This window comes from Amphiprion ocellaris, chromosome 24 (genome assembly GCF_022539595.1).
Source record: "Amphiprion ocellaris isolate individual 3 ecotype Okinawa chromosome 24, ASM2253959v1, whole genome shotgun sequence".
Lineage (NCBI taxonomy): Eukaryota > Metazoa > Chordata > Actinopteri > Pomacentridae > Amphiprion > Amphiprion ocellaris.
Genome location: NC_072789.1, coordinates 8626415 through 8914772, shown reverse-complemented (window position 1 = coordinate 8914772; position 288358 = coordinate 8626415). Strand labels below are relative to the sequence as shown.

The window sequence follows — 288358 nt, the reverse complement described above, 5'->3', positions numbered from 1 at the left end:
AAATTTTACCTGTTTTGTTCAACAATAATAGAATAACTAAGTAATATCGAGTAAAATCTCAGAAAAATAAGTCTTAATTTGCATCTTGACTATTACAAAAAGGGGCCAGAACTTTCAATCATGTCTCCGTCAAATGAACATGTAATTTTTACAAATACTATATATATTGTTTTATTTTAACGTTGTACTATATTTAAATCAGCTAAAAATATCTCTGTTTTACAGATATGTGCCGTCATTTTCAGCTTTTAAACCTATTTTTGGTACCCTTTTCAGTACAGGTACATTTAAATAATTATCCATATTCTAGAATAGTAACTTCAATGGTTAATTTAGTCAGGCAAGTTTGTATTTTATAGAATATTGTCGGGTTTAACCTGCAGTATTTAAACTAGGGTCTTAACCCTACTTGATCACTAAGTTGCTGATCTTATGTCTCTTCTGGAAAACGCTTTGGTTCAGCGGCTGCAGCTTTAAATGTGCTTTTTATAAATAACTGTGACTTGCCTGAACATATGTATCAGGAGAATAGCAGCGGGATTGTTTGATTAAACACGCAGTAAGTTTGTGTATCAGCTGTGTGCGATCCTGAGCGGCTCTCACGCTTTTTGTAAGAGTGTAGTTTTGCTTCCTGCCACATTAAACACGGCCCTATTCTGCGTCCCGCGGGACCAAATAATGACTAATGCGAAAAAAAAGAAGAAAAAAAAGGGGGGCTGCAGAAATGCTGAGAACAAGCACCTGAGAGAGAACAGCTGTCTTGTAAAAGGTCAGTCTCCCACTGTTGCTCGGTCTTTCTCTCCATTTCCGGCCTCTCAGCTCGGAGACCCCCACCGCCACCGCCGCCTCCCCTCTGTTTCCCACCCGCTTGACTCCAAAGTCACGTATCCTGGCTTTTTTTCTCACACACATTGCTCTCACTCCCTTTGCGCTGCACCTAGAGGATTCTTGGCAGAGCCTGACCACCTTGTAATCCCATGTAGGGAGAAAAAAAAAATAAAAAAATGGAGTGGGTGGATAAATGTACTGCACTCCGGTTTATAAAACTTCCCTGCGAGTGGATATATATGGGTCTCTTGAGGTGTTTGTTTTCCCCGAGTGTAGTGTAGCTATCATCGTTATGCACATGTGGACCCCCCCCTCCTCTCTCTTTCCAACATGCACACACTTACACACAAACACTTGTAAACATTGACAAACAGTCTCGAAAAGGCAAAAAACAAACACAAATCGAATTGGTTACATTTGGGCTGCTTTGGAGAGAAATTTCTCATAACCCGCTTGACGAAAAGAGGCCGCTGCAATTTTGCAGACAAACAAACAATGTTTGGAGTGATCACTTTCAATAAATGCCCTACTCACATATTTGAGCTCTAATATTTATCATGAAATCGGCGTGGCCGCCAGACCGACTAAACAAATACAGAGCTCCCACGTCTCTTATATCAACATACATGCAAGAACCAACAGCAAACACACACAGACAGACAGACAGACAGACAGACAGACACTGACTGAAAGTAGCCTCCAACCCAAACTGTCAATACGGCAGGATGTCTGCTCTGCAGAATCACGCTAGAAGCTGCAAGATGCAGCTATTTTTTTCACGTTGCCATAATAAATAAACTTAGGGTATATGCTGTCATGGTTTTTGGGTTTTGGATTCTGGTTTTGTTTCCCTTTTCCCCCCATACTTCCCTCTGTTTAGCCTCACTCCTTATCGTTAATGAGACGGCAACTAGCGGTGTCGCCGTCATGTCTGAATGAAGGTTAGAATGGCAATTTTTCCAAATATTTTACTTTCAAAACGGTACAAGTATGAACTGCACGCAGTTACATTAACAGCAACACACTTTGAGTTGTGAGAAGCAGTTTAGGGAAGACTTTATACACATTTCAAGACCCAAAAACACCTTTTTTGACATCTAAAAATAGATAGATAGATAGATAGACAGACAGACAGACAGACAGACAGATAGATTATTTATTAATCCCAAGGGAAATTCAAGATTTCAGAATATTTTGTTTACTTCATTGCTTCCATCTGTTTAGGAGCCTTCATGTCTACATCAAAGTTGCAATAACAATCTTGCAAATACTTTCAACACTGTACAAGTATGAACTGCACACAGTTACATTAACAGCAACACACTCTGAGTTGTGAGAAGCAAATTAGAGAAGACTTTTTCCACATTTCAGCACCATTATTGGCCCAAAAACATCTAACTTCACATCTAAATCAAAATGTTCAGAATATTACAACAGACACTGATGGCTTAGATTATTCCTGCTCATAAAAATTACAGTTGAAGTTCAGTTTGTCGCCTCTAGCATGTTAGGGAATATTTCCTCTGAGCTTTTGAAGTACCTGCAGCCTCAATCTCCAATGCAAGAGTTGCAAGCATTTATGCATGTAGAATAACAAGGCTGGTAACTTTATTCAGTACTTATAATCATAAAAAGAGACAGGCTGGATCAGGATCTAACAACAGGTCACACTATGGACTTTTGTTTACCTCAGACAGGTGAGGTGTGACACACATTGAGTGTTTTAGCTCCAGGTAAATGTGCTGCATGTGCTTCCCTCTGGGTCTTTCCCAGCTTCTCTAATTGCTGCTGATTTGTTTCACCTGAGTCTCGTCTTCCAATCAGCTCCATCTTGTGTATTTAGATGCTTGTTTCTCCATCTTGTAGTGGTCGAATTTTCTTCTCACCAGCCTGAGTTCTTCCCTTTCTGGTTTGTGCATTTAGCATTTTGACTCCTTTAGCTTTACTGACTTTAATCTGTCCTCTCTGTTCTTTCAATTCACCTTCTTGTGCTGCTGCTTTTGTCTTCATTCGGGCCCTGTCTTCATAACGACATGCAGCACCATCACTGTGCGTGTTGAAGCTAAAACCGGCCCTTCCAATGTTACCGAGGACGTTTTGGGGCGTTGACCGGCTCCCGTGGGCGGATTACTTGGGCGTAGCTGCCAGTGAGGTTGTTATCAAGGTGATGCTTCGCGGTAAGACAACGTAGGAGGGAAAAAAAAAACAGCTGTGAAATGAGTGTGTTGAACATCCCAGATATGTGACTTTACTGCAGCCTCACACTAAACAAATGACTGGGATTTTAGATCGGTTTGAGAGTTCAGCAGGGCTTTTTTATGGACATGCATGAAAATATGGATGTTTATCTTAGTAGTGCAATGTGTTAAAGTTAATAGGAGATGAAATTACCTTGTGTTGTAAATATGCAGAAGTATTATATTTCCATTTCTGCTGCAGGGTCAGGTTAAAGTGGACCTCCAATCTGCAGTGGATCTTCAAGAGAACACTACAAGGACATCAGCTGCCCCTTGCAGTCCAGGATGGTGAATTTGGATTCCGTTTGAGGCCCAGTGAATCACACCGAAGTCCAGCCTGCAGGTAGGAAAACACAGCATGGGACAAGCAAAGACTAGCTGGTTAGCAGCAACTGATTTTCAAAAAAAACCTAAAACTTAAATATCTAATATTACGATGCTAATACAGTAATTCTGCAAATACTGCTGAGCAGAAATCTAATGTTCATATACAACCCTGGGTATTTGAATCATAAATGAACAAAATATATTGAGTTTCCTGTGCATGTTTAAGCAACAAGGTCAGTAAATGTGGCGCATTCTAACTGTCTAAATATGCTAACTGGCTAAGCAACTGCAATCTTTCTCAAGAATCTAAAACTCCACCTTAAAAACGAACTGAAGGGCCCAAACTAAAACATTTATGTACTGATTTTCATTAGTTTGTCTCTCATTATCCCTCTGAACTCCAAGCATTTTGTTGGATTTTGGCAAATTTTTAATATAAAGCAATTGTGCTAAAATAAAAATAAACCAAAATATACAAGTAGTAGTTCTAGAAATAACACTATTGCACGTCAGTGGTATTGGACAGGGTTTTTTTCACAGAATTATCACAAATTCAAGTTCTGATGTGGTTAATTTTCCCAACAGAACCACACATCACATGTGGATAGTTCAATGACCATCGGAAAGCTGATAAGTCTTTCTGTTTTTGCAGTTTCTGGCTCTAATAAATGGTGTAACTATCACAATTTCTAAAATAAAAACATGCCTTTCAAACCTGCTGACAGATTTAGGGGTTCGGAGGGATAATATACAAGATTTTATTTTATCTAGTAAACATACAAGAAATCTGTTGTGTGCCAGCAAGAAATTACATAAATAATCAATTATTTAAGCTGCAAACTTTGATAATTCAACCCAAAGTAAAAGCTTATTATTAGTGTTTCTGGAGCCGTTTCTCTACCGATTCGCAGCATTCAGTAGCTCCCAAGAATCAGGCTGAATTTGTCTACACACTGGAATCATTTGTCTGCTTAATTCTGATTGCAAAGGCACCACATAACCTAGTAGACACTCCCAAGGAACTGAACACAGTAGCTGTGACTGTGTGTTTTTCTGTTCATGCTGCTTCAGTCGATGTGAGTCATGACTGCACAAGTCACGTGACCTGCGAGTTATATCACTACAGTGACGTTCAAACTTCTTCTGAGGCTTTTTCACAGCCTCCCGTGTTAATGTGTGGGTATCGTATGCGTGCTTTAATATCAAAAGCAGCCTTGTAAGGGCCCCTCGGTGGCTGAGAGCAGGTCTCAGTGCTCCGACTTGATGAGAGACTCTGGAAGTCTCTTCTTCTTCTTATCATCTATGTGCAGAAGCAGCAGTTTGGGGGGGGGGGTTGTGATGGTGGGATGTGGTGGCGGTTGGCGACGGACACCACGAGGGATGACCACTGTTACATTACAGCTGAATTGTACTTTCAGGCATTTCACAGGCTTCTGTCTTGAATGAAGAGGGAAGTAAGTGGATAAGAGGGATGAAAATGAAATAAATCAGCATTTAAAATAAGGAGGTAATGATGGCGGCGGATGGAGGGGGAGCGGGGCGACGGGTCTCGGCGGGTATTTCAACCAACTGCTCATCAAGAGGGAGGCGGCGGCGGAGAGCGTGACAGCTCTGACAAGAGTTAGCGGAGGTCCTTCAGTGTTTTCTCCTTCATGTGACAGGGGGAGGGCGGCTTGGCGACGCTTGACAGCCGGGGTTGCAGGACGGGTTTCCGGTGGGTCGCGTTTATACCAACCTGCCTGTCATGACTCATGAAGTTTGCCGGTAAGAAGACAGAAGACAAAATAAAGCGGTTGTGCAAGGTGAAGCAGGTGAAAGGTGAGCTGGAGCTACATGAGACCCAGCTTGTACTTCATCTGATGAACGGCGTGAAGCTGAATGCCGACCATGTAGTTCACAGCTGCCACGTGGAAGATGCAAGTTCAGGGAGATGCTTTAATATCTAGCTCTGCAATCATTTCATGTGATAATACTGGCATTTTTCTAGTTGCCTTTATGTATTATATCTTATTTTCTTAAGCTGTTATCTTCGTCGGTATGTCTGCCCATACATGCCATATCTTGTTTTTCTCATAGGAGTCTTTGTTTTCTAGATCTTCTACCATTTGATACAATAATCCTTGCAGATTTTTTTTTATTTTAGCCTATAAATATAGGTTAAAACAGTCATTTGTGTTATAAAATAGGTGTGTTTTTACATGTACCTCACCATAAAATGCTGGAAGTACAGATATATTTTCATAATTGTGTCGAGGCGATTGTCTACAATATAGAAAGTCAAAGGTTTGCCCTCCATCTCCAAACAAGAAGTACAACAAAGTCTAGATTTTTTTTTCATTATTTGACTACAACTTTTGAATCACTGCAACTGAGAGCAAGTCTATGGTTGCATGTTTAGTTTTTATACAAAGGGTTTTACAAAGTGTTTGGCGTACAGATAAACGACTAATATCAGAAAGCGTGAGTTCTGCTGTTTATTTAGTTGTACGTTAGGAAACAATGTGGACTCGGTCAACTGAGACACAAGTGGAAATGGGCAAAGGAACTAGTAAAGATATTATTTTGCAGAAGTTTGATTCATTTTCATATCAGTAGCACTCCAGCATCTATAAATATCTACCAATTAAAGCTCCAGTTCTGCTCTTTCTTGTAATCTGACATTAATTGCATGCAATATATATTATCGTGTCTGTGCAATGATGAATTGAGGAATATTTTAAATAAGAATAATGTGCGCGGAAATGGACAGCGACCTGAATTTGGGCTTAAACTAAGATTAAATTTGATGTAAATTCCAAATTATTTTTCTCCTTTGTTACACAAAGAAGCTACTAGCATCATTAGAAAGACCAAGTTGTGCAGTTCCAGTTGATATAAACTCCACTTTACTGCAACAAATACTTTGAGAGCAATTCAACCGAGAACAGGGGATGTGATTTTAGACGGAAAGGGCGTCCATCTGGCCCGTTTTGCAAATCATCCAGAACTTCATGTGTTTTCTTCTATTTACATACTGTACTGTAATGACATTTTTTTTTTCAATTTTTGTTCTTGTTACATTATCCATTGAAATTGCATTAATACTAGTGAATAATACAGTTTACAGTTATAAAAAGCATGACTTACCTTGGAAATTTACTGTCTTTTCAGCATTTAATTGTAGTTTTCAATACTGCACAATGCAAACGACACAAAGTAATCAAAAAGTAGAGGTTGGATGCTCACCCTTAGATTTTCATACCATATGAAAGGACACCAGTATGGGTAAAAACAGAAAAGCGAAACATTACAAAGCCTATACAGCAGGATGCACTTAAAAAATGGCCACCCAACATGTGAGGCATACATAATTAGCCAGTTTCTCCTGCGTGCTCAAAAGTCTTTGTTTTAAATTTTTCATTTTGCCTCAATGCTCGCCTCTTTCAATACTTCCCATTTGCCATTGTCCTCTTTGCAGCCTTTCAACCTCAGCCTCACAAACACATCCTCTAAACCAATTGTCAGTAATAAGAGTTCAGCAGATTCAACCATGAATATGCATATTAATCTCTCACTGCGAGAACAGTCCACCACAAAAAACAAAAAGTTTTCATCCAATTATACTTCTAAATCAGCAATAATTACAACCCTATACATCATCTGCATATTTCAATTAATATTCAAATCTTGTATAGGGTTTTGCATGCAAATGTATAATATATTCAGGATTAGGTACATTACAGTTAAATCTATCTCTATCCAGCCTCTACCTTGCTGCTCCTTAATAAGCTGTGTTCCTTGGTAATGTTTCTGAACTTATTATAATGCAATATGCTCAGGCGTAAGAATCGCACATCCTTAATATTATTTCTCGCAATTAACATGGAGCTGAGAATACAGAGGGCCTCCTTCGTTAATTTGCACTCACATGTAATGCAAAACAGAGGGGGAATAAACAGGTCTCTGCCTGACTTCTGCGCACAAGCACGAGTCAGTCAAGTGTTGCAAATCTAATTTAAATATATGAATGGTTTGTCCATTTCCCTCATCTTGACTCGGCCGCATCACCTCCTCTCCAATGCTGCTGCTTTGTATTGCCGCCCAGGCAGTAGGGAAAGAAAAAAGGCGCTCTAAGACGTTTGTCAATACTTTGTGCATTCGCTATCTGTCCAATTTATATGTTCTATAGTCTCAAAGCTCAGGGGACTTCAATTAGACAAGTACCTGTATCCGCCGCTCTGCTCTACAGCTCCCAGGAGCCCTTGTGCTTTCATATTGAATCATGGAGAGACAGTTAATATTCCGGCGGAAGGAAGGATCTATAAAGTCGCCACCATAAACCAGAGAGGGGCCTTTGTAACATCCAAATAATAGCAGTAAATAAAGAGCTTACACCTGTACGTGGAGGGCCAGGTCTTCCGTCCTGATAGGATGCACCCTCCGGCCTGCAGACAGCAGTAAACGCTCGGGGTGAAGAACAGTGAGCAGCGTTAATGGATAGGTTTATTTTAAAGCGTGCCACCTGCCATCAATCACCCGGAAGTATCGGCTAGCGGAGGAGCAAGTTAGCTTAAAGTCCCCTCTTTGTTCCTTTCGTCTCCTCACTTCGCCGGGAGCCCGATAAAGATGGCGGGGAGGCGGGGAGGGCAGGATGAGCCGGTACACAGGATCCCTGAGAGAATAAAGCATCAAACCCACTCAGCAGCACCACTAACAATAATAAAAATGCCTCGGCTTAAAGGTGACATTCCCAATTTACGATTATTTGTGTCTATAAAGTGTATTCCTCGGCTCCTGACTCATTCGCGCCCCTCCCTTACAAGAACAATGCATTAAGGAGGGAGGGGGGGAAGTGGCCGAGGGTAAATGGAAATTCTATCCATTTTATTAAACCGACAGGCCCCACTATACCTGAGACTTTCAATTTTGCCGGCGTGACCTCCAAGGAGACATTTCTGTCTCCTCTCTGTCTACCTTCGCCTCATTCAATTCCCCGTTTGCTCCGGCCGAAACCCTCCGAGCACCCGGGGGCCCGCCGAGCCGTTATGGATGAGCTCCGAGGCAATTCTGAAATAGAGAGAGGAGACCGGCGGAGATCTCCGCTCCCCCCCTCTCCAAAAGATTTACTTCAGGGCGCAAGATGGATGAAATCAGCCTTTGTATCTCTTTTAGTGATTGTTTTTCCTACCGTTCTTTCTGGCTTTTTTTTGTGTAAAAAGCAGGACGTTCGATAGGATGGGAAATGTGATGGATTAGAGGGCCGGGATCGGAGCAGCGGAGGTGGAGATGTGCTGTTAACCTGAGTAATGTCGTGATCAGGGCCAGCTGATACGACCAAACACCTCAACTGTACCCACACCGGCTCAGTTTGTGTCATCGGTGCAGAGAAACACTGACAAATGGAAGAAAGTCTCACTTACCTCATGAGTAGAGATGGACAAATATCTGATGTGGTGCTACAGCAGGCTGTTATTGGCTTTTCATTTTTCATTTCTGCTATATTTTCCCTTAAATAACTGCTGAGGGACCAAACTTGCCAGAGTCTTGCTTCAAGGAAAATTCTTAGTCTGCGTTTAAGACCACTTCTTAACCGATTAATGATAAACTGATCAGTTTTTAGTAAAAGTAGCAGTACCACAACATAAAAAAATTCAGAAAGGTTACTTACATTGGATCCACAATGAAATATAAGTCTTAAAATGCATGAAATAGCCCTTTGAGGGTTGATAAATCCTGTATTACACCATTAATTCTATATGTAAGCGCCAATGTACAAAAAAATGTTTAAAAAAATCTGCAGTTCATTCAATTTTTTTCTTTTTAATTTACAGATTTATCCATAAAATGACAAAAAATAGTCTGAATTTACACGTCTAATGAGAAATAACCTTAAAAACCTGTACATAACCATAAAATGCCCATCTTTTTAAAGAAAAGACTATAAAAAAATACATTCACACAAAATCAAAACAAATGTGTCTTTTTTATGTAATACTGTTAAACTTAACACTGTTAATAGTTGCAGTATCTCTGTGATGATGTTTGCGCTCAACAAACAATACTCTAATACGACACAAGTATCTCTGTGTAAGTAGCAGAAGATACACAAGAACAAGAGGTGATCAAAAAGTTACCAATAAAAAGCCATAAGCTTGTCTGGTTTAAAGTTGGCTGTCACAGTAGTCACCTTGTGCAGCGAAACTCTGCTCTCAGTGCTCCTGCAATAGTTGTAATGCTACCTGGATGTCCTATTGTATAGATTTGTTTGGCACCTTCACCTAAACTGTCAAAACGGGAACCCTTGAACTTGAATTTCACTTTGGGGAAGAATATGAAGTCGCAGTTTGCCAAGTAGAGCAAGTGGGGAGTGATGATTGTGTTGCTGTGGCTAGAAAACATGTATGTAGTCGTCGCATTGTGGCTTGGTGCACAGAACATGCCGTCGTGTTAGAGTTCTTCAACTGCAGAAATTGCTGTTTCTTCTCTTGATGTTAGCTACAGACCCACCTCTGCTCACCAGTGATGATCCTCCGCGGGAAGTTTGGATCATCTCGACTGCAACATGACTCAGAATGTGATGTTAGCGGTCCACGGTGAAATCGCAACACACTATTTCCTGACTAATTTAGCCCCACAAACAGTTGATCACATCTCTTAAGAGGACACAAAGATGTAGTCTATAAGTTCAAGTGTTGGCAATGACTTGCAAAAACAAACATTTCATCAATGACCTCATGGATGGGAAACAGAGTCGAAAATAGTTTTTTGAAAGGACCCATTATGGCAGAAAAAGGCCGGTTGTGGCTGCATTCTGTGACATGCTTAATTGATCAAAAGCTATTAAGGTTCACCACGCTATCCATCATCAGATCTGCCATGGATGTCGTCATGAGCTCAATGGGGTTCAAATCCAATGTTCTGCCAATAATGCAACCTGGCAGCATTACAAGAAAACACCGAACGGAGCTTTTATCGGATCCGCTGCAGGAGCTCGGCCGCTGAAGGGGGGGAATCTCCTGGACGGGAAACAGACATTAGTTTAGCTTCGGCCTCCGTCGCAGGGAGGTGATGGCACATAAAGTATTCCCGTGAAGGATGGCGGGAGAGAGGAAGCAGCCTGAGAGGCAGCCAAGTTTCTATTGAGTTATGGACATTTTCAGCAGAGAGCCTTCAAGAGCGGCACTCCTCAAAGTGACTGAGCTCACACTTAGCACGAACAATATAAATGGAATTGTCGACGTTAGTGTTTCCTCATTCATTTTTTTTCTTTCACCCCCCCTTCCTCCTGTTAAATGTCTTTTTTATGCCTCTGAGGCGAATGAGGAACACACATGTAGAGTTTCAGATACTGTGCAAGAAGCAGGAGGTATAAATGAAGCGCTCTGAGCTTATTTAACCGTCGATCATGATTGGAGTGACGGGATCATCAGTGCATCACCGTGACAAGCGTGACATGATGTAGCAGATGAATTTTTGAGGACATCGGAGGCCTGAAAATAATAGTTGCGAGCGCCCCAAACTTTACTCCTTTTCAGACGGAGGGAGAAACGGGACGCTTGATTTGGACGGGCTAACACGACGGCGCTGCTACCGTGGCTAATTGTACGTCTTAAACCCTCTTCGGGATGAGCGGCGCGTCGGGAATAAGAGCGGCTCCGGGTTTTGACAGTGATGGTTCACGGGATGACAAACAAACGCCACAGAGGATCAATGTGAAGAGGTCCGTCTTCAAAACACAAGAGAGATGGAAAATGACAAAACTGATCTTCCGTGACAAGTGTCCACGTCTTATCAGACAATTCAGCAGGGTGCTGCCGCCGCTGCGTTTAGGGGATATTGTTTGGGAGAGTTTTAGCCGGAAAACGGAGGCAACTGTTTGAAAAGATGACTAACTTTTGACAAGAAATGCTACTTTTTCTGATAAATCACAAATAATAGCTTAAAAATGAATGCGTCGTGGATCAGAAACGGCTGCTGCTTCTGTAAATGAGCATGAAAGATGATAACTTAAAGCCCGAGCAGTTTGTTTGCATATATGAAGAGCTGTAAGAATCAGACACTCCATTTATACATCTATAAATACACATTTAAGCCCTTTTCAGCATAAAAGCTAAGAAATTACACAAAGAAAACTGAAAGACAGTCAGAAAAGTAATGAATTATATTTCAGTCAAGATTGCTGAGAAAAAAAGCCTCAAGTTAATTAGTAAAAGAGCTAAATTTTTTGTCATAAAGGTTATTTAAGTTCATTTATGAATACATAGAGTTTTGTGCAATTGTTTTACTCAGCTTTTAGCATAAAAAAAGCAAAATATGCATTGTTTCATTCATGCATTTTTGCATTTTGCCCCGCATGATTAGATATCAGACTGATTTGATTGATTAGCCCAAAGTCTGTATACTCAAAGGACATTTCATAAACAATACTGCTGAGTCCAAACAATTCTGCCTTAAATTCTAGTAACGGGTAGAATATATACTTCTTTAGGTAATAATATACTTTATGATTATTATTACGGTCATGGCAGGTGGTAATATTCCTGCTATTTCTGCTCAGATTGGACCTTGGTGGAAATGAGCAGTCCACATACACTCAAGGCAATGAGGGCTTATAGCCTTATTTGCCTGAAATCTAGGCATTTTAGTGTCACTTCTGACCATTTGATAGTCAAAAAATGGCTGTTATGGCTAAATAGATCAAACCCTAATAAAGAAAACTGGTTTTTTTTTTGTTTTTTTTTTTGGCATCTAAAACCTCTTTGACGGGTGCCAGAAATTCAACGTCAGAAAAATCTAGTTTTCCCCTCTTCTGTTAGTGAGATTAGTATTGTAGTAGGAGAAGCAAATAGTGTGAACAAATGCTTATTGACATTTGCCGTCGATATCGTAGACAAGAATGAAAATAAATTTAAAATGCAATTAGTAAAATATCTACTGTATTTAGACCTACCATTTTTTTCCAGTATTGGTAACACCTGTGTGGAAAGATGTTGCACATGTTGATTACATTTTTTTTTTTTTTTTTAATTTTTGCATAATAAATAATCAGCTTTCAGATTTGTATTTTATGATTTATGGCATTCTACCTGTGTCATACTGCACAGAAGACATTTTTTCAGGTTCTTTTTCTTCTAGTCATGATTGTTAAGTTTCCATAGAGGTGCAGGACTTCACTTGGCAGTGAAAAATGAGCCCACAGTGAGGAAAAACACCCAGAAACTTCTTGGAATTCAGAGGCTTAATCAGTGTTGTGACTCTTTTTATATGTAAAAATCTTCATTAAAGTAAATTCTCTATGCATTAGAGTGGAATATAGTGCCAGGTGAGTGTTTAAAGGCATTAGAAAGCTAATTCTTTCATGAATTACATGTATTAGTGTGTAAAACTTGCACGAGTGTGCTTCAGAAGAGTGAATTATTTGAGATTTTCAAACATTTCCACTTTCAAAAGCATCTGAGAAGAAAAATGCTGAGACATTCTGCAGGGATGAAGCAGAAATAATGGCCTCGGAGTCATAGTCACCATATTGTTGTAGAAATAAAATCCAGCGGTTCAGATCAGTTTCCTTCAGCGTTTGTTCTCCCAGTGGCCCGACAATCTGCATGAACCTGTCCTCTGCGTTTAGAAGTCCCACAAATGGACTGTTTTTTTTGTTTGTTTGTTTGTTTTTTCCACTTACAATTACTTTAAACAAAGACTAATTACTGGACAAATGAGCAACTGTACCACCAAGTCCAATTACTGGAAAAAAAAATAGCTGCTTTGTGCCATTCACTGATTACATCAATAAGATTCTCCCCGGTATGGGGCCATCATTACATCAGTTCAAACAGTAATTTTACTCATTTATATGGATTTCATAATGTAATATTCCCGGCAAAGTAAACATTTAGATGTGTGGGGAGGGAAAAAAAACAAACAAACAAACGTATGCATATGAAAGTAAAGAAAATATGAAGTTTCTCACAGAACCAAATTGGCAATCACCAGCCTCCTACCCCATGGTCATAATGAAATTGCGCCAGCAGTGGTTGAAATAAATGACATAATTCTATGTACACACAATTAAAGGAGAAAGCTACAATCGCGCATTCAGCTCAGAGTTAGTTTATGATAGCACAAAGCAAAACCAAACCTATAAATAATGAATACGTCCATAATTATTCCGTCTGAGATTTGCATAATTATTGTTTTTTTTTCCTCCTTCGTCTTCTTGGAAGCATCTGTTAACATTGCAATCCTTCCTTTGTTTCAAACAGCGGCGACCGTACCTTCCTGCTAAAGTACACACATGAATAGTAATAAATTGTCATTATAAGGAAATGCTGTTCATTTATAATTAATAGCTTGGTCACATTTACACAGCGATATTGCTGCAAATGCACCGCTATTACTCTAAATGAGCGTTCCTGTTGCATTAGGAATGCTCGGCGGGCAGAACGAGAAATCTTATTATTTCTGTCTTCCATGAAAAATTAAAGATGATATGAGCAAAGGTGTGCAGACGGGAACAGCTTTTACCTTTCGATTTAAGATCAGGCCAAATTAACTGAATGTGTTTGAAATATTTCAGAGGATTAAATACTGATGCTGTAATGCAGCAACTTAAGTTTCCTTTAAGTCTAAGTAAAATCTTATTCTATCACATGGCTAAAAATCAGATCATAAATGGCTATTTAAATGTCTTCTGTACAATATGACACACTTAAAATGCCATCCTATACAACAAAGAAAAGAATACACAGAAGTGGAATTTCTTTGATATATTTTGCAAAAAATGTAAAATCAACATGTGCAACATTTTTCAGGTGTTACCAACACAGAAAATAGTGTAAATGCTTCTCTAATTACACATTTAATAAATTAATTTCCATTTATGTCCCCGATCCAGTATGTGTAGACACTGCCTGCAGTTCAGTCGATTTTTATTTATTTTTTGTCACATGACCGTTGGTCATACCTGAGTCACTAGTAGCTTCTCAGTTGTATCAAAGAGTGCAGAATTTTTTTGTTGTTTTACTTTATCTGGATACTACAAACTATTATTTTTTGGCAATTTTTTGAATTCAGTGTGTTGATTAACATCATTTTGGTGAAATATCAACATTTTAAGCTTGTATTTTTTCTAATTTTTTCCTAATGGAACCACACTTTACACATGATTAGTTCTGAAAATTAGGCATTTTTTTCTGTTTTTACAGTTTGTGGCTTTGATAAATTGAGACATTTTTGTTATTAATTTTAAAGAGACATCCATTGGAAACTCGGGTTTGGGTTTCAGAGAGTTAAAAACAAATTTTGTACAGAAATTTGTCATAGTCCTTAACATAGAATTTAGTCTCATCAGTGTGATCTCTATTTGTCAAGCAAATATTTTTGTTGTTGCTGTGGCAACTTTCTCTTTAACTAGCATTCATTCGTATTTAACTCTCTGACAGTTTTAATTTAAAACATGGAAAAAAAAGAAAGCACAGTACTGCTCAGCCATTGTATCATTTCTGATGGATAAGTCCCAATAAGTCCGCAGTGGTCGATTTGTCGTAGGATCGCAATCACGTAATCGTCAACAGGCAGCTGACGTAGTGTTCACTTGTTGTCATAGTTACAGTGACGCTGTGCCGCTATCCCTCAATGATGCAGAAATCTTTAACAAATCTGTAGATCAAGACTATGAGTTGCATCACTGCCAAAATCTAATCACATGGTCCTTGTGTCATTTCTGACCCTCCCTGAAAATTTCATCCAAATCCGTTAGTCCGTTTTTGAGTTATGTTGTGAACAGTCAAACAGACGGACAAACGTACGCTGATTGTCTCATAACTCCGCCACATGTCTTGGCGGAGTAGTAAGTCATAGCTTTCTCTGCACCCAAGATGATGCTTTCAAAACGCTTATTTTGTCCAATTAACAGTCCAGAATTTAAAGATTCACCTTCTGATGATGGAAATGCAGGAAAAGCGGCTGAAAGAGAGGATTTTAATTTGATAAATGGCTCAGAACTCCTCTTCGGTACCTGCTGCTTGACCGAGCGGTGTTTTCTGGCTCGATGCCTGTTCGCTGCTCTCCACCGAACCCTGAGCTGTATAACCAAAGAAAACATTAACCAGGTGACTTATCATGGAAGTCTGTGGCTGACCTTTTAATGCGCCTGTCATTGATTGCATAGCGTGGTACACTCTGTCCATCCCAAGGTGATAGATTATTCAATTAACTATTGACCTTTCCCGCAGACTCATTTGTCGATGGAAATGCTTTTATGACAGCAGTGCATTTAGAAACCAAAGGATGCTGAGTTTTGATTTTAGGATTTACTGAGCACATTATGATTTCCCTCCTGCTCTCTCCTCCCCTTCGTTCTACTGTTGACTTTTTGATTTACATTGTAATATTATGAAGTTTGGCTCTACTATGGCGAGCTGCACCAGGATCAGCTTCTGGTTCTGCTTTACTCGGATGTACTTCACTTTCGCTTGTTCATGCAGCCTCGAGCTGTTTGCTGAAACTGAGATGTGCTTTTTGTTTTTCTGCAGCTGTAGAAGAGCATGAATCAGAGCTGATTTGTCGCTGGTTATGCGTCGGATTTCAGAAAGAAAATCCCACAAGGTGCAGGATCTTTATGAATTTGCAAGAATCAACGGGCATTAAGTTTTGCAGCATCAGATCCGTTTTCTGGAAACTTTCTTTTCAGCAAATCCAACAGAATTTGCAGCATTTCAGTCATTAAGGTACAAATCTTGTTTCCAAACTTCACTCGACTCTCGGTGGTCATTTCAGAGCAACATGACAAGTCCACATTTTCTGGCAGCTTGAAAGAAGAAGGAAATAAAAAACAAAAACGCCAAAACGCAGAGCAGCAGCGATCGGAGCGTGAGGTTGCCATGGAGTCGCTGTGCTCGGACATCTGCTGTGGTTATGTTAGGCGACAGTGTTGTCCAAAAACTTGTCCAGTTAGTCGTCACCTTTTGATCCGTTTCTGCCAAAAAAAAACAAAACAACAACTTTCATTTCTCATGTAGTTTTCATCAGGAGTTTGGGAGGTTTGACTTGTTTTCAGTTAAAAAAAAATACAACATAAATCAGAGGGAAAGAAAGATGCACAAAACACAAAAATGTGACTTGTATGATATAAATATAGGATGTATTTCTGTCAAGATTGGTTTAGAAGACTATTTTATTGTGTAATTAGTTTGTATGTATGTTCTCTACGTCTGACAAAGCAGGAACTAGTTGAGACTAGGCGGAGTGATACGTAAAGTGAACTGGTGTTAAATCTTGTTTTAGATGTTCAATTGTAATAGATTCAGTAATAAACTTTTCTGTTGTTCCTTTACTGGATCAATCCAATGTCCAGTAGCTGTTTTAAGGCCTCAAAAAGAAACAGAACTTTTTGGAAACACATGTCAACAAATTTAATTGAACTAGACTGTCATATTTTCCTATTAACCCTCTGAACCTTGAAAGCTGGCAAGAATATTGTCTTAAAAATGTTGCCAAAACAACACCATTTATCAGAGACAGAAACTGTAAAAACAAAAAGATTTGTCAGCTCTCCAAAGTTTTTTGAACTAATCACATGTGACTTTTGATCCCTGGTTAAAATGATCCTAATTTAAGCTTGAAATTATGATATTGAATCTAAATCACTTCATTCTGCATGTCTCGCTTCAGGTTTCTTTCACAAAAGCAGCTTTAGGTTTGGGGAAAAATAATCAACTGTTTGTAGAATAAACTGGGATTTGTTTTAGCTGAGCCTGGACAAAATTCAGATGTACTTTAGATGCATGTTTCAAAGGCATGTTATTCTCCAAAATCACACCATTTATCTTGTACAAAAACTTCCCAACAGTGCTTGAACAAACCATATTAACCAAATCTCAGTTAAAAATGGGGATATTTAATCAGCATCTCTTCGCTATGCATGTCTCCTTTAAAAAAATCTCCAAAAATAAGTTGTTTGTGCGAACAGGATTCTGTAAAAAACAAAATTACACTTCTTTGCACAACTGCAAAGCCAAGAATGACTGAGCTGCTAACTACAGTCATGTGATAAAAATTCAGGAATTTTTTGGTTGAACTGCAGGCCGTGTCTTCCCTTTTTTTGCTTGGAGTTCAGAGGACGAAGGTAAATAAAACCACTTAGGTAGTGTTTGAGTGATATTTTTTTATAGGACTAGAGCTGCACCATTTCCTCCAAAAACACTCAAGAAATAAAGAGTAACTTTTGCCATGCACAAAATTTTAGATCGAAATTCTCAACTGTGCAAAATGAGCCAACAGTGACTAAAAAAGACCCTGAAACTGCGTTGAGGTAACTGGATTATGAATCCAGTGCTTTAAAGTTAAGTCAACTAAACTGTAACTTCATTTTTGTTTCCCTGATTAGCTGTTTGGTTGAAGGTGTGCTAATCGGTAAAATCAGCCGCCGTCGCGTTTAATCGAACTGAGAAGCCGCAGACGCTCCGTCGACTCCACCCATCTGCCTCCGCACGCAGGTCGAAACAAACGCTCCGGGCTCCTCCTCGTAGCCTCAGGTTAAACACTCGGCCGTGACTTGATGCCGCGTGACACGTCTCGCCGGCGCCAGTTTAAGGAGCCTCCTCCTCCTCTGCCTGTCCTCATTGTTGTTAAAGAGGATGTGACAAAGAGCGATATCGGTAGGATGAATATTTAATCCCTCCCTCCCCTCCCCCCTGACTTATTCATGTTCCTCGGGCATATCTGCCTCGCTCTCTACCTGTCACATCCCCTCTGCACCGAGAAGCATGGACTCATCACGCCGGGGTAATAACTTTACTTTCTGCCTCAGAAGTAGCAGCTAGAAGAGAGGGGGGAAAAAAGAAAAAGAAAAGACATCTTGATCAAGCAATCCTGCAGAAATTATCCCGACTAGCAGAGAGGTGATGGATATCTGTTATCCAGTGCGCCTCTTAAATATCATCCTCCCCTTTAACAGTTTTGACAGGAGCTGCTTCCCCCCCGTCAGAGCCAATTGGTTGAGGGATCGAGGGATTGAACATCGACGGGAGGACAGGAATACCGCAATTACCGACAAAGGAGGGGAAGGAGGGGGGGTATCTGTTAGTGATGTTTGATGTGATTTACCCGACAGCACCGGGAGTGCATTTATACGGGAGGCCCGGTGACATTGACGGAGTTGTGTAATCAATTGGACTCGTCCGAGCCGGAGCGTTTGAGAAAGCTGCTGTCAGGATCTGAGTGACGGTTCATCATAACCGCCTCATTCGACTGTCTAACCCCCCACTTCATCCCTGTGATGAGAAAAGACTACAGAAGAAGAAGGAGACCTGGAGAGGAGGAAGCAGATAAATCACCTCGGCTCAACTGGAATCACTTCCTGGATCTGGTTCCAAATCTGCCCAGAACTCCCATAATCCAAGAACCAGTAAAACTTGTCATTTTTCTACTTTTACTGGATGTTTTTTCCTCTTAAACAGATTCCATTCTGGTAATAAACAGAAAAATCTCCTGCTGATGATGATGATTTCACACTTGGAAGACCTTATGGTTGAGAATTTCTATCTAAAACTTTGTGCAGAGCAAAAGTTATTCTTTACTTCTGGAGTGTTTTTGGAGAAAAAGGTACAGTTCTAGTCATATATAAAACAATCACTCCATCACTACCTACACAACATCCCCTGCTAAGTTTTAAAATTTACCTTAATCCTCTGAGCTCCAAGCAGTTTCTGAGGGGTTCTTTTATTTGCTCCATTCACGTTTGCCTTCCGCTTTGTTTTTAGTCCTCTTTCCATTTAATTCCATTTACAAATATGTGATCTTCAGGCAGTTTCTGGGTGGTTTTTCCTCCAATTTACCTCATTTTTACTCACTGTGGGCTCATTTTTCACTGCAATATAAAGTCCTGCACCTCCATGGAAACACAACACAGTGGAATTGCATAAAGTATGAAGAAAAGAATGCACAAAACTTGAATTTATTTTATTTTTTTAATTGGAAAAAACCCTGAAATCAACATGTACAACATTTTTCCAAGTGTCCACAACTGTTACCAATACTGGAAGAAAAAAAAAACAACAGGAACTCTGCATACTTTAGATATTTTACCATGTGATGTTAGCAAGGAGAAAAATGGTGCTTGTTTTCCTCTTTGAGTTTAACCAGTATTCAGAAGTAGTTACTCTGAAATAAGTGCCATTTTCGACCATGAAAGAGGTTTGACAGAGACGGTTTCTGCAGCTAGAACATGCAAAAAGGTTTTGGACGCCCTAAAATGACCCTCACATTCCTTAAGAGGGAAACGGCCAAATCGCAAGCATGAAAAACAATTTCAGCTACAAAACTGGTCCTGTATATTGCAGTCAAATGTTAACATTGAGCTGCTAAGAATGATACAGCAGGAAAAACAAATGTAAAATGTAAATTCTAAGTGTCAAACACTAATTCTTATGCACTGGTTTGTGTTTTTTCTGCGTCAATTTACGTTAAAAATGTCTATTTATTTAAATAAAAAACACAAAGTTCAGACACCATGGTGACGACATCCAATATAATCTCATATATATATAGATCTAATTATGTTTTCACAATATGTTTCCTGCTTGTTTGAGCTCATGTGTTTTATTGCAAGAGTAAAAAACAGACCCGCCCTTGTTTTTTGCGTCTTTAAGTAATGTTCAAGTGGTTTTCTGCTTGTTTCGTGTTCTCATGGAGTTCAGGATCCTTCGTCATCGTGTTTATCGTGTACGTTTCCACAAGAATGAGAAAAAAACCCACCTAGAATACGACGGTGCAACATCTGTGTGCTGGTCAATAATTCACAAATGTGAGACAGTGTTTCAGGACGAGTTTGGAAAACAAGGATAGGTTGCACTTATCCCGACCTGGAGTCATGAGAAGGGTTATGGAGCCTCGTCAATAATGCACGAGAGCCACATTTTGAATCCCCACCACTGTTCATGCATTTTTCAAGCAAAAATACTTTGCAGGGAGACGGGGCAGGTTGTCTAAAAATAACCCCGTGTGTTTCTCTTTGCTGTTGATCCTCGTAAAACTGACACCGACGTGGGTGAGCCGAGACTGAGGTGCAGCGATTATGACTCCAGCTTTTCCTCCAACATACATGATCAAGCTAAAGACACGTGAACATTTGCATTGCGTTTAAATATTCCTGTAGATTGAGTGCTTCACCTCCGACCTACGACCTTCTTTACTGGTTGATTCTTGGAAAGACGCCAGCGCAAGAATTAGCGCTTTTATGAGTCGTGCAGGGAGCATCTCGTGTCGGTTTAATGCCTAAAAATGGAAATAAAATATATGATTTGCCAACTTCTCCTCAGAACTTGTGCATTTAAATATTAATTTGTGCTTACATTTGCAGCGGTTTCAGGCCCACACATGCAGTCTGCAGTTCAGAGTTTAGAGGGGAGCAGCAGAGCATGAAGTAAAGTGTAGCTCAGTTTTGCTAAATGGCACATTGGCAGAACTTTTACGAATTTAGTTATTTATTCTTTTGCTTTGTAAATGTGATCATTAAGAATCATCTGCTTTGTCTTATGTGAAATATGTGAACTTCAAGCAGTTTCTGGGCGGTTTTTCCTCCAATTTGCCGCTTTTTTTCTCACTAAGAACTAATAAATGTATTTTGTACAGTATAACATAGTATGTATGACAGAAAATGTTATTAAAAAAAAAACAAAAATTTAATTTCTTTGATTATTTACTGTTCAAAAATTTAAAAATCTTATTGATGTTTTACTGCTTAAATTTTTAACCACTCAGTCGGTCTTTGTTTTTCCGTCTTGCCAAGGAAAACAAATTTGTTCTGTTGTTTTTTACAGATCGTAGTTATTACAAATGGTGATTTTTTGACAAATTTTTAAATGCAACATGTAGAAACAAGTGCTTTTTGATGAAATATCCAGATTTTCAGCTTAGATTTGGTCTCTTTTCCCAACACTAAAAGTCCTTGCACACTATTAGATCAAAAACTGTCAGAAAGGTGAATATCCATCTATCTCCATTGAGAATAAATGGTGCAGTTATATAAAAATAACATCCCTTTCAGACTTGCAAGTGGGTTTTGGGTTCAGAGGTTTAGCAGGAGTTGGAAGCAAAAGCAATTGTTTGCCAACTGCTTAAATACCTCATAAAAGTAGAAGAAACAAACACAACTTCATACATTTATGAGATAAAATGGAGAGAAATCTTCAGGGATTGTTTCATATCTGCGAATTTGTAATTATTCTTTCACATCAGCTGGTATCGGACTAATTTTTTGCTGTCTGGACGTCAGAACAATGAAACAAACAGCCTTATGAGCTTGGAAAAGGCGTTTCCATCACCAATGAAGCACATTAACACTTTCAAAATGGTCAAAAACCACCAGGAAGTTAACAAAAATTGAAAAAGTTTTCAAGTTTTGTCATTTCTATTAACTGTTTCCAATGCACTAGTTTAAAATGCATGTAAAAATGCTTCGTAATATTTGATTCAGGCAACTCAAAGTTCTTGATTTGTAGTAGTAATATAGTTTGTAAATCATAGAGGAAACAAAGGCTGACTTAATACAGCAAAAACGTGCCAAAATAGCTGGAAGAAGAAGAACAAACAGTAAAACTTTGTCCACATGACAGAACAATGGAGCAAAGTCCTCACAAAGTGGTTTCAACCACGTAAATTGTAAGCATTCCTAAATGTAAGCTGGTATCTGCCATGTTTAATGTTGTCCAGAGATGAAGACGGAGGTTATTCTGGCCATTGAATTGAATCTCGCTGTTTTCATGAACTTCTTTTTAATGCGATTCTTAAAAAAATGTATTGTAGCTTTTGTATTTCTAAGACCTCATAGCCTTGTGTCTCTCATATTAACATACTGTAGCAGCAGAGCTCGGATATTTCAGCAAACCATATATCACACGAAGCCCAATGCCAGTGCACAAGCTCTGAGGTTTAATCAGCTGTCCAATGTCAACGTTGTGTTTGGCTCCAGAGACGGTAATATAACTTAATATGTTGATAATTCTGGCACTTTGGGAGTGTTGCAGGAGTAAAAATTACATGAAATCTAATACAAAAGTAAGGTTTAGAGCTTGTGGGACTGTATTACCTGTGAAGAAAGGGAAAAATAGACGGCAATAACATTCCTGCCCTGGTTTAAAGTCAAAACACTGGGCTGCATGTGAAATATTTCCAAAACTAACCTCAGCTACATCAGCTGTAATGAGAGCTCCGCTTTGAAAAATAAATCTACAAGTTGTGCGATAAAACATTACAAACTTGCGACTGTGTTAAGTGACTCACCAGGGACGCACACTCTAAAAAATAATGTTTGGGTTAAGACAACTTTTATTGAAATTATGTTCAACCAGCAAACTACATTGAATTAGAAGAATTAGCATATGGTCTTAATCATCTTTCCAGGTGTGTTGATTTAGTTTAAACTGACAAAAATTTGAGTTTAAGTTAGACACTCTGAAGTAGCGCGTTTATATGTCAACGTAAACCATCTCAAATCAATGTAAATACACTGTAAATATGTTTGACCATAAAATTACACCTTTTTTTGCTGTATTTAAATTAGCAACAAGTATTTGCATTTATATACATTATAAAACATGTACAATCAGAAGAAAACAATTGTTGATTTTAAAAATAAATGTAGAAACCCCAAAACTGTTTAATGTCCATATCAAAAATCTGTTTTTGTTTTGTTTTTTTAACAAATACTTTTTTGTATTTAAACCACCATAAATCTTTTTTTTTTTTTTTGGTAAATAAGAAATTTGGTGTTATTATAAAAAAATAATTTTCAATTAAAAAATAAAACACGCTTACAATTATTTTGAGGACAAATTACATAAATAATGGATTGAAAATGAGCAATAATGTTTTAACTGTAATTTAGCAGATATTTCATGTTAATTTTGAGTAAAAATACATTAATTAACATATCAACCTTTTTATTATTATTATTATTATTTTTTTTTTTTTAAATAATATCCACATTGGAAATCTGTATTTTTTCCAAATATTTGTTGAATTACCATTACGTTTTTTACTTTATTTAAATTAGCTGGGAATATCATTATTTTCAGATATTTGCTGGTATTTTCACTATTTGTACCATTTTTGAACATGACAGTATTTAATTGTTTTTTTTATCGTATTCTTTTGGCACCCTTGCTGCCAGATTTCTAACATTTTAATTTTATTTTGACAGTGTAGTTTATCTAAAACCATGAATTTAGATACTTTTTATTTATGTTTATCTTGCAGCCATGCATGGACATGGTGGGAGTGGGTCCTTTGAGTTACTGTTTCGGGTGCAGAGGTGATCCCTCTGAGTCGTCACCATTTAAAAAGACAGACGTGACAGAAAACGCAACACAAAGCTGTGATGGACTTTCCCAGCGTTTAACACGCCACCGGTCCACTTATTCAGATTTATGAAACAATATCTCACGACTGTTTGACTGCTGTGTCAACGCTGCGAACTCTTCGGGGCTGTTGTGTTGCCGTTCCTGGTTTTAATCATTTTTGGCCGCTTTCCACTTCCGGCCTGCAAAAGTGAAACAGCTTAGGAATGTCATTCTTTGAAAAGAAAACAGAGAGGATCCACAGAGGAAGTCCTCCCACAGTCCTCTGGTCTCCATGCACGGCTACACAACACACACACACACACACACACGCACCTCTACACACACATTCTCACACCCACACACTAAACTCTCCCACACACAACACACACACACACAACGCACAGGCCTTCTCACTTACAGACACACACTGATTCACGCTCTCTTACACAGAGGGCTGCAGCAGGGCTTGCTGGGAAACATCAGACACCCGGGGAGGAAGGAGGACAGGCTTTTCCCACATTTAGACTCCACGGATACTTCAGATGTCAGGCTAAAAATAGAGCCCATGTTAACCAAACCAACACTGAATCAACTGCAGCAACAAGCCTCGGCTGCTCTGCTGGGCTTTTTTTTTTTTTTTTTTTTTCATGGTGAAGGATGCAAAAAATAGTGAAAGTCTCAAAAATATCACGTAAAACTCAAGAAAGGCAGTAAAACATGGAAGCAAATTCGGCGTAGACTGTGATGTTCTAATTTACAGCAGCTTGTATTGATCCTTTGAATTGTTTGGTTGCTAACGTCACGTTTTTGCTCACTGTGGGCTCATTTTTCACTGCAGTATAAAGTCCTGCACCTCTATGGAAGCAGAACAACCATGGTGACAAATAAAAATAACTCAGAAATGTCTTCTGTGCAGTATGACACAGTTAGAATGTTATTAATCCTAAAACAAAAAGAAAAGCTAAATATTTTTGATTATTTTATAACAATTTCGAAAACCTTGAAACATGTACACAATTTATGTAAATGTCCACAAGTGTTACCATCACAAGAAAAAAAAAACAGGGTGACTCTACATACTATAGAGATTTTGCTATTTTCATTTTTAATTTGTTTCCTATCTCTTTTGTGTAAACACTGCCTGCAGTTCAGCCAAACATTCCCTGAATTTTTGTCACATAGAGGTTGGTCACAGGTTAGTCATCAAAAGCTTCATGGTTGCACAAGTAAGCGCCAAATTTTTAGTTTTTCACAGGATCCACTTAGAATGAACAATTATTTTTTGTTGAATTTTTAATAGTTTAAAATGATTTTGGTGAAATATCAGGATATTAAGCTTGGTTTTCTAGGGAACGACACGTCACAAATTTGGATTTCGAGGACAGTTGGAAAAATCGGACATTACTTAGCATCTTTGTAATTTCTGGCTCTGATATATGGTGTTATTTTGGCTTTTTTTTTTTTTTAAAAGACAGAAGCATGCCTGTGACTGTGCATACTATGGATGTTTTGCTGTTTATAATTTTAATTTGTTTCAGTACTCATTTCCTGTATGTTCTGTGTAAACACAACCTGCAGTTCAGCCACACAGTCCCTGAATTTTTGCTACATGACACTTAGGTGCAGCTGAGTCACTGATGGCTTCACAGTTAGACCAAGAAGTGTGGAATTTTTAGTTTTTTAAAGGATCTGGTTTAAGGAATCTATTTATTTTTGGTGAATTTTTGAATGTTAAATAAGATGATACTGTTGATATATCACAAGTTTAGGTTTATTTTAGACTGAATTTTTAAAGTCGCAGAATTTTTGTCATGTGACTTTTAGGTGCAGCCAAGTCACTAGTGGCTTCATGATTGCACTGAAGATTGCAGAATTTTTTTCTTTTTGCATAATCTGATTATTGCAAATAGTTTATTTTTAGCTGATTTTTAAATGAGATGTGTAGAATAAAGCGGTCTTGATGAGATATGAGAATTTTAAGCTGAGATTTCCAATGGAACTGCATATCACAGATAAATAGTTCAAAAACTGTTTGTTTTTCCACTGTCTACCTCTGGTAAACAGTGTGATTTTGACATTTTTTTAAACAAAGATAACATGCCTCTTAAACCTACCGGGTGAGTTTAGGGTTCACTGCATTAAAATGTGATATCTAAGCTCCAATTATAATGAACAATTAAAAGCATGAGGGAAGACAAACTGCATTAAGTGCACACAGATGTATAAAATAAGTAAAACTGGTTGACTAAAACAGCAAGAAGAACAAGATATAATAAAAATGGAAGCATGTAAGAGATAAAGTGGATAATAGAATAGTAAAGATGTAGCAGAAAATAAAATAAAAAATGTTTTTTTACATAAAGTCTTTCTCTTGCATATGTAATTTGCATGTATCAGTATTGGAATACACCATTTGTCTCCTTTTTCATGCAGAAAAGCTCTTATATAGGTCTAATATTTCCCGCAAATGCAATTTTTTGTGTTTATACGACAACCCCGATGCTAAAAATATTTAATTTGGTGACAAATCGTCTCTAATAAGGCAAAAAAGTGCTGAATTATTTTCTCACAGAGTCGAAAAATCAACACTGCGAGGTAGAGATAAACTTTTTGCAATTCCAAATTAGCTGTCGTTAGTTTTGGACATAAAGCAGCTTCAGGTTTTTTAATTTGTGTATCTGTTCTTGTTGCTTTTTTAAAAAATTTTTGCATTGAACAGTTCACCCTCAGAGGACCTTAAACTTTGCCTCTTCGGAGCTGTTTTGTTGCTTAATGTTGGTGTTTTTCTCCCTGACAGGGTGCAGACAGTGACTCATTTCACAGCTTTTTATTTTTCAAAAAAACATGTTGTTTTCTGAGCATTAGGACTCTTTTCCATCAACACCCTGCTTCATATTCATGCCGTGTTTCCATATTTGCTGCGGTGACCTGTTCCCTTCGCCCTCTGAGCCACCGCTCGTTCAAAAAAAGCGCCGTCGGGCCGCAGTGACGGCGAAGTTTGTGAAAGACGGGAGCTTTGTCATTTTCCTCAGGAGGCATTTCATTTCAAGCCGCTGACCTTCCAGTCGCAACTCTCGGCCGACCACTGCTGCCATTATGCAAAAATAATCTCATTTCACATTTGCTCACTTCTCCAGCTAGCACCAATTGTCTGACCCCGTCACCGTCTCCAAATAAAAACCCGTCTGGCCTTTTTACATGTTCTCCCCGTTGCCTGACTCGGCCCCGTTCTTGGCACCCAGTCGTGTTTAATTTAGTTCAAGTCCTCGCCGTCCCATAAGGGTGAAATCCTGCAAACATGGCAACCACATATTTCACAGTAGAGCTGAACACAAGCAGCGGCGGCAGCAGCAAGTGGACGCGATGATTAAAGGATCCCCGTTGGAGCGATGCAGCAACAAGCAGAACCAGGAGGAGGAGGGAGGTTGTAGAGATTCATCAGCGTCATCATTTAGAGACGTCGGTGCAGGACTGATGTGGATCTTCTAGTCCACTAACGTTCAAAGAGTGTTCTTCACACGGACAAACAAACAACATCTGAATCACGTTTCGCTCTTTGTTGTCGAGTTCAGCTGCTCAGTGGGTTTGTGTTTGGAGTTTGTGAAGCCGGGAGGGTTTTATTGACACCTGCACAGAGTTTTAATCATTAATTATTCATAATTTTTAGTAAATTAGCGACACTGAAAAAAGAGAATTGTTGCTCCAACTTATTATATTAGTTTATCCAAAATGGAGGTAACAAGTAAAGCTAACGTCACTGGATTCACTTCAATCATTAGATTCCTCTCAAATGACCACTTTGTGCTGCTGCGACTTCATTTTAAGCAACTTGAAATTTCCAAATTTTCCAAATTAAGAATTTGCTTGACCCAAATTTAAAACAAAATTTTGCGATTGGATGATTTTTACTTATCTTTGTTGTGTTTTAGTGCGTCAGTGTGACTTTCATCTGTTTATTTATTGCAGTTTGTTTTGACTGAAGAACTGCAAAACAGATTTTTGTTGTATTTTTGTACAATTACAAGTATCTATCCATCTCTCTATCCATCTATCTATCCATTCAACCGTCCGTCAGACCAACCAACCAACTATCCATCCATCCATCCATGCAACAAATTAAACACAAATTTCTGCATTAGTTGATTTGAAACAAAATTTAAGTTGCAGTAACTACATTTTTCTTCACCTTGAGTTCAGGATTTGTATCTACTAAACATGCCTGGACAATTCCCAATGGATCAGATTGTGTATTTGAATCCCAAATATGACACACAGGACATTTAAAGTCAGTATCAAGTCTTTTACAAATAAATTTCACTATTTTTAGTTGTTTTATTACCTGCAGGGGACTTTTGTATGGAGCTTTCCTCTAAAACTTATTTTGTTTTTTGTAAAATCCTGAACTCAACGTGAAGAATAATTAAATTAGCTCAACTTCAATTTTGTTTCAACATCAACTAATGCAGAAATTTGTGTTGGAATTACACATAATATTAAGTTGATGCCACAGCTGATCAAAATACAGCCTGCGGCTTAAAAGTTTTATCTGAATTACTCATTTTCTTTTTCTTACAGCCATGCATTTGTTGCATTTATGGTTGGAAAATGAGAGTTTTTACATACATAACAGTTTATATTGTTTCAAATTTATGACACAAGCATTCCAGATTACAGATTACGCTGCGTTCTATTCAAAGAACACTTCACAAGTATCTCATGTTATACTCGCTCATCATCTAGAGTGTAATTTGTTCCTTCATCGTGTCCCAGTAGGCAGCAAAATTAGAGATTTGCAGGTTAAAACAGGGCTAAATTTGTCAAGACAACTAAAAAACATTGTTTTTACAGTCGTTTAATGACAAGGTTCCAGTGTGCAGTGGATCCTAATTACGTCTTTACATGCAGACACTAAGATGCTGTTGAAATGACAATTATGGAAGTCAAGAACACATCTTTTGATCTGTAAATCATCATTTTGCTGCTTGCTGTGTAAAGGAATGTTGCGGCTGGAAGGCCGTGCATGACATTTTCTCTCAATTTCAACATTTTGCATTTTCTACAAGCCAAAAAACAAACATCTGCATTTTTCCCTTCATTGCTCCTGTTAGGAACCACCTTCCTCCTCATCGTCCTCGTCCTGATCCGAGGTGATGCTGCGCTCGTGTATTTGCTTATTTAGTGTGCAACCCCCCCTTTTAAATCAGATTTATGTAGTTGTGGACGTCACCTCGCTGCACCGAGCAAAGAGACACCAGAGCGCATTAAGACTCGCCCAGGGGGAAGATGCGCTGCCCTCACGGGTCACTGAGGATTACTGCAGGAATGATCATTTTATTCTATTTTGGGGTCCAAATATATTAACATGCCGGTTACAATAATGGCTTCATACTTCTTGTTTTGCCTTCAGTCATAGACACGAGAAATATTCCTCAAGGATTAAAAGAAAAGTTTGAAACTCCATCAGGAAGTAACACGTTCATCAGATCGACGCGACTGGCAGCGTGTTATTCCTCCTTTAATTTGAGATAAACATAATCACCACCTTTATCTTCTCGTGTGTCAGGGGCCTGAATTGATGGTGTGACAGTACAATCTGAAATTGAAAATGAAGATGCTGCTACTCTTAAAAAACAGACGATAAATTTAGCTCCCCATATGGCGGCGGCATCTGGCATTATCCGAGTGTCGAGTACGACTCAGCCGGAGAGGCCTGTTGCACGATGACGTGATTGTTGCTCCGCGTTTGAAATGCCAAAGATTATCTGCGGCTCCGGCGTCGAGATATGTACCTCATTGATGTAACGTTTTACAGATGGTGTAGTAGCTGCTGTGTGTTTTCGGAGAGGGAGGCAGAGCAAAGCGCCGTAATCTCCTGATGTGTGATGACAGGTAGTCTCAGAGCAAAGCCTTTCCACGCCGTACCTGCAGCGCCAGCTCGGTTTGATGGGAGATCAGTGGGCTGTCGACTCCGCTAACAGCCGGGTGTGCAACAAATCCATCCAAAAGGCACCGGAGACGAACACAAACCCCACACGCAGACACATGAAAGCCTGCAGTGGAAACACAATGTCTGAAAAAAAACCAACCGGCGCAGGTACACGAGCGTGGAAATGCAATCACAGAGCTCCAGTTCAGGTATTTTCTGAATCTGAATACAGATTTAAATCCACTTATTGAATCTAAATCCGCTTTTCAGATCTGTTTAGCTTGACAGTTGATGTCTGGTTTTGCGTCGCACAGTTAAGTGAAAAAGCCTGAAAATCAAAGCAGCAGGAGCAGAGAAGTTGTGTTTTTTTTTTTTTTGTTCCGTGTCAAAACCTGACATCTGCTTTACCACCGAGTCAGCACAGTTCAGTTCAAGATGTGGTTGTTTTAAGGTCAACTGCAACAACTCCACAAACTTCCCTTCTTGCAAAATGAAACTGCATTCTCATTTACATTTGCAAACAAGTAAAATTTCATCCTGAAATAAGCGTATTTTTGCAATTGTGAAGTTCCAGGAAAAGCTTTTAGTTTAAAAGAGCCACAGGCAGCAATGGAAGCTGCCAATTATTTACTGTTTTGTAAGATTTAGGCACAAAAGCTACATACTTTCTATGAAGTACATCAGATAAATAACAGTAATTGTACTTGCAGCTCAGTGTACATTTTGTGAGGTGAATTAAAACTAACAGAAACTATCTGTTAACTAATCCACAGTACCATTAAAAAATGGATATTTTTGTGTTTTAATGATAAATCTTATGTGGACAAAAGTGCTTTGTAATGGTTTACCCACAATGAAGAAGCAGTTAATGGTAATAACTGGAATAAAATATGATATTTGGTATCATTTAAATGTGTATCTATAGTGGAAAATATATATTTATTGGTAAATCTATATTAGAAAAAAATACATTTGCTTTAATTTAAGGTTTGTTTATAGTGGTAAATAGGAAATTTCCTGTTCTTGAATGGTAAATCTGTAAAACTACAGTGTAAAAATAAAAATAAAATTAAAACTCTATAACAACAGAAAATATGTTGGTTATGCTATGTTTAAAAAAAGAATAAAAGAAATATTTTTAAAAAATAAAAAATTGTTAATGAACACTGTGTCCACATTAAAAAATAAAATTTAAAAAAAAATAATAATAATTAAAATAAATAATTGTACATTTTCATTATTTTAATGGTAAATCTCTAATACATAATGGACAAGGTAACAATAAAGTAACATTTTTTTTCTTTTTGCTGATTTAAATTTAAAAAATAATTTTACATTCAAATGTAAAAGAAATGGATTATTATTTGTCAAAATACATACATTTGATGTGGACAATATTTACAGTTTAGTTTGTAGATTAATGTTTTTTGGTGATTTTACTGTTAATTATCTGTAATTTCACAAAACTGGAAAAAAAATCTGTAAATTAACAGTTTGAAAAAATACACATAAACATTTTTTTACAGTATATGTTTGTATGTTTAAAAAAGCCAACTTCGTTTCTTTTTTGGAATTTATTTTAAGGCCTACTGCATATGTTTATAATGAAAAATATGACAAATCAAGATTGTTTTAGATTCCATTGGTTTAACAATACATTTGATCAATTAATATATATTTTTTTTAGATAAGAGGCAAATTACTTGATTTTTTTTTTAACAACTTGGAAGCAGCTCCAGCATGAAATCTGCAAAATCCTGTTCAGTGAGTGCAGGCCAGTAGAGGTGAACAGAGTTTCTCCAGGAGTTGGGATCATCTGTGTGTCTTTCTCCACACATTAACCTGCCTGTGTCTGCACTCTAAAACACCGGTATCAGTCCTTCAGCGCTCTGAATGATTTCGCTCTCAGCCGAGCCACATCACAAGCGAGCAAAGAGTGCACCCCTCCATCAAAGAGCTCTTTAATGTCCTCTGATGATTCAAAGCAAATATTTCCCCGGCACACTCCTGCTCAATGTGCTCCTCTGAAGAGCTTCCTTCGAGTGAGCCGAGATGCTACTTCTGCGCTCCGCTCGGTGTGGTTGGAGGAGGGTTTGGAAATGGAAAGGGAACCGGTTTTTCAGGAGTGTAGTTTCATCAGAAATGTTTCCTCATCAGGTGACGAATACAGAAAGAATCCATGCTTTGTCATACAAATCTGTGAGAAAAGCAAATATTTGAAGCTTGTCTGATCTCAAAAATTTACTTCTGTCCTTCTACATCTAAACACTGCCTGCAGTTCAACCCAGTTAAGTGGAAAAACGTTGAAATTTTAGAGAATGTAACCGCTTCTCGGTTGCAGCAAGGAGTGGAGAATTTCCTGCTTTTTGACAGCGCAAACAGACAATTTTTTACAGATTTTTAATTGAGACATGTAGAATAAAGTGATTTTAATGAATGTTTACACTTAATTTTGCTTAATTGCTGAAAGAATTGTGACCAGCTTTGACTGTAAATTGGTAAAATTAGCCATTTTCTTCCAAACTGCTCAGGAATTCTTTTTGCATTGCCACCTATGAGGCACATAACATTAGACAAGAAAATGATTTGCTAAATGCTCTACAATCTGAGCAATTAGATGAATGTATTTATAAAACACATTTAAAACAAAAGAAGTTAAACCAAAGCGCTGTACAACTAAAAATACCAACATATAAGACAGAAACACAATAACTCAATGACGAACCTGAGTAAACTGCAGTAAAATAAAGAACAAATAAAAGGTACAGGTGAAGGTAGCTCTGGCCTAGAAAGGTAATGGAGGATGGAGGGAGCAGCATGGATCCAATCAGAGGTTCACTGCTGAATGTTAATTAGATCACAGAACATCATTTATATGATCAGATTCAGTCAAGTTTGTTGTTGCATTCCAAGAAATACAATAAATGTTGCAGTGTTTTGAATAATTCTGATGGTAAAAATAGCTATTATGCCTTACATTTTACATTTTAGCCTTGAAAAACAATACACCGCAGATTTTAATTGATTTGTTGATTGACAAACATGTTGCATCAATGAAATTTGGTCAATCAAACTGTAGCAAATTCTGCTTTCTGTTGCCAGTTTGACTGTTTCAGTTTTTGCCATGACTTCCAGACATTAATCAGCCTGCAAATGACCACAGCAGTGTGTAGAGGGACACGTGCAGAATTATCTTTTCCTTTCCATAATATATGTCGTCAGAAGTCAGTTAAGAAAAGATAACATTCCCAAAACAGCCTTTCTCAATCCTAGGGTGGGGAAATTTGCTGCAAAAAATGTATATATGGCAGCAGAAACATGATAAATTAAGAAGAAATATACATAAGCAGGGTTATTAATGTGCATATGTAGAAATTCAGATGTTGCACAGATTGTTGAAATGTGGAAAATACCAGTATTACACAAGTTCTTCTATATGTACACTACTGGTCCAAAGTTTGGGGTCACTCAGGCAACTGAAAACTCCATGAAAACTCACTTTTTTTCATGTGCTAACATAACAGCACGAGGGTTTTCTAATCATCAAGTAGCCTTTCAACAGCATTAGCTAACACAATGTAGCATTAGAACACAGGAGTGATGGTTCCTGGAAATGTTCCTCTGTACCTCTATGGAGATATTCCATTAAAAATCAGCTGTTTCCAGCTAGAATAGTCATTTATCACATTAACAATGTCTAGACTGGATTTATGATTCATTTATTGTTATCTTCACTGGAAAAACTGCTTTTCTTTCACAAATAAGGATATTTCTAAGTGACCCCAAACTTTTGAACGGTGGTGTTGATAAACACTGATACTGCACAGAGTCTTGCACATGTAGAAAAACTGATATTATTCTGGGTTTTGTTGTGTTTGTGATGCACAATCTTTCTTTTAATCCCCTTTAACTCCCATGTGCTGCCACTGTGAGGTCTTTAACCCTCCTGTTGTTCTCATTTACAGGCACCAAAAAATATAAAAAATTCAAAAATTCTGAAAAAAAATTCCCCAAATTTCTGAAAATTTGCAAAACTTTCAGGAAGAAAATTCCAATAATTCCTTAAAAGTTTACCTTAAAAGTTTTATTTTTTTATGTATATATATATATATATATATATATATATATATATATATATATATATATATATATATATATATATATATATATATATATTTATTTATTTTATTTATTTATTTTTTTTAAATCCACCAAATTTGGCAAGAAAATTCTTGTAAATATTTTCAAAAAGTGAGTAAAAATCTTCCAAAAAAAATCCTAAAAATATCTAAAGTGATTCCATATAAAACTTCTGATATTTTCTTTAAGAACATTCACATAAAAATCAACCAAAATCCAGCGAATTTTGCTGGATTTTGGTTGATTTTTTTGTGAATGTTCTTAAGAAACATCTTTAACATTTCTTTTTTCCACCAAAAAATGTTCAACGATTTCCAAAAATGTTGAAAATATGGACATCAGAAATTTCACTGTGAAAATATATTTTTTTCCCACATTTTTTAACTTTAAAACGGGTCAATTTGACCCGCAGGACGACACGAGGGTTAAGGCTGTATTTAAATCTAGTATTAAACTTATTCTTTCCACTGAATTACATATTTTGCCAAGCGTTGCATCTGAAAAGTAAAAATGCAGAATTCAGCATCACTTGTGTGATTCCTCCAACTGTAGCTGCACACAGCATCACCAGATGTAACTATACATTATAAATGAAACGTCTCATCATCTTCAGATCACTTATTTTATTCCATTTTTTTAAAAAAAATCTGTTTATTTCTGAGGTTGGAGCCTTCATCAGCAGCAAAGCTGAAGCGTCACATCATTTCCGTCTGCTGAGTCTGTTGTGACACTCGGCTGCGACGCCGCCGTCTCCATCAACGTAGCAATCTGCTAATAATTTCATTTTCTGCTTGAATATGTCCAAATTAAATTAACCCCGGCGCCGAGGTGTGGCATCCACCTTACACCTCTGCGTTTTCAAGGGCACTTTTTTCTTCCCTCTTTTTTTTCCCAGATTGTAAAAAAAAAAAAAAATAAATCTGTTGACAGCTTTGACAGAGTCGCTAAGAAACCGGAGTTCATTATCGGAGTCCTTAAAGGTTATTCACTCCCTCTTCTCAGAGCGCTTAATGCTGCACGCCACACCGTGAAGAAGCAGAAGGAGGCGGTGTGAAATAATTCTGGACATGTTTGGGGAAATCTTGTCACCTAATGACACCGGCGGCGGAGCTGACGGATAACATCGGATGGATCCTGTCAGATGTGTCACTCACGCCTTTATGTGCCCCCTGATTGGATTTTCCTTTTAACCCCACTTACGATATCACCGTGTTGCCATTCGAGCTGGAAAGTACACAAATCTAGCATTGACAAAGGTGAAATCTGCCTCTAAAAGATTTCAGGGAGCACCTCCTGTCTTCAAAGAGGCTCCAACTTTCACATGAGAAAAGTGCGAGGGCGCTAAACTTTCTCGTAATGAATGAACGCCTCACATCCACTTTAGAGGGAACATCCTTTTCTCATTATATCGCAATAAATTCAGCTGGATGTGGCCTATATTTAGTGCGCTCCTGATCTCGGCCCAGAGATATGCGCCTCCTAACTCATGATTCCTCCCTCGTCTCCGTTTTGGCACCGCACCACATTTGCCCTAAGACAAATCTTTTCCTAAGTGAAAATGAAAATTCTTCTTTCTCCAAATCACGGTATCAGACAGCGGGGGTTGTTGGCTTACGCTTTGGATAAGCTTAGGTGATGAAGAATGGACGTTCTGACTCACGGTTTTTCACTGGGATTTGATACAGTGTCGGCGTCAGGGATGATTCCTGAACGATGGCAGCTGCAAATAGCCGAGGCCAACGTGCAGAAAGTCGGTGTTGAAACCGGCAAAACAAAACTGAAAATAGATCCTGAGAGAGCACTAAAGTAAAGGACGAGACGGAGACAGATCAGGGAAGAGAAAGGGAAAGGCTTTAAAGTGTTTCTTAGCTGTGTTTTTACATCGCCGGGCTTCGGCTGATTTAGCTCAGCCTCCCTGAGTTTTCTCAGGAAGCTGGTGACATCCTCGTCTTCCTCCGTGAAGGTCAGCACGACCTAAATTCATCCCTATTTGCTGATGCGCCGTCATTTTGACGTCCAGGGTCGATGTGCACGGATTCCTTCAGATGCTTGGTCTTCTGTGTGGTCGCCACTATTTTGTTGAATAAAATCCAGTCTAATTTAAGCCTTTATTTTTAAGTTTTAGTGTTTAGTAAGAGATTTTTGTGAAAAATCTTTAAAAAAAAAAAAACAAAAAAAAAATTATATTCGCTGAAAATTTGTTAAAATTGTCTACAAGGTGGTTTATCCCTTTGAATCTGAAAACCTCCTTCCCTGTTTACTTTTTTTTTTTAAATAACCAAAATTGCACAGTTTATTAGAGCTACAGAGTGTAGAATCACTGGATTTTCCACTTTCCGACAGTCCTTGAGCAAATTATTTGAAATTAAAATTAAAATCCTGTCTCACAACGCAAAATAATTATATGAAATAAAGAGTTTGCAATAACCACATTCTGTCAAAAATGAAAAATTCTATGCTCCTAAATGCAACTGTGAAACTATCTCTGACTTGGCTGCGATCAACAGTCTTGTGACAAAAATTCACTGACTTCTTAGCTGAACTGCAGGCAGTGTTTACACACATATAGGTGGCAAGTATGGAGACAAATCAGAAATGTCAAAATTGCTTTACTGCACATGTTTTGATAAAAAATCTAAAAACTAATCAGATTGTGCAAATAAATAATTCTGTGATTCTCGGTGCAACCGTGAAGCCATATGTGACTCGGCTGCAACCAACAGTCATTTGACAAAAATTAAGTGAGTTTTCAGCACAAGAGCAGAAAATAAAATAACATAAATGCAGCATGGGTGAAAAACAGGATACACAGTTTGTTGGGAGATGCATTCAGCATGGTGAAACATCTTCATAGAGTAGATTCACAGAGTAGTTTGTAGAAACCACCCATTTTTTTCTATTATTGGTAACAGCTGTGGGCACTTGGAAAATGTTTTTTTTGTTTTTTTTTTTTGCCAAGTACATAATCAAAGAAATACAACTTTATTCTTTTCTTTTCTCATGATTTATGACTTTCTAACTGTACAAAAGACATTTCTGAGCTCTACTCAGGGTTGTTCTGTTTCCATAGAGATGCAGGACTTTATGTTGGAGTGAAAAATTAACCCACAGTGAGAAAAAATGTGACAGGAGCAAATAAACAGACCAAATTAACAATATGCTTGGATGTGTTTCAGCATTTTGTGATTTCTTTGTGGTTTTTCTATTGAGAAAACTCGTGTTTAACACAGATTTGTAAATTTTAGTTTGAGTTTTCAGATGAGTACGCGTTTGTTCTTCTGAGTTTTCTGACACCTGGAAGTTGGATGCAGGATTGAGTCGATATAAAGTCATGCTAATGAGGAAACATGTCATCAGTGTGTCTCCTTGATGTGTTTTTAATCGTTTTTGGGCAGCAGTGGAGCTCTGTGGCCGAGTAATAATCCATACCAGGCTTTGTGTGTGTTTGGTCTTGATGAAATTTGTTGACAAACTTCTCCTTTAAATAAAAAAAAAGAATCCAAATTCACAAAGTAAATCAAAACCAGTTTAACTCAATTTAAATCTACAAGGGCTCTGCGGTTTCGCTGCCAGTGACAGTTTCTGGATTTATGTTTCATTTTCATGCAGAAAATCCCCCAGAATACACAGAAAAAGCCTTTCCAAAAACTAACAGTTTCCACAGTGGACAAGCCTCTAAAACAGCATCTTCGCCATTATCAGACTAATGAACTTGTTTTACGGCGAGGAACTCTTTAAATCTGGGATCTGCTGCTGATTTTACACACCGATGGCGATGACGCAACCGTTTAATCGCCTCCGTCGTATCGGCGGCGAATATTTGATTTTGATTAAAAAACCAATATTGGCAGAGAGGGGGGAAAAAGAGGAGCGATGTCCCTGCTGAGACACAAACAATGTTCCCATGTGCAGCTCGGCACAAAACAATATTCGGTTCCCACAGCATTTTATTCATCCTGTTATACATCAGAAAGTTGTCATCAACATTTCCTAGATATAAATCAGTGCCAGGATCAGAGAGGAGAGGAGGAGGGGAGGCTTAGAGGCAGAGCGCTCTTAAATCTAACAAAATCTAACACTTGAATCGTGGTCGTTCTGGCAGCCTGGGGGCACGGCGGCGGGCTCCAGGCGTCAAGGCGCCACCTCAAATTCTCTGCTGTGGTCGGGTACAGTCTCTCCCCCCACATGGCACTCATTTCTGGCCGCCGAGCTCCAGCGTGAGAGCCTCCTGCCTTTCCAGCGGTGAAGGAGATGCCTGAACAATTACGCTGGTAATTAGGGGAGGGTGGATCTCCGCTCTGCCACGGCCAGAAAAAAAACGAGGGCCAGCGATCAAATGACGTACATATTCGGGGAGGGCTGCGAGGACAGAGATCCTGCCACGGCTGAGGATGAATAATTTACAGCTGGGGCAGAATTTGTGTTAACTGCAGCACACTTCTGTCGAATTGCTCGGGCGAAAAAGCAGACCAAACAACTTGAAAGGAGGGGAGAAGAAAAAGAAAAGCGCGGCGCCAAAAGATCATCAAAAGCCGAGATAGAAGTGACACGACTCACACCCACTCCCATTGTAGGGGTTCAAAAAGATTTTTGTCTTCGCTGCTTTGCCTTTTTCTTGTTCTTTTTTTTTGTCTTTTCTTTTATTTGTTTCTTATTTGGGGAGGCAAAAGAAAAAAAAATCTTGTCATTAAAGCAATTTTTCTGCGGCTTTGGCTGAAGCGTCGGTGTCAGACAGACAAAAAGCTTTGGTGATAAGCTAGCTTAAATGACAGATTGCGTCTTTATTGTGCACATTTCATTATTAGCTCATATTTTCCCCGCAGTCGCATGAAGGAGTCGGATCGTAAACCGTAACCCAGACTGGCTGACGGCCTTTTATGCTGGAGAACAAAATCTTCTTTTTGACCTTCACACACACAAACCTCACATCTTCCTGCTCTACTTGTTAGCATTTTTCAAAACTCTTTAAACTTTCAGTCGATGTGGTTTTTCTTCCGTGATTTAATGCCCACGCTAACGTCCTCAAGTCCAATGTTAGGAAATTCTCTGATGTTTGCTCAAAGATTACACTTTAAGGGAAGTTTCTTTGTTCCAATTGGCTCCGTAATCTGCCTGTAATTCACACAGCTTTGTGTTTATTTCTCCTCCTGCTACTTACTTTTACTTGTAATGGAGCTGATCTCGCTCTTGTCAGCTAAACGCGTGAAATGTAAATGCAGAAAATGAAACAATTTCGCTCCCTTTTCACCCCTCGTCTCTTTGATCCCCTTTCGACAACTTCGGAGACGAGCAACTTTGATCTTGACCCATTTCCTCCTAACAGCTTCTTTGTGAGCGCCGGCGAGACGTGTCACCGCCAAGACATTCGCAGTCATTTCCAGAAATCCGCCGGACAATGCGATGTGCGCTGCGTGACCAGGAGCGGCCCAATTATTTTGGCTCGTGGCTTCACCTAGAATAAACAAGACACTGATGCCTGACTCGCATTAGAGCTCAAACCTCAAATTTATCCGTCGTGGCTTCGACGCCAGACAGACGAGGTGATTTCTTTGATAACATGATGCACTTTCTTTGCCGTTTTAAGCATTTCTGACCTACAAAGAAGAAGAAAAAAAAACTGCTAAATGATCCGTCGCAAAGCACCTGTGACCTGCAGAAATCTGCTGTTTTTCAGATTCCTCTTTGAGCAGATGAAGAGGGAATTGTGGCCTATTTCTTTGGAGAATAACCTCTTTATTTGCAATTAATCCTCACTCCTCTGAGCTCTGCCTTCAATTTAGTCGAAGAAGACACGGAAGGTTAGAGTTACTTAACCTCCGGGCCTTTGAAAAAAAGAAGAAAGAGGAAAAAAAAGAGAAGCTGCAGACACATGAACTCAACCTAGATTTCTTTAAACTGACACCGCCGTTATGCAGAGAGCAATTTTCCAAGTTTGATGTAATAAAAGTGGCACAATTAAGTCATTTGTGGGATTCCGTAAAGTGATGTCTTCTCTAGCGGTTCTTGTCGGATGTTTAAAGGGAACAAACAAGCTATATTTGCAGTTGTGCATCATGCAGATTGATCACACTCGAGGCAGTTTGCTGTAGGTGTGCGCTCGGAGTGTGACGGCACCTTGTTAATGCCAGGAAATGTGAGAATTTCATACAAGTTACTGCTTTTAACGTCAACTCCCGTCAATCAGGCGGTCTATTCGGATCGCGGTTTCCACACAGGTTGGTGCCATTTAAAGGGCTTGACAGGTGACTGAGAGGCAGCTTTGACTAATTACACAGAAATATGATGGTTTTATGAATGGGGAAGTGACAGAATAAGATGATTACATCAATGAAAGATGGAAAAAAAGCAATAAAAATTGCCAGAATGCAAAGTTTAGCGGCTGAATCGCATTAGAACTGCAGTCTTTGTGTGCATATAAATGTCTTTTGTGCCTCTGAAACAATGAAATGTCGTTCTGCACATAATTTTAGCTGCAGAATGAATCTGAAAATCTCCCGTTATCTGCAGCTGATTTATTTCGTGTTTATTCTATGCAAGAGACTCTTGACTTTGATTATCAGAACACAGTAAATCTCACACTGACTCATTGGAAAAAGTAAGAAATAAAAAATTTAAAAACACACAGAGAAAGTGAAATTGAGAGCAGAAATATCAACAAAAATCCAAATTCATCATCCCCTGCTGAAATATACTTTCACCTTCTGAACTCCACTCAGTATTGTGTGTTAATTTTTACTCACTGCCGGCTCATTTTTCACTACACTATAAATTCCTGCACCTCTAAGGAAACAGAAGAACCACAAAGAAGTAGAGAGATGTCTTCTGTGCAGCGTTACAAAGTTTAAATGCCATAAAGCATTTGAAAAAAGAGAAAAAAAACAACAGTGGAACCTGAATAAAACATTTTTTCATAACATAATTTAAACTCTTTTGTGTCTGCTGTAAATACTTAACTACTATGATAAAATTCCAACAAATATATCAACGTTTAAGGTCTGTTGTGTAAACTTTGTAAAGAGAACAGCAGGTGATCTTATAAATATTTAAGTTGTATTTTACTGCTTCCATATTCCATTCTCTCCGCTCTGTGGAAACACTTCCTGCAGTTCAGCTGAGAAAAATGTCTGAATTTTTGACATGTAACTGCTGGTCGCAGCTGAGCCATTAATACCTTTCTGATTGCATCGAGGAGTGTGGAATTTTTTGATTTTAACAGAATTAGATTGTGATAAAAGTAAGAATGAGAGGTAACAGTTTGTCTTTGAATGATTTTAGCTGAATAGTTTCACAGTTGCACCAAAGAGAATTTTTTAGCTTTTTGAATAACCTTCTTAATGCATGCATTTTATCTTTGGCAAATTGTTTAATAAGTTGAAGTGATTTTAATCAACTTTTAAGCTTAGATTTTACTGCGGCTTCACGTCACGTCACAGATTAGTAGTTCAAGGACTGTGGGAAAGTGGAAACTCCAACAGTTCCGTCAGTTTTTGCAGTTTCTCACTCTGATAAATGCTGTAATTTGACCAATTTTGTGAAGACAAAATGCCTTTAAAAGATGTTGGCAGGTTTACTTATCTTCTCTCTGCTTTGTCTAAACACTGCCTGCAGTTCAGCTTAAAAATCTCAGCATTTTTTTCACGACTGTCACATCTGGTCACGAATGCTTCTCTGGTTGCGTCTAGGAGTGAAGAATTTGTAGCTTTTTTACAGAAACTGTGTGAATCTTTTGTGAATTTTGGTGATTTTGATGAAATGTTCTGATTTTAAGCTTAGATTTTAGTGAACAGCAAGTCACAGAAATTTTGTAAAGAAAACATCCCCTTTTAACCAGCAGCTTTATTTGTCTCTTCTCTGCTTTGCCTGCAGTTCATCTGAAAACTTACAGAATTTTGTCACGTGATTGTTTGTCACATATGGTCACAATTTTCTTTTCTGGTTACGTCAAGGAGGACAGAATTTTTTGTTTTTTACAGAATTTGATTAGAACAGTTCATTTTGGTGATTTTGATAAAGTATTACAATTTTTATGCTATGGTTGAATGGTGCGTCACAGATGAGTAGTTCAAGGACAGTTAAAAATCCAACGTTTGTCTCTATTTTCACAGGCTCTTGCAATGATAAATAGAGTATTTTTGGTGATCTTTTCAAAGACAGCATTCCTTCCAAACATGCCAGGGAACAGAGGTCTGTTTAGTTTCAGACACACTCAAACTCCAAAATTAGTTTTTGAAGTTCCATCAACCCGCCCCGTCACATACAAACACTCCAGAGCGCAGTAATAACGCTGGATGGAAGCATTACCAGCATCATGTTGAGAAATAATGATGGATTTATGTAGGAAAACTGGTTCTAAGTGGAGGGTGTTGCTTTCAGTCTTGTGTGATGCGATCATCCCCAAAAACTGGATTGGAAGAAACGCCTCCCTCTGGAGATATTCAAATTCCTGAGAGGCTGCAGCCAACTGATGGCTGGCGATGACAGTTTAAACAATCCGGGCAGTTCTCCAAATTGATTAACATCAGTCTAGTGTGTGTGTGTGTTTGTTTGTGTGTGCATGATGGGATGGAGTAATATAAACCGCTACTAAAGTAATAAACCGCCAATTGTACTTCCGTGCAGCGATAATTACAATAACCTATAAATTAAATTTAATTTACCCGCTTCCAAAAAAATAAAAATAAAAAATTGGACGCGGTCTTGCTGAAACCTGCCGGACTGAGAGACGGCGGTAAGAAGTTCCACAGCTCCAGGCTAAAAACAAACACTTTATTTTTCTCTGTTTTTTTTTCAAGAAATAAACACACTGTTTTCATATAATCTGTGAGGGACCAGCGCACCGCTTTTGGCATATAATCACAAAAATGTAATCATGCGCACTTTCCAAGCCTGAAAAGATAAATGAGGCAGTTTCTCCTCTCAGATTTCTTGAAGGAACCTCACATATGCATCTCACTTTGCCACATTTTCTCCCCCCCCCCCTTTTTTTTTTTTTATTCAGAACGCTTCAGAAATTCCACTAAAATATTCAGGAGCATCCTCCAGCCGCCATATTTTCAGTTTTATTGTGCGCGATATAAAGAGGAGCAATTATTTGATTTCAGAGTTATGAAAACATGTATGTTATGAGAAAACAAGCAAGTTAAGCTTTAATTGGTGCTATTTTTCATGGGGCTGGCAAGGTACTTACCTCTTTGGCACCTTTTTTTTTTCTCCCCCTCATAAAATTACACATTCATATTCCTGAATGGAGATGGAAATTTAATTTTACTTTATTTCGCCATAATTGGGATGCATGGTGTGTACCTGCAAACTGGAATGCGCTCCATAAACATCCCCGACTCATTTATTCGATTCTAATACAACTATATTGCTCTCAGTAATAGCGCCTCATAATGTGGAAAAATCCTTTCAATTAATACAGTAAATTCTCAAGTTAATGCAGTTTATTCTGGGTGTCTTTTTTTTTGTACACTTCGGAAGACGTAGTGCATGTTAAAGGCTGTGGGATTTGCTTCATGTGCTGCCAATAAACAGAATAGAAACACTGCTAAATATCACTTTCCACATAATTGTTTTTTTGGTGAAATCTTCTGCTTCTGGGTCCATCGTTGTGTCTTCATCATAAGTCGACCGTGCGACCGAATGCAGCCAAAAATGAGCTCCGAGTGGAAACCAGAATCCAAGAGGAGAATTAATGCTGGAGTTAAATTAAGGATAAGCCTCATTTGTCTGTGGTGTCATAACAAACTCTTTCTCAACACTGTATTGAACCGGTTTGATGTGGGATCCATGAATCAAACTTTATTGACGCTTTGAAGGCTCTAATAACACACCAGCGTTGATCAGATGTCCAATTTATTGACCCTGGAATTCAGATGAATACATTCTTCAGGAACCACAGCGAAGACATTTCGCCGAGCCAAAGACAAACTGTTTGTGAGCCTCAGTGATATTTAACTCAGCCTCAAATGAATCATGGGCATTAATTTTATAATAGCTGTTGTCGTTGCAGTCCTAAATATTTACCCAGACTACAATTAGAAGAAGATTTAATGACAAATTAAATGTGGTGACACAAATATTTAGGAGATGTTTCCACACGGGTTAAAAAATAAAATATATAATGACTTAAATCTAGTTATTACAGGGATAATTTAGATTTCCTTGTCATCACAAATCTTCACGAGAAATTATGTAAAAAAAGAAGAAAAAAGTGGAAATCTGGCAGAAAAGGTGCCAGAAAAAAATCATTAAACATTGTGCAATAGTGTGTTGTTTAAAAATTGCAAAAACTGTGAAAAATATCTGTAAAATAATGATATTTTTAGCTGATTTAGCATTCCCATTATTGGTCTGAGATTGTAAAAAAAACAGTTTGTAAAAATAAAAAACAAAAAAATCATTTAGATGTTTTTCAGTGATTTTACTAAATGTTATCTTTAATTGCTGGTTTAAGTAAATTTTTTTAAAAATAGTGCAATTTTACCACCAAATGATTATTCACTGATTTTCATTTTCTAGTTATTTACAATTTTAACCTGTTTTTCTTTTGAGATGATGCAACAATGTAATTGTAAAAAATGTAAATTATATCTCTTTTTTTTACTAGTTATCAGTAATTTATTTTTTGAAAAATCTGGGAAATACAAGTAAATTGTTTTTAAAAATGCAGGTAACATTTTTTCTTGTGATTTTACTGGATATTTAACAAAACTGGGTAAATCCATAAAATGCAACTCAAAAAAATTACCATTTTTCTGATTTACTATAATTCATTCATTTATTTTTGTGATTTTACTGGATATTTAACAAAATAGGTGAAACCATGTAATATCAAATAAAAATATTTACTGTTTTTCAATCCTCCATATACATACTTTTGCTTCCAAATAACAGCAGATATATGTAAAATAATATTTTCTGATTAAACTATAAAATGTGTATTTTTACACCACCTCTTTCTGACTAATTTTTGACATTATTATACATTTTTAGGGTTAGCATGTAAATTAGTGCTTTTTCTGTGATTTCACAGGAGGGAAAATCTGTAAAGTAGCATTAAATAGTTCAACATAATTAGAGTTAAACCTGTTAAAATACACTATGTTTATTTTTTAAACCATGTCAACTACATATCTTTGTAAAACCTATAAATACAAGTGATTTTTAACTAGTTTCCAGAATGTTTGTGTGAATATGTGTGTTTTTAAGGTATTTCTGCATGAGATCCTGCAACATTCTTCATTCTTTTCCACAAAACCTTCAGAACAAACAACTGCTAAGATGCTTTTACAGTATTACTGCCTTATTTCCACTGAGAGTTCCCCCGAGAGGAGCGTTTCATTCTTGTGTTCTCGAGGGATTTGTTGGGTTAAATGGCGATGGACGCGCTGCTTGTTGGCAAAAAAACCCCCCCAAAAAACCATGTGCAGTCAATCATGCAAAAAACATTCGAAACACATGTGGCATCAGATCCGAGCGGTTGTTTGCAACAGGTTTGTGGCATATTTTTTTTTGCTCGATAAATCAAAAAAGAAGATCTCAGGTGATTTTGTGTTTGTTGTCGAGGAGAAAAAACAACTTTGCTGGAGGTGTGCGACGACTGAGCAGCAAAGTAAACCATTTAGGGTAAAATATCTGCATGCTCTTTCCTTTGATTAGCGACTCTTTGAAATGGTGTAATGCTGTGATTATGTGAAAGGCTGTGCGAGCATGTGGTCGGAGCTGAATATTTTCTCTGAGACACTGGGGGAAATGAAGAAAACGGGAGAGATAAAGTCAGGGAAGGAGAAGGAGGAGGACTATTACAAGAAGAGAGCAAGCCCTCTTTGTACAGACATTGCGACGCCAGATGGCTTCTTCTAATAAATATTCAACCTTAACTCAGTTCCCATGTAACTTCTCTTTCTCCCTGCCTCTCGTTTTTTGTACCGCTGCCAGCACACCCACACGTTTCTGGGCCAGCAAAATGATTACAGTAAAGCAAACAAAAAGGGAAAAGAGGAGGGAGGCTGGGGGTGTTTGACAGAGGAAACGGGCCGACAGGGTCCTGTATACAGAGAGATAGGCTGGTAGTGTGTGCTGAAAGCTGGACGCCTTTTTTCCTCCTTCTTCTGGGGGGGAGAGAAGAAAGAGGGAGAGAGAGAGAGAGAGAGAGAGAAGGTGGGAGAAGAGGTGAACAAGGGGAAAAGTCCTCTGTGGTCGGGGCTGGTGTGATTGTTGGAGCAGAGAAGAGAGTTCTGTTCTCAGGGCTGATTGTTTACCGAGCGGGGAGAAGCTTTTCCAGCGTTCCTCTGAAGTGGCCTCGCTCTTCGGAGGAAAATCCAGCGCCGCGATAAGAGCGAGGCAAAGAGAGAAAGCGTTCGATCTCCCGCGTCACTGTCTCGTTTGATTTTGGAGTTTGTATTTTAGGCCTTCAGAGGCTATTTTGAGTGCGACGTCAACACTCTGGGAAAGGCAGAAACACGTGGACTCTTCAGTAGCAAAGAAAATTCAACAAAACAACAGCTTTTTTTTGATATATCAGGCTTTAGGAGGGCAGTTATAAGCAAATATGTAATATTTTGTAGATACATTTGCTAAAATCCCACCATACTGTGCTTGTTTATGTGCAGTAAATGCTCTACTTGAGTGTGTTTTTACACTCTTACATGTTACTCTGCAGTTCTTCACCTTAGTGTGGTTTGATAGAGTCCAAGTTCATTATATAACTGATCAATAGGATCACAAAATACGTGTTTTATTTGTGGTTTTTCTGTCTGATTAGTGCAAATTATTCCTGGTGGAAAAACTACAACTATTTTCTACTATGTATGTTTTTAATTTGTTTTCATACTTGTCCAATCTATAAACACTGCCTGCACTTCAGCCAAAAACTCCCAGAATTTTTGCTAGGTGACTGTTGGTAAGAACTGAATCACTCATGGCTTCACGGTTGCGTTGAGGAGCGCAGAATTTTTTGATTTTGAGAGAATCTGGTTAATGCATTTAAAATATAATATAAAATACAAATCTGATACCATTTTACATTGATAATTCACACTTCAAGAACATGAACTCAATTAAAATAAATCATGCTTGGCAGCACAATACCTCTTCAATGCATTGACAAAAAAAAAAAGTTTCTACATTGTGTAGGTTTAGCTAGCTAGCGCACGGGCACAGTGACAAAGATTTCTGTGACACTTAATGACCTCCGACTAGCGCTTATGTGTTTGGGATCAATTAGGGAAACATTTTTTATATCCTAGTAGTGTTTGTACAAGAAAAATAGCCACTGTGCCCAATTTGTGAATGAATTGATTATTGATTAATAATTCTGCCAGTTATCGATTTAGAAAACAAAATTTGCATCTCAAGCATCAAGCCACAAATTGTGCTCCTCCTTTACAACACCTGTGTGACAGTGGACATAAACAAAAGATCAAGTTTAGATTTGTGGCGATACCGATTAGTTAAAAAAATTCCTTAATCCTGAGATTAAATTGCTGTCTGACATATGAGCCACCTTGCAAATAGTTGGGTTTTTGCACTTTTTACTATATATATATATATATATATATATATATATATATATATATATATATATATATATATATATATATATATATATATTAGACATGTAAATATCCAGATTTTTACCTCAGATTTGGTTCCTTTTTCTGACAAAATCTGGAAATTACACGTGGTGAGTTCAAGGACAGTTAGAAAGTTGCAAATCATTACACCTTCTACATTTTTACAGTTTCTTATTCAGATAAATTGTGTAATTTCGCAATTTTTTAATTAAAATAACTCACCTTTCTGCTGTTTTTGGCCTTTACTGAGTGAAACATATTAAGCTAAAATTGTATTACCATCATATTAGCCTCCATTATTCTTCCACTGCTGCCAAAGCAAACCACCCATCATGCTTTGCAGCTGCGCCAACTCTATCCCACAATCCATCAGTGTGGATGCAGCTCAGGTCTTCCTCCCTCTGCCGCCGTTTTCCCCTTGCAAACAGAGAGGCGAGAAACTTATGGTGGCGACAGCAAATGATCTGAAATTAGAAACTGAACCCTCATCACCATCCGTTCACCTACGATCCGCCGCCGCCTCCTCGCTCCGTCCATCACCTGCGAGCGAGACGGAGAGCCCCGACAACTGTCTTAATTTTATTTTTTCGTCGACACAAGATGAAGCGTCCTTATTAAAAAAAAAAAAAACACCGCCTCCCCCACCCACCCACCCACTGCCGCCCTCTGTCACCCCCATTTTTTATATTCATTGTGCAATATTGCGAGATTAGACTGCGGAGAATTTGACAAATACGAGCGGCTTTTGCGGGAAAATATTTTGGCACGTTTTTTTCTTTTTTTGCTTGATGTGAAAATGATTGCATTAAGAAGAGATGCTTATTTTATCACCAGACTGGATTTTTTTTCTTCTTCTTTTTGGGTGAAACGGCATTAGCTCCCCTCGCCATATAATGACCTTGTAATCACTTGAAATGGCTCTTGAGGTGTGTGTCGCCGGAGCTTCCTGCCCTTAATTCTCCTCAACAAGAATCATTGCTTAATCGGAGCCTCCAAACAGCTCTCTCTCCGACATTGTCAACTCGTATTGGGCCTGTAATCACTAGACCAAGGCCGCCGTGGTGTTATCATGGGAAAAAAGCAAAACCGGGCTTATCTCGCGGCGCTGGGACGTGACAGGGGAGGAAGAGGGGCGAGCGTCCTGGTGGAGTCGCATGTACCTGAAACCGAACCAAAAAAAGGTTGACGTGGAGCGAGTCTGGATAAACTTCCACTCGAACAAAGAGGAAGTGCGGGGTGAAAAAAACATTTGCGGCCAGATAATGCCCGCGCTGAGCCCCATTAGGATTGAGGTATTATCCCCTGGTTGACTTTGGCGATGAGAAAATGTGGACCCCCCCTGCTCCTCCCGCCTCTCCCCTTGCTTTGCCGTTTCCCACTCATAACAGACCTGTTGGCCGCGGAGGTTTATCAAGCTCACAAATCTAAACAGGACAGGGGCCCTGACCGGGAGAGGGCCTTGTACACAGGAAGGGCCCTAATTCTCTCTGGATTAGAGAGCAAGTTTGCAATTTAGACAGCTGCTTGCTCCTAGTATCCCTGTTTGCTGTGCCCATGTCTGTAACGTGGAATAATAACGCTTTATTCGGACAAATCTGACGCACACAATACTGATTCATTCCTGCAGAATTATAGAAACCCACCTGCAGCAAAACACTATGCGCAAAAAAACAGCTTAATTATTTTGTTTTTGCTCTTTTTGATGGATTTAACACATTTTAAATACACAGCCTTACAAAAAAAGACACATCAGTCACCATAATAAACCCTTTAGCTACACATATCCATGAAAACGTTCTCCTCTAAGTGACACAAAACTGATTAATTTCTGCAAAACTATAGAAACACACCTGCAGCAGAACACTATGCACAAAAAATAACTTTATTCCTTTGTTTTAGTGCTTTTTTGATGGATTTAACACATTTTAAATACTCAGCCTTCTACAAATCTGTCACTATGACAAACTTTGTCGCGAGACGCCTGGTGATTACAGCAAAGAGAGATGGAAGGTCATGAGTCTGATGGCTGGAAGTGTCCTCGAGGTGAAGCATCACTTCACCAAGTCTCCGATCCACTGCAGCATCATTGTCTGCTGCTCGGAGAAGAGACTTTCCTGCATCTGCGTGTCTTTTTGCCAAACATTTGAACCTCCTTGTGAATGGAAAACACATGCTTTCGCTCTGTGCAATGTGCAATTTGTCAAGAAAATGAAAATTATATTACGTCTGAGGGGTATTTTGTGCAGTAAAACTGGGAATTTGTACATACGATGTACAAACTTCAGGTTGTGTCACTGTATTAATGTCCCCCCTGTTGTTTCTGACTGAATGGTTTCTCACTTTGGATGCTCGATCAGCTGTTTAGGAGAGTAACTCCACCTTAATGTAGGTAGGCAGGCTCTGACGGCTGAATTAATTCCTAATCTGTGGGTTCGGCTGCAGACCTTGTTGGGTGGGGCGAGTGGGAGGTGGTGGTGGAGGAGGGGAGGCTACTTCCTTCGACTTCTGAGAGATTTCCTGAAGGCATGCAAAACACACTTAAGACTTCTGTTGCTGATCCAAATCAGCCCCTTTTCCTCTCAGACATTGTGCCTCTCAGCTACGTACAGGCGACTCCTTTCAATTGATTAATTCTGCTGCAAATTAGTCGTAACGTGTGACTATCTCAAGAAGCGGATTGCATGAGAGGGAAAAAAAGTTAAACGGCTGCCAACCGCAGTTGTGTGGACACAAGTTTAGACACAAAGTTGAGGCTAAAGAAAGACTGGAAGAAAAGCTCTTATGCTGGCTCAAATGTATTACAATTTTCTTTTTCATGTTTATCAGCAGCCTTTATTCTTGATTTAAAAAGGCAGTAATCCAGTTCTACAAAATCATAAAATTGGACAAAGGACTGTTTGCAGTGAAGAAAAATTGCTCAGCACATTTGTAAGATGTACTCTAAAAATATATATTTGGGAGTGTGCATCAATCTTTCTGAGTTACTACAACTTCTAATGAAATTATGTTCAACCGACAAACTATATTGAGTTTAAGGAATTAGCTTTTCCTCTATAATCTAATTATTGCCTTAATAACTGGTAGCATACAAAGAAATCATAGTCATGAGACTGAAGTGGTTTTCCACCATATGTAAAAGCAATTTTTTGGTGTGTGAGCATCATTTTGGACATTTAAATTGACAAACACTTAAAAAAATAACTTGATCCAATTAGATTTTTATCTGTAGTTTTTGAATTTTTTTGTGTTTTATAGAGAACCAATTAGCAACATGAGTCCACTATTGGTCATATCACAATTAAAAATATTCCCAAATTCATTACTTTAGTGGAATTAACTTTATCTGAAATCCTCTAGGCATGTTAAGAAGGAGGAGGAGACTGAAAATCTTGAACTCAAGGTAAAGAGAATTTTGGTTATTAAGGCAATTCAGTCAACTAATGCAGAAATTTGAGTTTAAATTACACATAATTTTGACCTAATGCAATTCTAAATTGTATTTGCAGCTTAAATAGTTTATTTAAATCAGCAAATTAGAATTATTTTACTTTGCAACCATGCATTTAATGAAGTAGTTGGGATATATTGCTTAAATTGCATCAAAACAGGTGTTCTGCCTTCGAAGTTTCAGTTCTTTGGTTAATGAAATCATTCGTGTTTTCTACATTAATTACTGCTGTAATGAGCTATTATTTTCAGCAATTCTCAATCTGATATCATTTTACGAACATTAAAGCAATTTAAAAAATGTTTGACAGCTAAATAGCTCTGCAATGAATTGAGAAAAAGAAAATGTCTTTCTGCATTGTGTAAGTGTAGCTAACAACCGGACAGGCACCATGACAAAGACCTCTGTGACACTTAATGACCGCCGATCAGTACTGGAATCAACCAGAGTAGCATTTTTATTTCCCAGTAGCGTTTGCTGCCCTAATCATCAAAACAGCACGTGAAAAATATCCACGGAGCCCAATTTGTGTTATGAATGAATCCATTATTATTTTATAATTCTGCCGGTTATCAATTTAGAAAACCAAATTTGTTTCTCAAGCATCCTACCACAAATTGTGCTCACCTGTGCGACAGCGGACGTAAACAAAAGATCGAGCTTGCCGATATTGATTAGTTATAAAAATTCTCTGATCCTGAGATTGAATTGCTGCCTGACATATGAGCCACCTTCTCCATTTCACTCCGAACCCATAAATCCTTGAATTCAAATTGACCTTGTCAAAACACTAATTGGCTGCTATCAAGAAGCCTCGTGCTGCTGCTCCTCAGAATAGACTCGAGGGCGTCAGGAGGCAGATGGTTTATGGGAAATGTGATCACAGTTTGCAGAAAAATGGAAAAATAAACGTGTCCAGTCGTCTCCACTGAGCTGTAATCTCTTTAGAATTAACTGCACGCATTTATTGTTGATGCTGCACAACAGTAGTATGTAGTATGTTGCCGTTTTAGCTAATTCCGTCTTCCATGCAGTGTTGTAATAATTGTAATCCGTGAATCTGTGTCCCCAGCAAAGCAGAATAACCTTAGAGTGAACCATCATGCATTGCAGAGGTCACGCTTAATGCTACGTGGTTAGCGGTAGCTTGTTAGCGGCCTGATCCAGTTAGAGTTGCAACAAAGCTGCACACATTTCCCAAAGAAGAGGAATTACAACCATAATCGTTCTTGTCATTTGCACAGCAATTTTACTCCTGAATGCTTCGTTTTAGGGAGGAATTAATAACAAAAAAGAAAATGGTATGAGCTTCAGGTGCCGTGGAGTTCACCCTTTTCCCACTCATCCCTGCCTGCAGCCCTGCGACGCTCTCTCACACTCCCTCTCTCACTTGGTTTCTTATTATCAGTTAATAATTCTTTCTCATTCAAGCAAATTAGAGAAACTTGACTGTGTTAGAGCGAGTCCAGCATGGAGCTGCAGGCAGAGAGAAGGCTAAATGGCAGAAATTCCCCCCAGAGCAAAGAGCGCATGAAGCACAACATTGTGTCCACCACAAAAGCCGCTCTGTAGTTTTGATCCCCTCTAATTTAATTAGCCCAAGAGGTAGTGCATTAATTTGCCAGGAATTCTTCTGATGCAGAAAGCCGCCCCCGGTGCATGGAGGGAGAGAGGGGAAGAAGAAACCTCCTCGCTGCTTTTGTGCACTTGGAGAGGAGGAAATTTTCTTCCATTTTATGTGCCACGGTGCGAGAGCTTTGATAGGATTGATCTCTATCAGCGTTTGTGTGTAATTCCAGGGACTTTTTTCTGTCATTACAGGGCCAAAGCTCATAATAATTTAATGTTATTCCCTTTCTAAGTCAATTGAGTCTTTCTCCATCCTTCAGCAACAAATAATAAGGCTTCACAGAGAATTAAAGATCAACTGTGTTCAACACTTTAAAGGTGTTTATGTCGAATCGGTCCATCATCTCCTCAAAAAATACTGAATTTGTACCTTTTAGAATGTTTTAATCTTTATTCTTGTTGAAGCAGGACAACATTTGATCCCTAGAGTTTTTTTAAAAAATGAGATTTTAGAGGCCTTATATCCCTATAAAGCAAGATTCTGTTCCTTCGCTTTCAGATCAATGTCAACATTCAGTATTGTGTAGTTTATGGAACAAGGCAGAAAATGAGCACATTAGAGGTCAGGGTGGTTGATCAGGGTGACTTTTGCATTCCGTCAAAGACCTGCAAGTAATATTTCGACTGAGTTAGATAAAAATCTTGGAATATCGTCCATATCTGACCTTTTTTATGGATGTTCACATCACATTACACTTAGATTGTAAAACTGATGCAGACAACGATTAACATCAGTCTACTTATTTTTACATTGTGCGTGCACCTTTGAAGTCTAAGAAACATGCTGAATGCATTTATTTCCTCATGAAACATAAGCAGAGCCAATCTGAATCACGCTGGCCACATGTTCGCACACATGCATGTTCATGTTCATGCAAACACAACAGCTCCTTTACCTTTAAAGCTGCAGTAAGCAGAGATGAGATGCACCTCAACCACGCAAATAGTCGAGCTGTACATTAACTCGTATCTTCATCCAAGATTTAAATCAAGCTTTACAAAGAAAAACCTTCATTTAAACCATTGCACTCCCACATTGGACTTTGTTGCTATTATCACTCACCTGATCTGGGTATAAAAGCCCTCTGATTGGCTAAAACCTAATTTTCTAAAGCACGCAAATGGAGGCAAGATGGTATACAATTCTTGCTTCTTCAAAGTCCACTTGAACAGAGGTTAGTGGAACATTTTTGCTTAAAAAATGCCCCCCAAAAATCTGACAACTCCAGCTTTAATGTGGGATTCTGTGACACTTTCTTTGATAATTGTTTCTCTGCAAATAAACTCTTCTTCATTACTGTTATATAAGAAACATATTTTCTTAGTGATGCAGTAATGAACATTTCCACAAAGTCTACAGAGGGAGATTGGAGAGGTAGGTATGTTTGAAAGGCACTTTATCTTTTCAGAAAATGTTATGAAAATCATGCTATTTATCAGCCAGAAACCATAAAAAGAGAAAGAATCCTCAGTTGTTGCATTTCTAAAAAAAAAAAAAATCTACATTTCTGACAATGCCGTATGGGGGAATGAACAGCCTTGGAGGAGTGCTGTGCTCTCTGATTGCTTTTCTTGTTATTGTTATTTTATTTATTATAGCACCCAGTAGTAGGGAAAGCAGCATGTCCAACACAGAAGTTTCACCCAGGAGACTTGGGTTGGTGTTATTTTTAGACTTTAGCATGAAGTTATTTGTTTTGGCACCAAATCTGCTTGGTTTAGGAAAATATCTTTGGTATTTTTCATTTTCTTGGCTACCAGAGTGACGTAGTAAAGCACAAAAATAAATGGGAAAGAAGTGTGTGTCACACAAACGTCAACCAGAAGAAAACATATTTCCCTCTAAACATGACTGAGAATGTAGTTTAGTTGTATTTGAGCATAATTTTTTTTGGTCTCAGGATGAAAAATAAAAGGCCATTACTTCTGCATGATGGTCAGAAAAAAATCACAAAAAGAAGCTGAACACTTGAATCTCAGATCTTAATCCCTCTAGTTGTCACAGGAGAGGAAATGTTTCAATTATCACCATCACAGTTTTTTAATTTTCAATTGAAAGGAGAAACTTGTGCTTTTTGGAATTAATTATCATGCGACGTTCTTGATAAGTAAAGATCGGGCCTTTTTGATAATATTAATTTTTTTGAGTTATCGCGCGCAGCTCCTTTGATAATCTTTCATCTCAAGACCCTCTCTTGTGTGATTATACTAAACTGAAGAGGCCTACACCATCGTCATTAAAGAATCTCTTCTCATTTGGTAATTAGAGTGCTTCCAGTGGTCCACTAAAAGATATCAGCGAGCAGTTGCACACTCATATACATTAATATATGTTTGTCCCTGAGGAAATCCTGCAAAGGTAGCCTCTTCTGCTACTTATTTGCTTTTTTTGCTACTTTTTGATGCAGTTTTAATAGATTTTTATGTCCTGAACTTAAAATCTTCAAAGAATCAGGTGGTTTTGCGAATGAAAGTCTTCAACTGTTTTCACTCAGACTTGGAACAGAGGACTATATTGTAAAGATGCAGTCACACTTAAACTGATCTCTGCAGAGATTCACACCGTTTGGGAGGTCAGAGGTCGACTTTGTTCAACTTTGACCTATGAACTTGCAAAGTCAGCCATTAGAGACAAAAAGCAGTGTCATAATGCAGTTTTGTAGAATACTACCCCAACTCGTTCTGCAGCAAATTATAGATTTTTTTTATGTGCACATATACAATAGCGAAATAATGTTATTCTGCAGACAGCCTTAATATACATATGTTTACATTTTAAACAATAGTGTATATATATATATATATATATATATATATAAAAAATAAAAATATATAATTTTATATTATTATTAAAAAATCTATATTTTGATCATACAATTGCACATTTTTACTAGGTTAAAATCAGCTAAAAAAATATATATATATATTTAATTATTTTACAGGGACTGCTGTGACAATAACAAGCAACTTAGCATTTAGAAATGGAAGATGTTTGCAAGAAAAAGAAGTGATGGGTTTATTTTTCTGCATTATTCAGGCCAAAACCTGCTGTATTTTAACCCTACACCTTAAGGAATCAGCTGTTAGTGTGTTGCACTTTACAGAAAACTCTGAATTGCCTCGAATCTTCAGGATCCACCTGGAGCTTCCCACTATCACAGGAGAAGGTATGCGACTACTTTGCTGGGAAAGCGCAACACGTAGACCTTCTAGTGATCCACTTTGAGAGCTCATCTATAATTCAGAGTCAATCACAACCTCTTGGCTCTGAGCTCAGGTTAACCAGCGAACGGTGCATTTGTTTTGCCTGCAGCGACGTTGTTTCCTTCTTTCTCCCAGGCAGAAATCACTCCTCTCATGTGTTTTTTCGTGTCCTAAGGTACATTTCCACCACGCTGAGGTAAAAGCATGGGTGAGATGTTTTATACTCACAGTTCAGGGGCTCGGCGGGATGAATAATTCAACCGAGCATGTTTGAACAGGTACGGAAATAATCCCCCAGCAAAGTGAGAGTGTCTCGCTGGTTTGAGAACAACTCTGAAGTGCAGAGGTCTCTAAACATATCGTTGGGGCCGGATGAAATATTAAAGGTTATTGGTTAGCGTGAGAGCTGCTGCTCCAGTGTCTCCTGTGCTGAGACAAGCAGGTAAACTTGAGAGGAGACAGGTTAGGATATCTGACACCGGTAAATAATGCATGGAGGTGTGAGCTAGCCGAGGGGCAGGTGAGCTGCTTTTACACATCCACAGTCTGCTTCACTTTTGAACAGCACGAATCAACTTCTGCTTTTATTTGATCAATGATGATTTCCTGTGTGTGCAGAACTCCTGTAGATATAGACATAGACACAGTAAATTACATCTGTACTCACATACACACTCGGCTCACAGCCAGAGACGTCAGAATAGTTCACCGGAGAAGCTTCATGGGTTGAAATCACTTTATTCTACATGTCTTGTTTTTTAAAGATGCAAAAAAATGAAGTGTTTATATTAAGCAGATTCTTTCAAAATCCAAAATTATACACCAGATCTCGATTTATTCATTTTTTCCATCTGCTGCACTTTCTATAGTGCTAACCAGTGAATAAAGCCTCCTTATAGAATTATTTGAACACATAACTGCATCAAACAGCATGACTATTTTCATAAATGTGAGTTCAGATGTTATGTCTCAGCTCTGTGACGAACATGGAGACAGAGACGAGGACGAAACTTGTTCACCCACTTTAACCTCTTTGTTTTTGGCCCCGAGCGCCGTTGCAGACCCCAGGAAAGGACGGAAAAGAGGGGTGAAGGGGTGAGGAGAGGCTGTGGTGGGGGGGAGGAGGCGGTCTCACGGTGGCCGCGGGCTGGAGGGGTGAGGGGAGGGGGTGAGTCGGGGGTGAGGGGATAATTAAGCGAGCACGGTGACAGCTGCAGCAGGTCCCGAGCAAAAAGGCCCGAGCTCCACTGAGCTGAATTAATGGCATCAGTGGAGCCCGGCAGCGCCGCCGCCACCGCCGCTAACATCTGATCATTAATTATTAGCCCTTTGACAGAGCCCAGCCTCCTCACCCCTTACCTGCCTGCTGGCAAGGCCTCACCTGGACCGCACACACATCACAATATAACACATTCTATGTTAGTAAGATGCTTATGCAGCAACCTGCAGAAGAAAGAAAAGATGGCATTTGGCACAGTCTGAAGTCAGAAAATGAATGGCAGATTGGCATCATAGATTTGCAGCTGACAAACCAATTTTTGAGTCATTTTGGACAATTTATAAGTCATTCCAGACAAGTATCAACTCACCTAGACACATTTCTAGTCAGTCTTGACCAGTTCTGGGTCATTCTGGACAGCTTTCAAGTAATTTTGAACCATCTTTAAGTCATATTGGACAAATTTGAAGTCACTTTTGACTAATTTTGAGTCATTTTGGTCAAATGTGGTGTCATCTTGGACAATTTTTTAATAACTTAGGACAGGTCTCAACTCAAAATAGCAAAAACTGCAAATACTTGTGGCACATTAAATTCTACTGTAGTTAGAGGTGTGAAATACAAAAATTACCAGGTTTGATAACGAACAACAAAATCTGAGGCGCTGCAGCAACACTGCTGTCTAAAATGACACAAACTGACCCATTAGATTTTTCTTGCCCGCATATAAAAACGTGGAATTTCAGCGCCGGTTTGTCACGACCTGATTTCCATGTTGTCAGCTGCCTGCTGGGATTTCACCTCTCACATGCTGCATAATTGACACAGATGAATAATATAACCTCACATTTTCCCAAAGGGGATGTCATCAGTCAACAATATGTACCTAAGAAGGTGACACTGATGCTGACTGTTCTGAAGGGGCATCAACGCCTTTCTGTTTCCTGACTAGAAAACTGGACCTTAGCTTGAGAATAAAAAATTAGCTGGTTTGAAAAGCATGTTATCTTTTTATAAAAATATTTTTTTAAAAAAACACACAAATTACACCATTGATCAGAGCCAGAATCTGTAAAAACAAAAAGAATAATTTTATTCAACTCTCCGATGGTCCTTGAACTAATTGTGTGTAATGTCACTATCATGTCTTCATGTATTGCATGATATTTTATCTGAATCACTTTATTCTACATGTGTTATTTGAAAATTTGCCAAAAATAAGCCATTTGCAAGAAACAGATTTTCTAAAAACTAAAAAATTTACTATCTTCCGCAAAGCTAAATAGCTATCTGTGGTTCAGGTGAAACCAACAGTCACATGACAAAAATTCAGGGACGTTTTTGGTTGAACTGCAGGCAGTGTTTACTCTGAGCAAAGAGGGGACAAGTATGGAAACTATTTAAAGGTGTAAGTAGTATTTTTCCAGTGTTCGCAATGTCTTTGATCACCTGGATAAATGCACATGTTGATGAAAAGGCACTGCACGGACATCGGAGGATTAAATATTATTTATTTTTTTCAGATACTTAGTTACGGAAGGTTTTTTTAAATAGGCTATGTCCAAAAATATGTACAGTATAAGGTAGCAGCAGCTCATTTAGGAATTTTCTAAATGTCTGTTGAAAGTTTATGCACTCAGAATAAAGTTTTTGGAGCTTTAACTTGCCTCTTCTGAATAAAATCTTGTTGACAATGTTCATTTCTTTCCATCTTCCTCAGATTTTGGTCGATGAGGCTCACAGTCAGGGTTCCAGTTCATCCTGAAGGTGTTGGATGGATCAGAGCTCTGTGCAGGTCAGTCAAAATCTAGTGCACCAAACTGAGAAAAGCAATTCTTTATTCCCAGCAGCATAGTCATGTTTAAACAAGAGTTGTTTAAAGATTGTTGCTTCAAAGTTAGAGAATTCAACTATCTGAAATAACAAAAAAAGGGTATAAAGTTTGAAAATCTTGATGTCAAAGACAAAAACAAGGTAGAACATAACCAAAATAACAGGTTAAAGGGTAAAAGTAGTGAAATAATTCTTCAAATAAAGGATTTACTCATTCTTTAAGGAGATTTTTAAGCAAAAAGGAAGAAAAATATGGATGAGACTGCATTAAAATGGTAAAATAACACTGAAAATCATCAGATTCGTCATGCACACGCAGTCTAAGTTATATATTTGCATCCTTTCTGAATACAGTCCACGTATGAGGAGAGTATTACCCCCTTTAAAGCAGGAAATAAGGGGCCAGAAAAAAAGGAAAAATGGTTTTGACTGCCTGCTTTAGACTCGGCAGAGAAGCTCGTTTCTTCCACTACGTGAGAGGTCTGTTTCATCATTCCCAGAGGTCCCTCCATGCATCCTTCCTCCGTACATACCTAGTTCTGATGTGAACGTAGGCACGGTGCTCGGCGGATGAGGTAACACCAGGCAATCTCAACATGGTGCCGCTTACATCAACCCACCGGTTCAGATGAGCTGCCAGCCCATCGCCGCTAATCAGAATTTCCGCTGGCGTAATTGACCTCCCCGATTGAATAAAAATTAAATAAAATTGAAATAGAAAAACCAGCCTGGCTCGCTCACAAAGCTCACAATTAACGCTAATCGGGGACAGGCCGTCGAATGATTTCGGTGAGGACGTCTCAAGTCTGGAGGAACGTGCCAAGGAAGGCTGTTAGCAGGAGCTCAGAGGGGCCCTTTTAAAGATTGGAGCTCTGGCATGTGGTGACGGAGGTCTGATTACACTCTGACTCACAGCAAATCTGCAACCTCTGCAGAGAAGATGCAGGTGAATCACAAGAACTCCAAAAACCAGAGATATAGTTACACAGCTCACCTTCTGGAGTCCATGAAACATCTGAATTCTGGGCATTTTTTGCTCCTGTCACAATGCTGGAACATATTTTCTAAAATCTGACTGGGCTGAACCAAATGACATAATCTGAGTTAGAATAACGAGAATTATTCAAAATATGACCAAAATGACTTGAAGATTGACCAAAAGGACTCTAAATTTGACCAAATTAACTTGAATGTTGTTCAATCTTATTTGAAAATTGTCCAGATTAACTCAGATTTGTCTACAATGACTCCAAATATGACCAAAATGACTAAAAATTCAACCACAACTCAAAATGTGTCAATAATTACTTAAAATTTGACGAAAATAACTTAAATGTTGTTCAAAATTTGACCAAAATAATTTACATTTTGTTCAAAATTATTTGAAAATTGTCAAAATGACTCAAAGTTTGACCACAATGACTCAAAATTTGACCAAAATGACTACAAAGTTGTCAAATATGACTAGGAATTTGACCAAAACAAGTAGAAATTTGTCTATAGTGACTCAAAATTTAACCAAAATGAAATGTTCCAAAAATCACAATAATGAATAATTATTTGCTCATGTGTCTCCATGTTAAAATTTACATCATATGAGGCCTATTTTGCCTTTCTGAGTGCATACATACTGTATACAAAGTCCTGCATCTCTATGGAAACAGAACAACCATGACTCACTAAGAAACCACATCCTGCTATGTTTAAAAAAAACAAAACAACAACATCTGAATACTGTGCTAAGTCAGTTTGTTAAAACATAAAATGTAACTTTAATGGGAAAGAATGCCCTTTTTTTCTGTTCAGGAGATTTTAAGACTACATTTGTCTGTGGACATCCAAATTTGCTACTCATTTGTTTTAAATCCCAATTTTATCTGATATGCAGTTATTATAGGAGAGTCCTACTTACTCCATCCATGATGATCAGTATCTTCTTCATGTGACATGAACATTTTCAGGCCTTTCTGGTTCCATTATGGCACCAGATAAAGCACCTTCCACTGTGATTCCACTCCGATTGCAGCGAGGCAACAACAGACAGTAGTTATTGGACAAAACTCCAGTTCTATGAGCATACACGGTGAATTTTATGTTGTTGATGGCAGTATTGGAGAGGAAAACTCAATGAAAACATCACATCTGCTGTTTTGTCCCATGCTGCATTTATTTTATTGATCAACTATGTTTTATTTTGCTCCCAAGTTTTGTGGCTTTTCCATTTCAACGAGGATCACAGAACTTGTTTTTTTTTTTTACAGGATCTGGTCCGAAGGATTCTGTTTGATGAACTTCTAGCTTAAACATGTAGAGTAAATTTGTTTCATGAAACATCACGATCGATTTTAAGTGTAGATTTGGTTAATTTTCCCAACAGTCACACATCGGAAAGTGGAAATTCTGACAATTCATTCTGTTTTTACAGTTTCTAGGTGTGATACAAGGTGACAATGTGGAACCCCAACCCCATATTTGAAAAATATAACATCCATGTTGAACCTTCTGGTGTGTTTTGAGGATAAATGGCAAACGTCAGTGATTTTACACCTTAAATGTAGCTTAGTTGACATGGGAAGCACTCAGCTGTTCTTCTATCTGGACTGCCAAATGGCTCCAGTCTTAAATTAGCTGTTCTGATATCTAGATGTAATCTATTCCCTGCAAGTATTCAGACTAAACTGCACATCATGTAGTTCGTGTCGGTGTAGAATGTGGGCAAAATGGCTCATAGTTAATCTATGTGACTCCGGGATTTCTGCCAATATCCAATCATCGATGTTTTCCAGCTCGGTTTGGTCGATTGCCAATATCGATATGAGCACGTACATTTTCCTTCTAACTGCAGAGAACATCATGCCTCTCCTGTAGTGGAATTAATAGATTATTATAGCTACACTTATCACACTGGCAGGTGCAGATGTAAAATATCTTAAAATAGAATAAGAAAACTACCTCAACTTACACTTAAAACATTACATATTTACTTTAATATAACATTTTCACACAAAATTGCAAACTTTTAGCCATATAGCCAATGCCAATATTTCACTATAAAGCCTTTATCGATCAGTATTGATGATTATGCCGATATCGTTGTGCCTTACTGTATGAAGTAATGCAGTGTAAACAGCATGTCTTCCACCAGAACCTATTTTTGGCTCCTTTTAGGGTTCAGTCTAGGTTAGAATATTGTTTCTTTCTGGATGTTCTGAGCTCACAACTGCAGTATTTTTCCCATTTTAAAGAGGTGCTTGGTGTTTTTGTGTCATTTATCACTGGAAATTCTCTCCCTATGACTCAATAAGATCAGTCAGGTTATTTCAACAACCACTGCTCCTGCACATCGAATAATAGCTGAGGTGGTTTGGATATCTGTCTAGGTTGGCTCCAGTATGAAGGGTTTCCTTCCTGTCCGATCTGAAGGAACCCAAAGCAAAACCAGGAAACTCTGAGGAGATTTGGTGTCTCCGCTGGCTTAGGAATGCCTCTGTGTTCCAGTGGAAGAACTGGAGAAGAAGCTTTACCCCCAACAATAACAAAACTCATCCTTCTTTTTGAGTTCAGACAACTTGGAAGGAAATTGTGTTTGACAAACTTATGTATTTGTGATAGGCAAAACGTAATCAGGAATACAGTTTAGTTGTATTTAAATGTCATTTTGTGGAGACAGGATTGTTTTAATTGACAGTCTTAGCCATCTGAAATTGTCCAGGAATGTTAAATTAGAGGAAAAGACTCAAAGTCTTGAAGTTAAGATGAAGAAAAATGAAGCTACCAAACTAATTTCATTAAGTTAAATCAACTTGAATTTTGGTTTTAAACCATCTAACACAGCCATTTCTGTTAAAATTCCCCAAAATATTAAGTTGGCGCAATGTTATTATTCCAATCCAAATCAATAATGACAATTTTACTTACCTTGCAACTGTACACTTAATTGTATTGTAGAAATAAATCACTTGAAACATTTTTTATCTTGCAGTTCAACAATGGTAATAACTGGATTTTCTTTTTAATCTTCATAAAGACTCACAGTAGCAGACTTCAACAACTAGGAAATTTCAAAGATTAAGCTTGTTTAAGTCTGTAAAGTAGCCTGAAGGATGCAGATTATTTCCTAATCACTCTCATGCAGCATAAACAAGATGCATTTATGTAATCGTCCACACAGAGCCGCCATGCTGGGCTCTTTACACGTTGTGACCCGCGTTCAGGACCGCGGCCCCCATGTTGAGAACCTTAACGTGTTCATTTACCTTGAGCTATATCTACCTCGATCACAAAGAGACTCTCTTAAGACTTCCACTCTCTCTATTGAGCGTCTTCACCAGCGCCGTGCACAATGAGAGCAGGGGAGCATTCAGTGTAACGAATGGGAAGATGTGTGCGCAGTGTAATGGCCCGCGGGCCCTAATTGCACCGATTGATTCGAGTTGCCAAGTCCGACCATAGAATTTTTATCTGAGGAAACCATCTTGAAGGAGAGGCCAATGATGACATTTATTTTTCACAGTTAACATCTTTACCCTCCCTCCACACTCACCGAGTTTACATTAGAGATGGAGATCACAAGATGTGCTGACTCCATGTATGAGCCTGTGCATGTGTACCTCACATAGACCTCCTTTCAAAGCACTTTAGATGCTATTCAACTGATATGGCCATTAATGCATGGAAGGGAACCATTTTGGCGTGACTCTTGATGTGTCTGCATTTCACTGCCAGGTTTTTTTTTCCTCTTTCTTTCTATAGAGAGCTTCCATAGAAAGCTTTTCTTTCTCCCTCTGTTCTGCAGCATTAGTAATTATCACGAGGATGCCTCCTAGCCTCAGTGCTGCGGAAAAAACAAAAAAAGCGTCTTCACTCATCAGAGAACAGAGACGTCAATTTAGGCCCGGCTCCCCCTGTTAGCACAGGGTTTTGAATTAAAAACATCCTTCACAGGTCGTCTCTTTGTACGAGCAGCAGCAGGTTCGGGAAAACTTCAATTATTTTCCATTAACGGGGATACAATTGATCTAAACATGTGGTGAATGGAGCAATGGCGCTACCTTAAAAGGACGGGCTTTAAGGGATTGAAGTTGCAGAGGCTGAGCACCCCTATGGATCGGCCCTCTGGATCTATACAATCTAGGGGCCCTCCTGCCTCAGCCTGATTGAATACCATGCCGAGGGCCTGTGGAGAGACTCTAGTAACCGTATGCCATTGTCCAGATGCTCACCTACAGTCGCTGAGTGGGGGTAAGGAGAGTGCAGGAGGGGGGGCGGTGGCACGACCAGGGCTAAGAGGAGCTTCTGACTTACTGCCAGCTCAGATCTCCTGAAGGGGAGGTTTGGCAAAGTGGATGACACTGTAGAACATCACACAAAAGCACCGAGGAGGCTGGAAAACTTGAGTATGCAAAAATCCAGACTTCGGTGAACCAAACACATCACCAACAAGGCCAGAATGGTGCTCCATACCTGAAAATACCAAGATATTTTAAAGGACAATCCCCAGTTTCCACCTAGATCTCTAACCGATTAGTTGTTCCTGTCATACTTTTACTCACTTTGGGCTGATTTTTCACCACAATATAAAGTCCAGCACTTCTATGGAAACAGAACAACCATGTCTGGAAGTAAACAAAACTTAAAAATGTCTTCTGTGCAGTTATAATGTCAGAACTTCTGGAATTTCTTTGATTATCCACATTGCAAAACATGGAAAAATGCAGGTGTTACTAAGAAGAATGGTGGTTTCACATACTATAGATACACTACTCAACTCTACAAAGATGTTTCACCATGCTGAATGGATCATCCAACAACTTGCTTCTCTGTATATCATTTTTAAACCATGCTGCATTTACTTTATTGATCAAACCTGCTATATTTTGCACTTTTTATGTATGTTGCTGTTTACATTTGATTACAAACTCTATAAAACCATTTTTTTCACTCTACACATTAATTCTAGAAAGATGTTTCACCATGCTGAATGGATCGTCCAACAACTTGCTCCTCCATTTACTGTTTTTGAGCCATGCTGCCTTTATTTTATTGATCAGCTATGTTTAATTTTTACTCAAAATGTCTTCCTTGTTGTGTAGTAAAGTGAAAAAAGGGGAAAAAGTTCAATTTCTTTGATTATTTATTACACAACAAAACTGAAGGTCACATGTAAGTTTAAGGTTCATTGGAAAGTTGAAGCTCTGTTGCAATAAGTTGCAGACTGCTTTTGCGTGTGCAGTCTTTTTGTTTTCTGTAGAATGAAAGATGTTCAACTAGTGCTTTTTTATATAATTAATGGCATTTTAACTGTGTCATACTGCACAGAAGACATTTCTGAGTTCTCTCTCCTTCTCGTCTATTTCCATAGAGGTGCAAGACTTGATATTACGGTGAAAAATGAGCCCACAGTGAATGAAAATACCAGAAAACTTCTTGGGGTTCAGAGGATTAAAGTTGGAGAAGACAACAAGTACATTTTTCTGCTTTCTTGATGTCTTTGTTGAGTCTCCTCATCTCTAGCATTGTAAAATGTAACATACCTGCTTGTAAAACTACTTTTTATCACTGTTTTGGTGCATTCTTAGTTGGCATATCCTACACTAGAGTGGAAACAGAAATGGTGAAAGGGCTAATTACAAAGCCAAAGTTGCTCCATGTTCTACCTGTCCCAAGTCCCTGCAGTGGAAATCACACTATTATGCATCCAAATACCTAAAAGTAATTTCTCTAGAAGATAGTGATCACCACAGCTGTCAGTCTTGACCACAACTCAGAAAATGTAATTGATTTAAAGCAAACAAATTTGTTGCTGGTGCATTTTTATTCATTAGATTAGATAAGATGATCCAATTTTATTCATCCTAAAAGGAAATTATTTTGCTTGATTTTGCTCAGAAAGGAAATTTCCATAACATGAGACATGCAGTGCTGAGTAGAGAAGCAGTAACATATGAATTTGAGACATTACTGAGACTAAGAGCAAGTAAACTGAAATAATATTCAAAGATATTGAGCTGTTTTAAACCCCAGCAGGTTGTGGCTCCTCTGGGCAGCTCTCATAGTGAAATTTGTGCATATGTATGAATGTGCAATGTGAGTAAATGGAGGTTAAAGACAGAGATCTGTGCACACACATCCTCCTGAAACACAAAATAAGTGTCTGCGCTTAGCGTGAAGTAGCACAAATCAAGTCAAACATCAACCCTCCAGATGTCTGCGGCAGAAAAACGAGGAATAATTTCAGAGTGAAAAGCTGCTACGTGTAAACATATTCATGAAACACCTGATCTTAGGCTCTTTTCATGTCACCTATGTGTGCGATGCTACGTGTGCCGATGTGCATTTTGAAGAATATGAAAAGGAAAAGGAATCAGACATCAAACAGGAGAGGGGGGGATGAAAGGAGCAGCGTCGAAAGTTGACTGTGACAATCCCTAATCGCTGGGAAGAGGTGTTGTTGTGCTAACAGGTTTATACCGACACCTTGTCAGAGGTACAGAGCGGCAGAACGCTCAGCCGTGTAATTCCGCCCGGCTGCCAAATTCCTGGTCATCCTACCTTTAAAATGTAAACATCGGCGTGTCTCCAATCGTGTTAAGTTGCGGTGTTTCTTTTGAAAAAAAAAAAAAAGGGCCACAACTGGAGCCAGCAAAGGCTTCGCACACAAAGGCTCGTTTTTCAGTGTCTCTTCTCACCCCGGAGCCGTTTGCCAATCTCGCTCTGAATACACCCTTCACTGGCTCGAGCACCTTGAGGTGTGCTCATCTCTAATCATTATTTGATGACAGGAATCTGCAGGCAAAAAACCAGGAGAAACACAGTTCCTTAGCAACAGGCGCCGGTAGTCCAAACAATTTCATTAAAGCGTGGCACCTCTTAGCAGGTGGGTGAGTGTTAGAGGAGATAAACATTCATGAGCAGATTGGCTGTGGTATTTGCCAACATCACAATTGATGATATCAATTTGTTTGCGTAGCAGCTCAAATATTGTAAGTGGATTAAGCAAAGGTGTCGGGGATGGTGAAGGAGTGTATCAGGATGTCTTTTTTCATTTAATTGATGGTGAGAAAAAAAAACCAGCAGAAAATGCCATCTCTGTTTTGTGCTGAAGAGAATCAGAATTACTTTAATCCACGAGCATAGCAAATATATGTGGTGTGCACAATGTCAAATATCATTTATTTTTTAATCTCTGCACACAAATTAACTCCACATATCATTAAAGTTTGGAACAGCATGTCAAAGTTGGCATGGTGTTGTGTTTCTCCTGCAAAACGCAAAATGTCGAGCAATAAATCCACAGTTTATTCAGATTAGTTTATAATCTTTACAGGTTTTATGGCTAATTTTGCATTGAATTACCCCAAATGTCCACTAAAGTCATGCATTTTTTTGCACAGTGGCTCTATCCGCTGTGTTTCATGTGTTGAATTTCTGACATCTTTTAGTTTTGTAAGCGTATTATATACATGTTTGTAAATTTACATGTGTATTTATTGAATAATGTAATTATATTTCTCTCACTTCCCCGACTTTGCTGGAAAAATGACATAAACAAGCTCTAAAAGGGGTTTTACTGAACTCATAAATGCGGAATTATACATGCATTTTGGTCAATTTTCGGTTAATAGAGCATTTTCTTTACACGCACAAGCCAATTTTTAGCAGAAATAGAAGTGTTTCATCTGCGTAATTGATGATTTCAATGCTGCAAATATCAACCATAAGACCTTTAAATTTTTTCTTATAACCTGACATTAATTAAATCTAAATTATATTAAAAAAAACAAAACCAAAAAAAAAGCACGAGTAAATGCTCCTGTCACTAGCTGAGCCCCTCAGTAATTATTACAGAAGTGAAGAGCTTCTTCTTTGTCGTCAAAATGTCTAATCTGCTCAGGTGTTCCAGCTGATCAGCCTGAACCAAAGAGGATACACTTTAACAGACTCACCTGAGATTCTTCTGTAAGATCCGCACCAATAATTAACTTTCCCTAGCATGAAGGAGACATCTAACTTTTGTCCCATTATCAGGTGAGTTCCACCTGGCCTCACACTGGAAAAAGGGAACTCAGGTTTGACTTTGTCCTGGTTGCTAACAGGTGACATGCAATCATTAACTTGACATGTTCGAAGAGCAGTCAGGTGTCCAACTTGTTGTCTACAGACATGAGGACGACGAAAAATACACCATATGTGGCGGTCAGTTCAGTGAGGTCAAGTAACAAAGGGCTGAAGAGTTTATAAGTGAATCTGTCCCTTTAAAACATGGTCCAAAACTACTATTTCTGGCCTAAAATATTCACTAGATTATTGGTAATATCCATGGTTGAGGCTACACTACAGAGTTGTTGAATGCATTTTAGAGATTATCAGGTTAGAAAACATAAAACAGCTCCAGGTTTATTTCTTTGCAACAACTGGAAGGTTTTACCTAATCGGGTCTCTAAAAATATTCAAATTAAACAGCCAACAACAAGAAAAAGGGTTCCAAGTAGGCATTGCCTTGAACCGCATGTAGACCTCGCATTAGAACCCAAAGAAGCTTAATTTTGGGGGGTTTATTTGAACATTATGGTGGATTTACGCGTCCAAATTGCTATGCCTGTTTGCCTGAAAACTGTAAAATCAGTTAATTCTATTTGAATCCCTGCTATTTGTGGCCTTGCACATGCACACTTGCTGCTGGGGTTGTGTTGTTCCACCTATCTCTTCAAAGTGATGTTCTGTTAGATTCAATTCAGGCATCTCTTGTGTGATGTTGTTCTTTGGATGGTTCTCATGCTAGAATATTCCTCTTTTCCAACATTCTGCAGACTGGGAGTCATCTTGTTTGCTAGTATTTTGGTTTATCCACAGATATCCATCTATATATGTCATCTCCCCAACACCTCTTACAATCATGCAGCCCCATATCATCACACTACCACATCTGTTCTTCACTGTCGGGACTATGCATTCACTCTAGCTAGCCCTGGTCAGGTTCACACCAAACATGTTGGTCTCCATCTGAGCCCAAAAGTATCTCGGTCTCAACTGACCAAAGATGAGTTGTTAGTTGTTCACTGATCTTAATTGCTCCTTTTCCATCTTTGTGAAATCTCACATCAGATTTTTTTAGTACCTCTGGCAGTTATTTTCCACGTGGAGCCATGATGTATGTATGGATGGATAGACGCACCCCATATCTTCAAAAGTGAGAAAGTTCAGCTTTTCATAGCTCATTTTAGAGCCATGTTCATGCAGTTAGACTAGCTGAGTTTTAGATGTCACAGGTTTTTCAACTTGTATATCAGTGATCGCAGTTGTATTCACTTTTTCTGCACTGAGTTTCTGCTTTGGGGCCTGAATTTTTAATGTACTCTTTCTAAATTGTTGTTTTGTGTTCTGTTGTCTACTGTATGTGGTTTTACACTGTAGTGCTTGCTCTTTGGCGTATCTAACAAGCACATTTTGTATGGTTTTTGTGTAGTTTCCAAACATCTCATCACTCAGAAAACACCATGTACTTTGTTTCATACATTTCAAGCCTTCTTAGACCCACTTTCTTCTCTCCCTTACACCAAAGCGACAGCCTTTCAGGATAAACTTGCCATTTGTGGTGTAAACACCACTATATTTAAGCACTGGTTTTCATTATCGCTTTGATCATGAACAGTCCAGTCGAAGGTGCTAGACAAGAACGGCTCTTTTGAATCCGAAGCGCAGGCGATCTAATTTAGGGTGCCATACTGTACACAGCCTGGAGATACTACTCTGACCATGAATAAGATGAAAGAGGCTTCACTGTATTTCATGCGGCTTCTACAAACAAATGTGCTTCACATCATTGTCACAAGATCAATTGTGAACCAGAAAAAGTGAACGTTTGAATTCTTGTCGCCGTCGAATTTCAGTCCAGTGTGTTTGCATGCAGCTGTATTGTTGGTTAAGGTGCAGGACAAAGGTTTGTTGTTTAGTAATGAGCAGCTGTGGTGAATGATTTCTCAGACACATTGGACACCAAGGTGACATGTTTGAAGGGTAAGGTGTACATGACGTTATATTATAAGCACTGGTTGGTCTTGTTTGTTGATGTATTTGTTTGCCGTTTTTATTTATTGTGGTTTAATTGTTGAATTAATCCTGATTAGATCCAATTTCAGTCACTTTTGATGCTATACGGGACTAAAAGGTGCAGCTTTTTGGAGAAAAATTCCAACACAAGCCACAGTTTTTGAGCTTGTGTAATTTCGACAGATTCCTCTCCGTTTATTGTCCTTGGTAAATAATGAAGTGATTCTGATGTGGGGGGGTATAAATTTTGAGAAGCTGTCTATACAAGCAGAGTAGGTGTGCTTAATCTAAATTTTTATGCCGCGCAGCAGAGTGACCTGCGGCTCCGCGCGTGTTAACGTATGAATTTATGATCGCCGTCTCCATTTAAGACTGACATAAATGAACTAGTATTGCCTCCCGCTCATGACCCCCCCCCCCTCCCTCCCCGGCGTTTCCCTCTGTCATCTCTCTGACACCTCCGAATGATGACATGGAAATACATGTGTCGGCAAGCCTGACAATGAGGCGCCATAAAGCAATAAAGCGAGAAAGAAGAGGAAAAGACGGGGACCTCGGAGTGTTTGTCACTGTCATGTCTATTGATTGATGACAAAGAAAACGATTGAGAGGTCCTCGACGGAGGGGCAGGAGGAGACAGACAGAGGGAATTTCATTTGTTGAGTCAAATATTCAGAAACGAGACGTGAGCGGGCATTTCAGCCTCCCATTTCTCTTATTGTATTACATTAATCAAAGGGCTTCCGGGACGTTCGTCTGAACCGCGTGTCACCGTGATGTTCTGCAAGTGAACGGGGAGAAAAAACAACCAGAGCATCCTTCAGAGATGTCTCTCCTCCTGACAGTGGTATCAATTGTCTTGTCTTAAATGATCACGGCCACTGCATTACTTGGAAATTAACAGCTAGAATTTATGTGAGTGCCTCTCTCCTCACTTCCGGAGTTGCGGAAACAAATAATTGAATTGGTACGAGTACATAAAGCATTCCAGCGGCTAATGTAACAGGCCTAACTCGGTTAACGAAGGCGAGGGCACAGACAAGAGTGGGGTTATAAAAGAAGGCCATGCAGATCTAAACCTTTTCTTTTTTTTCCCCCCGTCTTTTTACCAGCCGTGTGCCTCTCGTGGGTTTTATCTCTCATCACCTTCCCCCGTGTCGCTCTTCATTCCTCCCTCCCTCTTTAATTGGAAGCCTCCGCCTCGGTTGTGTATCACCTAAGATGCCGGCGAAACCTAAGCTGTCACAAAGTGTGCTTATTAAAATGGACGGGGGGGAGATAAAAGCCTAAACTCCAGCGTTTTTACGAGGCGGCGGTCGACTGTCTGAGTGCATCAGTCGTGGCTGAACGAGACACTTCGACCCTGAAGCTGTGTTTTTACCAAAAACGAGGGGGAAAAAAAACGGGGTGAATTGTCCCTTTATAATCAGACCCAAAATCACTTAATGCACCATGTAGCATAAATGCACCGGAATTTGTCTTTGAGGCATTCAGGGAAAAACAAACTGACATCATATACAGAAGCACATGATGCTCGGACACAAACTGCCAATAGCCAATTTTGTTCTGATGTCCGGAGCAGATATTACAAACATTTCTCTGTTTTCTTGCCAAAAAAACAAAGCGTGCAGAATTTCCCAGCGCACATTATTTGTTTGGGTGGAATTCTGAGAGTGATATGATTTTGTACACATATGAGGGAATAAATCCACATGTCTTGGACACGTCGTCCATCACTAAAGTGGCGATGATGGAAAGGCATTTTAGAGCCATATTCCCTGAATGTACATCATATCTGAAGGCTAAATGTCGTTTTATCTTCCATCTGTCCAGTTATTTTTACTTTTCTTTAATGCACAGAAAAGCTTTAGTGCTTCTTAACTCAAAAGACACCAATTATAATTCATCATGCTCCTTGCACTGAAGCAAAAACACATATTTTAACCCTTTATTCACGTCTATAATAATATACATTCACAGTTTTAAGATGCACGTTATTTTTGTTAGGTTTTTACATGCATTTTTATGTATTGCATGAGAAAAAGTTAATAAAAAGTCCCGATTTAGCTCATTTGTAAAGTTTTTTTTACCTTTTTGAAAGAGCTCATGAGCTTCATTTCAGATGGAACATTCTCCTCTCCTAGATGGACGGAGTTTTGTTTGTTTCTTCTACTTCTTCTGGCTTTTGTAAGCCTCCTGATGACACCACTCAAAAGCAGTTAGTGGACCTACACTGATTTCATATTTTGTTTGCAATATTTCAAAAAAATTGCTTTAAATCTGTTTGACAAGTGTGTGGAAACACAGCTTGTGTTTGTGAAAAGAAATTCATCATGCTTGTCCAAACTGTCAGTCCTTTTCTAATAATGCTTGTAGAAATAGTTGTTTCTGAGTGTTTTTGGTCAATTTGTGAAATCAGAAAAGATCAATAAACACTAAGGTGCATGAAGGAGCTTTGGGTGACATATGAAATGATGATGTGGTTTGTTTGTTGTGGCTCGAGCAGCAGAATGAGCTGGAGTTGCCTTTTTTCCCCACACACTCAGTCCAAGTGGCTGCTAGAAATTTAAAAAGTGAGGTGAAATCCTTGAGTCATGTTCTAAAATGATTGTTCTTCCCATGATTTTGAATATTTAGTATGCAGAATTTGTTGGTAACTCTGGACTTCAGTCAGTTTCTGGTTGGTTTGTGCTCATGTCACGTTTTTACTCACTCTGGGTTCATTTTTTACTGCAAAATAAAGTCCTGCGCCTCAGTGGAAACAGAACAATCATGGCTAGAAGAAGAGAATACTTAAACATGTGCTTTGTGCAGATAGACTACCATAACTCCTAGAAAAAAAACAAAAAAAATGAAGTTGAATTCTGCAAAAAACTGAAAGATCAACTTGTACACTGCCTGCAGTTCAGCCGAAAACTACCCAATTTTTAAAGTTTTACAATTTTTTAAAATATCTAGTTTCTACAAACATTTTTCTTAGCATAATTTTGAAAAAAAAATCACAATTTTATACGAAGATTTGGTTCCATTTTCCGACTAAATGACACCTCATAGATGATGAGTTCAAAGACTGCTGCAAAGTTCAAAATCTGACAGTTCTTTCAGTTTTTTCAGCCTCCAACTCTGACAAATGACTTGTGTGTTTTGGGGATTCAGAAAATTCAATAGATTTGTTTTTTAAGCAAATGTCACAGCACAACCAACACCACATTCAAGTTCATTTCAGTGTCCTGTGGCTCTGTGTTTTGTCTGCTTCTGTTGTTACATTCATTCATACTTGCTTGAACTCATTAAAATGCCAAAGTTTAGTGTGCAGCCGCGATGAACCATCACTTGAAGCTGCATTTTGAGTTACTTTACACCCAACCTCTAAACATCAAACGGGGGAAGTTACATCAGATATTTTGCTAAATATAAGCGCAGGGAAATTCTTTGAATGTGCACGGTGTTGACTGCGCATCTTGTGTCTAATCAGGAATCAATGCTTCATTCCAGCGTTTTGCTATGCAACAGTGTGGTGACCCATTTGGAAAACCTCGAGTTACATCAAATTGGAGTTCCCCGAATGCCATTCCCCTTCCACTTCCCCAACTGCTGTAAATGTTCTACTCCTGAACAGCTTCTGTTTGTTGTTGATATAAAAATATATATATATTTTTTTTTTTTTCCTTTCTGCTGTGTATTTTGCTGAAGCTTTAGACTCTCATTAAATCAACTGAGAAACTGCAAGCCTCTATAAACATCAAATCTATAAATTGCACGGATGGTCTTACACTAGGTCTCAGACAGCGCTACCCTTTGATGAAAACTTCTGGGACAAAAACAGAAAAATAACTAGAGATTCTGAGGCAAGAAGAGAAAGTCTTGTTTTGACACTAAGATTAATTTACAAGTTTTTCCCTCACTGGCAAAAAAGAAGGGGTGTGTGAGGGGGGTGAGTGGAGAAAGAGCAGAGAGAGATGAGAGGAGCTTTTGATATTTATTAGGCCTGGACCTCACCAAAGACCTCTCCCAGGACTTGCCGATGTGACAATTAAGCCAGGTTGTGCTTTGACACTGTTTCCATAGGCAAGTGGCCAAAGTATATCTCCAGTCAAAATATCCATGCCAGCTAACAAGCTTGTTCCCTCTCCATAGAGCTGAGAAGAAAGGGAGACTGCAGCCTTGAGACATGAACAAAAGCAAAAAAAAAAAAAAAAGGACGAGGGGAGGTTGGGTGTTAGAGGGGAGCAAGACATATAATAAAATAATAAAAAAGAATCCCCTCCCCGAAAGAGTTTGCTGAAGAAAACGGTGTCAGCAACTCGATGTGATCAAGGTGTTGTGCTGCCCGTCCAACAACGCCGTCAAGGCCCTGACACGATGCCGGATAGGCCCCTGGGTACGCTCGCTTTTGTTCCGCCTTAATGACCCTGCCTTGATTCCAGCCCATAACGCTCGCAGCTCTCGCTACACCTTGCCTATTTAGCCCACAGTCATGTCAGCTCGCTTCTCCCCATTGCTCAATCTTCGCCCTCATTTCACTTCTTTTTTTTTTGTGTGCGTTGGTGTGTGTGTGTGTGTGTTTGCTTGGAAATGCTCTTGTCTTAGAGGAGCTCGGCGCTACACAATGGCCATCTAAACTCATTAAGAAAATTCCGTAAAGAGCCATTAACAAACGGGTTCTCTTTGGCCAGAGATATCAGGTCTAATTAGGTGACCGTTCTTGACAGGGTTGCAAAAACAAAAGGCGCGCTCGCATTTGAAAAGGTTCAGGTCCCGCGAAGGGCCTCACGTTTTTCTTTTTTTGCCCCTCTCCTCCTCCCTCTTCTTCATCTCCCCCCACTGTAGCCGACTAATGACTGTGGGTTTAACAACAAAAAAGAAGGGGAAAAAAAATACCTTTCTTCCCTGGGAAAGGTTTGCCATCCGCCAAACAAAAGCCTTTCCACTTCGGGACCTTTTTCCCCCTCGCCAGGTGATTCGCTGTCCTCATTTACGAGACAATGAAGCCACAGACAGACTTATTGTAAACACTTTGCATGGCTGCTAAATGGACTGCCATGCCAAGCCAGCAATCCAGGCTTCAGCACCCACCGCCTCCCTCCCCTCCCCGGTCATTCGTTCCCAGTTTCAAGTACAGTGTGGACCGCAGCCGTTTTTGTTGTACAGGAATTTGTTGTGGTGACGCTGGAGCAGATATGCGGTTAGAAAAGTGCGCCCTAGTGCAGCAGATGATACGAGTGCAACCAGTCCAATTTACATTCATAAACATCAACAAAGTGAGAATGCAGAAAGCTAATATTGAGTGCTTTTTTCCCCAAACAAGGTTCAAAATTAAACACTGTTTTTGTGCATGTGCGCCATACACGGTCATCTGATTTGTGATCTGACCGTCGCCAAGAGCTCAAGGTGACTCGTCCAGATTGCATATTTCGTCCAAGACCCAAAAATGCCTAATTTGAATGAAGCAAAACTGAAGTTTAACGCTAGACAAAGTAGGATTGTGACCTGTAGAGTAGTCTAGTCAACATCAGTGTTACTTATGATGGAGATTTTCCTGATATTATACCTTAAAACCTTACTGAATTATGTAAGGTGCTAATTTATCTGATTAAATGTCAAGATTTAGACCCTACAGTATCATGAACTATGGAGATTCAATTGGCTGGTTACACTATTAAGGCTAAGACCTCACAGCAATATTAACACTAAAGTTAATACCCTGTAAAAATATATATTTGAAAACCCTACAAAACCAATAATTTGATTGGCTCAACACTTGCTCAAACGTCTTGCTCAAGCCTCTGAAGCTCCATATGCTTGCGTGTAATCCACACTAATACATGTTTTAGCACCATTTTCAGAAGTAATCCCCATCCATACAAGCACCCCTTTAAATGTACATCACTGTAAACAAAAACAGAGGGTTGTTTGCTCAGTTGTAATGTGTTTTCTGGTGGAACAACTGCAATTACAAGAAGTAAGACCAAATTTATTTTGCTTGGATCAGCGTCTCTGGCTGAAAAATGAAGCCAATGCCAAAGCTGCAGTTCCTCGAATGTCCACTTGAGGCTGGTTCCAAAAGCAAGTCAAACCTCATAGACCTCCGTGTTTAAATGTCCAACTTAACAGCTGAAATAAACATGTCTATAGTCTGGTACAAAAAGCAGGTTTAGTTTCTAAAGCAAGTTTTTCTGTTCCTGAGAGCTGTTTAGGTAGTGAATTTCTATATGACTCACCCATTTAAATTGTACTTAAGTTTAAAGTTAGACATATTTGGTTGCACAGCTCCACTCATGCTCCCCCTTTTTGCTTATTTTTGGATTCACAGGTGGTCAGGCTGCTTAGGAAGTGTGGGTTTCGTCCATCTTTATGTGGAAGACTTGGACGAACAGATGAACAGGTGGAACTGTTTGTGAAGGTAAGCAACATGGGTCTAAACTATGAGGGTACCTAGCGACAGACATCCATTTTTGTGGTCCTAAAAGACCAGAATCTGTGTGTTTATGAGGTATAAACATCGCAAAGGTTTTGTGTTTTCAGACAAAACCGTATTAGCACAGATGTAGCCTAAAGGCAGTTTTATACCTCCAAAGTATGAAAAGGTCCACTAGGGTCTTTGTGGTGTAAATATCATCAAAATAGTTCATGCAGACCTCTTTGTGGATGTCTTAGTGCAACCCAAAATTTGCATCTACATGTTCTGCAGTAGTTTTTGTGCACATAACTACTTTTGACACCGAAAGTAGTTCAATAACTACTATGCATCCACTGTTTCCACATATGACTGTATGTGCACTTGCAAAGGAGTACAGTTAAGGCTTGACAAGGCTAAACAGAAGATAATATGGACTGTAAATGATGTTTTTTAGCCTCGGTCAGCAGCTAAAACATCACTGGAACTGTGATTGAATGGGGGGAATATAGACCTTTCAGTTTTTAAGTAATATAAAGAGTACAAAGAAGCGTACCTGAGCCCCTGTTGGCTGGTTGTCCCTGTCTTGTCATGACTTGAAATGAACCCGGACAGCAAGTTTGCTTCCTTCTGCCGTCCACGTCCGAATCTATTTACAGTCGGGACCTTTGCAGCTCGAGCAAATCAATTCACGTTTGAATGAAAAGATCTTTCACCATAATGTGTTGCGTTCCGGAGACGGACGGCGCTGACCTTTGTTCTGCTTTATATTGTATGTGGCTGCGTGAAATATATCGCCTCTGCTTTCAGTGAGGAGCTCGGCATAAATAAGACACAAAAACTTTGACGTGCTCTTTTATTTACCCCGACATTAATGGCTTTTTTTTGTTGTTGTTCTGTGCTATGATATACTGTATGCACCATGGGGGGAAAAAGGCTCTTTGACTGTGTTTTTGCTGCAAACAGTGTAAAAAGAGTTCCACTAACAGTGAGTTTATAAAGTATAACACTTTGGGAAATTGCATTTTCCCTGTCTGTCTTCTCACACTTGCTTTCCCTTTATTCATTTTCTATTTTCTACCCAGCAGTCGTTCTTTTAGCTGCACATTGCTCAGGATAACACTTATTTTTGCCGTTTACAATGTAATCTAACTCTTGTTTCACACCAAACTGGTTTAGATTAGGATCTTTTAAGGATCCAGACAAAAGAATTTTCCCATGTTTACAGCTGAGTCTAAACTGACATTTAGATGCACACAAGTAACATGATTAAGGAAATGGCCCATGAAAAACTGTGATTATTCCACTGGCATTCTGCTCTTATCTTAAGTAAAGCTACAATCACACCTACGGTTTGTTTTCTTTGGTCCAAACCGGAGTGGAAAATTTAATTTGAGTTTAGTTTCACACTGTCCAATAACAAGGCGGCCACGAGTGATAAATAAAAGCCGTGTAGGTTAGAGATTTTGGCAGCAGAGGTGGAACTCAAAATTAAATCCACACACAGACATGGCTGACGTTGTTCTCCTTGGCTTCTCCATGCATCCGTCTACCCATAATCCCTTGTGTTGTTTCCTGTAGTTGGTTTGGATTGCATTTTAACTTCTAACGAACCACATCATGGTTCTCTTTCTTGAGGACTGGGACCTGGTCAGCCATCACGGTGCCGTAGTTCTGTTTAAGTTGGGTTTGAAAAGCACTACTCTCACCTAACAGACATGAAAACACTGCAGGGTTCAGACAGTAGGAACCCTGCATTTAAACTCATCGTAAAGTTCAAGGGGTATAATTCTGAAATGTTGCTGGCTTTGAAACAGTTTTCAGCACAAATTGTGAATTTCTTGCACATGTAAGCAGGATTCCTCTTGATGAGACAAGAACTCCCCTGAAATAACCCCTTTTTCCAGAAATTATATTCTGATACAACTAACTGCATTCTTCGTTATGTTTCTGGCAACTCAGAAGATGGAGGAGAAACTCCAACTATATCCCTAAACGGTCATATTTGAACCCAAACTGTGGTATTTTTTAGACCAAACCACGCACTTTTGCCACTTAATAGCAAGTGAAAACCCAGAGTAAACAATAAAATAAAAAAAGATTTAGCAACACGGTAGACCATTCTCCAGCACAGAGCGTAATGTAGAATGGTCTGACTATACCCCATTGTCATTCTTATGGTAGGTGCATCCAAGCTGCTTCCTGCCATTGGATAGTTAAAGGGATTACAAGCTGACATCATGACACATAATTAATTGGTTCCTTCCGACAGGAAACCAACACAGCCATACAAACAAGAGCTTCACCTGACGAATGGGCGCTTCTTCGAAAAATATGTTTGTAAAAACATTTGAAGCTATGCAGTTGCTCTTTTAGCCTTAGATGAACAACGGTTAGTTGTATTTTGGTGGCTTGATGCCCTGATTTGCACATTATGAAAAGTATGGAGTGGTGAACATGATGCTGCATTTCAAAGCTCCCAGAATGCCTTGCACTGCTGCTTACACTGACAATGTGGAGATGACAGACAGACAGACAGACAGATATGTGGTTTGTCTCAGTACATAAAGGAAAATGCAGTTTAGTTGCACAGGAAGGTAATTTTTGCAAGAAGGAGCTGTCTGAAAACATGATTAATGAAAATTTTTTGATCTATTTCTGCCATGTATTTTTGTTTTTATCCATGCATTTCCTATTTTTCTCAGTGCTATCTATCATGGATCATGCGTGCAATCAGATTAATATAAATGTGTGAGAGCAATTCAACACTAATTCACTTTAATAAAGATGCCGGTACGCATGCAGCTCTCGCCAGCATCATAAACTTTACCGACTTCAACTCACAGATCAGACGTAAACTGGCTTCGCCAAAGCCAGAAACAGGGACTTTTCTCGTACAAATCACCATTATTTGCTTGTCTGTTTTCTGTATTGTAGTCAGCATGCAAATGTGTCAAAAAGAAAGGCAGCTCAGTCAGAAATTTTCAATTTTCACACTTTAAGATTGAACTTGCAAGAAGTAGATTTGAGAGAAATCACCTCGATCAGATGCAGAGAAGTCCTGACTATTCGTTGTTTGTGTGGGTTAAACTCCAATAATCCTGGATCCTACATTTCCCATGATGCACTCATGTCTTCCAAACTTCATGCTTCGATGCAATTCTTCTGTTAAATATCTATGATCTCAAAGATGAGACCATGTGAGCACTGTGTGTTCCTTCCTGACTAGTTAACTGACCCTGATGTGTAAAATCGGCGGAGTTTCCCTCATATTTCTTTTTTTTTCATTTGTGCACCTTCAATGGATTTTCTCCAGTGGTAAATCGCCGCTTTATTCCTGAGGCACATTTAACTGTCAGCCGCTTCCCTTTTGTTGTGCAAAGTCTAACTGCAGTCATCCATAAAACATACATCCAGCACACTATCCATAACAATAGCTGAGGTGTGGAGGAGCTGAGTGAGTTCTGTAAATATGGAGGAAAACCTGCTGTCACATATGATGTCAGTGTGATGACATGTTGTTTGGAATATGAATACGAGTGTCACATCTGTCCAGACAGGAACAATGACCTGGAAACCCCCCAACCAGCCCAGGAGACGCTCAGCACACATCAACTCTTCTTTCTACACTTCCGTTTTCCCTTTTCATCTTCTCTGAGATGCAGTTTTAAAATGATGAAGCCACATTCAAGAAGTTTGTAATTCAATACCTCAGCATGTGCAACATTAGATTTGCGTCCTTAAAAATCTAATTTAAAGTTCATACAATATTTAATATTTCACTATCTTTACATATGTTTGAGTCTTTTTCCAAACTTCACATTTTGAAGTAAGATTTTTGATCCTTATGCAAAACTTTTATTTTCAAAATGTGTGCCAACTTTAGATTTAGACTTTGACTTCAAGTTAAAATGCAGGAAAAAAGGTTTTAACTGTATTTGTTTAACAGTTATTTTCTTTTTCTGCCATTTTGTTAAAATAGGGATTATATCCAGACCTATTATATCCAAACTATTACATTTGACTTGAAATGACACAATTTTTTCTTGATATAAATCAGCTAAAAATATCTTTTTAAAAAAAATTTAATCTATATATTAGCTATTATCTTTGCCTTTTTAATTTTTTATAATTATGATGTTGAATGTAACATAAATCTATCTATCTATCTATCCATCCATCCATCCATCCATCCATCCATCCATATCTATATCTATCTATCTATCTATCTATCTATCTATCTATCTATCTATCTATCTATCTATCTATCTATCTATCTATCTATCTATCTATCTATCTATCTATCTATCTATCTATCTATCTATCTATCTATCTATCTATAAATATACATACATACATACATACATACATACATACATACATATATATATATATATATATAAGCAAAAAAAAGAAGCAATAATGTGTTTGACCATAAATTATGGTTTGGTTTTGTTTTGTTTTTTTTTAGCTCTGTCTAAATCAGCATTTTATTTATTTTATTTGACTGAAATTTCATGTATTTTTGGATTTGGAAAATAGTAATGTCAAGTAAAATCAAAGAAAATAATATGAATTTACATGTTAGCTCTAAAAAAATAATGAATACAAAAGGCAGGGCAAAACTATTCACATCAAAAATTATTCTTACAATGTGAAACCATGAAATACCTTTTTTTTCTATACCTAAATCAGCTAAAGATATTATTATTTTTTAGGGTTACACTATTCCAACGTCTTTTCATGTGACACCATTGCTACAAGGTTTTTCCAGGATTTTTCCTGTTTTGTTTTTTTTCTTTTAAATTATAGATAATATCTAGTAAAATAACACGGAAAACTCGATTCTACTTCTTAGATCAATACAAAGCTCTAAATATGTAGCTTTGACACACAGATATGAGGGACTTTAATGCATTTGTTAAATTCCTTCATGTTTATCAGGTGTAGTGAAACTTTATTAATAAACAGAAATACATAAAGCCCTGGTTGATGATGATTCACACCAGATTTACTGTCGATGACTAACAGCTCGAACGGCAGCGTTGAGTCGTGCGGCTGCTCGACAGGTGCCAGGTGAAGCTCTCCAGCTGTCTCCTGGGTATTTCCTCCCTCCGAGCCTCTATTGGTCAGGAATCCGTGGCGTGTCTCCGATGTCCCGGCGCTGCATTCCTGCTACCAACGGGAGCCGCGTGCTTCTCTTCCTACCTTCGCTGGAAAAGGTTAATCACCAACAGGTGCCGGTTTATGTGCTGCTGCCTCAGCTGTTTACCTTCACGGAAAATGTGCTGCAGGAACACGGCTTTGTCACGGTGGGATTTCTGACCCGCCCGTCGACACCTGACCACACACAGGTTTATTTATTTCACAAAAACAGATCAGCAGCATCATACTGCACAGAGGACATTCTCTCTCCTTTGTCATGCTTGTTCTGTTTCCATAGAGGTTCAGGACTTTTTACTGCAGAGAAAAATGATTCAACAGTGCAGAAAAATGTGACAGGAGCAAAAAATTATAACTGCTGCTTGGAGTTCAGAAGATTACATTTAAAATACTGTTAATTTGATTCATCTGAGTAGTTAAATATGTGACACAGGCCAGAGCAGAGCAATAAATTCCATTTCTGCACAGTTTTATTCAAGAATAAGCTCAAATTAAAACCTGTTGAGACATTTTAGGGACATTTGCTGATACCATGCTGAAGCTTTTTACCTTTAACTTCTTAAAATATGAAATGAAACATGAATATGTGACCTGAAATTCTGTGTTTAGGTGAACCTGCCGCGGACATTTATGGTTGTTCATGTGTGGCAGAGCGCACACACACCTTCAGGTTCAGCATTTATAACTCTCCTGAAACTCTGTTTGCAATTTAGGGCCACAAATTAGAAGCGTAAGTCATCTGTTTCCCATAATCCTCCTGTCAGACCAGAAGCTGGCTGACCCCCCACATACACACAAGTCTGAACACACACATGCAGTCACATCACATGTTTACATGCATATTCATGCGTTCGGAATACCTGAACCCTGACCTTTTATTTGTGTCTTATAATAGAAATCCTGCAGTAAACAGCAGAGGTGGATGAGACACTGAGCTGTCTGTTATGTAGAGCACAATATCTGTTCTTTTGGCAAAAAAAAAAAAAAAAAAAAAAAGAAATCATTTCCAGCTGGAGCGGCAGTCTATTTGCAGAAAAAAAAAAGCAGGTTCATCATTGATTCATCTGTCTGGGTGTTTACTCCGTGACATAACATCCAATAGCTGCAGTGTGCAAACACTCGTGATTCTTAATACACTGAACGACTCTTTAAACTGTCAAGCTTCCAATTTAACATATTACAGGCACCCACAGTAATCTGCAGAGGTTAATGCTGTGTGTTTATCTGGACCTCTCTGCAGCGTGTGAATCCGACTGTGTTGTGTGTGTGCGTGCGTGTGTGTTGGAAATGTGCGGCAGTGGCTCTCTGTGAGTGTGTCAGATCTTTTGTTTTCCTTGTGTGTTCTCATGTGCATACCTTTCTGCATGTGTAACAGTGGCTTGTCGAAGTGTGATAATGCTGCAGCTCTGCATGTGTGTGTGTGTGTGTGAGAAAAGCCGGCGAAGGTGACGTGTCCTACATGTCCACTGACAGCTTTATAGGCTCTGTGGCTCGCGGAGGGGGAACGAGATTATGGGAAAGGAAACATGGAGACACACTCGGGCTGGCTGCTGTCCCAGACGCTGCAGTCAGGTGAGGTCCAAGGTTCAGCGCTTGTATTATTAACAGGAACAAGCTGGCGCCCAGTAAACACACCTACAACTTAATCGAGTGGAAAGCCGAATTGTTCGGGGTCAACGGAGGCCGGAGGGGTCGAGTTCAGCGCTGTAATTATCAGAGTGGACAGCCAGCGGATCTGAAGGGTCCCGGGATTTTAAAACAGTGTGCAGGGAAGGTTTATCTCTTCAAAAAATTGAATCCAAACTCGATTACGTCACAGAGAAGCTCAAACGTGTGACACTGGAGACCGTTTTCTAGCACTGAGAACTTCGTAGAATGGTCTGACTACACCTCATTATCATGTCCATAGGGATGTTTTTAGACACGGGGGATCCCAGTGTTGGATAACACAGAATCTTTAACCTCCTACAGCTGCACAAACATTGGCTGCACCTCATTGGACAAACTAGTAGACTATCGGTTCTTGGATGTCAAACCAACATGGTGGCTGGTTTGGAGATCAAAATGCGTTTCTGAAAACATTTGACTTTATTTAAAATGGTTAGTTTAAAAAAAAAATCTGATATTTCCAGGGACGTCAAGAGGTTTTGAATAAACTAGCCAAGATCTCACCTTTACCACGAGGAACAACAGCGCAATGCCAATCTCTACCACTGAGCTCTGTGTAGAATGGTCTGACAACACCTCATTATGTCCATAAGGGTGTGTTAGATGTAAGAGATCCCAGCATTGGACAACACAGAATCCAACAGTCTTCAACCTCCTACAGCTGCACAAACATTGCCTGCACGTCATTGGACGAATATTGACTTGGAGATTGTCCATTCTTGGATTTCGAACCAACATGATGGCTGGTTTGGAAACCAAGATGCAAGAAAGGCAAGAAATATGCCTTGCAGTTGTAGAAATGCACGTTAATTTTGATTTAAAATGTTTAATTTGAAATTTTTTTGAAGTTTCCAAAGGCACCAAGTGACGGCAGGACATCCTTGATTTGCATAAAGTAGCCGAGACCTCGACATTATGCCATTATGCAAATGAGAAGCAACAACTCGATGCCATTCTGTAGCACTGAGCACTCTGTAGAATGGTCTGACTACATCTCATTATCCTTCTTATGCTACATATCCACGTGACGTTTTTAGACAGAAAGGATCCTCACTTTCCATTAAAAATGGAAAGTTTAAAGGGTTTTTTTGAGGTTTCCAGAGGTGTTGAGTGGCAGCTGGACATCAATGATTTGCATAAAGTAAAAGAACCTTGAAATTAGAAAAAAAAAGTAGAAAAAGGTGGAAATTTTTCAAACAAGGGTGGCATTGGGTGCTCTGAAAGTGTGCATATACATGGATGTGTCCATATTTCTGACTAAAAATGCAGTTTTTAGTCAACATTTCACTAGCTTTTAAGGCATTAAACATGTCAAATATGACGTGCATGAATTCCATAATAGTTAACAGGTGATCAGGTCTCATAGATAATCACCTTATTTAAATTTATTGTACTAAAATGACTTATACGGAGCTTTCGAAACAAACCTGCGAGCTACTGTTTTAGATGTACATAATTCTTTTTGCAGAGTCCCAGATAAATAAATGGATTGTCAGTTTAACATGCAGATGTCTGGAAAAGCAGGAATTACCACATGCTTCCCATTTTCTGCTCAGTATTCAAGGGACCCCAACAGGGAGTGTGAACGCATCCAAACTTTCAGACCAGGTGCTTGATACAAATGGGACGGCTGTTAAACAGACACAATGTGGATCTATGGTCCTTGGTGGGTTATTGGGGGACGTTTGGGGCTCATCTGTTCATCCAGCAACATACCAAAAGAGGAGAACAGGTTTTCTTGTCTGTTTTATTGTTGCGGTTTTCCCCCATTGAGTCCCAGATCTGCAGATGTAAGTTGATCTGGGGGATAAAAAGCAAAAAGCTCCACATTATGTGACTAACAACATCCTCACCATCAGCACAGTAACTTCACACCGCACACTTCTGAGCACTGTAGACCATTAACGTAGGACTCGGACATCAGTGATGTCTGTCACCGATTCGACATAATGGCTTTAGACCCTGTCTCGTGGAAATCTACATCTCACCGCTGTTAACCCCATAAGAAACAAGAAAAGCATTTGACTGCAGCGGTTGGAACTCCTAATTAGGTTGAAGTAGGTCTCTTTGAACCGACGGTGTAGGAGAAAAAGCGAAATGTGAAACATTTTCGGCCTCATTATAAGTTATCTAAAAGGCAAGGGCTCGTGATAATGAGGGCCATCCAGTGGGATGCGATGCGGTGGGAAGAGAGCGCCTAATTGTGTCAAATGGCTGGAAGTATTTCACTTTGAATTATGGGAGAAAAGGGGAGAAAACAAAGCTGAGATGCACAACACGGGCGCAGTGTGTAGCATTAGTGTCAGGAAATAAATGAGGTACTATAGGAAGTATAAGTGTGTGCATTTATTCAGGACAGGCTCATATTAAAGCTGCTGTGTCTCTTACACTCTGTCAAAGTCGGACCTCGAAGTTTAGTCGTAGAATTGCCAAACAGCATACATCTAATTTAGTCCAGAGGAAGAATCAGGTCTCAGTGTTTTCAGCTGGAAACACCGGCTTTATGTTCTTAACCTGGATGTCAAAATGAACCAAAATTTCACCACAAATACAAGCAGAAAAAATTGAAATTAACTGTTTTAAGAGGTTTTTCACTGAAAACAAGCGTAGCATGTTTTCCTTCTATAGGTATTTAACCCTCAGATGTTCATTTTAAAAGGTCCTTCAGGTTTGTTTACAAGATGCCACTGTTGTTTTCATGAAAACGAAAACACAAAACAATTACTTTCCATATAATAAATGTGAAATAGATGTATTTATTATGAGTTGTCAGTGCTTAACAGCATTAATTCTGATGTTTTATAGTTTTTTATGCAGTGTTGCATTGAAAATAATCACACTCAGTACCTTAAAGATAAAAATGACCATGTGCTTTTTTAACCCTTTGATTCGCAGCGTGGGTCAGGAAATACCCATTTTCCATTGGATTTGGGTCACTTTTGACCCATGTTGTGCATCAAAGGGTTAAAAAACTGACATCAAATATTATATATTGATAAGATTTCCCACGTCCCCTGCGTACATTTTTTAACCAACATCAGTCTCAATCATTATTACCAAAAAGTCACGAATTTTAAGGATTTTAATCCTTTGAATTTGTTTACATGATGCCACTTTCATTGGCATCATTTCATTTCATGAATAAGTATATATAATTGGGCTTTTTTGTTAAATATATGCATCCTATTGTGTAACATTTCCATAATAGAAAACTGCTTAGTCGTCTACGTGGAGGCAGTAATGGCGGCGGGCTGCGGCAGTAAAACAGCCTTTGAACAGTAATTCCAAATCGAGACGAGAGGTTAAGAGGGTGGTGATGGTGACGGAGGGGAGGGGAGGGGAGAGGGGGTCTCATTGGCGAGATGAGAGAGGAGATGTGGCCCTGACAAAGGATGAATACCTTGTTTTCACTCGCTGACAACCAGAATGGAGCAATCATCGGCGGACGGCGAGCCTCGGCGGCTTGATACACATCTCAATGCGGCCCTTGAAAAAGGCTCGTTTGGGCGACACCAGTTGAAGTGCTTCATACAAGTGACAGTCAATAGGCCTCCATCTGCATTTCAAAGCTTCCACATCTTTGGAGAAAGCTGGTTATGATGAAGTCCTCATTCCCTCATCCCCAAAACCTGACTTATTTTAGTTTGTTTACTTGATTTATCCCGATAACAACAGTCTGTAGCATCTATACAGCTACTAAAGTTTCACAGCAGCAGGTTTTTACAACATACTTGCTTACAGAGAAGGTGTTTTATTAATATTTTTGCAGGCGTAAGTAGACCAATTGACTTTAGCCTGATCTTTTACATAGACTTTTACAAGCATTTTCTGGGCATTTTATTTTTTGCTCCTGTTTAATTTTTTTGCACTGTAACATAAAGTCCTGCACCTTTCTGGAAACAGAACAACCATGAGGAAGGGGAGAAAACTCAAAAATGTCTTCTGTGGGTAGAATGCCTTAAATCATAATTTTTGAAAACAAAGGGGAAAAAAACGAAGTTTAATTTCTTTGATTATTTATGTTACTTTTTTAAAAAATGAATTAAAATAAAAACAACATGTTCAACATTTTTCCAAGTGCCCAAAATTAGTTTTAGTCAGTTTAGCAATAGTGGAAAACATTGTGACTCTACATACTATAAATATTTTATTGTTTCCATTTTTATTGATTTAAATACTTATCTCCCATCGACTTTGTGCAAACACTGCCTGCAGTTTAGCAGAAATTTTTTTGCCATGTAAATTTTTGTTGTAGATGAGTCACAAATGGCTTCTTGGTTGCACAGAGAAGTGCAGAACTTTTTTATATATTTTTTGTTTTTACTGAATCTGGTTAGAACTGTTATTGTTTTGAATTTTTTTGAAAATCAGATTTGCAGAATAAGAGGATTTATTTTATGAAATATCACAGTTTCAAGCTTAGATTAGGTTAATTTTCCTGACAAAACAGTAAGTCACACATGATAAGCTCAAGCACTGTCAGAAAGATGAAAATATAGCAAATTTTTCAGTTTTTACAGTTTCTTACTCTGAAAAAGGGTGTAATTTTGCCGATTTTTTAAAACTTCACTAATAGCTGCACTTTTTTTTTTACAGAATCTGGTTGCCTCAAACTGTTTATTTTTGGTGAATTTTTAAATGGGGCATGTTAAAAAACTGTGATTTTGATTAAATATTGCAATTTTAAGCTCAGATTTGGCCAATTTTCACACATTTATTAGTTCAAAGACTGTTGAAAGTTGAAAATGTAGAAATTCTTTCTGTTTTTACAGTTTCTTGCTGTATTAAATGTTGTTATTTGTCATTTTTGGTCGACAAAATGCCTAAAAACGTTTCTGAAGATCACATATTGTGTCTAACATGAAACAACTTGTGCAGAAAACATGTCATGCCTGTTTAAACAGTGCCAGTCATGTTCGTAATCGTTAGTATCTGTTGTCTGTTGCCTTTCTGCACCTTCAGCTGACGCTAATTATCGCCCACCTGTTGTCCTAATTATCCAAACACACACCTGCTGGAAGTTCAAGCAGCTGCATTTGATGAAATCCTCCTATTCATCCTGCAACAACAACACAAAGTAAGTGATTTAAAGTTTACTTTTTCGTATATTTGAAGTAAATAATCTGCAGCCACTTCTGTCACACAGTCTGCTGATCTAGAATCTTTATCCGGTGATGCAAACAATCACTTTTCAGAGAAGTTTGTTCGCTAATCAGAGCAGAAATGCAGCAGTAAAGCTATACATCATTATAGAAAAACTGGCTTTGCGTCGAGCCATTTTTTCTGAACCGTCCTGAGACCGTTGGCTTCAGAAATCAGCTCAAGTAACCAGCCGTTCATCGCTATTGATCGGCCACCTTGATACTGTCTTCAGTTTGTGCAGCGGAGCCATAAAATCCTGCTTTGTTTGTCCTTTAATCATGTCTGTGTTTCTGTATTTGGCTGCCAGCCCCTGCGGTAATAATGCTCGATGGGAGTACCTGCTTAAACACAGGATTAAAATCTGGCTTTGAGTTTCGAGCCGTTCAGATGTGGCTCCATAACATAACGCAGTACCTCCTCGTAGTGAGTGATCTGTGTCCCAACTCTGTGAATTCCCTTTAGTTTGACGTGTATCCAGCCTTGTGTAAATATTCATTAAATTTACTCCTTTATTGGGAGGCGTTTCGCTCATGGAATATATTTTTTTGGACAAGCTATCAGCCCCGTATAGCCTGTGTTAAATCTAAAGTAGCTTTCTGCAGCCAATCTAAACACATTTGGTCATGGCTTTGAAAAACATTACCTCTCGCAGATATATAGTATTCCAGACCAGTGGGGAATATGGGTAAACATTAAACCGTATAGCTCTGAGAAGAATGCAGCTGTACCAGCGATGCTCTGGTGGAATTACCCCTGAATCCACCGAGGTTTCGGGGGATATTGAGCTTTGCTTGCTGTTTCGGGTCCACACAGGTAGTCGTCATGTGGCGTTTTTGGTGAAATCCAAACCGCTGGGTTGTCAGCGTTTGGCTGTTTAACTTACATGACATACTGCATGCTGTCATGAAGTCTTGTAATTATTCAGGGAGGATTCCACTGGACACAGTTTTTGTTGCCATTAGTGGAAAACCGCGGTGCTTCACAAGTTGGGAGGCTTCAGTTAGAACTCACAGTTGAAACCTGCAGGGAGCTTTTTACAGGTTTAACCCCTGAATCCCTAAAATAAATAAGCATGTTATTTATTTACAAACTCCCTTTATTTAAATGTATTTATTTAAAAGCAACATATATGCAGCACATACAGTTTGAAATTATATTGAAAGCGACGATTAAAGGATGTTCACAGGCCAGACATTTTCCAAACAAGTATCAAAAAGTTGTGTTCCTTTACAATTAAACTGTGTGTAAATTTTGTATTTTTGCCATATAAGGTAGTGCATAAGGCAGTAAAGCAGGTTTGCTTGCAAATGCTCCACCATCCCTATGTTGCAGGGGCACCATCACTGCATCCTGGGCAAAAATTGCACCCTTTCTCAGAGCTACAAACTGTAAAAACACAAAAAATATTTAAGATTTTCATCTTTCTGACAATCCTTGAGCTCATTCCATGTGACTATTTGTTTCGATGAACCAAATATATAGAATAGAATAGACTATGCCTTATTGTCATTATACAGTGTATAACGAAATTGGAATATATAATATAATAATAATTTAATTTATCTTTGAATTGTGATTTTTTTTCAATAAAATCACATTCTGCTACATGTCTCATTTAAAATTCACCAAAAATAAACTGTCACGTGACAAAAATTGAAAAACCTTTCAGCTAAACTGAGCTTAACTGCAGGCTTTTTGATTAAACTGAGCACATGGGAAACAAGCATAACAAAAAAGTATCTCGTTGTAGAGTCACTATTTTTATTTTTTTCCCCAGTACTGGTAACAAAATTTGGCCTTGTTAAATCTTGTTTTTTCTCAGCTTTTGTAAAATAAATTCAAAAGGAAATTCTACTTTTCCATTTAAAGAAACTACTAGAAACTACTTGGGGTTCGAAGGCTTGACTCTGCTATTCCTGTGGTTTTATTTGTCTTTGGTGAGTTATTAGGCAGTAAAACATGTTGAATTGCACCAATCTGCAGAAAGGATGCAATATAAATCCAGTTTAATACGTTTTTTTACTCAAATTTTACCGAAAAATGCAAACATTTTGGCTCTATGGGTGCCGATTTCTGGGAGAAACGTCTACTACACCCAGAATTCAGAGGGTGAAGTAGCCAAGAACATTGCCAACAGTGAGATATTTCTGTTCCACCAGTCTAAAAATTGAGTTGCTTAGCCCAAAACAAACACCCTGAAATTACATCAGAATGTGACTGTTGAATATGTCATCCCTGATGTTGGGTTAGAGGTTCATGGCTGGTGTTCTGGTCCATCCCAAAGGTGTTAAACTGGGTTGAGGTCAGAAATATTTAAAGTTCTGTGGTCACAAACTTGGAGGAGCGCTGTTGGCTGAAACGTTGCCGCATCACATAATTATCAATTATTCTTTTCGCTAAATTGCCCGTCTCCGTCAATAAAGCGGAAAATAAATCACAAAACTAGGATCTCAAGTAAAAATAGAGCATCACACTTCAGGCCCGCGGAGATGAGTTGGGGTTTGGCCAACTGGAAACGACACCCAGAAACCACGTAAACCTTCGTTCACACAGCAGTAAAATGTTTTTTTGAGAACAAACGTGCAAAAAAACCCACATTCAGGCTCATGCTCTTTTTAGTCCCCTGTCCGTTCTCCACCTGCAGCCCACAGCGGTGACTTCATGGATTACCTCAGCATGAGAACATGTCCACCAGGGACGTGGCCTACATGCCGACACTGGACTCGGTCCCGGGTCGCCTTGGATGCATGCAGCCTGTCGCATCTCCTGGAGGAAGCTTCGCCGGAGCTGCAGTAAGTGGACGTAGCGTCATAAAGTGCAGGCAGGCAGGCAGGATCCGCTATCCTCCTGTGCAGCGTTAACTCGAGCTTTTTACAGACCCCTCGTAAATGTACTGGGCTGATGTTTTCAATTAAACTCGGCTCAGAGGTGAGTTTGAACCCTTGATGCGTAAATGAACCCCTAATAAGTTTTCAGCGAGTCGCGTCTCTCGACTTGTTGTGGAGAAATACGGCGCCGAGGTGGGCCACACAAGAGCAGGTCCAGCTGTGAGGAGGTGAAGGTTTGATGTCAGCTCTGGGAGGATATACTCCTCCACATAGGAGATGAACTCACAAACAAGCTGCCAGAGTCGAAACGCAACTGCTTTTAGTGTCTGTTCAGGGCGATCTGTTTAAATGTGTCCACATTTGGTGCACAAATCTGAATTTTCTGCAGTTTTTTTTTAGCAGTTTAATGATTTCACATCTCATCTTGGTAGATATTTCACCCAGGGATCAGCCAAAATATTGAATTTTTTGGTGAAATTTGAGAAAAAAAATATTAAACTCAGTTTATCTACCATCTTTTCTGCAGATTGGTGCAGTTCAACATGTTTTACAGCCTAATAATAATACACCAAAGATAAATAAAACCACAGCAATAGAAGAATTAACCCTTCAAACCCCGACTAATTTCCAGGCATTTTCTGCTCCTGTCACATTTTTCCTCACTGTAGGCTCATTTTTCACTGCAATATAAAGTCCTGCACCTCTATAGAAACAGAATAACCATGAATAGAAGTAGAGAGAACTCAGAATTGTCTTCTTTGCTGTACGACACAGTTATAGCGCCATAAATCATTAAAAAGAAATAATAGTTAGATTTTTTTTTAATATTAATGTTTAACCAAATTTGACAAAAACGTCAGAAACGTTGCCCACAAGTCAATAATACTGGAAGAAACTATGACTTAACAGACCAAAAGTGCAGGTTTTTTCACACCATCTACATCATGAAATTAGTATATTTGTGGAAAATCACCAATAAGACATGTAAAATAAAGGAATTCCAAAGAAAAATCATGATCTTAAGCTTAAATTTGGTTATTTTCTGTTTGTGGAACAACATGAAAAAATTAAAGTTGCATTTCTTTGAAACCTATAATTAACATATGTGACATTTTTCCAACACTGGAAAAAGTAGTAATTCTACGTACTATAGATATTTTCCGACTTACATTTTAATTTGTCTGAACTGCCTGCAGTTCAGCCAAAAAGTCAAAGATTTTTTGTAACATGACTGTTGGTTACATCTGAATCTCCAATGGCTTCACGAATGCGATGTGCAGTGCAGAATTTTTTTATGTTTTACATATTCTAGTTGGTATGGCCAGTACATTTTTAGCAAATTTTTTAAATTACCTATGTAGAATTATGTGATTTTTGGTTAAGTTTTCCAATTAAATGTGACAGATGAGTAGTTCAAGGACCTTTGGAAACTGAAAACTTAGATGATTCTCTGTTTTTACAGTTTCTGGATATGATAAATGCTGTTTTTTTGGCATTTAAAAAATAGTATTTATTAATTGAAGATATAGCACGCTTTCTACAGAATAGTTCGGTTAAAATTTAGTTTACACTCTAATAATACACCAAAGACAAATACTAAAACCACAGGAATACAAGAATTGGGAATAAAACTGTAGAAAATGTGGGTTCATATCATATTTTGACAAATTAAATAGTTAAAAATTTAATTACTGTAGGTTTTAGGTTTACATAGTCATGTGAAGTCAAGTTTCCAGGTCTTACAGTGAGCTGAGAGTCGAAACACTCCTGATTCCTCTGGTGCAAAGTTTCTCTACAGCTCGTCACTGATTCACATGACCTCAGTTAGTCGTCTTTAGACCGAGCTGCTGGTGTTCCTCTATGAAAAGTTAAAGTCGCCTCGAAATGTCATGCACTTAGGAAACATGGAGCTCCATGTTTCATAATTTATGCAGAGGTGGGTACATTCAGAAGGGAATATTTCTTTTTTTTAAAGGAGTCCTCTGCACTTAAACACAACATTAGTGTTACCTCATCCTGTTCTGGCCTCTGAACCAATATAGCCCTGCTTTTTGATTTCTAGACTCTTACGATCATTTTTCAGCCAGACAGATAGGATCAAATCATGTACAATAAATAATAGTGCACAAATAAACAAAAGACTAAATCTAAACTAATAGCAAACTGTTAAATCCATCCTGTCTCCATTATTATAGAGGCTATTTATAATTATAGGCATACATGTGTGTAGCTCATATAGATCCTGCTGCTGTTTAAAGCTGCTGGTATTTAATAAACTCAGAGGAAATAATCCTAAACAGCTGGAAGCGACAAAGTAAACCTCTGTTCCTGTTGATGTTTTGGTTAAAAGTTGGATTACATACATGACAAATTGAAGGAATAAGTGATAGAAAGTGTCCTGAAAAGGATAATAGTTGAAACAACCTACATGTTGTGCTCCAGTTGGTAATAGAGTTGAAATAAGTTTATTCAAGATTAGGTTAACAAATAATTTTGATGCTACTGCTTCAAGTTAGATGTTCTTAAATCATTGTATTTCTCTTAAACAAGCATCACTGCAACCTCATTTTAAGGAAAGTGAACTTGAAGTTTTCAATGTAATTATTTGCTTTACCCAACGTAAAATAGCAAACATGATTTTGTCATTAAACTTGACATTCATGCCCTTTTATTTTGTTGCATAAAAACAAAATTAAAGTCTAGGCATGAAATTAGGCAACTCCAGCAGCTCACATAGTTAAAGTTAAAAAAAAAAAAAAAACTGTTTTGTTAAAAGACTGATAATAGCTGTTAAAATCAGACAAAATCAGAATTTTCTAAATGTTAACTAAAAAAAGAGCATAAACAAGAAAAAACAAGTCAAAGCTACAAATAACACCCACATCAAATTAGTATTTTTGTAAATTTGCTTTGTTCTTTTTTTAAATACAGTATTTGATTCTGTAAAAATATCATTATTGCATAGATATTAGCTGTTTAAAAAAAAATATATATATATATATATATATATATTTATTTATTTTTTAGTTTTCCCTGTTTTGTTAAATTAGTCCTTTTTATATTTTTTTGGCTATTAGAATTACAGTTTTACTCTATTTAAATACAATAAGAAAATACATTTTCAGATATTTGCTGTTATTTTTGCACTTAGTACAGTTTTACATACTTGTCTGGCACTCTTGCTTTCAGATTTTTCTTGGTTTAAGAAGATTTTTTATGTTCCCAGTACAGTTTACAACTCCAGTTTTCATTATGTTTGTGTTTAAGCAAAATCAAAGCGACTCAGAGTTGGTTTCTAAAATTCTTGCGTGCAGAAAACCGTTTAAAAACATCACAAAAAACATCCCGAATTGCATGTCAGGAGCAACTTTCTGTGGCCTCTGAGGAGCAGACGTTTCCCTGATAGCAGGTTTCCTCCTGACAGCGAGCCAACGTTCACCTTTGATATCCAAACAGGCATCGACACACTCGGTCCGTCTGTCTTCTCACTGCATTCATCTCCCTGAAAGCGTCTCCACCATCCTGCAGTCAGCTTTCACCTCTGCAGCCCGAGTCAACGGCGATGTTATTACCTTATCAAAGGTGGAGGTGTCTGCAGCCCGGGAGGGAGGAGGTGGGAGGAGGAGGACGCTTTTCTTTGACTGGCTGCCAGCCGACGGGACACCGGGCGTATTTACCCGTCGCCGCCGGCTTATCAGCGGGGCCCGTAAATCTACCTGACAGCTCTTTACAGGTGCCGTTAATCCCGCTGATTCAATTCATTTTGCTAACTGCTCGGATGCGGCCTCTCTCTGCGGGGAACATCAAACCGCCGCCGCTTCCTCGGTTTGTGTTGTCCTCGTGATGGAAAGCCAAATCCACTCTTCCCCCCAAACGTGGAGATGAAAGGTGTAATGCAGCCGCCGTGGCAGTCAGATTATTCCTCCCCCAAACATGTTTGTGCCTCTTTATTTGCTGTGATGTTATTTACAGAGCAGAGATTCGCCGTGCAGGTGTGCAGTTCTCCACCGCCGTCCTGTTATTCGTACCTCGGAGGCGCTTTGTTAAACTCCAATCTGTGCTGCAGCTATAAAGGTGCTGCCGCTTTGTGTCCTTTTATCTGTTTTTTCTGTATTTTGGGGGGATTTAAATTTAGTTTATGCTTAAATTTTTATTGTGCTTCCGGGCGTTTTTTGTTTTTTTTTTTTTTTTGCTCCTTTCATGTTTTTGCTCACTGTGGGCTCATTTTTCACTGCAACATAAAGTCCTGCACCTCTGTAGAAACAGAACAAGCAGGACTAGACATAAAAATAACTTCAATATGTCTTCTGTGCTGTATGACACAGTTAGAGTGACATAAATCATCAAAAAAGCATAAAACAACCTGATGTGCCCACAGGTGTTGCTAATACTACAAAAAAAGGTGAATTTATGTGCAATAACTTCAGTGTATTTAATATATTCGAAAGTTTAAGCACACTCCTGAGAAGTCTGCTTTGATTGGTCAGCTGGTCCAAACCAAGCCTGGTAATATCGGTCACATAATGTAATTCAAATATAAGAGTATGTTGGCACAGCTCAATCCAGAGACTCTAGTGAAGTAATAATATCAAACGTATGAGGCAGCTTCTCATTCTATGTTAAACTGCTGTTACATGATGACATACTTAAGTAACATAAGAAAAGCCTAGATTTCAAATGAGCTGTTCCCAGCAGGTGTTTTCTGAGATTAACGCCATTTGATCTGGATTTATTATGTTTGTGGAACTTAAACATGCACATAAAAAGCATCTTTTTAGCTCATTGAAGCTCCATTTTCTGCCACCATTTTTCAAAACTTTAAATCCTTCTTGCAAAGCTCAGGATTATTATTATATTCTAGATTGAACCTGCAAGTTCAGGATTATTCCAGCTGCTCTGAGATATCATTGGTGACTCAGACACTCTGCAGTGTTTTTACCAAACTGCTTTTCCTTTGAGATTCCCTATCAGTCGTCTGTCAGACGGTGCACTGCAGTGTCTCAGTCTGTGTTCAATAACATCCACCGTTGACTGGAATCTGGGAAACAAAACCCAAAAAAAAAGGTCACCTTTGTCACCTTTCTGTGCTTCCTGGTGTCCTGAACAGGATCTCCGGCTGTCAAATACAAGGAAAGTAAAAGGTTGATTCATGCTTTTGCACCTTTTGATTCGTGGCTTTCATCAACACGCTGCTGAAACTTTGCTGTTACAGCAGATTTGACGACAATAAGACCGAGATAAAAACATTAAACAAAAAGCTTACTCTTAGGAGATCCAGGAAATCATTGGATCTGTTGGGTCTTCGTGTATGTTTTTATCAGGTCAAAACTTTGCCTCTAAATTAGTCATATTAATTTCCATTAATAATGCCGTAAGCCTTAATATTTACATTAGTTAGGTCAGTTTTTGCAAATTCTAATTCTCTTTAATTAATAACTCTGTTGGATCTAAGTCCTAATATGTATTATAGTCGGGTAAAATAATGTTTTATATGCATTTTGTAGGAGTTTAAACCCTAATATGTAAATCTCTCAGGTAAAATCACACCATAATGAGGTCTTACTCCCAATGTCTGAACTGGTTGGTCACATTTTCAACTTTTTTAATCACTATTCTACAAGACTAATGTCAAAATTATTTTAAAAAAATAAACTATTTCAATCTAATTCTGTAAAAACAACAACAAAAAAAGGTTTCTGCATTGTTTCATCTGCAACCAACAGTGAGTTTTAATGTTTTTAACCTGAAATCACCGTTGAGATAAAGGCTGTTTTAAATGTGCTGTATAAAAATACTTCACCTGACTTACAGCAAAGAACTGTCAGATTTTTCAACTTTCTCTAAAAAAAATAACCAAATCTGAGCTTAAATGTTTTCTCCATCAAAAATTTTCCTGCATGCCTATTTTAAATATTCACAAAAAAAAATGTTATTTTAATTTAAATCTGATTCTAGAAAAAGTGATAGAAAAATCTTCACAACTGAAATCATTAGAGACTCAGCTGTGACTAACCATCACAGGACAGACGTTTGGAGACTTTTAATTTTATTTATGTTTTTTTTTTTTTTTAGCTGAAAACACTTTGACACAACTGCCGTTTAAACATGTTCCATGAAAAGTCTTGATTTATTTTAAAGCAAAGAATTTTCTTTCTTTTGGGAAAAGAGCCAAATTTTGATTGAAAATTAGTGATTTGTTTTTCTTCATTGAAAAGACATTTCTACATGCTTCATTTTAAAAAAAAATCCCCAAATATAATGTTTTTCTTTCTTTCTGATTCTGTAAAAAAAAAAAAAATTAAAATAAAAAGCGCTGTACATTACTTGGAACATCAGTGGAGTCATTAGTGACCATCAGGCACCTGACAAATATTAATACTTTATTCATATTAATAGCTTTTAGAATTCCCCTCCATGTGTGGCACTTTAAAGAGGAAAGATGTCCTGTACATCTGCAGCAACCTTGCAGAAAAAAGCAAATATTCCACCGTGACACTTGAAGCTGTCACTCTCCTCTTTTAGCTCGTGAGCCTTTGCTGAGCTCAGTCATTTTGAGAGAAGCCTGAAGTAATAACCTTTGTCTGCCCATCGCACCGTACTCTCACTTCCTTCCTAAATGCAGCCCCAAGCTTGTAGTCAGTGATTCTCCAAGGCCTCTTTCTGATCTTGAGAAGGCCGCTCACGAGGAAAAACAAGGCGAGATTGAATCTTGGCAGGTTTGCGTGTTTAAACGCAGCGGTCACCTCCGCCCGGCTTCCTGCCGCAACCATCAAGCAGCGAGCTTATCGTTTCCTCGCCGTGATTAGGCGGCTTCCTGGTGACTGCATCACAGGTTCAAGTTCATTTATGTTCACTGTGCTGGCAGCGTTTCTCAACCTTTCGGTGAGTCATACAGTGATCCCTACTTGGAAGAAGAAAGATCAAAACGATGACCTCCAGAAGTAAACACGACTTTAATTGCCTCTTTCCCTCAAACAGATTGTTATCTGTCTGTAAGAACATAAATATGGGAACCTGTAGTTTGGACTTTTTCACATGCTCCCACTGTGCAGGCAGTTGTTCAGTTTTCTTCATTTTACAACCAATTTTCCTCACTGCTTTGTATTTGTATGTTTCTTTTTAGCCATGCTGCATTTTACTTGCATTCTTATCCAATTAACCCTCTGAACTTCTAGCGCTTTCTGGATGTTTTTAGCTCCTGTCACATTTTTCTTCACTGTGGATTCATTTTTCACTGCAATATAAAGTCCTGCACCTCTATGCAAACAGAACAACCATGAATAGAAGTAGAGATAGCTCAGAAATGCCTTCCATGCAGCATGACGAAAGTTAAAATCGCAAATATTAACACTGGGGAAAAAATATAACTCTTATTTTACTGTTTGCATTTTTAATTTCCTTCTATCCTTGTCTAATTTCTGCTCTGTGTTTACACTGCCTGCAGTTCAACCGAATAGTTCCTAAATGTTTGTGTAGTGTCTGCTGGTCACATCTGAATCACTTATGAGTTCCTGGTAATGATGTATATTCAGAATTTTTGTTTTTTTGCAGAATCTGGTCAGAGCAAATGGGCTTTTTTAAGCACATTGAAAAAATTATTTTGATGAAATGTCAAGATTTTAAGCTGAGATTTGGTTAATTTTCCCACAATAAGGCTACATCATATATGAGTCGGTCAAGAGCTATGTGGAAGTTGAAAACCCAAATTATTTTGTTGTTTTTACAGTTTCTAGCTCGGGTAAATGATGGAATTTTGACTATTTTTTAAAATAAAAAACAGAACACACCTTTCAAACCTGCTGGAAGGTTTTTGGGTTCAGAGGATTAAGTACTGAAGCTTTAATGCAACAACTTAAGTTTTCTTAAGTCTAAGTAGAATCTTATTCTATTACAATAGTTAAAATCAGATCATGAATGACCATTTACATATCATGTCTGAAATTCCACATTCCAAATCAGTTTGCAGCCTCACTGTGCTCACATTCTGCTTTTCAGTGTGTTTTAAAGCTGCTTTTTTTGTACATCACCAAAAGGAGTTATACTCTCCAGCAGAAAGCAGTGATTCTAGGATCTTTAGCATCAGCTTTTGCACTGATCTGCACAGTAACTCCACTGCAGACCTCCAAAATGTCCTCATCGGACAGGGAAGTCGCCGTACCAGCTGTGCAGAGCTGCTGATTGGCCTGTTGGCCTGCTACTGAGCCAATCAGTTCCTCAGCCTCCTTCCTAAAAACACACAAAATATGCAACTGTATGCTGAAGATGAGAAGAACAAGAAAACAAGTTTCTTTTTTTGTGGGTTCACCTCCTTCCTTTGGTGGTTTCCTAGATGCACGCTGGCACCTTAAAGTATCAACAACTGGAACCATCTAGATTGTGAGTTAAGATGTTTTTAAGTTGTGCATGTCTAGAGGGATGGAAATTTGGTTTATTGCAGCTATAATTCATCCTTTGCTGTGGTTTTGGGAATACAGTACTAGTTTGTTGATTAAAAAATAAACTAAAAAGGATATTTCCTTGCAGTGATGAAAGCAAGGATCTGATGAAAGGATCTGATTTTTAGCTGCAGCAGTGGAGCAAGTTTGCAGGATTTCAAACCCGTGCTGCAAAAAATCAGGCCCACCTGGAACTGAACACATTTTTATAACAATATTGTAGGGTCTTAAACCTTAATGTTTAAACTTGAGTAAATTTGAATAATAAATAATGTTGTAGATTAGTGGCTAATAATAATGTTGTAGGGTCTTCTCTTATTATTTCAACTTGATAGGTGAATCCTTAATAGTTAAACTTAAGTAAATGTGTGTAATAGTATTGTAGGGCCTCAACCTTGATATTTAAACTTACGGAAACGTATGTAAAAATATTGTAGGGTCTTAACCTCGATATTTAAACTTAAGTAAGTGTATAAAATAATATTGTAGGGACTTGACCTCGATATTTAAACTTAACTAAATGTGTCTAATAATATTGTAGGGTCTTATCCTCGATATTTAATCTTAAGTAAATGTGGTTAATGATATTGTTGGGCTTTACCTTGATATTTAAACTTAAGGAAATGTGTGTGATGATATTGCAGGGTCTCAACGTCATATTTGAACTTGTTAGACAAGTTTTTAGAAAACATACTTTAGCATTTTTACCCTAGTATTTAAAATTAATAGATAAATGAAAATACTGAATTATATTATAAGGTCTACTCTTATTTTTCAAGCTGTCGTAGGTAAATTTGTCATATTACTGCAGTAATATTGTAGGGTTAGATAAGTTTGTGTAAGAAATAAGATTGTTGGGTCTTAGCTTCAAAATTTAAACTTGTTTGGCACATTTGTGTCATAAAGTTTGCATTAGAATGAACAAAACCAGATGTCAGTTCCCTCAGAAATCTCTATCATTGTGGGAAGTCGGTGCCATCCAGCTCTGGGATTTGAACCAGCAGCCCTCCGCTTGCAGACCCACGCGTCCACTGCTGCCCCCTCGACGGCGGATCGTCTCCGATGGGACGTCCTCTCGCCGGCTCGGAGCTGCGAGGGGCGTTTATCTCTGACCCGCAGGTTCGGCCTCGCTGTCTCAGCTGCCAAAACAGTCCCATTCAACATTGTGCTGAGTTCATCAATGCTCCGCTGACACACACACAGACACACACACAGACACACACACAGGCCACACTAACCGGGAAATGCAAGCACACAGATGCACGCTGCAAAAAATATCAACTGCTAAATGTTAATCTGATAGAGTTTTGCTTTTTTTTAAATATAATTTTGCAGCATTTTTGCACTGCTAATCATGTGTGGGCTTGATTCCGCGAAATCTTCCACTGCACATTTCACTTTTATTCAAACTATAGCTTTAATTCAAGCCGACTGTACTTGCTGTTTAAAAAAAATAACATAGAAACACTTCCAACATCTATTCCATGCAAAGTTACATCTATGAGTGTGATGCTTCAGTGCTCGCCTTCATCATGCAACTAGTAAAACCTGCCTGCTTGTATTTAGGTTCAGAGGATTAAGTATTGTATCTATAATACACAATTCAAGTTTTAAAAATCCTGAAAGTTTCTTTATTTGCATTGGAAATGTGGTTCAGACTACTTTCATTTTTCATTATTTTTAATGCAAAATTAGTTTTTTTGAACAATCTCCTTCTATGGCTCATGAACAGCCTGTTATGTCCCCTAATAACGGAGCTCCTTCATCCTCTGTTGCTCTTCTTGTTGGTTTTCATGCAATGTTCTTGTTGCATGTTAGTCTGCAGCCACCTGGTCTCCTTGTCTCCCTGTCCAGGCCTGTAAACTTCCTCGGTTGGAGGTGGTTGGCTTTACAAGATGAGCTTTATGAGGTAGAAACACCTACAACCCTCCAGCTCAGCTAACTATCTCTATTTTCCTTACCCAGGACTGATGGACGTGATGTTGGGGAACACTAAGAGGTCGATGTGGGTCCCGTCGGGTTATTTTCGAACCTCAGCAGTCAGCTTTGCAGTTTTGGCCTTAACACACTTATATCAAGGTAAGATAAGGCTTTTATCCTGAGTTATGTGTGTTTGGTTAACATTAGAATTATCACTTCTGTGCCTTGATAAATAGGCTTAAGTGATTAAATTCATAATTAACATTTTTTAGATTATTAAAAATGCCTCAATAAAATGCTCAATAATTTGCAATATTGACTGAAATAACAACAATAAACTTTATTTCTACAGCACCTTACAGTACTGAAGTTACAGGGTGCTTTACTAAACATTAAAGTGTAGGAAACATTAGAGAAAAACTTTAAAATGAGACAATAAAACATCAGTAAAGAAGAGCAATAACAGCATCATAATGAATAAAATGGTCCTTTTTGTCTGTGCTGGTGGAATTTTAGTAACTTTTTGAATGGAGCTGCACTCAGAAATGACACAGTTTAGAAAAAAGGAAAGCTGTACAAATAACCTGGAGTTTTTTTGTGACATAAAAGGTGAAGCTGGAATCAGCTTTGCTTTACATTTTGATGATTCAATTATCCAAAGAGTTCAATAATTCACAAATTTTCTGTCTGACAGCCAAGTAATTAGACAATGATTATCATTAAAGCACCAATTATTAAGAATTATATACAATATTTACACAGTTTTAATTTTTTAAAAAAAAGAAAAGAAAAAATATTTTTGGTTGATCTTTAATAAATACAAGTCATTTAATGTTATCATTAATTACTGATATAAACTGAAACATTAACTATATCACTCAGCTCTAAGTAAAAAGTTATGATGTTTGCATGTTAAAAGGTTAATAAACCGTAATGGTCCACATCTGAAAAGCTGAAATCAACCTTTCTTTGCATGTTGACGAATCAATTATCAAAACACTAATTACTAAGAACTATACACAGTAGTTTAGCATAATAAAACTACTCTATATAACCTATATAGCTTTCTCTCACATGTAGTAATAAATATAAGATTTCAAGGTTCAGTATTAAATGTAATTGCTCAGTACAGATGGTATTTTTTATAGTGGACCCAGAATATGAACACTTTCACACAAAAGCCAGCACAAATCCCAGGCAGGAAAGTGGCGGACAACCTCCGTCCTTTTGGCTGGATATCTGGGGGCCTCTGACAACTGCTGCCCCTCCATCGCCGGGTGCCTATCAACCTCCGACAGGTCAGGTCCTCAAAAATACAAACGCAGAGGTCCCCAACCCGCGACCTCTCCCCTGTCACAACTGTCACTTGACTTGGGTGAGCAGAAACCCTTTTTTTTTTTTATCAGAAAACCTGAAGCCGGGCTCTGACAAAGCTGAGGAACTGCCAGAGACTGACCCCAGTGTATATTTAGCAGCAGCTTGGCAGTCGCCCATCCCAACTGTCGAGGCTGTCAGAGCCTCCCCTCCTCCCCCGCCTCGCTTTGATTATGTCGAGAGGCAGCCGCACACTGTGTTCGCTGTTCCTTTAAACATGCATAGTCAGGTGGAGTCACGTTAGTGGCACTGTTAGCGCCTCGCCTTTGGTTTTCAGTACAATTCAAAGTGCAATGCCGGTCTCGTATTGATTTACTGTCAGTTTGACAGCATAGTAATTGTTTCTTCTTTAAAAATGTAGATGTTGGTGTCAAAACATTTGCTGAATTTATGATGATCTGCTCTTGAACTGCTAACTGGACCAAACATGTGCATCAACTGTATTTAACGTAAACTGTTAAACCCAAATCATATTGAAGTTTTATGTCTGAAAAGCCTTTCACCATCCTCTTTTGAGCTGATGTGTGTTTCATTGTTGTTTTTTTCCGGATTTGAAGAAACCAAAAGATTGGATAAAGATGGACAAAACAGGTTTGAATTAATATGAGGTGTCATCAAAAAGTTCTCAGTGTGTGCCAATGAAAATCAAAAACCGGGTTTAAATTTAGACTCCATAGTATGCTCTTTGCGCGACAATACACTGCTCCCAGTGCTCCTGCAACACTCCCTATTAGTCCCATTTACAATCCCATCTACTTTGACAAAATGGCAACTCTTAAACTTTTACTTTATTATGTGAAAGTCAAATTTGGAGTCACGGTTGTGTTGGTGTAGCAAAAAAGCTGCATGTTTTTTATGATGGAGCACCCACATGTCATCACAATTTTCAGGTCTTTGGCACTAAATGTTTTCCCTTTGATACCTTGGGACGTTACAATATAACTTAGCTTTGACAGTCCGTTTCCGGGGAAAGAATTTACAGTGTAAAATGAAAATGACACGAATCCTCGGTCAGAGGATTGGTCCAACTTCTAGAGTTTTGGATGCTGCAGTTTCTTATGCTATGTAAAGCTGCTGTTTGGTCTCTGGATGGCAGCCGCAGCTCTTTTATTGTCATAGATATTTGTGGACAAAGTTTGACTCATCTTGGTCCTCAAAGACTTTGTCGTGATGCTGCTTCTGCAAGTCCTTGGTGAAACTGCAAATCCATCCCTGGAAGTTGTAAATTTCAACATTCATATGCAGCCCAAAGGTTGTTTTCAGTCCATTCGGCAACTTTTCAAGAAGACCAGTTCATGTACAGAATATGTGGATGCCTACATACTGCACATGTATGGAACAGAGTCTTTTGAGCAAACTCCAAGTAAATGAGAAGATGGTATAATAGCAACAACTATGATCGCGCTATCCTCTGTTCATTCACAAGAACAAAATTAGAACCACTTCTTAAAAGTGACCCCAATTATGGCTTCAGTTTAATATCTAAACGACTCACAGTGAAGAAATTCCTTCAAACACTGTTAAACCAATGGGTTCAATCTTCATCAGGTTCTATAAAAGTTCTGGATTAATTGCCAGTCTAACCTGCTTCTTAACTGGTTACGCTGGGTTTCTGTGGATAATATCAACACCCCATGATTCAGTGTTGTCTCACAGACTGAAAGCAGCACCGTTTGGATGATAACAAGGAAGATGCCACAGACTACTTGGAAACGTTGGAATCCCAAATCATTTTTACACATCCATTTTATTAGACCCGACACCGCTTAGTCTCCTGAAACTCTAGACAGTACTTCCACGCCCCAGTGAAAACCAGTGTTTAAAATCGAGGAATGTTGATGCCTTAAACACAACTTCTATGTTACTGATGATTTTGTAAGAGCACCGCGTACGTCACTCCTTTCCGCACTGTGAATATCTCACCACTTTAACTTAAATAACCCAGAGAACCCCGTAACCCTGCAGCCTGATGATGCATAATGAGCGAGGTGAAAGTACAGAAGCATCAGATGACCTGTTATCTCAGGAAGTTGCGCCGATATAGAGTCACGCATTACGCACCGTGCTATATTTTCTCAATGCTTTATAATGTTATCTCTTGTATTCCTTGTACGTCATGAACTGCCCCTAATTACCTGCAAAATCAACCCAATTATCGCTCAAATTCAGCCGCTATCCTGCAGCTATGTGACTGACTCAGGAGCATGTGTCATCCACCAGGCTCATGAGTGCAGCTTGTTTTTCTACAGTAAGGGTGAAACACAAGCCCACCTTTGTTTGCGTGCTTGCGTTTTTTTGCCGTGTCAAATTGATGCTATGTGACGTGCGATTATTGCAGCGCTGATTTGCCTACCTTCATGGCTGTAACCTTAATACAATGAGCAGCAGTGCAGTGGTTGAGCTTTACATGATGTTAGGCACACATCCTTCAGCAAGAGAGGAGTGAATTGTTAAGCAGCACTAGATGTCCTCTTCTTCTTCCACTGCCACATATTCTTTTGTGTATTTGTAGCTTTGACCCATAAAAAGTCCAAGGCAGCTCCGTTCTTTTGTTTATATTACAATAGAATCTTAATTTATGTCATAAAGTTGGGTGTCAGTCTACAAAATGCCACAAATAAAGTGACAAATGATACACAGGTTATACCCAAAGCTCTTAAGGTTCACTAGATGAGCTCTAAATTGTATCATACTCTTCTACCAAATCATTTTTATCAAGTGCCTTCATAGTCATTCCGATGAGTTACCTTCCAGGCCCGGGTGAAGTTCACTCACACTGGATTTCTTCTCTCTGGCTGAGCGCCATGCACTGCTTAGCGGGAATCTCAAATTGAACCTAATCGGTTCTCCAGTCACCGTGTTTAAATGGTCTTTTCGCCAGGTTAATGGGATTTCCGCTGAAAGGTCCGCGCTCGACGTCTAAAGTGGTCCAGACAATCGCAATGAGCTCCGAGTCAAGTGTGATTAACCCGCTGACCCGCCTGTAGCCATCGCGCCTCTGCTCCCTCTCAGCTCCACTGCAACCGCGTTCAAGTCAAGTCACATTTACTTATTAGGATGTAAACAAGGAGCTCGGCGAAACAAAGAGGAGCCCATAGGAAAACTTCAGGAGATTTCAGGCAACAGGCCACAGCTTGTGTGCATGAAGGCGTTTTTAATCCATTCTTTTTTTTTCTGCAACTTTTGTCTCTCACTTTGAGTTCATGCATTTAAACTTTCAGTCTTGGTGATACGTGAATAAGATTTTACATATTACAGTTATTTTGCCGCTCAGATTTATAAGTTGTTTCCATGTCTCCTATCTAGTTGGTGTAAACACAGCCTGCAGTTCAGCCGAAAAGTTCCTGAATTTTTGTTGCAAATCTGATGATTGTGTGATCTCTAGTTTCTGATTCTGCTAAATAGTTACATTTTGTTGATGTATTTTTAAAAGATAGCATGCCTTCCAAACCTGCTGGTGGGTTTTGGGGTTTAGATGTTTAAGCAAATGGGAGACAAACTATCTTCAAGTGACTTAAAAAAGAATTATTGTTGACTTTTTTGGTGCATTTCATCCAATTTAAGTGGTTCCAGTAATCTGACCCATTCCAGACTGTCTAATCTTCTGAATGCTTGTGTTTCTTGATACTTCACGCTTTATTTTCTCCATGCTTCCATATTCTAGGCATTTCTTTGCTTACTGCGGTGTTATTGTGACATGATGGCCTAAAACAGGAAAACAAAGTCGTCATGAACTGAAATTATCATTTGAATACCATTCACAAGCGTGAAACTGTCACCGACTCCTGACTCCTTTAACTTTTCCGTCTTTGTTCCCCAACGTGGCAGCTATAATGGCAACAGTCACGTTATTTAACTCATCGTATGTTGTTGAACTACCCAACCCTGATAATGGAGCGAATTGTTCCGCATCGATCCACGCAGCGCCGTCGTGGTGGTAATCATCCGTTTGTGTGGGTCAGTGTCTGTAATGATTTCTCTCCTCTTCTGCCCTCTGACCTTCATGTAGCACAGAAATATGAGTGTGTGTGGTGTATTATTGCTGAGCATTAGCCAATGAACCGTGTTTTCGCATGTCAGGGAGGCAGAAGCGAACAGTGTTATCACCTCTGATGGCTTCCTCTGAGTGAGTGTTCACTTCTTTGTGATGCGGTCCGTCAGTGAAGTGTTGCTGCATCTTTACACATTGCTTTACCTTTATTTGTCTGCTGAAGACGCACTCAAAATGACAGTTTGCAACCAAAAGAAGCCTCCAGATATCAGTCATGTGGCATTGTTGATAAATTTGTTTGACGTTTCAGCTTCACCTGTTAGTCCCATAAACACTTGATAAAAAAAATCCAACATGGTCAATGAAAGGTTGAGGTTTTAGAAAGCATAGATCTGATTTTCTGATGAGAATACACTCAAAGTACATTATTCAGGCACATGGTCAGATGCTTAATTCTAGGTTGCATTCATCCATCTTGTCTGGGGGGCTTTCCCCAAAATTGTCAGATAAATTGTATTGTTAATATTTCAACTTTATTTCATTTATTCATTTTTTAAAAAATCTCAGACCAACAATCATCATTTACAAAGAGGTACATGCAATAAATGCAGATGCACCGAAGACCATGTACATCATTGCAGGCTTGAGTTTCCACTGACTACTACAACTCTTAATTTTATATGGTGGACTCATTGAAACACAAAAACAGCCATGCATTTTGGTTCTTCCAAAGATTTATTATAGGTCTCCTGGAACTAAGACAAAATATATATACAGCAGCTTGAGTAATCCGTTTTGGTGATGCAGAAAGTTGTGGTAAACAAATTTTCTGAGGGCATTTCTTCTTAACTTCTCGTGAGTGATTGTGATTGACTACAGCTGCTTACTCATCTGACCCCATATAAATAGGGCCTATTAAATTAGACTCAACCACAAACAATACAGTGGGAAACTCTAAGAAACTCACCCCAGATCTGATAGAGCAAATCCTGGACTTGAACAAGACAAAAAAAGTCACTTGGAGCCATGACGACGCAGCTACAGATCCCCCAAACATCTGTTTTTAAGTATAAAGTTCATGGTGCAGTTGTGTCACTCCCAAGATGAAAAAGAAAACACAAACTATCACCTGCTTCTAAGAGGGAACTGGTCATGATGGTCAAAAGTTGTAAATTGAGCTATTTGGCCACAATAAGCAGAAATATGTTTGAAGGAGAGAAGGTGAGGCCTTTGACCCCAAGAAGACCAAACCAACCATCAAGCATGGTGGTGGCAGTATCATGCTCTGGGGCTCTGGGGCTATTCACCAAGTAAATACCTACAATCATGAGCCAGAAGGTTGGATCTTGGACACAGTTGTTTCAACAAAACAATGACCCCAAACTTACATGTGGTAAATAAATGGCTAAAGGGCTCAGGTTAGAATTAAGGTTTTAGACTGGCCCTCCCCAAAGTCCTGACTTAAACCCCATTGAGAACTTAGAAAAATTTTAAGTGCACCACTCCTGTCAAGAGGAGGGTCAAAGATACAACCAGAAAATTGCAGTTCACATTATAGTTACTGTAACTTTTGCTCTGAGGCCATGCCAAGTGAAAGACACAGCTTATATCCTGACAGAAAACAGAAAAACAAAATATTGACTGGTTTATGTCCATCTCTGCACACATGTGACCTCCTAATAGAGTTAAAGAAGTCACTGGAAATTCCAGATATTCATGGTCCTTATGAGCGTATGTCAACTTTTATTCATAACTGTATCCTCCAGTTCCCTCTCCTTGAACTAATTAGGAGTTTTAATTAACTCCACTTCTCAGTATCCATTCCAGCAGGAGTTAATGATATCAGGTAATATCTCCAAAGCTCAAAGCCTGTGAAACATTTTATCAGCCAGAGAGTTAAGACACACCTACTGTCCGTGGAAAATTGCCATCATTTGTTTTAATTTAGCACTTTTTGATGTCGCTTCAGTTGTCAGCGGATATCTCGTTTGGGAGGAAATCTTCACATGTTCACTTCAAACGCTCCAGGCAAAGGATTTCTCCTCCCTTTTTGTCAAAAGTAGCTTGCTTTAGAAATTAGGGTTGATTCTGTGACAGCTACAGCACACGTGTGAGAACTAGGTCACATAGTATTTAGAATACTGACTTATCAGTGCTTAAAGAGGTTACTCATGCCCACCTAGTGTGTTTTAATAGCATTTTCCCATCAACTCGTGGAGATGAAGGGTTTAATTCAAATGAATGCAGTGAAATGATGAAAATAACACATATAGTAGGTTTAAGGGGATGGTGGCAGTGAACTTTAACGACTATAAAATCTAGAAATTCATTCCTATTTTGCTCAAAACAATAAGTCAGCTGTTGTTTTCTCGATTCTAAATGGTTGCTATAAACTACCATACTTGACATATTTGATTATGAAGATCTGAAATCAGATTAAAGATTAATTTCTGTAAGGTTGACAGTTTTTTAACCATATTATTTGCTTCATTTGCAATACTGATGCACCTACAGGAGGTTTACTTTCTTTAATAAAGCCTCATAAACCTGCAGGGGTGAAGGGAGCATCAGTTGCAGGACTTTAACCGAGGAGACATATTCATTTTCAGCTAATTTTGCTTTATTTCATGACCTAAATTGCATCTTTACTCACCATTTGATTAAATTTAGGTGCCAAAACTACCACTACTTAGCCAGCCTTTTGTAACATTAACCTCAAAAAACACTTAGCTACAGATTTATGATGTCCATTTCTGACATTCAAGCATTTTTATTAGTCTTGCAAATTATTCTGCATGTTAAAAAATTATGCTTAAAGGTGCTCATTATGTTCAAATATTACAGCCTGACAAAGCAGTAGTATGTGATGATATTAGAAGTGAGGCCAGACTCCAAATAATCATCTCTGTACTGTTGCTGATTCGTCTTTTTAGCACTAAAACTATGTAAAACTACGTAACGGATGCTACTGTTGGCTTGGTATTATTAATATAAGTGGCTATTCTAAATTGGCTTGTAAAATGTCCAAAATTCAATGTTCAGCTATTTTTTCTATTAACCCTCTGGACTTGAAGGAGTTCCTGGGAGTTGTGTTATTGTTGTTTTTGCTCCTGCTCCTCACATTTTTCCTCACTGTGGGCTCATTTTTCACTGCAATATAAAGTCTTGAACATCCATGGAAACAGCACAACCCCGAAGAAGGAGAGGGAAGTCAGAAATGTCTTTTGTACAGCATAAACCAGTCATAAATTGCACACAAAAAAAGGAAAAAGGTTCACATTTTTTGAAAAAAAGTGGGACCTACATGTTTAATATTTTCCAAGTGCCAACAGGTGTTACACATACTTGAATAAAACATGGTGACTCTGCATACTAAAGACCTTTTAATACTTAAATTTGTAATTTGTTTCTGTGCTACTGTATCTTCCCTGTGTAAACACTGCCTGTTGTTCAGCCTAATTCACATGAAAAGTCTCAGAATTTTTGTTATGTAACTGTTAGTAGTTCTCAACAGAGAACTCTTGGCCGACTCTTCCTGGTGACGTCTGACGTTACGGTGAGCGTATTGCGTCACTTCCTGTTGTAGCGCCGTGTTGTGTTCTGTGACTGTTGTAGCTTATACACTCCATCTAATTTGATATTCATTAAGTCTGTGTGTAGCGGTAATATTTGAATCGTAACATACACTCGTTTTCTTCACGCACCTTCTCAGTACTTAATTCTAAGTTTATCTGTTATCTCTGTCCGCTAGCCTAGCACTTAGCAGTTAGCATGGCTTCTCCTTCCTCTCCTTCTCTTTCCTGCTCAGTGTGTCACATGTTTAGTTACTCCTCTGCCTCCTTTAGTGATAACGATACCTGTAATAAATGCAGTCTCTTTGTAGCTTTGGAGGCGAGGCTCTCTGAATTGGAAGCGCGGCTCCGCACCATGGAAAACACCCCGCTAGCTGTTAGCCAGGCTCCTTTAGCCGGTGCGGACCGCAATAGTATAGCTGCGAGTGTAGCTTCTGCTAGCCGTACCCTAGCAGCTCCCGAGCAGCCGGGAAGTCAGGGTAGCTGGGTGACAGTTCGTAGGAAACGTAGTCCTAAACTCAAGCCCGCTGTCCCGGCACACCACAAACCGCTTCACGTTTCTAATCGTTTTTCCCCACTCAATGACACACCCGCTGAGAAACCAACTCTGATCATTGGCAGCTCCATAGTCAGAAACGTGAAGCTAGCGACACCAGCGACCATAGTAAAATGCCTCCCAGGAGCCAGAGCGGGCGACATAGAAGCAAATTTGAAACTGCTGGCTAAAGATCATCGTAAATACAGTAAGATTGTTATTCATGTCGGCGGTAATTTCAATAGTTTCTACATCCAAACCATCGACATCTTTTAGATCCTATCCCAACTAGACTGTTCAAGGAGGCTTTACCTTTAATTAATTCCTCAATGTTAGATCTGATTAATCTCTCTCTAGTAACAGGCTATGTACCACAGGCTTTTAAGGTTGCTGTAATCAAACCTTTACTTAAAAAGCCCACTCTAGATCCAGATGTTTTAGCCAACTATAGACCAATTTCCAACCTCCCATTTCTCTCCAAAATTCTGGAAAGAACAGTTGCAAATCAATTATGTGAACATTTACAAAGGAATTGCTTGTTTGAAGAGTTTCAGTCAGGCTTCAGAGTGCATCATAGCACAGATACAGCTCTGGTGAAAGTTACTAATGACCTTCTCATAGCGTCAGATAATGGACTGGTCTCTATACTTATTTTGTTGGACCTTAGTACAGCATTTGATACAATCGACCACAAACTTTTATTACAGCGACTAGAACATTGTATTGGCATTAAAGGGACAGCACTGGACTGGTTTAAATCCTACTTATCAGACAGGTTCCAGTTTGTGCATGTCAACAATGACTCTTCTGAGCATACTAGGGTTAATCATGGAGTTCCTCAGGGTTCTGTCTTAGGACCAATACTGTTCACATTATACATGCTTCCCTTAGGCAATATTATTAGGAAGCACTGTATTAATTTCCATTGTTATGCTGACGACACTCAATTGTATTTATCTATGAAGCCAGATGAAACTAATCAGCTAGCCAGACTGCAGGATTGTCTTAAGGACATAAAGACCTGGATGACCTATAATTTCTTACTACTAAATTCAGACAAGACTGAAGTCACTGTATTTGGCCCCAAACATCTTAGAGAATTGCTTTCAAAGCAAATAGTTACTCTGGATGGCATTACATTGGCCTCCAGTACTACTGTGAGGAACCTCGGTGTTATCTTTGACCAGGACATGTCCTTTAACTTAAATCTGTAGGACTTCCTTTTTCCACCTGAGAAATATTGTGAAAATCAGGAACATCCTGTCTCAGAGTGATGCAGAAAAACTAGTCCATGCATTTGTTACTTCTAGGCTTGACTACTGTAAATTCCTTATTATCAGGTTGTCCCAAAAGCTCTCTGAAACATCTACAGCTGATCCAAAATGCTGCAGCCAGAGTACTGACGGGAGTTAGCAAGAGAGATCATATATCTCCTATACTGTTTTCTCTTCATTGGCTTCCTGTTAAATCTAGAATAGAATTCAAAATCCTTCTTCTGACATATAAAGCTCTTAACAACCAATCTCCATCATATCTTAAAGACCTGATAGTACCATATTATCCTAGCAGAACTCTTCGCTCTCAGACTGCAGGCTTACTTGTTGTTCCTAGAATCTCTAAAAGTAGAATGGGAGGCAGAGCCTTCAGTTATCAGCTCCTCTCCTGTGGAACCAGCTCCCAGTTTGGGTTCGGGAGGCGGACACCCTCTCTATTTTTAAGACCAGGCTTAAAACCTTCCTTTTCGACAAAGCTTATAGTTAGGGCTGACTGGGGGACCCTGACGGGGTGAGCTGGTGTTTTCATTTGCACAACTGACTTCCCCTCTTGACGTCCCTTCAGTTTGCCCCTAGTTCTGCTGCTATAGGCTTAGGCTGCTGGAGGACCTCTCTTGATGCACTGAGCCCTTCTCTAACTACCTATGTATTTACTACATATACCATTATTGCATTACACTCACTCTGTTTCTTTCTGTGTCCTTTCTCCGAGTGTCCCTGGTCCCAGAGCTGGATGCTTCAGATGTGTGGTTGTTCTCCCACCTCCAGCTGCCCATTTCCACCGATCTACTCTGCATTGTCCTTACTATACTTGATTTGCTCGTCTACATATTTTTGAATTTACCACCAGCTATATATGTAGTATATTTAATGCCAGAGCCATACACCATAGCAGTAAACTATAATTAGTTTCCATGTTAGTTGTACTTTGCAGGTATCATCTGTCTTATCATGCATGTATTATACTGTGTGTTTTATGGTCCTTGTGTCCCCCCCCCCACCTCTCTATCTCTACCCCTCTATCTGTATCCCTCTATCTCTACCTCTATCCCTACCTCTCTACTTCTTCTGTCCCTCTCAACCCGACCGGCCAGCAGCAGATGGGTCCCCCCACATTAGAGCCAGGTTCTGCTCGAGGTTTTTTTCCCTGTTAAAAGGGTGTTTTCCTGCCACTGTTGCGTTTTGGCTTGCTCTGGGGGTTCAGGCATATGGGTTCTGTAAAGCGTCTCGAGACAATTTGACTGTAATTGGCGCTATATAAATAAAATTGAATTGAATTGAATTGAATTGAATTGAATTGAATTGAATTGAATTGAAATGTCCAACTAGTAGCTTAGCAGCTGTGTTGGGAAGCACATAATTATTTGTTTTTTACGGAATCTAATTAGAGCATGCAGTTAAATTTTCATCAAATTTTAAAACAAAGTTAGAATAAGTAGTAATAGTAATTTTTGTCTCTTTTACTTACAATTTTTGTCTTTGATAAATGGTGTAGTTTTGGCAGTTCCTTGGAAGACAGGATGCTTTTTAAACTAGCTGAGTTTCAGGATTTAGAGTATGACAAAATATTACACTAATTTCCATTACATGACTCTGGAAATTACCCATTTAAAAGTGTTGAAATTGTGTCGACTTTTCAGCTCAGTTTTGTCCCAGTTTTTGACTTTTTGTGCTGGTGTGAAACACATTATTGTCGCCGCTGCTCTGCTGTTCTGGACTGAGACAGTTTAATTTTCCACGGCTGAACTCTGCCGAGCAGCTTAAGTAGTGAAAGGGATTTCAAATAAAACTCCCGAGCCAAGTCTGCTGCGTTCACTTACTCATGTTTGCGTTCGCGGCTGTGGCTCCGAGTGGGTGACATAATATTTGACATGAGGTGCCAAGTGTGAGAAAGTGAGTGTGTGTTTTGTTCTCCTCAGGCTGTGGAGGCATTAAAGCAACTGGCTGGATTGGTTGAGAGCCTGTCGACTGATGGGTCCGAGCAGATGTACAGGTATATACACACTGAGACACTCTCACATGGATTTTGTTTGCTTTTGGAGCCTCATTTTACAGTTTTTGGCTTCTCCTTTTGACAGCATCTTCGTTTGTCTTCTTTTTGATGATTTTATTGTGAATCCTGGATCATATTTCCCAGATTTACCTCTAAACAAAGATTACTTTGTCATTTTCCAAGATGTGGGTTTCGCTACCAAGTTAGCTCAGATTACAGAGTAGCAATGTGTTTAATTTAACAACTTATGTTGAGCCTCTTAATTTAAGGGATGGTTCTCCATGTACTTTATGTGAAGAACTTGTATTTTTACAGATTTTTCGCCGTTTGTTAAATAACAAATAACTAGTAAAATCCCAGAAAAATGCAATGGAGTATTTAAAAAAACTGTCAAAACTGTAAATAATGTCCACATCAGAAATCTGTATTTTGTATTTTTTTTTCCAAATCTACAGATATTCTTTCTTTTTTTTTCTTTTTTTGTACAGTAATGCAGCAGTTTCTCACTGTATTTTTTTTAACAAATTGTCTTATTTTACTTAAATGCAACGATGTAAGTAAAATTAATGTGGAAGAAAAAGTTACCTGTTAAAAATGGTCCAAAACTAGATAATATATCCACATCCAACAGTTTTTGACATGTTTTTTCATGCCCCCTTTCTACGAGATCTTCATTTTTTTCTACCAAATATTTTTGTAGTGCACTGTAAAATGTATTTTGACAATTTTTCCACAGTATTTTTACAACATTTTTACAATTTACTTTTATTTTACAGTCTTTCCTTGCTTTACTCAATTACAAATATCTAGTAAAATCACAGAAACAAAGATTAATTTATACGTTAGCCCTTAAAAAAATCCTAAATAATGTTTAAATCTGTTTTTAAACACTTTTTTCTTGCACATGAAAAATAGGCAAAAATAGGGTTTTTTTGTTTTGCTCTTTTTTTTAAACATAAAATTAAGATATTTTAACTATTTTTTAAATTTCAAAATAATTTCCTGTCCTTGTTTGTTCAATTACAGGTAAAAAAAAATAAAATATGTATTTTTTTAAGAAAAGCACTTAATTTACACTTTACACTAAATAAAAAAAATAAACTATAAAGAAGATAAATGTGCTTTAAAACAGAAGAACAAGAATTAAAATAATAATAATGGTTTATATTCGTGGGGAACGTAATTGATCGTAATCATTCTGTAACTGGACCTCCTGAGGTGAGAATGAGCCAAAATGTCATCACTTACCGTCGGTAAAATTCCCCCGAGGATGTTCTGAGGCCACAAAAAGCAAGAACACACACAATCCTCCAGCCGAGCACACAACAGGTGCAGAGCAAGATCGAGTTGCACCACTTTTCCTTCCTCCCTCCCTCCTCCTCTTGTCCTTCCCGCCTCTCTCTTTTCTCAAATTAATGCCGGCTTTAGCGGCGTTTCTGACGTGCATGTGTGCGGGGATGGGGGGGTCGCTAATAACCAGGCAAGGTACACTAATCTCCGATGGCAACATTTGGTTTACCTTAAGCTGGAGGGACAGCTGTATTAAAAGCAGGAATTATCCTAATCAGTTCAAACTCCATCCTCCTCCCTCCCCTCCTCCCTGCTTCACCTCTTTGCATATAAAACTTCCACATTAGGCTTAAGAGTACAACGGCTTAGCTGCTGTTCGCCCTACATCTGTCTTCCTTCTGTGACGACCAATCAGAAAGGTGGACGGATGGAGGGAGGAAGGAGAAGGAGACGGCGGCGGATCAAGAAGGGATGGAGGGAAGAGGAAGGGAGTTAAGATGGAGGGAGGAAACAAAAGGGATGATGAAAAACGAGGAAAGTGCGTTCGACAGTGATGGAGGAATTTTGACTTCAGCTCCTGGTTTTGACGTTTGTGCACAGGTTTTATTTTAGCACAGTACTGTGTCCTGAATTTACTTGAGTATTTTCACTTTTGTGCTACATTCCAGAGGTTAATTTTCTTCCTTTGACTCATTTTGCAGTTATTTTGCAGCTATATCAGTGATTTAGACTTTTATTAGGTGCCTTGTTGCTCATTAACGCTCTAATTAGCACAGTTTGTAACGCATAAATGCATCAGCGTTTTGGAAAAAAAAAAGTGGAAACATGCAGGAAAGTTTTTAAGTTATGAGTTGGTGTATCAGTGAAATACACTAAAGCAATTCAAAGAGCATTGCATAAAACTGTGTTAAAATATCCCAACTGAAAAAATAACAGATTAAAGTATCAGTAACTTTAGTGCAGGTAGGTTGAAACCAGAATTCCTCGTATATGTAAAAAAAAAAAAAAAAAAAAAAAAGGGCGTTGGGGAGTCTTAACCCTCTGAACCCCAAAACCTGCACTCAGGTTTGAAAGGCATGCTGTCTTTTAAAAAAAAATCACCTAAATTACACCATTTATCAGAGCCAGAAACTGTAAAAACAGAGACAATGTCAACTTTCCTACTGTCCCTGAACTGTTCCGCTGCTTAAAATTGTACTAATTTAGCAGATTTTAATGAAATTTTGTCAAATTTTACACTACATTTGGGTTGAAACTTGGATATTTGTGTGCTAAAAGATCTAAATGCATCTTCTACCACTGTTAACGAGACAATGCAACCCTTTGCTACCTGACTTGAATGTAGCAAGTTAGCTCTGCTTGACAGCTTCACCCTAATGCAGGACTCATCTATTTCCAACATATTTTTGTTTCATCTGTTTTCACCTGACTCTAAATGCGCGTTTCTTGCCCAAGATGTGTTGACATTAAGTGGATTCCAGGTGTGATTGATTTATGGAAGAATCAGAGACTTCACATTCAGCGAAGTTTTTTTTTATGTTTCTGTTTATTTGTCTTTATTATTTCAGGTGTAAATGCAGCAGGAAGCTTAAATAAATTGCATCTTAAAAGTGTTTTTCTGCATATGAGGTACATGTGTTTCAGACCTGTTCCGGCTGCACTGCAAACAGCTTCTATCTGGCTTTTTTTTTTTTTTTTTTTTGCCTCTATCCGAGGCCCTCGGCACCATAAATCCGACTGATTACTCCGCACCCCTTTTGCTTGACTGAACCTTCACAATCAGCCGTGGCCGCCAACAATGAGGCCCTGATGAATCAAACATCCATGGCATTAGTTTCACCTTGCTGCCCCTTTCCCATGCGCCGCCGCCTCTTTGTCAGGCCCTGGTTTGATGAGAAGGACTACTGACACTGGCTGCACCTATTGATAGACAATTCTGTAAAGACGGACCCCAACAACCCTACCAATCTGCAAACGCTCCGCCCTCTTCTTCCGCCCCCCTCCCTCTCTCATTTGCCCCCAAAAATAGGCGACAAAACTTGATTGGAGCGCCGCACCGAAACCCCTGCTGTCGGGTTTGCAGGAGGCTTTGTGTTTAGTTTTCGGCTTTAGGGGTGTTTTATTACAGGATTTTAATATTTACCAATGAGACTGTACTTTTATGAAGTACCCCTTCAACAGACATAGACAAGAAAACAACTGTCTCTGAGAGACTGAACACATCCAGAACAGATCTCTTGAAATCTTTAAATCTGTGCGCATGAGGTCGTAAACACATATCATCATTAGATGATTGGCAGTTAAATAAGATGGTAAAAGTGTGACCAGTTTAATTCCAAACTCCTTTTATTCGGTTAAAGTTTGTGTTTTAGATAACAGATCTTGTAATTTAGCCGTAAACAAAAGTTAAACCACATTTGTTTTCATTTTCTAACTCTAACCTTGTCTAACAGTGCTGTGTCAGTGCTGGAGAATGGTCTGACAGCACCTCATTGTCATTCTGATATGGGGAAAAACACTGTTTGTATTTCTTTAAACCAATCACAGTTGTGTTGGGCGGAGCTCAGCCCAGGAAGCAGCGCTGGTGTCCCCAGTTGAAATGTGTTGGTGGAACATTTGCATGCAGGACGGCATATAAATGGCAAAAATCTCCAGAAATACTTCACATTTTTAGTGTGCAAGTTGCTGCTCAGAGGTCGTTGTTGGTTCCTGTAGCAAAGGGCCTTTTTAGGGGGAGGAAAACCTTGTGAAATACTTAATGAATAGCAGGCTTATACCCAAAGTCACCATCATGCGAGTCAGACTAACTCAAACCTTCATCTTCAAAGTTGAGTCTGTTATTCTGAGGAAAGATTGTCGACATTTAGCGAGTTTGCTAACATATTATCGCGCACATAGCACTCAATCTCAAGTACATGTTGCTTCTCATGTCTGCACAATTTAGGCTTTTTACATGCCATTTTGTGGTGCTGTCAAAAAATGATAGCTATAATGATTTCTATCACTTTAACTGTTTACCTGTGTATTTATGTATCTAATATATTACCCATATTAATACATATTATAGCGATTTCATTGTTTTCACACGTAAATATCCTTCATTCAACAATAAAGCACAATCCACACGATCTCATGTAAAATTAAGACTAAAAATGTATTTCAGTAATAGAAATGACTGTATTCTGATATTGTACAGTATATTTTGCACCCTAGCTGATGGAATACTATCATCCTTTTACCTTTTTCTTTTTGTATAATGTATTCTAGCACAAAAAAAAACTTGAACTAGTGCTTTTTTGTATATATACGCTGAGGTAAAGACAAAGATTTTGGGATTCTTTTTAAACCTTTTACTGCTTTTCAATCCATGGTACAATAGCGCCGTGTAGAACCTTGGACGTAGATGTAACTGGTTCAGTTTTCAGCAAAGTAGATAACAGAGAACTTTAAAATATGGCGTTTTCGTTGTGGTATTCGTGAAAACTTTGAGCAAGTCCACCACGAGGATCCATATTTTTCCTCCAAAAGTGGCGTTGGGAATAAAGCTGCAGCTCACCTGCTTCTTTGGGCAAATAAAGTAGTCTCTGAGTCTCTGATGTCACCCAGCAGCTGTTTATTGAGGTTGAAGTGCTCCTCGGTCTGCTCCTATGGTTTTCCTATACACCGTGCAGCAGGTGGCTCGACCACACTGCACCATCGTATCGCTAGCAGAAGATCAAACCTTTAAATGTGCTGTGAAACCATTGGCTGGCTAAAATAAAATAAAAATTTTTAAAAAATCAGACGTGTGTGGACGAGGAAGGAGAGACAGAGTTGCTATAATGCTGAAGGCTGCCTCTAATGAGAGAGAAACCCAAAACACTGTGAGCAGTGAAAGCTCATCCAACGTGCTACCCACAATGTTTTATTCATCGAGATATATTTGATTATATTTGAATTTAATTGACATTTGGAGATAAATGAGGAGTTTCATTCCAAAATGAGACATCCACTATTTAACAAAATTAACACCTCTTCTTAGAAAGTGATGACTGGCGTGAAAGTAAAAATCATATCCGAGCCTTTTTGTCGGAGTTAGATTTATTATCCGTATTGTTTATTTCCTAAATAAGCTGTAAGGAAGAAATATGTGGATGTTAATCATGATGTAGTTGGAAATATGTGTTAATGATTAAATTATCGGCAGGGTATAAAGTAATCAGAATTAGTTGCACCATTACCAGCTGCAACAACAAAGTGATAGACACATTAATGCATCAGTAATAATATTAAATTAATAGAATATGTACTATCCTGCATGATGAGTGCTCTTTTTTGTATTTGTTCACTGTGGTGTTTGTTTTTACTTACACTCATAGTACGTCTTTTGTTTATTTGATAGAGCAATGAAACATGGATGAATACTTTGAGTATCAATTTTTACTTTGTTTCCTCCCTAAACGGGTGCAGATCCACCTTGTCTCCTAAAAATGTCATTTCTATGAAGCTAAACTGCATCACAGTTACGTTTTCATTCACAGAAAATTGTATTTTCTCCCAGAATATGCTTGTTTGTGTCACAAATTAAATTCTTATCCACACATATTTACAATTTATTGTATTGTTTTTGAACTGTTCCTTTTTAGTCAGTCATATATCAGACAGGGTTGGAATTCAAATATGTAGTAAAACTGATGTATTCTGACCAAAAACTGAGCTATTTTAACAATAAACCTAACCAGATAGCATGTAAACAAAGAATTAAAATGAAGCTCATGTCTTCTGGGTGACAGTCCTCTATCCTTATTGTGGCTCTTTCAGAGTGGAAATATTTAGAAAATTATTTTTTTCAGACTAGGAATACACTTCAGTTGTATAGAATTGTAAGTTTTTTAAGAAAAAAGATTTGGAGAATGTGAAAGTTAAAACTCCAAGAGGAGACACATCAGAATTTAATGTCACTACAATTTTGACTGTTGTTGCTATTAGTATTGGCAAATGAATGTGTAAAAATTCTGAATGAACTCATGATATGATCGAAACATACAAAATTAACACGTGCAAGTCATTTTTGCATGGGCTCCTTAGAAAAGGGATTGAAAAATGCAGCTTGATCAATAGCAGTATAATGTAATAATAGCTTAGTTTTTTTCCTGTAGTTTTCTCATACACACAAAATGAAGAAAAGATCATGTGAGTATGTTTGAAAATCAGTACTCTACCCTGCATTAATTAGCAACCATAGTGAACTCTTTCCACCCATTTTATGCTAAGCTAGGCTAAACACATCTCGGCTCTAGCGCTGTATGTCGCATGGATGTAAATTGATCTATAATGTCAGAAAATTAGCTTATTTCTTGAGATTTTAAACAGAAAATGCAAATAGCTTCTGAAACGTTTAGAAGGCAGGTCAGCGGATGCATTTCTACGAGGTTGAATCGCTGTTCTGAGGTGTTTGTGCGCTGCTCATCAGGTGAATTGTGCCCAGCCTCCATTGTTATTTATTTGCCAGCCCTCCGCAGTTTATTTGGCAACTCGCTCACTATTTATTGTGCTGAAATTTAAATTGTCTGGGCATCACTGCATCTCCTCTTCTGCTTCTTCCTCGTCTGTCTGTGCTGCAGCTCTGCGCCGTCGGTGTGTGTGGGATGTGGGATAAATCAGTCATGTCTCTCAGTAATATCTGCTTCCTTTGCTCCTGTGGAGACGCTCGGCGGGTCGCTTCACATCTCCACAGCTCCGGATGGAAAGGAAATAAAACACAGGTAAATGTGCTGGGATGTGTTCAGTGTGGCGGTTAGTGTGTGTGTGATACAAACAGCATGTGTGTTTCCCCTCTGTGGAGTTTAGATGGGTTAGGAATACTACTACTCCTGCTACTACCGCTGCTGCTTCTCGTTGTGCTAGAAACAGGATTTTTTTGCTCAATTTTAAGTTTTAATTAACCCCAAAACCTTCCAGCATGTTTGAGAAGTGTTTTTTTTTAAATAACCAAAATCACACCATCAGAGTAGAAAGTGTAAAAACAAAGAATCCACAGATTTTCAACTTTTCAAAGGTCCTTGAACTACTCAGCTGTGTTGTCTTTAATCGGGAAACTCCACACTTTATTCAAAGAGTCTCGTTTAAAAATTTCCCAAAAATCATTGGTTTGCATTAACCAGATTCTGTAAAAAAAACAAAAAATTCTGAGCTTTTTGGTGCAACTGTGAAGCCATTGGTGACTCAACTGGGACCAACGGTCGTGTGACAAAAATTTAGACACTTTTCAGTTGAACTGCAGGCTGTGTTTAGCAGATAAGATATGAAGAGTGTAAACAAATTGAAAATGTAAATTGTGACATATCTATGATTGGCAACACTTGTGGGTACCAAAAAACATAGTGCATGGGGATTCCCGATTTTTTCAAGTTTTGTAAAATAATGAAAGAAATTCAACTTTCATTTTTCTTTTTTTTTCTTTTTTTTCAGATTTCTATCATTCTAACTGTGTCATTCTGCACAGGCAACAATTCTCTCTCCTTCTTCGTGGTTGTTCTATTTCCACAGAGCTGCAGGACTTTATACTGCAATGAAAAATGAGCCCACAGTGAGGAAAAATGTGACAGGAGCAAATAAACAAACTGCTTGTGGTTCAGAGGGTTATAGAGCACACAATAGATGAAACAGTTTTGGAAGAATCTAGAGCGTGTAAGATAACTGAACTTTATTTTACTGAGGTGCAAAGTGGAAACTAAGAGTCCTGTTTGTTTTCTTTTAGGAGACCAGCTGGAGAACTTCCCGAAAGAGAAGCATGAAACTTTCTCTTTTGGACCAGGAATGCTAAAGAAGAGCTCCTATGACACCCAGGATGGTTTCGGTAAGAATATTCTTCTATGTGCATCCCTAACAGAAGATAACGGCACTTTTAACGGCTTGTGGCGCAGTTTTAATGCTATAAATTAGCTGAACTTCTTTAATTATTTACTGAACGAAAGTTGGAAAAACCTGGAACACAATAAATGCAGCATTTTTCTAAGTGTAAATAGGGGTTACCAACATGAGAAAGGGGGAAAAAACATTACATCAGTTCTAGAAAGTGGCAAACGGTGTATATTGGGAAAATTGTTAATAGAACATATTTAAAAAAAGGTAGGTAGTTCAAGAACTCAAGAAAGTTCAAAACAGCTGAATTCTGTCTATTTTTAGGGTTTCTAGCTGCTCTAAAGTGACGTCATTTTGGTGATTTTGTAAAGTCCACCCAAAATCATTGCGACCTGGTTCTATGGAGAGGATTTTATTTGTTTATGAAGGTCCTGTGTGGAGCCTTTGGAGGATTTTTGCGAAGTTGGCAGCAACTCGTGGATTGTTGAAGCTTCCATTCGAGCGTAAACGCACTGTTTAGAACCGTTTTTGTTGCTTGTACGCAGACATTTGGAGTTTATCCACGGAATTTAAAAAAAAAAAAAAACAACAAAAAATCCCTCTTTGTTCGGGATGATGGCTTCCCCTCAGTCTCAACATGTGTCCGGCCCAGTGAGGTTTAAATCTGCCCACCTGGCCACACGCTAATCCTCCCAGCCTTATTACAAAACTGTGCAATTAATTAAAGGCTCAATCGCAGGGATTAGTAACCTACATTCAACCTGATACTCATATCAGTAACTGGAGTGTCTGAAAAAAAAGTATGTTTTCAAGGATTCAAGGGCGGTAAATGTTCCTGAAATACAAGAAAGCGAACCACAAAAGTTTGAATTGTCGCCAGGAAACAATAACGGGACAAGCAGAGGTGGGTTTAGCGCGACAGCAGTGCTATTCTCGTTTACAGTGGCATTACAGAGATTAAGATTATCTGTGCTGTATGTTTACAGCATAATGAAACAGGCCTGATATAATGACCATCAAATCTGGATTAGGTCATTCACAGCAGAGGAGGGAGTTTATTCCGTGATTATTGTGAGCGGGCTGAGCTGCACGACAATCCCCGGCTGGGCTGACGTACTCCTGCACGTGCACGCTCACATGCACGCACACCTTTGCATGCACACACGTGTTTTCTCTGCAGTATCTCCCGCTTTTATGCGTTTCCCACGTTGGATTTCTTCCCATTTAACTCCATTCAGTTCGCTTCTTTTTTTTTTTTTATTGTGTTGCTATTGTATGTGCAGCCGTTTGTGCGCATTTCTGTGTGTGTGCGACTGTGTGTGTGTGTGTGTGTGTGTGTGCAGGACGGTTACAAAAGCAGGTTATGGCAGCGCAGAAATGACACGGTGCAACAGATGATGGGCATTATCCCATCAACCTGCTGTTTCTGTACACACTCTGTCCCCTCTATGTTCTCTTTGAAAGGACAGCAGGAGTGTGTTGTGTTTGTGAGTCTCCGTGTGTGTGTGTGAGAAAGAGATGGATGATGGGAGGGAGTCCTTTCACACACCCAAACACACACATTTCCATGCACACACACACTCTGCACCTGTCACAAACAGCCTGTCAGAGCAGAAGAAAAGAAAGTTCAGCCATGAGGAAGAACTGAGGGAAGGGGTGTTTGTCTGAGCCGATATGGGATTTTAAGGGCGATAACTGACAATAACTTCATCAAAGATGTCATTCTGCAACTGAATGTGATGTCTTTGAGGCTGCATTAGCCAACTTTCGAAAGCGTTTGCACAAAAATTCAGTGAAAAGTGAATTTCGTCAACATTTCGGGTTGTTTACCGAGCTGTTTGGATGATCAATTCTCTGGCTGCTCCTTCAAATTTCAAAACTTTTAGCCACATATTTAAACAATGTAGGTACAAAACAAAGCAGCTACTTCCAGAAGTTTGAATTTAGAGATTCTTACGTGCAGAAAACAATCAAAAACTTGAGTGTTTCTCTTGAGATATTAAAAAAATGAAACTGCGATGACTGCTAGAAGAAAGTCCAGTTCTTCCTCACAAGTTATTTCTGATCCAACTTAAAAAAATAAAAAAAGTAAATAACAACTGCAATATGACGGCAGGTGCAGAATGGATGTCAGTTTGATTACACTGTATGGTCATCTGTTTGGTGACCTGATTATGAAGTTGAATATTATGGACATGTTTCTGTTTCTAGAGAGGTGTTTTGCTAGAAGTGATAGTAATAGTTGCTAAAGTAAGTCCACATTTGCGATGTTGATTGAAAAAGTATTGAAATTTTAAGATTCTTTTAGTATTCTCAATTTTATTGGACATTTAAATAGTATAAAGACCAAATGGAATCCTCCAGGGCTGAAAAAAGAATTGACCAAAAACTGCAGTTCCTCAAATGTCCACTTGGGGCAGGTTGTAGAAGCCAGTCGACACCCATAGACCTCCATGTTAAAATGTCCAACTTCACAGCAGAAATTAACCTGTTTACAGCCTGGTATTAAAACAGTTTTAGTCTCTGTAGCTAATTTCTCAGTTTGTGACATCTGAATTCCAATTCAGTAAAGAAATTCATTAGAATTCCTGCATTTATTTGGTATCTATCTGGCCTCAAAATCTGCTTATTTAAGGGCTGTGGTAGTCACCGACCAATATCTACATTTGACAGCATTTCCATCATAGATTGTTGCTTTGACAGTTTTTAATTTTACCTACAGATGGATTAAAATAACCAATACCTGTGTTTCTATGTAACTGTAGAGCAAATTTTATGCAAATTTTTGAGATGTGCCAAGAATTACAAAAAGAAAATGTGAATTAGGCTCGTTTCGGTCGTGTTTCAATGTGAATAAAGTGCATGGTCACAATAAATGGAGGAAAGAAGCTGGAGACAAAATCAGTTGTACCAAAACGTATAAAAAGAAAAGTGGAGGCAAGTCTTCGGGAATTGTTTTTAATTCGAATTATACTCTGTCACGTCAGCTGGTGTCGGCCATTTTTCAAGCTGTCCGGTGACAAAATTGACAAAAAAAAAGGGGAATGACTTGTTTCCAACTCTTTTTTCCCCGTGTTTTATGTTTCTGGTATTTTAAAATACAGTGAGTTGAGTTCAAGACCACATGGGGACAGTTTTTGCATTCAGGCGTCATGAGGAGCGACGAGGAACCAACCTGACTGACAACCAGGCTTTTTGCTAAAAGAACAATATCCAGCGAGCGTATCAGCAAACAGCAGCGGATCTACATACATGCGGCTGTGAACCTGGTGTGTCATGTACCTCACCAGTAGGTTAACTTCACTGGCTGTAAATTGCCGCCGCCCCCCCACCTCCACCACCGGACAATAGGCTCAGCAGTGGCCTGGTGATTGCCTCTTTTCAAATGGAAATGCCGGTTGCCTCTCTTCTGCCTGGTTCCCCCTAAGCAGTGTACAAATTACAGTTTACAAGGCATGGAGGAATAAAAAAAAAAAAGAGTTGATAGACAGAAAAAAGGAGGCGGTAGGAAGGGTGAGCAAAGCAGAATCTTTTTCTCTTTTTTTTTTTAATTCGGCAAAGTGACATGTAAATTAGCCTTTAAGTGCTCCACTCGGGGACTGCGATCGTGCCCTAATTGTCACAGTCAATTGTGGCCAACAGTCTCTTCAATCCGGGCGGCTTTTGACAACAAGCTCACCGGGATCAAAAGACGAATCATCGACTCCCCTCCCGACACGCACTCCTCCAGCCGGCTGCAAAGACAAACGGTCAGGAGTGAGAGGTGAGAGTGATCGCTTCACTCGCAGAGGATGGGAAGATAGAAGCAGCTCTCATTTGTTTCCTGCGCCAGCTTATATCAACATTCCCCGAAATCCTTTGAGATAACAAACGCGCCGGACGACAATGCGAGGAGAGGATGTCTGAAATGAGCGGTGGAGGAACATACGGCGCATCCAGCCGACCGTGACTTTTCCTCCGAGTCCTACAGGGCCATAAACTTTAGCGGTAGGATGAAACAGATGTGTTTGTCTGAGGCGGCGCTGAAAAATAATGCAAACATTTGAAACTGCAAACGAGCAAACTGCAAAAAACTTTGGCGCCTTATCGAAAAAAGGGCCAAGGGTTCAAAGCTGACTTCTCTGCAAAGTTCTACGACAGTCGGTGGAAAAAAAAACATTCATTTGCCGTCGTCTGGTTTATAGTTCGTGATCCTCTGGGCAGAAATAGACTTGTTTTAGTCATGTTCGATGCATGGAGGGATGAAGTTTGGACGGCGAAGTCTGGGAGATGAGTTTGTTTTACTGGACTGATGCAAACTGCTGCATTTCTTTATTATTTTGATGGGTTGTCTGGACACATAAATGTTAGTAGTTGCATCAACTTAATATTTTGTGTAATTTAAACTCAAATTTCTGCATTGGTTGGTTCACAACTATATTCAAGTTGAGGAAACTTAATGAATCTGGTTTACTTTAACATTGAAGCAACTGGAATTCATTTTTTTTCCAACTTAAAAACTTTGTAATTCGAGTAATTAGGTACATAAAACTTTTTAAAAGTATATTTAAAATGACGTGGAAATACTAGTTGGAAAAACTTACTTTTTTATGAATAATTGACCTTAAAAACTAGACGCTTAGGCTTCTAATGATTAAGTATGTGGTGATTGACAGTCTTTGATTGTGGAGGAAAACTTAATTCTCTCAACTGAATCTAGTTTGTTGGATGAACATAATTTCATTAACTAAAGACTGATGGAAGTTGTTGCATGGCTGCTGCTTTTTGTTGTTGTTGTTGAGCCCAAACTTTATTTTGATGGGTTGTCTTGATACATAATGTTGATAGTTGTAATATGTTGTGTAATTTAAACTCAGATTTCTGCATTAGTTGGTTTAGAACTAAATTCAACTTGAGGAAACTTAATGAAACTGGTTTACCTTAACACTGAAGTAACTGGATTTTTATTTATTTATTTTTTATTTTCCGACTTAAAAACTTGTGTTCATAATTCTAGTAGTTAAGTACATAAAAAACACATTTTCTATGAATAATTAGCTTAAAAACCTAAACTTATGGTACTAATTAAGTATGTGGTGATTAACAAAGTCTATTATTGTGAAAGAAGTTGATGTAACTCAGTATTTTTGTGTTGAGCCCAAACCATATTCTTTTAGTGTTGCAGATTTCACTTTTTATCAAACCCCACATTCATATCTGCCTGCAGCAACAACAACAAAAAGCATGATTTCAGTTTTTCTTGGTTTGCTGAGGCAACTCAAAACGATTTTGACAGGAAGCTTTCAATATTTAGCTAAAACCACAGTCTTTCCTGAAACTCCAGCAAGTGTTTCATTACTTTAAACCAAACAAAACAGCTTCTATGTGGTGCTAGAAAAAGCGAACAAGTTGTGGACTTTTGTGGGAAAAGTTGCCAGGGAACACAATAGAAGCTGCAATTAAACCACTTCCAGGCAGGAAATACACAAATGATGCTGGTTGTTATGTTTTCATATACAGTGTTTCTTCCAGTGCATTGATTGAATGGCAAACATTGGTATCATTTCTTCAGTTTCATTCTATGTAGGAATGCCAGTACAGTTAGAGTTACAGTGTCATAGTCTGTCCAGATATCTTCAGTACCATTTTGTCTAGTCAAAACTCTACTTCAGGATATCTGTAATGACATTTAGGCCGGGGAGAATTCCAGTTTGAGCTATCTACAACGTCATTCTAACTGGATAAAACCTATTTTAATCTGAAAAGGACAGTTTCGAAATGATATCTTGAACTCGAGTTGTGACTAGTCAGAACTGAAATGCAGATGGGTGATAAGAAATTTCATACACATGGATGACAAATGACATCTTTTATCCTGGATAGAATGATGATCTGAGCATCCAAAATTTAACCAGGACTAATTGAAATACTATATATCCAATCCAGCTATTACACGTTAAAATTGTGTACCACAGGGATCCTTCTTCACCTCCATTTGGTCCAGTTTGGGAGTCGTTTTTGGACTTTTTGTTTTCTTTCACCTCTGTTATGTTTAGCCACAAAAACTACCTGATTAGGATTAGGAAAAGATATTGATTTTGGTTAAAAGTATCCGAATAAACCTGCTTTTTCACCGCTAGACAAGCCGAAACCTGACACTAACCTGATATCTAAAAGGGCATCTGTGTAATCTGGGTCACTTTGTGTTTATGTGTTAGCAGACTGGATGATCCTGCACCTTCTGGCCTCCTGCTAAATGTAGCTTGCTCATTCTGAAGCATCATTATGGGAGCCATAACAACTGATTACAGCCATTTAATTGGCTAATAGCATCCAAAGCGAGTGTCTGAAGGCACGTTACAGTCCCTCCTATTTATTAATGCGTTCGATAAAGCAAAAATAATGGTTGTAAGTTTGTCCTACCTTCGGATTATCAGGGTATTCTGGATTCGGTCCAACTTTTTATTGCAGAAAACTGTACTGGAACAAATATAAACTGAATGCATCATTTACTAAAAATGTTCATCACCAAACTCCAACAAATGTTTGGTACAAAATTGATCAAATTACTACATTTCACCCAACAGATGAGGGAAAATTTCCGGCTTTAAATGCATATTTAAGTCCATTTTATTTCCAGCAAACTTTTTCTGTTACACTGAATCATTTTTGCTTTGATAATCAATATGTCTACACTCCAAATTTCAGTTATAAATTAGAAAATACTACGAAAAAGAGTGTAGTTGCATGTCCTCAAAATGTGTATCCATGGAGAGCTGCTCGATGTGGGTTAATAAATAGTGAGAATTTCCCTTTAATCTGCTGCAAAATCCCTCACATCTTCATCCTGTCTTGTTGAAAGACAGAAGTTTAGCCATGTATTTGTGTGTGCGTATGTAGACGCTGCGGTATTACATGTGTTTGCAGATCTTGTTTTTGTAGCCTTATCAATAAAAAGTAAGTTGAGAAACTCTCCTCCTCTTCACAGTGCGTCATCACAGCTCGGTTCATGTCGGGAGATCTGACCGAAATCTCAGGGAGCTGGACAAGGTTTCTGCAGATGTAAGTCAAATCTTTTAATTCTATCTCTGTGTCCTGAGAGGATGTGAACTCATATACAGATGCAGATATTAAGAGCACGCTGATATGCAAATGTCTGTCAAGATTAGAGCTACAACAATTATTCAAATGTTTGATTAATTATTCATCGGAGATGTTGTCAATTATTCATTTCTGTGAGCGATAAGTCGTCTTCTTTTTTTTTTCCTCCTCATCTCAGAGTAAAAAAGTTTTCTTGAGGGATCTATCAGAATCCCAATCAAAACCGTTTTATTTGTGAAGTACAGTAAATGTGCAGGATTTGTTTTGGTGGAGCTGGAACAGAGACGTGGATCAGACTGCAGACACTGTACACTGTCTCTTTGTGTCTGCTTCCACCAGGCTCGGATCATTTCTGCCACAGTTCAGCAACAGCACTGACCGCTTTCAAGGTTTTAACCTCGATTCCAGAAGCAGAATCTTGTCTTATCTTTGTATTAAAACAGGAAGAATTGTCAAGGTTTCAACTTTTAGATGGTTAATCAAATGTGACTTGCAGAAAAATGAACTAAATCCAAGCTTAATTATCACTTGTCTCATTAAGAAACTCACTGAAAATGCACCAGATTCTGCTCAGCTCTTCGAAGTGGCTGAGAAGCGACAGCGACTCGGTCACATGGCACAAAGTTAGTGACTTTTCAGAAATACTGCAAACTGTGTTCATACAGACAAGTCTGGAAGCAAATCAAAGAATCTAAGAGAAAAATGCAACACGCCTGAAAAGTAAAACAGCTCCAAAATAGTGAACAGAGGCAAAAATTGTTGGAAGATACATTCAGCATGGTGAAACATCTTTGAGGAGAGTTTGTAGAAAATTATAAAAATGTAAATAGGCAAGCATTTATGGCTCGTAGACACATTGTTTTTCCAATGCTGGCATTTGGGAAATTGTTCTACATTTGGATTCCAGGTTTTTCCTGTTTTGTGAAGCAAATAATCAAAGAAATGCAACTTTCTTTTCTGAAAAATATACATTATTTATGTCATTGTGACTGTCACAGAAGACATTTCTGAGTTCTCTCTCCTGCTAGTCATGGCTGTTCTGTTTCTATAAAGATGCAGGACTTTATATTGCAGTGAAAAATGAACCCACAGTGAAGAAAAATGCGACACGAGCAAAGAAATGACCAGAAACTACTTGAAGTTCTGAAAAACACAATATATTGTGCTTGACTCTGGCTTTTATTGCTTGTCCTTCTCAAACAATCTCTCTTTAGTGTCAAATTAAATAAAAAAAGAGAATAAAATCTAATCATTAGAAAGCAAACAGTATGAATGCTTTAAATGTATAAATTGTCCTTAGAACACTTTACAATATCACACTATTACAGGCTACATCATCCAAACTACAATAAAGTAAAATCAGAAACTCTCTTAAACAAAAAACGATCATTTTAACATTACTGGAGGAAGAATTAATTGCAGGACTGTTGTTTTGGTTGTGTTATCTTCAGCTTTAGATGGAGTTGTTGGAAAAATGCAGCTAAACATTGAGCTCTGAGTAAAGCTCGATGTTCGAAATGTGTCCAAACCAACACTGACGCAGCTTCACTTCCATGTCAGGTTTTCTTTATAAACTCCTTCAATCCTTTTCTCATAATTTGCGACTGAATGTGCAGCCGGTCCGGCGATAAACACACATGCCTAATTACATCTGTTGAACAGTCATTTGCTGCAGAACATGTACGTGAACCGATGTGCACATTTACATATAGATTTGACTGCAAGTGATGATGTAAAACATTAACTCGGCATGAAAACTGCAGTCGTGACTTTGGGGAAAGAGTGGTTTGACAGAAATAAGCTTCATCCTTAGTGTTTAAATGGCAACAACATATCTCTGTGTATGCATAGTGCAAGATAAAAAAAAGGTATAATTTGTGTGTTTGAAAAAACTTTTTTTATTCAGTTGTCTGTCCTAGTCTGTTGTTTTTGGAAGCCACAAAACATCTGACCTCTTTCCACTGGCAAAAAAAAACACAAAACAAAAAAACGCATGATATGTTTGTCTTTTTTTGTGAGCGTCTCAGTCGGATAAGTGGTCATTTGTAGAAGCCTCTGCTCCAGCTAACAAGAACAACATAAAAAATCAATACTTTTTTGGTGCGAGCATTTGTTTCTGCAGCAATCTGCTATGCAGCGATCTTGTTCTCTCCGCAAGCTTTTTCTTGTTCGACTGAGAGAGATCAGAAATGCTCAGAAAAAGAGCAGCATTTCCCCCCCTCCTTACTCTCTCTCTGTTGCTCGTGGCAAATGTAAACTAAATTCATTTTGCATGTTTGAGGAGTTCTCGCAGATCACACGCTCGAGCCTTCGCCTCTCGGTCTTTAATTGTCCGTCAATCTCTGGAGCTGTTGCGGTGTCGAGGCTCTTGCGGTGGCTATCAGAGAGCCGAACCCCGTCGAGAGATGTTGAGTTTGATGTTGCAGAGCTGGAAGAGCCACAAACAAGCGCAGAGAGGAGATGTGATCTGGGATACTTCTGTCATGCATTCAACCCCCTCCTTCTGAACGCCAACAACAACCGTTATTTTAATTAAAAAGAGGCGCTTTCAGCTAAAGCGCAAACTGCGTGCTGAAGGTTTCACACTCGAGAGGCCGAGCTGCAGCCACTTGACAGCTGTTTTGAATTGTAGAAGTAAATTTTCAAAATGTCCCTCCTCTGCCTCTTTTTTTTTTTTCTAGACCCACTTTCGGGTCAAACCAGCTTTGTTTGATTTTCACATGAAGTGGTTCTAATTGTATTTACACCAGCTCCTTCCACTGAGGGTATGCTGTTAAAACTTGCACACAGCTTCAGTCGTTCTCCACGCTCATTAATAAAACAGAAATATGGCGTTTTTGAAGTGACTCAACTCGACCTCTAGATCTGAATCATCACCATGCGCACCCAAAGGTAATAAAAAATCCCCTCTTACTTAATGTCTGACAGTTTCTTATGCCTCATATGCGCGTGATGCACACATGAGAGAAGCTTCACCACCCAGTGCAGGAGGTGGAACTGCTGTATGTTACTGTCAGGCTGAGCAGAAAAACAACAACGTGGTGTTTTTGAAGTCGCAACAAAGTTAGAATGTCGATTGAGACGTCCAAGTGTCTCCACAGTTTGTTCTCTGACCTGCTGGGGAGTTTGAAAGGCATTTTATCCTGAAAAATCACCAAAACTACAACATTTATCAGTAACCTTGATGTGATCTTTGAACTATTCGTCCATGACCTCAAAAAATGAACCAAATCTAAGCTGAAAATTGTGGCAGCAAATTAAAATTGATTTCTCATTTTAAAAAAATTGCCAAAAATAAATCAAATGCTTGAACCAGATTCTGTAAAAAGCAAAAAATTCTATGCTCCTCTATGCAACCGTGAAGTTATGACTAACTTCAGTTGCGACCAACAATAGTGACAAAAATTCGGCGAGTTTTAGGTTGAACTGCAGGCAGTGCTTAGACAGAGCAGAGAGGAGACACATTTAAAATGTAAATAGCAAAATAACTATAATATGTAGAGGCACTAGTTTGTTTTTCCATATTGGTAACACCTTCAGGCATTTGAAAAAGAAAGCTGCACAAGTTCATTCCTTTTTTTTCAGTTTCTGAGGACAAATGATCCAATTAAGATACATCATGACAGAAACATGTCTTGATTGATGTGCAGAGTAGAGTGAAAAAGTTTGTTGAAGCTGGAAAAATGCAACAACCTTAAACATCTGTAGTATTTAGTTACCATTTTCATTGCCGTATTGCATCTCTGCACATGTTGAATGCAATTTTTGTATAAATAAAAGGATAAAAAAAATCATTTATTTTCTGTTTTAATGATTTATGGTTTTATAACGGTTTCAAATTGCAAAATTAAAGACATTTCTGAGTTCTTTGTCCTTCTTCATGGTGGTTCTCTTTCCACAGAGGTACAGGACTTTAGATTGTAGTGAAAAATGAACCCAGAGTGAGGAAAAATGTAACAGGAGCAAAGAAACGGCCAAAAAATGCTGCCACAACATTTTGACATGTGAGAAATGAAAACTCACAATTCATTTTTTTTTACAAGATGTTTCATATAAAGGGTATGAAAATGAGCTGTAATTATATTCATGTAGCATTTAGTTTAGATTAAAGTAGAGAAAAAGGGTACATTTTATTTGTACTTATAATAAAAAATGTGTTTTAATGGATCCTTAATGAAACCTAATTCAGAAACCCACCTCGAGTTCCTCTCCCTCTAGAGTTTCCTCTGCTGAGCAAAACAGTTTCTGTGCTCCGATAAGAATCAAACTCTGGGGGGAAAAGCTGAATCATTGTTTTGTTTGGAAAACTGTCAGATTTGTTTGTGCCAACAATTAAAGTATTAGCTGTTGGCGTAAAATATCAACTTTGAAACCAGAAATGCATGAAGGCTGCAGCCACATCAGGATGAGCTGCTGTGACCTTTGACCTTTCCACTGGTGGAGATGTGTGACGGCTTAAACCCAGTCTACTGTCAGGATCGGTTTATCTGGACAGAAATGTAGAAATGCGAAAACTGGCTTCTTTTTAAAAAAACTTCCTCTCTGTTTTCTTTCACAGTGAGGCTTCATCTACAGTCCTGATGAGCAAATCTGGGAGAAACAAGTAAGTATTTGGAAATAAACACACTTGCATTCATGATTCGTATTAAAAATCCCGGTCAGATCTTCCCCAATCAAGGCCTGAGTTCAGCGTCACAAATGATCCTAATGAATATTCCTGGTATTGTAACAGGTTTGGTCTAGCTGCTGAGTGTTTTTTTTTTTCCCTTTTCTCCAAGAGCAGGACTGGGCATAGATTCATCTCTGGATGTGCCACAGTGTCATGTGACTCTCACAGATCTAAATTAGGCCAATAATCAGGGACGCCTGGCGGCTGAGTTGTTGAATGCACAACATGTACATGCAACTGTGTTTCAGTCCCGAGGCGTGTTCTGCAACGGCATCCCTCTGCCTCCCCGCTCCGCACCCCATACCAGCAGAAAGCATTCTAGAAAATACATCGATTGTAGAAAATGTGCAACGGCCGAGGGTTGATATTCTCATAAATAAATATCAGATGGGCAGTGGTGTATCCAGGTGTGAGTTTTGAGCGAGGAGTTTCAGTCAGATCTGTTTTCCTACATTGACTAGACTAAATGAGGTCAAATTTGATGAATTTAGCCCCAAAACTGTAACGTCACAAGTTGCCGTGACCTCTGACCTTTTTTGCTTTTGCTTCCTTTTCCTGCAGATGCATTTGCAGTGATTTTTTTTCTCTCACTCTCGTCGCTCAAGCTTTGAAGGCTGCTGAGACAATCTGTCAGCTGACAGCATTCGTACAATATAGCAGTGACTGTAACCCGACTACTCAATAGTACATACAAACAGAAGCAGCAATTAGACTGACAGATTCTCTAAATACTGCGAAACATTCCAGCAGCTCCACTGCACCACTGTCTTCATGTGTTTACGCTGTCAAAAAGAAGACTTTAAAAAAAAGTGGGCCTCTCTTCTCTCCTCTCTCACACACACCGAGGCAGAGAAAATTAGGATTATAATCTTGGTAATCAGCAGTCACGCCTGAGGCAGACAGCTGCAGAACTGCAGAGCTCCAATTTAGGTGTTGGACATTAAAAAGCATCAAACCCAAGTGAATTTCCACTTATTGATTTTTCTGGGGCAACATTTCAACTTGAGAAAATGAGTGGATAATGTGCTGCAGAGTCTTCAAATTTTTATTTGGAGGAAGAAGGAAAAAATTACAGGAGGAGACATCAACAGAAAAAAAATAATTCCATTTGTGAATGTTTACACTTGCTTCAGCTCTTTTTAATTGAACAATTTACCTCATAAATAACAATAAGCCAAATAAACAGTTGTTGATTTAATCACAGACCACGGAAATAAGAAAAAAATCGATTTTAAAAAAAATTCTAAATCATGCGTTTGTTTTTAGTCCCTCCTCAGCTCATTTAAACCAATATATTCATTAAGCACAAGGTCCCCCTATAGGTCACACACCGACTGTAATCCGTTTTCACGGTGAATATGCGGCCCCACGAAGGGAGAGGCTGTGCGTAAAAGAGGAAAAAAAAGGCGAGAGGTGCCACTTCAGGCTCGCTTGGATGCCTGGGACGCACGGTTCAAGTGTGTATATAGATATAGATGTGTGTGAGAGAGAGAGATAGAGAGAGATAAGGAGTGTGTGAGTGAGAGACAGGGGGGAGGATAGGAGGGAGGAGAGGGGGAGACTGTTTCGTTTACATGCGAGCACCGTGGTGGTAAATTACGCATGACAATAATTCAGCCAGGACTGGAACCACTTTGGACCCGAGAGAAACGGGGCTTCAGCGGCTTCAACCCCCGAGTTCTGCCCTCCTTCAAGTCATGGTTTGTGGATTTAAAAAAAAGACGAAAATATGACAACATTTAATGCCGGAGATGATTAAAAACAAACTCAACAGAAAGAAAATAGAAAACTTTGGGGATTTTACGCGATTGGCTGCGTCCTCTTGTCAAAGCAGCAGACAAGTTGTAGACAAATGAAAAGTTGAAGAGCATATCCGTGTACTGCTATTAATACGTGTACAACCACCACCGCTACTAGTAATACTGCTATTAATACTGCTAATACTGATAATATGTGCAATACTTCGAGCAGAAATTAAGACTGTCATTGTGTCATTTCTCCTTTTTTTGCTGCATCTGATTGGATTTTGGGGGGGTTGAGGGTGAGGTAGGTGGGGGTGGGGTGGGGTGGGGTGGGGGGGCATCAACCAGTTCAGCCCCTTGATTGATGATTTAATTAGCCATACAGTGGCGAACTGCAGGAGGACAGGACACAAAATAATACTTTATTTACATAACCAATCAGGGCGCTGCAAAGGTGGAGCTTCGTCTCTCTCCCTCCCTCTCTCTCTCCCCCTCTCTCTCTCTCTGTGTGTGTGTATTTGCGTGTTTGTGTGTGGTGAGAGTCAGACGTGGCTGAGATGGTTGACTTCTTTAATAAATGCGGAATTCGTCCCGTTAAGTTGGCGTCCGGCACGAAAAATCACTCTAATAATCCCGGAATATTCCCTCTAATATTCCTGCGGGGACTCGCGGCGCGTATGGCGGCGACTTTACACTCACTTTATTCTACTTTATGGCGCCTTTTCCGGCTCCTTTAGTGCCGTCTGAATATTCCTACAGAGGCTGCAGTCCTGTCTGTCAGTGGCGGCTGACAGTTTCGTGCAGTCGCGCTTGTGTAATCTCGTAAATGTAGTTAGAATCCGCAGCTGCAGGGAGAAAAAAAGCTTTTCTCACTGTGGAGTTTGCGTGCATCCTGTTAAACACACGGATGTACCTGCGGCGCGCAATGATGCTGCACGGCAGGTACATCCCAGGTAATAACCACCTTCACGCTGCCACTTTGTAACAATTTTACCCGTTTATTTTTACCACTTGGCGATCATATTTAACCCCAAAATCAAACCTAAATTCTAAAAACAGAACGCTGACTTGTTTTCCAACCGTTTCTAACAGCATATTAAATCAGAATTAAGCAAATTAAACGCATGGCATTAATTAAATTACGCAAAACCCAAGAAAATGTTCATGCGTAAAAGCGAAAAAACAACGTTTTACGCAAAAATTAACATCGTATTTAAAGGAGAAACCTTTTGCAGCCAGTTGCAATAGTGAGGAATATGTGGATTCCATTCCCCACCCAAACTCCTACGTATCAACCAACCATTTCTGCAAATTAAACCGAGTGGAAACATATGTATAGATAGATTTAAAAAATATATAATCCTTACATGATTGCGGCCGGCGTGGACGCGCTCCAAGTTTCTCCCCACATACACACATACACGGAAGAAAGAGGACGAAAAAACACAACATACACACACACAGTCACACACACACACTGTCGCCTGTTCTGTTCTTTTGCTCCGCGTCGAAGCCCGACATAGTTGGTTTCACTCAAAAAGCGAGGAGATGGTGAAAGAGAGAGGAGAGTGAGGGAAAGAAAGGGAGAGAGGAGCGGAGGGGGGAGAAAGGAAGGGAGAGGGAGGAAAGGAAAAAAAACTTCAACCCAGAAGATGCTCACGTTTGGCGCTCCTCAATTATCCCCTCCCGTGAAGATAGGTGGCGTGCGTTTCAGGGGGCTTCTCCTCTGTGTTACACGGCAAAGAAAAGGAGGTGGAAAGAAAAAAAATGTCATTAGAAGAGGCGTAACACGTCAGTCCCTACCCAGGTTTGTTTCCTGGAGTGGGTGTAAGACATCAGTTGTAAACCTGCCCTAGCAGGAATAGCGGTCCCTCCCTCCTCCCAACTATTTCTAAGGCTTTATTTCTAAGGCTTTATTATCACCGGTGGAAAAGGATCCGCTCACCGACGCGCTCCGGTATCATCCCTCCTCTCCTCGCAAAACTCCTATTCACAAGACAACCTCTTTACACGTCCTAAAAAACAGGTATGTGCCTCCTCACTTGTGCTTTTTATTATTTAAAGCGGGTTTTTTTCGGAATTGTTGGATAATAAACTTCCTCCAGCGCGCCGGGCGTCAGAGTTGGAGCTCAACTTTGCCTTACCTGCACAGGTGGAGATAGGTGTGCTCGCAAGTGCTATTTTTTCCACGTTTTTCCTCCGAGCCTCCGTGATGTGGAGGCGCCCTGTGGGCTGCTCAAAGCCGGGGAAATGTGCTTTTTGCTGGGGCGTTTGTCGCTGCACAACGTCGCTATCGTTTTGGAGATCCCGTTTTTTCCTCCTCTTCTCAGTCTCTCTGCGTTATATTCCTGTTTGTATCCCATTCTGCCGCACAGGAAACAAAACCTTTTTGCTCAATAATCCCAATTTGCGCTGATAAATTAGCGGGCGAAGCGAAACAGCCCAACACGCGCGATATCGCTTTTGTTTATGCGCCATTTGTGCCTTAAAGATTTTTTTCCTTGTGTTCCGGAGTCATTTGGCACGTTTTAACAATTATTTCCCATCTGTTATTTATTAACTGCTCGCAAGAGAGTTTGGATTCAGTTTATTAAACCTAGAAGTGCAATTTTCTCAGGCGTACCCAAGTGTTTATTGAAGTTATAAGACTTTTAATCAGACCACACAGTGGAGACTGATTCCAAGACTCTTTTTCTCGCTTTTGCCGTCTTTAAGCTTTTGGATGTGGCCCCGAAAATTTGACTAGAAATTTGATTTATTAACCTGTTTCGCCTCCGGTGCCAAACTCGGACCGAGAGCGCACGAACAGATCCAAATGAAAATAAGTGTATTTTTCATAATAATGGGGTAAAATCCAAACTTTTCTGAATGAAATAACAATGATGTTTTATTTTGTTTTTTTTGCTGCAGTCCTCTTGGTGGTTTTACTGTTGAAAGAAATTACAATTGTTGTTAATGCCACTAAGCTGAGAGGCTGAAAATCTAAATTAGATGGACACGGATCCTCGCTGCTCATACTTTCACCCACGGCTCTTTTTTTCTCTCTTTATACAATCTGTCCCTCGATCCAAGTCACATTTTCTTGTCCGGCGCAAGTGGATCCCCCCAACTCTAATGCCCACATTGTTGCTGTGTATGTGTGTATGTGTGTGTGTGTGTGTGTGTGTGTGTGCGCGCGTGTTTCCCGTTAGATATCAAGCTGAAATCAAGGAATCGAGTCCATGCGAGCTGCCATCTGATCCCACACACACTTATCAATGAAGCAAGAGATCATGGCGGATGGCCCCAGGTGTAAGAGGCGAAAACAAGCCAACCCGAGACGGAAAAACGGTAAGAAAATCACGGGGGGAGACCAACCTAAGCGCTGGGAGGCGGTGGAGGAGGGGGGTGGGGGTTGTTTCTCTGGATGGAAGCCTGGGTTGAAGGTTTCCACTGCGGTTCAGGGGTGTGTGAGAGTCCGGCGGCTGGTGCGCATTTCTTCGCCTTTTTACGCAGCGATAAAGGCACCGCTATCCGGGGGAGATTGTCCCGTGCTGCAGCCCCACCGGAGCCTGTGGAATCTGCACGGAAAGAGGCGAAAATAGTAATAAAAAATGTGGGATTGTATTTTTTGGTTAAAGGTTGCGTGGAGGTTAGTTGAAAACTTGTGGTGGTTGTTGGAAAGTTGGAGCCGGTTTGCGGTTCCGGCTGCTTTTCTTTTTTTTTTTTTTTTGTGCCGGGACAGTGTCCACCATGGGGGGACAGTGGCGGTCACTGAGCAGCGCTCTGCTGGCTGGAGCTGTGGCTGCTCGCTGGGAAAAAGTCCCATCTTGTGACTCGAGTTTTGGTTTGCTTCCCCTCCACGCGTTATTTCGTGCTGTTTTTCCCTCGTTCTGTGGGCCTCGTTTTCTGATAATTTAACCCCACATTGTCGCTGTTTTCCCGGACAAGCAGAATTAATTATCTGGCTTGGTTTGTTGTTTCAAAACCTTTTTATTCCTCTTAAATGTCAGTTTCCTGCACAGGAGGAATCGTGTCTAAATAGGATGACATGTCCGATAAATGCTGCACATTAATTGGCTCTGGGGAGGAGGACATTTGTTGGTTTTCTTTCTCCATTTGACTGCACACTTTTTTTTTCTTCCCACAAGAGGCAAATCTGCAGTGACATTTCCTGGCCCCGTTATTCCTGATTATTCCACACAGGCTCTAAAACACTGGCGAGCACACACCCGGAGCCTGCATGAGCTTTATTTTTTATTTTATTTATTTGCTTTCTCCACAACAGTTTTTTAATCTCTGCCCCCACAGGTTATTTATCTAGATCAGATTTCATTTATTGATTGCACACAATCGATAGCAGACAAGCATTTTGTTCCACACTAAATAGCACAAGAGCACAGCAGTAGAGGTGGAGATTTCTAATATGTATTTTTATAGATATATATTTATGTAAATGTACATGTTGCAGTGCTTGGAAAGGAAAAGCAGATTTTTGGAGATGTTTCAGTGTGTTTTAGCTGTGGCCACCTGTTTTGTAAAAAAGGGGGGAGGTAGAGTGAGCGAGAAGGAGCTTTGGCTTTTTCTACCAAATGATAAAATAATATTAGCAAAGCAAATATAATTTTCACACCCTTAAACCTGACAGGAGAGCTCTGGCAGAGTGTGTAAAGAATATTTTTATCTCTCATAAATACACAGCAGCAGAATGTACATTTTCCCCTTTTAAAAAAATTACATCAGTGGAGTTTTAAAACCTTATTCTTCTTTTTTTTTTTCCTCCTTCCATAACAACAAGCTCTGTCTGATGACCCCCTCCTCCTCCCCTCTTCCTCCTCCTCCCTCCCTCCTCCTCACCCCCAGTCCTCCCCCCTGGGAATGCAGAGGCTTATTGAGGCTTGGCCACTCTTCCCCGTCTCCCCCCTTCGCCTGCCTCTCCCTGCTGCCTCGGTGGAAGGAGGGATGATGGCAGGGCGAAGGAGAGGAAGAAGCGGCCGGCACTGACAAAAAAAATGCACCAAAAATCTAAAAACGCAGCTCGAAAAACTGCACCGAGGGGCTTCTTCCTTTTTTTCCCCCTTACTTAACGAAGAAATCAGATGAATCTACACAAATGTCATATATGTGCAATTACAGCTAATTCTGCAGGGCGGCTGTTGGGATGTAAATTCTAATTTGTGTGCCACCTGTTTTTATTTTTCCTCAAACGTCCGACGAGATAGGATTTCCACGCAGATTGGACTTTTGCTTCCACCAAAATGCATTTTTTCTTTCTGTGTGTGTTTTGTGCGTTTTGTTCCAATTAGTATTAATGAGGCATTTTGCTCACTAAGTTGTCTAAAGCAATGACATTCTCATCCAGATGACTGTTGGCCTTCAGGGTTGGAGGTGCTACAGTAGCTTTACTCACTCGCTGCCCAGTCTGTCATGTGGTATTTAACCACAGTTCATGACTTATCCTCCCTCCTGCTCGCCGCTCACACGCTCTGATATCTGTTTTTTTGTTGTTTTTTTTTAAAATCACAAATTACATTTTATTAGCTGCAAAAAATAATAAATAAAACCTCCTGGTGGGATGTTGGCGGCCCTCGCCAGGTGTTGCTTGTCACATCCAGCTGTGAGCAAAAAAAGAGCACCTGTATTTTCATCTAAAACAACGGAAAAAAACAGAAAAAAATGAGATTTGCATCAAAGCGTGGCAGATCTCATGTGAGAGGACGAGGGAATGCAGATGTTGGGCGAGTTTTTGATTTTTCAGGCGTCGGGGACATTCCCTCAGAAATGATTACATAACCTGAAGAAGAAGAAGCAGCAGGAAGGGCCACTCTTCTTCTGTGGTTTAATCACACCTTTAGGAGAAAAAACCAGCACATTCCTGCTGATATTTGTTATATCTAAAGTTGCAGAAGGAGGGACGAAAGAAGGCGACAAGGTGGCTTCTTTCTTCAGTTTTTTCTTTTTTTCTTTTTGCCATCGTCACCGACTAAGACAGGAGGGGGGTAAGAAGGGGTAAAAAAAAAAAAAGAGGAGGGAGGAGGAGGTTTCGCAGGGCGCTCGCGGACAATTGATTGTCAGCGGTAATGTGTTTCATTTACATGTTTATACCGTCAATAGTGGCGGGGGGTTGTCCACCGCGCCATTCACTGCTGCCATTCCCATACGGGTTGGCAATTGTGTGCACCTTCCTTCTGTGTGAAGAAGAAGAGGAGGAAGACGAGCGTGTTGCAGTGCATTAATGGATTATTTTGTTTAGGCGAGTGAAATAATTACAGCGAGGTTTTACAGGAGCTGCAGCAGCCTCGAATCGTTTCCAAACTGCAGGCTAATAAGGAGCCTCGCTCGTCCTGTCACTGCTCCTGCTGCATGAGGCCTTATTATTTTTTTTTGCATCACTTGAATTTTCTCCTTCGACTGCAGTCGTCACGAGCTAAATATATCCATCTGCTCAAAGAAGTGTGTGAGTCAAGTGTATATAGCCAAGCACATAAAAATGAATGGACTCCCCCCTTTTACCAGATGATTTTCGAGCGTTTGGAGCTAAAAGGATGCTCCCTTTGGGTGGCAGGAGGTATTTCTCCGTTACTGTCATTCATTTTTATTTGTCAGAGAGATGCAGCGGCGATATCTTCGGAGCTGATGTGTTATTCAGCAAAACCTCCCTCTAATATGTGCTTTCCACCAGGAATTAAATCAGGAATGTAGCTGAGCAGCAGCAGCAGCATTTCCACACAAACATGCACGTACAACAGCAGCAGATTTTTTTTTCTTTTTTTTTCTTTGATAAGGCAGATAAAAGCAAATAGCATGGCTTGTGGCTGTGCACCCCCCCACACCCTCCACCCCCACAAAAAAAAAAAACCAAAAACCTAATGATCATCTCCATCCTGGACACTGGACAGAAAACTTTCATCAATCCCTCCTCCTCCCCCCAAAAAATAGCCAAAAAACATTTTTTGACACATTTTCTCCCTCTCTTTTTATTATTATTATTCCCTTTTTTTTTTTTTGCCTCCTTCCTCGACCGCCCTGCTTGTGTGAAGATATTTTTCGCCTGGCGGCCAGAGAACACACACTTGCAGAGGCACCGCGAGCCCGGACCCCTGACACCGCGGGTCTTTGGAATGCCTTAGGTACGATTTCACTTTCGCTCACATCAATGCTGACCTGAATGCCTTTCATATCTGATCCGCCGTGTCTCTCCTGGTAAACATCCCCCGGGGGGAGAACAAAGAAAAGGAGCTCCTCTTCTTCTCCTTCTTCTTCTTCTCCTTCTTCTTCTTCTCCTTCTCCCTCTTAATCACAATTCAGCCCCTTTCGCCGCCAGCAGCAGGGCTACACATTTGCATTCAGCATCAGAAAAAGGGCCTGAGATGAAAAGGGGGGCGAGAAGAGAGAAGAAAAAAAAAGGAGAGCAAGAGAGGAGAGGAGTAAAAAAAAAAAAAAAAAAAAGAGGAAGGGAAAAATAGAGGCAGAAAGAGGTGGGTGGGTGGTGGAGAGAAATAACTAGGGTGTTTGTGGTTGTTTGTTGGTTGTCCCCTGGTTACAAGCCTTTTATAGCCTCCCTACTCTAGCAGGGACCCGGGCCCCTCCTGACAGACAGATAGTGTTACGAGATGGCATGCCCACACTATTCGTGGCCACTTAAGAAGAAGGGGGGAAAAAATGTAAAAAAAATCCTGCCTGGTTTGTGCATAAAGATGGAGATGTTGGATATGAGCAGGTGGCAAGGTGCTTCCGAAACTTCCGGGAAAAAAAAAATTCAGAATCCAAACCATCTTTATGATTCCCAGGCTCGCTCGGATGTATGCAAATGTTAAGCAAAGATGAGGGGGGAGAGGGGGCGTCTCTCTAAATGGCATCATGTGATATGGATTTCTTTCTTCTCTTTCTGTTCCTCACCCAGAACTTTTTTTTTCCCCTTTTCTTTTTCATTTAAGAAGAAGGATTATCGGTACACCTTCCCTCCCTCCTCCTCCTGGCCAAGCTGCGCAGGATTTAGGCAGATTTACTTCAGCAAACACCTTTGGACACTGAGGGTGGTGGTGGTGGAGGTGGTGGGGGGGAGAAAGTAGGAGTCTGTTTGCAAAAGGGGCCTTTTGTTCAGAGAGGTTTCTTGGATAATGCCTTACCAGGCGGCCATGATATTAACCCGTGCTGTGGTGAGGCGAGGTGGAGGTGTTCTTCAAACTGCGCCGGTTTTGGCGACGTTTTGGGATTTTTTATTTGTTTCCCCCTCGGCTACAGAAGGTACACTTTATTTGGGGTGATGCACACACAGACACACACACTGGGAGAAAGAGAGGAGGACAAAAAAATAAAAACACACACACACTAGCAACTGCCAAGAACGATGAAAGCGAGAGCGGCGGCTGGGATCCGTTGCCTGACTAACACCGAGGCATGAATCAGCCAATAGTGAGCCAACTCTGCCCCTGCGACTTCCCCTTTATGTTCCAAAACCGCAGTAATGATGCGTCGTCCAAAACAATGGCGACGTGGCATTTCCCCTGCATGTTTGTTTGTTTGTGCGTCTTAAAGAGCGGCTGAACTGTTGCTGAACTTCTGCTTCTTCCCCCTCAGAAGGAGGAGGGGGAAAGGATGAAAAAAAAAGAAGTGTGTCCAGGTTGTGGAAGGTGGCAGACTTTTCAGGATTTGACAGGTCGCATCAGCTCCCTCCTCCGTGACGCGCCGCCGCCGCCGCCGCTGCTACTGCTGCGAGTAAAGTTGCAATACAGTCAGATGTCTTTCTCCTGCTTCCCTGACTTTATTTCATGCCTTCTTGCTTGTTTTCTTCTTTGCGTCTTCCTCTCATCCGCTTGTTTTTCCTTTTGCAATTTTGACACACACACACAAAGGAGAAGGCAAACACAGAAATTGAAACTTCAGTGGTCCGGCAAATAATTGCATGCATTTGGACTTTTTTCATTTACGTGTGTACACTCTTTACCCTAAGCCGGCATGTTTTATGCATCGCGTAGGAGGGGGGAAAAAAAAAATGCATTTCGAAATATCATGCCTCATTTGAGTCTTTCTCAAGTGAAAATGCAAAGTCTTTATTTGGCCCATCCGTTCCGTCTCGTCCTGCTGTTTGCACTTATTCAGTCGTTGCGCCGCGTCTCGCCTGTGATTTTTCGACATTTTTCCGCGAGTCGACTTTCTCCCATTTGCGAGGGAGTCTGGGCGCGACAGGCGACAGGTTGCTGAGCAGGTGTAAACTAACATTCAGATTTCATAATTAAATGGCGGTCGGGAGGGAGAGCGAAAGAGGAGGAGGGTGGAGGGGACGAAAAACAAGTTTCAAAACACCTTCTTCCTCCCAACAATGGCTCGAGTGTGCAGCCTCGCACGGGTGGCACCTGTTCCCTGAATTAAACGCCGCTAATTGTGGGGATTTTTGTCTTTTCCGAGGAACATTATCGTCATTTTCGGGAGCAAAATTGCACGTTTGGTGCAGAAAGCCCCGAGAGTATCGATCAGAACGGTGATTTTGTGTGACAATGGGATCAAATCTAGATTAAACCAGACAACAAACACATCACAGGACGCATCTTCACGAAAAATAGAAAAAAAGTTGCTTTTTTTTTGCAGCAGCAGCTGCTTCAGAGATGACACCTCCGTGCAAACAAGTGTTGAAAGCAGCCTCCAGTTTTGCTGCTCTGATGTCGGCGCTGCTGATCCGCCACTCGCCGCCACACGTGCACACTCGAATACACGCTCACGTTTAGCGCACACACTCTTTGATGTACGTTTGATTGTCGGGTGGAAGAGCTCTTCTGGCAAGGTCACGGCCGCGTGGAACAATCAATAACAGATCGCCAGATTAAGGCTCAGTGACATCTGGAAATCTGGGGCCTTTTCCACACGTCTCCCAGCAGCCCCTTACCTTTAATTCAGGATAATAGAACATGCTATTTGATCAGCTCCCTTACTGTACTTCATTATTCACACAGTGTCCCGCTTCCCCCACCACCTAAGTGCGCCCCTCTCGTTACCTTTTTTTTTTTTATTTTCCTAACGAGGACTTGTCTGCTCTGCTTTGTGCTCCACTTTCCCCCCCTCCTCATCCTCGAGTCTCGCGTGGAAGTAAATTCAGATGTGCTATCTCGATTTAATTGCAGCCGATTGCCAAGCCAGATTAGGACAAAATTAGGTCATTTTGCGGCTGCACAAATTTCGCTCACTTTCATCTCGCCGTTGATCAAGCACCTTCTTAAGCGGAGGTTGCAGCGGGAAAAAGAAGGGATTCGCTCCGGCCTCCTCGTTATTCAAACGTACATTTAACCTTTGGCAAGAGTGAGTCAAGGAGAGCGAAGCGAACAGAAAGCAACGCCTCCTCCCCTTTAAATGTCATCATCCAGCCGACATGTGTAGCCGAGTCGACCCTGTTGAAAACTCTGAGAGGTGAATTGGCGTGTTAATGGGTTGTGACTGGAGACGGAGCCCCCTCCCCTGAACGCCTCGTGTCCCGTCGCTGTCAAACGCGAATGTCAAACAAACACCTCCTCAGGTAGCAGGGGGATAATCACACCGACAGGCCCGTCCTCAGCCTTTCTGACGGGCACCGAGAGGAGCTTTTCCTGCCGCTCCAGGCCACGAGTCGGCTCCAGGTTTTCGGGCAAGGTGGTCAAGCGGGAGGTCGGAGGATTTAAGCGTGGCAGTAAATGAGGAATTGCCTGAGCTTCTCTGTGGTTGTGGCTTGGAAGGCTGGATGAGGAATTCTGTGATTATTATCTGAAGTCATGATGAGGTGATAAAAGGGAGGTTTGTGTGGTTCGTCTTTTTTTTGTGTGTGGGGCAGAGATAATAAGTGATGAGCTCGAGTTTGTTGGACGGACGGGTATTTCCTGACCTAGAAACCCTGTGGGAGACGGCTGAGATGGGGTCAGATGTGGAGACTCGAGTTCAGGCTTGGCCTTGTGACTCAGCCGGGTCTCTGGTTAGGTCGACGCTTTGTGACTCGAGAGCCTCAGGATGTTTTTTTACATCGCTGAGGGTTTAACTGTTCACTGTGGCTTCTCGCTGCGGCCTTAAAAACTTCTCTTGGGAGTGGTGTGAAAGTCAAGGATATACCTCTGCTTTTCTGTGCCTTTTTTTCCTCCCCCCTGTGTTTCTGCATTGTTAAACTTCCAGAATCTGTTGAACCATCGAGCTTTAAGAGGAAGTTTAACCCTCTGAACTCGAAGCTGTTACGTGTGTTTTACTTTTCCTCACTGTGGGCTCATTTTCCACCGAAATATAAAGTCCTGCACCTCTATGGAATCAGCACAGCCATGACTAGAAGCAGAGAGAACTCAAACATGTCTTGTGTGCAGAATAGCAAAGTTGTAATGGCAGAAATCCTAAAACAGATTTATTTATTTTTTTTAAAGTTACGATTCTTTGATTATTGATTTTGCAATAACAGAAAAAACCTGGAATCAACACATGCAATATTTTTCCAAGTGCCAGCAAATGTTCTGGGAAAAAAGGTGCTCTACATTGTACAGATATTTAACCGCTTAAGCTTTTACAAGCTCTACAAACTCTGCGTTTTCACACTACTGCTAACATGTTTCACCATGCTGAAAGTATCTTCACACTGCCTACAGTTCAGCCAAAAGGTTTGTGGATTTTTGTCACGTGACTGTTGATCAGAGCTGAATCATTGATGGCTTTACGGTTACGTTGAGGACTCCAGAATTTTTGGATTTTAACAGAATCTAGTTAATGCAAATTATTTATTTTTTGTGATTTTTCTTTTAGTCAGAGAGTCAAGGGATTTCGATAAAATGTCCTGATTTTAAGCTGAGATTTGGTCATTTTTCACGATAAAACCAAAAGTTACACATGATTAATGTCAGGGCTACTGGGATGTTGAAAATGTGCAGAATTTTTTAGTTCTTAGAATTTCCTTCTCTGATAAATGGTGTAATTTTGACAATTTTTGAAACATTAGATACCTTTAAAATTCACCAGTGAGTTTAGGGGTTCACGTGTTTGAAAATTGCCTTACTTTTTGCTTCTTTTTGCCTCAAACTTTGCCTTTTTGCCCCATCCATCCCACCAACCAGCCTGCCAGCCAGCCAGTCAGTCATCTAACCAGTCAGCCCACTCTAATTACTTCTCCCCCACCCAGGGGAAGCTACTTCCTTATCGCCCGGCCGTCTTGCTCCGGCATTCCTGAGATAAATTCCCCTCCACTTTGTTATTCTTACTACTTAGGGGTATTGGAATTAGCATGGCCATCAAAGCAGACCTTGTACTCGGCCTTTTTTTCTCACCCCCCCCACACTTACGACCTTATCAGTGGTCATACATTACAGCCGGGCATGGGACGAGCCCGAAGGCAGCAGGGGTGAATAACGGACAAAAGGTATCGAGCCGAGCGTTTGACATCAAGGGAGGATGAAGCGATGCAAATGTGCAGCTCGCGGCGCCTTGTTTTTTTTTTCTTTACACTTACAGGTGCTTCAAATTGCACTCAGAGGTCCAGGTAGCTGCTTTTACAACCCGTGTTTGTATTTAACACGCCAAGAATCCGTCGTTTACTTTCTACCTGTTAGAACCACTTCAATCCCGAAGCGGCATAATCAGAGCTCCATTCATCTCCACCTTTTCTGATCGCTTCCTTCCTTCCTTCCTTCCTTCCGCTCGTCGCCGTATGTTACCCAACATGGTTTATACCTCAACAGCAAGCAGACGCCGCCTTATAAACTGGCAATCACAGTATCCCTAATGTTATTACTTTTCATAATTAGTTACAGCAACACTCATTCCACGACTGGCGGAAAGGAGTATTCCTTAGTAATTAAGGTAATGAAATATTCATTTATGCTACCTTTTCAGCGGTCTCACAAATGAGCCAGCCATGCTTAATGTCCGCCCTGCCTCTGATTTTATTATGATGGCAGACTGGCACATCTGCAATTAGCACTCGCATTGACAGTTAGCGTTTTTTTTCTTTTTTTTTTGCGCGGGGCGGTAAGCAGAGGGTGGCAGCACCCCGGTGCGACTACACGCCCCCGTCCTCCCCCAGCAGCCTCCACTCCACTAACCTTGTCTTTTTTCTTCTTTTTTTTCTCCCCCTCCTCCCCCTTCACTCCTGTTACCTTTATCTCCTCCTCCCCGACGGAGAGGTTACCTTTTCCCAACGGTGCAAAATCGACTTGACATAACTGTTCATCAGTTTCAGCCCCCCTCCCCCCCCAACTCCCTCCTCCTCTCTCTCTCCCCCGCCTCACCCCCGAGGTAGTTTGCATCAAATCAGGCCCAGTCAAGCTTCAAGTGGAAATTGGCAGGCCAGAACCCGGCAGTGGAGGGGAGTCGGAGGGGGGAGGGAGGGAGGGATGGAAGCCCTGAACTACATCCAAGATGGTGATGGCGAGGTCAAGTTCCAGGGTTAAGTGCTAATAAGTCAGTTTAGAATCAACTCCTAAATGAAAGTTTGCTGCTGCTGCTTCTTCTTTTTTTTATTATTCTTTCTCCTCTGAATCACATTAGTGAGTTTTTATTGCCTGCCAACATCTGTGGATTCTTTGCCACGTTTTGTTTCACGTTCAGAAGCTTCATGTGAGCAGTTTTCACCCCCCAGAGTGAGACACGATGCACAAGATACGGAAAAGAAAGAAGCGAATGTGGCGTTTTTATCATTAGGAGCAGCCAAAGTGTCTGGCATTAGAAAGTTGCCATGAATATTAATTACAAGCTGGGAGTCAAATGACTGCTTTTAAAAAAAAAAATAATAATGTGAGTTTGTGTCTTTTTATTTGCACGTTTTGCTCCACACATATTTTCAAACATCTGCACACATATGGACACCTTTCATTTAGCATATTTGGTTTGCATCAAGTCAAATGGCTGCTTTTTGTCAACTGTTTGAGTTTGCATCTCTTAATTTTTGAGATTTGAAGCTACAAGCAAGCATGTTTTGCACATATGGACATCATCTTCCATTCAAATTTTGCATATTTTGACTCAGTGTGCACATTTATTTAGATTTACGCATGTTTGCACACAACCTCTGTACTCCATGACAGTTTTTGCCATGTTTTCTTTCATTTTTCATCCATAATATGAGCATTAATCAGAAGACACGATGTTTAAGTTTCCAAAAGATAGAAAAAAACCCCATAAATGCAGCATTTTCAATAGATCAGAATTACATCCTTTGCATCCTTGCATTTTTGCATGTTTTGCTGTATTTTGTGCATATGGACACTCTGATATCCACACGTTGCATGTACAGCCGTGCACGTATATGTGGACGTATGCACATTTGCAGCCTTAAACGCGACACACAGATGTACACATGCGCCACACTTGTGCTAATTGGCAGACAGTCGGGTCACAGATGTGCCGTTTCTGTCTTTTTTTCTCTCCTGCTGAACCTCGCCGCGGCCCTTGGAGGGAAGCAGATAGGGACTTTGTGATGAAACTTTCAGTGAATCTCGCTGCTCCAGTTCTGTCGCCGCCACGTCACAAAGCTCAAAACTCCTCACCCTCCTTGCTCACCGCCCTCAGCTGCTATATATTAAGGTTGAGTGGGAGAGGTGTGTGTTATTGTGCTCTTCTTTTTCCCCCTATTTGAGCTGTCTTTGCCCCTTTAACAGAGGATTCTGACACTCAGTCACACCTTTTCTCCATCTTTATCGTCCTCTGCTCGCATCTTCTCCCCTCCTTCTATCTTAATCTTTCCTCCCCCTGCCCTCATATTTCCTCCCCTCCCTCCCCATCCTGAGCTTTGCATGTGCTCTGACGGGCTGATGGCCGTTTCGACAGGGCAGCATTGAGGTAAAACGGTGTGACGGCAGAGTTTTGTTAAGCCGAGAACAAAGGCTCGGAGATGCCGGGCCAAGCCATTGTCCCGCAGCCCATATTGGCCTTGCCACAGTTTTGCAGGATTTAATGCTCTGTTTACCTCCAGCCAATCGCCACTAATATTCAAAAAAGAGGAGCTTCTTCTCTTTTTAGATGCACCTCAGGATGATTTGAGATAGACTCATGTGGAGAAGTGGCAAAACTGTACTTTCATCTCACGAAAACAGGAAACAGCTCTTCAAAATACAGTCGCGTTCACCTCGAACTTCATGTGAATTCAGTAAATCAGCTGCAGATAATTATCCAGTAGCTGTTTTTATTTGCGAAAAGCCAATCAGAAAGTGTCGCAGCGACTGCGAGCGAGGTCTGAAACAAGTGTGTGTAACCCGGCAGCAGAGGGAAAGAGTGTGTGTGCGTCTGGTCGGTTGGAGTTCCCCTGCATGGTCTTTGGGCAAACTGAAAGCAGTGCTCAGTGGGATTAGAGAATGAGTGCTGCTGGGGGTGGCGCAGGGCGGAGGACACAACACAGGAGGATTCTGGGAAGTGTTTTTTTTAACTGCCTTATTGCAGGGCCTTTGCAGCAGCTTCCATAGCTCTTCTACATTAGTTTACTGTTTTCCTTAAGGATGCAGCCTGGTAGAAGATTTTAGTCATAAATAAATGTCTTGCATGTCGACTCAATCTGTCTGGTGGGTATAAAAGGCATCTTATGTGTTTTAAATTGCCAAAATGACACCGTTTATCAGAGTAAGAACTGGAAAAACAGAAAGAATAGTGAGATTTCCAACTGTATTTGAGCTAATGTTTGACCAAGAGTTCAGCTGGGAACAAAAGAAGTGATGGACTTAAAAGCTGAATAAACTAGCAAAACTATCTAGTAACTACTACATTTATCAGAGCCAGAAACTGCAAAAACTGCAAAAACTTGTAATTTTTCAAACTTTTTTCCAGCAGTTCTCGACCTAATCATGTGTGATTTGCAGTGAAGTTGAGAAAACTAACCAAATCTAAGCGTAAAATTGTCATATTTCATCAAAACTGCTGTATTCTACATGTCTTATTTGAAAATTTGGTGAAAATAAATAGTTTGCAATAAACAGATTGTTTAAAATACAAAAAATTCTGCAATTCCCGTCACAACTGAAAAGTCATGATTGACTCACCTGTGACAAACAGTCAATGGTTAAAAATTCTGAATCTTTTCGATTGAACTGCAGGCAGTGTTTGCACAGAGCAGATGGAGAGCCGTACGAAAACAAATTAAAGTATACATAGTAAAATATGTATAGTGTGCGATGCCACCATGTTTTTTCTAGTATTGGTAGCACCTGTAGGAACTTTGGAAAATGTGTATGTTGAGTCAAAGTTTTTTCTTGTTTTTGTAAAATAAATAATCAAATAAATTGTATGATTTGTGGCATTATAACTGAGTTAGACAACACAGAAGACATTTCTCATTTTCTTAACCTTCTAGCCATGGTTGTTGTGTTTCTATAGAGGTGCAGGACTTTATATTGCAGTGAAAAATGAACCCACAGTGAGGAAAATTGTAACAGAGCGCCCAGAAAGAGGGTTCAGAGGGTTAAGAGGCTCGAACTCGAAGTAAAAGCGAAAAGCCTTTTCAGGAAAGTGGCCGCAGTGTGTTGTGTTTGTTTCTCTTTACTGCGAGTCACCGTGACATCAAAATAAAAGCAAAGTTTCAGAGAACAAGGGGCAATAAACGAAAGCGCCGTCATCGAACCCAATGATATTTTCACGAGCGCATAAAGATTATGAGTCCATTCCAGTAGCACCCATCTGTGCTTTCATTTGTGACTATGAGCTGAGTAGTTAAAGCGGTTGAGGCCGAGGAAAAGACGGGGGATGACTTTCATTTGGGGAAATAGTTTGTTAAGGTCAAAGGAGATAAGACGAGTGTAATCCGCCCCGGCAGTGAGCCTTTAAAACCTCTGACAGACGACTACGGTTGTTGTTTTGGGGGGGAAATAAAACAAATAAGACACTTTTCACTAAATCCTCCCCGTGCTGCTTTGGTGATTAACGGGTTAACTAAATGAAACAATTTGTCAACACACCAAACCTCTTTCTGCTGCTGTTTTTTCTGGTTTTTTCCCTCTTTTTTTTTGCACAAAACAATTACAAAATTACAGTAGATAAAAATTGAACGGCGCCAGTATTTATGCAATCAACATAACGAAGAAACAAAACAATTTAATGTGGAAAAATCATCATTCATCTGCATTATAATTGCCTCTCTTTCACATCTACAGGGATGGTTAATTAAAATTGTGATTAAATGCGCCTGCAATGCCTAAGATGTCTTCCCCCTAAACAGGTGCTACAGAATTTAAAAGTAAAGAGAGAGAAAGCTAATTAGCATTGGAAATTGAGAAATTGCCTGCAAGAATCGGTGTTAATTTCACTCACTGATGAGGTAATTTATAAAAGGGGGGAGTCTGTGCAACACGAGAGATTGCAACGCCGACTCCCCTCCTCTTTGCCTCCCCCACTACTCCCTCCGACTCTGCATCCCTGCTTTCCCAGCCTGCAGGTGAAGCTGTTTGCAAAATATTGAAGTTGTTTGGCTTTGGATGATCATCTGCGCCCCCCGAGCAGCGAGAATAAACACAAGAGACTGAGACAAACAAATGACGTCAAACAGGAAGGCTTGTTAGTCTCGATCCAGGTGAAGGAAAATTTTAAAAAAAACAAAACGCCGGCATGACCAAAAACACGATGATAAAGTGCCGCAGTTTGAGCCTGAGCAGCTCATCAGGCAAACTTTTCACTTCGACTTAGGGAAAACACAACATCAAGAAATTGCGGTGGCGTGGTTTTTTCCTATTGGAATCCGGGCTGACTCGTCCTGCTCAGAGTTTCCAGAAACTTCACAGATACTGCTGATCTGGAGCTTAGTAATTACCTGTCATTGTCCATCATTACAGTTGGAGAGAAGTCAGGCCTGGAACTGAAACCGTTCCATGGTGTTTCTGAACTTGAACGCGACCCTCTCTGATGCATGTATCTGGGTTTATTTGTGCATGTTTGCGCGGCGCGTCTGTCAAGAGATCTTGCAGAAACCGGAGCTCGACGCTTGACCTTTTCCCTCGGTTTGTCGCCGGCATCGATTTTGGAAAAACTTGAGCGGAGATGTCGCAAAGTTTTTCACAGAAATTGGCGAACCGAAAAGGGGGGGTTTGGACAGGTGGGAGGAAAAGTGGGGGTGAGCTAGCAGGCCGTAGATCATTAGGCTTCCACAGCGGTGCAGCCGGAGCCAGCACAAGGTTAAAAAAAAAAAAAAACGAGGAAAGCCAATTTGCTGAGACATACTCTGTCGACCTTTCATCATAACTGGGGCCTTTTTCTTTTAGATTAAGTCCAGTGAGCAGAACCCAGCCGCCTGTCAGCCCAGTTAAGCCCAACATCCCCCCCCCTCCAACGCCACCACCGCCTCCTTCCTCTTCACTTTTTAACAATCGCCTCAAAGCTGCTTCGAACTTTCTGCAGCCGCTATGTGACAAATCGTGCGCTTTCCTCCCTCCTGCCCCCCTGCGCTCCACACCAGAGATGCTCGTTGTGTGGCTGCTGCCGCTTTCTCATCCTGAAAGCCGAGGTGTCTTTGAACGCAGCACTTTAAAGACGCCTCTCGCTGGTTGTTGTTGGCTCCGTTTGAGGTCTGTCGCGCCTCCTCTGTGGGCAAACATCTTTACTGTAGCATCACAAAGCCACACTGGCAAACTTATGGAGCTAATGCGGCCACCAAAGGGTCAGGAGGAGGGAATTTGAAGTGTTGCAAACACGCAAAGTTCTCTAGGGGCATCCCAGGTGAAGCAGGTGGCACATGTTGGGTGGTTGCAATGCATTTTTGTGGAGTAAAAAGAAGAACAGCACACATAAAAAGGGTTAAAAATAGTTTTAGGTTTCAATGTGTTTTTATGAAGATAAAAAGATGGAAAGACAATAAAATGAAACAAATTTGACTAGATTCAGACTAGATGTCTTATAATATGAAAACAAACTTTAGGTTCCACTGTCCAAAGATCCTAATTAGGTCAGTTTTAGTAAAGAAAAGATAAATCCTGCAGGAGACAGAATTTGCTTTAAATATTTCAGATGGACTAAGATGAAGATAAAGAAGGAAAAACCAGAGTAAACGTCTTACAAATGTCTTCCACGTCGCCATGGAGGAATCTGCACCAACTCAGAGCTGCTTCATGATTATTTTATGATTTTTTTCCTCCCCCCTTCCTCCTCTCCATCCTTTTCCATCTTCCTCCTCCTCGTCTTCTCCCTCCGAGTCACTCGGCTGAACAGGTCAGGCAGTAAGTGACAAGGTATTTCGTCGTTTTGTGAACCTTTGCCAGACTGATTGTTCGGTGCAAGTGTAGTGTAACTGAGCCGCTTGTAGCTCGCCGGAGTGTGGAAAATAAGATCGAGGACTGATTTTTTTTTTCTTCATCTCCTCCTCCCCTCCCTCCCCTCTCCGTCTCCCCCCTGGTTTTACAACAATGTGAGATAGTAAAATAGATATCCAGTGGCTCGGCGAGGGCTCCTGCGCCGGCATTGCTGTCGCTCTTCATACATTTCCGTTCCACCTGACAGCCCGCTGCATTGCTCCAACATTTACACTCGCACCGGTTTGACCCGTGACCACTTGTAGCTGCCTATTATGCTATTACCGCCCAGGCGCTCGCCACACTGACTCCTCTGTTTTCACCCCTGTAACGCCACGACGGGTCAGAAACCGTTAAGTTGTCGACATGTTTCTGCACCGGTGACACCTCCAGACAAATTCTGCTTCTGTTTCTGGTTGTTCCCTGAAATCGCTTCATGTTTCTGGGATACTAAATCATGGGAGCTCACTGGGGGAATCCCTGCAGATACAGGAGACCAGACTCACCTAGTAAGATGACAGAAACCATTAAAAACCAACACAGTTTAAACTAACAACCCATTGAAGAGGCTGGAGTAGTTGCATTGAACTTGCGGATGTTTGCATTTTATTGCTTTTTTTGACTTTAAGACTCACTTTTAGATGAAAAATGCTGATTTTGTGCACATTTTTATCGAATTTCTTCAAAAATTGTTGATCTCTGCAGTAAAAAGCTGAAATATTCATGTTCTGCTCGTAGATTTTTGCTTTTTTTTGCTCCGTTATGTTGTAAGAAAGCACTGATTTTAGACACAGTTTTGGATTCTGTGCAGGTTTTTGTCTAAATTCTTAAAAATCAGTGGATTTCTGCAGGAAAGAGGCTGGGATGTTCTCGTTGCACTTGCAGATATTTGCGTTTTTTGCACTGTTGTATGAAAACACTGATTCTACGACAACAAAAACTATTAAAATTCTTATCAATTGAAAGAAATAGTACCTGGTTCCATGCAAAATCTTGTAAAATTGGATTTCTTCAGGAAAGAGGCTGAGCTCTTCTTGTTATACTGGCACATTTTGCAAGTTTTCTGTTTTGTTGTTAGGAAATCCTGATTTTAAGGCTCACCTTTGCATTGCAAATGTTGATTTTGTGCACATTTTTGTCCAGATTATTCCATAAGGGTGAGATAGTCTCATTACAGTGGCAGATTTTAGGGTTTTTATGTGCTATTATATGGCAATGCTGTTTCTCGTACTCTACAGAGTCATTTTGTTGTTTCAGAGAAAACAGGAATTAATCAAAAACCAGACAAATTAAAAGAAACAATCCCTTTTTTCAAAATAATTATTGTATAACAGTGGATATCAGCTGGAAAGAGGCTAAAATGTTGTCATTTCAGATTTTAAAACTCACATTTTGGGTTAAAAATGTTGATTTTGTGCACGTTTTTAGAAGATATTCCTATTGTGCTTGCAAATTTTTGCTTTTTTTTGCTTTGTTGTATGAAAACACTGACTTCAAGACTAATTTTTGGATTATAAATGTCGATTTTGTGCTTGTTTACACCAAACTTCCTTGTGGTCTTGCGATTTTCTGTGCCTACTTTGGGAAATGAACCGCCAACCCCTGTCTGAGTCGCTGCCTTGCTCTTCCTAACCAGCTACTCAGAGCCACAAAAGAATATTTATCTTGGAGCAGATGGGGGAAACCTCCAGTGTGTAGTACTGCAAACTCTCCATTGTTTATTACCGGAGGCGCAGTCGAGAGAAGAAGGTGTATTTATCAAAGAAAATCATCCTGTAGCTTGTAACTGTCTCTCTTTGTGATTAACGTTCTCATGAAGAGGTGGAGCGGATTTCTTCTTCTTTTTTTCTCCTTCTTCTCTTTGCTGGAAATGAAATTTATGTTTATGTGGCTTTTAACATCACGATATGATGTGATGTTTGTGTCGACGTGACAGGAGCGCAGTTTATGAAAGGGGCAAAGGGGATTTCTACAACTTCAAAAACAAGCCAGAGAGAGGAAAAAAACACAGAGGAAAAGCCTCCCTAAAACCCTCGGGGAGAGAGTCATACGCCGACACCGGGGGGGAGAAAACAATCGCTAATATTAGGAGGTGAAGACACACACACAGAGTCACACACACAAACAAAAAGAAAGAAGAAAAAAAAACCTTGAGTTTGTTTATGTGCACATAATGCGAGTCTGTGCGCCCGGTGAAGCGCCGCAAATGGGAGAAGTATGCGTGGGTTTCTCAGGTAACAGGATTACGTGGGCACATAATTGATCCATTTGGGGGAAAAATGACAGGGCTCTAAAGAGGCCTCGGCTTTGGAAATGGAGTTTATGAAACAGGCATTCGTAAATTCAAAGGAATCAATATGTCAATTTTATTACATCTCCGGGCCAGATGGGCATTAAAGGCACAGCTCATCCCTCTGCTGCTCCCTCTCTCTCTCTGCTCTGTCATCTCAGCCCCAGCGTCTCTCTATCACTGTCTCTCTGCCTCAGCTTTTGCTCTTTTTCCTCCCGCTATCTGCAAAATCTGTGACAAAGGTTTATTGCGGCCCCTCTCTTCTGTGTTTTATTGTTTTTTTTTTGTCACTCTTGCCTGGTTGCGTCCAACTAAACAGGCCCGAATGTTGAATTCCAAGTGATTGATACGAAGCATTTTCCTCATTATCATCTTTGCATCTTCTTTTATCGATTCCTAACGTCGGTTTCCTCACCTTCGGCTCTCTGGGGTTACCTGCAAGCGTTTTCTGGTTGTTTTCACTCACTGTTGGCTTGTTTTTCACTGTATTATAAAGTCCTGCATCTCTATAGAAAGAGCACAATCATGACTAGAAGTAGAGAGAACACAGAAATGTTTTCTGTGCAGAATGACAGAAATCATGAACAAAAGTTGAATTTCTTTGATTATTTATTTTACAAAAATGTATGCACATTGGAATCAACATGTATAGCATTTTTACAAGTTCCCACAGGTGTTACCAACACTGGAAAAATAAATTGTGACTCTACATGGTTGAGATACTTTTAAATTAGTAATGTGTTTCCGTACTTTAGCCTCCAGTTTAGTCCATTTCAGTCAATGAGTGGCTGGATTTTTGTCTTGTCACTGTTGCTCATGTGATTTATCACTCTGAGCCGCATGATTGCATCAAAAGGGCAGAATTTTTATTTTTTTACAGAATCCATTTATCACAAGTAGTTAATTTTTTGGCGAATTTTTAAACCTGACATGTAGATTAAAGTGATTTCTGGTGAAATAGCAAGATTTTACGCTCAGATTTGATTAATTTTCCCAACAGAGCTCCAAATCACACATGATCAGTTCAAGAACTGCCAAAAAGGTGAAAAAAATAGTATTTTTTCAGTTTTTACAGTATCTGGCTGTGATAAGTGGTGTAATTTTGATGATTTTTGATTCCGGTTTTTAAGCTTATTTTTTGTCTTTGTGTTGTTACTCAACTGTACAAGCAGAAAAAGTGACTTCATTGTGGCTTTAGAGTGTTACCTGTTCACCAGGAAGGCACAGAAATGTTTAAAAGCTTCGTTTTCTGTTGTAAGAGCATCATATCACCTCTTTCTTTGTTTTTCTGCCTCCATCTATCTCACCCGATCTCCAAATACGCGTCTGATAAAGCTTCTTCCTCTAATTCCCGGCTCTGTACATCATGAAGGTCCCTCTCTCTGTTTGTGAGGCCATTTTGTCGGTGAGATTTTCTGCCTTTTGCCTCCATACATGTCTGTGTGCAGCAGAGGAAGCAGTGTGGCTCTCCGAGGTATCAAATATCCCTGTCCAGGCAAATGCATCAGCTGAAATATGTTTGTCAATGCAGCTGTTGACTCAACACTATTATTCTTAAGAAAAAGACGTTTAGGACGAGCACAATAAACAGTTTGAAAGCTCGGCCAATAGTCGAGCTCTTAAAAAGGCAAAAAAAAAATAAAAAAAACAGGGAGAGTGGGTGGTGGTGGGTTTGAGGGGGGCAGATTAAGCATTCTGCATTTCCCCCGCTAAAATATTCACATTTCATTTAAATACAACAGCATCCCAGGCAAGATTTAATTACCATCCAGCGCTATAATGCAAATGAATAATGCAGCAAAGACTGATGCAAACGGATAGAAATATAAGACTCCAGTGCTCGATACGTGGAGGGAGGGGGAGAGGGGAGGGGAAAAGTGTGGGCTGGGGGGAGAGGAAAAGGGAAAAGGTTAAAAAATGCCTCTTGATGCTGACTACTTAGCTGGATTTGAAAGAGAGGGAGAGATTGACAGGAAAGTGAAGGAGTTGTGGAGGGAAGCAGCAGCAGCAGCACAATTACAAGGCCTCGGCTTCCACCAGCGTTTGCCAGGATTTTTCCTTCTCCCCATTCCAGTAGTTCATTTTTGGAGTAAGTAAATAATAAGAAGTTGGTGATGCTTGCATTTTTAATTCCACCCCCCTCCCCTGCCTGCTACTTTTTTCTTTTTTTGTTCAGTTCACTGACTGACATCTGCTATCAATGCTAAGCAGGTGTTCCCGTGCAAACAGACGTGCCCCTGTTTGTGTTTCGCCATCCCCGCCACCGTGCACCCAAATGAGCAACGTGATTAAGAATCCTGTAAATTTTTGAAAGGAAACGGATGGCTGCCCGGCTAGAACGTAATTACACCGCCGCCGACATCCGCAGCTCACCGCTGCAGCAGCCAGAGCCAAAGCAACAGCACAGAATTAATAATATATAATGGCATCTTTCCTTGTAATTCATAAATGAAATAAAATGAAGGAGGAGTAACCGCTGATAAGTTTTTTTCTTTTTTTTTCCTGGCTTTCTTTCTCTCTCTGTCTCTCGGGGGGGAGGATGCACAGGCAGCAGCAGCAATTTTCAGAAATTGAGTCGAGACGATCATCTTCCACGATGCGTTAACTCAACTCAGGCACACATTCCTGTCTTTTCCCGTCTTTCATTTATTTACTAAATGACTCCTCTGCATATGTTCCCTCACTTTTTTTCCTTTTGTCATTATCCACTTTCATTTTTTTTTTTTTTTTTGCTGTACGATCAGACACGCGACGGACAATTAGCTGTGACATCTCTAGTGAAACTTCTTTTCCCCTTAACTTCAAAGGCGGTGGGCGCATTAAGTTTGCAGTTTGTTGGAATTTTTTTCTGGTGTGAATGTGAAGACGAAAGTGTGCAGAAGGTGCATTAAGATAGAATGTACTGTGATTCTTTTTGCTTTATTTCAAAGACAAACATGCAAAAAGAGCAGTTTTGTGGCGCTACAGTAAGAACAGGTGATGCAGTGGATCAAAAACTGCTTATAAAAGTGCTGTGAGTTGGTGCAAAATCCAGAATGAGGCTGGAACGTGCAGTAAAAGTGTGTACAGATGGGAACTTCCGGGGAGCAGGAACGAAGTGAATCTTTTCTTCTTCATGTGAGAGGAACCTTTGATTCTTTTTTGCTCGTCATCTCTGGAGCTGCCAGGTACAACAGAATCTGGATTTCTGATGCAGTCTGATGCAGTCATTCATGATAGAGAGTGCAAAAAAGAGAAATAATAAAAATTTCTGGGACTCTTCGCTCCGCCTCCACCTCCATGCGGGGATTTGTGGAGCTCACCAGAGCCTTGTAATGCACTTTTCACCCAATTTATATCCATTTCTCAGCCTTGCATTGCCGTCCAGGCACCTTGGCTACTGTTTCCTCCCACGGCAGCTATTGATAGAGGCTGACAGACATTGTTTGGACAGTGAAAGGTGCGTCTCCCTGTAAACGCCGGCTTGCGAAAGGGAGGCGACACTCCTCTCCTGTCCCCTCTAATCAGAGCCAGAGATGGTTGCATCCTCCCATTCGGATACACGATAATTACCCTTCTCTGTGAAACACTGGGACTTCACTCTGAGACGGGGAGGGACAGACGCTGACAATTATATTAGGGATGTGTGTGTTTGTTTTTGTGCGCGCCGTGTATGTGTAGATCCTTGCCTTGTAGCTACCTTTCCCCCTTTCGCTGCAGCTGAAAGAGTTAGTTCGGGAGCTCGTGATGATATGAAATAATAAGGTGTAGTAATGTGTGTGCGCGGCTCCCGGCTGTAGCAGGACAAACATTGTTTTTGTCTGTTTGCTATCTCTATAAAGAGCCGCTGTGGCCGAGATCAGTGGGTTTACTGTATGTGTTGCTCAGTGGGAAGAACAAGGCGCTAACACAGCCGGGGTGACGGGGTTCAGGTCTGGTCGGGAGAACAATGCTAAAGATGTGGACACTTTTACATAAATGTGCTGCAGCAGACGTCAAGAAAGAGCCTTAAACATCAAATAGTGGAGTCTAATAAAGTGTAGTCTGGTGCCATGTAGCATCAGGGCGTAGTTTGGTGTCTTTCAGTGCTTCTAACATGCGGCCTGCTCGCATAGTAGTCGCACATTCACTTTTTTTGCTTCTTGATACACAAAGAAAACTCATTTTCCAGCACTAATCTCCAAGAGGAGTCTGCCCTCTATGATATAATTTCCTCAGATTTAAGAATTTTAACTTCACGCACGTGATTCGGTTGCATAAAAAAATCATTTGCATGACCAAAAACAGGTGCTCCGTCAACACACGAGGCATTTAAAGCGGCACCGCAAAGCTTTTCATGACGAGTGCAAAGCCAGATCTGAACGCCATCCAAAGCTAGAAACTGTTTGGGATGCCTCTGCCAGTGTTACACAGCATTAGGAAGGTTCCAAACTGCTTTTATCAGCTTTTATTTGTAAGATTTTTCGTTTTTATGCAGATGCACTCGTCCATAAATCATTCTGGAATGAGCATTTCTTTGGGAATAGGATTATTCAAGTTATCTTGTGAACATTCCTGTATTTTTCCAGTATATGTTGTTGTATAATAAAGCCTAATATTTAGCAAAATGGTCAGCTTTATCAACCATTTTACTAACATTCAGTGATCAAATGTAGTAAAGTATCTCGTAGGACTGCATCTCTGATAGAATATCAATCACCATTTTTGCATCCCGAAGTTAAATCAACATGATTGACTGTGATATTGATGTTTAAAATGCTTTTCACCTGGAAACCAACCCATTTAGGTCAAATCACTTGGTTTTAAGTTTGGTAAATGTGACATTAGAACACTTAATTCCACTTTTTTAATGTAATTTTTGATCATACCACTGCTGCAGTAGAGACTAGAGGCTTCTCAGTGCACAGCTCCCTAGCCTGCATGTGTTGCATTTATGGAACATTGGTCACTTTTAGTGTCATTTTAGGTGCAACTTCACTGATATTTTTGATACACAACTGAGTGGAGAAAAGAGGCTTTTCAGTGCACAGCTATCCTAACCTGCAAGTGAGGCATTTATGGACCCTACGTAACTTGTAGTGTCATTTTGGGTACTATGGTATTGATATTTTTGATACGTCACTGAGTTTAGACTAGAAATTTCTCTGTGCAAAACTGTGTAGTCTGCTTGTGGTGCGTTTATGGAACCTCTGTAACTTGGAGAAGCTTTTGTGTTTACAATTATATTCATATTTTGGATATTTAATCAAGTGGAGACTAGAAGCTGCTCAGTACATAGTGCATTGGTAATTTGTCGTGGCATATGAATGCAATTTTTAAAATATATTTGATATTTAACAAAGCAAAGACTTGAAGCTTCTCGGTGATCAGCTGTTAGCCTGCATGAAACGACTTGCAGTTTCATTTTTGGTTGTGATTTTATTTAAATTTAAGAGACGCAGTGATTTCAGGTGCATTTTTTAAGTCTTATTTTGATGCAGAAATTAAATGTAGCACAGTAAAAACATGTTGTTGCTCAAATCTGTGATTAATCGAGCAGCTCTTGTGCTGTGTTGTGACACGCTGCAGTCACCACGTATTACTGAGCCTATAGTGTTAATATGTAACAGTCGACTGGTGAATCTAGTTAACATGTGCGACAGCTGTGTTAATGAATGAATAGGACGACTGCTGCTGCTGCTGCTGCTGCTGTGGATGGTACAGTAGCACACAGTGGGACTGTTGTAACCTATAGAAAGCCCTGCTGACAGTCGCAGCAGTGTTAGCGCTGGAGAAAGACAGCACAACCCTGTCTCGGCCGTCTCTAAGTCCGTGGTCGTCATCGTGACAAGACAAGGTTCTACTCCTCCAGCTGCTGGGAGATGATTCGGGTCACCGCGGGCTGCCGAGGGGGGCGAAGCCACGAATCAAGGGGGCGATTGTGTCTGGTGCCAGTCAGTCGTAATTAAGAGCAGGATCAGGGGGTGGACGCCGACACACCGAGCGACGTAAAATCACATAAACGCACACATAGACATAAACGGGGGACGTTCACACACGTACTTAAGCCGAGCCTTCTATACAGAGCAGCTCACCTGAAAATAATCGCTGCGAGGGGCAGCAGGGGATGCAAATGAGGCCGGAGGTTAGCGTGGGAAAAGTGGAGCAGGGTAGCCTGGGACTAGGTGATCCTCCGGGCAGGGGGCCGGCCTCAGGAGGGGCCTTTGTTTCCAGCCTCCGTTTAAAAATACCCAGCGTGCACCTCCTCCTCCTCCTCATCATCATCATCCCCCCACTCCTCTATCACCTCCCAGCCCGGGCCGAGCACACACAGAACAGTGGAGATATATGGTTTGTTTAACAAAGAGAGAGGTGTGTGTGCATCACAGTGTGTGTGTGTGTGTGTGTGTGTGTGTGTGTGTGTTTGACTCAACGTTCATTCAGGTTATTTTCATCTGAAGTGACGAATGTGTTTTATGGTGACAGATTTTTCACGTTCCGACTCAAACGACTGCAAACGGATGATATTTTGTGCAGATAGTAAATATTTGTGTCTCACCGCCGTCGAAAATGGCAATTATTTAGTGTTTTGCAAGGATTTTCTTGTTTGTCTGAGCATTATTAACCCTTTTGAACCTAATGCAGTTTCTGCACGTCATGTTTTTCTTCACTGTGGCTTCATTTTTCAATGCAGTATAAAGTCCTGCACCTTTATGGAAACGGCACATCCATGGCTAGAAGTAAACAGAACTCAGAAATGTCTTCTGTGCAGCATGGAACAGTTAGAAATCATTAAAAAAAAATTGACAAAATGAAGGTGGAATTCCTTTGATTATTTATTTTGCAATAATTAAATGGTGGAATCCACATGAACAACACTTTTCCCAGTGCCAACAGGTGTTACCAACACTAGGAAAAAAGTGATGCCTCTACATACTATAGATATTTCACTACTTACATGTTAATTCTTTTCCATGCTTGTCTCTGCTCTGCTATGTGTAAACACAGACTGCAGTTCAGCCCAGTTCAGTGGAAAACTCCTTGAATTTTTGTCATGTCCTCATTGGTCACAGCTGAGTCATTCATAGTTTTGCAGTTGTGCCAGGGAGCTCAGAATTGTTAGTTTTTCACAGAATCTTTTTAGAGTAAACACTTTATTTTTGGCAATTTTTCAAATGAGATTTGCAGAATAAAGCAATTTCGATTGAATATCACCATTTTAAGCACAGATTTGGATCAGTTAAGTTGTAAATTGTGTAATTTGTGTTATACCAGCAGGTTTTGGGCTTTAGAGTGTTAATAATGTAACCAAATTGAGCAGTAGCCTAACTTACAGGTTCTATACATGTGGTTTTGGGACCCTAGATGAACTCAAATAATGAGTGAGAACTTCTGACAAAGTTTGGTTCTGAAACTGGTCATTTTATTAATCAGTTTCTTTTTTCTCTTTTTTTCCTCTGCTGGTTCCTGTCTGTCTTCCACCTGTGAATCTTCGCTCCACAGCAGGTAAGCAGTGAACCTCCAGTTCTTCATGCATGTGACATTATCATCACAATCCCATCATTTCACACACGCAAACACACACACACACACACACACACACACACACACACACAGACTCACATCGTACATGAATTCTTGAGCCATAACGAAGAGGGAAATATTGCTTTGAGAACAACACATTCTCATAAATATTCAAAGAGGTGAATACGAGTGGAGCTGTAAAAACGCGTGTACGACGAGGAAAAAAAAACTCTGCAAACAAGATGCTGAGCGGCGGCGTAAATGTAAGAGTGTGGTTGCAACCTGTTTGACAGCGTGGATCCTGTTCTCACCGTCCTCCAGACGCACCGCCGCTGTAATACCTCTCTCTCTTAATTATTATTTATTGGCACTACCTCTGGCCCGCCTCGCCTCTCCTCTCGCCTTCTCTGTCCCCTTTATCGCCTTTCTAAATAATTCCTACAAATGAGGAGGTCTTCTCCCTGCTGCAAGCATGCACGCCCGCCCGCACGCATGCATGTACGCAGCGCTCAGCTTTCACTCATCAAAGTTTAATCGAAGCCCACGTTTTAGTTTTTTCGAATAAAGCACACTTAAAAAATTTAGATGCAAATTATTTTGCATTATTCATGCATTCTCCCAGTCCTTGTAGATTTAAACATTTCCGAGGCCACCTTGATTCAAGTAATTACCTAGGCCTCAGCCAGCTCCGTCATGAATAAGGTATTTCCTACAAGCCGAGTATGTGCCTGATGAGCTTTTAAAGTGGATGTACACCGAAATTGTGTATTGCTTCTCCTGCATGAGTGGCCAGAACATGCATCGCAATCGCTCTCAGGTGGGGAGGGCCGGGTGAGGGTGGGTGAGAGAGAAGGGGGGAGGCCAGCTTGGAGTGACAGCACTCTCACTTTCATGCACCGGGAGCCTTCAAGTCTCTATCTGCAGTCTGCTTTGTCTCCGAGTCGCTCCCTCTCTGCTTTTTCCTCATGTCACTGCCCTCGCGGTGTCTGGCTGTGGTCACATATTGTCAAAAATTTCCATCCTAGCAAGTCCTGAATGCCTCATTTTAACCCTTCTCCAATAGGAATGTGCACAAAAACAAAATACAGCTGCATGAGAAGAAGAAAAAGCGTGGCATTTAACCTTCTGAACTCTGTTTTTTGCAACATTTAGCTCACTGGCCTCATTTTTTTCCTGAAATATAAAGTCCTGCACCTCTATAGAAACAGAACGGGAATTTAAAAATGCCCACAGGGGTCACAAATACTAGGAAAGATAATCATGATTCTACATATTATCGATGTTTTACAACTTACATTTATAATTTGCTTCCATACTTATCTCCTATCTGCTATGTGTAAGTACGGCCTGCAGTTCAACTGAAAAGTTATTTATTTTTGTCATGTGATTGTTGGTCACAGCTGAGTCACTAATAGCTTCACTGTTCTGCCACGAAGTGCAAAATTTTTAGTTTTTTACAGAATCTGATTCTTGCAATTGGTGCATTTTTGGCGAATTTTTAAATGAGACAGTCATTTTGATTTGGTTAATTTTCCCAACACAACTGTATGCAACAGTTGAGCAGTTCAAGACTTGTTGGAAAGTAAAAAATCCTTAGTTTTTTTCTGTTTTTACAATTTCTGGCTCCGATAAATGGTGTAAATTTGTCTATTTTTAAGAAGATAACATGCCTTTTGAGCACACAGGCAAATTTTGGGACTCATGCGTGTTGAATTTTCACTTTTTCACAAGAAAATATTTCAAGAAGGACCTCAAAAAGATGCTTCACAAACACCTAAACTTCAAAACATCTGTGTGGGTGGTTTATATTCAACATATACTGCAAAAATTCAGACAGAAACACCATCAAATGTTGGTTTGAGCATCTAAAAACGCAGCCTGGGATCTGATTTAGCTCCACTATATTTAAATACGTGGTCTTTTTGAGAAACTCTGTGGAAGAGATCATTTAAAGAATCAGATTTTCAGCTGCTGTGTGAACGCAGCGTCTCCTCCCTCCTCCCTCGTCTCGCTGCCCTCGGCTCTTTGTATCTTTATCCATTTCAGTCTGAAGGATCCCAAAGTATTTCAGATGTGAGCAGCTTAATACCCACCTTTAAGCCGGCAGCTTTGAAATCTTTTTTCCGACATAACAAGGGAACTTAGCTTTTCCTCCCACTTTACCTGAGTGCCGCTGAAGATCCCCGTAAATCGCACCTGGCTTTGTTGGGCAAACACTTCCCCGCCTTCCTCTCCTCAGTCGTGTAATGTGATGCGAAATGAGGAAGTTATCAGCGAGCCACGAGGAATATTAACATTTCTACATCTGCAGAGACGTGGAAATGAGCATCAGGTGATAATTACCCCCCTGAAATTTATTCATAGTGTTTTTGGAGTGAAGCCTCTCGTCCTCAGCGTCCACTCTCAGCAGTCACCTTGGCGAAAACGCGACGAGAAGGAGGCTTTTTGCATCAAGTGTACGTTGTTATACCTTTAACTGTCAACTACTCGAACGGTGACCTCACCTTCAGTGGAGCGAGACAAAGGCGACGAGTATTGATTTTCAGATCAAAGTTGCTCAGATGACACGTTATCCTTCCTGTCATGTCACCCAGGCGGCGTTTTGTGTGTAATAGTATAAAATTAACTAGAATCTAAAGAGGAGAAGTGTGTTTTCGGCAGGAACAAAGCGAGGTTAGATGGGAAAAAAATAATGCAGCTGTGGCCTACAAGCAGGAGGGAGGGAAAACAAAGTAGTTGACTCGGCGACTCCATCATCTTTACTACCCAGCAGAAGAATTAATATTTAAACATTCTAATAATGTAGCTCGCCTTGCATGCACTTTTAAGCAAAGCAACAATATTTTTCACCTGGGGTAACACAATGATTTTTCTTCCCGCTGTGCACAATTTCCCTTTCTGATGATCTCCTCCAAGCCTTCCCACCTCCACGCCACAGCAGCACATCCCCCAAACCCGTTTTGTGATTTTATTTTTCACCCCACCAAAAAAAAAAAAAGGAAGAAAAATATTCATGGAGATAAATATTGAAATGAATTTTCCCTGTATATGAGCAGAGACGGTCGAGGCCGTGGCTCCAGGAATGCACAATGCGTTCCCTTGAGGAGCGAGCAGTGATTCATAAAATCGAACCTGTTTGAAGGAGGAACTCGGTGTGAGCAGAGAATAGAGAAACAGCAGCACAACAGAGGACAAACTTGTGGTTTTGTTTGTTTTTTTTTTTTTTTTTAAATGTGCAGTTGAGCTGCTGTGGCTTTTGCCCTTTTCATACCAGGAGCCTTTTTTTTTTTTCTTTTTTTTTGGGTTCTTTCGGATAATTCGACTCTGGCTATTTATCTGCCTGTAATTGCAAATGTTTCCTCTGGATTGTTTTTCTCTTCTCAGACTGGATAAACCTCAAAAATATCCTGAAAAACAAAACACGAGAATCTGTCCTTGTGTTTGAAGCTATTTTAGGGCAGTTGTGGTTAAATTCAATTCAATGAAATCTATTAGCCCTTGGATCTCCAGTCAATTTATGGGATTATATTTGCTCCTGTGCCATTTTTACTCACTGTGGGTCCATTTTTCTCTGCAGTATAAAGTCCCGCACCTCTATTGAAATGGTACAACCACAGCTACAAGTAGAAATAACTCTAAAATATCTTTAGTCCTGTAGGGCACAGGTATAATGACATAAATCGTAAAAATAGAAAAGCCAAAATAGATTTTCATTCATTATTTATTTTTATTAAAAACTGAAAACACCTGGACTCAACATGTACAGTGTTTTTTTTTTTTTTAAAGTTCCCACATGTTACCATCACTGGAAAACATTTTTGTAGCTCTACATGCAATGGATATTTAAATATTTATATTTTTGATTTGGTTCCATACTCGATTCGCCTCTGCCCTATATATACACGGCCTGCAGTTCAGCTGAAAAGTCCTTGAATTTTTCTCACATGACTGTTGGTCCCAGCTGACTTGTTAATGGCTTCACCTTTCTGACAAAAAGCACATAATTTTTTATTTTTTACAGAATCTTATTCGAGGAAACGGTTTATTTTTAGCAGTTTTTTTAATGAGGTATCGTGATTTTAATCAAACAACACAATTCGAAGCTTAGATTTGGCTAATTTTCCCAATTAAACGGCACATAACACATGATTAGTTCAGGTACCATCAGAAAGTTGAAAATTCTGAAAATTTTTCTATTTTTACAGAAAAAATTGTGTAATTTTGGTGATTTTAAAAAAAAAAATTGAACATGGCTTTTGAATCATGCATGCTTTAGGGTTGCGAAGGTTAATAAAAGGTTGCAGAAACAACATAACTATTCCTGCAGCTGCATCGGAGGAGATCAGAGGTGGATGTCACTCAGTAGATATCTGATATTTAATAAATTTAATAAGATGTCAGCGTCAGCCTAATTTATCAACCTGAGGGCCAGATCAAACAAAAAGAGGTCAAAGTTGGGTGCAGAGGTGAAAGGTCGGGCTGCGGTGGAGCCATTAAATCTGACAACCGCAGCGAAAACCACCGCATTTACATCCACTCTTTTATTTTTTTCTCAAACATCCCACCAGCGCTTTGCAGTTTTCTTCCTTTTAATAAGTAATATCAGATATTACAGCATGTTTCCCGGCTGCATCTCCAGCTCTCCGCTTGACAAATTACCTCTTTGCAGCCTCTCGTTTAATGCGAGCGCAGACTCACCTCACGCAGCAGCACAAAGCCTGCTATTAGCATCAAAGGTGTAGGTAACTGTTGACTCCCGGGGGATAAATACAAACAAATACTCAGTGAAAAGGAGGGAAAATTAGCCAATTCAGCCTATTCTCACAGGCACCGGGGCGGAATATTTTACAGCTGTGTGTTTGCACGAGCGCCCGTGAACGCGCCCTGTCAAGCCAAATGCATTACAGATGCCTTAAGGTTTTGTAATTGATCATGAAAATGAATTGCCAGGAGAGCGGGGCTAAATTGAATGACATAAATAAGAGTTATGCACTAAGCCTCGCTGGCTGGATTTGTTTATCCGAGGCAGGCGAGGAGCATGTTCATCTTTCAACACATCACAATGGCTCCCGCTGCACTCCTGCACACACCTTGTCTGCAACCTGCTACACAACAGCGAGCTCTCTCAAAAGATCATGTCGTAAGCTGATTTCGACATCTTATGCAAGGTGCCGCGCCGAGGAAAAGAATAGTTTTGTCTGCAGCCTCAGGGCGCAGATTAAAGCCGGTGCTAAGGTGTAACAGTACCTTTGTGCTGGTAAAGACTCCTTCCCTTTGATACATGGTGTAACCGAGTGAAATCCGACAAAACGGTGCGCAGAGAGGCTCAAACTCCTTCCTCAGCCTTTCCCACAGGTTGGAGAGTTGAGTGATTGAGCGAAATCAGACGAGTTTTAATGAACGCGAGGACCAGAGGGCGATTTGGGAAGTGGTTTTTAAATGGAGGGTGACAGCCAGGTGAAGTTCATCAGGAGGTTTTAGCACCAGTGAAGCCTGAAACCCAAAAACGTACGTTACTTTTTTAAAAAATCAACAAAATGACACCATTTGTCTGAATAAGAAACTGTAAAAACAGAAAAAATCCACAGATTTCCAACTTTACATTGGTCCATGAACTAATCACCTGGAATGTGCAGTTCTATTGAGAAAATTAACCAAATCTAATCGAAAATCATCATTTTTTTTCACCATCTGAATCATCTTGTATGTCTTAGTTTTAAAAATCAGCCAAGCTACAGTGTTTGAACTTCAACGATTTGGTATAAAACAAAAGTAAATGATTAAAAATTGCATAGATTTTTAGTTTCACGATGATTCTTAAACTACTCGTCTGTGATGTGCAGTTCATTTGGGAAAATTAACCAAATCTCAGCTTAAAATAGAGATTTTTTTTTCCATCTAAACCACATTAATCTATGCTTTTTACTGTAAAAATCAGCAAAAATAAACTGACAAAATGCTATTAAAAATGTATTCAAAAAATAATTAAAAGGGTGCATATTTTCAACTTTACAACAGTCCTTGAACTGCTCATCCGTGATCTGTTGAAAATTTGCAGAATCTAAGCTAAACATTGTGGTTTTCATCTGAATCATTTTTTATCTATCAATATGTTTTTTTTAAATCTGAAAACTAAACAAGATTCTGTAAATGGATACATAAAAATTACTGAAATTTTCAGCTCTATCGTGGTCTTTGAACTACTCATCTGTGACATACAGGTCCATCAGGAAAATTTACCAAATTTGAGCTTAAAATTGTAATATTTCGTTCAACTCTTGTGCTCAGTTCTGCTTCTCTTTATGAAACTGCTCTCACTAATAAGATTCTGTAGAAAACAAAACCTTTCTTAAAACCAGCCTTCACCACAGGTTTGAAAGCCTTGGCAGTGATTGATAAAGTGACATCAGATGTGAGTTTTAATGAACACAACGGAGCAGATTTGGGCAATTTGGAAAGAAACTAGTGGTTTTAAATGAAGGGTGAGCCCAAGTTCATCAGGAGTGGAAGAAGTGAGTAGAAGACTTTAGCACCAGCAGAGCTCAGGCCAAATCAACTCAGCTGGTTTGAGTTTTAGATTTGAATTATCTCTGCGTTCATGTCGCCTCCTCGAGGAAGGCCGTCGTCGTATTTTCAGTGCCCATATTTTCCTCACATGTTTGGCCATCAGTTCGCACAGAAGGCTTCGACACATCAAGGAAACATGCCGAAGGAGAGGGAACAGAAAGATGAGGTGAAGGAGGCACACAAATTAGACTTTCAACGGTTTTCCACGGTCCAGGAGTCAATCGACGCTGAAACAACCATGTAAACTTCCAAATCGGGCGACGACAGCGCCGCCAATTCTGCAGTTATGTGGTTTGCTGACGACAATGGTGCCATTGGGGTGTGTGATTATGTGTGGTTTCTGTTTAACTCCCACGGGAGCCTCCCCCCACCTCCCTCCCAGGAATAAAGCCAGACACTGCATCCAGGAATCACCTTTTTAAACCTTAATTGATTTCCTTAAAAAGAGGCCCTCTCTGCCACCCCGCATTAAGACCCCAGAGACGGGCCTCGTGTCAGATTGGCCTACCGCTCTGCATTTGTCCCCTCGACGCTGCCGCCGCCGCCGGCCGGGACATTAGCGTCAAGAATCCAGTCTAGACTGCAGAGCAGAGGGGATTTAGCACGGTGAAGGTTGGAGCAGATGACTTTCACCAATTAAACTAAATCCCCAGCTAATTTAAGGTACCTCTCCGGCCATCTCAACTCCCACAGTGTGAAGCGATTAGTTATTTTTGGTGCACGCGATCAGCGGTCCAAACAACGGCCAGATTGTTGAAGTTTCATGTACATAGAGGTGAACACTATCTTTAGCTCTGGACCCCAAAAGGTGTGTTATGATTTTTTAAAAAAGCACCAAAATAACATCATTTATGAGAGCAAGGACCTGTGACAACAGAAAAATTTGTTGAGTTTCCAACTTTTCAGTTGTCCTAGAACTGCTCATCTGTGACATGACGTTCCATCAGGAAAATTAGCCAAATTTTAGCTTAAAATCATTATTTTTTTAAATCAGAATGACTTTATTCCATGTCTTGTTTAAAAATTAAGCAAAATTAAACCCTTTGCACAAATGAAATTCTGCAGAAGCCAAAAAAAATTTACAAATCGTACCACATTTACCAAGATATCAGGGACTCAGCTGCGACCAAAGATGTTGTGACAAAAATTTGGTGAGTTTTTGGCTGAACTGCAGGCAGTGCAGATTAAATGTTAGATGGGTATCTAATCAAATGTAAAAGTCTAAATGAACAGAGCATTTCTAGTACATAGAGCCACCATTTACTTTTTAATTATTGATAACACTTGTGAGCACTTTCAAAAATATCTAGGTGATTCAATGCTTGCTGTTTTTTTAGTTTTTTTGATCAGTGATGGCATTATCACTGTGTCATACAGCACAGAAGACAGTTTTGAGTTCTCTTTACATTTGGTCGTGCTTGTTCTGTTTCCATAGAGGTACTGGACTTCATATTGCAGTGAAAAATGAGACTACAGTCAGGTTCAAAACTGTTCATTTACCTGTTAAAAATAAAATAATTGTGCTGGCAGGTAATAAAATGGCACTTCTTAGAAGTTTGGAGCCACACTTGCTCTGCTAGTTCATCGCAGCAACATATTACATCTAAAGTAATGTACGCATTTAAGTTTCTTGCTAACAAGTGTTGATTCGAACGTTGTTTGTCAAGTCGTTCAGCCTCTCAGCTCTGGGCAGGTGATTAATAACCCAGTATGGGTGTGGAATGAAAGATTGTTGATTTTCAGAGCATATCAGGAATGAAACCTCCTCCACTAATATCTGTTGATCTAAGCGTCTTGCTCCTTGTCCGACTCCGATAAGCCCATGACGTGAATATTAAATGCTGGATTTAAGATTCCCCTCGCTGGGAGCTCGTAGATCTTTGCGTCCTCGCCATGAAGTGCACAATGTGTTCCTGAGGAATGCAGCGAGACGGCGTGGAGCTATTTTGGTCGCAGCGCTGCAACGTGTTGGGACGCCCATCTGGTCTGAATCAATCAGGCCTCGTCCCCACGCCAGCGTCTCCCCGGGTCTCCCAGCTGTAATAATATGTCCCGGCTTCATCAAGAGCCCACCTCGGACACGGGTCAGTCCCGCACACATGACCCGACACCTGAAGAGAGGGACGCCGACAAATCCGTTTTTTTCTCTTCCCACAAGCCTGATTTAACCCTCTGAACTCCGTTTTTTTGGTCATGTTACATTTTTCCTCACTGTGGGCTCATTTTTCAGTGCAATGTGAAATCCTGCACCTCAATGGAAACAGAACAACCATGACTAGAAGTAGAAAGAACTTAAAAATGTCTTCTGTGTTGTATGACAGAGTTAGAATCCCATAAATCGTAAAAAAACGAACAAACACACGTTGAATTTCTTTGACTATTTATTTTTTAAAAATTTGGAAAGCCTGGTATCAACGTGCACAACATTTTTTCCAAGTGCCCACAAGTGTCTCTAATACTGGAAAAAAACAAGATGACTAGATATGCAATAGATATTTTACTATTTACAATAATATTTTGCTTCCAGGCTTGTTTTTAATCCAATCTGTGAAAACACTGCCTGCAGTTCAGCCGAAAAGCTTCTGAATTTTCGTCACATGACTGTCGGTTGCAGCTGAGTTACTCTTGACTTCATGGTTTTGTTGAACAACGTAGAATTTTTCATTTTTTTACAGAATCAGGCTACTGCGAATGGTTTGTTTCCAATGAGACATGCAGAAAAAAAAGCGATTTTGCTGCAAATGTCACTCATTTATTCTTAAATTTTGTTGGTTTTTGCAACAAAACCAAAAGTTACACGAGTAGTTAATGACACAACAGGACACATGGAATATATATATTTTTTTCTGTAGAATCTGGTTTATTTTTGACAAGTTGTCTGAATTCAATATCACGATTTAAAGCTGAGATTTGCTTAATTTTCCTGCCACATTGGTACTTCACAGATGATTGGCTTATGCATCAACAGAAAGGTTGAATTTTGCAGATAATTTCAATTTTTACACTTTCTTTCTGTAATAAATGGTCTAATTTTAGCAAATTACAAAAACAAATAGCAGCCTTTGAAGCGCTGGCAGGTTTTGAGGCTCAGAGGGTTAATAAAGATTCCAAAAGGTCTCTCAAAGAAAAACGACCAAATGTGATCCGCTCTCAATCATATCAGTCACAAGAAGCGAACCACGACAGCGATTTGAGAATGAAATGAGAGCATTCGGTCTCACCCAGTTTACCAACAAGCTAAAAATAAAAGCCGTTTGATGTTGAAACTAGATCAATGCATCAGCTGGCCTCGCCCGGCCTGAAGGAGCTGCAGACTTCTCTTTAGTCTGGCTTCCAGTCCGGAGCGGCGATAGCGAGTAGCTCTGCGGCTTCCTGCCCCGACGAGAATAAAACAACCCAGAATCTCTGGATTGTTTTTGGCACCACCAGACATTGTGCGCACAAAAATATCAGCACAAACTACCACCTTTGGCGTGCTTTTAAAAATACCCACTCTGGTGTTGCGTTGAAAAGCGAAGATGTGACCAGTAGAGAGTTTCAGCCACTCGGTTGCTCTTTTTTTTTTTTTAGAGGTGCAGGTTGTTGTTTTTTTTATTCCTCTGAGAGAAGAAGGAGAAGGAGGAGGAGGATGGAGAAGAAGAAGAAGAAGAAGAGGGTAGAGGAGGTGGAGGGAGGGAACATTCTGCATGACAATACCTACATCTGTCTGCTGTTTTGTTCTTTGTCATATCAGGGGCTGTCTTTGTGGCACGGCGCTGTCGTGGTAACAGGAGGTTGGAGGTACGGGGCGGCGGGGGAAGAGGTGGGTGGCAGCGGAGGAGGAGGAGGAGGGCTTGTCCGAGGGAGACTTGTGACTCAAACGCCCCTGTGACACAGCTTTTGTTGTGCTTCGATATTTGATCCTCTTAGCAGTTTGCCATGCCTCCGCCCCCTCAGTACCCTCCACCACCACTATTACTACTACTATTAACGCTCCCTCTCTCTCTCTATCTCTCTGGCTTCCATTTGCCGTTCGCCCGGGCAACTCTTTTGTCAAGTTTTTTCACTCTCGCTTTCTCCTGTCACCTGTTTGCGTGACGGCAAATACCTCGGCGTGTTTGTTTTGTGCTCCGTTTGCTGCCCAGCGGGGTGGAGTTTCCCCCCACATCAGGGCCAAAGTAACAATCTGGAGTTAAAATCTAAACTCCTGTCAGATTGTTGCTCACTGTGGGATCACTTTCCCCTGCAGTATGAAGTCCTGCACCTCTATGGAAACAGAACAACCAGGACTACAAGTAGAAATACCTCACACATAGAATGAAACCGTTAGAATGCAATAAAATATAAAACAACGAAAAAAAGAAAGTTGAATTGTGTAAACACATCCTGCAGTTCAGCTGAAAACTTCTTGAATTTTTGCTGTGTCACTGGTGGTCGCAGCTGAGTCACTGTTTTGCACTATAGAATGCAAAATTTTAATTTTTTTACAGAATCTGGTTAGAGGGAACTGTTTATTTTTGACACATTTTTGACACAAATTACATGTACAATAAAATGCTTTTAAAGATGTATCGCAATCCTGGAAAAAACAAGGTGACTCATCCAGAAGAACTTTTTATTTCCGCACTTGTCTACTGTCTGCTCTCTGTAAACACTGCCTGCAGTTCAGACAAAAATTCCCTGAATTTTTCTCGTGAGCCTCTTAGTTACAACAGACTCACTAATGGCTTTATTGTTGCAACAAGGAACACAGAACTTTTTGTTTTTTTACCGAATCTGATTTTAGACCATTTTTTATAAATTTACTTCTAGGACAGTTGAAAAGTCCCTGAATTTTTGTCATATGACTGTTGCTCTCGCCTGAATCAGTAATAGCTTCATGGTTACGATGAGGAGTTCAGAATTTTTTGCTTTTCACAGATTCTGTTTCACATAAATGGTTTATTTTTGGCAAATTTTTATATGAGACGTACAATAAGGTGATGATTCAGAATTAAAGGCACATTGCAGACTATTAGTTCAAGAATTGCCAAAAAGTTGAAAATCTCACAATTCTTTTGATAATGGTGTAACTTTGGTGCTTTTTTATATATTAACCCATTAGGTTTGAAGGTTCAGAGGGTTAAAGAGCAGGAAAAGTTTACAACCCAGCCTTTTTTTTTCTGACTTCTTCCCCTCTTCTCACAATTTCAGGAGAAACAAAGTTGAGGCAGCAGGCCTCTGGAGAGACCATTACAGGCCCTTTATTGTTTCAAAGCTGAGGTCATCCTTCTGCTCAGCGTAGTCGAAACAAAGGCCACGGGTTTATTGCAGGCTCAACTGTGTGAAAGGAAACACACTCCAACATTGTTTGATTCTCGGAGATAGTCAACAGGCATCCCTGCTGTTTCCTTTGAACGCCACACAGCCATATTACTACTATCAAGCAGGTCAGTTTGCATCTGAGGCGAGAGGCTTTTGTTTTGATGTGCTCGCGTATTTTTATTATTATTTTTTTTTAGTTTTTTCGCCCATGCCCGCGAGTGGCCCAGCCGAAGTGTCGAGCGTGACAGTTCGCTCGTGTTGGGATGTCATCCCCGCTTTTTCCCTGACATGTTGACGGGCGTCAGAGGCGGCGAGGAAAAAAAAAAGACGGAGGAGGGGGTGGGTGAAGGGCGGTCAAAATCATACAGGAGTAGGTGTCATAAAGGCAGGACTCCAAGTTCTGTTTATTTGTGGCATTTGACATGAGAAAAAGTCAGCTCAAGATGGATTTTTATGTGCTAGTCAAAGCCAGACACGACCAAAACATCCAACTCTTGACCTTTCATCTGTATTCACCACTATAATATATATAACAGCTCTGTGATCAGGAGAAATAATAAAGGCTCATCAGACTCCATTGCTGCGGTCACAATGTCAGCCCCTTTGTTTTTGATGCGGTGACCTTGATAATTGTGATGGTAATTACAATAAGTGGCCATTATATTTCAAGGTGCAGCGACCTTCATTATCCAAATCAATTTGAGTCACTATCAATTTGATAATACCCTAAATGCGTGGCTGCATGGAAGATGCACACTCGGCACGGCTGTCGTCTGCCATATAATGGAATGCTGTTATTGAGATTGAGCCGCCCCTCTCTCATCCGCGGCGGCAATCAATATTAACAGCTTGTAAAAAAAAAAAAAAAAAAAAAAAAAAGAAAGTACGGCAAAGGATTAGCCTCCCCGACAAATGGAAAGAGATACTTAAACAAAGTGCAGCCAATCGAGGACTCGGATAGAAACTCAGATCCACAGTTTCTGCAGATGGATCACATATCACAGTATTCCCAAGTACATCTATATTATAATCTTATAGGGAAAGCCTCTTAAAATATCGATTTTAGTAAATATAGCTGCATATACTGCACAAATCTGCATCTTATCTCTCAGTTTCTGGCCATTTTTTCACATTTTTCCTCACTGTGGGCTCAATTTTCAATGCAGTTTAAAGTCCTGCACCTCTTTAGAAACAGAACATCCATAGCTTAGTATATAGAGAACTCAGAAATCTCTTCTGCACAGTTAGATCCAGTAAGACTGACAGAAATCAGGAAAAAGAATAAGCAAAATTCATTCATTTTCTGTTCTGTTCTGAGTAAACACTGCCTGCAGTTCAGCCGAAAAATCTCAGATTTTTGGTTATGTGACTGTTGGTCACAGCTGAGTTACCATTAGCTTCACAGTTGCACCAGGAAACACTGAATTTTTTGTTTTTTACAGAATTTGGTTAAAGCAAATCATTTATTTTTGGCATTTTGATGAAATATCCACATTTCAAGCTTAGTTGAGTAGTTCAAGGACAGTCGGAAAACTGACAATTGGATGATTCTTTCTGTTTTTACAGATTGGGGCTCTGATAGATGGTGTTCCAAACATCATTTTCATCAGAAAGAGTATAATAAAACGCTAGGAATTCAGTTGCAAGTGAAACAAACTGGAAAATAGGCTGATTGTTACTGTGTACAAACTTAAACCTACCCAGTATTAGTATATTCTATGTAAGAAAGTCTTTACACATCTTTTTTTTCTTATAACACATGAAACAAGCAAAGAAATCAATCTATTTTCTTGACTCAGCTGCCTCATTCATACAAGATAAAAGCTATATTTTCTAGAAAACATTCTTACAGATAGGAATATTTTTACTACGCCAGCAGATCTGTTCACCTTTTTAAGAAAATGACCCTTTCGTGAGTCTATTTCCGTCACATCTGACTTGCTGAGCTGGAGATTGTTCACACCAGCTCCACTGTGGAGGCTTGCCAGGCCTCGCAGGCTCACCGAGATCTGTATTCATGTCTTTAACGGCGTTCGGGGGAATAAAAGTGGGGACTTGGCTCGCGAACACGATCCACCTGGATTTTTGTGACCTCGGCTTGAAAAGGAGCAGGCGTCCTGGCGAAGGCCTATCTCCCGTCTCAATAGAGCCGAGCCTGACGGATTAGGACACTTTACAAGCCTCTTTATGCTACAGCAAAATACACCCCACCAAGTAGAGCGCCGTTAAATTCTGCACCTGTATTGTGTTGCAGGAAAAAAAAGTGCAAACGCCGGCACTTCTCCTGGCCTTGTCCAGCAGCGATATTCGGAGCTTATTAATAAAAAAACAGACAATTGTTTGGCAGTTCTTTTGATGTATGTGCCTATTCACCGTGTAACCCTCCTGTCTGACAATGCAGCACAGATTGTTTTCCTGAACCGGACCTCCCCCCCCCTACCATCTTCCAGCTGAAGCAACTCAGCCGACCAGCGGCGTGATTTGTGAGGTACCTGACACGATTTACCGTCCGGGTGACTCATATTTCAAAAAATGAGGGCAAACAGTATTGAATGAACCGACAATATAAGTAATGGCAATCATGATCGCACGGAAATTGTTTGCCCTCTTACCCCATTTGTGCATTTTTGTAGAGATCTGGCTGTGTGTTCGGGGGTTACAAAACAGGGTAAAGGGCAGGCTTGCAGAATCGTGCTGCATCTGCATGTTCTTCTTATCAAGTCACAGATCCCTAAAATGTTGTAATCTGTCGGCGCAGTAACAAGTTTCCACTTTAGAAATCAATTTAACCCTCTGAATGCTGAAAATCAGATTTGAAAGGCATGCTTTAGTTTAAAAAAATGCTGAAATTACAAGTGTAAAAGCAGAAAAAATCATGAGATAACTGCTTTTGTAACAGTTCTTCAACTAATTAGGTGTGATTTCCAGTTTTATTGTGAAAAAACTACAAATTCTAAGCTTAATATCAGGATATTTCATTAAAATCGCTTTATTCTACATGTCTAAATGGAAAAGAAATCCCAAAAAATAAACCTTTTGTTAAAATCAGATTCTGTAAAAAACTAAAAATTTGGTGTTTTGCAAAGTAACTGAAAAGTCATTAGTGACTGAGCTGCAACCAAAAGTCACATCACAAAAATTCAGTAAATTTTAAGCTGAGCTTGGCTGAACTGCAGACAGTGTATTTATGTTAAAGTGTGGAAATTAATTAAAAATGTAAGAATGTAACATGTTCTTTTTTCCAGGGTTGGTATCATTTAAAGGGACTTAGAAAAATGTTACACAAGTTGATTTTAATTTTTTAAAATTTTTTTTGTAAAATAAAAGATTAAAGAAATGAGATTTTAATTTTTTGTTTTTTTTAGGATTTATTGCACTTTAACTTTGTTATGCTGCACAAAACACATGTCAAACTTCTCTGTGCTTCTTGTCATGGTTGTTTTGTTTCTTGTAGTGGTGCAGGACTTTACATTGCAGTGAAAAATGAGCCCACAGTGAGGAAAATATGTGACCAGTGCAAAACAACATCCAGCTTGATGAGCATTCCAGCACTCAATTTGAGACTGAATCGACTCGCAAGAGCCACACAAACAGAACAAAGGGGATGTAAACACTTGACAGCAGTTTAAAAAGCATCAACAACACACATTTTGTGCTGCAACAGGTACACAGCAGGTGAAACATGTTCTGTAACAGTTCATCTTTGTTAATTTTCCTGCACGAGCAGCATTCTCACTTAGATTGCGACGCAGAGAAAAAAAAAACAGCAATTATTTCAGTGACCTCATTGTCATCTGCTGGAAAGAAAAAAAAATTGTGTAATTAGCGCGTGTTTACAAGTCTGGCACACCTGCAGCTCATCTTTCGCTGTAATGTTTGCCTTCAAGAAGCCGGGCGGCTGCCAGCCACTGTCACTGGCTGTCACCGAGACGGGAGGAGGAAAAAAAATGAAAAGAGAGGAAAGAAAGGCGGAGAGAGGGGTGAAGTAGAAAAAAGAGCGCCACTGTGTGTGCCATTCTTCCAGAAATGTCTGACTGGCTTAATGCCGTCGTTGCTGTGCATGTGAAGAAATGGGCATTTACATGGGTATACAATAGAGACTACATTACTTACACAGTAGCCTCATTATATCCCCGACGCCTACCTTCTGCCCCGCACTGGTTTACTCACTCCTAGCTCTTATTGTTGGGGTATAATGGCGCTTGGGCATTTCTGAAATTCCCTCATTATTCAGCTTATTAAGGCTGCACCAACTCGATAATCGTGCCGCATTTCGTGTCAAAGGGGGCGACTGTGCTGATTTGCCACATTTGAAGGCTAGACAAGGCTCCGAGCTCAATCCTCCACGCATGCAGGCGGGATGAAATTGCTCTGTAAATACATGGACGACGACGTGTAAATGCCTTTTCACAGCGCTCCCTCAGCACCTTCCCCGGAGTCGAACCCGAGGCGAAGTGCACCTGACAGATAACCCCGCCGATTTTTGGATGTCATTACAACACAGCGATCCGTCAAAAAAAAACAAGAGAAAGAAAAGAAAAAGACAGATGTTAGCAATGCAAAAGTAGGAGGAGGAAAGTGACATGAACTTGCCATTTGCGTCCTTTTTCCCCCTGACTTCAAATGCTCCATAGTTTCTGGGCGCGAACCTGCAGGGGTTGAGAGGCAGGCTGACAGGGGGAAAAAAAAAAAAAATGCCACCGAGGAGATTTGAGTGGACGTCTGTCGAGCTGTCATTGAAATGTTGTTTTTTTCCCTTTTTTTTTTCACGGTAGATTCACTCTTTTGCGATCAGGGGCGATTGTCCTACATTTACTTTGAGACAAAATAGGTGTGTCACTTCCGCTAATGGCGCTGACAGCAGGCATGTCAGTGAGAAATATACAGATTTTTTAAAGAATGCCACCATGACTAGTCGCCTCGTGCATTTATGAAGAAAAAAATAAAAATAGAGGAGCTTTGTGGCCTCTGAAACAGAAAATGGGTCACAAAGAAACAATTGCCAGTTGTCGCACAAAGAATGTTTTTTTCTTTCTGTCTTCACATGTATTGAGTTTAATTATTGTGTGAGGCGCTTAAGCTCTCTTTGGGTTGAAGCATCCTGTCTCTTTTTGAAGAATATTCAGAGGCGGTTCAGGATGCCAAGAATATGTGGCCGCCTTGGGCTGGTCGAGGCTGCATTTTGCTATGTGACATGTTGTCATATACAGTGGGGGGAGAAAAATCAATTGGCAATTAAATGATACACCTTGTGAAGATGACAAGAGGCATTTGGTTGCACAGGAAGAAGTGGGTAGTGAGGGGCTTTGTAATGAAGGCCCTAATGACTATTCATAAGCGATTTTCAGTCCGCTGATCCACTCAACTGGGAAGCTCTGCCCTGGAGAGTCGGTGCTGTCACTTTCCCTCACCTCAAAAAGGCGCCGCGATCGACGGTGTAGGATGCGAGCGAGAAATTACCCAGAATCCTGCCCCGGGCCCGTCTCAGGTCACATGCAGGAGGATGAGGAGAGGGAGGGGAGAGCGCACATCTGGCACACTATAGGTGCCACCGCGGGGACAAAAAACTCCAAATCGGGAGGCGGCGAATGCGCGACGTTGACAGTGGCGGATACCTTTTTTTTTTTTTTTTTTTTTTAACACAACAGCGACTTCGGAGGGGCTTTGTTCTTCCTCCTGTCTGTACGGAGCTTTAAGGTGGCCATCTGTGGGGGCCGATTTACGAGCTCTCCGTGGTCAATAGGTGATAAATTTGAGAGGCTCTCGTTGCAATGGAGCTCTCAGCAGGCCGGCTGGAGTAAAACAAACAAAAAAAAAAAGCGCCGATGACCTTTCACCCCCCGCGTCAGATCCTTCTGCTCGCTGCCTAGCTGGAAATATCATTTAGCAATTATTAAGGAGGCAAGGCGTTTGTCCACTGAGCCTTCTCCTGATTACTCATGTGTTTTTTATTCCATTTAATCTGACAGCACCTGAACTCATCGGTTCATTTTTCCATAAAAGTCGCGACCACAACACAAATCTGACCTGCATTTTACAGATTTGTGTTGAGGGTTTTGAAACAGAGTAAAGGGTAAGCTTGGATAACTATCCTGCATCTGCATGTCCTTCTTGTCAAGTCATATTTTCTCATAAAGGTGTAGTAATTTTATCATCAGATTCCTCCAAAATCCCCAAAGTACACCATTTTTCAGAGCCAGATTTGATTTTGATTTGATTTTCCAACAGTCCTTGAATTAATCATGTGTGACTTTAGGTTTTATTGGTAAAAACAACAAACTGTATGAGCTTAAAATCTGAATATCTCATAAAATTCCCCTTATTTTACGTCGTGTATCATCTGCGATTCTACCAAAAAGCCATTAGTTTCCATATTAGAAATCAAGATGCACAAAAATCACATTGCATCAAAGATTTAAAAAAACAAAAAAAACCAAAATAAAAGCTTAAAATCAAAATATTTCCACTGATTTCCCCTGATTTCTTACATTTTTGTGGCATTATTGGAAAACAAGTGATCATATTAATCCAAAAACATCACAAAAATTGCAAAAAGACACCTTTCTCATGCACTTGACTCTGTAGTACAACATCGCTGTGATAGAAACAGCCACTATCAGCTCAGATGCTCAATAGAATCATAAGTTTTTTTTCTCCACCAGCTGGTTTTGTTTGTTGCTTCCAGCTGTTCAGTACTATTTCCTCTACGTTTATGAAATACCTGCAGCCTCAAACGCCAGCAGAATCCACATGAGCAGCAACGTTGTACGTGTTTTGATAAAGCCGACAAATACCAAAAGACCCTCTTTGTGTGTACATCTACTATCCAAACACGCCTTTATCTGCTTTTTATCGCTTGAGGCGGCTCACCTTATCTAAGATAAATACAATAATGTGCTCATTAGGCAGTGCTTCATGGCTACTTGGCAGGCATGTTTGCTCAGTAATAAGAGCTTGTCAGAAGCCGGCCAGGTCAGTGGAGAGAGAGGAGGAGGAGGAGGAGTGTAAATGTTGGAGGCTAAAACCCAGAAATTATGCTTCCAGTGCAGCTCTGCAGTAATTGAATAAGTCCCGAGTACCTGAGAGAGTCTGTGTGGCTTTTACCCTCCATTCAAGCCAAGAGTCTATTGCTTCTTTTTTCTTTTTCTTTTTTTTTTTTTTGCACGTGGCGGACCGCCAAAACGACTATTACATAATTAATCTGCATTGATCATCTGGTTAGCACATGAATCAAACGCCGGAATAATTGAGTCATGAAGTTTTGAGGTCTGTGTTTCGCCTCGTCGACGGTCAAACGCAGCACAAGTTCACCAGACAATGCTTTAATGTAGTGAACCAGAGGTGAGAAGTCAGCGGCGGGTCTTAAAGAGGTTACGAGGTGAGCGTTTAAATTAAGGGAAGCTAGGAAGAATCAGATCGGCTCGCTCCCCGGTGCGTCGTAAAGCCACTTTTCTGCGTCTATTTTCTTATTTTAAATTGTCTCAAGACCCTTGAAATGCATGCAAAAGGCAGGCCAGGTTTCCTCTCTTTATTTTGAGTGTTACAAGCTTTCACCACGCGCAATAAAAGCCACACATGTAGGTTTAAAAACGGCAACATATATTGTCTCATAACTCTTTTATTAGAATAATTTACTGGTGGAACATTAGGTCAAGAGTGAGAAATTTCCTCTGTGTGTCGAACAGAGACCTGGATAGCATGTTAGTGAGTGAATCACAGCTCAAATAGTGCTTGGCAAAGCAAGTCCTGCGTGGCGAATGGACCTCATCAGCAGAAAAAAGAAAAAAACTGGAGCTGCGTTCACTGCTGCGAAATTTAGCAGGAAATTTACAAATAGGTGCAGTGGAATAATGCCGTCCCTTTACGGGCATCAGAGGCAGGAGAAGGTAGTCGGCTGTAATGGAGGGGAGAGAAGGGGGAGTGAAACTGAGACGTGTAAATCAATGCCTGGTCTATCTGGTGGAGATAGCGGCGGAGTGTGTGTGTGTGTGTGTGTGTGTGTGAAGCAGAAAGACACACAGGAAGAGACACAACACTGCAAATAATGTCTGCGGAGTCGGTTTTGTCTGCTAAGGAGCCCTAAAATGCCATTTTTATGGGATATTCTACTTGTTTGGCAGCTTAATTTCAACCTGTGTCCGGCACATTACACTTGTTTTACCCTCTGAACCCATTTTACTTTCATATTTAACTAGAAATATAAAGTCCTGCACCTCTATGACAACAGCACAACCATGACTAGAAGTAGAAAGGACACAAAAATGACTGTTGTGCATCATAGTAAAGTTACAATGTGATAAATCATGAAAAAATAGAAAAAAAGTGAATGTTTAATGTCTATTTGTGTGCCCACGTGTTACCAATGCTGTAAAAAATGGAGCCTCTCCATATTCAAGACATTAAACCATTTACACTCCTATAATTTCAACAAAATTGACATATTTCGTACTACTTGCGAACAGTGTTTCATTATGCTGAATGTATCCCTCAACGTGCTCCTTGTCAATTCATATCTGATTGAAAAATCGCAGAATTTTCCCCACATAACTGTTAAACGCATCTGAGTTGCTCATGGCTTCGTAGTTGCATCTAGAAGCAAAGAATTTTTTGTTTTTTTTACAGAGTCTGGTTTGTGGAAATGGTGTATTTTTGGAAAATTTTTGAAGAAAACATGTAGAGTAAATAAAGCGATTCAGAGGCAGATGCATTCAAATGTACATATTATGGCTCTACTTGATATTTTTGAAATATTATGCTAGTGTAACACATTTATCATTATTTAAATAGTGTTTTTCTGTTAAAAAAAACATTCAACATATTTCAAGAACTTTTTCAGCAGTGTACACATGAACCCAAGTCCAAAAATGTCCTTTTTAAAAAAAAGTGCAACAGAATGATGAGATATATTTACAAATGTGACAGTTATTGTCTTCAATTTTGACATTTAAGCAAAAATGACCATCCTTATTATGCCCTCTTTCCAGATACTGCCACTAACGGACGTACTTTTTAGAAAATTAGCCGTACTTTAGCTCTAACCCCAGGAAAGTAATTACTGTTTAAGTAGATATAATAACACTAGAATCACGCTGAATGCCGCTTCTTGAAACCGGTGGATTTCTGGCAGGAATCGTCTCGCGTTCTCACTCGGTTAAAGGAAATTAGCGCGGACAGAAACTACCTGATAACGGGAGGATTTCTCGCAGTGAGGGATGGAGCCGGGGTCAGCAGCTGTAGTAGCTAAGTAGTTTTAATTGAAGTAGCGGCGCCGTCATTAACATTGCTATCATTATTACAAAGCGAGCGGTTCGGATGATACTTCTGTCCCCAGCCGCCGCCGTCGCCGCCGCCATCCCCACCCCCAGACACCCGCACATCATTATGCAGTGGCATCTATCAGATACTGGCTTAATTAGGGCCTGTACAGCACATTAAGCAAGGGGAGTAGCCAAGCTCAAATATTTATAAGGTTGAGTATATTTATGATCTGTGTCATAATCCCTTATTGGAAGATTTCAGTGGAGGTTTTACAAAGCAGACCCTTTGCTCTCCCCTTTATTCTGGCACCGACCTCCCTCTTCTGATTGTACACCACTGTTCTGCATTTATTCTAATTAACTGATGTTTCCGTCCATCTCAACTTAGAGCCACACATACAAAACTGAGCTGATTTCCTAAACCAGCCACCGCATAGAAGAGTTTCTTTTGTTCAAGAATGTTTTTAACCCCCTCAATCCAAAAACCTGGTTGAAAAGACATGTTGTGTTGATAAAAATCACCTAAATTACACCATTTTCAAACAGATTTTCAACTCTCTGACAGTCCTCGAACTAATGGTTTGTTTTCAATCGTGATATTTCAACCAAAAATCATTTTATTCTACTGTTTATATGAACAAGATTCTGGAAAAAAATATAAAATTCTGCACTCCTCAGTTGAACTGCAGGGAGTGTTTGCATGTTTTTGTTTTATTTTAAATCGCAGCAACGTCAGAATTTATTGGCAAAAGCTGTAAGAACATGAAAAATCAACCGATTTTTTCCCCCAATAGCTGGTATCTTAATCTTCTCAGAAAATGCTGCTCTGACCTACATTCAAAATACTTTAACACTTGATTAAATTTAATTAACCTGAAAAAAAGCCAAAATGTCACCATATTTTAGCAAGAAACTGTAAAAACAGAAAGAATTGACAGATTTGTAACTTTCCAACAGTCCTTGACCTACTCATATGTGACTTTAATCTGGAAAATTAACCAAATCTAACCTTAAAATCGTGATATTTCAACAAAATCCCTTTATTTTACATGCCTCATTTTAAAAAAATAGTTTAAAAATAAACAGTTTGCTCTAACTAGATACTGTAAAAACAAACAAAAAATCTGTGCTTTTTGATGCAGCCTTAAAGCTATTAATGACTCAGCAAATTCAAGAAGCTTTCAGCTGAACTGCAGGATGTGTTGACATGGAAATAGGAGAAGAAGTATGAAAACAAATTAAAAATACAAACAATTCAAATATTTTGAAGATCTAGTCATTTTCATGCTTTTCCAGCTTTTTTTATATTTAAAAATTAAATTATCAAAGAAACTCAACTTTCTTCTTTTCTTTTTTATGGTTTATATCATTATAACTGTGTCATTTTGCACAGAAGACATGCGTGAGTTATTTCTATTTCTTGTAGCCCTGGTTGTTCTGTTTCAGTAGAGTTACAGGACTTTATATTCCAGTGAAAAATGAACCCACGGTGAGCTAGAATGTGACAAGACTGCTGCTAATAGCTGCAGAAACTATCTGAGTGACCTGCAGTCAGAAGCAACAAATGTCCCTGAAAACAAGATTAGGACACAAAGATAATCAGCGAAGAGACGGAACGTTTTGGTTTTCTGCTGCTTGAACTGTTACCTGTTGAACTCTGATTGTTATTTTGTCTGATATGTGCAGACACGCTGTGCTCCGAGACGCCGGATTATATTCTGCGGTGCAGAAGGAATTATGAGCGGCGGAATATTCTTAGTTGTGGGCTTTTCTTTTGTTAGTTTCTCATCTACTGAGTGTCACGAGGTTAACGTGGGGCTATTTTTAGTCCCCGCAGAGTGCAGGTCTAAGTGGCGGTGAATGGCACTTCTGGCTCAGCGAGAGGCTCGGCTCGACTCCCCCCTGCCTCCCCCACGATAACTCCTCTTGTCTCTTTTTGTTGGGCCGAAGGTATCGCCGCCATTGAGAGCCCTTCCCTTTCTCTCTCGCCTTTTTTTTTTTTTTTTAACGTCTCGCCTTGGGAGAAACCACAAGGGTCATGTTTATTTAAAATACAAAAACACACGCCTGTCCTTGTCCTCAAACCTCACCACCACCGGCCTCCCCCCTCTCTCTCCTCCACGAGGGGGGAGGCAGGTAACAGTGGCTGCAATTAGGATGTCTTCTGTCTTGTGTGGCTGCTGGTGGGAGGCGGTTTAATGAGTGCAGAATCCACAAAAATGTTTCTTGAAAGTGTACAACTAAACTGCATGTAAGTAGTTTAGACTTTAGATTGCAGTTGCACCAAAATTTATTGGTTAGATTTCGGACAATAGCACAAAAATACAAACCTTAAGCAACACGTTTCAAGCATTTCCTCTATCTAATATATGATTAGTTGGCTAAAATGCAGCAACGGTAATGCAATAAAACAACAACACAAGCGATTGATATTGAAATTTCAAGCCCGATACCAACTTTGGGGAGCAAGAAATCTTTATATATTGGTAAATATTGCACATATATAAACATGGTTGCTGTCAGAGTTGTAACGAAAAGTGACTTTTTTTTATGAACTAGCTAGCTACATGTGCTAAATCTTGACTCCGCACCATCATCTGTTCTGCTACATGTGCTGCAGACAGTGTTTTGTCAACGATTTTAATTCTTAATGGAGTTTAGTCCTAATATTTGGGAGACTGTGCTTGATTTTAGCACCAAAATACCTCACTTTCTCATCAAGAAACTAAGTTTTGAGAAGCTCACAGCAGACAAAACTGACTTGACAATGATAGTTGTGAGCGAATGATCAGTGTCGTTTCCAAAACAATCAGGACTTTTCTGCTGTTATCAGGTAGGAAAATGGCTAATTCAGAACCACTAACACAAATAGCTTAGCTTTATTTATTAAGGTTCTTGGCATTTTTTGCATAAAATCGAGCAAAATAAGTGATAAAACTGTTTCTAAATCAAAAAAGTTTAGATATCGGATGACATATACACCGATACCAATATATCTGTGGTCAACTGGGAAAATCGGCCAACAGATATATCAGTCAGACTTGAGAATATTCTTTGTATAAATGTAGTTTTTTGAAGACAGGACGGCTTCTTCATTACCCAAAAAACAAAATTGCAACTGTTTTCTTTCGAATTAAAGTTTGCAACAAATAAAACTGACTTCACAACAATATTTCAGAGCCAAAGCTGCAAAAAGTCCGCCTCCTTTCTGCCAGCATCAGGTAGGAAAAGCACTAAAAATCCGACGTTGTTCTTCTGCTCGATCCGGTAGAGTATCAGGTTCTTAGCGTAACCTCCACCTACATGGCAGCGGTGAGGTCGAGGCCGGCAGCGGTGACCCCTATAACAGCCGGTCGAGATGAGGTCGAGGCGTGGGCGTTGCTCTTCTGCAATACATCCAGGGATTCTGGGAAAAAAACTCTCCGGGTCGCTAAAACCTTCCTTTAAGACGCTCTAATACTGATTTCTGCTGACCTCAACCGCAAAAAAAATAGTCTTTCCTCTCTGCGGTTAAGTGCAGCTGCTGTTGTTCACCAATCACTCAGGTGGGGAAGTAAAGCGACGCTCACCTCTGGGTGTAATTGAGATTAAGTCGCCCTCGTGTTGCGTGGGAGGAAACAAGTGCTGCTCTTTACAGGGCGCAGCAGCGTTTTAGGGCGAGCCACAGTTGGAGTGTGTTAGGGGGTTTTTATGTTGTTGGGCCATATGTTGCCAGAACAGTGTGTCAGAGCGAGACAGAGGAGGGCAGGGAGGGAGCGTTGACTCATATTTTGATTTTAGCCATTCAGCTGATGTTGCTCATAAATGATGTCAGAGTGAAATACGCTGAAACGGAGATACGAGGAGGGCTCGCCGACACACAGGAGGGCCAGGAGCGGAGGACTGGAGCAGATCAGCTCGCTTTTTCTTTCGACAAAATGTTGAAATTTAGGCGTTTTTAATCCAACTGGGCTCGTGTTAATGATTGAAACCCGCAGCTGGGGTGTTTGGGTGGAATGAAAGCAGAGTCAGAGTGGTGCAACTGATGCAGAAAACCCAAGAAGCCCCTGTTGTGTAATCTACACTGCAAAAAATAAAATAAAACAAAACAGCTGTGGGATACTGTAACATTCAAAACAATGTAAAAACAGTAGAACTAGCAGTAAATATGTGTAAAATGACACCTTTAGCTGATGTAAACACAGTAAAACAGTGGAATTTACAGTCACAAGTTAATAAGTAAAATAACAAATTAATATTTATAATATTATAGCATAGTGAGATTATGTATAGCCTGTTTTTTTACAGTCAACTTGTAAATTCATATTTTTAAAATATTATATTTTACTAGATATCATCTGCAGTTTGGCCAAACCTGGAACATATTCAAATAACTGCAAATGTTTTTAAAAAGAACAATATTTTTAGTTGACTTAAATGCAGTAAAAATATTTTTAATAAAAGAATGGTGAAACATTAAAGAATAAATCACCATTTATAAAAAAAATTGAGATTTTTGATGTATATTTTTTTACAGTAAATAATTTTTTCTAGGATTTGACTGAATATTATCTGTAAATTAACAACACAGTTTGCAATTGATTTTTCATTCCTTAATATACATAACTTTTCTTTTAAATAACTACAATTTGTTGTAAAACAGCAGTATTTTTTGCTGGTTTAAATAAAGAAAAAAGATCATAATTTGTAGTCAGATATTGTTTACAGTTTTGGCCTTTTTGTTATTTTTTACATTCAACATGTAAATCAACATTTTTTTCTGTGATTTTACTGGTTATTATCTGCAATTTTACAAAAAAACCCCAGAAAATCTGTAAAGTAACTATAATTTCTTTATTTCGAAAAAAATTCCAAATAAAAAGTGTTACTTTTTAATATTTTTTACAGTGTAGAAAAACTAGCAGAGGAGACCAGACACCAGAACCTCATCTGACCTTAAAAGTAGAACTAAAAAACCTGATACGAGCAAAGAAAGTTGAAAAATTTGACATAAAGATACCCGAAGAGAAGTTTGGATAAATTCTGAGGTCAATTATTGAATATTCGACTGATATTATCGCCAGTTTCCCTCTCAAAAAGTTTCTTTATTCTTAAGAAAGAAAAATAAATAAATGCGGTTTTGATATTTGAGCAAACCCTCCTAAACTCTCGTTTTGCTTCACCCACCTTTCATTCGCAGAATGGAGTTCACACAGTTACCACCCACACTATTAGACTGCCAAGTGATCTCAGGAAAATGTAGACGTGCTGAAAATACCTCAGCCGTCAAGAAAATGGAAAAAAAAAAAAAAAAAAGCAGGGATTTTGACTTCACAATCAGCACTTTAAATACCTTAAATGTACTGTAGGTAGTGGCGCTGGTGGTAGTAGTGTCCAAGTGCAGCGTGGCCTCCTGCCCCGACACCAGACAGCCCACGGCCAACACTGTGGGAGGAGCCTCCTGCGTGGCCCGCCGGCCTGCAGCTCCAGCGTAGGAAGCAACAAACTGGGAGGGAAAGGAGCCGTAGCAGCGCGGCGTATGAACACCGCCAGCCTTTGGCCAGGTGGTTGGTGGTGGGGTCTCGCTTTTATCGATTTTCGTTACTTTTCTGACAAACATCCTCCTCTTTGTTTGGCCACCGAGGGCAGCGAGAGGAGCGAGCAGCGTGGGGTGTTTGGAGTTTGAGAGAGACGAGGAAGCGGCAGCGTTTGCCTGGCCTGGGAAACCTTTGCCTCTTTATCCTCCTCTCTCCGTTTTCTGCGCTCCCACCGGAGAGCTAACACATTATTATGCATTTTGCTTTATTTTACTGCATCGATTTGAAGTAATTTGAAGGTTCTGCAGGGACCAGTACCTGGGTTTTTCTCAGACAGCTCACTGTGCGCTTGTGTGTTAAAACAGCAGGGCCTCTGCTGCTAGATAGGGCCTATTTATCCCAGAGGGAAATTTAAGTGTCAGCAAGAAGCAGCAAGAAGGTGGGACACAATAAATACATGTTATATCTGTGAAATACTCAGGATCCGAGCTGCTACAGTGAGACTTACTGCCAGCAACGGCTCATTTTCTTACGTATTAACTTTTTAACCCTCTGAACTCCAAACAGTTTCTGGCCGTTTTTGACATTTTTGCTACTTTTGGTTCATTTTTTCACTGCAATATAAAGTCCTGCACTACTAAGGAAGCAACCATGAAGAAGGATGGAGACATATTACTATTTACTTTTTAATTTGTTTCCTCGCTTGTCTCTATGTTCTTTGAGTAAACACAGCCTGCAGTTCAGCCAAAAAGTCACTGAATTTTTGCCGTTTTGGGTGAATTTTTAAATGAAACATTTAAAAAAATTTACAATTTTGCTGAAATATCAAGATTTGAAGCTTAGATTACGGTGAATTTTAATGACAAAATGACATGTCGCAGATGATGCATTCAAGGATTGTTGCCAAGTTGAAAGTTAGATGATGTCTACAGGTGTTACCAACACATGGATTAAGCAGAATGGCTCTACATACTATCTTTTTTTTTTTTTTTTTTGCTATTTACATTTTTAATTGTTTTCCATACTTGTCTCCTGCCTGCTTTGTGTAAACACAGCCTGCAGTTCAGCCGAAAAGTCGCTTAATTTTTGTCATGTTACTGTTTCTGGCATCCAAGTCACTGATGTCTTCACAGTTGCGCAAAAGAGTACAAAATTATTAGTTTTTAACAGAATGTAGTTGGAGCAAATAGTTTATTTTTTACAAATTTTTAATGAGAAATGTAGAATAAAGCGATTTTGATGAAATATCACGATTATAAGGTTAAATTTGGTTACTTTTACAATGCAGTGAAAGTTAGATGACATCTACATGTATTAGCAGTGGTGGCTCTACATACTATAAATATTTTGCTATTTACATTTGTAATTTGCCTTCATATCTATCTGCACTGTGTAGACACTGCCTACAGTTCAACCAAATGTCCTTGAGTTTTTGTCAGCTAACTATTAGTCGCAGCTGAGTCACTGAATTTTGAGTTTTTTACAGAATCCAGTTGAATTTTTTATCATTTCCAACTGATAATTGTTGTCATTTTGGTGATTTCTTTTACAAGATACTTCCAACTTATTGACAGGTTAAAAATTTCAGATGGTTAAATGATTGATTTCCTATTAAAGCTATTTAATATCCAGAGGTTTTTCATGGAGAAGGGACCTTTTTTTCCTGCGTTCTCTCCTCATCCTCTGTTGAACCCTGCAGTGTTCCCGATATCATATATTCCCCTTTCATATCTGCTCAGGAGCCACCACTTCAGGAAACCCACCAAGGTGTCCGTTCGCTCACGGTTCCAGCCCTTCAACCTGTCAGACACACTTTTGTGACGCCAAATCCCTCTATTCATTTTTCCCCTCTTCGGCACAAATATATTTTTCCTTTTTTTCTCCCCTCTCCCCTTCTTTTATCAAGGGCAAACCTGAACTCCATGGAAAACACATCCAGGCCAGGGAGATCTCCAGGGCCTGTCATTTTACATTTACATTTTAGCCATTTAGCTGACGCTCTTATCTAGGGTGACTTGCAAAGAGTGTAGCAGCGAGCCGAACCTGAGCGCTCAGATGTAGGTGAAAACACGCAAGCCGAGGAGAAAAGGTCAGCTTTTTGCGTGTTTATCCGAGAAGTAGGATTTGTGACCTTTTGATCCCTGAAATCTTTTGAAAAACTTGACTCAAATTTAAATTTCATACGGGTGTCAGGAAGGATGCATGACTCCGGACAACCCACGCTTTGTTTACGCAACATCTCTCCTGACTGCTGTCTTTATACCTATTTTAATCTTTCATGAAGCCATTTTTGAATAAGAATTGAGCTCCGTTGCTTAAAAAAAAAAAATGGAGAAGATAGCAGCGAGTATTCTGAGACTTTCCACCTGGCCGCTTGAATTATTCAGACGTGCAGGAAGCGAAGCCCGCCGCGGCTCTCGCAGGTTGTAAAGGCCAACATTGCTTCATCATGGCGAAGCGAAAGTATGCATACATTATTCAGTTCAACCTGAGAGAAAAAAAAATCACATGCTTCCCCTGGTGTTTGCTGCGCTGCTGCTTCCATTTATTGATAAACCGTTTCTCACCTTAAAGCTGCAAAAAAAAAAAAAAAAAAAAAGAGTCATCAAATTTCCACATTTCAAAGCATTTCCTAGAACCTGTAGCCCGGTTTCATGGCCTCTCCACATTTATCACACATGCACACACACACCTGAAATCTCCCGACTTTCTTTCTTTCTCTAATTGTTTTCCACCTTCTATCCGACGCCTTATTCCTCCACTGTTCCACATAATGAGAGATAAGTCGCTTCACACCGTCAAGCACCTTTCTCATTTGTCTTGCACGCATACACTCATATATATCTGTGTACAAACACACATCCTCCCCCCACTCTCTGACACATACAGCATTGGGCCTAGGGCCTACTGTATGGCGCTCTTATCTGCAACGCACAGACTTAGCATTATGCCATCAACAAGCCGGTGTCTCCCAGACGCCACCGTCGCACTGATCTCCTCTCAGGTTGGACTTCTTCTACCCCCTCCCCTTTCTTTTTTTTCCCCAAATTGACGTTAATTTAGCATCGCTAATCAAATAGGACGGTGTCTTTTTTGAATAAATCACCAAATTCGTTCAATGTCAGAGGTCCTTTTCCACACTGGCAATATTGTCTCTTTTTCCTTTTAATTCGCTGCTCATGTATGCTATGAATATCCCCACGCCGTGCATAATGTAATTAAGTATGACCAATGCTGTGTGGGCAGCCGTCCCAGAGCCAGTCATCTCACTAACTCAGAATATAAAACCTTATGAACTGCTGCTGCTTTGCTTTTCTGTCGTCGAACTCCTGTGACACCGGCAACGTTTTGCAGGAAAATTCTGCTGCTCTTGACATTTGCAGTTTAACCCCATGTAGTTTCTGCATGTTTTCATTTGCTCCCGTTCCAAGTTTTAGGTTCATTCGTCACTGCAATTTAAAGTTCTGCACCTCTATGGGAACAGAACAACCATGACTGCAAGCAAAAACAACATAAAAATATCTTGTGTGAGGCATAGAAAAGTCATAACATTATAAATCACAGCTTGTTTACACCCTTGTGTCCTCTATGTGTGAACACTGCCTGCAGTTCAGCAGAAATTCCCTGAATTTTTGACTGTAGGTCACAGCTGAGTCACCGATGGCTTCACGGTTGCATCTAGAAGCACGGAATTTTTAGTTTTTTACAGAATCTGGCTACAGCAAAAGGCATATCAAATAAAATCATCTTCATTGAACACCATGATTTAAAGCTCAGTCGGTTAAATTTCCTGCTAGAATGTTAAGTCACACATGATTAGTTTAAGTAATGGTGAAAGGTGCAAATCTTCAAAATATTTTCAGTTTTGTAGTTTTTAGCTCTGATAAAAGTTGTCATTTTTGCAATTTTAAAAAAAAGAATAAGGCACCTTTTAAACTAAAGGTTGTACAGTTGGGAGGCTAACACTGTCTTTATATGCACTTGAGTTTAAACTTACTTTTGACAGTTTTACTTCCACCAAAAAGCATCTGCCAGATGAATGCATTATGTGGCTTTACAGTGCACATTCAAGAAGGGCGTTGACCTGAGTTTGTTCAGTTTTTAGTGCACGAAAAACAAGAACTTATATGTAGGTTTCTGTGGCAACATTTCTAAAAAGGACAGACATTTTTTATTGCAAGCAACACAAAGTTTAAAGAAGGAAAACACAGATCAACATTTTTTGCTGTTGAAATGGCTTCTCTTGCTCAAGAAACAAGCAAAAAAAAAAAAAGGAGGACAAAGTTAAAGTTCACTGTGTTTTCTTCTGTCGAGGGAAGTTGAGGCAACTGCTGGCTTTGCCAAAGGATCGATGTGTAGATGTTGTTGTTCGATATCCTGGGTGTCGTCGTTGTAAATGGAGTTTGTGAGCATGTTGAGGCTCCTGCACGAACTTGGGAATGATTGTCTGACTGAGAAAGCAGAGCAGAGCAACAACTCGAGGAATCCCAGAAGGAAACAGCTGCATGGACAGGCTTCAGTGTTTGTGTGTGTTTTCTGCAGGCCTGCATACATGCATACTGCCAGCATGTGTTTTCCCATAGATTCCCCAAAGCTTCTGTGCGATTATGTGTTCTTGTATTTCCGGGCCACATGTTCTCACGCGGTTTGAAGAAGATTTTTTAAGGCCCAGGTTTTGGGTTCAGCCCGGCGTTCGACTCGAGGAAATAAATGTTCTCAAGGAGCGTAGCTGTACGTCTTTGTTTGGCGTCGGGGAGAACAATCTTTTCCAGTCTTGTCAGCTGTTGTTCTGTCATTCCAAACGGGGGGGACTCGGGAGAGATTTGGGGGTGGGGGATGCTGGCCGAATGTAATTTCTTGCCGTCCTGACAGCACCTCGGAATAAAGTGGCGCTCTCTTCCCGGGTGATTGGAGGGAATTGCTTCTTGGGGTGACAAATGATTAGCCGTTATCTCGGACCGGATTTGATTCCTACAAGCAGCGGGCGAGTCAGCTGACCGTCAGCCGCCCCAGACCACGCTGACTCAGGTAGGGAGGATATGAGGGCGTCTTCTGGGGAAATGAAGCCGTGGTTAACCCCCTCCTCATCCTCATCCTCATCCTCATCCTCCGTCCCCCCTTGCGAAGGCCCCACCAGGACTAAACCTAATCCGCTCTGTCAGGGGCAGATTACGACTTTGTTTAATTGGAGATGGGCCTCGCTGACAATCGGGCCTGTTGTTGCTCAGCGGTGCAGGTGTTTTGTTGCTGCTTTTCATCACAATGTACCAGCAGTTTTACTCATCTTTAGCTCAGACTCTGATAATAATACATAAAAGCAAAAAAAAATACCAAAAAAAAGGCTTGGTGGGACAGAATTAGTAGACTATCCTATGAAACTGGGCATTTTTTTGCTCCTCCTCACTGTCGGCTCATTCCTCACTGAAATATAAATATAAAGTCCTGCATCTCTATGGAAACAGAGCCATGACTAGAAGTAGAGGGAAGTTACAAATGTCTTCTGCACAGTATGACACAGTTAGGATGCAAGAAATCTTAAAAATCATAAGCAAAATAAAAAATAACATAAGAAGCAAAATAAAAGTTGAATTTCTGTAATTGTTCTTTCTTTTATAAATTGCAATTTAAAAAATCAGCATGTATAATGTTTCTTATTGTTACTAGAAAAAATATATAGTGGCTCTGCATACTATAGATATTTTACTATTTATTTTTTTAATTGATTTTCTTACTTGCCTCCCATCTTCTCTGTGTGATCACTGCCTGCAGTTCATCCAAAAATCCCTGAATTCTTGTCACATGATGGTTCATCGCAGCTGACTCACTAATGGCTTTATGGTTGGAGTGAGGAGTGCAGAATTTTTTGTTTTTCGCAGAATATTATTAAAGCAAGGAGATTATTTTTGGCAAATTTTTAAATGAGACATATAAATTTGGTTTTCTGAAGGAATAGCATCTCAGATGAGTAGTTCAAAGACTGCCGGAAAGTTGGAAATCTAACGATTGAGTTTCTGGTTCTAATAAATTCAGGAATTTGGGAGATTTTTTTAAAAGTTAATATGCCTTTCGAGCATGTTTTAGGGCGGACAGCTTACTGTACCTCACAGCTACTAGAAGGATCAGACAGTTGTTTGAAATCACAAAGTTCAGGTTGACTAGAAGAAGAGCGCAGCTGAGGTGAGCCGCTGAAAGGAGATCTGTCTCTATCCTTTACAGCGAGCCCTAATGAAGAGGGCTGATTCCTGTGTACCACACAGGCTAAGGATTTTGACACATTAATCGCCGGGTAGACTTCAAGCCTTTGTCCGTCTAATGGCTCTTTGGCACCTTGGATTCCTGTTGGAAGCCAATTTGTGGTACTGACATTGAGGCGGGCGAAGCAGCTCAGCGGCGGCCGCCACATTCGGCGAGAAGAGTCAAGGTGTTAAAGCCTGATTGGTTCCTCTCTTCGGTACGACAAGCGGCTGATTGTCACCCTGCGAACACATGTTTCTCAAATTGGAAAACGTGTAGACATCGCCCCCCTTTTGCACCTTAGCGTGCCCTGTGCAGATAAGAGAATTTGAGAGTTATAGTCACATTAGAGAAAGGCTCGAGAGGAGGGAGGGAGGAAAAAAAATGTCTGAGCTGAAATATTCCTGTGTCGCAAGAGTAAATAAGTTCTCCCCATGCCAGCAAAACCCCATGGGATCAATTAGCTGCCCATTACCATAGATACAGAGAGTTTCTTACGCAACAGCTCGCCTCGAAATTTGAGTGGAGGGAGGGCGGCGGCGGAGAGCAGAGGAGGGAGGATGTTTAAGGATCTTGTCAAACTTCACCTCTCCGGCTCGAATAAGCGACGCAGGAGGCTCGGCCATGTCGTCCGGGTCACGAAAACAACATGAAAACATCTCTGTCAGCCACTCTGTTTTCATTACCTGAAACAACAAACAGCGGAGGAGGAAAAAAAGAAGGGGGAAAAAAAAGGAGACGAGGAAGGAAAGAGTGAGTGCTCCCCCGGGGCGCCATTTACTTCCTGAGCAGATGAGATGATAGGTGAAAAACTCCTGAGATCGGATTAAGATTTTCTTTCTTCTCCGGCCTCTCTGTCGTGTTTCTTGTCATCTTTTATGTGACTCTTGCATCCCGTGGAAATAAATCACTGCCTCTCATCTGACCCCTTAGAATCAGATGTAACCTGCAAAACCTTAACTTCATACTGTGGATGTTTTTAGAGTTACAGACCCTCGGAAGTACATAAGAAATTTTTATTTTTCATCACTTTTTCCAGTACTTCTGAGCCTCATAGCTTCATAAGTTCAGCAGATCGAAACATGACATTTTTATTTTTGAGTTCTGTTAAAAACTGCAAAAAAAATCAATTCTTCATCCACTCCAGGTGTCACAATCTGCACCCAAAATCTCATTTTTGTTTATTTTATCTAAAGCCAACTTTCAGCATCAATATTATGGGATGTATCATAGTTTGAACAGTAAAACTGCAGCAGTTTAATGTCTATAACATAAAATAATAGAAACAAGCATTGGGAACCCTTAAAAATAGAAATGTGGGTAACTTTTGAAGCATTTTTATTAAAACAAGTTCTAGCAAATGTCAGGTCTCAGTTTTACCAATATTTGATACCAGGATCATCCTCTAGACAGGATTTCTTCTGTTTTAAAACACTCATAATATTCATGTTAAAAAAAATGAACTAAAACCCAGAATTTGTCTTTGGATTTTGACACCTGGAGTGGATATGAAATGGATTTGTTTGCAGTTTTTAACAAAACTCAAATCATTTTCTTGGCCCTGAAAATTTATATATCTATCTCCTGATCTATAGAAGTTATGAGGATGTAAACATGACAAAAGCGTGATATTTTAAGCCACTTCTATGCACTTCAAAGGGCTGCAACTCTGATAATATTTACAGTATGAAAACAAAAGTTTGCATGGCTTCTTTAAATGTACTAAAATGAATGCCCATAAAAATCAGCCGATTCTGAGGGAGTCAAATGGGAACTTTTCTCAGATTTAGTTGGTTTTATATGAAGCCCTCCACAAGCTGCTAGGTTTAGGTGTTGTCTTCTGCCAGAGGTTAAAGGTTCAATTCCCCATGAGCAGGCTGCCAGTTTAACTCCCACTGGGACCGGCCGAGCTAAAACCGTACGCCGGGCTCGAAAGGATAAAAATGCCCTCGCCGTGTTAACTGCACTTGAGGGAATTTGTCCCGCAACAACAAGTCGGCCAGCAGAAGGTTGTGCATGAATCTCCAAACCACGGCGAGGAGGGCATTGTTTGGCGGCGCCGCCCTGCTCGCCTGAGGTCGCTGATATTTTAACTAAGGTGATGATGGCCTCGGCTGTTTTCCTCCGAGGGGCGTTCCACATCCCCTCCCTCCCCTTGTCTCTCGTCTGCTACCTCGCTCCCTCCGTGGGACTTTTCCAACTTCTTCCCGGTGATTTATGACCCCTCCATCAGATCCATCCCTTGGGTCCTCCCCCCTCGGCGCTGACTGAAATGGATTAGGCGCAGTTTATCCGCAAATGGATCCTCGAACTACCTCCGTCCTGCTAAGACGTCGCCTGGTTTGATTGCAAAGGTGGAGTGGGCCTGAGCGGCTCGCTGTGATCCGCTGTTTGCCCGCCGTAATTACCTGTTTTGAATGAGTTAATAGCCATAGGAAACGGGTTTGCCGCGGATAAAAGGGACGGTATCTGGCGTTCAAAGCGATGAGAGGTTTTTAACCGCACTGGGGTGTGTGTAAATGTGTGTGGGGAGGGTGGATACTTTTCCTTTATGCTCTCTCGAAAGGGGAAGAAAAAAAAGTTTCCTTATCAGGTATGTACTTAAAAGGATCCCACTGCTGGAAGCGCACTGTCTTGGGGGGAAAGCGGAGAGGAAGATGAAAGGCTTTTGTTAAAAGTGACGCTTGGCCCAGGTTTCCTGTGCCTCGCCTCGACTCCCCTGTCCCTCCCCGCCTGAGTGCTCGGCTCTCTTCCTCCCACTTTCTGCCTTCTCTGCCTCGCAAAGCTGTCTTTGAGGGGGGAAAAGTAAACCCTTCTTGCCGCCTGCCGGTGTTAGATTAAATACCGAGATGGCGACAGGAAAAAGGCAGGGAGGAAAAACAAAAAAAAAAAAAAAAAAAGCTGCCCGCCTGCCTGCTTAGCTGGCTGGCTGCTCTCTGGGGTTGAGGGATGTTGGAGGAGAGTTATCAGGTTGGCGACGGAAACTGCCAGTTAGTCAGCAAGACTCCCAATCCGGTGTAGTCCAAACATGCCGCCGCGGGTTTTCGATGACACGGTAATCTGTCCCAGGCAGTTCAGGGTTGATCTAAAAACGGAGAGCTCATCTTTTTCCCTCCCTTATCACGGCGACATAGCAAACTTGAGGTGCCTGAGGCCGCTAACACAATAACAACAGTATAAAATGATCTTCTCCAGGAAGCCTGTATTGAGTGCATTTTTCATGGCTCAACTATGTCCTGGTGGGCTTTAATTCGCTGCCAGTGTTTGACATTTACACTGTGCAAATCTTTTGTGCACTTGTACAGGAAGATATAACTGATATGACTTCCGGAAACGGTGAAAACTGGAGAGCTGGACAGTCATTTTGGGGCTTTTTGAACCACTGAGACAAGATTTCTGAGGGATGTGAAGAAAGACTTGATCTAAGATGTCCTCACTGCAATTCTTTTGGTTTTTACTGGGGAAAATAAAAATTATATGACTTTGGTGAAAATTAGAGACCTGTAAAGTCATCTTGGGGCTTCTGGGTGTTAAGATTTCTTTGCTTAGTTGTCTTATCTCTTTGTTTTTAAGCCTAAATAATAGGAAATGTGACAGAAATGTGACTCAAGCACAATAATTTAACTTGGATACAGTAACTAAACTGGTCATCCAGACATGTTCTACTGAAGTTCTCAAGATTATCTTGACCTAGATGGCTGATAATCTACATGCAGAGCACATTTAGTTTCATTGAAACTCTGCAAATCTTTGGCTCTTCCATAAGAAAATAAAGATTATCAGACTCTGGTGAAAATTAGAGATCTGTAAAGTTACCTTAGGAGTTCTTGGGTCAAAGATGTCTTGACTTAGTTGCCCTATATGCTTGTTTTTAGGTCCAACTAATCAGAAAATGGACCTGAAACTGGAAAAGTGATACTCAATAAGCCCAATAATGCATCTAGCTTGTATAAGTTAACTACACCAGACTTGTTTTTTGGTTCTTAAGGATGTCTAGTTGCTTCTTTTCTTGCTGGAGCTCTTAGGATTGCCATGACCTGGATGACTGACAATCTGCTATTACACTGTGCTAATCTTTTGGCTCTTGCACCAGAAAATACAAATGATAGGACTCGTAGAGTCTTCTTGAGGCTTCTTTTCCCAGTGAGACGAGATTTAGATCTACCCGACTCTCTGTTTTCCAGCCCGGCTAATCAGAAGCGCTAAGAAAAACGGTAATGTCTTCGATGCAGTGACAGTAACCCCGGCAGGTTTGTAAGCGCTCCACGAGGGAGGAAAAACAAACCGGCGTCCTCGAAAATGAGTCTCGATAATGTATTTAACTTGTAAACCAGTGCGGGTGACGGATTACGGGCGGTCCGGCAGCGTGGCGAGCCGCCGCCTCACCTTTTGCCTCCACATCTGTCCTGCTAATGGGCTCCACTTCCACTCCTCCGCCAGCCAGCGCGACAGAAAACCCGGCTCCCTAAAATCCTCAGGCGAAGCTCTCATTCCTCCCTTCATTCTATTTCCCAATTAGACGAGAGGGCATGATTAGTTTATTAGCAGTAGCAAAAGCTCCGGCGAATGTGTTTGCGGATTCTTAGCCGTTAATGAGCAAATTCAAACCCTATTGAATGGACGCGGGCGGGAGGGGGAGGTTATTCGCGCACGCGCTCGGCTAATAATAGCGTCCCAAAGACAAAAGATGGAGGAAATAGCATTATAGGAGTAGAGAGAAGGGGGGGCAGAACAATGGAAGCCTACCGGCGCTCTTAATGGCATGCTCTTTCATTTTGAAAATTGTTTCCCTTTTGGAATTATGTATGCTCGCCATCCTCTCCTTCAGGGTTTGGCATATCCACACACTCGTCTTAGCCTCGGCAGCAGCACCAGGGAACCCAGGCAGGTCTAGAAGCACAGGAGACACTAGTTCCACCTGTGGGAGATGAACTCCAGCGCAACCCCCTCTTTGTTTTCCCTCTGCCTTGGCAGGCTTAACCGCCTCCTTTACAAGCCAGGTAAATTGTTCATTAGGGCCGAGGTAAAAGAGGGGGGTAGGAGGTGCTGCGGTGAGGGATTTTGCTTTTATATATATATATATATATATATATATATATATATATATACCTCCTCCTCCTCTTCTTCTTCCTCCTCCTCCTCGCATGGCGACCGAGAAGTGCGAAGAACAAACAAGTCGGAGCATTTGTTCAACGGTGTAATCTACACATCAATTATCCTGCCGAGTTAATTAGCACCTCTGCATACCCCAGGTACCTGCACACATGCTCGACTCTTTCAAGCCACTGATCAAAAAAAAAGGGAGAGAGAGGAGAGGATTGACAGAAACACAGGGAGGCAGAACCCAAGGGTAGCTGGAAGAGGAGGGGGGGAAGCCTTAGATCAAAATTTCCTTTTTACTTACAGTATATGGAGAGTGTGTGGTTGTGTGTTGCAGCTGCTCAGTTATGTAAGCCACATATATATATATTTATATACATGCATATCGCATCTTTTTAGTGTTTTCATTTGTAGGCATGCAATCCTTTGCAACAAATGGCACCAAAATTTTAATAAGTCTTGCAACAAAAGGTCAAATAAGTGCACATTGCATTGTAGCAGTTGCATGCAATTTTAGGAAGCATAATTGAAAATACTGTGATTTTATCATATCTCGTCATCATCACCGATACATAGTCAATTATAAAGAAATATCTTCAAATCAACAGTTTTTACTCAATGTAAATATGAGTTTTTGTCCATTTCTAGCTAATTAAATGTGAAAATAATTTTTTTATTTGACATGAACTCTTATAATTTGAGCTATTTGGACTTAGAGAGTTAAATGAAGCCACAGATTCTTGTATTTCTTGCAAATTCAGACAACAGATACAGTGGAGACTTCAGTTATGGATGTCGTTTATCATTATAATCAGAATAAGTCTGACTTTGACAGTGATTACCATTGAATTCATTCCATACACCTGTTGACTTACAGGCCGCAGCCTCACAGATTCTCAAAGTTGTTGATGTTAGATGTAGAATAAACTTCTACAAATGAGAAAATGTAAAGAAAAGCAAATCTGTACATGTGGTTAGATAATTCAACTTGATATCTTGAATTGATTGAACTTATTTTTGTAAATTCAGCTAATTTTGCTGCACTAGTTTTGCATTTTCATTGAAAATCATCTGAAATGCAGCTAATTCAACAGCAAAAGAACATTAGCTCACTGAATTTGCACTGATTTACAGTGCAGTTGTGTCATGCATGCATCTAAAATATAAAATCTAACATGTAGAGGTGAGTGTGAGGAGTATCATTGTAGTTGATTAGGCTAAGCTAATCAAACAAGTGGATATAATACCTGCAAACAGTGAGGTGGTTGCTGTTTTGAACTTGCAGTGAAGGTCTTGGCTTTCTTATTAAGGTGTTGCAGAGGATGTGAAAAAGCCTTCGGTATCCACCTCCCCCAACACTCCCCCGCTCCTCCCCCCCTCCACCCTCGACTCCCACCATGTAATTAAAAGTGTAGTTTTCGCCCACCTGCGGCTAGATAAGAAAGACAGGTACAACATGAAAAAAAAGAAAGCTGCAATTGGCAAGAAGGGAATTAAAAAAAAAAAAAAGAAAGGAAAGGAAACAAAACGCCTCGGTCTGCTCCTGTTTACTCCCACCCACGTCATGTATAAGTCATGGGCTCTGGGGCCTCCGACTGCAGCGCTGCCTGTTTGTGCCGTTTACCGAGATTGAGAGAGAGGTTAAGTTGTGTCATCTCGCTACTGTCTTACACCTGGCGTACCTTGCCGCTAGCGCTGGCTAACACACACATGCACACACACACACACAGATGTTTCAGTAAATATGGAGAAGGTGTGCAAAATCTCATTCAGCTGGCAATGAGGAGACGATTTGTCTGCACGTATCGCACAGACGTAACCCAAACTTATCATGCAATACAAAAGGAAATGACTAATATGTAGAAAAAGTCTGTTTATATAGAACATATAGGCTTCACATGTGGACAGCAAAGTTAATTAATTACATAGTTGCAAGATAAAAAATCTAATAGATCAACTATTTCAGTTTCTTGTTGACATAATAATGTTGCATCAGCTTCATTTTGTTCTTTGATTTAAAACTAAATTCGTGCTGAGCTATCTTAGTTAAAATGGCAATTGCAGCTCAAAATTTCATAAAAGTTTGCCAACAAGTTTGTTGTTGCTTTTTTGAATTCTTTAAAGCTACAGCATGGATAAAAACATGAAAAAGTCCATTTTATTTAAATGTTTGACAACTTAAAAACATGTCTTCATAATTATGAGAAATGAGCAAGTAAGACACAAAGAATCCTTTTAAATAATGTGGAAAAACTAGTTGGAACAACTTAATTTTAATTAATAACTATCTTTGATACTTGTATTTATGCTACCAATCCTAAAGAAATGAAAAACACGATGTTGCATGAACTTAATATTGTGAGAAATTTAAACTTGAATGTCTGTGCTAGCTGATTTAAAGCTAATTCAAGTTGAGATGACTTAATAAAATTGGCTTGGTCACTTGATTTCTCTTCATGGTTTATTTAAAATACTTTTGATTGTTTAGGGAAAGCTAATCTGCCTAACTCAATATAGTTTGTTGATTGAACATGATTTTAATAGAAGCTGTCAGCACTCGAAAAGACTGATGCTAACTGTTGCGCTTGTGTTTTAGTAAATATTCCTTTTAGTTTTCTTTTAAAACACTGTAAACTACACTTGTTAGACCTAATAACCTGAATTATTGAATTCTAATCCATCAAAGATGAACCCAACTGTGTTTAGGCTCCTATAAGTTTGTTTTTAATACTGACAGAATTGTTTGTGCATGTTTGAAAGATTTTAAAAAACTAACAATTTATTGATTTAGATAAACATTTTAAGTTTCAAACACTATTTTTATATGTTGAGTTTACAGATAGTTGCATCAACTTAATTTTAAAGGTAATTTCATCTCAGTTTTCTACGTTAGTTGATTTAAAGCTAAATTTAAGTTGAACTAACTTAATAAAATTGGCCTGATCATTTAATTTTACTTTATTTTAAGTTCAGGATTTCCAGTTTCCTCCTGTGTCATTATAGTTTCAAGAGTACCTCTGATTGTAAAGGAAAGTCTAATACCTCTAACTCAATATTGCTTTTTGGTTGAACATAATTTCATTAACTGATGCAAACTGTTACTTTCTGCGAGTACCGAGTGAGTTATTGGCCCCGATGGAAGCTGTCCAGATTTAACTGAAAAATCACCTCCATTGTGAGCTTCCAGGAGATGGTTTTGGACACTCAGGTCGTTGCCGTGACAATAAGCCGTGCCCCCTATCTGTCCGAGCCCCTCCCCCACCCTCCGGCTGGCTGGTAGCTAATTGGGAAGTTGGTAACAGTGTCTTTCTCCGGAGGGCTTTCCCTGCTCTGCGAGGGCCACAGCTCCAGTGTGTGGTTGTGATTTACAGACTGGAGAGCCCAGTTTGCCGGTTTCCTGCTGGTTGTTGGGTTAGAAGTGTGGGGGGGTGGGGGACACAACACACACACATGCATTTGGCATTTCCTGGTGCTTGTTTGATACCTGGTGGGGATGCTATTCAGGTGACAAAGATCTGCTGTGTGTGTGTGTGTGTGTGTGTGTGTGTGTGTGTGTGTGTGTGTGTGTGTGTGTGTGTGTGTGTGTGTGTGTGTGTGTGTGTGTGTGTGTGTGTGTGTGTGTGTGTGTGTGTGTGTGTGTGTGTGTGTGTGTGGGTGTGTGTGTGTGTGTGTGTGTCGTCGGCGGGGGTAACAGATGTGGTTTTACACTCTCATTACCATGTGAATGAGGCCCCGGGCCCCCAGATTGGCTCGGACCATAGAGGAAGAACCCCCTTCCTCACCCTCCCGTGGCCCCTCACCTGGACCCCCCACCCTCCCGGTTCGTCCCGTCTGATCTCTTTAGTCCATCTGAGGTCCCCCGCTTGACTTCCCCTCTCCGTCCCCCCACCAGCACACCCCGATCGACCTTTAAACAGCTGCTGACTGGCAGAGTTTTATGGCGACGAGACGTCCCACTCCCCCTCGTTTTTTGTTGTTTTTTTTTTCTCTTTGCTACTTGTATGTTGCAACAAAAAAAAAAAAAAAAAGAAGACATTTCATAGCAAGCCGCCAGCGCTGCTTTTGAGGACTTCTGGAGCGGTGAGAAATGCTTGTTTTAGCTCTCAGGTGCTGTTTTGCAGAGATAAATGTGGCCATGGCCCCGCCGCCGCGGACAAGAATGCTAAACAACCTTGGCCAGATCAAACCGGTTGTTTTCGCTGCTATCTGGCGGCCTGCATGACAGTTTTGGCGTCGCGAGGAAAAAAAGGTGAAAAGGAGTCTGGGATAAATGCCTGTAACTTCCGTGATGTCTCTGGTAGAAAAAAGAAAAGATTACCTCAGCTACTTCGGTCGGACTTTGCTCAACTCGCAGACCAAATGAGGACACTTCAATTCGTGTCCTCAAAATGAAACCTCCCAGCAATGTTAAAAGATGAACTTCAAGCAGTGATTAATTCATTTTTTTGCAAAACAGATGCATTTGAGGAGAGAAGCCCTCATTTGTTTCTTTTCGCTGGATCTCATTCTCTCTCCTCCTGGTGAAGGAAATCAGCATCAAAAGCTTCTGTTAGCCGGTAATTACAGCTCAGGTTCTGCTTAACTGTTATTAACAAAAAAGTACAGTAATCTGGCCTGGCAGTGCAATATGTTACCGTAGCTTTCTAATTAATCTTACAGGGAGCGTAATAAATTTACAATATCAGATTGGCGCAATACTGTATATAGATTTATTAAAGCTTTTAATCAGTTCTGGCAAAATTAATTTTGCAATGATTGCTTACATTTGAATTTGCATATACTTAGTGCGAGTAATTTATTTTTATAGATTCTTTTTTATTAAACCGAGGCACATGGGGGCCGTCAGAGATGAAGAATTACTGGATTTTGTGCTTCTCGGCGCTGCGAGGGAAAGAGTTTTCTCCAAGGTGTGAGAAAAGGTGTCACCACCACCTGTCCTCATAGTGTGCGATTAGTCGTGTGTTGACGGATTCTGCTGTAATATAACTCCTGGACCTTCTCGGTTTGTTTCTTGGCTTCATTTTAACCTTCATTAACACTGAAAAGGCAGCAGAGAGTGTTGTGAAGTGTAAGATCAGAGCGGCTTTGTCCTCATCGCCTTTGTTTGTAGCGATTGTGTCTCTTTCTGAAGGTGATTGTGTATTAGATCCAGGTATCATATAAAATTTATCTGCATTATCGGTCAAACTGTTGACTTTTTGCCCCTCTGTACTCTAAAAGACATGTTCTGTCAAAAAAATCACCAAAATTACACCATTTTTTAGACACAGAAACAAAAATAACAAAAGAAAAACACAAAAAATTGTTGGATTGACAACTTTCTGACAGTCTTTGAACTCATCATGTTGGTAAAATCAACCAAATCTAAGTCTAAAATCATAATTCTTTTTATCAAAATCACCTTATTCTACACGCTGCATTGCGCTGGATTCTCTGTTTGTACCAGATTCTGGAAAAATATATTCTGCGCTCCTCTGCTCATCCATGTTGCCGTGACACGCTCAGCTGCAACAGTCACATGACACAAATTCAGGGTTTATTCGACTGAACTGCAAGCTGTGTTTACACAAAGTAAACCGGAGAACAAATCTAAGAATTGAGGGCAAACTAAAACATTCATGATCGATAAAATAGATGCGACATGGCTCAAAAAAAACTGTAAACAGAGGAGCAAGTTGTTGGAGGATACATTTCACATAGCGAAACAAGCTGCTCGAGTTGAGCAGAGGGGAGTGAAAAACGGCTAGTTTCTAGAGATTTTAAAGATGCAAGTGATTGAAACAGCTCATGTGAAACCGTTGTTACTTGGAAATTGGAAAAATGTTTTACCTGTTGATTCTACGGGGATTTTTTAAACTTTTGGAAACAAAAACATACAAAAGAAATAGAACATCTTTCGTTTTTCTTTTTTTATGTGTGATTCATGGCTTTATAACTGTATTATGCCGCGCAAAATACTTTTTTAAGTTCCCTCTATTACCAACCACGGTTAAGTTGTTTCCATAGAGGTGCAGAACTTTGTGCTGCAGCAAAAAATGAACCCACAGTGGGTGAAAATGTGGCAGGAGCAAGGAAACGGGGGCAAAAAAGGAGGTTCCCAGGGTTAAAGTTGCATTCTTGCTAATTAACAAGCTCTGAACCTTCAAACACACTAAGTATAGAAAGTTTTATTATTGTAATTCTTGTGTCATACATCATTGCACCACTGGTTAGTATTATAGTGACAGAAATGTAGTGTGCAGTGACGAGTTTCCTCATCGTCTCCTCCCTTGTAAATACCCGCAATAACACAACAAACTACACACTCGTGGGTGCACACAGACCTACACTCCTACACACGCACACACACACACACACACACACATATAGGACTGTTGTAGCACTTACAGGGCAGATAAGAGTGATTCATAAACAGATGAACCCGAAGCAGATGTGTTATCATCGGTGGCGCTGCGCTCAAAGTCCTGCAAGGCCACGCCGGCCCTCCTGAGGCCTTCACACATCAAGCCCACATTAAACCCGATAACAGAAGGCTATCAATTTGGCGCCCCACCTCAAAACCCGATACGAGGCGGCGTCAGCAGATTCCCCTCCCCTCCCATCCCCCAGCACCTTGAATCTTTCTTTACATGTGTGAAAGTTTCTATTTATAACAAAAAAAAATAAAAATTAAAGCTCCGCATGCCGACTCCTTCGTTTGCTATTTCAGTGAATGCATGTCGCAGGTGTGCATTGAGCCACAGTGTCCCTTTGAGATCGGGCAGGAGGTGGAGGGAGAAAAAAGGGGGGAGATTCTGTGGCGTAGAGAAAGAGGAACGATTTAGATAACAGTCTCAGCTTGTGGCTCTCACACACACACACACACACACACACACACACACACACATACACACATATATAGACTCTCTGAGCTGCTATCAGAAACACATTATTATTGGAGAGAGCTGACCACAGGAGAACACTGGCAAGCACCCCGAGATAGGCTCTTATATTTTTCCGCCTCCCCAGGGAAGAATTCATGAATTAAATCTTTCTATTAAAGGTAACCCTTTCCTCCTCCCACTAGAATACAAACAAGGAGCGAGACATTTTCATTCTGGAGCTGCAACTCGTGATTATTGTCACTATCAAACGGCCTCTTTATTATTATATTTTTGGCTGTGTTATTCTGAAATGCTCCTGTCATGTTTTCAACTCGCTGTGGGCTCATTTTTCACTGTAAAATAAAGTCCTGCACCTCTATGGAAACAGAACAACCGTGACTAGAAGGAGAAGGAACTCAAAAATGTTTCCTGTGCAGTTTAAACAAGTTAAAATGATGTAATTCATTACAAACTGAAAAACGAATTGCAAATTATTTTGCTTTTTTTTTTTAGTAATTTACTTTCCAAAAGCTGAAGAATAAACATTTCTATTATTTTTTTTCTGTACTTTGTATCTGTTGTGTAAACACAGCCTGCAGTTCAACCTAATAGTTTTTGTCATGCGACTGTTGGTTGCAGCTGCGTCATTTTCTGAGCGTTTAAAAATTGAGAAAGCATTTTTTCCATTTTTTCCTACAGGTGTTACAGGATAGTATGTACTATACATTTTGACAGCATCTACAAACTCACTTTTTATCTTCTCGGCTAAACTCTCAGAAGATGTCTAAATGCCTTTTGTGAGCTCATTTAAAGAAATCAAAAATACTCCATATACAGTGAAAATCAGCAAATTCTCACATTTAAGACTTAAAATAGTTGTTGTTTCAGAACAATGATTTAAAGCAGTGGCCGAGTTCTGCTGTGCAACATTTTCAATTGTGAAATTCCTGCTTTAAATACATTCATGTTTACCGCATTAATATTCAGCCGCAAACATGTAAACACGTGTCCGTCCCTTTATTACGGCGCACATCTGTCTTATTAGCTGCTCGATATTAACCTGCAGGTGCTCTTGTCGCAGTCGTCGCTGCCTCCACTGCTGCTGCTTCTTCTTCTTCTTTACAATCCACATTTATACGCACACACAAAAGCCCCGCAAATTTCAAATAGTTTAAAGCACTTTGCTGCATTCATTCAGCTCGGAGCATAAAAAGGGCCTTTATAGTGGAGGGGAAATTAGCGATGGTCTCCCTTTATGTGTGTGAGAAGCCCCGCTTTGCCTGCGACGACTCCAAAACTGGAAGCAGTTCACCCAGCAAACGTTTTTTTTTTTTTTTTTTCCGCCTCAGTGTGTGTGTGTGTGTGTGTGTGTGTGTGTGTGTGTGTGTGTGTGTGTGTGTGTGTGTGTGTGTGTGTGTGTGTGTGTGTGTGTGTATTTGGTTAGTTACAGTAATTACGGCCCAATAACTGACAGCCAAAACCAGGCAGGAGAAAGTAGAAGGGGGCTGTTTTTCCTCAGCCGTGCGCAGCCTCGCTGCCGAACATCTGCTGAGAGATTTGCATATTAATTAACCCATATTAACTCTAATTATTCTGGGAAATTATCAAATAAATTAAATTTTCTAATTTTAACCGTTTTTCCCCCCCTCCCTCTTCCCGTTGCTTGACGTGTGTCAGGGTAAAAGGAGGGGAAGCTCACCTGTGCAGAAGTAAAAAAAAAAAAAAAAAAAAATATATATATATATATATATATATATATATATATATATATATATATATATATATATATATATATATTCCACAACCCCCACCTCCCTGCTCCGTCTCTCTCCTCTTCCTCCCCCAACCTTTCCCCTCCTCTGAATTCTCCCTCCCACTCTCCTGGCCTGGGAGTCCTGAGGGCAGCCAGGGGAAGCTTTTGTGTGTCTTTTTTATTCTTCTTCTTTGGCTTGTGTGACGAGGAGGAGGAGGTGGAGGGGAAGGGGGGGAGGAGGAGGTTTACTTCGAACATTTGTTGGAGGCAGGAACATGTGTGAACTGGGGGAGGAGGGGGAGGAAGGGTGGTGGTGGTGTGGAGGAGGGGGGGGCACAGATGGTGAATCCATGCAGGACCCGGTAAAAGGTGGGACCTCTGAGCTGTTGAGCAAACCTCGGAGCTTTCTGAGGCTCCCCGCTCCCTCCCAGCCTGTTGCTCGGGCCTCCTCTGCAAATAAATGGGACTTTAATTGAATTAGAGTCAGTGGTGCTGCGACGGGCTCTCCTCGTGGACAAAACCCAGCGGCGATTTGACGGATGTGCGGCGACGTGTTGGAAAAGTTTCCCCCAAAAAATGTATCTTTGCATCTTTTTGTCACAAATGTTTGATTTCAAGCCCCAAATTTGGAGACGTGATCTAAAAGATGCAGCAAATATGATGCTAAAACTTTAGTTTCTTCACCTTTTCTGCCTAAAATAGTCAAAAAATACAGAATCATGCTGATATATTTTCCAAATGATCACAAATATTGTTCTTTATTTTGGATTTTAAGCTCCAAATTTTGAAAAATAATTCGGAGAATGCAGCAATTCACTGCTTGCTTCTGCAATGCTTCTTGTTGGACTAAAAATGCAAAAAAAAAAAAAAACAAAAAAAAACTTAATCATGAATCTATAATTCCCAAATGAGTCTTATGTCGAAATTATGAACCCCAAGTTTGGATACACGCAGCAAATATGATGCTACAACTTTTGTTTCTTCACCTTTTCTGCCTGAAACAGTCAAAAGCACCGAATTGTGCATCTGTAATCTCCAAAGTCTTTTGTTTTTATGACACCACTTTGAACCTTTTTTTCGATTTAAGCCCCTAAATCGAACAATAAGCCCCAAATTTGGAAACATGATCCAGCTAGTGTGATGCTGAAACACCTCGTCTGCCCAAAAAAATGCCAAAAGCACTTAATTATGCATCCATAATGTACTAGTATTGCTTCTAATGAACTAAAACTGTCTTACCTGTTGTGTTACAGGTGAATGAAGTGAAGGTTTTAGTGTCATGTGGTTAACAAGATGTCCACTTTAAGAGCAAAATTTGAGTAAAATGCCGATTCCAGTGTGGTTTTGTGCATTAAAACACCAGCATTTGGCATCTTGTAGTAGCAGTTCGTACAGTTTAGGATGTAATGGCACCCTCTTGTTAGAATAATTCTCACAAGTTTGTTGTTCTTCGACTTGTTCATCTTAATTATCTGCCTTTCAGCATGTTTTTATTGTTTTAAAAATGCTTCATAGTATCTCCTAAACACCTAAGCAGTGTAAAAAGTGACGTCCACGTCAACTTCACTTTGCAGCGACACCCCCTCCACCGTCTCCATAGACACACACTGTCCAGACAGACACGCACACACACTCACACACACTCCCAGGTTGCGTTTACACTTCACTGAGTTTTCACCATTCATCGTCTCTCCCGACTCGTCCCCCTCCCCTCACCCCTCACCCCTCACTCCCTCTCTGTCTCTTTTCAGAGCTTTTGTTTGCCCTCTGCCACCGTCCTTTCACCGACTTGGCCCTGATTTGCCCCTTGTGCTCGATCGCACCATTATACCGAGACAAGATAGCACAAAATATCCAAACATGTCTGCCATTCTTTTGTCCGCCGTGACTCGGCTCGGAGCTGGAGTGCGGCGTTCGGGAAGGGGGGGAACAGAAGTCAGAGGAGCTGCAGAAGTTTGCAAATCTAAGTTTCTGATTTGAATTTCTGCTATTGGAGAGATAAAAGCCGCAGACGTGCTTTAAACAGACATTTTCAAACGTGGGTGTGTGATTTTTGGAAGACGGTGCAATAATCTGGAACCAAATACACTCTGAGAAATCATGTTTTTTTGCAGTGATGCCATGAAAGACTATTTTTAGTTGATTTAAGTTTAAAGAACCATCAAGAAATGGCAAAAATTCATTATTTGAGGGACCGTTTTCAAGATCCCACCTGGTTCTACTTTGATAAAAAGGCCTTAAGTAGTTTTAAAGCAACCTTTGCAGCTTTCTGGACCCATTTCATTAGAAAGTTTCATATTTTTTGAGCTCTTAGCTGTTGGTCAGACAGAACAACATGTTACAAGATGCCAAGTTTAGAATTTTCGAAGTTGTCATGGATATTTCTCACTGTTCTGATCAATAATTGAGAAAATAATCTGCAGATTTATCATTGTAGCTACAATTTTTTGTCCCTACCTTCATTGTTTTGAATTGCAGAGAGAACCTTCCTCTAAATACAGAGGTTAGGCATTTGGTGGTGGTTTTTTGAAGAACTAGAGAGGCTTCTGAAGAAGTTATTTAGAAAAATATGCAGCATTTCTGGGTTCTTTTCTTATTGTAGCATTTGATATTTTTTGGGTTCTTCACAGATGTCACGAGATGCTAACTTGTATTTTTTGAAACTGACAGACATTCCTTGCAGTTTTGTGATGTTTTATTAATGAGAAGTTGATGAAAATGCTTTTACTTGCCACCAAACCAAATAACTAGAGATAATGAAGAACTTTCACTGCTTTAAAGAACTGACTGGACTCTAGAAAAAGAACTTCATCAGTGAGTGATGGTCTTTGAAGAAGCAACATGCTAACAAGATGCTAACATTGGATTTTCAGTTGTGACTGACGTATTTATGAAGAAAATAATCTCCAGATTAGTCATTGCAGCTCAAATTTCATGTTTTTACCTGACACCAAACCAAATAACTCCAATGAAACTAAAGAATATTTAGTAGTTTAAAGAACCGTCCCTTAAATAAAGAGGTTCTTCAACTTGTGATGGCACTTGAGCCTTCAGACGAACCATTATTTTCGCCATTATAATGTTTAATATGTTGGAGATTCTGGACAGAACAGTAAGTTACAAGGTTCCAACTGTGAATTTTAACGTTATGACTGACAGTTTAATGACAATTAATTGGGTTGCAGCTCTATTTTTTTGCTCTTAAATGCCATCAACCCATGTAACTCCAGTAAAGATGTGGAACCTTTCGCAGTTAAAAACTGGGTAGAAATCTTTATCAGTTAACTGAATAAAAACATGTATTCAAGGCCGTCTAAAACTATGTTAAAAAAAAAAAGAAAAAAGAAGAAGAGTTGCTAATGTAAAAATGAGGTAACTGCACAGAAAAACTGCGTAGCCAGAGGTGTGAGGTTTCCATCCAGCAGGAGTCCGAGTTACCCGAGGAAGTGCTTAAACTGTTGCAGACAGGAACAATGGCAGACAAAAGGTCATCATGAGAATCCAGTACCGCTGGCCATCGCCACGAGGCAGCGACCTCGCTTCCACCTTAATGCCCTCCCACACACACACACACACACCAACACACACACACACACCAACACAGCGAGCGGCTAACTCCTGCTTCCCCATCTCCCTCGCAGCCATCCAGGTGATCCGCTTGGCTCACATTCATGAGACAGGGAGCGAGCGCGAGCAGTTATCGTCCAATAGGGAGAATGTCCTGGCTCATTATCGGCGTAGGAGGCCGAGCGTGTCACCTGGAGCTAAGCCTCGACACTTGACTAAAAAGTCAGCCGGGGTTAGCGTGAGTGCGCGAACGTGGGTGTTAGTCATTCACCCCGCAGCCATCACCTCCACCGCTGGCCTGCCGAGCACTAAGAGCTCCTTCTTTCTCCGAGACTGGAGCGATAAAAAGGGCTTCCAGGGCAGCCTCCTCTGGGCGCTGGACGGCTACTTGGGGAGCGCTAAATAAATGTGATTATACCTGTTAGCGCTGTGGAATGGTTCTCGCCTGGCAGAGTGCAGGTGTAGCACCTCGAGAAGGGAAGATTTTTATGTTAAAATTCCATTTTGGAGTCCGTTTTGGATGTTGGGGAGAAATCTTTGCACCACAGCTGCATTTAACCTGAAATGCAGAACAGCTATGAACACATTTCAGCCATTTAGGGAAGTTAAATGATGCAGTTTTTTTTTTTCGCTCCCGTCACATTTTTACTCATTTTTACTACCTAGTGTTGACTGTCAAACCTCAGTACTCCATATCAATACATCCAAGTCATTAAATTGGGAAACTTAGCTCATTTTAGACTTTAGTTTTGAGGTTTTTGCATGTTTGCTTACATTGAGGCTGCATTTAACCCCTCTGAACTCCATGCCGTTTCTGGCTCCTTTCACATTTTTGCTGACTGTGGGCTCATGTTTCGTTGCACTATAAAGTCCTGCACCTCTATAGAAACAGAACAACCATGACTAGAAGGAGGGAGAGCTCAGAATTGTCTTCTGTGGTGTATGTCACAATTACAATGCTATAAATAATAAAAAAAATAGATTTTTTATTTGACAAAAACTAAAAAATTTACAATGAAGCAACACAAATAACATTTTCCCAAGTTCCCACAGGTGTTGCAAACAACGCAGAAAACTAAAATGACTCTACATACTATATCTATTTACTTATTTGGATATTTAATTTGTTTACGTACTTTTATGCTCTGGGGTGAACACTGCCTGCAGTTCAGCCGCAAACTCTCAGAATTGTTGTCAGGTGGCTGTAAGTCACAAATGAGTCAAGACTATATCCTTGGTTCCGCAGGTGAGCGCAGAATTTTTCAGGTTTTACAGAATCTGGATAGAAAAACAATTTATTTTTAATAGATTTTTAAGTTTAAAGTGCTAGTTTAAAGCGTCGACTTGATTAAATCTTGTTAGATTAGTTCGAAGACTGTTGGAAATTTGAACATCTTAGACATTCTTTCAGTTTTTTTTGCAGTTTCCAGCTGTGATAGTTGGTGTAATGTTGGTTATGGGATACAGAGATTCATAAACATGCATTTGCATGACACCGAATTTGTTATCCAGGCGCTTTGCATTCCACAAGTTCGCCCAGATAAGACCATCCTCATGTATAAAAGACCGTAAAGTGAGTTCCAGTTTCAAAGAGTCACTACAAATGCGAGCATTCCCTCATTTTCTCACATTTTATTTCATGTCACGCACTCTTGGCTTGAAAGAAATTCCATAGATGTAAAGTTTTTCCTGCCAGCAGATGCATGAGGTCAACATGAAAGGCTGGAGTCGGTGGCCGCACGCACCTCCGGTTGACTTTTGGTGTCTTTGAATGCAGCATGTGGTCCAACAACTGTTGCCAAAAGCGTGAGCGAAGCAAAGTTATCTTGGAGTCGATTGCGACTCTCGCATTAAAAGCACTTTTGATCACTGGAGCTGTTAGTCCGCTGTCAAAACCTGACGCTTTGTAAATACAGTCATTTCAGATTTTGGAGTTTGTTTCCCGGCGCGAGATTGATTCCACAGTATCCGCAAAAAAAATACAACTGTCACCGCTGAAGTATTGTGTTTTTTTGTCCTCTTTATTTATCTTTATCAAAGAAATGATGAGATTTTAATAAGACTTTCTCCCTTTTGCTCTCCGATTCTCTCCAATGATGCTTCTAATCAATATACAATATCGCTCTTTGCTCTGTACTTTTTTCCCTGCCGGTGACAGAATAATGCCAGGCCTGTGAAAGGGTTATGTCAGATAGTTTAAAACCCGATATTAAACAAGAATTGCGCTGTTACATGTGTCATTTTAATTATCCCGCAAGTCAAAAGGGGCTCTATTATTTATTTACCTTTTAAGGGAATAAAAGGCGAGCAGTCTGGAACAGGTAGCAACAGTTACCGAGACGTCATCTGTAATTGCTTTTGTCGACACTTTAAAGGTAAGAAAAGGAGAGGAGAGCAGCAGTAAACATTATCTTTTCTTTGTCTCCGCTCGGCAGCACAAAAGGCTGATTAAGAGCGAGGTTCGGGAAGGGGGACGAAATAACTGCCTGCGAAATATTAGTAGGTTAGAATTACTTTGTTGCGTGACACAATACCAATAGATGCTCGGCGCTCAGAGAGGGAGAGGCTCTTGTCAACGGTGGCACCTAAACAATGGCGGCTTTCTCGACGTTAATACCAACGCGTTTGACTTGACGAGCACCCCACTGTCATTTTGCCTTCTTGGAGGTATACGTTGACAGCTGATGTTCGGAGAAGATTGCATCTACTTGCGGAAGACAGTTCAACGCCTCCCCCTCCCTCCTTTACCGAGCTTAAATTTGTTCAGAAAACTTTCGGTGACAGAAATAAAAATGAAAAGCTCCACTTTGAAGTCCCTGAAAAGTTTCCCTGAAAAAAAAAAAAAAAAAGCTGCTCATTCCTTATGTGGGAAGTCAGAACGGTGTGCGTTGCCGCGGTGGATGTGTTGCTAAACAAAAAGAAGCTCCCTCGCTCCTTTTATTGGGGAAGAATGGGCCCTTTAAAACCTGTCCAGCCTTAGATAATTTCATTCAGCCGGCCCCTGCTCGGCCGTCATTGAATCTGCATCCAGAGATCAGGTTCACAGCGACGGGTTGATAGCTTCCCAAGCCTCTCGGCCTTTTGTTCTACCGGGCCCCCTTTTTCTTTTTTTTTTTTTTTTCTACAAGTTGGGTTTTGGGGGGGGAAACACAGAGCTGATGGGACGTCGCTGCTGAGGAAAAGAAAAAAAAAAACGTCCGATAGCGAAAATGATCACTCTTTTAGAGCAGTTTGGCGACCTAGGTAGAGAGTTTTCTCCCAGAATAAAGACGCCAAGGTGGACTGGGTTGGACCACCCAGGAACCTCCACTCGTGGGTCTCCAGCCTCGGTTGCCTTTTTTGTCGTCCCTGAGGAGCATTACTGAGTCTGAACTTGCCTAAACCCTTGTGATCACACCTCTTGAAAAGGTTTTGTTTCCTCCGTCGATTGGTATTCGAGGCAGGTCACCGCACTCCCACCCTCCTCCTGCCCCTCTCCCCCTGCCGCCTCCCCTCCCGTCTGCCTTCCCCTCCACCCTCCCATGTTTGAAAGCCCCGTTTTCATTTTAATTTGCACCTGTTGTGCAGTTGTTCGCTGAAGGCAAGTGTGGACCAGTCAATCGTGGGGAGACGTGTCAGGAGGAGATGTGGGGAGGCTTATCTTTTGATATGTATAACGTTTTCAGAAATGTCAGTCTGGGAGAGTTCAACAGGCAGGGACACTTTGGGGGCCTCGGCAGCTATAACATTTGGCATAAAACTGCCTTAATTAAGCTTGCTGATTCCTTACAGGGTCACAAATGCGAGGCACTCTGCATATTTCCTCTCTATTTATGTACAAATGGCTTAGATGTAAATCTATTGATTTCCACCAAAGCTCTGCTGACTTATGGGCTCGTTGCGGCTTTTTTTATTGCTCAGAAACATAAAAAAACAACCTCCACCTCTTCTCGACAGTGGCTCGAACTCTCAAGGCCCCTCCCACGATTGGCTCTCGCCGCAGAACATTCTTGAACAAGCTGCCAATGAGGTGTGTCCCCCCCAACATGTGATGCCATGCTCCTGGCTCGCCTTGCGCTCCATCTGCGCCGCTCCAATAAGTCTTCTGACGTCCTTTTTCTGCTGTGATTTACTCGCCGAGGAACCAGCCGACGGCGGTGACTAATTTGCACGAGAGCCACCTTTGATTGAGTTCACAGCCCCTTATTTACAGGCCGTCTATTTTAAGAAAAGCAGGCATATGTGTGGGACCTGGGTGTTGTGGTAGCGGGGCGAGCCCTGCTGATGGAGCTCTAAACGTGGAGTGTATATATGTCAACCTCAACAGGCCTCCGGGCCCCGTCGTGTTTCTAGATTTTCATATGTTAGGAAACATTTATATTTATGTTCACGGTTCAGCGGCCATGCAAATGTGAAGACATCCAAAGGGGCTGAATAATCTAAATTACTATAGGTTAAGCCTTTTGTATGCATAGCAACAACATTTTACAATATCGCATGTGCTATGCGGAGCATCTCAAACGTGAGCGGTATGCCGCGGAGCTGAGCCATCCTGAAAGGTGCAGCTCGTTGGCATCCGAGGCATGCGAGCACCACTGAAAATTAGTGGCTATTTTGGCTCGCATCTCCTCGACAGCTGTCTGCCCACCGCTGCGGTTCGGTCACAAATTCCAGTCGCGGATGCTGTAATTGGGGTGTAACAAACACACAAAAAAACCCTTGTACCGAGCAGTGATCTTTTTTCCTACATTCTCCTGTCATTCCGGTTCAATCACTGATGTCTCTCTGTCTTCGTGTTGCAGCTCTCAACTATGAGAACGTGGTGGAGACGGGCTCGGAGACGGAGGAGGAGGACAAGCTGCCGGTGTCCGAGGAAGACCCCCTGATCAACGGCACCGGCAGCCCGGCCAGCCTCACCAACCCGGAGGCCTCGCCGCACGCCGAGAGCCACGGCTTGCTCACCAAGGACGAGGAGGACGACGAGATGCGGGACAGCGGCGTCGAGCACATCTGGCCCGACAACGACATGCTGAGCGCCTCGGTCGATGGTACTGGTGAGTGTCTGACGTTTTAACTCACTGTGGGCTCGTTTTTCACTGCAACATAAAGTCCTGCACCTCTGTGGAAACACAACAGCCATGAATAGAAGTAAAGAGAACTCAGAAATGTCTCCTGACACAATTATGGTGCTATAAACCCTAAAAAAAGAAACTTGTCAGGGGTTGGTTGGAAAGGTCAAAGGTGAAGCTGTCCCCTGCATCATCTTGTTAGTAGAAAATATCTTTAACGGGTAAGATGATGACACTTTCCAACACGTTTATTGGATTGGAGTTGGGTGTGAAACCTCAATACTGCAGATAAATAAATCTAAGTCATTAAATTGGCAAATTTTGATCATCTTACACTGTATTATTTAAATTACTGCATGTTTACTTGCTTTAAGGCTGCATTTAAACCACTGAACTCCAAGCAGGTTCTGCCATTTTTGGCTCCTGTTACATGTTTGCTCACTGTTGGCTCGTTTTTCACTGTAATATAAAGTCCTGCACCTCTATGGAAATAGAACAAACACAGCTAGGAGTAGAGAGAACTCAAAAGAAACATCAAAAAGGAATGGTAACTCTACACACTATTGATATTTTACAACATACTTTTTTAAAATTTGTTAACACTGCCTGCAGTTCATTCCAAATTTACCTTAAAAGTCCCTAAATTTTTCTTAAATGACTGTTGGCCGCAGCTGAGTCACTGATGGCTTCACAGTTACACAGGGAAGCACAGAATTTCTTGTTTTTTACAGAATCTGTTTAGAGCAAACCATTTGTTTTTAACATTTTTTTCCCATTAGACATTAGAATCAAGTGTCACAGTTTCAAGCTTAGATATGACTGAGTTTTTGTTTTTTACATTATGACACATCACAGATGAGTACTTGATGTGAAGGTCAAAAATCCAACAACTCTTTCTGTTTTTGCAGTTTCTAGCTCTGACAGATGTAGTAATTTTGGTAATTTATTTGAAGTGAACTTGCCTTTCCAACCTACTGGCAGGTTTTGGGGGTTCCGACGGTTAAAGAAAAGCAAACTTGGAAAGTTGGCTAACAGGCAAACTGGTGACTTTCTAATTAAATTTTGGGTTTCCGCTGGATTTCACTGTGAGTTTTGTTGACTAAAAGAGTTGTGGATCTGCGACTGAGGTTCAAGGAAATGTTTGTTAAAGCAGATCTGCAATCTGCTGTCTGAAATGACAAAACATCTGGAGAGATGAGATTGCAGCTTAACCTGCACTCTTGAACGACCTCATTAATGTTTCAAAAAGTGTCAAAAAACAGATTTCAAAGGCTAAAATCTGAATATTTTTCAATAAAACTCAGATTTTTTTCACTGCTAGCTTTTGTTCTGTGTGCTTTACCAGATGTGCGAGCTTCAGGTGAGCTGTCAATCATGACAACTACCACTAAGCTGACTTTCGGATACTTTCTAGCGAATGTGTGCACATCCTGCCACTCGTGGTATCATCTTATGCCGTAAACCCCACCCATCTGGTGCCCGAGTAGACTTAAACAAACCCCGCGAAGCGCTCGGCAAACAATGCTTGAGCCAGGTCTGACGGTGAAGCCCCGATGATGCTCCCTCAGCAGACAGACATGATAAACAGTTTCTCTGCGAGCGGCGGAGACCATTTGGTTCACGCTTAGAGAAAAGTCCTGCTCTGAGCCAAACAACGAAAAATATTTACAGTAATGTATAACCTCGCTGGGAGGAGGAGGGGGGGAAATAAAAAAAAAAATTTAAAAAAAAACAAGCTGCAGAAAATGAAAAGGAGGTGAGATTGATTGTTGGGTTTCTGTGCAGAAGACGCTGCTTCGTCCCGGCAGGTGAAACGTCCCCAAACTTGACTGACTTATCGTCTTTTGTTGAGCAACTCCTATTGCTGCCGCTCCAGTCACGGATGCTTGAAAGATAAATACTTTTAATTAGGGGGCAGGGTATAATCATTAAAGGAAGCCAGACTGCTGCAAAAAGTCATTAACAATCTTAAATGAAATTTTTATTTTTATGATAGCCATTTACATGTATAATAAGAGTCAATGATTCTTGGAAGCATGTGACAGGAACAGAGTACGGCGAGAAGTCATGTAAGACAGCCCATTTAAATGAGCCGGGCTTTGCTATTCATTTCTGCTAATGAACTAGCTGTGCACGGCGCCGAAAAACGGGGGAACATTCAGCAGTCTTAAATTTTAATATGGGGGAAAATTGCACATTTATTAGGGATGGAGGAGGGAAAAAATCTCCTAAATAACAGTTCGTATCCTTAAGGGGTGGAGGAAAGAAAAAGACAGTTTGGTAAATAAATCAAGATAAAGGATAAACAAGCTGTCATTGCATAAGGTAATTGTTTATTTGATAAAGACCTGCGGTGCCATAATGTCTGTAATTCAACTATGTTGCAATTTCCAGATAATACGCTTCTTGTGTGATAAAGTGTCTGACATATTTCGGAGAGCAAGTCAAGTTCATTAGAGCGTTTGGGAGTCTCTTTCCCAATCTTGCGGGTGCTGTGTTTCCCAGCCTGCTTTTTCTTTCTCTTTTTTTTTTTTTCTTCTCGCGGTGCCTAAGTGTCTACAGTGATACCTCAGCACATAACTTAGGCCTGAGATAAGTTAGCACCCGCCCTCCTTCCTACTCGGACTGATTTGGCCGTCACTCCCCCTATCAACAGTTGTTTTTTTCTTTGCACAGGTCTTGGAAGAAAGTGTGAGCAATTCTGGCAGAATTCGCTGCAAAAAAAACACGAAAAATGTCGCCTCGGAACAGAAACATGCGCCGCCGGAGCTCGGTTCGCTGTCACTTTCTGAGAGAAAAAGTTTATCGGCGAGCCACAATCGCAGTCTTGTCCTTGACATTCCTTAATCCCACAGCGAGGCTGGATGGACACGATGTGCTGGAAAGCATGACATCATTATCACTGACAGACATTTTCAAATAAATCACCTGCCTCTGCCCTCTTTAAACTCCTCCGGCTCTCGTTCTCGGGAGTCTGACTTGCAGAAATCCCACCGTGGAAGCGCTCCATCCTCCAGATTTGAAAACATCCTTCCTTTCTCTCGCTGTTTTTTTTTTGTTGTTTTTTTTGCCAATTCTGGCCTTCTGTTTCTGATCAAACAGTGGTTCTTGTTTTCTTTGCACATCTATCAAGTTTTGCAGCTATTAACTCGTCGTTTTGAAAACACCTTCCTACCTACCGCATCCAGGAGTTTCCCATGTTTTTCAATAAGTGCACTGTTTGAGATGCCCGAGCGGCCTGCCAAGAATGGAACACGCTGTATTCTTTGGCTAGAAAACACCAAGAGATGGAACACAGACACAGAATATCTGCTATTGACAACTTCGCTGCTAAAAATACCCCCGATTGGCTCTCTAATCCATTCTGAAACGCTCCGACTGGATGAATGAGGCTGAAAGGCACAAAAAGGGCCGAACTTTAAAGCTGCTGCTGCTGCGGTGACCGGCCTTAAAAATAGGAATGTTTTCAAAATAAACAGCATCAGAGCCGCTATGAAAATAGGCAGAATTACAGTGAAGCCGAGGTAGTCTGGACTCCTCCTGAGCTCTCCGACCTCAACATCACTCTTCAAGGAGGTGTGTACCTTACCGCCTCAGGTCTCGTGTGATTTACTGCTGCAAAAACACACTTTTCCCCCCATTTAGCAGACACGTTTCATCCAAAAGGCTTTCCACGACCGAGAATAGGCGCATACTTGTGGCAGAAATGGATCCAGAGGAAATCAAATACCTTTTTTTGTTTTGTTTTTTTTTTTAAACCGTGGTGATTTTTGTGATGAAAGCCTCCATAGCATCCTTTTCTTACTATAGAGCCCCCAGCTGGCTACAATGGCACTTTGTACCCGTCTGAATGCAGGACTGGCATGGATCTGTGCATGCATGTGTGCCAGAGGCCAAAGCTGGAGGAGGTGTATGTGGTGTTAGCCTACCTCCTACTGGAAGCAGCCGTCCCTCCCTCCCTCCACACCACAGATAACAAAAGTTCTCCAAGGTAAATAGGGGAGAGTGAAGGGCCAGCTAATCCCACTGGTCATCCCTTTGCGTCACACCCAAAGTATGCAGTCAAATTTGATTACCCAAAGCAAACACGGTGCCTACGAGGACGCGAGAAATGTGAGGGGAGGTTTTCATACATGCTGATATCTGATACTTGTGGGTATATTTTAATCTGCGGTGGAGTTTTTTTTTTTCCTCTTTTTTTTTAATCTGTTTTGTTTTGTCACAGCTTAATTTATGTTGTTTAAAACCCATTTATTTTCCCATACTGCGACTGTGGTTTCGATGCTGTTTGGCAGACGTGCAATCAAACGTACAGCAAAAAAACAGAGGAAAGTTAAACTAGGACATACCCCTCCAGAGGAGCCTGTCATTATTCTCCCCAGCCATTGACAGGGGTATTTATCATTTCACCGCAGAAGCCAAATCTTTAATTTCAAGCAAACCCCTGAATTGCGAGCCTCAGAGAGCATTCCACAACTATTAAGCCCATTGTTTTCGAACTAAAAATAAAAAATTCTTGTTGCTTCTGGCTTTTGTGCCGAGTAATGTAAGCAGGATAACATTATTATCAACAATACACCCACCACCTTTCCTGTATTATCTCAGCCAGGTTTCTCTAATGTAGGCGCTCATCCTGGTTTAATAGCCAAGGGATAGTCAGATGCATCAGATCCTGCTGTCAGCTGGTGGAAAGAAAAAAAAAATCAAAAAAATCACAATGCAACACTTGTAGCGTCCTTGCAGGAGCAGCAGAGCAAGAACAGATGCGTGCGAGGAGCACAATGCAGGTTTTTTGTTCCTTTTTTAAATTTTTTATTTAATACAAAGGCCCCATGTTCTCGGAAGCACCTTGATTTAATTTTTACCGACGAGGCAGGAAGGAGCGACGAGAGGCTTCTTAGGCTGATTGTCCAGTCAGTGTCCTCCTGTGGAGAAAGTGGGTTTGTTTACGAGCCTGTCAATCCACGGCTTATTTACAGCCGCCTCACCTGTGCCAGGACAATATCTGCCCGTCTGCACAGACCGGCTGCCATTATCCTGATTGGCAGTAAGAACTTGTTCTGTTTAAACCGATGCTGGACGGTTAAAACACTTCTAGGAAGCAGGGTTTGTCTGGGACGAAGGAATCATGTGAATAAAGCCAAAATTATGATGTGTTGCTGGTTAATTTTACATTTTGAAACAAAATCTGATAAGTAGAACTCTATAAGATCTGGAAAATGGCTGCTAAAGGGTTCATAAAGGCTCAGTATTTAAAGCTGAAATGGGTTTCTTTCTTTCTGCTATCAGAAAAATGGTTCCTTAAAGCGCCATTACCAATTAAAGATGAGTTTTCACCTGGTTCTTTAAAGTACTAAAAGAGTTATTTGGTAAACTAACTGGTAGTACACTCAGACCTGCTAACAGGAAGCAAAAGAAACAGTTTAAGAAAGATGTTCTTTAAAGAACTATCAACTGTGTTTCAAAGAAGCATCAAAAAATGGTTCCTTAAGGCTCCATAAATTAATTTTGGTAAAACAGCTTCTTACAAGAACCACATTTAACCATTTTAACCTTTAAGTAAAAAATAAATTTAAAAAAAAAAAGCACATTTTCACATCCGCATCTACTGTGATGAAAATACTTGATGACTTTAAGTAATTCTAAGCAGCAACAGTCATGTAAGAGTTAGAACCTTTAAAGAATCTTTTAGGAACGTGCTCTTTAAAGAACCATTTCATTAAAAGAACCCCTGAAGGTGTTTCAAAGAAGCATCCAGTAATGGCATTATTCTTCAAGACAGTTGTTGCTAATAAGACTTGGTACTCATATTTAAGTGTAAGAACAACTTCTGTTCTAAGATTTTGGGTTCTGAAAATATTGCATGCATTATAATAGAAGCTCTGCAAATTCTTACATTTGAGTTTTTTTGCTTCAAAGTGCTTATTAAGCCCTATTATAAGAATAGAACCAGGTGGGTCCTCAAATGTTCCTTAAAAGACTTGTTTTGCAAAAGTTCTTTATGGTTACTAAAGGAACCATTTCTCATTGGTTCTTTGAGGCCTCTGGGTTTTTTTTTTTGAAGCTTAAAGATTCCTAGATGTTCCCTGTTGAAAGTTGAAATGTGTCTATGGTTAAAGTGCACTTTCTCCTTCAGCTCTGTGTGTACGGCTGTGAAATAATAGCTTCCTCCTGTTTCACCTCACCAGAAAACATTAATGTTTTGGCCCCACCCACCTGAGGTTTACCCCAACCAATGAGGTTATTTCTGCCTCTGAGAACTGTTTGTGCAACTAAAACTCTACATTTGTGGTCAGGGGTTGTATTCTTTTTAAGTCCAGGAGCAAGGCACTAGCTCCACGCCAGGCCTTGTGGCCGATCACAAAAATGTGCGCGCTCACAACGCTCGCAGCAGCTTCGGATAAAGGCGTCCACCAAATGACATGTGATAAAACAAGCGTGATCCTGCATGCAGAGGATTGCAGCGGCGTCACAGTCAGGGAGTAATAAGCTCAGCCTGCGTGTTGGCTGGAGCTCTATGATTGCTCAGGTGGATGTGTTCCGTGTTGTATTTAATCGCTCTGTTTGGCGATTGAAGCTTTCTTGGCCTCCCCCGCCGCTTGTTGTCATGTTAAAGGTAAATAAGTCACTGTCTGGCCCAGATGATAGCATTCATTAAGCATGCCGAACAAAGCCGCGGCGCACCGCCATGCACAGCGGTGCCTTTATTGCTGCCTCCATACCTTCTTCTTAAAGGCCTCATTGTCAGCGTTTGTGGGTTTGCTTGCTACACCGAGACACTCACCCTCCCCTCTCTTCCTTTCTGTTTCTCCTGCAGATGAAATAAAAGATGATTTTGACACCCTGGGGCCTGATGCCACTTTGCAGGCAGTTGGAAACGGTACAGGTGAGTCGAGTAAAGATATTTTTATTCACCGTGAACTCATTTGTCACTGCACCTCTGTGGAAGCAGAATGACATGAAACATCATTCAAAAAACAAAGACAAAAGATGAATCTCTCAAAAAAACCTGTGCCCACAGGTGTTACCAGTCCTGTAAAAACACGGTTCCACATGCTGTAGACACTCTTACAACCTCTATAAACCAGGCTTTTTTTTTTTTACACCAGTCTGCAAATCATCTCAATAAAGATGTTTCACCATGCTGAATGTATCTTCCAACAACGTGCTCCTCTGTTCACCATTTTTGAGGCACGCTGCCTTCATTTTCTTGATTATATTTCAAAAAAATTCTGACACTCTGTAGATATTTTACTACTTAGATTGTTACACTATTCTGCACATCAATGTTAGCAAAGTGTTTCACCATGCAGAATGTATCTTCCAACAACTTGCTAGTATGTTTTAGTTTACATACTTTTTTTTTATTCTGCTGTGTAAACACAGCCTGCAGTTCACCCCATTGTTCTCTCAATTTTGTCACGACTGTTAGTCACTTGTGCCAAGGAGCAGAGAATTCTTTTGTTTTATAGAGAATTTGTTTTATTTTTGGCCACATTTGCAAATTACACACATCAAATGAAGTGATTTTGATTAAATATCATGATTTTCAAGCTTAGATTTGGTTAATTTTCCCAGACAGAATCTCATGTCACAAATGATGTAATCAGGACTTGCAGAAAGTTGAAAACCCACCAAATTTTTCTGTTTTTACAGTTTTTGGCTTCGATAAGTGATGTAATTTTGGCGATTTTTAAATAACATCACATTTCTTTAAAATCTGCAAAGGTTCAAGGGTTAAATTGTCTTTTGCCCCACTTGTTAACCAACAACAACCTTTAAAACATGTTGCTTTTCAGCTTCTAACCCTTTTCCCATTCAACCAAATCCCGAATTTTCCTTCTCAGATTGCTTTTTAAAACTGTCTTTAGAGGTAAAATTAACAACAAGCCACAAGAGAGTCAAATAGCAAAATTAAATTACCCTTCGCAGGTCAAAGTGTGATTGTTCCAACTGGACTAAATCCAGTCCAAAAGTTCTTTTTTCCCCCCATGTTTATGTTCTTTTCAGCTGCTTGAAGGGTTGTGACTCCAGGTGGGAAACCAATTCAGTGACAGAACAAACACATCCGCAAATTTTGAGGCGTAATTAAAAGGAAATCATCTTGTGCTGACTCACTAACCGCTGAGGCGAATCTCGCCGCGTTTATAGGCAGCTAAAGTGATTCTAATTTTTATAACCTCTGATTACACATGCTACTTTCGGCCCTCCCGGTTAGCTAAGCGTTTCTTCTGGTGGAACCGAACCCTATCTGCCATTTTTCATTAAAGCCTCCAGAGCTGATTTGCAGCCGCACACCCCTCCCTTCCATGATATCATCCTGGCCGCCTCGACAACTGGCTGGGACGCTGTTCTGGTAAACCAAACGCACCCCAGCAAACGCCACGCAGCCCGGCCTCAAAGCTTCAGCTCTCATTACCGTTACTTTCTGCTGGTGTTTTCCTCCTCGCTTTCCCTTCTTTTTCTCTCTAACTTCTGCAAATATCAAGCGCAGCGAGTGTTTTCCATTTCGGCTGCTTGCTCGGAGGACTTTTGGAAACAATACTGTGGCACCGCTGTGGAAGCTCCCCGCCACCAGATCACATGTGATTCCGTTTAAAGACATGAAGCAGTTTGATCACGTCCCGGGTGCCAAAGCACACTTTGATCCAGGTGATTTCCTCCTTCGCTGGAGTAAAACTCAGTTGTTTCTCCTTAAAGACGCTCTTTTCTTTTATAGCTTTCATCCAGTGTGACTCAGACTCTGAACCTGTGAGGCTGTTAAACATCATTTTCAGTTCATTCTGCTGCCTTAAAATGTGATTTAACTGCACTTCCATTGATTAATCCGACGAAAGTGTAATACTTGCTGAATTAAATTAACCGAACTTGAAAAAAACAAGTTCAGTAAACTTAAAATATTAAGTTGAACCAACTAGTCACATAGAAAATTGTTACAGATTCACTTTGCTTTTACATTTTGGAAATTTAAAGGGCTTTTTCTTCAATTAACAGTGAAAATCTCTGCTGTTGAAGCCACACCAACTCTTGTTTTTCACTGTTTATAAAGTGGTCCGAAAGTGCAAAATGAGAATTTTTAGGTTAAACTAACTAGAAATTAGTGAATATACTCATATGTTTACATTAGGTAAACTGGAAAAGATGAGTTGATCCGGCTAAAGTCCTTTGTCCAGAAACTGAGCTGCACCTTTTAGTCAATCATCAGTCAATCATCACAACACAATTAGCTTGGCCACAAAGAATCATCTAATGAGAACGCTGTAAATTATGCTATCACGGTTATCAAAAGCGATCCATTGGCACCCATGACATTTCGGTGCCATTTTTGACAACCAAATATCTACTACCTTGACCTTTTGCAAATTGGCCTGCAAAGTCATCACCGGCTAACAAATGGCTCTTTAAACCTCACCTTGGCTCTCAGTCTAAAAGCCTAATTAACAGGGGATGAAGTCTGATGAGACGTCACTCGTTTTTTTTTTTTTTCTTTTTTCTTTTCTTTTCTCCAAACAGCCTCCAGAATCTCTTCAGGTTGTAAACAGTTCTGTGAAAGTCGGCCGTCCCCTCGGCTAATGAAGGCTGCTGATTTCTTTTAGCTCTGGTTTGTGTTTTTGGAGGCAGCTATCTCCACGCTGCAGCTTAAGAGTTTCCCTGAAGAGAAGGGACTGGGAAATGATTTGAGAAAACGACGCATTGTGTGGCCTCAGCACTTTGGCTGGCTCAAGATACATTCTGCTCAGCTCTCTCTCTCTCTCTCTCTCTGGTTTTTCTTCTTCTCTTTTTTTGCGCTGGTTTGTGGTTTGGCCCTGGTAATCTGTTCAACACAGAATCAACAAAAGCCACAGCCTCTTGATTGACCTTCTATGTGAAAGTCGATACAAAGAGACGTGGCTCTGTTGCTGATTAAGCCCCGATTATGTATATATACATGTATGTGCATGAGGGTGTTATTCTTTTTTATTTTACAACCCTAAACTCAAAATCAGATTTTATGTCACGGCTAAATTGGGTCAGCGAAGTTTCCCTTACGCGTTGCTGCTCGGCAGCTCATAGTAGCACGTTTATCTCTGACTTTTGGCCAGATTAAGTTACAATTCTTGTTTGAGCCGACATGGCATGACAAGCAAGCCCAGTAATTTAGATGTATGCTCCCCAAAGCGCTGCTGTAATGTTTTAGGGTGGCTATCGTCATCGCATTTCCACCAAGATGTTCCCAATATCCTCCTGTAAGACATTTCTCTGGGGAAGAAGTGAATCCGATTTATTCCTCCCCCTCTCTATCTCCTCCTCCACTCCCTTCCTCTCTCCCTCCTCCAGTCAAGAGCGTCGATTGCACTTCAGAGTTGGAGGACTTCTTTGCCAAGCGGAAGCTGGACGACGGCGACAGCCACGTGGTGAGCATCGCCGAGTACCTGCAGCGCGGCGACACCGCTATCATCTACCCAGAAGCCCCGGAGGAGCTGTCCCGCCTGGGAACGCCGGAGGCCACCGGACCGGAGGAGAACGGTACGAATCCTGTCAGGGGAAGGTGGGGAAGGGGTCAAAGGTGAAGCTAAAAATGAAAGCAGCAGCATTTTATTAGTAGAGAATTTATTTAAGACAGAAAATCAGAGTAGTTTTCAACACATTTGTTAGATTAAAGTTGGTTATCATAAATCTTACTCATTAAATTAGGAAATTTTCATAATGTAAGACTTTTATTTTGAAGTTCTTGCACATTTGCTTGCATTAAGACTGCATCCAACCCCTTAGAATGAGCTGCTTTTTGCTCTTGTTACATTTTTCTTCACTACGTTAAGTTCTACATTTCTATGGAAACAGAACAACCATGACTAGAAGTAGAGAAAGCTAAAAGCAAACAAACAAAAACAAGTGATCAAATAAAAGTTACATGTCTTTATTCGGTACTTCACGGAAATTGAAAATACCTGGAATCATTACATACATAATTTTTCCAAGTGTCCGCAGGAGTTACCAATTCTGGATTAAAAAAAAAAAAAAAAAAAGGTTGCTGTACATACTATAAATATTTTACATTGTTATATGTTTCCATACTTGCAACTTGTGTCTGCTCTGCGTAAACACAGCCTGCAGTTCAGCCAAAAAAATCTCTGCATTTTTGTCACGTAACTGTTGTTTGCAGCTGAAGCACTAATGGCTTTTTTGGTTGTGTCAATGAGTGCAGAATTTTTTGTTTTTTTACAGAATGCAGTTAATGCAAAGGGTTTATTTGTGGCTAATTCCTAAATGAGACCTGATTTTGAGAATGATAACATGCCATTGAAGCCCACTGGCAGGCTCTCGGGGTCAGAGGGTTAAGCAGTAAACCAAGACGTTAGTAGAGCAACATCCAAGTGAAAATTACAGGATAAACATAAAAATGTAGTCAGAAATGTCAGTCAAACGGCAACACCTCTTGACCATGACTTTGAACTTCTGTAGCAGCAAAACCAAATTCTTTAAATTGACGTGTTTTATGACATCGACACCCAAATTGACAGTTTTAAAACAACATCCAGCCTCACATGTGGCCTAAATCTTGCTGCTTGCTCAGCTAACCTCCCAGCAAATGTTTCAACCCAAGAAAAAAAAAAAAGAAAAAAGAAAGAAAGAAAGCTCTTCCCGTTGACACGACTGGGCAGCTGTTGGTCCCACAGATTCGCCGGATGCCTGGGTGTTTACCTACAGTCTTAAGCAACAGCTGGGCAGAGGGCTTGAAATCAGATAGCGCACCTCTGAAGCTCCCCGGAGGGAAAGAAAAGTACAGGGGTGCTGGAGGGGGGTTTGAACATGATTCATGCTACAGACATGATGGATGTGTCAGCGCATTAAAAAGCGAGGCCCGTTTAGAGCAATTACGAAGGTATGGGGAGTTATGTGTGTGTCAGCAGCTCCACTCCATGTTGCCGTACATCCAGGATTGTGTGCTGCAGGACGGAGGAGGAGGATGCCAGGCCGACACTGCTGCTCTCACGTGGAGCAGATTGCACAGATAACTCCCATACCACTCTGGGCAGGCCGCCCGTTAGCTGCCATTGATTCACTGACCTTTTGGCCCGCTTTCCCCTTCCCCTTTCTCCTCCTCCCCTCTCCCCTCCCCACCCATCCTCCCGCTGTCTCCCGTGCAGACCTGCCACCTGGAACGCCAGATGCCTTCGCCCAACTGTTGACCTGCCCCTACTGCGACCGGGGCTACAAGCGTTTGACATCGCTGAAGGAGCACATCAAGTACCGCCATGAGAAGAACGAGGAGAACTTCGCCTGCCCCCTGTGCAACTACACGTTTGCTTACCGCACTCAGCTTGAGCGGCATATGGCCACACACAAGCCTGCGAGGGATCAGGTGAGGAGGATTTTCAGCTTTTTTTTTCCTTTTTCTCTTCCATCCTGTCCCCCCTGTTTCATTCCCTTCCTAATGTTCTCTGATCCCTCAGAGAAGAGAGATCATTTTTTCTGATTGGCAATCATTATTAATTTTTCATGGCATTTTGAAGATGCAGATCCTTTAATGGTAATAACTTTAATTGAGGCCCTAAATGGTTTTTTGATGGCCCTCCCTGATATGATTTTCCAGTCTCGTGTTCACGATCGAATGATTGTGTTAATTTCCAATTTGGAAATTTTTATCAGCTCCTTAACTTCACTTCACTCCTGGCCTTTAATGTTCTTCGGGTGCAGCCTGCAGTCGCGGTACTCCATCAAACTCCACCCCTCCCTCCGCTTCTAATTTCATGCACTGCATAAACATCTGTGTATACTTGAATTTTTCTCCAGCGATTTATATCCTATACGTCTGAGATATAATGTGAGTCCGCTGGCAGTTAGCATGAATCACCTTAAAGTCCTGCGAGGTGAAAACACATCCAGCGGTTCCGGGCGTTTAACTCGCCTGTCAGCTTTAAGTTGAAGATGCGGGCCGAGATAGATTGTGGCTGAAAAAATTGCACGCTTTCAGAGTTTTGGCACATCAGGGGATAATTATAAGTTCTCAGTAAGCTAAAATTGGAGCTGTAAATTTTAAAGTAGATGGTATTTGTGCTTGGAAGGATGATTACAAGTGGAGAAATTGTTTAAAAAAATCCTTTAGTGATTTAAATTTTCTGCTAAGAAATCATAAAAGCATAAAAATTGAAGTCTTGTTTTTTTGCCACACAGAACAGCTCCTTTAAAAAAAATTCTCCTGAACTTCCTCCGCTAGAAAAACCTTGTAATGCAAGTAGAGCTATAAAAAGAGAAGCCAGCCGCTCAGCCAATAACAGATGATACCATGTACCCTGATGCTTTGCGGTGTTCAGTCCCAGGTCGTGGGTGTTGTGTTGTGCTCTCTGAAGCGAGGATGACAGGCTCAGACTGTGGCTGATTTGATCAGATGTCAGCAGCCAGCACTTTCACCTGATCTACCAGCTGGGTGTAAACGTGAGCAGATGGGCCGGCCGACTGAGCCGCCGTCCCAATCCTCGTATTACAATGCTGGTGCTGCTCCCCTCCGGAGTCCAGTCAATGGCCGGCGACTCCTATTCACGGCTCCTTCTTGTTGCCTCCATTTGTAAATGAGCTGGATTGTTTAAATCCTGCACATGAGGTGACGTCTTACTTCTCGAGGTGGAGTCGGGTCGTCTGCTTAAAATATATAATTAACAACAAACCGAGGCGCCGTCAGATTAACATAAAGAATAAGGTCCTGATAGGTAAACATGTGCCGAGCTGTTCTGTCTCGTATGTTTACAAGCGTTAATACTCCTCCTCCTCTTAACCAATTAGCTGAAATATGACTAATTAGAGGTTATACATATGCAAACATCCAGTCCAATCCAGTCGGGTCTCCGCCTACTAGCAGCAGACAACCAGCCATGAAGGAGAGCATTTCGCCGGTGCCATTCACAATTAGGAGCCGCGCAGCAATTGTGTCTTATTAGCAGCGGTGGCAAAGACTAAACTTTACCGGGCAGGGATCCTCAGGGGGGAGGTAAGGGGAAGGTGGTGGGGGAGGTGGGGGAGGCGGAGGAGGCAGCGAAGCAGCTGTTGCTGTTTGTTTATGCAACTCAGCAACATACGAGCGGTGGGGTCCCTCTCCGGCGCTTGGCGGGGGCCTCCACTCTCCCCGCTTGATCTTTGAAGGTTGGGGCTGTTTGAACAATTCCTCCCAGTCCTCCCAGTGTCCTGTGCGCCACCATCTGTCTCCCCAGGAATGTGGGTAGAGTCAGCACACACCCCAGCATTTGTCAAGGCTGAACTGGGAGGAGGGAGTCGCTGCGCCTTCTTCCCCCCAGCGAGCTCGCAGAAAATGTTTTTTTCCTTAATTCACCAACATCCCCTCCTCCCACTTGGAATTAATTGTTCTGCGAGTGACGAGCCAGGTCCACACACCCGGCGCTGGAAACTATTATTCTGACTTTTACAGAGAATGTTTGAATTGCAAATCTGAAACCAGTGTTTACCTTCTGAGCAGCAAATCAAGGTCAGCTCCGACAATTGTTATTAAAGAGACATTTGCGGGTTTTAGAAACAGAACTAATTACTGTGACAGTGTGATCCAGACGGTGTGGATCCAGGTATGCGAGGCGGAGGAGCTCACAGATGATTGTGAATAGATTTTGGACTGATTAGGCCCAAATTAATGAAAAGTAGATCAGATCGGCGGTTCTAATGAAGGGGAAACGCTCTAATAAAAAGACTCTTTTCATTTATTCTATTTTCTGGGCTGCCAAATTCTAAAGGCAGCCCTCCTTTGGCTGAGGAGCCAGGAAATTAAAAGGTATGTGATTCTCTCTGTTATCGCTGCCGCTGCTTGTAGTTGCTCGACGGAGGTGGGAGCAGAAAGCGAAGATGCTTCGTTGGCGACAGGAGCCATTTGGCTTGTTGCTTGTTGTCATGCCGACCAATTGTGATTATTTACTGAACTCTCACCCCCACGATGTTTGTGCAAATTTTTTTTTTCTCAATGCGAATCTCTCTCTCTCTTTCTGTCTCTCTCGCAGCACCAACTGCTCAACCAAGCGGCCGGCAACCGCAAGTTCAAATGCACCGAGTGTGGCAAGGCCTTCAAATACAAGCACCATCTGAAGGAACACCTCCGGATTCATAGCGGTGAGTAGCAGGAGGAACGCTGCCCCGCTCTTTGAATATTCAAAACGGTGATTTAAGAACACTGTGAATCTCCACAAATTCCTTTTGGGTTTATTTTGGACCCTCCCTACTGGTAATGGACACTGTGTTAAAAAGCATTCCAGTTGCCAAGCACAGTATTTACATCCAAAACTGTGAGTCACATCACAAGTTTAATTTAACTTTCACAAAACTAAATGAGGCAGAGTTTTTTTTCCTGAATACGTTAAGATGAAAAGGATTTTCGATGAAGAAATGCAAAAAGAAATAACAGGTTCTTCATATACTGCAGGAATAATAATCCAAGCATAAATAACTTTTTACTGCACTGTAGCTGAACTTATTTATTATTATATTATTGCATTTGATTTTACTTTCATTTATTCTATTAAATGTTTTCCTGAAGCATTCTGCTGCCTTATGCAAAAACACTTTCAATTTGTCTCTATGCAAAAGCTGCTTTTAATTAGCTAGCTGTTGAGTTTTTCACAGAAAAATATTTACATTAGCCATATGATGCTAATTTTTAAGTATTGCAACAGAAAGTCAATAGAAATAGCAAGATTTGAATAAAAACATTCCCAATTTTGCAAAAAAGTTTTTACACACACTTGAGGTGGTTTTGACTTTTCTAAAATAGTTATTGAGCTTCTTTCTTTCACTGTCTTCATCTCCAGACAGCATCTAACATGGCCAATACCAGCGGACATGAAAGAGTAACGACAGCTTCTAAATTGAAAACAATTCCTAAAGCCCTTTGTCCATTTTTCTCTCTTAGATGAACAAGATTTTGTTTGATTCTTCTTCTTTTTTTTTTTTTTTTAAAGCTTTTTCACATTTAGCAAACCACTGCTTTTGTTTCTGGCAACACCACGCCGTTCACATGAAAACATGACTTCTGTTGTTGGTAAAATGTCATTATTGATTATCTTTCTTACGCTTTATCTGTATATTCTTTGTTTCAGGTGAGAAACCGTATGAGTGCCCCAACTGCAAGAAGCGTTTCTCCCACTCGGGCTCCTACAGCTCCCACATAAGCAGCAAAAAGTGCATTGGCCTGATTGCGGTCAATGGCAGGATGCGCACCAACATGAAGACGGGCTCCTCCCCCACCTCTGCCTCCGCCTCACCCACCAATACTGCCATCACTCAGCTGCGGCAGAAACTCGAGAACGGCAAGCCGCTCGGCCTGGCCGACCACAACAACCACCTGAACATCAAGACGGAGCCGCTGGACTTCAACGACTACAAGCTGATGATGGCGTCTCACGGATTCGGCGCTCCTGGACCGTTCATGAATGGAGTGGGAGGGAACAGCCCACTGGGGGTCCACCACAACTCCACGGCCCAGAGCCCCTTGCAGCACCTGGGGATGGCCGGGCTTGAGTCACATCTCCTGGGCTACCCGGGTCATCTGGGGAACAACCTGAGCGAGGTGCAGAAGGTTCTCCAGATCGTGGACAACACTGTGTGCAGGCAGAAAATGGACTGCAAGCCAGAGGAGCTCTCCAAGCTCAAGGCCTACATGAAGGAGCTTGGATCCCAGGTTGAGGAGCAAAAACAGGCGCTGACATCGGCAGGGGGGGCTCAGGTTGGTCTTCCACTCGTCAATCACAACGGCGCCACCAAAAGCATCATCGACTACACGTTAGAAAAAGTGAACGAAGCCAAAGCCTGCCTCCAGAGCTTGACGACAGACTCAAAGAGACAGATTAGCAATATCAAACGAGAGAAATCCAACCACATGCTTGAAGGAGGTGTGGATGAGAAGGTGCAGGAAAACAACATGTTTACACCTTACGCTTGCCAATACTGCAAAGAAACCTTCCCCGGGCCAATACCTTTGCATCAACATGAACGCTACCTGTGTAAAATGAATGAGGAGATCAAAGCCGTGCTGCAGCCCAGTGAGAATCTGATGCCCAACAAACCAGGGATATTCATGGAGAAGAACACCCACTTACCCTCCTCCATGTTGTCTGACAAGGGACTCACTGGGCCCATTAACCCCTACAGGGACCACATGTCTGTGTTGAAGGCATATTTCGCCATGAACATGGAGCCCAACTCGGAGGAGCTGCTCAAGATTTCCATAGCAGTTGGCCTTCCTCAGGAATTTGTCAAGGAGTGGTTCGAGCAGCGGAAGATGTACGAGTACGGCACTACCAGAACCCCACCACTAGAGCACAGGAACAACACGGATATGGTTGTCGGAACAAATAACCACCACACTCCACCAAAAGACTCTTTGGCAGCTAGGTCACCTGTGTCTCTAATCAAACCTACTGACCGCATCACATCCCCCTCCATAGCAGAGCTCCATAACAACGTTAACAACTGTGACAACTCGCTGAGACATTTGAAAAACCACCAGTTCAGCGGCAACGCCAAACACACAGGTGAAAAGTTGGACCACTCCCGCAGCAACACCCCCTCCCCGCTGAATCTGTCCTCCACATCTTCCAAAAACTCTCACAGCAGCTCCTACACTCCAAACAGCTTGACTTCAGAAGACCTGCAGGCTGAGCCGCTGGACCTGTCTCTGCCGAGACTCATGAAGGAACCCAAGCATGCACTGACTGTCAAAAGCAGACCTAAAGTCAACAGCATTACCATTGACCATAACAGCATCCCTTCTCCCCGAGAGCACTTCGAAGAGCCTTTGAACTTGGTCTATCTCAAGAAGGATTTCTCAGGCTCGACCAACAACGGAAACCTAGAAAAAAGCACTAGCCCCATCTTCGGCATTAACCCCTTCGCTGCCAAACCCCTGTACACGTCACTTCCACCTCAGAGCGCTTTCCCACCTGCCACATTCATGCCCCCGATGCAGGCCAGCATACCAGGTCTTAGGCCCTACCCGGGCATGGATCAAATGGGCTTCCTACCACACATGGCCTACACTTACGCAGCAGGGGCAGCTACCTTTGCCGAGATGCAGCAGAGGAGAAAGTACCAGCGGAAACCAGGTTTCCAGGTAAATAAGCCACCTGTGGTTTTGCAAAAGCCCCAGGCTCACTCAGATTCTCTAAAATGATCTGAACTCATTTCTGCACTAATTAAAAACGGCTTGAGAATCAGCGGAGAGAAGCGCTCACCTGAGGTAGACTGAACTGGCAAAGTCGATGGAGATAAACAGCAGCGGCACGAACCTGTGGAGGGAAAAAGTGAGGCGTCATTAGTGGTGTCAGGGAGGAAAAGGGACATTATGGAGGTTCAGCTGTTTGTTCCCTTCCTAATGAGCCTCCAACAGAGGTTCATTTGCAGATTTCTGGATGTTAGTGGATGTTTTAATATTTACCCTCAAAAACATATCAAACAGCATCAGGTTCAAATGGCTGAAAGGACCCATATTGGCCCCAAAATTGAATCTCAGAAATTGTGACCACTCTCCACTGTAAATTTCACCCGCTGATGTGTGTGGAATACATTACTGCTCCCGACTCCAGTCCCCTTCCAGAGCTGGCCTGAACTCACATATTTTGTTATTAAATATGGGTGAAAGGCCTTTGTAAAAATGACAAAGGTGAGCCCCGGAGCTGTGCACTTCTCTGAAATTTCCCATCGCAACTTTGCTGCATTTTAAAGAGCGTCAAAGCCAAAATGAGCTTCTACATGTGGATTAATAATGCACAGTCTCCATGTTCATTACCAGTGAATGCTGAAGGCTGTTTAACATAGAGGGAACCATTTTGATGAAAAAAAGTATTAATAATGTTTCCTATTCTAAGTTATTAAATTAGATTTTAAAAATACAGCTACAGGCGTTTAGTTCAAATTGATTGCAGAGTGATAGTGGTCCCTTCTTAAAACACAGTGCAGCGCTGTCCTCACATTATCACACACATATTCATTAAAGAAAGCTTTGGTGGCTCAATATTGGCCATTAAGGTGCGCCTTCTGATTTTAATCATTATATGAGCTTGCAATTTCAAGAATGGTTCACTGTGTCTTCTCTAATGTTGTAATATTGTTCTCCATCAATTCATATTTAAGACTAATCTTCATCATAAAAGAGAATTTTAAAGGAATGTGCAGAATTAACACAAAATTAGACCACACTGAATACACCATTATGGCTGTGTTTCATAATGAGGAGCCTGTCAGGTAGAGATGGGTGATATTACTCTGCAGCTGAAAGTTTTATAAGAAATAAACGCTGCTATGTGCTGGGAATCAAAAATGCATGAGAGCATGTAGCGTTGTGTGATTGTTTGGATGGAACACTTCAGTTTACAGCTTTATACGGAGACAACTGCTGACACAAAAGAGCTTTTTATTAGATTTCAGCAGCTAAAAAACAGTTTTTGAACAGTGCATGATAAGATATTTACTCCTAAAATATTGTGTGCACTTAAGAATTTACCTTCCAAGCTGTGTTTTGCATTTTGGGGCTCAATCACATTAGGATGTTAGCAATTAGCACAACTTACTTAGCCACAAATAACTTTATACTAAAGTGATATGAAGACATTAAGTAGCTTTATAAACAAAATAAACTATTTACTTTTTACAAAAACAATGTAAATAAATATCTCAAATCATGTCAACAACAGTAGCATATTAGCATTTAGCTTTTTAGCTTTAGCTAAAACTACAGCCCCTAAATGACACTCCTGCAACTCCAGCACTTTAAAATGATATTTATAATAGCATTTTTTTTTTTTTTTTATTGTTTTGGGGTTTTTTTGCATTTCATTTGCAGGCCCATAACTATGTACATTGCATGATGTAATATTGACCCTTGATTTTTATTTTTTTAAAGAATTCACCTTCCCTCTCCCAAATTAGCAGTTGTTAGCAATTAGCACATGAGCCCAGATGTCTTCTTGTTCAACTTGGCTACATTACCTTTAAGTTAATATCAAAAGATCATGTGATTTTCTTGACAAAATCACCCCAAACCAATCATCATTTACTGAAAAAAATTATGAAATTACTTCTCAAATGATGTCAACAATAATAGCTTATTAGCTTTCTTGCTAAGCTAGCCTCAGCTAAAACTACACATTCTAAATCTAAGGAAAATTTAAAGCAATAGTTTTATTACGATTTATTTTCCTACAGTGTTTTTGGACTTGGTTTTGTATGTTTTGCATTTTGGCACTCCCTTCAATTAGCAGTTGTTAGCAATTAGCACATGGGCACAAATGTCTTTTTGTTTCATTTAGCAACAAGTATCTTTATATGAAAGTGATACGAGGACATTGCAGCTTTCTAGATTAAACAAACTCTAAACTTTTTACTAAAAGAAATGTACATAAATTGCATCTCAAATAATAATAGCATATTAGCTTTTCCACTAAGCTAGTTCTAAAGCTAAGGCTGCTAAATGGATGGAATACTGTAACATATTAAATTGATATTTTCTCATTATTTTTCATAAAATGTTTCTCCAAATGTTTTTGATCTTCACACCCAACAAACTACTAAATAATCGCACATTTTACGTGTAAGCGTGACTTTGGCTGTGTTAGCCCATATTGCCAGTGTGTGCATTTAATAAATACACACCAAATTCATTATTGTTTTTTTTTGTTTTCTCTCTCTCTTTTTTGTTTTCTTTTGTTTTTGTTTGTGTTTTCCAAGGGGGACCTGCTCGACGGTACACCAGATTACATGTCAGGGCTGGACGACATGACAGACCCCGACTCCTGTCTGTCGCGGAAGAAGATTAAGAAGACCGAAAGTGGTATGTACGCGTGTGACTTGTGCGACAAAACATTCCAGAAGAGCAGTTCCCTTCTAAGACACAAATATGAACACACAGGTATATACTGTTCTAGACCCTTATTTTAAACCCCATGCTTCTTTTTTATGTTTTAAATGTTTGTGTTGCCAAATCCTATCAGTATGAATATATATATTTTATGTTTCCCTTTTTTTCCTCCTTCTTTCCTTCTCTGTTTTACCCTTAACTTGCTTCTTCATTGACAGGGTTGCCAACGAATTTCAAACTTTTTTGATGTGTTTAAAAAGCTTTGTGTGTTCTTTTGTAAAAGTATTTTGTAATTAAAGCAGGTAGGCAGGACGAGGGAGAGATGATTGTGCTCTTTATTTTGCAATCATATCCTTGCTGCATTAACCATTTTTGCTATCTTAAAAGACACACATCAATTCACCTAGATATATAAAGCCAGAAAAAAGGCCCCTAATGCCTTTATCGGCCCCATTATTGGCGATAGATCACATCAGCAGAGTAGCGCTCAGAAGCTTCACAGCGCTGATAACAAGTCTTTCATTATAGTTATTATACAGAGATCCTCTTTCACTAGGTTGCATCATTTATTTTATCCACTATCTGTAGCGGAGCACTCGGTGCTTTATGCAGCCGTCGTGTTATCTGGTCGGACATAAAAGGGAGGGAGGGCGCACCGTTAGAACAGTGAACTCTTTTAAAAAAAAATAATCTCCAGAACGGACACGGCGCTTTCATGTTTGTGTTGCCGTGTGTTGTTTTTAGCAATAGTATGCGGCTCAGAAGTGAAGTAGCCAGATGTTGGAGCAGAAGTGCAGCTTGAAAGCCTGCTGGCTGCAGTGTCAGAGGGGGAGTCATGTGATTTGTGCGAGGCAGGCGGCCATATTTCCACACGTGGTGAGCAGCAGCAATGTCTGAAAGCCAAAATTAGATGTTTGAAGACTTCTTAGTAGTGGTGGCTTGTAAAAAGAATGCAGGTAACTTAAGGTCTGAGAAGAAATCCCGAGTGAAGTTTTGGGAAAAAAAAAAGAGAAACTCCAGCCGTGCGGCCACATTACAAGCCGTGGGACATTTATTTAGCCAGACAGTTTATGGCGCTGTGTCGTAAAACTATCTCACCCTGCCCTTGTGGCCAGCTTGGGTTTCTCATTTCTGCCTTGGCATCCGAAGCGTCCCGTCACTTTGGGTAGACACAGGAGCCCCAGCCCAAAAAGCTAATGCAGCTCCAGCCGCCGCCATGAACTCGAATCACGTCGGGAGATAAGCAGGGCAACCCCTCGGAGCTTCCCCTCCTCTCCCCTCCCTCCAGCCTCATCTCGGATTTGTTTACTCCTTTGTCGCGCCTTCTCTGTTTGTTTGCTTTGCCGTAGTTTATTTATGTTGCATTCATCAGCGTGGCACGCAGGCCCAAAATAAGTAGTTGTGGCTGAGTTTCTCCATGCTTTAACCACGGGAGGGAATTTCCATAATGTAGGCCCACGAATGCGAGCACACTTTCTCATCGCGCTCGCAATTTGAATAAACAAATAGGCCTTAAGTCGTAAGTCAAAGTTGGATTTAATGCTCCGTGATGTCATTTTTACTCCATGCCATCCAGTTTTTCCTCAACGTTTTTTGCTTTCTCTATCTGACTTGTGTGATTTGTTGTAGCTGCAGGACATTTGCGAGGCCCGACACTCACGTTCCGCCCGCTCTGTGTTTTTGTGTCTCCGCAGGCAAGAGGCCGCACCAGTGCCAGATCTGCAAGAAGGCCTTCAAACACAAACACCATCTCATCGAGCACTCCAGGCTGCACTCGGGCGAGAAACCCTACCAGTGCGACAAGTGCGGGAAGAGGTTCTCCCACTCGGGCTCCTACTCGCAGCACATGAACCACCGCTACTCCTACTGCAAGCGGGAGGCGGAGGAGCGGGAGGCGGCCGAGAGGGAGGCCCGCGAGAAGGGCCACCTGGAGCCCACCGAGCTGCTCATGAGCCGGGCGTACTTGCAGGGCATGACTCCTCAGGGCTACCCAGAGCTGGCAGAGCGCGAGGCCATCCTGAGGCACGACGCCGTGAACGGAGGGATCAGAGAGGGACGGAAGGAAGTGGACGGAACGTACGCAAAGATTGGACGGAGGGATGACGAGTTCGAGGAGGAGGAGGAGGAGAGCAAGAGCATGGACACGGACCCGGACACGTTGAGGGACGAGGAGGAGAACGGAGAGCACTCGATGGACGATAGCTCGCTGGACGGCAAAACGGAAACCAAATCGGATCACGAGGACGCGATGGAGGATGGCATGTAATCAGCGGCGACATTTTTCAGAAGCTTCCCATCTTAAAAAAAATTTCTTTTTTAAAAAAAAATTTTCTCTCTTTTTTTGTTTTTTTTTTTCGGTTCAGTATTCTTACCTGCTCGGTTTAAAACGCCGTGTTTTAAGCTGTACATGCACGTGCCTGAAGCTTCCGGGAAGCTTTTCTTTGACAAGACTCCTCGGGCGGGAAGTAGGGGGAACGATGTCTGCCGAACAAGACACGGACTCAAAAATCAATCCGGAGGAGGTGTTGAGGGAAGGGAGGCATGGGTTTGTGAAATAAGCTGCATTATGCAAACCGAACAATGAATAAATGAATACATTTCAAAAAATGTACAGTACTAAGGCCTAAAAATATGTGTGGTGCTAACCTCCTCAGATAAACCCCCTGTGTTCCATAGTATTTATAGCACAACTAGTGACTTGTACAAATTGCACTCCGCTTCTATAATCATGAACAAAAATAATAAAAAGTATTGCCTATGTATATATTTATACAGTGTTGGAAAAAGAGCAGTAGTATCTGCACTACAGTCCTTCGATATTACCTTTGTTATCACCTACCTACCTACAGTGTCGTCTTTAGTTTCGCCACAAACATCTCCAGCCACACTGTTTTAGGCCTCTTGAATCAAATGAAGGAATTCAAATAAGACTTTGTGAAGGAGCTGTTTTTTTTTTCTCGTTGATTTTTTTTTCTTAAGAGGAGAAGAAGTTTTAAAGAGACCTTCATTTTAAGGGAAAATACAGTTTATGGACAGATGGGGGACAAAAAAAAGAAAAAAAAAATGAAGGACGAAGCCTTTGTAAGGTGTTTTTTGATAAGAAAAAAGAAGCCTTATATGCAAACCTTTTAACCTGTGTGTTTTCTGCAAGTGCCACCCTCGTATTGTGTAAAAGGAAGGTTACTTTTTTTCACCAGCTTCAGTATTATGAAATGGTTCACCGTTGTTCTTTGAAGCACCCGTGTCAGTATTAAGACTTATAGGCAGCAGTTCCTTAGTTTACATTATGTTGTGCAATGTTTTCTCAGTTCTTTTCTTTAAACTTTGTCAGTATTACACCAAACCATTTTTTTGAAAACAACAAAAATTGCATTCATTTATTTGTAGGTTGAAAAAAAAAAACATTATTTATGTGGCCCATTTTATATTTCCTAATTTTATTTATTTCATACTGTTGTGTACAGTACTATAGTTCTTCAATATATAGATATATTTTAGTAAAAAGGAACATGGTGTCGATCATAGGGGCAAATTTTACGTAAAGAGAGCATTTATTGTGTTTTGAAACATTGTGAAATGCGAAGTTTAATCTTATTTTATTTTATTTCCTTTTATTTTCCAGTTACTGGAAAATTCCAAATTTGGGAACTTTTATACAATTGTGAAAACACTGTATTTTCGACTGAAAAATTCCACTTTCTTCATCTTTGTTTCTTTTTTTAAGCTAAAAAAAATGAAGAGGGACTGTTAAATACTATGTATGATATCATGACTGAAGAAGAATCTTTCCTGAAATGTCTTTGTAAAAGTATTATTGAATTCTTAATTTGTAATTTCTCTTGAAAATGACCCTGCTCGAATAAAAGTAGCCAAATTACAGAGTACCAAACCGTCAGCGCTTCATGTTTATTCACTCTCTGCTTGGCTCACGTCACTTTAAATTCCCTCCAAAGTGAGAACAATCTTCCTCCTCATATCCAGTTCAGACACAAACCGCTGCTTCTCATTATTATGTTAATTACATACAGTTTCAATTCACATTTTCAAATGGATCAAAGTGAAGTGACCTCGGCCTTGCTGCTTATTATGACTCCTTTAGATGATAAAACGAAGGAAAAGTGAACTTATATTCCACATTTGTTTCACCTGGATTTGTCTAATATCAACAAGTATCTATAGAATAAAGCCTGCACTGTGAATACTATGTAGTAATCCACTGAAAATAACACTTACTGAGCCTTTTTAACTCAACTATTCACTGTATGTGCAAACCGTTCATGAAAAAACAGCCTTTAAATGCAGGCTAACAATGAGCAATTGAATTAAAGCAACATGTGGCTTTATTTTGAAGGGGTTGTGTTATTTATGAAGCCAATTATTAGAATTCAGATCATTTTGAAGTGTCTACACTCCTGTGTAGAGGCACTTTCTCACAGTTTCGCAATGTTTTTGGGTTAAATATCAGCTCAAATGCTCAGTAGAACTTCATTTCTTCCAAAATCAAATTCATTTATGAAGCGAAGATTTCAAATATAAGGATTGTTATCATTTTAAAGTGAACATCTTTGGTGTGGAAGCAAAACAATGCATTTGAAGGCCTCATTTGTAACTCTAGGATGCTTTTTTCATAGTTCTCTCGCATTTCTTTTGGCTAAAAATCTGTTCAAATCGTCACTGTAACTTCATTTCTCCATCTTCAAATTCCCCAAATCTGATTCTGAACCCTTGCTCGGCCCTGACAGGTGGACTCCAGCGGAGGAGTCCTCTCCAGCGAAGGAGACGCTCCACTCCATTAGCCGCTTGCTCCGCGTTATGCAGATTAAAAGCAACATCAAAAGGGCCGAGATGAAAGCGGCAAAGGTTGAGCGATGCCAAACATCAGAACGCGCTTTGCATATTCCGATTTTGCCATCGATCGGCACGCCATCGGATCATTCGTGGACCATCTCGCAGATAAAAGAGGGGGTCTTAAATGATTAGCTGATGAATTTGATAATGTGCTGTGAACCGCCTGGACAACTACACATGCGAAAAATGAAGACGGGCAAAAAGGGGGGAATCCTCCAGAGTGCAGCGCTATCATTAAGAGAGAAATTTCAACCTTTTCCTCCTACTTTTTTTTAATTTAACATCTATTAGACTTGCATACAAGCTGAAAGAATTCATTCCGACTTCACAGGCAACTTATGGGAAGGTCAAAGGTCGGCATGGATGTGATGAAACATTCCTGCAACACTGAACTCAGAGAGGGAATCAGGGAAACTTCTGCAGGGAGAGAAGGTGCTCAAAAACAGAGATTTCAGCTTCTCTTCTGCCATCTAGTTGCTTTTATTTACTGTTGTCTGTATGAATTCCAGTTGTCACGCTTGAATATTGGCTGATACTGATGTTAATCCAGTCTGCTCTTACATTTACTGATCAATACTGCCTCAGACTATTAGCCCTCAGCCTGGAGGAGGACAGCTTTTAATTGCAATCAAGCTGCATAATGGCCAAATGGATTGATTTTTGTGTGTGTGTGTGTGTGCGCTTAATTTTATTTTTATAGAAATATGTCTTGACTGAAATTGCTCCTTGTAAAAATTTAAACTGCAGCCAGCGCACAGAAACGAACTGCAGATGCTTGAATTTTCTCTTGATTTTAGTGGAAATGTGTTCACGGTTAATCCCACGTTTGTACGATTTCATGTCTTTAGGTAAAGATCAGCGCAAAAATTGCAATTTAGATGTTACAACACATCAGAAATGTCATCTTTGCACCAACAAGTATTCATTTTATAAAATTTTTAACCTATTTTCCAGTGTTAAAATGCTCATATATGGAGCTGTTGTTGAAAATTGACTTTTAATCTTCACAGAATTTGTTGACAAAAAGAAAAATGCACCTAAATATGGATTAACAACAGGCAAAGACAAAAAGATAGGCAATATTTTAAGGATTTTAAACCAAAAAAGATTTCGATTGAATTAAGACAACATTTTAATAAGATAGAACTTTATTGATCCTGAAGGAAATTCTTACATGACGTAACATGAGAAAGAAGACAGAAAGACACTTTGTTGGAGCAATTTTAATAACACCAGCAGCCTCAGATGCTCAGTTTTTGAGCTTTATAGTCTTGACTTTAGTGAAAAATGTTCAACATTTGTATGATTTCATGTTTTCAGACAGAGAGTGGTACAAAAATTGCAATTTAGAGGTTAAAAAACCTCATAAATGTAATTTTTGCATGTACAAATATTCACTTTACAGCACTCTAAACCTGATTCGAGCTCTTTCCGGTGTTAAAACACTCAAACTGCAGACCTGTTTGGCCACTGTGCTCGTTCGCCGGCGCTGTGATTTTGATCTGCACTGATGTAAAACGGTGTTGGGAGTGTTGCCCGGCTCATACAACATTTAAAAGGGAGGAAAAACAACAACACGAGCGTGTAGTAGTAATTCATACGAGTGTCATGCAGCCATATGCCTGGGCCAGATTGGTGGTGTATTTTGGACAGCTGAGCTCTGATGATTCACTGCTGGGCCTTGTATAGACCAAAGCTAAGTGTACATTTTGCCTCAGGCTACTCTGCTGCCTCCACAGACACACTTAGTAGTAAAATCGACTCGTTTTGCATTGAGAACACTCGTGTCTTGTTTTATTCATCTTCATCTGCGCTCCTTTACCTGCGCCGTTCATCCTCCCACAGACAAAAAGGTCATGTGTGGTTAAAAAAAAAAAAAAAATGCTTTCGCTTGTCAAGTCAGCTTCATTTACACACTCTTGGTTTTAAAAAACACAGAAGTAAATGTGTTTCAGGGGTTACAGTATGGAAAAAAAGGAAGAAGTGAAGACGTAAGGGGAAAAAGATCATGCTTTAATGCACAAAATAAGAATGATAGAGCATGACAGAACATGTCGGAGGCCAGTGGATGAAAATAGGTTTGAGGTTTGGTCGAGGATCCGAAGAGTATTTTTTCCATGTTGAAGTCAGTCTGCTGGAGAACACATCGGCCCCCGAAATACAAAAAAGAAAGAAGTAAATGACTCAGTGGTAGTTGTGCATCTGATGAATGGAAGAGGCTGCTCACGGGAGGAGGAATCCAATCAATGAAACACAGCCTACATGTACACACAGTAAAGTCACATTTTCTGTTAGTTTTGTTGCTTAAAAATGCTGGAAGAATCCCAAACTATCAAAATAGCACTTGTTACTATCATAAATTCGGGTTATAAACTGTACAAATTTGCTGCCATCTAGACCTTATACTATATTATGTGCTTATTTATTGGGATCCCGTGCATGATTTAGAAATAAATGCAGTTTAAAAAAAATGTTTTTTACAGTTCATATGCATAAGGGAAGTGAATGAAAGTGGAATGAAATATGAACAGGGATATTAAAAACAGAATTTTCAGCATTTTTTTTTTTTTTTTTTTGCCAGCACCAATGGCAGCAGATTTGCTCTAATTATTATTATTAGTTATTTATTTCATGTGGTTGTGAACTTTCTCTCCTCACCGCCACCTGCAGCTCTTCTCTTGGACTATTTAAAAGGTGGATCACCCACATTACTATTAGATAAAATTTAAGAAAACAGACATTTACAAAAGCACACCTTCACATATGTTTATAGCCACAAATCAAATAAATTAAACTAATTCCAAGGTATACAATGAACCTGTACTTACTGTGATATGAATATTGAACATGACTGAGTATAGTAACAAAGTAGGATGACCTGACTTTACATGAATCACATTTTGCCTTAATTTCAAAGTGAAATAACATGAAAATGGTGCAATTATGAGGTTAAAATGCCTGGACTGCTGGCCTGGACTGTGCATGCTGACTTTTAACACTGCAGCGTGTTTTGCACGTCCTCGCTGCTGATTGGCTGACTCCCGATTGGGACACGCCCCCTAATTGGTGGAAAAGCGGAACTGAATGCACCATGACGCACCACGTCAGAAACGGCAATAAACAACGTTTTTTGGACGTCAAGAGCACAGAGGTGAGTAACAGCGTGAATATAAACATTATTTTTTAAATAATTTGTAAAACAGTATGTTTCATTGGTGCTGTGAGGTGTTTTCGTGAATTTTGAACAGAGCTATGTTAGCTGCGTTCACCCGTTTCCGGCCTTCATGCTAAATTTAGCTAAGCTACGTTAGCCCCCATGGTCCCTCGACTACAGAGCAAGTTCAACACATGCGGGACATCTGTTAGCGAACATTAGACCGGTTTACAGCAGCATATTTCTCACAACGAGAACAAAATATAATTCTAAACTAATATTAGGGATTTAAAAAATGTAATATGGGCTAAAAGCAACATAAGCTGGAGACTGAATGTGTAATTAAGGGGGGGGGGGGCGCGCGCGGCTTCGGCAGACATTTTCCGAGTTTTTTTCCATTTGTCATTCTCATCCCTGAATTTACGGTCATGCACTCACAGGTGTGGATCTGATTTTAATTAAGAATGTGGTAAGACGTTGGTAAGTTTCAAGTGTCTTAATACTTTAATTTAGCATCACAGTATTGTTCAAATAAAATAAAGTAGTAGTCTCTTTGTTCTACTTTCAAAAAAAATACTAAAAGGATGAAATATTAAGTATTAAAATGATAATTTTTATGGTGGTGGGGAGAATGAATCTCACATTTTTATGGTGTAGAAGGCAGTTTTAGTCTTATTCTTTCAGCTGCAGAAGTAAAGAACAAATTGAACAACAGAAATAAAGTTCAGAATAGTTTATAAGAGTTAATCTATAACACTTTATAACATTAGGCTGTCATGCATGGGTGATGATGCTATAAACAGCCTGCATGCCAGAGTCAGGGATTATAATTGCTCAGTTTTACACACAATCCATGATTGTGAAGATACAGAAGACACAAATGCATGTCAAAAGTAGCGCATTTAAAAAAAATTAGAGATTCCAAATCATGTTTTTCAGGGATCAAAGTGCACGAGCCAAAGTGCAGAGAAATAAGGGGCAAATTTACAGAGCAAGTTTAAATATTAAGGGTAAAGCTAAACTTAAGCAGTCAGTCAATTTGAAATCAAAAACTTCAATCTGCAGGCTGCAGTTTACGATGTATGTTATGCAGCGTGTTTAACTCATGATTTAACTGTTGTCAGTGATTTTGCAAATTCATGCCGCCGTCCTTGTGTTACAGTCATACTTTGGATGCTCTGTTGCTTGTTTTGAATGTGCTACAAAGTGCATATTGAACTTGAGCTTCCATTTTAAAAGATATATAACAAATCAGATCTGTCAGTATGTGTCAAAAAAAAAAATCACAATTCCCCAAATTCAGCTCCACTGTCATTTTACAAATCATGTTTGTCAGCTAAATCTGTAGGTTCAAACCTGATCAGGAAGCAGCCTCTACAACATCACAGGTGGATGACACAGTGTGGGTTTTCCAGCTTACTCCCACAGCCAGAATACATGAATAGTAGTTTTATTAGAGATTCTAAATAGCTGAAGCTGTAAGTGTGCATGGTTGCATTTTCATGTTGTCCCTGTGTGAAACCAGTTACCTGTTCAAGGTGTACGATGTGGGGAAATATCTAATTGCGATTCTCTTTGTGATATGATTTTAATCAAGTCGAGCTTCAGTTTAGTTCAGGTTAAACAGATTTAAAACATGTAATGGAGCCTTAAAAGTGTGACTGCCACCCAAGGAGGACTCTGTGAATTTTTAAAACCACTGATCGTTTAACCTCTGGAGAGTTGTGTTGTAAAAGAAGTGGCTATCGAATGATAAAACTGGAGTTAAGTCAGCTGAACCATGTACTACAGACTGATTGGTGGGCTTAAATCACCCCCAAATTTCAGTCTACATAAATTAGTATCCCTTTATTTACTAGCCACACATGGATAAGTTGTGGACTTCGCGATTTGCTAATAGCATTGTCCAGCATTGGCATTTGATCCTTCCATTCACCCCTTACATTTAATATACTTTCTTGTTATCTTAAATTTGCTCAGATTTGGAGCTCAATATCTGACTTGTCAACAAGAACGTTTCAGGTGAATTGCTTCAGTCAGCAGGTAGAGGGATTTTCTTTGCCGATACACCTTAACATGTGTTTTCCTGGCATCTGGGCAGCTTCACTCACACCCTGCCAGCGAGAACAGCCTTTATTTATCTATTGATGCCTTGGAAAAGGTTTGTACGAGGCAGAAGTAGAGGAGACTCTCACACTTTTGACCTCATTAAATTATTTACATATCCCCATATGCCACCCGGACCATTCACGGGGCACATGAAGGACGGGCCCGGGCAAAGACGAGAGAGGGAGCGAGCACTCCTCGGACCTGGCACCGGGCAAGAGAAAGTTCAATGACATGCAGGGAGGAAAAGCGCAAGTGACCAGCAGGGATTAGCCAATCAGAGCGTCAGAAGAGCAGCCAGCTGTTCATTCTGGCTGCAGCGAAAAGAGCCTCGGAGCAGGTGGTGCAGCCCGGTGCCAGTGGTGCTACAGAGGAGGGAAAAAAGGAGGGGAAGAAGAAGAAGATGATGATAAAAGAAACTCATCCTCGCCTAATGTGGGGATGTTACTGCATTACTTTTGGACCCTGTGTCCTCTTTTTGTCTTTTTTTTTCCTTCCTCCTGCCTGGCGTATATTCCTTTGCCTGCCATTATTATGAATACATTTTCCAGGGACGCAAGAATATCTTTTTTTTTTTTTCTAAAAATGTGCATTCGCTTTGCAGAAGCAGCTCGGTCTTTATTTATGGGCCATTTTGCCAAACAGGTCTAAAATGCCTCACATAGTAGCAGCAAAAAAGCAATTAACTAGGTAGGAAAGGTAGAAGTGAGCCAGGAATCACACAGAGAAGGTCAAACATAAAATGTAAGGTTCCTACCTAAAAGATAATTATTAAAATTATATTAAAATGTGTTTAAGAGCTTAAATGCTCTTAGTTAAAGTTAGTTTGTGATGAAATGTTTCTGTTGTAGCCTCAGTTAGTGATTTCCTACATTTCCCAGAATGCCAAGATAACATTATTGCACAGAAATAAGCAACTTTTAAATACAGATCTGTACATTTAGGATGTTTATTGAGGATATACGTGGACATGACAGTGTGAGTCTGAGGAAACAAAAGACAAATCCAAATGCTTTATAAGAGCATCAGAAAAAATGTAAAACTGAGCCAAGAATCGCACAGAAAAGTTAAAATATAAAATAATTGTCTTTACATGAAAGGTAATGGTTACAATAATAGAAAAATGAGTTTTAAAGCTGACGTTTTCATTTTAAGAAGTCTGTGATGAAATGTTTCTGTTGCAGCCTCTTTGAGTGATTTCCTACATTTCCCAGAATGCTGAGAGATGTGACATGAGCCCTGCACAAAAAATCCTGACCTTTCAAATGCATATCTGCATAGGTAGATTGTTTATTGGGGATAGAGGATTGAGACTTGGTCTTTATTTGTTTTGTCAGGTCCAAAGTGCTTCACAGAGCGAAAGCAATTAACTGAAGGTAGGAAAAGTCAAGTATAAAATAAAGAGTCACTACTTAAAACCTACTTGTAAAAATTATGTAAAAGTGAGTTTTAAAGCTCAAATGCAATTTTTTAAAAGTTATTTTGTGATGTCTCAGAAGCCTCAGTGAGTTATTTCCTACATTTCCCAGAATGCCAAGGGCCATTCTATTTCTATAAAGAATTCAGCAACTTTTTATAATTTATTTTTCTGTTTGAGATGTATATTGACAATATAATGCATTTGAAATGGTAGTATCAGTGAGTGTCATTGTACACCATCAACAAAAATGCAAATAACTGAAGGTAGGAAAGGTAAAAGTGAATTAGGAAGCACAGGAAGAGGTCAAATGTAAAATATAAGTTTGCTACATAATCGGTAATTATTAAAATGATACTAAAATGAGTTTAAGTGCTCAAAACTCAAATTTAAGGTCGTTTTCTGATGCTTAAGAAGTCTCAGTGAGTTCTTTCCTACATTTCCCAGAATGCTTAGATACTTTATGTGAATCCTACACAGAAATCATGAACTTTTAAATATATTTATTATTCATAATTTTTATTAGGACATATTATGAAACTGAGGTGACAGTGTGAGTCCGAGGGGACAGAGAGCCATCGCTGCCTCTCCCAGTGAATACAGCAGCTGCAGAGCGTCACAAAGACAACAATGCTGCGACGGTCGGAGGGGGTTCGGTGCACCGTGGCGATGTTGGACAGCTCTGCCAGGACCCCCGCGTGGAATTTTATTAATTTGAATTTATGGTTTTTATGCTGTCGCTGCCACCGAAACACCACGTTTGGCACAGTGGCAGGGCAGCGGTGAAGCCTTCTCCTGCAGAGACATGGGACAGCTAAAAAAAATCATCTCAAATAAAAGTTTATCATTCCACAGTGACACAAAACACAGCAAATACTTGTGTTATTATAGAGCACTGAAGAAGCCATTCAGGAAGCTGATGAGCCCCCTATTGGCTGACACTTTGTCGTTACTGATCATTTAAATAAAGTTTTCTTCAAGGGACTCCAGGTCAGTGTCAACATGATCATCGGAAGAAACATCCGCTGACATCCTGGCTGTAGGATTAAATAGAAAACTCAACTTCTGTGAGTGTAAAGAACAAAAAAATACGAGGAAAGCATGTTTGTATTGCCCTGGAGAAGAGTTTTTGTGTTTCATGCCATCATTGTCAACAAGTGTTTTTTTAAGGAAAAAAAGTCAGACTTTCAAGTTTTTTCTGGTTCCTTTCCTCCTCTTTGACAGTAAACTGAATATCTTTGAGTAGTGAAGAAAACCAGACATCTGTCTACTTGGTTGTTGAGAAACATGCAGTTTACACCGTTTTATGACAATTAAGAGACCAACCTCTTTTCAACCCTTTCCAGCATGAATTCCAAGATCCTGATTCCCACCCTCCACTGCTTTTTTGGTATAAAACAAGGTTTAAGTACCTGTTATGTTTGACTGTATCACCTGTTGAAGGCCAGTAAGCGTAAAAGTGGATTGGAACCTACAAACTTTATTTCTTGAACACCTAAACAATCAGTGATTTCCTCGACTTGAAGTGTGAGTTCAGCTCTCTCTGAACCTTCACCCTGATTCTTTTTCTGCACGTTTATGCTTACAGCACTGAAGAGCATCTACAGCGTCTTTTGGAGAGCTTTTCTGCAGAAGAAGGACCTGAATGAAGACTGCGAGTGCGACAGTCTATCAACAAGCACAACCAAGAACTATGACAGGTACGTGATAAAAACCTCTTTTTGTGCAAATGGTATCTGCAATGAGGTCCCATCACAATGAAATGACTAAAAAGCCTCTAAAATGATATTAAAAAAACCTTAAAGTAAAATTTAAGCTTTTAATGGTTGCTGATCCTCAGTAACACCTGCAAATTAGCTTTATGTTCAAATAGCAGCATGAAAATGTTAAGACAGTGGTGTCAAATTCAGACTTTGATTATTTTTAATAGAAACATCAGTAGTTTAGTAACCGCAGTAAAGAGAAAAAAGAATTTTCTGCATGCACACTTGAAATACTATGGTTTTCCAGTGTTTGAGGGTAATTTTTACCAACAAAACTGTGAATAAATAGTGTTTATCAAGTGCAAATGACTGTCTCTTGCATGGTCTGTTGACTGGATGTGCATCTGCTACTCACATCGTTTAGTGACAGCTACTTTTGGAACGAAAGATGGCATCTAGGTTGTGTTGTAGTGAAATTTTCTGTGTTTAAATGTTGTGTTTTGACATAAATTTTAACACCAGTGCACAAGATACTTTAAAATTATTGTCAGAATTAGTTTTTGGGCTTAGGGAATAATCGCTTTAAGAAAAAAAAAAGTCACAAATGTCTGATTTTGGCTTCTTAGATTTTGAATATTTTCAAATTTCTTTCCCCCTTTGTGACAATAAGCTGAATGTCTTTGAGTTGTGGACAAAGCAAGATTCTGATTGACGATTTTCACTGTTTTGGTTGACCAAACAACTCATGAATTATTCGAGAAAATAAGTTTATGTTTAAGAGTCCTGTTTGATTCAGAGAAATTCTTGTTTCTAAAATGTTTTTTTTTTTCTTGAAACACCATTTTGAATTATCCGAGTTGTAAAATTGTGTTTGGAACCCACACATTGCAACATGTAGCTTGAACAATCTGTATTTATCTACCTGTTTAAACTTGATTTTGACGTATTTTGGGTTCTGCAAGCACATCCTCTTATTTGTCTGAAGACTGAGTGTATGAAATGTTGTAATTTATGCCATTTATTTACATTAGAGGAAGAGCAGTCACTGAAATTAGCTTTTTAATGTGCTTACTTTTGTTGCAATTTGCTAATTAGGTGAGGTAAAAACCTGAATGTACAGCTTGTACAGGAAGCAACTGTGCACATACGCAGGAGTTTACCTACATAGAGAAGTTTCTGGTGACCCCCAAAGACTTTGTAGGCAAATTTAAAGGAAAAACCGAAGCAGCAAACTGAACCTGGATTATGTTTTAAGCAGTTTCGTTAATTTGAGTGTCGTTTATTCAAGCATAATTGCCGTTTTTGTTCCTAAAATGGTCAGAAATGACAGGAAAATGCACATTTCTGTTGAACAAGGTAACACTAGACTCATTTTCTGTGCTGTCACCCCTCAAAGGCCCTATGTGAGCAGGAATAACCCCGATAGTGCAGCTTTGATTTAATTCGTGAGTGCGTTTGGTCATTTCTCTGCTGCTTTTCAGCCTCATCTTGCATCCTTTCTGTGCTTGCAGTGCGTCGACTCCCACTCTCCTCCTGCTCAGAATCCCTCAATTAAACACACAACCGGGACGAGTTGCAGCTCGTCACGTGACGGCCAGCGATTTCCTCCGACACTCAAAGGAAATGATCTCTGTCAGTCTGTCCGTCCGTCGCTCATCCTGCCTCCCTCCCTCCTCCTCCTTTCCCTCTGAGGGATAAGTGATTATGTGTTTTGCCAATGCGTTTGTGGAAATCTTTTGATATGCACAAACACAGATTCTAATGCGCCGGCAACAGCGGCTTTTTTGGCTGACGGCTGATTAGGATGCCGGCTCATGGCTGAGTCCGCGGGGCCCCAGCTGGGTGCAGGGAACATCGCTCATTACACATTTTCTAGAGGGGGGAAGGCTAATTCACACCGCCGCGCAGCATGCCGGTGTAGGTGTAATCATATCATTCTAAATCACCGGTCAGTTACGCGCTGGCAAAGCCTCGGCTCGTGCCAGAGGGCCGGCTGGAGCCTGATTAAAGCTCGGCCAAAGACAAAGTGACACGTCCTTAACCTCATCAGAGGAGACGTTAAGCAAACCATCACTTACCCGTCAAGGTGCGAGGTTCACCCCGGCGAGACCCTGAATGAATACCCAGCCTCTCCTCTCCTTTTTTTTCTTTCCTTTTTTTGTAAATTAGAGCTTTCTTCTCGGGGTGCTGCATGCATTTTTTATGAAGGCATCATGGCCGATGGTGGATGGCTGCCTGGGCGTTCCCATCACTAATACGCCACTGTCCTCTTGATTTAATTAGACGTTGGCCCCCACTATTTTCGACAAGGAAATATCTGCCCTAATTAAGCGGTATACTTCACCAGAGAAAGAACAGACAGTGCAATTCAATGCCGGGGTTAATGTGGTCATAAAAAATCCATGATTTCTTGCCCTTTGCCCTCCTTTTTTTTTTTGGCATTTTTCCCTTAAATTCTCAAGCAAATGAACTTCAAATGTGTCCTTTCTCTCTGTGTGTTTTCTGTCTTCTGAACAGTCCAATTAGTTTTTTTTTTCTTTTTTTTGGCTGGTTTATGATTATTCATGCTAGAAAGACTCCCAGCCATTAATGGACTTAGCACTGTTTTGTACTCTCTCGCTGGAAATAGATAATTACTCCATTGAGGAGGCGAACCTTTTGCAGTCCAACCTTCCTGTTGAAAAGGAATGAATGTAGCGTTACATGTATGTAATTTCTTAAAGGAAGCATTCCCTCTGTAGCCTGCAGGGATTAGGCCTAATGACAGAAGTTAATTATATTAAGAGTAATTTTCAAAAACAGTTCATGAACTGCAAATTATACTTAAAATTGCTCCTTAATGCTCTTAACTGTAATTAAATTGCCTAATATCTTAAGAAAATGAACATGTGGGACAGGAGTAATGGGTTAGGGGAACTTTTAGGAGTTCAGCGGCTAATGGTCCACGCATGAAATCAGTCGTGTGATATTCAGATTGTGGTTTAAGGAGGGAATTCAGGGGCGAACATCCCTAGAAATCAGGTGCATCGCTGTCTTTGCTTCCACGAAAGTATAAAATCTTCGCACGAGTAAACTTTCTACGGAAATAGACCCCTGGAAGTGTTGCTTCACCCTGCAGCTCTGCGACATGCTAGTAGTACATTCATAAATGCATGAGGGGATGAGTCGGCCGCACCACGCTGCCGTCTGTGTTGCAAAGACACTTCTTTCCCGAACGCCTCCGCGCGCTTGACTACAACTCCTGTCCTCGTTTGGAATTAGTTTCTGTAATTCGTCCTCTTCAAGCCGGTCGACACGTAAAGTGAAAAGTGCTTGAGCTGTTGTGCGTTTTTAATCCCCCAAACGGTTGACGACGGACATTTTTTAAGCATTTCTGAGCTCTACGGGGAGGAAAAACGGGAGAATTATGTGCATTTGTGCGCCCGTAATTAGGTGTATTTCTTCCCTGAGTTTTTATTTAATGATTGGCTTTTACAGCAAGGGCCAGGACTTTTGAAGTGTAATGATTCTCCACTCAGGCGACTTAAAAAGGTGGAGGGGAAGAGGGGGATGGAAATGTATGAAAAAAAAGAAACTGCCGTAATTCTGCAGCTTTGAACAACCCCTAATCTGTACAAAATTTAGGTTTGCCGTGCTTTTTCAAGATCAAAGACTCACGAGAAAGTATTATTCAATCGTAACTGGTATGTTAAACCAGCAAAATGCCATTGTTAAAGTACTTACAGGAGGTTTTTCACCTCAGAAAGAGAGGTTTGGAGGCTTTCCGAGTCATGCCATTTGTGCAACTGTGCATATTAAATCTACTTGGAATTTCATGTTGCTGGGACTGTCTGTTCTGTGTGGCTGAAGTGCATGTGTATGTGTGCAGGGATTTTTTTTTCTCCCTCACACACACTTGCATGCAAAACTATGCACGTACAAAAACACACACTCGCGGTATCTTCCATCTCCGCCGTGAAGCCAGACCCCCCTCGGCTTTTCTCACTTGTAATCATGTCCAAATTTGCACAGGAAGGCAGGGGGAAGGGGAGAGCCATGTGAACTTGTGTGGGTGTTTTCTGTTTTTTTTTTTTTTTTTTTTTTTTTTAATGCTTTACAAAAACCCGCTTCTGATTACTGCCGATCTCAGACGCCCGAGATCCAAATCACCTTCTGAAGCCTTTCAAACGCTGGGCTCGAAAAAACATTTTCCTCTCTGTCCTTTTTCAACTAAAAGTGAGGATTGGCTCGAGGAAGGAGAAAGACTATATCTGCCAAGTAACAAGTACATAAAATATAAATGTAAAGAATGCAGAGAGAAGTCCTCGCTGGTAGAAAGCCTTGAAGGTAATTGGTAAACAACAAGTTGAACAGCTCACAGGCAGTGGAGGTCACAGAGAAGCTCCAGAAATATTTGAAGCAATCCTGTAGTCAATGTTTATATCCCCCTGAATACATTTTTCTACTAAAACGCTCGCTTTTTGTGCACCAATCTCTCCTGTACCGATATTTTGGTGCTTCATGAGGCTGGCGGTTGATCAATATGTGCTGTAAAAATCCTAAAAAGCAAATATGCTATCATTAAAATATCAGCTCTTACTTCCAGTTTAAATGCTCTACACGCTGCGCATTTACCTCCAATTGCTCTTTTCTAAAAGATTAATCACCTTGTATTGAGTTCCTAGTTTTTGTTCTTTTACATCCTCGCCTGTAAAGCAAAGCAGACCGAAGCAGGTACTGGAATTTGTGCTCGAAAACCTGCACTGAAATTCATTTATGTGCCAAAGCCGCTCTAATACCTGCACGCTTTTGTGAAATCGGAACATAAAAGCCGGCATAAATATTAAATTGGACATCACTGCAGGTTTTAAAAGTGGTGTTCTCGTTAGCGTCGACATGTGCTTGGCGTCCTCCTGCACGTCTCCATTCAGTTCTTCTGTGCTCTCGGGCAGCTTGGAGGAGTTTGTGGTGTAATTGTGTATATTGTGTGTGTGTTTGTTGGAGCCCACCTTGGCAGTGGCAGCAGCTATCAGCAGGGCCCAGCCGGCATGCTAGCAGCGAGAGCGTTAGTGTTTGCAACAAAAGCCGCTTTCTGACTGTAACGCTTCACATTTGTCCCCTGGGCGAAGTCGAGGTGCAACCTTCCAGGAATGGAGAGGCTCGAAACGGGATCCACGGAGGAGCCGAGGGCTGGGGGTGGCATCGATCGCCGCCATGTGTGCCGAGGAAAGTATTCGCACGCCGCTCGGACCTCGACACGCCGCCAGGACGTCTGGCCAACGTGTCGCACAAGACGCGACAATGAGATGGAGGAAGACTTCACTTCGTTTGGAGCAGAAACGCTGTAAATCAGTTTAGGTTCATTCAGCTTTTAAGGTCCCCTGCTACTTTATAATGTGAGTTAAAGTGTAAAACTAGCTGAGCTAACTTCAAAAAACAAGTTCAGTAAACTTAAGATGTTTAGTTGAACCAACTAGTCACAGTTACAGGAGACTTTGCTTTCACATATTCCAAGTTTAAGAAGTTTCTTCTTTATTTAGCATTTAGATTTTTTGAAAGTACAAAGACAATATGTGAGGCTGCAACGTATAAATACAAATCAAGTGTAGGGCGTAAATTCAATACTAAACCTTATCAGTTTGTTTTGATTATTATGAAAAGAAACCAATAACTTAAATTATCAAAGATCCACAGAAAGTGTCTGCCTTGTTTGTCTTCTCAAAATCCAAAAAAACGAGTCTCTGGGGAATTTTAACTCTCTCATATTGCATCCTGGGAAGTTTAGTTTCTTATAAACTAAATTTAATGAGTTGAGGAAATTAGCTGCTGTTCATTCATTCATTCATTCAAGTCAGAGCCTAAAGTTATAAGAACTCATGTTTTTAAGTTGTAAAGTGGTCTGAAATTGAAAAAAAAAAACAAAAACCCTGACATCTTAAGTTCAGTTAACTAGAAATGAGCGTAACTCAAATAATGACATTAAATAAACTAGAAAATGTGTTGATATGACTAAAATCCCTTTATGTTTTACTGTGAAGTTTCATTCTTTTCAGTTATTTTCTCTGCATATCATAAAAAAAATTAATAAAGTAATGGGATTAAATTTCAGAAAGGATATCAAGGAAGGAAGAAGTCAGGAGTTAATTGAAATATAAAAGAATTTTTTTTTTTTTGGCCTTTTTTCGGCTTTCTTTTCATAGGCGCAGTGAGAGAGAGAGACAGGGAACGGGCGAAGAGTTGGGGGAAGACATGCAGCAAAGGGCTGCGAGTGGGAATCGAAGCCGGGCTGCTGCGTCGGGGACCAGCCCCTGTACGTGGGTCACCCTGCTTAACGCACTGAACTATACAGGCGCCCCGTATAAAAGAAAAAATTCAGTCAAATCGACTATTTTTTTTCTTGTTTATATAAACGTATGCAGTTTTTTTCCTCGTTTTAGTTAATTGATCTTGAAATGTAAAATTTTTGCTTTCAGGCCACTTTTTGAACACACGTTCTTATAATTTTATGAGACTTTGACCTAAAATAATGAGTTTACTCAAGTCGAATTAATTTTGTAAGAATAAAACTTGCATTGAAGCAGACTAGACAGTTACAACTCCCCACAAAGTCTTTTTTTTTTGTAATTTGAGAAAACAGACATGGTGGAAACTTGCTGTGTATAATTAAAACATGTTTTAATTATGTACAAATTATATTCTTGTTGTTTCTTTTTATTATAATCAAAATTATTCAAACCATGACAAACATTAGTACTGAATTTGGACTTTATACCTGTAGATGTAGAATTGATTTCTTTGTAATTGGGAGCAGAATCACAGATCATTTGTACTGACAAATATTGATTCAACAGCTGTAAGTTCTTGATGTTCAATGAGAAAGAAACTATTTTATTAAACAATAGAAGCAAGTCAGGCATGTTTATAACCATTTTCATGTGGCTAGCTGGTTCAGCTTAATATGATGAGTTTATTCAACTTTTTCCCCCCTCAATTTCATTTAAATTATCTTAGATTTTTACACTTTCATATAAAATTGAGCTAATTAATCAGCAGAAGTGCAGTTAAATCATGTTTTTAAGGCAACAGGGGAACTTGTAAGCTATACAGGCCTTAAAAATTAACATTTTGTGAGTCTGGTATCTGATCCTTGACATGCATCCGCTGCCATCAGTCTTCACTGATGCTCGCTCATTTCTGCCCAAAACACTTCCTCTGTTGGGAAGTTTTGTCTGCGAAGTTTTCTTTACTCCGTCGGTCTGTTTCTCACAAACGCCCCGCCGCCCTCATTTGCGTGATCTCGCCAAGCATCAATCTGCTGTCGGTGACGATGTCTGTGATAGGCCGGCCGCCTCTGAAGGCTTTAATTAGCTCCACGGCTCGGTTTGTAGGGTGTCAGGGTCTATCGGCCGAGGCGGTGGAGGACGGTGGCAGCGCTGGACGGAGTGGGCCGGGTGAAGTGGGTCAGGTCCGAAGTGAGCGGACATGCGAGTGACACCGGCGTGTGATGTGACCCGTTAGCGGTGAGGCTGGATGGACTCGGGGCAGCTCTCGTCCTGTCTGTCTCGGCCGATGCAGGACGCTGGTAGCCACGGGGCAAACAAATCAGAGGAAGTCAGAGTGACGCTGGCTGAGTTTACTGCCCTGCTCTTCACCGCACTTCATGTCCACTCAGAAACTGTGGAGCTGCTGTAGATTCATCACACTGTTGGGAATTTCTCTAAATAATCACACAGAAAGGGACAGATGGCATGTATTTATTACAAGCTCCACTTCTGGGTGTCTTTTTGTATTTTTCAGGTATTTTTTTCCCCTGTATTTCTGTTTCTTTCATCCTTAATTGGCTCTTACCTCCTTTTTTTCCTTGATATTCGGTCTGAAGTCTCTCCTGATGTTTAGAGCTTATGTGGCAAAATAATCTGACCTTAAGTTCTCAGCTTTTTGACCATTTCAAACATTTTTCTTTGGTCTCCAGCCATTGTATTTACATTACCAGTTCCACCTTTGTAACTTTCTTCTTATCAAATCCGTAGATTTGTAAGATCCAGTCAGTTGTCTCTGAAAATTGACATTCCTATACAACTAAACTTCATTCTCATTTATGTTTTGGGGTAAATGCATTTTATATTATGTTTCAAATCAACCAATCTTTTGCATTTATTTTATTTCTTTCCTGATGCTGCTTTTTCAGCCAACCAATCCTGTATTAGATGGGGTAGGATTTGTATCCCTGCTAACCCAGAAAATGGAGGAGAACCATGATATGTAACCGAAAAAAAAACTTAGGGCTAAGAGTACGGGGTGCAAGCCCCTATCTTCTCACTGTAACAAAGGATTTCAGGTTTTTGCTAAGTCATTTTCTTGAGTCTATTTAGCTGAAATGCTGAATGCACTTGCAACATCAATCATAGATTTCCTAGTTCACTCAATTATGTATGACTAGCATGTGCAAAAATGCAGAGGAAACCAGGAGTTACCATCTCACATGTACTTCAGTTGTTTTGATTGTAGAACTTTTGGATTTAAGGCAAGGCATGCTAATGATTAATATTTGTTCTTTCATTCAAATGTTTCTTCTCCCTCGATGTTTTCAAGAAAAACCTCAAGACATATATATTTTTTAACATTACTACATGTCAAGATATCAGTTTAACTTAGTTTGTTTTACTGTTTCTATTTTGGTTTGTACAACTGGAAATTCGTTGTTAATTAAAGATAAAAATCGATGAGATTTTTATGCAGATATGTAGGGAGCTCAGCTGTATGTGCAAACAATTGAATATTCTTTCAAAACAGCCAGGTTACAGGCACAAAGCTCACATCTGCGTCACTTCAGGATCTATTTGGTGCGTGTTGGATTCTGCACAAAACTGCAGCGCTGCAAATCTTTGACCATGATGTTAGCTGGTGTCGTCGTGTGTAGCTTCAGGGCAGCAGCAAATCCGAGGTGATCATCGTGATGCAGCCTGAGAGCACACACTCATGGGTTTGTTTAAGAGTTGGACTAAACAACTACAACCTCCGGAGACACTAGACGCATCTCGATTGAATTTAAAGTATGCTGAGAATGAATACACAACTGAAATTACACGAAACAGTGCTGGATCTCAACAATCTGTCAAAATAAACCTTGCAAACACATCTCAGGTGTTCTCTCTTGACGTTTTACCTCCTAAAGTACCACAGTAATCCTCAGAAAGGCTGTAAAATGAAGACATTTCAGCAAACTGGAATCATCCTTTAAGATCTTTTAAATGGGTTTAATGTCAGCTTTTTTTCATCCTCTTATTGTTGCTCTTCAAAGCGAAGCAAAGCCGAAGGAATTGAGTCGTCAGAAACGGCGTCAAACGCAAAGAAAAACACGCTTCCAGGAATAACAACCGAGGTCCAATAACAACAACTTGAAAAAGACTTCTTTTGCTAATTTACGAGCGTCTCTCCGCTGCGTCTCTGAAGGCCGAACCCAAAAGAGTTTGGGATTCCAGTCAGAGTTGAGTGATGATTAGATTGCTTCACCCAATTCTTCTATCATGTGTCTCGCGGGTGCCTTTAATATGCAAATCGTAGGTATGCAAAGCTCTGATGCTTTTATTTAAAAGACATGTCCTCGGGCGATAGCAGTGGGCTTCCAGGGAGAGCTCTGTTTTAGCATGAAATAAATAGTTGTTAAAAGGATCACACAAGTTCGTATCTTGGAAGATGAAAAGCTAATTGACATGAATAATTTATTTGTATTGCAGTATCTTAAATATCTCAAATAGCGGTGGATAAATAAAACTTGAGTTCAAACATGATACGGAGCGTCGACGGGGCCTTCCGAATATTCAGAGGGAATTACATCTCTGAGATTAGCCGTCATCCTTTAAACTCATAATGGCATTTGTCCTAAGGTCACTCCACTGCAATTATCAGATATTACCAGAATACTCAGAGGTATTAAGAATAACGATGTGGATATGAATTATGATGTTGCTCCTGAGGTTGGGGATGGTAACACTGGGGCACGAGCTCAGAGAGGAGGTGTCAGTTTAGGTAGAGAATGGACAGTTTCGTTGTTTCACTTCTTACTGTAAGCATTTCATCGATAAAACCTGCACTGTAAGAAGAAAAAAACACTGAAAACAATGAAGGCCTGGCTGCAAGGGTGCTAAAAAATACGTCACAGTATATGAGTTCTGACTTACGGCGATATTTGTAAGAATTCAGACTTTTAATGTGGACATTACAGACTGTTTTTGTAAATTAATATGTCATTCTGTGCTTTAACTTGATATTATCTGTAATATTTAACAAAACGGGGAAAATCTGTTGTAATCCTAATTTACAATTTTTTGTTCAATAATGTATGCAATTTTGTCTTTCTAATATTATTATATAGCCAGTATTTGTAAAATAATGGGCTTTTTTGCTGATTAAAATACAGTAGAATGATTGTAATTTTACAGTCATACGGTAATTTCCAATTTTGATGTGGGTAGTCTTTTTGCACTTTTGCAATATGATTTTTAAAAAAAATATTTTCTATAATTTAACTAAATGGGAAAATTTGAAAATGTAATCTGTACAGTAAACTGTTAAAAAAACATACAGCTATCAACTGTGTTTTCTAAAGACATTGCTAAATTAATAGATGACAGTAAAGTTAATAAATTAAAGACAGTTTATACCACTGAAAAAAAGGCATTTTTTCAAAAAATGAGTCATTAATGTTATTTATTGTTGTCCTTTTCTGATGTTTAATTGCCTTTATTTTAATGTTTTCTCATTTTTTCTAATATTTTGTTGTCTTTTCTATTGTTTTATTGTCATTTTTATTCTTTTTTTCTTTTTATTGTCTCTTCTAATGTTTTATTGCCTTTCATGTTTTATTGTTGCTCTTTTTTCTGAAGCACTTTTCAAGTGCATTGTTCCAACTTTAATTTCTTAGTAGAATTTTTTTCAAACAAAACCACAGGAGATGTAAAAAAAATACAACAGATTACAACTGATGTAAGGTAAATCCTTATATTAGCAAGCTTCCTCAGTTTGACATGGCCAAGCATTATATTTTTTAGATTAATTTCCAATAAAACCTTTCTTTGTACTTGTAAAAGTGGAAAATTAGACAAAATTGTGCCATTTTTTGCTTTTTATGGTTTTTATATTATACTCTACAACCGGGAAAAGCATGTGCCAAGTTAAATTTTGACTTCAACTGCAAAATTAGTCACTTATTAGTCACACTACTAATAAAAAAATTATTTGCAGCCTGAGCTGTCACAGGAGAAGCTGCAGCACCTCCTGAAGTTGTTTTCATGTTTTCCAGCTTTGAGCGACTCCTCGTTTTTCCCGAAAAAGTGAAGAGTTCGGGGCGGCGCGGTCGGCTTGGGTTTGCCACAGCGGTTTTGAATCCTGTCTGAAAATGAATATGGTGATGATTTGTCTGTGTCAAGAGGAGAATCTGACACTTCTAATCATGTTCTCTGCACAGCACCTTTCTGCAGCTTTTGTGGGTTTTTGACTTCGGTGCCGTTGCATCTTTAACAACGACTGGAGCAGCTCTCGGGTTTGCTGATAATATGTGAGAGGATGCATGCTTGCTCCCTCAGAGTTCAGCCTGAGATCCAATCACATTGCTCTCTGTGACCGACTGACATTTTTCCAAAATGACGAAGCCCGCCCACCAGGCCCTCCACCCAGGCTAAAAGTGTTTTAAAAGTGCAGTTTGACCCCAGCACAGAGGAGGTCCACACACTCCGAGTTTAATCCTACTCCATATCTCTGTTGGCATAGTTAGAATTCAGAAGTGCTCGGCTGTAACGGGAAGGCCCCTCTGATTAGAGAAAACCCACAATGCCCTCTGTTGTTGTTGTGAACTTTTGACTGCGTGGGCCGGGCCTCGACAGCAGCGGACTGCGCTGAGGAGTCGGCAGCGGGGCGGAATATTTGACATTTCTCCGTGATGACAGCCTTGTTACTACTCTCGTTTTGTACTGTATGCATCCTCTCTGTGTGGACCCACATCTCCCGTGGCAACGCAAAATCTGATTTGGATGACAAATACTTTCCGGCTCTGGTGCGCTTTGGCAAACTCCACCCAGCGCACTCAAATTGAAGCAGTTATTTTCAAGGACTGTTTGACATGCGCTGGGCGTGAATCTATTCCGTAGGGACACAGCGAACATGGTTAGAAGTATCAGAGGCGCTTTTTTAGTTTACACAAGTGGTGCACAAACAACAGGACCTCGTGTTCAAGCCCTCACATTGCTCTTGTCATGAATACCATCCAGCTCCAGTGATCTGACATCCCTCACATTCCCTCAGATGAACTGACAGCGGTCCAACAAGGCTGTTATTCAGAGAGGTTGACATTTTGGAGATGTGCGGTTTTGATCTGAAAGTGAACATTCAGCCTTCATGCAGATGTGGTGTAGCGTGGCCACAGTGAACTAGTTCAGAAGGAATAAGATGCAGCAAATTAACCCTCCGAATTCCAAGCAGTTTCTGGGCGTTTTCTTTTGCTGCTGGTCACATTTTTCCTCACTGTGGGGTCATTTTTCACTGCAATATAAAGCCCTGCACCTCAGTGGAAACATAATAACTATGACTAGAAGTAGAGAGAACTCAGAAATGTCTTCTGTACAGTTTAACAAAGTTATAATACTAGAAGTCTTACAAAAATTAAAGACGAAAGTTGAATTTCATGTACAACATATTGCCCACTGGTTTTACCAATTCTGGAGTAAAAAACAGTGACTCTACATAATGTAGATCATTTACTACTTACATGGTTACAACCTCTACAAACTAGGTGTTTTTCATTCAAACATTAACTAAAGAAAGGTGTTTCCCCATGCAGAATGTGTCTTTGAACATCTTGCTCCTCTATATACCATTTTTGAGCAATGCTGCATTTATTTTGTTGCTCATGAATGTGTTATTTTCCTCTCAGTCCCTGTAATTTGCTTCCATACCTGTCTCCTCTCTGCTTTGTGTAAACACTGCCTGTAGTTCAGCCGAATATTCAGCATATTTTAGTCAGTGTTGCCAAAAAGCTGTTTTGTTTCAACAAAATCCAACAAGTCCAAATGGTTCATATTTGGCAAATGTTTATACAAAACATGTTGAATATAGTGTTTTTCATTAATTATCAGTGTAATTTTTCTGACTTAACCGTACATCAAACATGATGAGTTCAAGAAGTGTCTGAAAGTTGAAAGCCCGGCGACTTATTTTATCAGTTTTTACAGTTTTAGCTACTGAACTGTAAGATCAATATGAACACTCTTGGTTGGCATTCATGGATGGAAGAATTTTGAATTATAATAAATGACTTTATTTTTATTACCATGCCACAGTGAGAGCTGCAAAACTCCCATAAAACCTTGCTTTTATTTTTTTTTTTGCTGTAGCTTAATCAGAGTTGCATATTCATGGGTAAGTGGCAACATTGATGCTATGTAACCTGTCCTATAAATTCTCAGTTTCAGCTCCATCAAATTTGATGCAGCAGAAATGAATTACAACAATGCTGCATCAATTTTAGTCACAGTAGTACCAAGCAGTATCTTCAGTGAATGTGTAATGCTCTGTAAAATTTGAATAATGCCAGTTTTGTTTGTGTAACAGGTTCAATGTAGTCTGGGGTGTAAAACCAAGAAGTTTTGTATATTTTATGGATGTTTAGATGCATATATGTCTTTATTACCTGTTGGTTAAAGATATGTATGTGGAAGACTAATGTGTGAAGTTTATATGCTGACTTTATCGTTGTATTTTTGTCCAGATGAGAGAATAAACCCCAGACTCGCACGGGAGCAGTGATCACCATGGACTTCACCTTGATCAATTTCACACAACGCAGAATTTGCAGCAGGATAAAGCATCTGTATGTAAGGTAAGATGAGGCTGCACCTGCACACCAACAAAGCTAGAGCTGCTACTAAACACTATTTCTCCATCAATTTATCTATCGACAATATTAGCGATTCATCTAAATGATTTTACCCCCAAAAAACTCAAATGTACCATTTCATTTGACCTTTATGAACGTATTTAGTCGCTACAATGACATTGGATCTTCAAAGCTCTTTCTGCTGATACAGAGACAACATTCATGGAGGTTTTGCATGCATGTATGCTAAAAATGGTTTCAAAATTCTGATGTTGATGCATCGTCCAGCATTTATTGCAGTAGCCCTCAACAAAACCGCAATTCAACTATTACTTTAGCTATTAATACTACTGCAAAACTTGTACATTAGTACCTACTTGGTCTGCAGGATATGAGGAAAATCTGTCATATGTGATAGTTTTTCAGTTTTAGATTTAAGAAGAGCCTTTATTAATCCCACAGTGAGGAAGTTTGCATTGTTACGACATCAACGATAGTGCAGAAATACACATACATAAGAACTAGTTCTGATTGTCAAGTTTTCTTTGGATGCATATATAGATATTGCATATATCAATGGTATTGCATGGGTTGTGTCATGAATGTAAGTAGTGATAGAGAAGTAAGTAAGTAATGAATGAATAAATGAATAAATGAATAAATAAATAAATAAAGATAGATAGGTAGATAGATATAGCTAGGGGTAGTGGTGGTGCAGTGGTTAAGTTTCTGGACTACTGATCTGAAGGTCAGTGGTTCAAACCCCGATGCGGCCACTGTCGGGCCCTTGCTGACGGGCTCCAGGGACTCCGTAAGTGTTGTCTTCTAAATTTAGCGAAACATTTCTTGACATTTTTCTCGATCTGCTCCTTGATCATTTTCACGAACGTCGCAGTCACCTTTTAGTCTGAGAGTAGCTGAGGCTTCATCTGATTGGTTGAATGGTGTGAACGCATGGCCCAGAGTTTTATCTGATTGGTTGAATGTTTGCATGCTGAGTGTAAATGCATTGCACGTTCAGCTCACCTGTTATCATTGCAGGTCATGTAGCCTTTAGCGATGCCTTTATTGTGCATGTTTCTGTTGCAGTGACCAGTCAGTATTACTGCCTACTTGTAGTACTTGTACAACGAATACTACTTGCTTTGCCGCTATTAGTGCTACTTGTTGTGTTGCTTTCTGATGTCCTAAACTATTCAGTTCATACATTTTCTAGTTTGTATTGCTGTGTTGTTTGTGCTGCGTAGTTGACAACACTGTTGACGTAGAAATGTGTGATTTTTTGTGAACTCCTTTGTGGATGCAGTTCTTGTCGAGCCTGTTGGATGCACCGATTCAACAAAAACACCTTTAATACCCACTTTTTTGAACATCCAAGCCACATTTTTCCATAGGCACTGACCCAGAGCAGCGTTGCATTGATTCATGTGCATTATGTAGAAGCTCCTTTACTGCTTTTTTTTTTTTTTTTTTTAACTTCAAAACCAAACTGTGATCGTACTTCTCTGCTGCAAAATCACACTCGGAGTCCTGAAATATTGTCTATTTTGAAGTCAAGCTGTGTGCAAATGAAATCCAGCATGGTAATATGAAGCAGGGTATGTAACCTCACAGCTCTCGTGGACCAAATAGCAAGTGTTAAATGAGAGAGGAGTGGAGTCTTTGAATAAAGAAATACATTCTTATAGGGGAGGTGAAGGGCTGACAATGAAGCCCCTCGCTCTGAGTTGAGCCTGTGAGAGACCGACTTGTTCATCCCTTGTTATGCCGCTAATGTGTATGATTTAAGGGGGAATTATGCACATCTCAATGTGCCTATAAATGACATTATTCATGCACAGGTGCTGCACTAAGCAGCTCCTGAATGATAATTAAGATAATCTTTCTCTTTTTTTTTCTTCCTTCACGCTCGCTCGCTCTCTTTTCTCACGGATCCACTTTGTTCAGGCAATATCTCCTGTGTCAATACCTCGCTAGACTGCAGCCCCTCTCCCCTCAGCCATTGTCTGATCCTTATTCAGCACTAAAACCCGCACTAACAAGTGAGACCACGTCTATGTTTCTCCCCGGAGCCCGACGGTATTTCTGAGAAATAACGTGCCAAGTTGAATTAAAGTGAGAGAATAAAAAAAAAAGAAAAGAAAAAAAAACTTTTGCAAGGCAGAAACTTGGCTGCAGCGTTCCCGAGGGAATTCACTGCGCAATGAATTTCTCAAACGAGAATATGAAGACATTGATGTTGAGCACTTTGCATATGATAAGCTCTTTTTCCATAAAGAGAAATGATTAGTTTTGGAATGGTTAGGAAATGTTGCTGGGGAAGAAGTGTTCTGGGCTCTCAGATATTAAGGACATTTAGAATACATTAAAAAAAAGAGAGAAATTTAGTCGTAGTTAGGAGGTAAGTTATGCCAAAATTATGTTTAAACTCAGGTTTTCTGATAAGAAACGAAGCTAAAGTTTGTTTCTTTGCACAGAAAGGACACATGATCCACATTTTTCCAGATCTGTTTGGACAGTAGCGAGACACCCGGTGCCAAATCTTTGTGTAGAAATGCATCATCGTAGAGATAGAAGTTAGTGGATCCAGCTTGGTTTGTGTTATTGAGGAACCTGAGGCTGTTTGGGGCTGGAACTTCTCTCTGCTGTGGTAAACAGTGAGTGATGATTATCGTCGCTTACCAAGAGGAAATCCAGCTGTATTGTTTTAGCACGGCCACTTGTTTACAAGAACCTCTTTCCAGTGGACGGGCCGCGCTTGATTCAGTTTTCTTTTGTGTGCAAATCACTCGTTTTGTTTGTATTTTTTCGATTTTCTTGTTGTGTTACGCTCCGAGTCGGCCCTCTCTCCGGCCCACGTTGTGAAGGAAGCCATCCAGTGTCTTTGCCGCCTGCAGCTGGGTTTCATTACTTGGCTTTTGCCACACCCTTTCACTTCAAATAAACACTCTGAGTTTGTGTACCAGAACAGGGTGAAGGAGAAGCTGTAAATAATTCATAGCATTTGTTTTAAACCGCTCCAAGTGCCAGATAGGTGGAGTTTCACTTAACACTGTCTCTAGGACTATCAGGTGAGACCTCAGTCAGAGTTTACGCTTTTTAAGAGGAAATACTCTACTTTATAGTCTACAACATACACCTAACAGCTGCTATTAGTTTGCATATTAGGATTTCACATGTACAACAGATGCACTTGCTGATTTGCATTGATTAAACCTCTGAGCTGCAAGCAATTTCTTGCTGTTTTCTTGCTCCTGTCACATTTTTCCTCACTGTGGGCTAATTTTTAAATGCAATCTAAAGTTCTCGATGGAAACAGCACAACCATGACTAGAAGGAAAAAGAGCTTTGTTATGTCCGATAACAAAAACATAATGCCATAAATCACGAAAAGAGATTAAACAAAAGTTTAATTTCTTTAATTGGTTTCCGAAAAAAAATGGAATTGTCCCCACGTGCATCAATACTGTATACAATATGGTTCAACATACTATATATATATATATATATATATATATATATATATATATATATATATATATATATATATATATATATATATATATATATATATATTTAACTATTTGTATTTCACAACTTCTACAACCTGACACTACTCAGTAAGTCAAATCTAGAAAGATATTTCATCATGCTGAATGTATCTTCCAACAACTTGCTCCTCTGTTTCCCATTTTTGACCCATGCTGCATTTATTTTAGTAATTTTCCTCTCACTTTTTATAATTTGTCACCATATTTGTCTCTAAACCGAGTGAATAATGACATCTCACTAGGCCAGAGGATGGTAGAATCTTCTGTTTTTTTTATTTTTTTTTATTTTTTTTTTTACAGGATTTGGTGCAAATGTTAATTTTTGACCAATGTTTAACCAGACATGTAAAGTGAAGTGTTTATTAATGAAATGCCACAATTTTATGTTCAGATTTGGTTAATTATTCCAACGACACATGTAACTATTTCAAGGATCATCTTAAAGTTTAAAGTTCAACACTTTTTTCTGCTTTTACAGTTTCTGCCTCTGACAAATGGTGTCATTTGATGGTGACATTTAATGAAAGCCACACAAATATGCCTTTCAGACCTGTTGGCTGATAGTTGAAAAGGTTAACATGCCCACGTTTATAAAACATAGAAAATTAGCTTCACCTTGGCCAGCTGCAAAGTTAAAATGTTGCTTGCCTCAGTAATAAGTACTGAATTTTAGCGTCAATTAACTGATAGTTTTTAGTCAACAGAACAAGCTGTAAGGAGAGTATTGTTGTCTTCCAAAACTGGGACATTAAATGTTTTAGCAAACACATACAGCAGTTAGAAAATAGTGTTGTTTTACATGTTAAGTTGTCTCTGTGAAAAGCTGTTGTGTATAAGTTCAGTATCCATTCTCTTTTTTTGCTCCATTTTGGCCTCAACCACAACGAATCACTCGTTGCTTTTTTGGACTTTGTCAGAGCTTTTTCCCAGAAACCAATGAGAGCAGTGAGATTGAACTAACACAGTAAATTTGGGGGCTTCAAAGCGAAACAATTAACTAAAAACTACTAAAATGTTTGATAGAGCATTTCTAATTACACAAAGTCATATGATTAATGGACATACTGAAAATATCGATCAGGGCAGCTTTTTTCTTTTGAGACTTCCACACATTTTGCTGATACTTTTGCTGTAATGGAACATTTTATCATTGTTGTAGAGCTATTTTACCGAAGGAAAAGGTTTCTCTCTTCTCCAAACGCTGCAAAGATGGATTCAGTGCTCGACACACCACCCATTCGGTTCCCTAAGAAGTATAAATTATGAGTTATTTGCAAGTAAAGTTTGGTCACAGATGGATGTTTGCCAGTTGTTTGCAAGAAGCATAGGACATAAATTTGCAGAGTGGTTTTTGCTGCGGAATAAAATGTCACTGCAATAGTCAACAAGTCGTCCAAAACTAAATGAGAAAATAGGTTGCTTATCTTCAAGCAGTTTCTGATCTGACGCCTCTACATGTATGTTGGCTTGGCTATATGTTTTCTCATCTGATATTAAATAGGTTTCGTTAGGTTTAGACCAACAAAAACAAGAAAATCTGAATTTAGTGCAGTCACCCAGTAATTAGTGACACTTTAGAGGCACAATAGCAGCTCGTATTGTACTCTTGGAGAAAAACCTTGGACCACAGACTACATTTGTCACAGCTGCAGTCGCAAAAGGCAGAATTAACTTCCTCTAAAACCCAGATTTCCTCCGCAAATGACACTGAATCATATATATTTGAACTGTGCCTCCTGGCTACAGCGTGTCCTGAAATGTCTTTAATAAGGATGAGGATGTTAAGGGGGCTGGTATAGCTCCAGTTTTAAATTAGAAATAACCCGGCAGAACGCTTGACTTACAGAAAAGGTTAGGTTTAAACACAACACATTAATCTCTGCTTCTCGTTTGCGCATTTATGGACCCGAATAAGTGTGTGTGTGTGTGTTTCCCTGCGTGTGTTTTCGCGGACGGAAACACCCACCGCCATTAACCAAAATATGAAAAAGCAATTATAGAAATGAGACTGTGCAGGGAGAGGAGTCCACTGATATCCTGAGTAAAATATGAAAAAGCAAGTTTTTAAATCTCTGTACAGGGGTGTGCTATCAGCTTAATCTAAATATGATAAAGCAAAGATGAAAATCAATAATTATTTGGATCATAATAAACTCAGCGGCCCTGCTGTATATCAACACTCCGCTCAGCAGCAGCAGGAGGAATGTGTGTGCAGGCCTCACAATTTCCACCTGATTACAATGATCAAGGCTCATATCTGTTTTCACCGGCTGTGCATCTTTATTCCTTTTTTTGTGGCAGAAATTGCAGCTTTTACTGATGACAGGCAATTTGAAAGTGCCCTTGTTGAATAGTCACAGGTGCCATGTTGTTTGAATCAAGCCGACTTGCTGCAAATAGCTTGAGTGGTTTTTATTTTTTTTCTGGCGTGCAGGAAGAGAGCACACAGTCTTTTGAAAATGAAATGCTGTTTTATGTGGCCATTAGCAGATTGGAGATTTAGTTGCACAAATATTTTACACAGGGAACGACGGTCTCATTGGCTGAGTTAAACCACATGGAGCAGAGGCAAAGATCTACGGTTATATATCTTGTTGTACAGCTTAAAGGTTCTCTTTGGAGCTTAAAAATAACAAGTTTTACAAAGATTTTTTTCACTCTTTGAACTCCAAAACCTCCAAGTAAGTTGGAAAGAAAAGTTACCTTTAAAAAAATGCCCAAATGATACCATTGAGTGGAGGCAGAAACTGTAAAAACAGCAAGACTCATCTGATTCTCAACCTTTTGACGGTCCTTGAACTAACCATGTGTCACTATCAGTCACCAGACTTAACTAAATCTAAGGTTAAATTTGTGATATTTCATTTCATTTCAAAATGATTTTATTCTACATGTCTTACTCAAAAATTTTCCAAAAAAAGAAACCAGATCTTGTAAAATCAAACATCCAAAAAGGAGACAAGAACGGAGATTTAGAGGAAAACAAAAAACTGGCCGCATCAAGAAAGTAAATGCAGCATGGCTCAAAAATGATATACAGAGGTGCAACTTGTTGGAAGATACATTCAGCATGGTGAAACACCTTTGTAGAGTTTATGTGCAGAGCAGAGAGAAAAACACAGTTTGTAGAGGTGGTAAAAGTGGAAAAGTTCAACATCTAAAGTATGAAACTTCAACATTATTCCAGTATTGATAACATGTTTACACAAGACATTTCTGAGTTCTCTCTCCTTTTCGTGGTTGTTCTGTTTCCATAGAGGTGCAGGATTTTATTTTGCAGTGAGGAAAAACATAACACCATTTGAAAATGCTGGGAGTTCAAAAGGTTAAGGCATGTGTATCCTTTAAAACTAGATGTTTGGTCAAAAGAAAGTAAAAAATGTGTGGTAAAGGTGAACCGAACGTGGAAGATTAATGATTTTAACTCGCTTGTTTGTTTGTCTTGACTGAACAACAGCTCCAAAACAAATCATTTTAAGATGTTTTTGACACAATTTTAGTGAAAAATGTCATTTTTCAATTTCTCTTCCACTGACAAACATATAAAAATGATGCTGTGGGCTGTTCTTGCTGTTCTTTCACATATGTAAATATGGATGGTGTGTCTCTGTAGCACCACAGTGCTTCATTTTTAGCACTTGGCCATACTGCTATTTTGATATTTCAATTAATTGTCCAGCCACAGCGGCATTATTCAACTATTTAAACTCACTGATCATCTTATTTTGTTTTAAATCGATCATTTAGTTAGCAGAAAAGAGTTGCCATAACCTCTCATATCTCTGTGTCTGGTAGCTAATTAACAAGTGCTGGAAATGTTTGTGAAATGTCCGTAGATTAACATTGTTTGGTCACTACATGTGTTGGTTTAGCATGTTTTCTTGTCTCCATTGCTGCTGCACTTCAGAAGCACTGATATCATTAGGAAAATGTGTCACAAATCAACTTCAGATGTTCTATTTGTCACCAGAGATATTAAGAAGTCTGCAGAAATCATGAGCTGCTTTTCTCGTTTTCAAGAGGACTTGCCTTGAGTGTTAGATTTTCATGTTCCACCATCATGTCACACAAAACAATACATAGCAGAAACTTCATACTTATTCTAAATTCTCTATTTTCAGCTTCTTAAATGTGAATATTTTCTTGTTTCTCGCTTTCTCAATGAATATCTTTGGGTTGTAGACAAGATAAGACATCCAAGGATGACATTTTTCACCATTTTCTGGACAAACAACTCATCAAGTAATCAACAAGTAAATGTTATATTCACCTGTATTAGGCTTTGTTGTGCCTTGCTGCATGAAGTTGCATGGTAATAAGTTAAAACTACTTTAAAAAAAAAAAAATCTTTTGGCATTTTAAATGACAAACTACTAGTTTTGTAAGCACACATATGTATTTGTTATACAAGGATACACGCTAATGTCTTGAAAAGTGCCTCTTGTTGTGGGTTCAGTGTTGTTGCCAGCTTGTCACACACAGCGAACAAGAATGTCCTCAAAACTCAAATGAAATCAGGTGTTTAGCAAACAAATTGGAAGCGTTTATGTGTATTTATGTTGCCTTGAAGTGCTCAGCTGCTGCATTTCTTTTGTCTTTCACCTGTGTTGCTTTGCTTTGCCACATGAAAGTAGAATGTGTTTCCTGCACCTGGCTGATCCTCAAAGACTCGTATGTGCGTTTGCGTCATATCAGTTTCAATATCCTCATCTCGAAGATCACACACACAGCAGAATCAAGCAAACAGTGCGAGGAGAGATGTGTCTGGGGGGGTTACACATCTTTGTTCCGTCTGCTCTTTGGAGAGCTTTAGCCAGCCCGTCTTCACTGAAGCGTACAGGATGTGCCTGATGTTTCCTTGGCAAAGGAAAAGGTAAAAATAGAGAAGATTCATCTGGTTTGAGTTCTGCGGCACCACATTACTTTAGGGGTGGTTTCTTTCCTGCTCTTTTTTTTGTTCAGCGGTCCTGGGCCCTTTTGTGTGATTGAAGCTCAAACGGACCAGGAAATGCAAATAATCCCGGTTCTGAAGACGTCCAGTGACGTGATTGTTGGGACGGTACGGGGAGGCCGGCCGGTTTGCCACATTAAAGGCAGAGCTTGAGCGAGAGATGAGTGGAGACTGGGTTAAGTTAAGCGAGAGGAGAGGACTTCAAAGCCTGCTAGGTTCGCCTGCCATATTGAGAGTGACGAGATGTGTCTTTTATTAATAGCATTCACCAGAGTTTCTCGTTTCTGCTCTCAACTTGTTCCATTGTTCTACAATCATGACAACATGGACGCCGAATGAAAGGAGTCATTTCAAAGCTGCAGAGCAAATTACACCTTGATTACACGCCAGGCAGGCAGTTGAAGGATTTACTGTTTGTGATTGTTTGACAAGTCTTGTTTTTATATCTCCTTTTAGGCCCCTTTGTTAAAAACACTACATGTGCATCTAACAGGGTGATGTATATGGTCACAGTTTTAAAAAAGCAGTTTTGTGCAGTAGCACTATTCTTTCTGTATCCTGAGACGTCCCAGACTGTTTTGTCTTGTGCAAAATATGATTATCGATCGCTTGTCTTCCTTCATTAATACAAGCAACTAACAAGAAAACAAGATCAGGACAGTCGGAGTTTCCAAAGAACAACTGCCTCTTCTGTACTCACAGTTCAGAACACATGCAACATGTGAAATTGCAAGCCAGAAAATGGTGGAAATCACGATACTTCACTTGCAATGTAGGATTTTTTTAATGCTTGTTGTGAAGTTTAGCTTGCTTTCAGATAGGTAGCTGTGGGTTTGGGCACAAATAACCAGTGCTTAGAGTATTTTGGGGTTTGTTGCAGCTCAGCTTTAACAGAATTTAAATTTTCTTGACTTATTATCTTTTAAAAAAAATGCCTAAATGGCACTGTTTATTATAACATTAAGAATATTTGGTTGTTGAACTTTTCTAAATAACCAAATGTAAGCTTGCGATACTTCAGTGTGTTTGGTTAAAAAAAAAATGCCAAAAATATATTATTTGTACTAAACAAAGTTCTTGTTTTTTATGATTTATGGCATTTTATCTGTGTCATACTGCAGAAAAGACATTTCTGAAACCTCTCTAATTCTAGTCATGGTTGTTCTGTCTCCATAGAGGTGCAGGACTTTATATTGCAGTGAAAAATTAGCTCTCAGTGAGGAAAAATGTATGAGTTAGGGTAAAGAAAATGGTTGTCATGAAGCCATTGAAGTTCGCAGTGTGTTCTCTTAGTGCTCATGTTCACAGTGTAGAGCTAATCAAGCACCTCTGAGGTTTTTGTGTCCCTGAAATGTGATCAGCATGTTCTGCTAAACCCGGTTGTTATGTTTCTGTATCAAAACGCGCATCAATGTACTTATCAGACCCGAAAACCATCATTCCAGAGTGTAATCTTTGTCCCGATGACAGGATCACTGTGCAGATCAACCGATTAGTGTTTGTTTTTCCTTCTTATATCGACATAAGTTTGTCTCCGCGTCCTGAAACTCGTCCTAATAATTTTCCAGCAGTGGTCTCTATTCATATCCACGGCTGTACAGAAGTGCATCAGACACTATTTCAGAGATTGCCGATTTGCATATTGCGATGCGAGCACTGCCCATCATCCCTTCTCCTCATTAAACGTCGGGTATCTCGCCTTTTCTTTTTGTGCGTTTTTAGAAAAAGGGAAAAGCAAAGATTTAGCCGCTTTAATTCTCCTCGGCGGACTTGTAATTGGTGTTTACGTGATTGGCTTTTACTCTGTTCGCTGCTTTCCCCATAAATCCTTGTCAATCTCAAGTCAGTCTAGCATGTTATCAAGCGAACAGAAACAAATAATGCCACAAAACAGCACAGTAAACATTCCATAATTGACTGTTTAGGAGCGCGATCATCAGTTAGGGTTTGATTTGAGGATGTAATCTGCTTTTGCGGATGCCAGGCCATTCAACCAAAATGGACACGAGAGTTAATGCAGCTCTAACCTCTGAGCCATTTATGCTCGTTGAATGTACTTGTAATGATTAAGTTTGAAAGAGCCATGTTTTATCATCGGCCAACACAAGAGTTGGCAATCTTAAGACCTTCAACTAGAAATAATTAGGATCTATTTGAATGCTGAGTGTGGAGCACAGTGCTGAGACAAGAGCTAAGCTTGTTAACGAATGTGGTGGCAATTAAATGGCTCATCCCCCCTACTGTTTATGTTTTTTTATCACCTGAAAATTGATTATAATTCGCAGCATTGCTTGACCATAAAGTTTCAAAATCTCTTGCAAGCATAATTGAAAATGCCCGTTCTTAATGCGGCGACTGAGCATTGTTTTTGTGAGGTTTTAAATTGTTTCCCCCCACAAAAGACCAAAAGTATTTTTAGTTCCCGCGGCTCCCACATGAAACCTGAGCTGGCGACATGGTTAAAATTAGTCCGTGTGGCTTATTTGAATGTTTTCCCCCCTTTCCTCCTCCTTTTTAATTTCTCCACATAGTTTAACATTAAAAATCAGGTCAACCTTTAAGATTTATGAGCAGAGAGGGAAAAAAAGAATTAATGGTATGCTATTTTTATTCAGTCAGTCGTCTGTTAATTTGATATGACCTTAGTCAAAGGCGGTGAAATAACAAACTCTACTTACTTCTTCTTAAGACCAAACCCCTGGTCTCCCATGTTGCTTTGCTGAGGATGTGAGAAGCGAAGGGCCCGCTGCCAGCCGGCGCTTTCTTTAACTCTTATCTGCAAAACTCAACACACAGGATTTTCAGGACATCAGTGGCACTATGAAACGAATACTCTTTCATCTCATTACATAGCATATTGTTTCAATTAAGCTTTTTTCTTTTTCATTAGTCGATTGAAAATCTGTTTTTGAAACAGTACAAATAAAAAAAAAAAAAAACGCTCAAGTGGCGCGTTCAGAAAATAAATCCTGACAGCCAAACGAGCTGCTCATCATCCCAGAATGAAACGGTGACCGTAGAGGTCGTTGTCTCCGAGCGTCTTTGTCCAACAGCCAAAGCAGAGGTGCGTCGCCTTCTTTATTTCCCACCTTCTTCTTCTCACTGATGAGTTCCAAGTGTGACTCGCCTCATGACAGCATCCAAACTTTTGCTGCTGCAGAGACCCGAGCGCTCGCAGCCCCCCATTGAAGCATCCCTGCAGGGGTTTTCTTCACAGAGGGGCTCCGGCGGAGGGGGGGGCGAAGGTGAAAGTTTGGCACCGTGCAACAGCTCTCCAACAGTGGAGGGCTTTGTTGCCAGGTTGCTCACGCTCGGCAACGTGGACGAGCCGGGCTGGCCTCTGACCTGACCTCTACTCCGAGAGAACCGGTGGGCAGAGAGGCCGAGATAAAAACCAAAAAAATAAAATGAAAGGAGCAGGCAAACTTGGTTGGAAGAAAAGAATTGAAGTGGAGAAAGGGGAGATTGAAGGGGGGGACGGCGTGAAACAAAGTGTTCAGAAATAGGTCAACCAGTATCTCATTTTTCTTGCTAAGCTTGTAATCACCCTTGACAGGCACACTGTGGAACAGGCTATTCACTTGGAATTCAGGGCTTGTCGCTGAATTACGGACCCTAACCATCCGTCTCATGATGTAAGGGAACATTTAGAAGATGGAACTTCTTTGTTCTTGCTTTGTGTTTCATTTGTGAGGTTCGTTTTGACGCCATTGAGGACGACTCACCTGCATTAGTTGAGTTGGCTGTTTTGGTGGAGTCAGCGTGATGTTTTTAGCGTCTCCATACAAGGACAAAGGATGTACTGTTGATATTTTGCTCAAGGGCACCTTTAGAGAAGACAAAAGGATTATTCATTTGCTTTCTAAGACCTGATCACCCATCCTTTGACTTCATCTTCACCCACAAAACCAGATTTTGTCAAAAATAAAGAAGACTGAAACATTATTCAACGCTGACAATCTATACGGTCGTTGAAATTCTTAATTCTCATCAATCAAATTCAAATCTGTTGGAAGTAGACAGGTTTAAGGTCAAAATCTGAGTAAATAAACCAAAACTGTCTGCAATGGCAAAAAAAAGTTGAATGAGAAAAATGACTAAACTTTCTTTGGTTTTCTTGCTTTTGCCGTCATCCACCAAACTTATTTTTTTAGAATATCCAGATATATTGACTTTTATTTGTCCATATTTTGAGATCTTCATCTCTAAGATATTTTTCATGAAGTCTAGTTGTTTGGTAGGTTGTAGCTCAAGTGAAAAATGTTGAAATTTGTAGTTTGCATTGTTATATGGTGCGAAAACCTCAAATTCAATTGCACTTTTGTTGGAAGTTGAAATCTCAAGGACAAATTTTCAAAAATCTGGCTAAATGAAATCAAAACTATCTGCAATGGCTCAAAAGTTAGATGAGAAAAAATGGCTTATGTTAGTTAAATTGGCCGTTCAACCTTTTTTTTTAACTTCTGTTGTCACCAACGACACACATTTTACAAAAAAATGAAGATAAATAGAGGAATACATAGATTACAGTTAAATTTGTCCAGATGTCGCTGTCTTTATCTGGAGACAAGTTCTTTGTTAGGTTGTAGCTTGAGTTAAAAGTGTTAAATTCTGTAGTTGTCATCGTTTACTGGTTAGTAAACCATATCTGTTGGAAGCAGAAATTTCAGGAACCATTTTTTCCCCCCAAATATGATTAATAAATAAAAGTGAAACTCTCTGCAGTGCCACAAAAGTTGGCTGCTAGTGGTATTTCAGAATCTGTAGAAACAAAATCAAAACCATCAGCATGTTGCAATGCCTCAAACCAGGCCTAAGTACTAGAGCTAATTTACAGTATGTGTTCTGACATGCATGTCCTTTGTCTTCTGTCTTGTTGGTTAATGTGTTTTTAATCTATCAAATCATTAATCAGTTAAGGCTAAATCAGGAGCATCCCTCTAAATGGTACTTTGCTCACCTGTCCATTAGTACTTGAACGTAAACTTCATCCACAAAAACACATTTTGTCCAGGTTTTAATCTGATTAATCCACCTCCAGTAGATTTCTTATAAGGTCTAGTTTATTGGTTGCTCCAGTAAAAAATGTTCACTTCAGGGACATTTTAACTGTATAGTTGCTGGAATCGGTAATTGTCCCTACTCTATAGATGACGATAATGATGTTTTTTGTGTCTCCATGGGAGAAAAATGGAGATAGTGTTGATGTTTAGCTCAAGGGCACCTTTAGGAAAGACAAAGCAGTATTCATTCCCTTTCTAAGACCTTCTTGTGAGTTAGAAAACACATATTTTATAAATAATGTAAATATTTTTAGTTGGATTTGTTCAAATTTTGATATTTTCATTTCTGATAATGTCTATAATTTGGTAGATTGTAGTTCCAATGAGATCTGTTACTTTTCATCTGTATGTTTGATTAAATATCTCATCACTGAATGGCAATTATGGTGTTTTTAGTGTCTACATGGAATAAAAACTGGAAAAGTGTTGATATTTTGCTCAAGGACAAAAGATTATCCATTCAGTTTCTAAGACCTTTGACTTTTAACATCACCCCCAAAACACATTTCTTTTTTTAAAGATGTCGATATTTTAAGCTTTTATTTGTCCAGATTTTAATATCTCTGTTTTCCAAGAGCACTATGTCTTTAGTTGCAGTGAAAACTGCTCACTTTATGGACATTTTGTCTGCACAGTTGTTGACTTTTTTTAAAATTTATCATCAGCCAATGATGTGAGAACCTCAAATTTATTTCACCACATCCATTGGAAGTAGAAATCTCAGACAACACCAAAACTATCTGCAGCTCAAGTGGAAAAATATGCCCCTCAAACCATTTTAATACACATTTTCAGCAGGAAATAAATCAAGATCTTTTGACGAATTCCTCACAACACTAGATCAGAAATTCAAGCAGCCTGGAAATAATTGTGTGCGGCTGATGAATGTTCATCAGAGGGCGATTCCCCATCTCGCCGCAGATTTAAATGTGATCTTGTTAAGCCACCAAGGGACTGAATCTCGCCCATGGGTGGCCAAAGGATACTCAGTTGCTAATGAGGTGTGCATAGGCCCCGTGGGTAATGGCAGTGTCACGCCAAAGCTTTCAGGCACCCGAGGGCAGCCGTACAGTTCGGCCCAGACCTCTGCTGTCGGCTGACATTCAGTTGACGCTGAAACAATGAAACACGTCGACCATAAAACCGGGTTTTCATTGGTAGTTTTGATCCCTTCCACTCTAAATACCCATTTTAATATGCACTTTACCCATTATGTCTGTGTTAATAAGAAGTCTCTTTGAGAATGTGCCCATTGTTGAGTGAGTCTGTTAATTATTACAGCTCAAAGTGCTGCTGTATTCTACTGACTCTTCCTCATAAGAAGGCATGATTATTCATCACCATGATAAGAATTAATATGCAGTATGGCATGCTCCCCGAGAAATATTGTTGGGTTTTTTTTTCTCTTTTTTTCTTCTCTCTTCCACCAAATTTGAATGCTCCAAATTACACATTCAATCCATCTTTGTTTGTGTATTTAACCCTGTTAAACATGGCAGCACTTTGTGACTTTTAAAGACCCGTGGCTTATTGGACTTGGAGCTGGCATCGCTAAGTGACAATTTGGATTGTGTTTGCTATCAAATAAACACTTAATGTATCTGGGGATGTAAACAAATGTTCATTCTCCGCCACGCATCTGCTAGAAATAAAGCCGAGCTTCGGGAAAAAAAAAAGCAAAACGTTACAGTGCTTTCAACCAAAACGACACCCGTCCTGTTGAAATATTAACGCAGGCTGTATTTTTAGATGATCAGAAGGGCACAGTGTGGCCAATAAGTGATGATATAATAGACTGGCCTCAGCTGAAGGGGGTCAGGAAGAGAGCAGTACAATGAGTGGAGCTCTGTAAGCCCTGAAAACTATAATGGTGAAGGGATCAGAAACCCCTGCTGTTTGTAGCCAGAGCATTTAATCAAACTGGCATTAGTTTGGCACTGTAGCTTAAACTTTGCTTACCTCCCAATCCTGCCCGGGAACTTCATATTGTTGACAGTAGCTCGGAATTCAACTATAGACTCAGCAACTAAAAGGATAAGACGGGCTTAAAGGGCTTTTTATAACCTTTCTATTCATCCTCATACACTGTCAGTGCAAAGGACTCATTGACTCTCAACACCTGGAAGTCCAGGAAGCTTTGAGCCTGGACAGAGGAGGCATCTGAAATAAATTAAATACATTTTTGTACTCGTGTGTGCTTTGAAAGTACAACCAAAAAGGGTCCACGAATGACTTTTTTATTCAGAAAATGCCAAAAGAGTCAAACATGTTAAAAAGTACGAAAGGTCAACACACATGCACTGGAACAACTCTACCTATATGTCAATTTTTTTTTAATTACATCCACTCCTAGGACTGGCACAGTCTGCCTACTGTACTTTAATCACTATGAATACTATAATAAATTATAGTAATTAAATATTATTCATGATTTTGGCTCCCCACTGTTAAAAATATATCGACTGCATTATTTCTGTTTAAAATGATGCTCTCATAGAAAACAGTGCATGTAGATACAATTACTTTGCATTAAAATTGTGTAAATCCAACATTAGAGCACCTTTTTTCACTGTTTTCAAAGGAATTTTAGGTGATATGTTGGAACTTAGTATGGAGATTTGAGGCTTCTCTGTGCACAGCTGACTAGCTACCTCCACTGTAACCTTCATGTGAAGCATTTATAGAACATCTGTAATTTGTAGCGTCTATCAATCACCAAGTGAGATGTTACCTGTACAATTTTGTTTGAGACTATTTTAAGTGCAATTTTGATGCACAGATTTGTACATTTGCAAGAATGTAGCACAACATGGGAGTGAAAGCAGGACTGTGTTTATGTAAATGTGAAACTGCAATAAAAATCAATGAATAATTGTGATAAATAATGGTGAATGTCATTAGTGAAGGAGAATTAGAAGATCTTCAAGTTACTCTGTGGTTCCTGGGGGAGCCTTTGAATAGTTCAGTACATTAGAAAAGGTTATTTTTTCTTTAACATGATTTTATTATCACAGTGTATATTCTAATATTTCAACTGTTGAATTTCAGTCAAATGTAACACTTTAATTCTCACTGACAATTATAAACATACGAAGGGAGTACGTATAGTAGAGTTTTTTTGGTATTAAAATATGGAGACGTTACCTTTGAAATGCAAATTTTAGAGGCTAGTTTTGTGTGTTTGAGCAAATTAGGATCTTGTCTGACTACGAGAATTCACGCTAAGATGGGCATTTGTGTATAAATGCCTCTTCATTTTATTTAGGAACATCTGCAATACAGCTTTTTAAAAAAATGTTCTCATGTTTTGTGGTTAAAAGCTTTTCCCACAATAACGAGAATCTCAATAATGACTTCAAAATGGCACCCTAAATAAGCCCCGTCACTTTCCGGAAAGGTTTTTCTTCAATGAACTTAATCCACAGTGCTAATGGTTGGTGAGGAAGCCTAAAAGATTCCTCGAAGCTCCTTCTAAACTAACATGTATTACATGCAACAAGTAGTTCAGCTGCTTCTGCTTGTGCTGACCTTGCATCAGTTAGTAAATTAGTATTTAGGTTTTGTTGTTTTTAGCTTTTTGGCTTATTTCAGCTCTCTCTTTTCACACACACACAAAAAAACAAAAAACAAAACATCAGGGCTTGGAATTTTTTTATTAAATAGTAGTCAGGTCTGCAGAAGATGCAATATGTGGTTTATTATCATTTGTGTCTGTTCTACAAGTTCATGTTTCAATGTACAGGCACTTTTCCTTGGTCAGTCATGGTTAAAGTACATAAAAATTGGCATTAATATCACCTCTCCAGCAGGGCCCACAGCTACGTTACATTAGTGTAGATAGGATGGTGCAGGTTTAAGGCAGCGTGTCATTGTGAACCTAACCGGTTTGCTCTGTCAACTTCCACCGTGTACACTCGTGTAAATAACCTCGCCAGAAACGTCTCAGCAACTGGAAAGTAAAGCAGAAGCAGCATCTGATTGGTTGAACGCCAATTTCAGCTGGATGCAGCAGTAAGACAAACCTTCAGATCAGAGCGTTCCTATGATATCCCTGCAGCCTGTTCAGAGGCTGCACACAGCACTGTGTTTATGCATGTTTGTCAGCATTTGTGTGTATGTGCGAGTGGTTATGTATCCGCGATAATATAACTGAGAATCATGATGCAAGCTTTTCGCCCAGAGTGTTTTTGAGCTCATTTTCAAATGGTAATTTGCCTTATCCGAAGCAAACTCACTGAGTGTAAGTAAGTGATTATTTGCATGGCTGACAATCATTCGGCTCGCCTGCGGTCTTTTTCCAAACTGCTCCAGTTTGTCCAGTCTTTGAAAAAAAAAATGCTCAGGGAGGGCCAGTTCTCTTTGAAATATCCTTTCATTTACCTTATCATTAGACACAAATGTGGCATAGTTAACAGTGACTGAAAAAAGAAAGAAAAAAACAGCCAGTACTTCTTCATAAGTCTGATGAAGGCTTTGCAGCCAAATAAAAAAGAAGAAAAATCTTCTTTGTGATTGTTCAATAAAGACACAGTTGATGATTTTTCAGCTGCTACTTTTCCCCCACTTTTTTGTTTTTTGTTTCAACTTTCTTTGGTTTCTTGGTTCGAGCACCTCATTTTTTGGGGTGTTTAATTGGTTATTATCCCATTAGAGGCATCACATTGGCCGGTAAAGTGCGGTAGCGACAGGACGCACTGACAGCGGAACAATGCAGTGATTTAGTGTCTGCACTCCCCCTCAATCACACTCAAATGTCAGCCACAGACTCATCAATGCCCCTAACCCTGAGCACACCCCTGAGACACACACTCACACAGCCCACATGACTACACACCAGCCCAGCATCGGGCATCTCAGAAAACAAGGCACGAGGATACAGTCGAACATGCATTTTGCAGAATCAAACAAATGGCAGTTGTCTCAAGCAGCCATTCGCTAGTTCACGCTGAGTAGAAATGTAGATTTCTGTTGGAGAAAGTGATCAAAGTGAATTTTTTTTGCTACTCTCGCACCTTGATGGGAACAGTATGTCTTTTTGTTGCAAGAAAAAGGTGCATTTTCACTGTATTTGTGTATATTTGCATCCCTTTGGTACACAGCTGTAAGCTTAAAAGACGCAGAGAAAATCAGGACTTCTAAAGGAGCAATTAAGTTGCAAGGCAGCACGGTGTCTTAGTTGCCCTTTTGTGTTGTAAAATGGTAAAAATATCTTGTGACGCTCAAACAAAAACAAGCAAAATAGGTAGCTGTTGCTTTTAGCCAAGATAAAGATCTGTATGCATGTGCAGAACTTGAACTATGTGATAAAAAAGAGGGCAAAACCTTGCTTTTTAATGAATGTAAGGGTGAAAGAAACATGAACTGGAGTTAAACATCAGTAAAACTACAAGAAACAGTTCCGAGGCAGTACAGTTTCTTAGGTGATGACGTGCTCTTTTGTGCTGTAAAATGGTAAAAATAGCTTAGAAATGAGTCCAAGCAGCCATTCACTAGTTCATGCTGAGCAGAAGTGTAGAATTCTTTAAGAAAAACTGGTCAAAATGGAGTTTACGAAGCTACTTTTACGGCATTCTTGCTACTTTTGCACGTGGAAAGAACAACATGACATTTTGCTGCAAGAAAATGTGCATTTTCACTGTATTTGTGTCGATTTGGGAGCATTTATTACAAGTATACAGCAGTAAGGTTAGAATTGGAGAAAAAATCAGGACTTTGAAAAGGAAGTACTGTTTTTTAGATGCTCTTTTGTGCTGTAAATTGGCAAAAATATCTTGTGACATTTAAACAAAAACAAGAAAGTACTTTGCTGTTGCTTTTAGAGGATATTAGGATTGGTAGACATCTGCAGAATTGGACCTGTGTAGTTTAAAGGAGGGTAAAACCTTGCTTTTTAATTACTGTATGGGGAAAGAAACATGCACATGAATTAAATATCACCAAAACCACAAGAAGCAGTTTCAAGTCGGTACAGTTTAAGTGATGGCGTGCTCTTTTGTACTGTAAAATGGTAAAAATAGCCCAGAAAATCATTTTAAGCAGCTGTTCACAGGTTTGTGATGTGCAGAATTGTTAAGAAAAAACATAGTCAAAGTGGAGTTTACAAAGCTGTTTTGAGGCTTTTTTGCTACTCTTCCACATTGCAGGACATGATATGCTCTTTTACTGCTATAAAAAGGATGCATTTTTGTTGTATTTGTGTATGTTTGGCGGCATTTATTAGAAATACCCAGCAGTAAAATGGAGAGAAAATCAGTAATTCTATGGGGACAATTAAATTGCAAGGCAGAACGATCTTTAGGTGGTCTTTTGTGTTGTAAAATGGTAAAAATATTTTGTGAAGCTCAAACAAACACAAGCAAAATACATAGCTGTTGCTTTTCGAGAAAATTACAGTTGGTATACATGTGCAGAACTTGAACTGTGTTCTTTAAAGAGGTCAAAATCATGATATTTTTTTAATGACTATAAGGGGAAAGAAACATGTACAAGAAACAGTTCCTAGGCAGTACAGTTTCTTAGGTGATGACATACTCTTTTGTGCTGTAAAATGGTAAAAATAGCTTGATATGCTCAAAGAAAAATAAGCCAAATATGTAACTCTACCTTTTAGAGAAGACTAAGATTGGGTTCAACCTTTGTAACAAGTGTACAGTGGTTTAAAAGAGCTCCAAACCTTACTTTTTGAAGACTGTAAGGGGCAAAGAAGCAAAATCACATGAAGCAATTCAGGAAGAACGGCCACCAGCCTGCATTCAATACGTGTCAATAACAATCTGGTATGGGTTTCGCTTTGCGCTGAGAAAACTGGGAGGGGGAAACAAAAGTCATAGGAGTCCTTCATTTGCCATGCTCATCCATCAATCAGTATTTAGGACATTGACAAGTGGTAATTTAATAACCAGTGACCTGGGCTGGCAGGAAGCCGGCCTGACAGACAATACAAACTCATTTATCATTGGTGGAGTGACGGCGCTGTGCTACCGTGGATCCCCTCTCTCTGATCCTGTGATTGTCGCTACAGGAGTCACTGTCGGCGAAACACTGAAGGGGGTTTAGAGCACATGAAGCCCAGCTCAGAGATAATACATTTAAGTACAGCTGGATAAATGGACGTC

The 288358-nt window shown here is 40.0% G+C and overlaps 1 protein-coding gene and 2 long non-coding RNA genes across 6 annotated transcripts; 2 read left to right on the top strand and 1 right to left on the bottom strand.

Annotated features, from left to right (window-relative positions):
* The first annotated feature begins 113646 nt into the window (after positions 1 to 113646).
* Positions 113647 to 133843, top strand: LOC118469565 (uncharacterized). The gene is made up of 5 exons (XR_004846470.2): positions 113647 to 114024; positions 120918 to 121058; positions 122054 to 122152; positions 129125 to 129198; positions 133796 to 133843. It is a non-coding gene; the product is annotated as an uncharacterized LOC118469565 (long non-coding RNA).
* A 1087-nt stretch (positions 133844 to 134930) lies between these two features.
* Positions 134931 to 143052, bottom strand: LOC129348340 (uncharacterized). Its single transcript, XR_008600877.1, has 3 exons — positions 142792 to 143052; positions 139006 to 139208; positions 134931 to 137374 (listed from the first exon to the last, which is right to left on the bottom strand). It is a non-coding gene; the product is annotated as an uncharacterized LOC129348340 (long non-coding RNA).
* Positions 137364 to 244490, top strand: zeb2b (zinc finger E-box binding homeobox 2b). Of its 4 annotated transcripts, none has more exons than XM_035943019.2 (10): positions 137364 to 137674; positions 138840 to 138978; positions 219511 to 219762; positions 226595 to 226663; positions 230095 to 230283; positions 231906 to 232120; positions 234756 to 234864; positions 235848 to 237859; positions 240472 to 240574; positions 242296 to 244490. In XM_035943019.2, the coding sequence occupies exons 2-10, from the start codon at positions 138906 to 138908 to the stop codon at positions 242865 to 242867; spliced, it is 3594 nt and encodes a 1197-aa protein (XP_035798912.1). In that variant the 5' UTR covers positions 137364 to 137674; positions 138840 to 138905; the 3' UTR covers positions 242868 to 244490. The 4 variants fall into 4 exon arrangements, with proteins under 4 accessions (XP_035798912.1, XP_035798911.1, XP_054864686.1 ...); XM_035943018.2 differs by having other exon boundaries at positions 240472 to 240652; XM_055008711.1 differs by having other exon boundaries at positions 219508 to 219762.
* The last annotated feature ends 43868 nt before the right edge of the window (positions 244491 to 288358 follow it).

Coding starts and splice junctions, on each gene's coding strand:
- zeb2b (XM_023298478.3), top strand. CDS start 138,906: ATGAAGCAAGAGATCATGGCGGATGGCCCCAGGTGTAAGAGGCGAAAA. Junction 237,860..240,471: donor AGCGGAAACCAGGTTTCCAG/GTAAATAAGCCA, acceptor GTGTTTTCCAAG/GGGGACCTGCTCGACGGTAC. Junction 240,653..242,295: donor ACACAAATATGAACACACAG/GTATATACTGTT, acceptor GTGTCTCCGCAG/GCAAGAGGCCGCACCAGTGC.